This window comes from Meriones unguiculatus, chromosome 1 (assembly GCF_030254825.1).
Source record: "Meriones unguiculatus strain TT.TT164.6M chromosome 1, Bangor_MerUng_6.1, whole genome shotgun sequence".
NCBI lineage: Eukaryota > Metazoa > Chordata > Mammalia > Rodentia > Muridae > Meriones > Meriones unguiculatus.
Window position 1 is genome coordinate 149,529,682 of NC_083349.1, and position 243,793 is coordinate 149,773,474.

Sequence of the window (243,793 nt, forward strand, 5' to 3'; positions counted from 1 at the left end):
AAACCCTGGGCATTTTCCTGATGGGTTAGGAGTTCAAGGAAGCTCCACATATGAAACCTGTATGTGAATCTTCACAGGTTCCCAGGGCCTTTTGAATATTCCTCAATCTGTACAAGTCATATTGATGATACTGGATAAAAGTGGTTAATACACTTAAGGATCCATAGTTTGGTTTTGGTGTACTAAACTCAATCTGTTTAGTGGTCTGGTCTGATGTTGTATGTGGTACTATGTGGTCATAGCGACTTCCTCCAGAGATTCATTTATGCTGGGAGCTAGAATTTAGACGTGAACATTAATCTGTCTTTTGCAGACTGTGACCAATAAGATAATCTAGATAATCCTGAATTCCTCTTCTCTAGTCCTGCATCAGCACTGCATCCTTTGAGAATTTTATAGCTTTTGGGGAAGATTACAGACCTCTCCATCAGGAATGCATGTGTCTTGGCCTGTGCTTTACAAGGGCAGCACCTGATGTTCCCTTACATTCTAGGCTTAGCAAAACTCCTAAATGGACACAAGGAATGGCTTATTCAGTCATTTCATTTAAAATCATGACCATAACTAAGACCATTCACGTCCTACTAGATTTCTCAGATGTACAGCCCGTTAAACACTGAGTCCTCAGGAGAAGTCCCTACCTGTACACTTGAGGGTGAGGGGACGAGATGGTTTTAAATGTCAAAAATGCTTCCAGTTGGATAAGAGGCTCGTCAGAGTACAATCTGCACGCTACACGCTTACTTGTATTCCTTTGGTTAATAGCATCATCTCTATCATTGGCATCTTACTCTCATTTGGGCACTGCGTCTTCTTTTAATTTTAACAGGGTTATAACTCAGTGGCTCACCTCTGAAAAACAAGATCTATGTGTAGTAAGTACTCAGGGTAGGTGTAAGGAAAGAGCTGTAATATGGGGTCCTTTTGTTTTGGCCATGGAGTTACTTAGCAGACAGTATCAGAGGTCTTCGCACATTTCAGTAGACTTCAAAGACTGTTTAACAAATGGATGTGTTTATTGAACAAACGGTGCCTCTTGCAACCTGAGTAGGGCTGGCGACCTTCACCTTGGAGGAGATAAGAGGAACAGGTGTCAGGCAGGAAAAGACTTCAAGGGACCAAGCCAAGATCTGCCAGTCAAATATTTTGGCAGGGGTATCTCAGTAACTCCCTTCAGACTTCATGGGCACCAAGGCTTCACAAAGGGCTTGGGGCTCTGGCACTCATCTCTGTCTTTCTGCACCAGATGTAGGTTCTGTTTCCTTTATACGTGGCTGTTGGTCAGACCACATTGTTTTCTATCCGGACTGGGAGGTCACAGCGACACAGTTCCAGCAGGCTTGTGACAAGGCCTGGGAGGAACAGAGGAAGTGGTGGGGTCTGCTGCTGCTGTAGTGGAGACAGGACAGAGAAGGACTTCTGCTGAAAAGCTGGGAAGCCACCGAGTCTTCCCAAGGCCCTGCCTCCGCTGAGGTTGGGGAAGGGCTGAGTAAGACACGTATGAGAGCCTGTCTCTGAGAACTGCACACCTGGACATCACTGCCAGGAGAGAGGCCTCATCTGTCTTCTGTATGTTTTCTACCCAAGATGCCCCAGCTAAACTGTAAGATGCTATGTCATTACTAACAACCCCAGGACAACACTCAGGGTATGCATCTGGGTTACCGTCTGCTGGAGTGACACTTACAGAGACCACCCCCAGGGAGGCAGGAAGGAGATAGGTACAGGGTAGGGAGAAAGCACCCATTCTTGTGAGTGGCCATTAGCAAAGAGGGTCCTGTTTTAGCTCCAAAGTCCACTATGGTCTTGCCGGCCCCCTACTCCCCATCTGACTGCTATTTCCAGTGGAGACACATTTTCATCTTAGGCTACTTTTTTTTTTTTTTTTCGGAGTCTCAATGGCAGTTAGTGTAGCCACCAGTTCTTTTGCAGCCACATGCCTATTCTAAATAGTCAGCTAGGCTACTAAACGGTGAACTCGCACACAGGCACAGCTGCCAGGCTGGAGTTCCTGCCTACCTTGATCACCTTGTGTGACTCTCCACGCTGGACACTTAGGGCTCTGTGGCGCTCCCATAGCACCAAAGACATGGGCTGTGAGTAGCAGGTGATGGGCTCATGCGTGGTTCATGAATATACTCCGAGTAACGTGTGTGCTAGATGCTGCCCTGGGTGAGACCAATAACAAGGAAAACCTTTGGCTTCCCATGGGACCGGAAGCCAGGAGGCTGAAGAATCCTCCATAAGTAAAACGTGCGCTTCTTTACCCTAAGAAGGATGAAGACAGGTCAGTGAGTTCCAGTGTTAAGTAGGAAAAAATCTGAGGGGAGGGGGACAGGGAAGTGAATAAAGCAGAGGAGCAAGGCTTCAGGCAGAAGGAGCCTTCAGCAAGGGACCCCCAGGCAGGAGGAGCCCCAGCAAAGGACCCCCAGGCAGGAGCACAGGGTGGGGGTGGTTGGCGTGGAGAGCCAAGGGGTGGGGCGCCACAGCCCATTGAGGTGGAGACCACAGGAAGTCTGGGCTTTCCACTCTCAATGCAAAGCAGGATACTGATGTCAGCGAGGCAGCATGGGTCTCAGCTTGCTGTTTGGAGGCTGAGCCCTGGCCTGATCTCACGAAGGTATTGCCACCCCATGCAGCTCTGTGTGTCACAGGGAGTGCAGGCTTGGCTGATTTCCCACTCACAGTGTGGTCCTCTGCCCACCGCCCACCGGGGTGCCCCAGGACGCTCTTCACACTCTGGGATCCCAGCTCCAAGGCCCATGGTTCCTTCCCATAGCTAGCTACATCGGGCACCTTTTTCCCCGGTCTGGCTTCCCTGTGCTTCCTTTGACACAGGTTCTTTTGCCACTAGCAGGCCATGAGATTAGACCTAATTGAAAGGTTTTCTGATGAACTGTTAGGAGCCAGGCCTAGAGCAGTTAGGAGACTTCCCCGTGCTGCATTAGAAACTGCCGTGTCCCTCATCATCCTGCCTGTTCCGTCAGAAAATAAAACCCGCAAAGATTCGCCTCAGAACTCTTACATAAACAAACAAACAAAAACAAAAAACAAACAGACAAAAAATACCTGATTGAACTCTTGTGACGTTTACTTGTTGATTCCAAGTGTGCATACAGCTGTGTCCATGTTCTACAGAGGACAGAGGTCAGAGCACAGAGCTGGTTGCCGCCTTCCTTATGTGGGAGTCCAGGTGGTCAGGCTGGGTGGTAAGTGACTTTACCTACTGAGTCATTACATCAGGCACGGGAAGCTGATTTTTTTACAAAAGTAAACGTGAAAAATATCTTCTTTTCAGTTCCAGAAAGCGACGTAAGCCAATGTTTCAGGGCGCGCTTGTGGGGTTGGGCTCAAGCAAGCAGTAGTGCTTTCCTACGCTGATTTCCGAGTTACTCTCTAGCGCCACCACCTGGTGGTGCAGGGGTGATGACTGCAGCCCTCCATTTAGCGTGCCTGGTTAGAACAGGGCAAGGAGAGAGCCTGGGTGGCCCTGAGACAGTCTGTCAAGCAGTTCAAAGCATTGCGACACACACAGTGGTTCTCCAGCGGGCTGAGACCACCCTCAGGTCCTCAGTGCTCAGAATCCTGGCATTTGAGATGAGCCCCTGAAGAGCACCTGGGTAGCAACCATAGTTAAGGCCGGACTCACACAATGGCCATCTGCTCGGGCCTTCACATTATTTCCCCAGCAGTGAGTTGGATGATACTAAGGTGATTGGAATGTGAAAGCTTGCCTGCTCAGATTCAACAAAAAGCACAATGACTTAATAAAGGGTTTTATATGTATGCGGTGTGCGTGTGCATGTTTGTGTGTGTGTGTGTGTGTGTGTGTGTGTGTATGGTAAGAGTGTATATGTGTGTGTGGTGTGGATGTAAGGTGAGAGTGTGGAGTCCCTTCCCTTCACTGTTGCAAGGGCTTCAACAGACACCTTCTCTGATGAGAACCTGGAGACCAGGTTTACCACTGAGCACAGAACGTTGAGCTCGTAGCCTGTGACCCAAGCCAGGTTCAGCTGTCCATCTTCCCCAAGTAAAAGACACATTAGTGGTGGGAAGCAGAAAGATTTATCCAATATGGCTACACTGGGAAGGACAAAGAGATTCAGCCCCTCCCCCATGCCCTCACAGGTCCTTTGTCGGGGTTCTGAAGTGACGCTGAAGTGTCTTGGGTAGAGGACCAAGGAGATGCACAACTGAAGAGTCCTCGTCAAGGTGTGGCCACGCCTACCATTGACCCATCATGGTCTCCCCAGTAGTGTGTGTGTGAACAACTGTGCCCCCTTCAACTCTCTAAGTCCCATTTGGCTATTAAAATGTGCCTAGAGCAAGACACGAAAAGAGTGACCTCACCCTGAATGCTTATTTACCGGCTCCTCGCTTTTGCTGTGTGCTTTGCTCTGCTTCTCACACATTTTTACCTCCTTCTCACAATGGTTCCCATACAGAAGCTGAGAGAAAAGAAGCAGAACCATTGTTCTTAAAACTAGAACTGAAAGCCCAGCTCATTTGAGGCAAAGACTAGTCCTTTTTGAATGCAGGAATATAATGGCAAAAGAAGAGAGTCTCTGAATGGGAGAGTGTTGAAGTCATCCTCAGACTCAGGTCAAGTTGCTCCTGTCTACCTGGAGCGAAGTTAGGAAAAGAACAAATTGTCTTTCCATCTTCCTAGAAAGAACAGGAACAAGCAGCAGCATGACAAGATGCGTCACAAGAGGGCGCCATTGTCCGTCCTTGCAGGGGCATTCCAGGGCCCTGAGGTTAGCCTATGGCTGGCCCCTAAAGACAGATTTGGGGGAAAGGTCTCCAGACTTCCAAGACCATAAAGCTCTGCATGAAATTCAGGACATCAGTAAGGATATTTTCCCTGCGTGCAAGCAGGCTTTATTGTCAACAGCTGGTTATCTTTGAAACGGCCGGAGTTCTGTTTGGCTTTTCTGAATTCATTAGAAAGTGAGTTACTAGAAAAAGGCTGGAAGAGACACAAGAGCAAAAACAGTACTTGGAAAAGATTTCATTTTCCCCATTAAGAAGAAAAGATTAGTTTAAAAGAAATCAGCTTTGCCCAGTTCTGTGGGAAAAATGGAGACTCAGTTAAGATAGAATGGTCTCTAATACCGTTGCCAGCCACTGGCCCTACCACCAACACTAATTTCTAATCCAAAGGCCTTATTGGATGTGGAAGTTAAGTAGTGGGCAATGCTGGTGTATTTAGTAAATAGTAGTTAAATGAATAAGTGACGAGGTGGGTGAAATCCCTCCTTAATGTCAGCAAGGGTCCCTCCTCACAGCCCCTTTGCCATGATCCTCAATTTCTCTTCACCTAGGAAACAGGAATGATGGAGCACAGTGATGAGACATGGCCAATGCTTGCATTTCCCCTTTCCTCGCAGTGGCTACAGATGCAGCCTCATCTTCCCAGTGGAAGCTTTATACAGGAAAATAAAGTGAGTAGGAGCTGCTTTAGTTAGGGGATTAAGGTGAAATTGAACTCTGGAAACTGATAGCTTTAAGGGGAAGACGTTGCTGGTGAGATCTGCTGGTGTGTGTCACTGTCTCCCATCAGCTGCAGTGTCTGTGCCCTGCCACAAATATCTTAGGGAAAGAACTAGTCAGGCTCACGAATCTTCCTTCAGGGATAAGGTGAGGGCATGAAGCAGGCAGAAGAATGAACAGCAGAGAGACCCTAATGGTTTTTCCATATCTAAATTGTATGACAGTTGAGAGAAGAGAGAAGAAGGAACAGCTCATACTATTCTTGGTAGCATGAGCACTATAATTTGTGACAGCTATAGGTCATGTATCTATTTTTCTGTTTGACAAGAACAAAAGTCAGTTGGTGACTGGTACAAACCCAGAATGGCTCATTCAAGCTGTGATGACCAGGATGGAGCCTTGATTTTCTTGTGTGAGCTGGAGAGAGGGCCAGTGTGTGGCTGATGTTTGCACATCTCATCGATCTTAATTGGAGTTAACTGAGCTCAAACAGCAGGTGGGAAAATGAACATTAATACTGCTAAGAACCGGGGTGTGACTTTTCTTCAAAAGATACAGAGAAAGAAGAGCAAAACAGGGTTAGCACCCTTCTTACTTCTCTCCACCCTCACTGTGGCCACCTTCAGTTCAATTACACCTAGGCAATATCCTGTGAGCTCCACTCACGTGCCCAGCTTTGGGCGAGGCCCCGAGGGCTGAGCGGACTATGCCTGCACATCCACAATCAGCTTAAGGCAGAAGATAGGTGGCTGCTAGTTACAGATCTGTGTACAAACAAAAGCTGCAGCAGAGTGTAGATAAGAGTGGGATTCGCTCTCAAGCTGATGAATAAGGCAAGGTTTAACCGAAAGAGATAAGACCATGGTAAGGAATGCAAATGGATTCTCCGCAAATAAGCCCGATTTCTTCCACCTGCGAATGTATATTAACAGTGCGGATGAATGAACGAGTGCCCCATATATTTTAAATCTCCAGTCCTGGGAGGTAAGCCTGGCTGATGTGAGGGTCTCCCCAGCAGCTGTCATACCTTTATCCTCTGGAGGACACTCTCCACCTCACTATGCTGTTAGAGTTCACCAGTGCAACTTTATGTCAGTTCACTGCTATCACCATTTAAGCTTTAGATTTTTTTATGATTTATAACATATCCTTTGGGCATGAGGAAGATCCTTGTAAATGTAATTAGCTAGAATGTCCTTGCCTTTGTAGGCCAGGACTGTCAATGTTCCTACCAGGAAAGGGGACATGGAAGAGCCCTGGGTTCCTGAGACACAAGGTAAAAGACTCTGGTTAAACTGGATACTTAGGAAAGCCAAAGACACAGGGATTTTCTGACATGTTCCAGTTCTTCACATGGTTATTTATTCAGTCTTTATTTCTCAAGAATCTTTTCTTTTTAAAAATATTTCTTTTATTTGTATTTTATGTATATGGGTTCCTGCTTGCATGTATGTGTACATACCATGTGTGTTTCTGGTGCCAGCAGAGGCTAGAAGAGGCCATTAACACTCCCTAGAGCTTCAGTGAGATAAAGCTCTGAGCCACGTGATGGATGCAGGGGCTGAACCTAGGTCTTCAGCAAGAGCAGCAAGGGCTCTTAGCCCCCAAGTCATCTTTCCAGCATTCTGAGTTCCTTCTTCACTTTGCCTTACACCCACATAGTTTATAAACGCTTTCCATGGCTCCCTAACAAACAGTTCTCTTCACGTGTGCCCACAAAAGAGGCAGAGGACTAAAGTCTGGTGGCTTCCTTTTGTAGAATGGCCATATGCTTCAGTTTGGGGAAACACATAAAGAATATGCAACATGAGCCTGTGAGAGTAAACCCTGTGTGTCCTGGGACACCCCATGTCCTTAGACTGAGACCATGGGCTCGTTTCCTTAATAGGAGGAAGTTTATCATAAACACAGTAAATATAACTAAACATTGAAGCAAATCTGCAATGGTCCACTAAGAACATTAACAGAATCTTAAAAAAGAAGTTTCATGCATCAAATGAATACTCCACACAATGACAACGATTCCCTTTGTATTCCCAGGCACACCCTTGTGGCTGGTCTTATGGAACTGACTTTGCATTATGGAAAAGTAAAATCACTGAATTATATACAGCTATCATACTGAGCCTCAAGACTGTAAGGAAACCACTAACAAGAGTAATTCTCCAAAACCCCTGACCTCTGGAATAGTGTATCAACCACACACTGACTCCTTTTCAATTTCATTGAGGCTGCTTTTCCCCTCTAGGTTTATTATGTCCATCAATGTGTAAATGAGACTCAAACTCCTGAGAGCAGCAGGAAGGATGTTATCTCTGTCCCTAGCTCTCTGTCTGTGTCATTATGGGTTCTGCTTAGACCACATCACGTACCAGGAGGCCTCTGGATGCAGACAATGGAGGCTGGCTTACTGCACACTGGATGACAGTATGTGATAGATTTAAAGATAAACTACCACTCTGGAGGCCTTCAAACAGAAGGGCCATGTGGGCTCAGGGCTGTGTGCCACACAAACAGGAACCCTCTACTTAGTGAGAGCTCGGAAGTGTTAGCCTTGCCAGAGGAGACAACGGGGATGTAATCCAACCTTTTCCTTACAAAATGAATTCAAGCTGTGACCTGATTTTCTCAGCCACCATGAGTTCTGTGTTTGACGAGTTACAACTGAAGCTGGAGGAGGGGGATGGAAATAATGGCCCGCACCTCGCACTCAGGATGTGGCAATGGCCCTGGAGTTAAACACTTATGTGGCCATAGAAGCAGCTGGTGCTTTAAGAAAAATCAAATCATTTCCAGTCTTGATGGCTGCACACTTCATGGAAGGGTAACAGAGGGTAGTCTGAGTCAGGGAAGGGCCTCTCAGCCTGTCCTCCCCATCAGCCATAGTCTCTGTGAGCCCATGCTGGAGGCATGACGAGGGAAAGCTACCCTGCGGGAGTCCAAAGACCCAGTACAGCTTTACATAATCAACTCATAAATGTTTTGGACACTACAGCCTAAAGACTCCTAAATGTTCTGATGTCAAAATGTTTTAATTTTCTACCTATTTCCATACACACCTTAATCCAGTGCTTTCTGCATGTATTGAACCAGGGATACATTTGGCAGAACAAACACAGCCTCAAGAAACTGACTTTTATGATACCCATTTTGGAAAAGGCAGTGCATTGATGACATCATACCCATTCCCAGGTAAGGAGGGGCAATGCAGAACACGTGTGAGGAGCCTGGCATAGGGCTGGACAGCACTTCAGTTGGAGGAGTGCTTTCCCACTATGCATAAGGCACTGGATCCCTGGCTTATAATGAGTTACAAGCCAGCATGAACTAGAAACAAAACATGGTCTAGATGGTCTGGAACCCCCAGTGACTACTAGGTGGAGCGCAGGCACGGTGGAACAGGTGATGTTTGTCTGTTGCATATATGCTTCATGGCATCACATTGAACATGATAAACACGTGTGATTTCATCTGCCAATTTCAAATAAATAAATAAAATGGAATTGAAAGGACAAAGCCTAACTATTTTTTTATTTAAAAGCGAGAGTATTTTTACTAAAAGTTGAACCTAATTTTAGCTCATATAAAGTATTTGGTACAGTGGGACTCTCACTTATAGATATTTCCATTAAGTCCTCAAAGACCTCTTTCTGTTAAATCAAAAGCCAAGGAGATAAGGGCAGTGATCTGAAAACCTTATTAAGACCACACAAAGATTAATCTGGGTAGGCTGTATTTTAGAATAGGTCTTATGGCTCCCTCAGGGGTCATTTACAACACTATCAAGAATGAAACTGAAGGAAGGGAGGAAGGGAGGGAGGGAGGGAGGGAGGGACACAATTTTTCACAGAGACCACACAGAACCGTAAGTCAGAAAGCTTTGTTTTGTTTTCCTAGTCCCTGGTAGATTTTGAAACTGATTTTGGAAGGGTAGAGTTTATTCTTAAATATATTTTCTTTTGTGGATGGGAAGAGCCTTGGGATACAGAATTCTATGTCTAAGAGCACAGGGGTGGTGTGGGAAGGAAAACTCACTTCCTGAAGAGATTTACTAGAGGGTTGGATACACATTTCAGGAGCAAAACTAACCTGGGAAAGCCAGGACTTGGAGGGTGTGGTGCTACATGCTTGCTATCCCAGCACTCTGGAGGCTTACTCAAGAAGTAAAGGGCGGCCTCCGCTCATGTAGAGTTCCAGGTCAGCTTGGACTACATAAAGAGATTGTCAGAAGGGGAGATAGCGAAGAAGGGGGGGTGGAGAACAGAATGGGAGGGAAGGAGAGAGAAAGAAGGGAAGGGAAAGGAGGTGAGGGAGAAAAGAAAAGGAGAGAAGAGAAGGGAATAGGAGGGGAGGAGTGGAGAGAAAAGCAAATCAAGTCCTTAATGGCCTTTATAGAATGTTCCCTTGATTTAGTTTGAAAGCACCAAAGGCAAACACCAAAGCAAGCTCTCATGACTGAAAATTATGGGTGGCCTTCTCTAAGGACAAAGGTGGAGTGGGGTAATGAAGAGGGTTGGCAGAGGCAAGCAGAGAGGAAAAGGAACCCACAGCAGCAGGCCACTATGCAGCTCTATCTGTGCCACACTTCATCTTGGGCCCATGGAGAATATTGGAGTACCAGTTAGGAAGCTGTCTGGGGAAATGGAGGAAGGATGGTGGTGGCCTCAGTTACAGTAGTGGCTGGGAACTTAGAAAGATGCATGTGTTCCAAGAGTTTGAGCAGAATCACTTGAGAGGTAGGAAGGAAGGGAGGGAGGGAGAAAGGAAAAAAGGAAGGGAGAGAGGAAGGAAGGGAGGGAGGAAGGAATGAAAGATGGCAGAGTGGGAGGGAGGGAGGAGGGAAAAAGAGAGGGAGAGAGGAAAGAATGAAGAAAGGAATGGAGGAAGGAAGGAACAGTGGAAGGAAGGGAGGGAGGGAGGAAGAGAGGAAGGAATAAAAGAAGGAAGAGAGGGAAGGAGGAAAGGACCAAGAAAGGAAGGAAGAGAGGGAGAAAGAAAGGAAGGAAGGGAGGGAGGAAGTGAGTGAGGAAGGAAGAAAGGGAGGAAGGGAGAAAGGAAGGAATGAAAGACTGGAGGGAAGGAGGAAGGGAGAGAGAGGAAGGAATGACAGAAGGAAGGGAGGGAGGAAAAAAGTAAGGGAGGAAGGGAGGGGAGGAATGAAGGAAGGAAGAAAGGAGGGGAGAAAGGAAGGAAAGAAAAGAGGGAAGGAGAAAGAGAGGGAGGGAGAAATGAAGGATAGGATAGGAGAGAGGGAGGGAGGAATGAAGGGAGAGGAAGGAATGAAGGAAGGGAGGAAGGAAGGAATGAAGGATGGGAGGGAGGGAGAGAGGAAGGAAGGAAGGTAGAAATGTATGAATAAAGGGAGGAAGGAAGGAAAAAAGAGATGGTTAATGGCTCCAATACCTTTACTGGTCTCTCTTCTTTATCCTCAAAGATTCTGTAACTGGCCTGGCCCATTATTTAACAGAGATTTTGTGGACTGCTTTATCATGAAGTGATCCTGAAGAAATATAGACATACTTTCTGAGGGTTTTATTTAGGAAATAAAGGGTTATATAAATTATCTGGATGGAGAAATGGCCAGGGAAATGGAGAAAATTGAATAAACGATGATTCTTTATTTTTATTAAAACGAGCTAGAGTGGCTGTATCACCAGGGTGATAAGAACTCTTGTGGTATGGGAGACATGAGAGTGGACATTTTCCTCAGAAGAAAAAGAAGTCAAACTTTTGACCCTCACCACAAGAACTGTAGAGAAAACCTGATTTGTTCATGGTTGATAAAAGCTTATGCTCATGTGGATGAATTTGAAATGAATTTTAGGCTCATAAAAGCATATTAGAGAAAACATAATCCTTTAAGCACATTAGAAATCTGATGGACTGGAATTCTGCCAGCATCCTGTACATCTCAAACTGTAGTCACACTCCCTAAATATCAAAATGTTCTACTTACTTATTCTTTGTAACGAAGGCCTTCTCTGACCGACCCAGACAGCTTCTTGATCCTCTCTGATAGTCAACCATAACACTTAAACATTGCACAAAAATTATTGGATTTTTTTTGCCCAGGCTCTTCCTCATTTGGGCTTGCACTTCCTAAGGGTGGTTCTATGTCTTTTTGTTTTGAGTCTACATCAATGATATCTAAGTACACAGTAATGTTTAAACAGTATTAAGTGAATTTCTACTACTAAATTTGAAGAGAATGGATGAGTTAAAATGACAGGAATGCTGTTCCTATGAAATCTCAGCAATGCGGTTGCCTGTATAAGGAGCACATTGGTTGGCATTCCAAAGTGGACAGGAGAAAACTATATACAAGGCCTCAATGAAGAGTGACTGAACCAATGGCTGTGGAAGGAAGGGAAAGCAGTTTTCTCCTCGACAAACCCTGCTAGGTTATCCTACCCTAAGTGGTTAATCCGAAACACATGTACATATGAGCAACACTAAATAGACTCAGTAGATTATGTAAATATACAGAGATATACATTAAAAACAATTACAAGAGGCCACGAATGCAAGAGGGGAAAAGAGGATATGAAAGGAGAATAGGGATGGAAATGATGTACATTGTACTAATGCACAAAATTCTAAAAGGAAATAATTGAAAAGGGTTTAAATAAGTTTGAACAAGCTTTGTTATTTTTATAAGGGTTCAGTTTTTTTGGTCTGAGATTGATTTAAGACTGGTTTCTCATGACTTTACAAGGAAGATTTTAAAATTCATTATTTCTCGGTTTCACCACTGGTAACATTTAGAGTCTGCCGTTACTAGTTTGGGCCTATTGTGTGTACTGTAGGGTATTTAGAAGCCACCCAAAGTCTACCTGCTGGATCCTGGGAACATCCCCTTTATAGTGACAACAAACATATCTCTAGACATTGCCAAATATCCCTTGGTTGTATGAAAAACCATCCTATATTGAGAACTATTGCTCAAATCTGCCCCAAAATTTGTAGGATAGAAGGGTACAAGAAAGTAAAATGTAATCTTTGTCTATGACAAGTCAGTTGGTGGGAAATGATATAACTGAAATGTGACAGAGCCAAGGCACAAACCTACATAAATTACAATAGCATGGAGCCTCTTATAAATGTTAATGAGAGGAATTACAAACTTACACATATGAGAATTCTTGACATGTTTCTTATCACATACTAATACATTGTTCAGTTTGCATGTGGGGAAGATCTGCCATTTAGCAAAGCTAACTGGTGATGTGAGACCATGGGGTTTGTATCAGCACATCCAGCTGCTCTTCTGTTAGTTCTCATGCTTCATCTTCCTAGATCCACCTTTGGCTTCCTTCAACTTGAGTTGTAACAGCAATAATCTATGTAGAAAATCACAATAGCCCACCAGCGCATTAGCTACTTTTCTCCTTTCTGTGACCTAGTACATAATTTAGTGGTTTGAATGAGAATGACCTCCATAGGTTCACATGTTTGAATCTGCGGTTCCAAGTTGGTGGAAGTGTATGGGAAGGGTTAGGAGCCGTGGCTTTGTTGGAGTAGGGTGTGTCACTGGGATTAGGCTTTGAGGTTTCAAGCTCAGACAGATCTGTCTTTGTCTCTATGTGTCTCTCTGTTTCTTTGGCTTGTTTCTGTTGTCTCAGCGTGGACGCTCTTGACCCCTGCTCCAGCACCAGGCCTGTCTGCTCCCCACCATGATGTTCATGGACTCACCCTCTGATACTGTAAGCAAGCCCCCAACTGAATGCTTTCTTTTATGAGTTGCCTTGGTCATGAAAAGTAATGAAGTCATCTGACAAGATACTGGAGGGAGAGGCATTCACCTTAGCTCCAGTGTAAAGGTGTGTTTTATTATAGTAGGGTGTATGGTTGTGGGACTGTGAGGCACCTTCTCACGTCTTTGTGGAGCAGGGAGCAGAGATGGGGCAGGAAGTATGGACAAGCTATGAGCTGTATAGCCCACCTCCAGGTGACTACTCACTCTTCGGTTCTCCACAGCCTCACCAGTGTGCTGGAGACCAGCTGTTGGGACACATGGCCTGTGGGAGATGCTTTAATCTAACCCACAGCAGGGTGAGCATCCAGGTCAAAGTCTTTCCTGGTGTCATGACAATGTGATTCTTCAGTAGCAGAAATATGTCACTGTCCCTTATGGCGACTGTGACAATTTCATTTCATCAATATTTGAATATATTTTAATCTAATAAAGCAAGATCATAATGACATTTTCCCTCTTTGGGATGCATTCAGTAATGGGGATTTCACTATTTACATTGACATAAAACACTGTTAAGATGGTGCAGAGTGCGGAGGCTGCGGTGGCTGTTGCATGCTCAGTGTTGTCCCTTTTCACATTTTCATCTTGCCTCACTGTTTATGAGAAGCAGTGACGTAGCCTTGCTGATGCTAAATGATTCCTGTGCTGCTCAGACATTTGGTTGGACACCGTTCTGAAATTCATGTTGATGTAAGTGGAGACCAAAATCACACTTGACCACAGTAAAGGTGTGATCTTAAAGACAGTAAATCTTCTAGAATGTTCTAGCCATCTTTAGCTGGAGTTTGACATGAAAACAGAGTTTGAAGAAGTGTAATAAATCTGAATCTACATTTTTTTTTGACAAGTCACCAAAGAACATACTAACTTGTTTCACAAAATGACACTGTTCTTCTGATTTCATCATTTGGGATAGTTTCCTCTCTGTAAATGTTTGCATTAGTCAAAACTCAAATAAGAAGACAAATTTAAAAACAAAAACAAGGGCAATGCATGACATTTTCTCAAAATCTGAATGCACAACTACTTTACTATCTAGGAGAAAGCTTAGCAACAGATTCTGCCTCATTCCTTGGTGAACACTGGAATGTGAAAGGTCATGGTGTCCTACAAACAGGTCTTCATGGCCTTTGGTATGCTTTCATTTCACGGTGAGAGAGTAAAGGATTATTCTCTCCTCCCCTGGGACAGGGCAGCTCATCCCTTGGCAGGCCTGAAACATTCTGCCTCGTTTTGGAAGCAGTCTACACAGGCCCTGGAAGTCTTACCATCGCTGGGTCTATCTGTTCTGTCAGAAACTTTTAAAGTCACCTTTGAAACAGGAGCTGTCTGCACACCAGAAGGCAGATGCCCACTGTTGCACTCATTGTCTCAAGTGCCGTGCATGACATAGATGGAATATATTTGTGCCTTCAATATGCTGGCATCCTAGTTCCTGACATGATGCTAGCACCAGGCAGATTGATTCTACCTGGGTCCTGAGAGCACTGCCTTTACAAATGGGATCAGTGTGATAAAAGAAGCCACAAGGAGCTTATAGCTGTGAACCAGATATCCAGCCTTCACCAAATGCTTAATCTACCTGCATGTTAGATTCCAAGTCTCCAGAAGTGTAGAAAGTGACTTTCTCTTGTTTCTGCATTTTACTGTAACATCCTGACTGGACTAGGGCCCTTTACTACTATCCTTGTCAATCCTAGTCAGCCTTTCTCAAGCCTTCAAGCCTTTTACAGTGGCCCTCAACTTGAAGCAGATGCTGCTTTAAAAAGGGCCTTCTAATACAACACTCAAGTACACAATAAGGACATTTGCTCAACCATGTTTGTAGCAGCTTTATTTGTAATAGCCAGAAGCTGGAAACAGCCCAGATGCCTCTCAACTGAAGAATGGATGCAGAATATTACTCAGCAATGAAAAATAAGGAAATCATGAGATTTGCAGGTAAATGGTGGGACCTGGAAAGGATCATCCTGAGTGAGCTGTCCCAGAAGCAGAAAGACACACATGGTATATACTCACTCATATAGACATATAATATAGGATAAATCTACTAATATCTGTACACTTAAAGAAACTAATCAAGAGAGAGGACCCTGACTAAAATGTCCAATCCCCATCCCAACAGGCAAAGAGGATAGACATCAGAAGAAGAAGAAAACAGGAAACAACCTAGAAACCTGCCACAGAGGGCCTCTGAAAGGCTCTGCCCTGCAGACTATCAAAGCAGATGCTGAGACTTATGGCCAACTGTTGGGCAATGTGCATGGAATCTTATGTAAGAAGTGGGAAATAGTAAGATCTGGAGAGGACAGGAACTCCACAAGGAGAGCAACAGAACCAGAAATTTGAACATGGGGGTCTTCCCAGAGACTCATACTCCATCCAAGTACCATGCATGGATATAACCTAGAACCCCTGCACAGTTGTAGCCCATGGCAGTTTAGTGTCCAAGTGGGCTACATAGTAATGGGAAGAGGGACTGCCTTAGATATAATCTGATTGGCCTGCTCTTGATCACCTCCCCCTGAGGGGGGAGCAGCCTTACCAGGCCACAGAAGATGATAATGCAGCCACTCCTGATGAGATCTGATAGACTAAGATCAGAAGGAAGGAGAGGAGGACCTTCCCTATCAGTGGACTTGGGGAAGGGCATGTGTGAAGAAGGGGGAGGTAGGATGGCACAGAGAGGAGAGGCTTATGGGGAGATACAAAGTGAATAAAGTGTAATCAATAAAAATAAAAATAAAAAAATTGGCCCTCTCTGTCACTCACGGGGCTTCCTGGATTCCTCCCAGAGCTTTCTCCTGCCAGACTTACCACTGTTCCACTATCTGGTCACCACTATCTGGGAGTCTCACCACCATGGCTGCCCTTATCAAGAAGACTTGCTTTGTTTACTATGCACAAAGGGCCCACAGTTGCCATGGCTGAAGACATTCTCCTTTGGGAGGAGGTGTTTATAAGAACTTTGTTTGTAGAAATTAATCACTGAGTCTGATGTGTACTGCTAACATGTGCAAAGAATTGGGGGCATTCACTGGAGTTCAGAATACCCATCAGTGAGGACATCCCCAAAAGACAATGTTCCCTCCCCGAGTAGCGATGAGCTATTAGGAGCTCCTCAGTAAGGGGCAGGACCTGCAGAGCTGCACTATCTATGCCAGAAACCTGGCTGGCTTGATCTTGTTCAGCTGATAACAGCTGCTGTGTTAAAGAGAAAACAACAACAAGAAAGTAAAAACAAACAAACAAACAAACAAACAAACAAAAAAAACAAAGTTGGGCAGAGGACCTGTTGGGGAATTGAAGGAAGACAATATTTCATTGTACATATGTATGAAATTCTCAAGAATGAAGAAAATTTATTTTTTAAAAGTGAACAATGAAGCAACTATAATGGTGGACCATGAATGTTTATAAGATGAATAAATCATTCATTTGCAGGTAGTTGAGAATATTCTGCTCTGCTTTCATGGTGTTCAGTACTCAAAGTTGTGTTCACCCTGATGCCCCCTGAGGGAGGAAGAACTAAGCATTATTCTCCTTTGAGAATTTATTTCAGCGGAAACAGCACAGGTGACCACAGAAACAACAACAACAGAAGATGTCTCAGGAGACACAAGAAGTGGGGATGCTCCCGCACCAGCAGAGGCAGACATGGCTGTGACTTCTGCAGAATGGGAGTTTGCTTAGAGATGAATGAACAATAAATAACTGTGAACTCAAAGGTAGACTATTAAAATATTTATTAATCTCTATAGATGCCGTGACTTGGATCTGGCACACCCCTCAAGGGTCCATGTCACAAGAGTGGTGACTTAGAGGATCATGGACATATTTAGTGTGAGGTTTTAGGGTATGGAGCATATGACCTTAACGGGAATAATGGGACTCAGTCTCTTCCCTTCGGCTCTTTCACATCCTGGCCACCAGGTGAATGGTTTTACTGTTGCACACGTTCCTGCTGAGATGTGCTATGCTGTGTGATCCTTGGAAGACATGAACAAATATCTCCTCACCCCAAAGAAGATGCCAGCCACAGATTGAAGAAATAATTTATCCAAGTCCAGCATGGTGGGCTGATGATCTTACTGCTTTACTTACAGAAGCATGGTGGAGAAGGTGCTTAGAGGAGTGAGGGGAGCCCACAAGACAGCTGCATCTCTCAAAATCCCATCTAAGCATGGGTGATGACTTCCCAAACATTGAAGAGATTGAGTCCCTTCTTTGATTAATTGTCCACTGACTGTGTACTCTAGCATCTCCCAAGATCACATGAGCTGGCATAACACTAATAGGCCCCAGCTTGTATAGGTCTCAAATAGGCAATCACATCTCTGATTTCAAGATGGCCATGGTCATGCCTGAAGGACAGGATCCTTAACTTGATTCTTATTCCACAGTCGAACCACAATGAAAGCAACTGATTGTGGGCCAAAACTTCTGAACCTGTAAGCTAAATGAACTTCCATTCTTGTACATTGACTATTTCAGGTCCTTGCTCTGCATCAACACAAAACTAAACAAGAAGACAGAAAATGTCTTTCTTGGTTTTCAGGTAATTCTTTCAACTGGGTATATCAATTTTCTCCTTTCAACTCAAGCACAAAACAGCCAAGAAACTTGCCAATGGTCAGATAAGTAATAAATAATAAAATTTTGGTTTAAATGTAATTCTTTTTTATTTTTTAAAATGTAGAGAGCTGCGGAATGCTATGCCTTAAAGATGGAGCTGGTTTCCGCCTTCCACCTTCCCGATGGTGAGTGCTCTCTGTCACGAACAACTCCACATTTGGCTAAGGCCGAGGATCTGGCTTGCTTCCATGTATGTGGACCTATCTACGTTGCCCCCCTGGCACACCTGGGTTGGCTACCCAGAGGCTATTTAAGCTGTGGGCTGGCTTTCCCCGGGGTCCGAGGATTGTTCAATGTTCCTGAATAAATAGCATTGAAAAAAAATTATTTTTTATTTATTACAATTTATTCACTATGTATCCCAGCTGTAGCCCCTTCCATCTTCCCTTCCCAATCCTGCCCTCCCTCCCTCTTCTCCTCCCATGCCCCACCCACATTCTACTGATAGGGGAAGTCCTCCTCCCCTTCCATCTGACCCTAGTCTATCAGGTCTCATCAAGACTGGCTGCATTGTCTTCCTCTGTGGACTGGTAAGGCTCCTCCCCACTCAAGGGAAGGTAATCAAAGAACCATCCACTGAGTTCATATCAGAGACAGTCCCTGTTCCCCTTACTAGGAACCCACTTGGAAACTGAGCTGCCATGGGCTACATCTGAGCAGGGGTTCTAGTTATCTCCATGAATGGTCCTTGGTTGGAGTGTCAGTCTCAGAAAAGATCCCTGTGCCCAGTTTTTTGGTTCTGTTGCTCTCCTCGCGTAGCTCCTGTCCCCTCCAGGTCTTTCTATAAACCCCCGTCTTTCATAAGATTCCCTGCACTCTACCCAAAGTTTGGTTATGAGTCTCATCATCTTCTTTGATACCCTGCTGGGTAGAGTCTTTCAGAGGCTGTCTCTGATAGGCTTCTGTACTGTTCCCTGTTTTCGCCCTCTTCGATGTCTATCCTATTTGCCTTCTGAATAAGGATTGACATGCTGGAGAGGATGTGGAGAAAGGGGAACTCTCCTCCATTGCTGGTGAAAATATAAACTTGTACAACCACTTTGAAAATCAGTCTGGGGCTTTCTCAGATGATTAGGAATAGTGCTACCTCCAGATCCTAGACATATATCCAAAATATGCTCAACTATATAAGAATATTTGCTCAACCATGTTTGTAGTGGCTTTATTCATAATAGCAAGAATCTAGAAACATCCCAGATATCCCTCATCTGGGGAATGAATACAGAAATTGTGGTACATTTACACAATAAACTACTACTCAGCAATTAAAAACAAGGAAATCATGAAATTTGCAGGAAAATGGTGGGAACTAGGAAAGATCATCCTAAGTGCGGTATCCCAGAAGCAGAAGGGCACACATGGTACATACTCACTTAAATGTAATTCTATGTGTAACCCAAATACAGGTTCTTGATTGCCTGGGTCTCTGGTTCTATTTTACATTGTACCTTAGTGAAATCCAGTTCCATGAGTAGTTATTTTTCACCTTCCTTTGCTTTACTTCACTCATGGATTGTGTTGCTAAGAAAATAGATATAATTAATTTCTCTTTCACACACACACACACAGAGAGAAAGAGAGAGAGAGAGAGAAAGGGGGGGAGAGAATGATAACAATCTGACAGGGTAATGGGTGGCTTAATTAATTTGACTTTTGTGATTATCTCACCAAGAATACTAAATAATCACATTAAATATCTTGAATACCTGGAATTTTATTTGTCAAGTCTGCATAAACAAATATAGGAAAATAAAGCAAGAGAATCACATGAGAACACCTTTGACAGGGGACCAGGAATGGGAGGGATGCTGGATGTGAATGTCAAACTCAGAATTTAGGAGGATGTGGTTGTTTAAGAGGAAGGGATCCCTCCTCCACTGCTGGTGGGAATGTAAACTTGTACAACCACTCTGGAAAGCAAACTGGCGCTTTCTCAGACAACTAGGAATAGCTCTTCCTCAAGATCCAGCTATACCACTCCTAGGCATATATCCAAAAGACTTTCAAGTACACAATAAGGACATTTGCTCAACCATGTTTGTAGCAGCCTTATTTGTAATAGCCAGAAGCTAGAAACAGCCCAGATGCCCCTCAGTGGAGGAATGGATGCACAAATTGTGGTATATCTACACAATGGAATATTACTCAGCAATAAAAAACAAGGAAATCATGAAATTTGCAGTAAATGGTGGGATCTGGAAAAGATCATCCTGAGTGAGCTATCCCAGAAGCAGAAAGACACACATGGTATATACTCACTCATATAGACATATAATATAGGATAAATGTACTAAAATCTGTACACTTAAAGAGACTAGTCAAGAGGGAGGACTCTTCCTAAAATGCTCAATTCCTATCCAGAAAGGCAAAGAGGCTGGACATCAGAAGAAGAAGAAAAGAGGGAACAAGTCAGGAGCCTTACACAGAGGACCTCTGAAAAGCTCTGCCCTGCAGACTATCAATGCAGATGCTGAGACTTATGGACAACCTTTGGGCAGAGTGCAGGAAATCTTATGAAAGAAGTGGGAAACAGTAAGATCTGGAGAGGACAGGAACTCCATAAGGAGAGCAACAGAACCAAAAAATCTGAGCACAGGGGTCTTTCCTGAGACTGATACTCCAACCAAGGACTATGCATGGAGATAACCTAAGACCCCTGCACAGATGTAGCCCATGGCAGTTCAGTATCCAAGTGGGTTCCATATTAATGGGAACAGGGACTGTCTCTGACATGAACTGATTGGCCTGCTCTTTAATTAGCTCCCCAGAGGGGAAGCAGCATTACCAGGCCACAGAGGAAGACAATGTAGCCACTCCTGATGAGACCTAATTGACTAGGATCAGAAGGAAGGAAAAGAAGACCTCCCCTATCAGTGGACTTGGGGAGGGGCATGCATGCAGAGGGTGGAGGAAGGGAGGGATTGGGATGGGAGGAGGAAGGGAGGGATTGGGATGGGAGGAGGCAGGGAACCACAGGGGGGATACAAAGTAAATAAAGTGTAATTAATAAAGAAAAAAAAGAGGAAGGGATCATGTGTAAGTCTACTGGAATGCTGTGGGGCTCTAAGAGAATCTTTTCACATCCCAAAAAGTGCACTTACATCTCCATGCCCCAATTTCTTTAGAAAGTTATCTCAGGCTACATATTATTTTATGGCAGGCTCCAGTTTTGAATAAAACACATTGACCTGGGCCTCACTATTCTGGATTCCTAGTCACCTGGTCAAGCTGGCCCTCGAAGAGAAAGCAGCAGAGGCTGGGGCAACATCAGACAGCTCTACCGTAAAAACGGCTTTAGTCAAGGTTATATCTGTAGAAAGAATCAAAACTAATGTTTAATAGCCTTCCCAGGAATGAATCAGGATGTACTGTGGCTGCTGCTAGGATTCTGCAGAATCTATCGAGCTCTGGAAATGTAGGAGGCTAGACAGGAGTGGAAATGAGCTTGGCAGTCAGAGCTAAGTGAGGACACCCCTCGGAAGAGCGTGCTAGCGTCATGCTGTTGTTACAGGCACGGGACCCTGTTCCCACAATTTTTCAGCGCAGTGTTCTTGGCATCCTGGATTCTTCCATTACATCCTTGCTTGATGTAAGCGTCACTCTCTTCCTAACTTTCCTTTAAAGCCCTATGGAGAGGAACGAGAGTTACATGGGCATGGGAATAATTGATTTTGTTTCTCTGCTCATTTTCTAGACAAATGTCCTGGAACTAAAATGGAATTTGTTTTAAGTTGAATGTTTCTGACTTCATTTCAAAGGATAACCTTGCCACATTCTGCTCTGTCAGCATACTGTATGCACACTCGGAACCCCAGTTAATTCCTCAGTAGAATAATAACTACACTGCACACAGCTGCTGCAATTCTTACCCAAGAGCACTCATGCACATGTGATTTGCTATACTGGGAAGTGACTTCCTCTCACTTTCCTCATGGCTATTCAATTTCAGTATCAAGGTAGCCAAGGATAATGGAGAGCAGGGATCTAAAATGTCCATCTTTCTAAAGACAGCCATGCTAGTTACACGAAACTTACTCAAGTCCTTCTTCTTAGTTCTGATGTTGTGGGGTGCTCCTGCCACTTCTCCTTGCTGGCCAGTGTCTCTTGCAATGGATCATTTTATTTGCTTTATAGGGTTGCATGCTATAGACATGAGTAGGCAAAACCCCTTGCTTTTCAAGAGAGTTCAGTCCTTCTGTGATAATTTGTGTTTTCTTTTTGAAGAGATGGTCATGTCCTGTTGCCTAGGTAAGCCTCAGACTCATGGTCTTCTTGCCTCAGCCTCCTGTGGGCTCAAATTCAGGAGATACTACCATGCTCTTCTGAGGTAAAGCTCCAATTTCACAAGCTATCCAGATGGCCTCCTTGTTATTTTCCTGTGTGATGTCCTATGCTCAAGCTATGCCCAGTGTGGCACAGAGCCTGTTTCTGCTGCCTACAGATCAAGATGTAGAACTCTCCGCTCCTTCTCCAGCTCCATGGCTGCTTCCACGCTGCCATGCTTTCTACCATGATGGCAATGGACTACACCTCTGAAACTGCAAGACAGCCCCAATTAAATGTTTTCCTTTACAAGATTCATGGTCAGGGTGTCTCTTCACAGCAATAAAACCCGAACTGGCACAACACCTGTGTGTTCACATGTGGAGGCCAAAAGTTGATGTCAGTTATTTTTCTCTATTGCACTCCCTGATTTTTCGAGACAGGGTCATTTACTAAACCTGATGGCAGCAACTAGGTGACACTAGCGGTCCTACCAGCTCTAGGGGCACTTGTACTGCTATGAAGTGTTGGGGTGAGCCTGCGTTCCTAGAGGCAGACCTGTATATCCAGCTCTTTCAGCCTTCCACAACCTGATGGCAGCCGGGCCCTTTCTAGAGCTGAAAACCACACACTGTTCTTTCCCACTAAAATGAGCGGGTGCCGGTGTGCCAATAAAACAGCAATTGCCACATAAACAGTCGCAAAGGAGATGGCGTCTGCTCTTCAGGTAGTTCATGTTTTAGCGAAAAGGAGAGACCAAAGAATAACAGAAAGCTATCAGAACCTGTAACTATTTGCTTCAACGGGCACTTAAGTCATCTGGAGGCTGGTGCAGTTTGAGTGGCTTCCTTGAAAGTCTAGGATGGAAATAGTACTCAGCACAACAGTGTTGCAACAGTGGGCTCCTTCAGGTCATTGAGCAGAGGTCAGGGCAACTTATGTAAGCTCACCACTGCCTCTCTCTCGCCGTTACTTCCTCACAGTAAGATGGTGTTGTAGGTAGGCCCTTAGCAGATATGGCTTCTCAGCCCCAACAATGTTAAGAAACCAATCCATTTTATTCATAAATTATTAAGCTTTCATGAGCCTGTTAGAATAGCTCTTGTGCCCTTGGGAACAGATTCTGCAAACCCTGGAGAAGAGATGATGCTACAGTAAAACAAAACGGGTCAAGACAGTGAGTGGCTGAGGAATACAGTAACTGGGAAGATGTTTTCTAATAGGATAGTATAGTTCATCCCCAAAAGACAAATCATGGGGCTGGGGGGAGGGGGGCGGAAGACCAGTGTGTAAAGTGCTCATTTCACAAGCATGAAGACTTTGGGTTCAGATGCTTAGAACTGATCCAGTAACTCCAGACACAGAACATGTGTCTGCGATCCCAGAATGCCTTTGATGAGACAGGAGGTATCAGCAGGAAAGTCTATGGAAGCCTGCAGGTCAGCCTGGTGTATGAAGGAAAGCAGACAAGATGTCTCAGACCAAGTGGTGACAAAGACTTACATCTGAGATTGTCCTGTGACCTTCCATGTGCACCATAGCCTGTATGGGTCCATACATAGACACAGGAGCTCATAGACATGTGCATCACACACACACACACATGCACACATACACATGCACAAACACACACATGCACACATGCACTCACGCATGCACAGCACAGCACAGCACAGCACAGGACAAGAGTTTAGAAGAAAGAAAATCAAGTGAGAAGTTGGAGAAGTAGCCCATGGAAGAATTGGCACCTTCAGGAGTAACCCAAAGAAACTGTGAGGAGCTAGAGGGAGCAGCATTTGGGGAGGACAATAAGAGGGAGTTTGAAAACAGGAGCTGGGGAAGAGCCCAGTGCCTATTTCTTCTCACAGACTGGATAGGGACAAGACATTTGTGATTGTGGAAGCTGGGTTTCTGAGAGCAGAGCTGTAGTCTTGTCTGCTGCATTAATTCCCCAAGAAAGTTCCAAAAGGCAAGTGACTCAGAGAAGCTGTCTTGACCTCTGCCTTTCCCTGAAAGAGTGCACTTTTTTTTTTTTTCAGGGTTTTCTTTTTTTTTTCTTTTTTTTTATTTTATTTTTATCAGTTACATTTTATTAACTCTGTATCCCAGCCGTGTCCCGATCCCTCATTCCCTCCCAGTCCCTCCCTCCCTCCCTCCCTCCCTCCCTCCCTCCCTCCCTCCCTCCCTCCCTCCCTCCCTCCCTCCCTCATCTCCACCGTGCCCCTTTCCAAGTCCACTGATGGGGGGACCTCCTCCCCATTCATCTGATCCTGTTTTATCAGGTATCTTCAGGACTGGCTGCAAAGCCCTCCTCTGTGGCCTAACAGGACTGCTCCTCCCTTCGGGGGTGGGGAGACCAAAGAGCCAGTCATCGAGTTCCTGTTAGAAATAGTCCTTGTTCCCCTCACTTTGGGAAACCAATTGGTTACTGAGCTACCACAGGTTACATCTGAGTGGAGGTTCTAGGTTATATCCATACATGGTCCTTGGTTGAATGTCAGTCTCAGAAAAGACCCTGTGCCCAGATATATTTGGTCCTTGTGGAGCTCCTATCCTTTCCCCATCAGACTAACTCCCCTTCTTTCTTATGATTCCCTGTACTCTGCCAAAGGTTTGGTCATGAGTCTTTGCTTTGAACACACTGCTAGTTAGAGTCTTTCAGATGCGCTCAGTAGACTCCTGTCATACGTTCAATGCACATCCCATCTGTCTTTCTAACTGAGGATTGATCATCTTACCCCATGTCTGCTCAATTGATTATCTTTTTTAGGTGTATAGATTTCATTATGTTTATCATATCTTATAGGTCTATATAAGTGAGTATATCCCATGTTTGTCTTTCTCCTTCTGGGATATTTCACTCAGAATGATCTTTTCTAGATCCCACCATTTGCCTGCAAATTTCATGATTTCCTCCTTTTTGATTGCTGAGTAGTATTCCATTGTATAAAAATACCACAATTTCTGTACCCATTCCACCGTTGATGGACATCTGGGTTGTTTCCATGTTCTGGCTATTACAAATAGAGCTGCTATAAACATGGTTGAGCAAGTGTCCTTTTTGTGTACTTGAACAAACTTTGGGTATATACCTAGCAGTGGTATAGCTGGGTCTGGAGGAAGCACTATTCCTATTTGTCTTAGAAAGCGCCAGATAGCTTTCCAGAGTGGTTGTACCAGTTTACATTCCCACCAGCAGTGGAGGAGGGTTCCCCTTTCTCCACAACCTCTCCAGCATGTGTTGTTGCTTGAGTTTTTCATCTTGGCCATTCTGATGGGTGTAAGGTGATATCTCAGGGTCGTTTTGATTTGCATTTCCCTGATGGCTAATGAGGATGAGCATTTCTTTAAGTGTTTTTCTGCCATTCGATATTCCTCTGTTGAGAATTCTCTGTTTAGCTCTGTTCCCCATTTTTTAATTGGATTACTTGGTTTGCTGCTTTTCAGCTTCTTTAGTTCTTTGTATATACTGGATATTAGTCCTCTGTCAGATAAAGGGTTAGTGAAGATTCTTTCCCAATCTGTAGGCAGTCGTTTTGTTTTGATGACGGTATCCTTTGCTTTACAGAAACTTTTCAGTTTCATGAGGTCCCATTTATTGATTGTTGCTCTTAGAGCCTGTGCTGTTGGTGTTCTGTTCAGGAAGTTGTCTCCTGTGCCAATGAGTTCTAGGCTGTTCCCCACTTTTTTTTCCAATTGATTTAGGGTATCTGGTTTTATGTTGAGGTCCTTGATCCACTTTGACTTTAGTTTTGTGCAGGGTGATAAATATGGATCTATTTTCATTTTTCTGCATGTAGACATCCAGTTGGTCCAGCACCATTTGTTGAAGATGCTGTCTTTTTTCCATTGATTGGAATTGGCTTCTTTGTCGAATATCGAGTATTCATAGGTGTGTGGATTTATTTCTGGGTCTTCTATGCGGTTCCATTGATCCTCCTTTCTGTTTCTATGCCAGTACCATGCAGTTTTTATTACTGTTGCCCTGTAGTACAGCTTGAGATCAGGAATGGAGATACCTCCAGATGATCTGTTGTTGTACAGGATCGTTTTGGAGATTCTGGGTTTTTTGTTTCTCCATATGAAGCTGAGAATCTTTTTTTCAAGGTCTGTAAAGAATTGAGTTGGTATTTTGATGGGAATTGCATTGAATCTGTAGATTGCTTTTGGCAGGATGGCCATTTTAACAATGTTAATCCTACCAATCCATGAGCACGGTAGATCTTTCCATCTGCTGATATCTTCTTCGATTTCTTTCTTCAGAGACTTGAAGTTTTTCTCAAACAGGTCTTTCACTTGCTTGGTTAGGGTCACACCAAGGTACTTTATGTTATTAGTGGCTATTGTGAAGGGTGTTGTTTCCCTAATTTCTTTCTCAGCCTTTTTGTCTTTGGTATATAGGAGGGCTTCTGATTTTTTTGAGTTGATTTTGTATCCTGCCACTTTGCTGAAGGTGTTTATCAGCTGAAGGAGTTCTCTGGTTGAATTTTTGGGGTCGCTCATGTATACTATCATATCATCTGCAAATAGTGACACTTTGACCTCTTCCTTTCCGATTTGTATCCCCTTGATCTCCTTTAGTTGTCTTATTGCTCTGGCTAGGACTTCAAGTACTAAGTTGAAGAGATATGGGGGCAATGGACAGCCTTGTCTTGTCCCTGATTTCAGTGGGATTGATTTAAGTTTCTCTCCATTGAGTTTGATGTTAGCTATAGGCTTGCTATATATTGCCTTTACTATGTTTAGGTATGTGCCTTGTATCCCTGATCTCTCCAAGACTTTAAACATGAATGGGTGTTGGACTTTGTCAAATGCTTTTTCGGCATCTAAGGAGATGATCATGTGGTTTTTCTCCTTCAGTTTGTTTATGTGGTGGATTACATTGATGGATTTCCGTATGTTGAACCACCCTTGCATGCCTGGGATGAAGCCTACTTGGTCATGGTGGATGATATCTTTGATGTGTTCTTGGATTCGGTTTGCAAGTATTTTATTGAGTATTTTTGCGTCAATGTTCATAAGAGAGATAGGCCTAAAGTTCTCTTTTTTTGTTGGGTCTTTGTGTGGTTTAGGTATTAAGGTGACTGTGGCTTCATAGAATGAGTTTGGTAGTGTTCCTTCTGTTTCTATTTTGTGGAATAGCTTGAGGAGAATTGGAGTTAGCACTTCTTTGAAGGTCTTGTAGAATTCTGCGCTGAAGCCATCTGGTCCAGGGCTTTTTTTGGAGGGGAGACCATTAATGACTGCTTCGATTTCCTTGGGAGATATAGGGCTATTCAGTCTTTCTACCTGATCTTGACTTAGTTTTGGTAGATGGAATCTTTCAAGAAAATTATCCATTTCATTTAGATTCTCAAATTTTGTGGCATATAGGCTTTTGTAGTATGACCTAATAATTGTTTGGATTTCCTCAATGTCTGTGGTTATGTCCCCATTTTCATTTCTGATTTTGCTGATCTGGATAGTTTCTCTCTGCTGTTTAGTTAGTTTGGCTAAGGGTTTGTCTATCTTGTTGATTTTCTCAAAGAACCAGCTTTTTGTTTCATTGATTCTTTGGATAGTTTTATTTGTTTCTAGTTGATTGATTTCAGCCCTTAGTTTGATTATTTCCAGCCGTCTGCTCCTCTTGGGTGTATCTGCTTCTTTTTTTTCTAGGGTTTTCAGTTGGGCCATTAAGTTGTTTGTATGTGATGTTACGAATTTCTTCTTGCAGGCACTTAGTGCTATAAGTTTTCCTCTGAGCACTGCTTTCAATGTGTCCCATAAATTTGGGTATGTTGTGCCTTCCTTTTCATTGAATTCTAGGAAGTCTTTAATTTCTTTCTTTATTTCTTCCTTAACCCAGCTGTCATTGAGTAGTAAGTTGTTCAGTTTCCATGTGCGTGTCGGCTTTTTGTTGTTTCTGTTGTTGTTGATGTCTAACTTTAGTCCATGGTGGTCAGATAGTATACAAGGGATTATTTCAATCCTTTTGTATCTGTTGAGGCTTGCTTTGTGGCCCACTATATGGTCTATTTTGGAAAAGGTTCCATGCGGTGCTGAAAAGAAGGTGTACTCTTTTGAGTTTGGGTGAAATGATCTGTAGACGTCTATTAGGTCCATTTGATTTAGGGATTCTGTGAGTGCTTTTATTTCCCTATTTGGTGTCTGTCTAGTTGATCTGTCCCTTGGTGAGAGTGGAGTGTTGAAGTCTCCCACTATTAAGGTATTAGGATCAATGTATGATTTAAGCTTTAATAATGTTTCATTTACGAATGTCGGTGCTCTTGTATTTGGGGCATAGATATTCAAGATTGTGATGTCCTCTTGGTGGATTTTTCCTTTGATGAGAATATAGTGGCCCTCCTTATCTTTTTTGATTAACTTGGGTTGAAAGTCTATTTTATTAGATATTAGGATGGCTACTCCAGCTTGTTTTCTGGAACCGTTTGCTTGAAAAACAGTTTTCCAGCCCTTTACTCTGAGGTAGTGTTTGTCTTTGTTGCATAGGTGTGTTTCTTGGATGCAACAGAATGTTGGATCCTGTTTCCTTAACCATTCTGTTAGCCTGTGTCTTTTTATTGGTGAGTTGAGTCCATTGATATTGATAGATAATAGTGACCAATGCATGTTAGTTCCTTTTGTAATGGAGTCGATGAACTAACCCTGTTTCATTGCTTGTTTTCTTTTCATTTTTGTTGGGACATTATCTGTATGCCCTGTTTTCTTGGGTGAATTTGTTTTCACTGGATTGGAGTTTTCCTTCTAGTATCTTCTGTAGGGATGGTTTGCTGTGTAGATATTGTATAAATTTAGTTTTGTCATGGAATATTTTGTTTTCTCCATCTATGTTGATTGAAAGCTTTGCAGGGTATAGTAGTCTGGGTTGACATTTGTGATCTGAAAGAGTGCACTTTAAGGGAAATAATGTTACCTTGTTTTCATCTCCAAGCCTGGCTCTGACCCTTTGAGAATCTTCTTCTTCTCATCCCTCTGGGGCTTTGCTACATCGAATATACAACCTAGAAGAATTACTGGTAACACAAAACATTTTCGTGCCAAAAGCTATTCACCAGGATGGCTGAAAAGACACTGGAGTCTAATTTGTCACAATAGTGGTATCAAGGGTGATTCTCAAGGACACCAAGCTGTACCGTTCTCCTTCCCCGCCCCCATTAAATACTCATGTTCCCAAAATGTCTTCCTGTCCTCCATGATTGACTCTTCTCTGCTATGTATCCAATTTTAGGCAGTTTTCAATAAATTATCATAATCTGTCCCTTCTGGTTTCATTACTATCAAATTCTCCTTTCTCAAAATAAAAGAAAAAGATATTTAGGTGATGGTTATTTGGGTTTTGAGTGTGGACATGCTCTATTAAAATGAGTGTGCTAAGGTATATACCCTTGGGATCCTATTCATTGTCAACCAAACACATTTTTGTGTCAAGAGGATGGACCATAGCACACAAAATTATAATTCTTTGAAGGTAGAACTCTACATATGGTGAATTTGGCTTTATGTGTATTAAACTTAGCTGAGTCCAATCAAAGATTAAGAACTACTTAGTCATTAGAAGATTTGAGCCACTGGTTCACTCTTTGTAATGCTGTGCTGACTGAGCCATCAACCGGGCCCGGAAAATACTATTTTAAAAAGAAAAACAGTAAGAGGTAATAAAATAATAAAATGATGTACCAAGTGTACACTTTCTAATTCCTGTCCATTTTCTTTTTGTTTGAAAGATGAAACACTGGCTGGTTTCTTGCATTTTTCTAGGAGTTGTATTGTTCTGTTTTGTTTTTATACTGTGGAGCAGATTTAAGTGTGCTCACGTGAGTCAAAACAGAGGGAATGCTGTGCCATATGCACAGCCAAGGAGCAGCAAGGCTCATAGACAAGGCTAAGTGAATCTGAGGGCTTTATAGAGTTGGTTCAGTAGAATGACCCAGGACTCAAATTGAATCATGGTTTTGAGAAGATTAGATTTCTGCTGGCAGGGTAAAGAGAGATTGGTCAGGATTATGGAGCCAAGAAACACATTCCTTAAATCTGCTAGCTCACTCTTTCTTCCTAACAGCTCATCAGACGCCTTCAACCCATTTTAGCTGCTCAGAAAATTTCTCCTCATTTTGGTTTGTAGTTGAATTGCATCCTTTTTTTTGTAAGATCTGTCATTTATCTTATTTCCTCAGTAACCGTCCTAGGATCCAAGCATCTCTACTTACACCCAAAAAAACCTATTGTTCCTTTTTCTCTCTTTTGAGTCTCTGACTTCACATCTTTTCTAGTCTTAGAGTTTTTAACATTTTATTCTAAGGGAAATTACATTCTATTTGCATAGAGAAATCCCATCTCTCTGTGCTTAAAGCTGGAGCATATCTAGGCATATGGGAAGTTAGTGACTTTAAGATAGCTAGATTCCCAAAATTCATCTTGTCAGTAAAAGAGGAAAACAACAACAACATGAAATGTAATCATTTGTGGCTTTAAGTATATGCTAATTTCTCCTATATGAAGTTCTCAAGCTATTACTTTATTAACAGAAGTTATAGCATTCCCAGCCTCCCTTTGGTAATTTTTACACTGAATCAAAACAGGATGATGTGTTTAAGCTACTTATCATTTCCAGAAAAAGGCACTCATGACCCTTTCTGGGGTCAAAGTCTGTTTAAACAAAGATATGAGCACTGGGCTTAGTCCAGTCCAGTGCAGTCTCTGTGACCCAACATGGCTCTTCTCACTCCTATGAAATACTAGACTCAACGTTCGCACCAAGGCTGTTTGATCTATTGTAATTTTCTATGCTTACCTAAGTGCTTTCTGTAGCCCTTAAGTAATCATACCAGGTCCTATGAAGCATGCAGTACTTTCTTTAGAGAAAAAACAAGGAAAATGAAGTTCAGAGAATCACTTAGCAGAGGTCACACAATTGGGAAGAAGCAGAAATGAACTAGACAAGTTTTTAGAACTTTACTTTTGCTTTAAGTCAATGACCCACTAGAGGCTGATACTAAACGGTACAAGGAAAAACCAGCCCATGGCAGTTGCATGGCTTTTAGTGGTATGAAGACACTGTTTCTGGTATGTGTTCTGATAGTTCTCATACAGCCATGGAAGTTCTACCTCCTGACAAGAACCGACTTTCTGTTGTTTAAATCATTTCTGATCCCTCAACTCTAATATCAATTAGTCCAGCTTATTCAGCTCCCAGAGAAATGAAGCTGCTTCCCATGGGAGAACTTCTTACTCTTTGGTCCATGGTTCACCCAAATTTTAATATTTTGTTTTTCAAGAAGCCCTATCCAAACTGTCAAAATAATAGACAAACACATTCTCCCACATCACAGGAAATCCAAACCAACTATAGACTACAAAAGTTGGTTGCTCAGTCATGTCTTGAAGGACCAAGGCTCTTGCTTTTTCATCTCTAGAACCATGCTTCTGCTCTCCCAGCTGTGACAAGCAAGATACAGTCAAGGAAGAGAAACCTTTCATCCACATACAATTTCTTATAGAGGTTAAGGTAGACTAGTTACGGTGATGTGAACGCTTGACAGTCAAAACGAACGTCTGCTTAAGCTTCTCAATTGCTTCTACACAAGAAAGACTCACTCTTAAAATGTCACACATCCATGATGTCACACATCCATGATGTCACTCATCCATGATGCTACAACAGTGCTGTTAGGGCACATTACTAGACTCAGTTCTGAAGGGGCCGGAACTGCTGTCTCAGGATAGTAAGTGTCCATGACAAAAAAGAACAAATGAGGCCCTAAGCCAGTCTGGTTCTACTCACAGTTTAACAGTGTGGATTCACAACTGCTGAGAGGGTTGCTGCCATCTTTCCAGACATGATCACCAAAGCCTTCTAACTCGACCTCAGATTTAGTTTTGTGCTGACATCTATCTGGACATCTCCCGGGTGATGTCCGGGTGAACAAAAATCCTCGTTTTTCTCTGCATTTTCTTACTTTTCGTTAATGTGTACCAGGGCAATAGCAAAACTCTGTTCCAATAAAGAAAATCTGCTATGCCTCCATTGGGGGGCTGTGAGCTTTTCAAGGGAAAGGATAGCATTTGATTTATCCTGGTGAGCTCTGCAATTAGCATTATATCCGAAGTTCAAGTAACACTTAATAAAATACTTTGTTTAATTTATCCTATATTTTATCAATTTGGAGAGGAAGTTCCTTACAATTATTATTTTGGGATTATTTATGTACTTATTACAGTTTATTCATTTTGTATCCCAGCTGTAGCTCCTTCCCTCTGTCCCTCCCAACCCCACCTTCCCTCCCTCTTCTTCATCTATGCCCCCCTCCCCCAGTCCAGTGATAGGGGAGGTCCTCCTCCCCTTTCAGCTGACCATAACCTATCAGGTCTCATCAGGGCTGGCTGCATTGTCTTCCTCTGTGGTCTGGTAAGGCTGTTCCCCCCTCAGTGAAGGTGGGCAAAGAGCCAGCCTTTGAGTTCATATCAGAAACAGTCCCTGTTCCCATTACTAGGGAACCCTCTTGGACACTGAGCTGTCATGGGCTACATCTGTGCAGGGGTTCTGGGTTATCTCCATGCATGGTCCTTGTTTGTAGTATCAGTGTCAGAAAAGACCCCTGTGCCCAAGTTTGTTGGTTCTATTGCTCTCCTTGTGGAGCTCCTGTCCCATCCAGATCTTTCTACCTTTCCGTTCTTTCATAAGATTCCCTGCACTCACAGGACCTCTCTTCCATGCATTTTTCTTTGAAAATAGAGGAGAATAATTAACATTTGAGTGTATATCTATATTTACAGATGTATTATGTATGTATGTATGTATGTATGTATGTGTGTATGTGTGAGGTGAATCTGTGAGTGTGTGTTTGAGAGTATACATCAGGGCATGTGTGTGGAGATCAGGGAGGGCACTGGCTGTCTTGTTCCATCACTCTCCTCTTTGTTGCCTTGAGATGGGGTCTCAGGGTGAACTTGGAGCCTTTTTGTCATCCAGAAAAACCAGGCAACCCTCTTTCTCCACCCTCAACAGTGCTGCAGTTACAAGCAGGCATGTATCCATCCTCAGATTTGTATGCAGGTGCTGGTATCTGAACCCAGGACCTCAAGGATATGAAACAAGTTCTCTTGCCTGGTAGCTATTTCTCCAGCCCCATTACAATTTTATAATCCATTTATGCATAGTTGTAATGCTTTTATTTTTTTCCATTTCTCATTTTACCTCAATTGGTGAATGCTGTACTAACTTCTTTTTTGATCTGTAACAAATAGGAAAAGAGCCACTCATTTGTCTGGAAGAGAAGTCAGCCTGCCACCAATACAGCAATTTCATGAAAGTCCTATGTGTTCTTGTCTAGAACACTTCAAGTTTGGGGCAGGCTAAGATGTTTAACAATCCTTTTGTAGTGAATCAGCTCAAGAAAGAACCAAGGCTGTCAGAGTACTGCACTGTGTCAAGGAAAGTGATAATTTCATTTCTGTTGAGTCTGGGAAAAACTGAATAATGTCACAGACACATCTAGAGTCGTCATGCAAAAAGAGATCTGGATAGATTTACTTTTTCATATTCTTGCAAACTAGTAAAGTTAAAATGCAAAGTTATAATCACCACAGATGACATTTCGGTTAGAGAACATACTAATTAAAAATAGAAAAATCATGGTTTGACATATATAAAGGAAACAGTAAACTTCGTTGTTTTTTTTTTTTTTTCAGAATATGCTTTCTTTCTTGTAACAGCACCAACAGATACAATAACCTGAAGAAATGCTTTGAGAAATTATTGATTTTTACTTCTTTATATTCAGAGTAGGTAGACCAGTTGACTTCTTGCCCTTCCCAACCTGAGCTGATAATGGGTAACAGCATTACTGAGTCCTGAAGAATGTCAATTACAGTGACAGGTCTCGTGGAGTGGTAACATGAAGATAGTTGGAAGGTCCTATCTCTCAGAGAGACAGAGATTTCACACAGCTAGAAATCACTTCATGACTTACCATCTGCACTGGAAGATCCTGCCCTTTGCCACAGTCACACAACCAGCATGTGGAACACGGGAATAAAAAATTCTTGAATTCAGAAGTAAATTCACAATGAGTTAAATGAAGCATTTGGAGAGCTGGCAACAGAGAAGTTTGGCACAAACCAAGGCTCAAGGGAAAATGCAGCATAAGATGGCACTGGGGCATTAGGAAAATAGAATTTTCTGGGCTCTGTAAGCCAGACTGATGTATGAGGTTTATCTGAGGAGAAACAGAAATCCATTAATGTTCTCAGCTTTGATGCAAACTACAAAATAAAAACAAAAGCAAGAATTGTCAGTGACTTATAGTGTAGAGTGGCTTTCCCTTCTGTTACATTGGACTTAGTAACAAAACAATGGTTTCCATTTTAAACAACAGCAACCACCAATCAAATGGAGGCTGTGGGGAAAACTAGCACCAAATCCACTTGTATGCCAGATGCAAACTACAGAAACGAGCTTTTGGACTAAACTTAGCTAAACCTGCTAAGCACAGAATTTTTTCATTATTCTTTACGGGTAAATGAAAAATAAGACAGAATGTGGTGACAAGCAAAGTGAACCCTCAGCGGACCATGCCCTTCCACTTCTACAGCTGTGACCGCAAGAATCATACTCTCCAAGTCTGTATAACTACTAATCACTCCCTTACTTAACACTTCAACTTTTTTTCTAGGCTACTGGAGTTTTCTGTTTCTTTTACTGTCATTGAAACTTATTTTCTGTTTTTTTAAAAATACAACAAATATAAAGAATATGCATTGCTACAGAGATGGTTTACATATTCATTGTTTCTACTATTTTTCACTCATTACTTCTTGTCTTAATATATTTATCTGTTAATTTATAGTTTTACTAGGTGGCCCAAAATGGCTTCAAATTAAGTATTATTGCCTTAGGCCTTCAGTGGCAGGATTTTAGGTGTGTGTCTCCATACCTAGATAGTTGATTTATTTGCATCATATTTGTAATATGAATTGCTTATTTTCCTTGTAGGTTAATTTGTGGGGGTTTGTTGAAGTCTAGGATGAAGGCAATTTACTTCCATGTGAGTTTGCATTAGTTTTCTGCCAGCAAGAGGCAGATCGCTTTCATTGAACTGATAAGGTGAATATGAGGTGTGACTCCTTGACATTCTTCCAGGTCATATTTCAAATACATTTACCACTTTTAATCAGCTGAAAATATGAAAGAGATGTAGTACTGGAAGGGTAGAACAAGAAAGCCCAATATATATCCACCTAGCTTCCAGAAGCAATGGCTTTGAAGAAGTCTTCCCATCTCATGAAAGACACAATTCATAAATAAAAGATTGTTAAATAATTTTCCAGTTGAATATGACTAAAGCTTTATTTAGGTACTTATGATGAAAGTATTTATCATAAAGAAATTATAAATGTTTAAGGTGATGAATATGCTGATTTGATCACTATGTTATACCCATTGATCAAAATTTCACATTAGAAGCCATAAGTACATGTAAATATGTGTTGATAAAAAAGTAAAATAAATTTTAACAAGGACTAGTGTTTACTGTGATGGAGTGTAATTCATTTTACAGGTGAGAAGGTCATGAATATTTTGGAAGGCCAGGGCTGAAATACTAGAATTTGAACCTGTCTCTTTTAAAATGTGGGTATTACCAGTGTGATGGTGTTAATTGAGCCTTTCAATGAAAACAATTGAAGGGAAGAAAGATTTCTTCTGCTCAGTAGTTTCAGGAGTCCCACCTGGTTCCAATGCCGTGACTATAATGAGGAAGACCATGGTTCAAGAGAGCACAGGACAGGGGCTGCTCGGCCGTGAGATGAGTGGGAAGCAGAGACAAGAAGAGGCATGAGATTAACCAATGTAGACCCTTTACAGACATACCCACCAGCGAGCCACTTCTGCCAGCTAGGCCACACCTGAGGCTCCTTTAAATATCATACTTAAGGGTAGTGGAGAGGTGGCTTGAGGTTCAAAGCACTGCTCGCTCCTCCACAGAACCTGGGTTCTTTTGCTAGTGCCCACACAGAGTGGCTCGCAGTCACTGTTGTCCCAGTCCTGGGAGATTCAAGAACACCAGGACAACACATGACACACAGACATGCATGCAGACAAAGCATCTGCACACATTAAATAAATAATTAAAAACAATACTATAAATACTATAAAACTTAAAAGAAACAAGGATATAGGAAGGTTCAAAGTAAAATGATAAAATTATAATTTAGATCTTAATCAAAAGAAAACTGTTAAAGTCATGGAAATGTGAGATAAAATGGATTTGGGGCCAAAGGTATTAAAACAATGAAAAGACCTTCATAAAGAGCACAAACTCAAGTCACTGATTTTAAAATGCAGTGGCTTAGACTAGTCAAACATTATCACACACAAGTGGCTCCTAATTGGTAGCTCAAGTTAGTCACACTTGCCATCACCGTGCTGCAGCCTGAGGGAGTTTGATTTTGCTCCTGTTTTCTGCGCACGGTCAGCTGGCTCCAGGGCTCCAACTCCGAGGTGAGGCTGCTCATAGTGTCAGGTGGGACATAACAGAGTCTGGCTGAGTGTCTTGTGGCAGCCAGGAAGAAGAGAGAAACAAGAAATGGTTAGAGACAAAAAAAGGGGTGGGGTAGCAAAACATGTCTTTCCTGGTGCCTCACTTCTTCCAGCAGAATCCATTTCTTCTTCTTCTTCTCCTTCTCCTTCTTCTTCCTCTTATTTTCAGAATCCATTTCTTCTTCTCCTTCTTCTTCCTCTTCTTCTTTTCAGAATCCATTTCTTCTTCTTCTTCTTCTTCTTCTTCTTCTTCTTCTTCTTCTTCTCCTTCTCCTTCTCCTTCTCCTTCTCCTCCTCCTCCTCCTCCTCCTCCTCCTCCTCCTCCTCCTCCTCCTCCTTCTTTTCAAAATCCATTTCTTAAACAGCACTCCAGATGGAAAACAAGCCTTCAGAACCCGGGATGCCAGGGACACTTCAGAGTCAAATCATAGCAAATGGGTACAATAAGTGAACTACAGAAGACTTGAATGAAACAATGAACAAAGACAAACAGGCATGACTTATAAAAAAAACTGAATCCCATAACAATTCTCACACTTAAGCATTTGGGTCATTTCTAGTAGACACAGAACAGTTCCAAAAATGGATTGCATATCAGAAAAGAGGCAGTCATATTTTAAACAAAACAGATCAAAGATGTTTTTTTTTTCCTGTCATCAAAACATAACACTAAAACATTGGCAAAAATATAAATTATACCTGAAAACTAAGAAACAATGAAAATTGGAAAATATTTAGAACTCTGTGTATTCTACACATCACAATTTCTGGCATCCAATAAAGGGAATTGCAATAATGTTTCGTCTTTAAAAGGCAAGGGGGCTGGGCAGATGTCTGAGTCCGACAAGAGAGCTAGAAAGATGGCTGAGTGGTACAAGGAGGCTGGGAAGATGGCTGAGTGGCAAAGAGTTTGTTCTGTTATTGCAGAAGATAAGAGCTTGTTTCCTAAGTTCTTGGCTGAACAGCTCCCAACTGCTTCCAGTTCCGGCTCCGGGGGATCTGGTGCCCTCTTGTGGACTCTGTGGCACCTGCATTCACACATGCACGTAACCTTCCCCCAATACCATACACTTCAAACACATACACACATTATTAAAAATAAAAGCAAATTAAATTTTGTAAAAAGTTTATATCAGAGCTGTAGTATACACTTGCAATCCCAGAACTTTGTTGACACAGGCAGAGGATTGGAGGTTCCAGGCTAACTTGAACTACATAGTAAGATCTTATCTCTAACAAGACAAAGCAAAGTGTTTACATCAGAAAAGAAAAATGTTAAGGCTGAGTGAATTGTTTAGTTGGAAGAACTCAGGTGATATTGGGGATGAAGAGAAATGGCTAATTCTAGGAATAATAGAATAATAGAAGTATCCTCTATAATTCAATTGATAGAGAAAAGTGAGGAGAAGGGCTATTTCCCAGTTCCAGAATTAATTTGAATTGTTTTTCCCTGGAAATTTGATGATCAGCTTGACCACAAACAGGAAATACAAGGGAAGGGGGTATTATGTATTGCAAGTACAAGTATCATTTTTCTGAATAGCCAGCACATTGATGTTCAAGGCAGGGCTTTATCAATCCTCTCAATGGCTGTTCAAGGACTCTTGTCAACACTCCCGTTCAAGCGCAGGTTTCACTGGTCTACCTACGTTGGTCTTGCATTTACAGGTTTATGTATTCTCCAGGTTTTGTTTCAGACATGATACATTGGGATTGCTAGAAAACTGAAAATCTTGGTAAAACCCACATGGCCTGCCTGTCAAAGAGAGACAGTCCAGTGTTAGTTGGTAGGACTGTCGCCCATGTATATGCAGCTGCGGTAATATTTTCCATGCTTCATTTTTTCCTTGATAATTCAGGTGCATTTCTTTGCCTAGCAATGACAGTAGTGCGGGTGGAAGGAAGAAACCTGAAAAATACTGTTACATTTCACAAGCCCTTGTCTCAGCGTGTTTCACTTCTTGGTTTATGAAGCACATGTAGAGTTGATTCCGGCTTCATGGAAGCTGACTTCCACTAATCAGATTCTAACCCAAGATCCTCAGAAGTTTCCCAAGCCCATGCCAACTGGCAATCTTTGAATCAATAAATTAATGCTTCATTGACTGCAACACAGGCTCAACAAAATAGTCTCTATCCACTTAACAAAAGAATGTTGAAATAAAGGCCTTATCAGAAATATAAAACAGAAATTGTTTTTTTTTTTTTTTTTTTTTTTTGGAGGGGGATCTATGGATAAAAGCTTTACATGAATAATTGTTCTTTTTTTTCCTTAAGAGGTGTTTCATGCATGTCTAATCACATACAATGGGAAAATCAGTCAACAAAAATACATTATTCTGCCATGTCCAGTTTTGACTGCAAATTCACCAACTGTATCAAGAAGAATCGTTCTCCATACACAGCTGTTGGCTTTTTCTGGAGAAACCAAGCTTGCTAAAAGCAAAATGAAATGGCAATGGGACTCCAGAGACAATGGGTTGAAAAAAGGCCATTTCTATCACAAGTAAATTTTAGGATGTTATAGGTAGTTACTGAGACTTTACTTCATACAGGTGTTTGATTATCAAAATCAAATCTGTGGTCTACGGTAAAAACACCAACTTCTCAGGAAAACTATGGAGAAGTAAGGGTCAATCAGCAGAAGGTAAACATAGTGTTAGCCATATTTCCCACTTGAGGGTGTGTGAGGAGTGAAGCCACTCGTGCATCTCCACGCACAGCAGGGATTACAGGGGAGCATCACAGGTGGGATGGAAAACTTGCCTGAATTCTTAGGATGCAAAGTATTAATCAGTATCATCTGTACCTAACATTTCACTTTTTTTTTTCTTTCCTATTACCTTTTCCTGGCATTTACTAATTCTTTAGAAAAAAATTTTCACCAACAGAATGTAGAGTTTTGAGTGTCATTACCGGGGGCCGGTACTATGGGGAGTACTGGGATTACCATATTTGCCGTATGAACGAGGCCAACTCTGCGCTGCCAACCAAACAACCCTTTGCCTCCTCTGTCTCTATGAAGCTGTGGTAGGATCTTGACTGCCAAAGGCACACGTAAGTTTCGTCTCCAGGTGCACCACTGTGAGGTGATGGAAACTTTTGGAAGAAGAGCTTGCTAGTGGGTCTTTAGAAACTGTGGGACAGTGCTTTCCTGTGCTTCCTGGCCAGGACAGGGAACTCTTTTTGTACACCACACTTTCTGGTCATGGTCCTGTCTTGAGTGCACCCCAAAAGCAAACCCAAGTGAGCATGGACTTTAATCTCCACAGCTGTCTTTATGAGTGAGCAACTCAAGGTATTTCATTAACTTGACTAGCACACATTAATCCTGCTCTAAAATCTACTTTATTTATTCAGACGTGTTTATCTCCTTATGTATTGAAAGGCACTTGTGCAGTCTGATTTCAACAACGTGTCCTCATTAACTCATTTGGTAAGTATTTAGAAAGCTCCTGGTGCAAGACATGGATGTGCTCTGTAACACAACAGTGAGCAAAACACCCTTAAATCCTGGTGTTCTGTAGGTAACACTGTCAAAACCTTGCATTCCCATACAGCATCAGACTTCTCGTATTTTTTTCTTCTGCTAGTACTGGAAATTTCTTCCTTTAAATTAGAAAGGTTAGACGTCTTCTATTCATTAGAATTGTTGAAATATTTATATTCCTGTTTAATTTAAGCTGTATTCTAGTTAATATTACTTTATGATATGTTTAATATTCTATTTAATATATTATAAATTTATTATTTTCTTTTTCCTTTTTCTTTTCTTTTTTGTTACCTAAGCAGTGCCAGGAATGGGTTCCTTCTTGTGGAGTGGGCCTCAAGTCAAATCAGATATGGGTTGATTACTCCCACAAGCTCTGTGCCACCATTGTCCTAGCATATCACAGCATTGTAGATCAAAGGATTTGTAGGTGGCTTGGTGTTTGTTTCTCTTCCTTAGAATTTTCAAAGGCTCATTATAGTGAAATCACTTTATTAGAATGTATTTCTGTTATCAAATTATAACTTAAGTCCAACCGTAACTGAAGAATATAAATCTGACTGCTAATTAGTTGTAGAACAAGAATTTGGAACTATGACACAATTGATGACATTGTAAATAATTTTATAAAATAAAATTTTGAATATTTAATTTTTATGTGTATCTCTGTATATGTACGTTCACTGACGTGTGGGGCCCCAGAAGGTTAGAAGAGACCTTCACGAACCCTGGAGCTGGAGTTATAGGCTGCTGTGAACTGCCCAATGTTGATGCTGAGAACTGACCTTGGGTCTTCTTCAAGAGTAGGAAGTTACATCTGTGCAGGGGTCTTAGGTTATCTCCATGCATGGTCCTTGGATGGAGTATCAGTCTCAGGAAAGACCCCTGTGCTCAGATTTTTGGTTCTGTTGCTCTCCTTGTAGAGTTCCTGTTCTCTCCAGATCTAACTATTTCCCACTTCTTTCATAAGATTCCATGCACTCTGCCCAACAGTTGGCCATGAGTCTCAGCATCTGCTTTGATAGTCTGCAGAGCAGACCCATGGAAGGCCCTTTGTGGGAGGCTCCTAACTTGTTTCCGGTTTTCTTCTTCTTCTGATGTCCATCCTCTTTGCCTTTCTGGATAGGGATTGAGCATTTTAGCAAGAGTCCTCCCTCTTGAGTAGTTTCTTTAGGTGTACAGATTTTAGTAGGTTTATCCTATATGATATGTCTATGGCAGTTCAGGGTCCAAGTGGGTTCCATAGTAATAGGAACAGGGACTTTCTCTGACGTGAACTGATTGGCCTGCTCCTTAATTACCTCCTCCTGAGGGGGGAGCAGCCTTACCGGGCCACAGAAGAAGACAATGTAGCTACTCCTGATGAGACTTAATTGACTAGGATTAGAAGGAAAGAAAAGAAGCCCTCCCTTATCAGTGGACTTGGGGAGGGGCATGCATGCAGAGGGTGGAGAAAGGGAGGGATTAGGACAGGAGGAGGGAGGGAACCATAGGGGGGATACAAAATGAATAGAGTGTAATTAATAAAGAATAAAAAAATGGAAAAAAAGAGTAGGAAGTTTTCTTAACTAATGAGCCATCTCACTAATCTCCATTAATTATTTAATCTAAAATTCCTACTTGATTCTTCTATAAATATCCCAAGTATTTGTTATAATCTTTCATTTCTTGATCAGATTTTCCTTTCAATTATATCTTTGAAAGTTCTGCTGTGTTTGTTTGTTTTAACAGTGCTAATCCAAGACCCTGCCCATGATGGACAAGTACCCTACCATAGTCCTGTTGAAGGAAACATTAATACCTGAAATATTTGGGCCTCAAAAATATTGCTTTGATCCATCCCTCCAGTGATACACTTCTGTGTAGGTTGATGTGTTTTACTGTAAATTCACATTTTACTGGACAATCTGATCAAATCGCTAAGTATTAAGTATCTGTTACCCATTTTCCCCTGAGCCTGGTTCAGTATTTTATTAAATCTATGGTGGACACAGAAGCAGAAAACAAAAACAAAAACAAAAAGCCGAGTCCCCTAGGCAGTACCTGTTATCATGAGGCTCCCATTCCTGGTACTAATGGCTCTATTTAAATCCCCTGTCTCCAATTTGAACAGTAGGAAAAGTTGCAAGGCAGATGTCCAAAAGCTTTGCTCCCACCCTGCCAATTAGGGTGCTGAAATCTAGGAAAGAAGGCTTATTTGAAACTCAGTTTTCTGTAGGTCACGTTCACTTTCACCAACATGATACCTTGCTCATGAGTATAGATAACATAGCAAACTCTGTGTCACCTTTTATTTTATTAATATAATGTAATATGTCATAAAATAATTTTTGCATCAGAGAATGATTTCTTTCGTCCCGTGTTTTAAAAGTATTTTGTAAGTAATATGACTAGAACCATTTTGAATTCAATTTTGTGAGCTAAAAGTCTCTTGGATGTTATATGTCATTTCACAGTAGAGAGCTGTGCGTGTGTCATAGACAGATGAAAGGAAGAAAGAAATAATTTGCTCAAAGGGATACTATAGACAATGCTGGCATTAGCCCACAACCCCACCAACTCAGTCTCAAAACACGTAAAGCCACTTGTACTATTCTGATAAACAGTAACACATTGAAGACATAAAAGCTTTCTGTGCTCATATTTTCTTCATTATGATTGCTCTCATCTTTCTATATTGAAAGACAGTTCTTGTGAAGTAGATTTTTACAGATTTTTATGGCTACTGGTGGTAACACAACCTACCCCAGGTTGTCTTTGTTTCTAACAAACACATAGGTTTTTTTTCTGCCCTTTAAAACAATTTCACTTAGAGAATTTAGTTCCAAAATTGCAACATACTATCTAAAACTGACAGAGTTTTTACCTTTTGAAATGTAAGATAGAAAATAAAATCAATAGAAAAAAAATTCAGTAACATACATAACATGCCTGAAAATGTTCCTTAAATGCAGAGCAAAGAAGGGTTTTTGTTTTGTTTTGTTTTTTTATTTTTAGCATGAATGAGAAAAGGACTAATGGAAAAAGGTTAGCTATTGTCAGCTCATTCACATTATCCTTCAAGGATGCAGAGGAGCACAGAAGCTGTAAACTGAGATTCAAAGGGCCTGAAGTTCATTATCAAGTCCATCCCTCACTGACTGTGTGATAGTACATCTTTTGACCACTCTGGACCTCAGTGTCATCATATCAGAAATAAAAGGGTTAAATCTCAGTAAGGCTAAAACTCTACTCTGTAACTTCAAAGAAATATTCCTCCTGAATACTACTTCATCCCTCATCCACAATGGATGCACATATTCTAGTGGTTTGTTCGCAGAAAAAACAAAACCAAGCTCACGTGGCTGGATAAACTGCAGTTTTGAAAAACTGTCCTTATGAAGTCAAAGTGCTCATTTCACAGTGAAAGGCTGATTGTGCCATGTCTTAAAGGAAAACATGTTGTCATCACGTATGTGGAGTGCTTGCTTTGCTCTAGATATTGTGTTGTGTAAGAACATTTTCATATAGTCTGTGTCGCACATTGAATATCCCCTTAACATTTGCCCTTCCCTGCTATCTTCCTCTGTTACCTTGACAATTATGCTTCTATTTAAATGTCATTAAATATCCATGATATTTTTGAGAAAACCTAGTGGGTACCACATGGCTTCAAATGCACTCCTTCATGACCCTTTCTGAGAGCCTTTATCTACTTGTATGTCTTCTAATACAGCTCATACTTCCTTTTGTTTCCAAAAGATGGATGACAGGCAATATAAACTGAAGACAGGAAGGTTATTTCTGCTGAATCACTTCATGAAAGCCACCCGTATTTTATCAATACATGAAGTTTCTAGTGCTAGGACACCCTTGACTTCCAGGAAGGTATGGGCTTTGATGCCCTGTCAATGAGGATAATCACCAAATGGTTCTGGGGCATAGTGCAGTTCTACATGAAATTCAGAGAAAATTTACTATTTTCCTAATATTTGCCTGACACACCTAGATTTTATAAAGCATTTTTGAATTATTATTGCTGTTACTGTTAAATGGTGAAACTTACATATGGATGAGACATAGATTTAACACTTCCATCTATAGTCATGTCACCAAAGGGATTTGATATCAGGAAGCTGATTTTTTTTCCTCCCCATGGAAGAAAGTATTTTTAAAATATGGGAAAATCTCACTTGGTTCTACATCTAGCTGAAAGCCAGGGTTCCTGACACACCACTCCTCTTCCCTTGAGTGTTGTCCACAGTGACTTGGATAGATTGCTTGGGATGTCTGGATTGTATACACAGAAAAAACACAGAATATGTTTGCAGCTGACATTTGCTGTCAGTCTGAGCCACTGTGCTGTTGCCTTCACACATCTTTGCTTGAGCCTGAAGAAAATAAGTTGCCAACAAGCCTGTGCAGAGGATCCCTGGCGAACTGACTGGGTAGCTGGGAGAATTTACTGGGTATGTGCTTGGGGCGGACCAATCCCAGTAACAAACCCACCTAAATTTAGTGGCATTGGGTTTGTTTCCAGGGGGCTGAATCTAGTTCTTGCAATAGTTACTCTTCTCATTACTATGACACAATTCCTGATAAGCAGTAACTTGAAGAGTTGTTCTGGCTCACAGTTTAAGAGGACACATTCCATCCTAGTGGGGAAAGCATGGTGACAGGACCAGGAAGCCGGCCATGCATGATACACACACAGCCAGCAAGCAGAGAGTGCTCAGATGTGGGAACTGCTGTAAAATACTAAATCCTGACCGCAGTGACTGACTTTCTCCAGCAAGGATCAATCTTATAAATGTTCTATAAACATCTCAGACTGTACCACCACCTAGAGAGCAGGTGTTTAAACCCATGAACGTGTGCTGGGCACTTTCCATTCTTACCACAGCAGGGGTGGATATTTGACATTGAGTCACATACAGAATGGTGATTTTTCCCCATTGCCTCAAGAATCTAATGATTTTTGTGGAACTATCATTTATGCTCTACTTCTTTGCCATTTTTTCTAGAATCATAAACATGTTCAGCCCTTAAACTCAGTGAGAATATCCATTTGGAGTTTAAATTATTTTGATCTTTGGGACTTTGCAAATAACCCAACTATAAAAGCGAGAAGAGAGGATCTGAGCAGCAATCTGTAGATAGTCCATTCCTGATTGGTATTATGAGAACATATATATTCTCATATATATATATGCATTTACATATATGTGAGAATAACATACATGCTATTTAGTTTTAAATTTATACTTAAAAACATAAAATTATACAATTTAAATTATCTCCATAATATTTGGAGACATGGATATATTAACATATATATTTTAAAGATTTATTACAATTACTTTTCTTTGTGTGTTTGTGTGAATCTACATGAGTGAGAGTGCAAGTAACCCCAACAGTCTGGAAGAAGGCGTAGGACTTCTTGGAGCTGGAGCTGTGGGTAGATGTGAGATGTGGGTGCTGGGAACTCCATTCCAGTCCTCTGGAAGTGCAGGATGTGCCTTTAACTGCTGAGCCATCTCTCCAAGCCACATTGTGTAATCTTAAAACCAGTTTAGGCATAACTGTCTTCTCACACATTTATTATTTATGGTGAAAACATTCCAAATTACTTCTTCCAACTTTTTGAAACACACAGGACATTGTTACTGTCTATAATCACCCCACTTCCTATCAGAAGCTTAGATGATCAACCAACATTTCCCCTCTTGTTCTCCCACCTGCACTCCCAGAGCCCCTGGGTGCTTGTCTCTAGTCAACGTCTGTCATTCCTAGACACGGACTCGTTGTATAACATCAGGCTTCTTTCCTTCTGCCCTTTTAGCCTGCGGACATTGCAGCAAGTCACGATCAAGAGCTACACTTGATATTTTCCTTAGAAACTTCGCTTTTGTTTTTTGCTTTATTTATTTCAATATACCTGAAGTTGGGCAACACGGTTGCTCCTATCCCAGTTGAGGAATCTGGAAATTATCAAAACTAAAATAACTTTAAATCAGCAAGGCTGAAACTTAGTGACTAAGAAATCGTGGCCTTGCCTCAGGCCCATTACTCTACCACAGCCCATGCAGTGGCCGGTGCTCTGCTTACACAATTTGGCTGTAGCTAATTTACATTAAGTTCTTAGTAAGTGCTTGTGGCCTGAATACGTGACTTACAAGAATGAGGAGGAGAACTACTAAATGTTTGGGGACTTCCAAAGCGTGAGCACACAAAGCAAATGGGTACCCCCTGGGGCAGCTACTATTGCCGTCTCCATTTCCTTCTTACAAACATGAAATAGGCATTTGCTTTGAAACATGCATTTTTTGAGGTGTTTACCTAAGTACTCACTGGGATATTATTATAAGCCAGACATGATGTAAGTTTATTTACATAACTGTCCTATTTAATCTTTACAAAGATGGCCTGGCAGGCACTAAGTTTTTAGCATTTATTTTTAAACCTACATTTTCAGAATTTAAGCAGTTCTCATCTGCGACAGTCAGTAGCCAAGATAGGGTCCAAACTCTTGACACATGATGCTTTTCCACTTCAAAATTGGGGTTTTCTCTGCAGAGTCTTGTCTTACAAAGTTCTCTAAAAGCTGCAGTCAGAATGTAAGCTTGATGGCCAATTTTTTCTCCCTAAAGCACATTGCCTGCTGGCTCACTTAGGTAAACAGTTAAAAGCTGAAGCAGATTAATAATTGAATGTTGTCAGAAATCACTGTATACCAAATGTCCATAGGCTCGTGTGCTCCAGAAGAATAAGGCAAAACTCAAAACTGGCTTTGCAGAAATTCTCTTCATGAAAAGAAACCATAATTCCGCTCTTCTCCTGTTGTGCGCACTTACTTTTGCTATGTGCAGACCACAGTTACATTATGGAGTCTCTGCAATACTATAAAACCTACTAATAGCAAAGTAGATTCTTGGAGAGAATACATTTACCTTGAAGTGTAAGTAAGAATCCCACAGATTCTGCACATAGTTCGTTGAGAAGAAAACAATATTCTGGAGAGCGACGGTAAGAGTCTGCAGGTGATTTAGAAACCAACAGCTGGAGCAGGTCCGATGGAAGCTTAAGTATACTTGGAGTTGGAAAAGTCTTCAGGGCTATTCTTTAGTTTTCAAAACATTTGTGCATCTCTCCTTTTGAAAGCAAAATGGAGATCTGTGCATCTTTTTCAATATGTAGAGTGAATTTTACGGTAAGGTCTTTGTGAAAATTTAACGACACCTTCTGAGGTAGTTTTGTTGTATTGCCAAGAATTTGAAATTAGGGTCTGAGTGCTACCAAAGCTCCTAATCACAAAACTTCAATTAAAAATCGAGTCATGGAGATATTGGTTTGATAGTGGCGAAGTAGCAATGTCACTCTGTAAGGGCGATTCCATCAGTGTTTAGTCAAATACAGGAGCCAGTGAGATGGCTCACTGGGTAAAGGCATTGACACCAAGCCTAACTTATGATCTGAGTTCAGTCCTTTTAACCCACAGGGTGGAGGGAGAGAACTAACCCCGGAAGTTGTCCTGTGACCTCCACATATGCACTGTGGGCTGTGTGAACTCACTCCCATGCAAACAAACAATTTTTCCTTAGTTCTAGAGAAGACAGGAAGTATGAGATAACTGTAATTGAATTCAATTCTGCAAATATTTATTAAGAATTGTTTTGTGTTCCAAACCATGTAGGCTCTGTCTTTGATGCAGAAATGAAGAATATATGGAATATATGGTTACTGTCATCTTGCAATTCACAACCGTGTATGGGGAGCAGGTTATACAATAGAAAAGATAAAGTAGAAAATAATACCAGAGAGTTTAGGGCTGAGTAGCATTACTTTCAGGCCTGGATAGTAATAGGAAATGGTAAGAATGAGCCCTCCTCACATATACAGAGGAAAGGCGTATGCACAGGTGCATTCTAATCAGGGTCCTAGCCTGGCGGGGTATGTCCTGCGTTGGAACTACTTCACCATGGCTACCCAGTCCTTTATTGCATTTCTCTTCCATCTTCTCTTCCTTCCATTCCTTCTTTTCTCCATTCCTCTCTTTATCTCCACCACTTCTCAGTGTCTTCCTGCTTTTCTTATCCTTACTATGTTGTTTGGGAAGGTATCACAAGTTTTTTTTCTCTCACCGCAACTCATACTCCTCCTGGTGACAAAACTCTTAAATTTCAACCATCTGTTGATTCAGACTCAGCATCCTTTGTTCTGGTTGTCTGTGCTCTATTCTCATTTGCTAAACTCTGGTTGATTATGTCATTTATACTTAAACTCAGTATGTTCAAAATCATCTTGCTAAAATATGCCCTCCTTCTGAAATACTTCCTTGTAAGTGATGTCATTGGCCACTGAGCTAATGGAGACAAGGAGACTGAATGATGCCCTCATCTCACTCATTTGTCGCTCAGAGTCAATGAGATCTATGCGTACTCCTTCATCGGCCAGTCTTTGGGTGTACCCTTGCTTGTTGTTACAACGGTGTCCTGTTGCCTGGAAGGAGTTCTCCTCTGTGTTCCCGGTGTAAAGTAAGACTCTGAGTGGTTTCAAATCAAAATGTCCCAAGCCAATATTTATCCTGACTATTGTGAAAAGAAGTCACAGGACCTTGCCATTCTGAGTAGCTTGGTGCAAAAGACTCTTGCTCTTATCTCTATAGTCAAGACTTGAGCCTCTTGAGAACCTCCTGAGAACTGCATCTGCTCTTTCAGAGGCTTGCCCCTTATCTTTTAGGCCACACATACACACCTGAAGCACACTGTACTGATGATAACTGACAACCCAGAGTTGAGTCTCAGATAAGCTGGATTCCAGTCTATCCTCTATTATTTTACTGTATTGTTTTAAATGTTTTTTCTTACGTTTTAATTATGTGTGGCTAGGCACTTGTGTGTGGGGGGCACTAACGGAAACCAGAGGAGGGGTTCTGAACCCCTGGAATTGAAGCTGCAAGTGGTTGTGAGCCACCCAGTGTAGATGCTGGCAACAGAGCTTGGTCGTCTGGAAAAGTTACCTCAACTTCTGAACCATCTCTCCTCCAGCCCCTCATGGCAGTATTTTAGATTTTTTTTTAAGAGAAAATTAAAGTCTTGAGAGAATAACTTTTAAAACCTCAACATTTATAAGATGACACATCTCTGTTGTTATTATTTAACTTGGGTGCATTTTGCACAGTAAACTATAACATGATTGTATTGAAAATTGGATTCACCTAATCAAAGCCATGAGCATACTTTCATGGTTGTCCCGATTTACGAAACCCCAAGAGTCACAGTAAACAGCCCAAGCTGGTGAACAGTACAGCCCTAGAGATTCTTGATCCACATTTATCGAGGCGTGAGAGAAGTGCTGAAACATCCATACCTGAGTCCTCAGTAAGGACATTTGCATGTGAAACAATATCTGTGACCGTATCCACAGCTCTCCCTTGTCACATAACTGACTAGAATCAGAAGTATGGAAAAAAGGAAAGGATGCAAACAAGATCAAAAGCAGGGATTTCCAGGTGTGTTAATTACATGAAAAGGAGATAAAATCCACTGTGTCATAGCTAATGTGTACCAATCTAGAGGCCAATGATTCAATATTTCAAAATCATCTTTAAGGTCCATTCATGCATCACACAAGGCATGGGAAGGTTGTTTGATTCTGTCTCAGCACCTGTTTTTCCCTAGCCAAGAGACGTGATCAGAGAAGCCCAAAGCTTTCTTGGCTTTCAGTCAGTCGACAAATGTGCCATTCAGATCTACACGGTGTAAACACAGCACTTGGGGAGGAGGCAAATACCAGGCTGGTGCTGAGGCACATCACTGCCAACGGAAGGCATCAGACCAAGGCTGGAGAGCTGCTCCAGCCAGTGGGTGTTCAGTCCCAATCCCTCCCTTCCTCCACCCTCTTCATGCATGCCCCTCCCCAAGTCCACTGATAGGGAAAGACTTCTTTTTCTTCCTTCTGATCCTAGACAATTAGGTCTCATCAGTAGTGGCTGCGTTGTCTTCTTCTGTGGCCTGATAATACTGCTTCCCCCTCAGGGGGAGGTAATTAGAGCAGTCTATGCTACTTTCAAAGACATATATGATCTATCTATAGTGAAAAGCCTACATATGGAAGGAATTCAGATCCAACCCAGATATCTTTTATTCTGGGCGTCTAGTGGATAAAGTTAACAAAGCAACAACAACAAAAAATTGGAGTATAAAGGAATAAAGATCCAGAAAGTTGTTGCTTTTTTAAAATAAAAATTGCATTTTCATGAGTGTATATATGTGAAGTGTACCACTGTGTATATGTGTGTGTACATGTGTGTGTGTGAAGGGGTGCATGTGTATCTGTGTGTACATGCATGGGGAAACCCAAGGTTTGTGTTTGGAATCATCCTCAATTGCTCTTCTACCTTACTCAACAAGGCAGGGATCCTCAGTCAAACCCAGAGCTTACCAACACGGCTGGTCTTGATAGCCATCTTGCTCTGTAGATACTCTGCCTCTGTCTTCTGATGCTGGACTTACTACAGGCCAGCTTCCCTTCCCCACCCAACATTTACATGGGCTATGCAGATCTGAACTTCAGTTCTCACTATTGTGGGGCAAGTGCTCTAACCACTAAGCCATCTCTCCAGCCCTGTGACTGATTTAGACCTGACCTATGGATGGCCCTGGTAAAGTTCTTACTATAACAACCAAAAAACTCTAGTCAGAGAAGGGAAGTGACCTGTCTCAAGCTCCATACCAGCTGGTGGCAAAGCTTAGGTGACAACAGATCCCCCTTAGTATCCAAACTGTGTTTCTTAAATTACATCACAACATTGAATCGTGAGCAGTGACAGCCTGTCTGTTAGGCAGTTTTGGCAAACAGTCCCAAGACTGAGTCATATGGTTCACTGAGTTAAAAGGAGGAGTCTCAGAGGGCCCTACTTCACCATTCTGTTTTTTCCACCCCATTTTTGCTTGTTAATTGCTTTTAAAAGATATTTTGATTCTCAAGCACAGTAGTCACATTATTGTACATAAATATTATATCAGCCTAATTAACTGTGTGTGTGTGTGTGTGTGTGTGTGTGTGTGTATAAAACTGATTTGGAATCAGTTTCCCAGAGGCAGTATTTCTACGTGCAGACTATAGAGATCAACACCTTGCGTCTTCCACGGTCACACGCCACCTGAGTTTTCACAGCAGGCTTTATCACAGAAGCTGAAGCTCACCAATTCAGACAGACTCAGTGGCCAGTGAATGGACCCCAGCAGCCCCCGGGTCTCTGCTTTCCCAACATCTGTTCACAAATGTGTCAAAGCACACTCAGACCTCATGTTGCAGGGTGGGCACCTTTCAGACCCAGTCATCTTCCTATCACTCTTCAGACCCAGTCATCTTCCTATCACTCTGATTCTGCTGGTTGAAACGCAGAACCTGAGGACAAAAGTCTGGGGGGCTTTGGCAACATCTGAGCGCCTGTTTGAAGCAGAAGATGGGCTCCAAACCATCCATACACTCTAACACTTTGAAGGGACTCTAGCCAGCTTGAGTACAGCAAGCGTGGCTCTGGCAGGCTTTGCCCTTCTCCCCCATTCCCTCTGCTTTGCAAAAACCATTAGATCACCTTTCTGAATAAGCCCTCAGGTTTATTCCTTTATTTGCCCACTTCTTCCCGAGCCTGACTACCAAGGTCCAGTTATCAAAGTGTTGAGGCCCAACAATCAAAAGGCCCCTTTGGCTCACTTAATCAACTCCCAATAAAAATTAAAGACCTCATCCTGACACGGGGTTTCTCCTTTCCCTTTACAAACTGCCACTTTTTTTATGGGCCACATCTTTCCCCTCTCTATCCTCTATCCAGAGAGAGATAGAACTTTGTCATCATTCCCTCCTCTCCCTTGCTCCTTTTCCCTTCTCCCCTGTGTCCTCTGTTTCCTATCTTTGTATCACTCCCCCCGGCCTCTGTCTCTCTGGGCCAAATAAATCTTTGTGTAAAACTGTACGGACTTTCTAGGTCCGCCCCAGCTCTGAATAATGACATGGAGACATCTTTATTTCTAAAAGCTTTAGGACGTAGCTTACTGTTGTTCCCGACTAGCTCTTTCAACCTATGTTTAATCTGTGTTCTGCCACACGGTCTTTACCGCTCCTCAGTTTTATGCACTCAACTTCCTCCATGCCTCCTGGGCAAATCTCCCGTGCCTCTCTCTCTCCCAGAGTTCCTCTCTCTCTGCCCACCTTCCTTTCTTGCCTTTGCTATAGGCCATCAGCTTTTTGTTAAAATCAATCAGAAAGTGAGAGAGGGAGTGTGTAGAAAACACTGAGATGCTTAAAATACCGAAGTCCAGCCTGTGATCAGATCTCTGCTGGCACAGAAATCAGTGTCTGCGTCCTCCTCCCTCCACTAGAAGTCCCACCTGGCCAGGGGAGATGGCAACTTCAGGCTACATATTCCTCACTGTTAGGAATCTCAGCTAAGGTCCCCACATAACAGACGCGCAGCTTGGTCCACAGGTGGGTCCCCTAACAATGGGAGTCAGAGCTGTCTCTGACTCTGTTGCCTGCCATTGGATCCCTTTCCCCTAGCTGGGCTGCCTTGTCTTGGTGCCAGAGGATGCCCTTAATCCTGCTGTGACTTGAGCTGTGAGGGTGGGTTGGTACTTCTTAGGGGCCTCCCCTTCTCTGAGAAAAAGAAAAGGGGGTGGGGGAGGGGCTGTAAGTGATGGACTAGAAGGAGAGGGGGAGGGGGCTGGGATCAGCTGTAAAGTGAATAATTAAAAGAAACTTTAAAATAATCAGCAACTGAATAATGTTTACGCAGTTCACATAATATTATCCCAACATCTCCTCCTTTTAGTCCAATAAAAAGTTCTTTCTCTAACATCAATATACAATAAGAAAGCCATCAGATATGAGTTACATTCACAATCTCCATTCTATTCATATTTGGCGACCTTGGAGAAAGTACTTCACTCTCTATCCCATCTTGGTGAATTAAAAAAAATGTGCCTAAATCATTTTCTCTCATAACCTGTAGTTATCAACCTAAATTTATCATATTAGATCTAAATTATTTTCTTAGATGCCTTATAATTTAAACTTAATGTGAGAATATATCTAGTCTTCAACCCCATATGAAAGGATAATAATAAGCCCCAAGGAGTCGGTAGCCATAAGATTTATTGGCTATGTACATACATGTCTCAGCCAATCTCAGAGCTGTTCCCATGTAGAAGGATCAATGTTCATGTTATCTGTTTTGTTCTTCTTCTTGATTTCTTTCTTTGCTTTTGCAGTCAAGATTTTCAGGCTAATCTAATTATTAATTTTAAAGGAATACATTTTTTTCCTCCTGTAGAAACAAAGGCAATGCAACATATTCTCTGCTTTCCATTCTGAAGTTAAGACATCCTTATAATATATAGGTTGGGTTAATTCAGCAGTTTTTCTCCACAATCCAATGTCTCCCAGCAGTTGTTGCTTTCTGCTAATCAGCATTTAAACAATTTAAACTTGATAAAATACTGTCTATCTCTGGGGGTCTTTGTTACCACTGAATTGTTAGCCATTTTTACTTATTTTTTCCAACATTAGCATTTTCTGATTTATGTGCAGCACTATCGAATGTAGAGGCTCCAGAAACTGGGGTCGCTTTTACTATGTGAGGGAGAATCCAATTAGTTCTTTTCATAAATAGAAGTTGCTTGCTTTTGGAGTATTTGTTGTTAATTCTTCACCAGCCCCCGGTTATGGCAAGCTCTTTGCCAAACTTCATTTTCTGCCCATAATGAAGTGATTTCAGCATTGGTAAAAGGGACTACAATTTCTGCTGGGGTTTATTTCTGCTAAATGACAAAGTCTAACTTTTTTCTTTCAGAATCAATTCAGAAACCTTTTCTACATTGATCTTTAATTTTTTATTCTATATCTCTGCTAAAAAATGTCCATTTTATATTATCTTCTTTCTGCATAAGAAGTCCTGTGGGAGAGTGAGTAGAAGGCACAATAACTAAAACACGGTCACGCTTTGGAGCCAGGTGATCCACATGTGCATAGTGCAATTTCTTTTCTACCAGAACCAATTCTTTTCCAACTTTAGCTAATAGCATTCTTGGAATGTTCATTGAGATAAATTACTCTGGCCTTGAGTAATTAATCCAGTTATGGGCCTCAGACAATTAGTATCTCCCAAAATTTTTTGAAAATCATTAAGAGTTTGTAAATGACCTCTCCTGATTTTATCTTCGATGCTTGAAGTTTCTGTAGACCTATCTTATATTTTAGATAATTAACAGAATCTCCTCTTTGCATTTTTAGGAGCAATTTGTAATCCACAGCAAGTCAAAATTCTCTTTTCCTCATTAAACGTGTTTTCTAAGGTATCTCCATCTGAATCAGCCATGAGTTATCATCGCTATAATGATAAATTATAGACTGAGAAAACTGTTTACTAATTATTTCTAATAGGTGTTGTACAAAATATCGGTACAAGGATAAACTGTTAACATTCCTTGTGGCAAGACTCTCCAATGATGCTTTGTAACAGGATGAGAGTTATCATAAATAGGCATTGTGTATGCAAATTTTCCTCATTCTTGCTCATGCAAAGGGATGGTGAAAAGTAAACTTTTAAATCAATTACTATAATAGGCCATGCACAAAGTTAAAGGGATTCCAGGTTGTAAGGAACTCAAGGCTGAAGAACTTTATTGATTGCTGTCAGATCTGTTATCCTTCATTTTCCAGATTTTTTGTAATGATAAATATGGGAGAATTCCGAGGGCTGGTGGACTCTTCTGTATGTTAACCCTCCAGCTGCTGTTGGACTAGCTAGCTGTTCTAGTAACATTTTTTTTTTTTTGTCATTGGCCATTGCTCTACCTGAACAGGCTTGTCATTTTGCATTTTAGTGGTAGGGCGGTTGGTGTTCTACCAGCAGTGGCTTCCCCATATAAAGCTGAAGAGTCAGCCTTTGTTTTATCCTGCTTATGGATAAACTGGGCAGTCTGTGATTGTCTTTGATAATATTTTTAAAAATTTCTTTGTTAGGAACTTCTCTTCTTTCACAGCCTATTTCTGAAGGTGGAGGAGTGTGCTAATATGTGTTTCCACTGTTGCAATAGATCTCTTCTCCATAGACTTATGGCTATATTAGCCACATATAGCTTCAACTTTCTTGTTTGATTTTCTGGTCCTATGAATTTAATCCATTTTGGACTTGTTTTACCTAAGACAATGTCCAAATTCCTAGGAGCTGTGTAGAGTCCACTGAAGTGGTCAAGCTGGATTCAAGGAATCTTGTGAAATCATTGTTATATCTGCTTCTAAATCCGATAAGCCTTCATTCTCAAGTCCACCTAATTGTATGAGCTGCTCTATTTTTGTTAAATTATCCAAGTTTTGAGCATCTCTGTTCATCCTTGGAATGATGATTTAATTTTTTTAGTTGCTTCCTGGAACAGTTTTCCTTGGCTGACAGGAAACAAATGCCTCTTGTTTTATTCAGGCCTTGAGCCCCTTTGCCAGTTTTCAGAGATAAGGAATTGTCTCGAATATCTTTTGTTAACCTACATTCGTAAGCCCTGTGTCTACTTCTTCCACACCTTCTACATTTCACAGGAAGCTTTCTCCCTGAATTATTATTAGAGAATACTTTATCCTTAAGAACTGGTTTTCTACAGTTCTTGAAGGAGTGGCCTAATCTTCACAGCTGCTGCATTGGGCATTTTGAGTTGTTATGTTGTCTGTAATTGTTTGTCCAACCTCAACTGAATTGTGAGCATTAGATTCAGTATCTGCAGTAGTTTTAATCCATTTACAAAGAGGCGTGGATCTGGCCCTCTAAGGTCTAATAGCCTTTTTTTTTTTTTTGCATTCAGCATTAAAATTTTCCAAAGGCAGTGATAACATTAAAATTTCTCAACCATTTGGATCTACCATTGCTCTATTTAGAGCTGTCGTTAATCTGAAAAAGCCAGTGAAAGACTCATCTGAATCCTGGGCCATCTTTGTAAATGGTTCATTCAGATCAACCCTGTTGTTCAACTTTGTCCCAAGCATTTCAGGCTGTTCAATATTGTTCTAGGATGTCATCATCAAGAGTAATGTGTATTCTTAATTAAGAATATTGACCTTAACCTAGCAACTTATCCTTGACAGTATCAGTGCTGATACTGATTTCATTGATCCATAACTGAAGCCTCATCTTTCCACCATGTTAGTCATTGTAGCTGAATGGCAGGTTCTGAGATGTCTGTCATCAAACTTCTCTAATCTTTTGGAATTATAAGATTTTGCATGCCAAGTTATTACGTTGTCTGTTTTACCTGTGGTGAATGTAAGCCATAGGTCATTACTGCATCCTTAAATCTCTTTAAGTCTTATGTCCCTGTGGGCTGTCACTCAAATTTTTGATAACCTTGTGGATTTTGTTCATCTGATTCAATTTTCCTTGAATCATGGCTGGAAAAATCATTTTAGGTTTTGTAATGGATTTAGACTGCCATTTTGCAGTCTTGTCACCAGGTTGTGCTGTAGGATTCATCTGAAATTTCTTCATGATTCATAGGAATGTCTAATTTTTGTTCTATTGCTTGCAACTTAGCATGGACTTTTTCTTTTTTTATGTTTATAGCTTTCTTCTTTCTTTTATTTTTATTAATTACACTTTATTCACTTTATATCCCAGCTGTAACCCTCTTCCTCAGCCCCTCCCAATCCCATCATCCGTCCCTCTTCTTCTCCTATGACCCTCCCTCAGTTCACTGATAGGGGAGGTCCTCCTCACCTTCCATCTGATCCTAGTCTATCAGGTCTCATCAGTACTGGCTTCTTTGTCTTCCTCTGTAGACTGGTAAGGCTACTCCCCCCTCAGGGGGAGGTTATCAAAGAACCAGCCCATGAGTTCAGGTCAGATCATTGGGGAACTCTCTTGGACACTGAGCTGCCATTGGCTACTTCTGTGCAGGGGTTCTAAGTTATATCCATGCACGGTTCTTGGTTGGAGTATCAGTCTCAGAAAAGACCCCTGTACCCAGATTTTTTGGTTCTGTTCTCCTTGTGGAGCCCCTGTTCCCTCCAGGTCTTTCTATCTCTCCCTTCTTTCATATGATTCCATGCACTCTGCAAAAAGTTTGGCTATGAATCTCACCATATGTTTTGATATCCTGCTGGATAGAGTCTTTCAGAGGCCCTCTGTGATAGGCTTCTGTCCTGTTCCCTGTTTTGTCCCTCTTCTGATGTCCATCTTGTTTGCCTTTCTGAATGAAGATTGAGCATCTTACCAGGGTCCTTCTTCTTCATTAGCTGCCTTACATGTACAGATTTTAGTATGATTATCCTATATTATACATGTAATATCCACTTATAAGGGAGTAGATACCCTGTGTGTCTTTCTGCTCCTGGGATACCTCCCTCAGGTGATCATTTCTAGATCCTTCCGTTTGTCTGCAGATTTCATGATTTATTTGTTTTTAATTGCTAAGTAGTATTCCATTGTATAAATGTACCACAATTTCTGTATCCATTCCTCCTTTGAGGGACACCTGGGTTGTTTCCAGCTGCTGGCTATTACAAATAAAGCTGCTACAAACATGGTTGAGCAAATGTTCTTGTTGTATACTTGAGCATATTTCAGATATATGTCTAGGAGTGGTATAGCTGGGTCTTGAGGTAGCACTATTCATAATTGTCCGAGAAAGCACCAGATTGATTTACAAAGTGGTTGTACGAGTTTACATTCCCACCAGCAATGGAGTAGCATTCCTCTTTCTCCACATCCTCTCCAGCATGTGTTGTCTTTGAGTTTTTTATCTTAGCCATTCTGATGGGTGTAAGGTGAATGGCATGGATTCTTTTATCATTTTCTTATCTAATTCTACTTTATCCTGGTCAACCTTAAAATTGATACATACAATTGCAATCATTACTGAAAATATAATTATTTCTATGTTGATTAGTGTAATAAAATTATACAGGATACAAATGTCCTCTTTTTCCATTTTTACTTGTCTTATTATTTTTAATTTTACTTAACTCTCATTTTAAGGACTTCCCAAGTATCTCTCCAAGTCTGATGATTATTCAGCTTTTCTCACCATCTCACACGCTGATAGCTGCCATCTACCAAATATCTCTGTCACCACTGCACTTCTGCAAGTGCACGATCTTTCTGCCACTCATCCAGCTTCTGGATCTGCCCCTCCCCCTCAGGTTGGTCCCTCTCTTGGCTCTACACTAAAGTACTGCTTTTTTGGGCTGCATACTTGGCTTGCCCCACCTCTGGGTGGCTGAAGGCTTTTTCCATGAAGACTGGAACTAAGCTCTGGGATGGGTTTTGTTGTTGTTGTTTTGTTTTTTCCCCCAATGGAGCAGAGCATAGGCAGAGGGACCCAGCTGTGCTCTACTCAGTCTGCTCCCCTCACTGTCCTGGGAAGTACCTGATGCTCAGGTAGAGGAGCTGCCCTCCACACTAGGCCTCTTGTGGTTTCCTGCTTCCTACTTGGCAGCCAGCACTGCGGCTCATCAGGAGCTCTAGGGGAGCTGCCTTCTTCTGCCCTAAGCCTTTCTGTGGCCGCTGGACTTCAGCTGCTCTGCTCACAGAGTAGCCTGTCTGGCACCACAAAGCAGCATGCTAAGAAGCTTCATCTGTTCCCTGGGAGTGTTTGTTCCTGGCCTTTCCACTTGACATTTTCCTGAAGCTCCAAGCTGGGCTAGATGTGTCCCACATTGGGCACAAAAACAAACAAACAAACAAACAAACAAAAACAAAAAACAAAACGAAAGAAAGAGACAAACAAAAAACAGAATTCCCATGTCTGCCCCAGGACTGAATAATGACACGGAGACTTATACTTATCTCTAATAGCTTCAGGCCTTAGTTAACTGTTGTTCTCAACTAGCTCTTATAACCCATGTTCAGTCTATGTTCTGTTACATGGTTCTTTATCTCTCCTCAGTTTTGACTTCCTATGTGTCCGGTAGCTCAGTCTCCCAGAGTTCCCATCAGAGTTCTTGCCTTTGCTACAAGCCATCAGCTTTTACTAAAACCAAACATAGTGAGAAAGGGAGTATGTTCAAAACACTGAGTCAGGTGATGCTTAAGAGAACCAAAGTCTGCCCTGTGATCAGATCTCTCTGCTGGCACAGAAGTCAGCATCTGAATAATATTTACAGTGCACAATAATGTTATCCCAACATTTGTGCTGAGAATTTTGTCTTTGAGGTCCTGAGACAATACCGATTCTTTCACACTTAGCTCCCAAACACATGCCAATGAAGTTCAACAAACTTTTGCAGTGGGGTCACCATATGTTAGGAGCTAAGCCAAGGGAAACAGAAGCATCTTTCTGAGAATTCCTTTAAGTTATTACACGCTACACACTTCTGCCTCTATAGTTTTCTGAATGCCACAAACACCTTCAGGAGATAGGCGCAGTCACTATTCTCCAGTTAACCTTTCATGTGAAGACCTTAAACCCTCAAAAGTGGCTGTTCTCAACCTGTGGGTCATGACCTTTTGGGGGTGTCACAGATCAGATATCCTGCATAAGACTCAGAATAGGAGCAAAACTGTAGTTATGAACTAGTAATAAAACAACTTTATGATTGGGGGGGTCACCGTGTCATGAGGAACTATGTTAAAGGGTGGCAGCATTAGGAAGGTTGAGGATCACCGCTCTAACGTCAGGAATCATGTGTCCTTGTGTTTGAACACTACCCTAACCCCCAATGTCCAGCATACTGCCCAATGAACACTAATCAAAGTACGAATAAGCACAGTGCACACGGGTGACTTCAGCATTTAATAAATGATTGTTGTTGCCTTACTTTGTGCCTTGCTGGATAACCAACTCTTTGCAGTTTCTTTGGATGCTTCCTTGATCTTCCTTATAGTTCTGGCATTCAAGGACAGCCCAAGCTCCAGGGAAATGGAGAGGATTGGCATCCTCCTGTGGGCCCCACTAAACTGCTCAGCCTGTGGAACTGTGTCATCTACAATCATGTATGTGACCCTGCTCTAGGCACTGGGTGAATGTTGAACTCTATCCTGATTTCTGCTCCTGGATGCTGACTGTGACTCTCAGAAGAGGGTGTTTACTAACACTCTTCCCAGACCTCTGCTTGATCCTCCCTCACAGGACTAGAATTATCTCAGAGATTATCTTATCTGGAAAAAAAATAAATTCCTTGTCATTAAAACCTGACTCATGGAGATGCTCAGGTCACCAAGAAACAGGGAAGTTCAGAGGGAGATGGGGTATAGTGACCCCTCAGTCCCTATGAAGGTCAAGAGGTCTCACAAAACATCAAAGTGCAGAGAGACAAGTCCCTCAGTCAGTGCAGAGTGACTGCATCTTTAAATCCTTCTTTGGTGCAACAGAACTGGTGGTTCCTTTTTTTTCTTCTTCGTTTTATGTCCTGGAAGTATAGACATACAAACCATAGAAAGCATTTTTCAGTCTTCATCATTCTTGAGATTTTAGATAAACTTGTTTGATCAATTTTTTCCTTAGTCTTATACCTCAAGCAATGCATACATTCTAATTGTGATTTAAAAAAAATATTAAGCAACTGGGGGTAGGGGTGGTCCAGAGAAATGGCTTAGAAGTTGAAAACTCTTTTTTTTTTTTTTTTTTTTTTTTTTTTTTTGCTTTTCCAGAGGATCATAGTTTGGTTCCCGGCATCTCTGTTGAGCAACTCACAACCACTCCAGTTCCAGGAGGATTTGAAGCCCCATTTGTGGCTTTTTGGGCACCTGGACTTAACGTGGTTCACACACAAACAAGACACATACACACGAGTGTATAAACAAAGTTTCAAAGATTTCCCTTCATGCCCAATCCCACTCTCTCCCCCCACCACACAAACACACACACACACACACACACATACACATGCACGCACACAACCATACAACATTTTCAAGAACAAAATTGCTCTGCATTTTTCTTTTGGATATTTTGTTTCTCTTGAGGTGTTCTATTATCAGCGCATATTTGCCATGCTTTATTAACAGCTTCATGACTCATCACCAAATGGCCATAATAATTTAACTGTTTTCATTGGTATAGATTCGGTTTGTGTCTCAGGTCTTGCTTCCACACACTGTGTTATAAGAAGTGTCTGAAGTCTTCATTATTGTCTTGAAAAAGACATGATTTTTCTGGAGTCATGCATGTGTGTGTGTGTTGTTTGTGTATATGCTGCGTGAGTGTGTATGTGTGTGTTAATGGGTGTGTTTGCTGTGAGTGTGTATAGGCTGTGAATGTGTACATGTGGAAGTTGTTTGTGTGTATACGGTGTGTGTGTGTGCAGTCTGGGTCCAGTGTTCTCACAGGCCAGAAGACTGCATCATACTTCCTGGAGTGAAGTTATAGGTGCTTGTGCACAGCTGGTATGGGTGCTAGGAACCCAACTCAGGTCCTCTGCAAGAGGAATAAGCCTTCAACCACTAAGCCTCTGGAGAGATTTTTTTTTTTAATACCTCTAATATGAAAGGCCTCTTTTAAGTGCTGGTGACACTACCAGCTATAACAGTCACGGTTTCTACCATTATGCAATTTATACTCTAGCCAAGGATAACAGAGGATGTTCCCTAAACAAATACATGCAACGTATTTATACAAAGAAATGAATATAGTCATATAGGGAACATTATTCCACATAGAGTGGCTATGGGGAGCGTCTCTGAGATGGAGACATTAGAGATGAGACCTATCATGATGCGTGTGTCTGTAATCAAGAGGATTTCAAACTGAAGGGAAGTGAGAGGTCAGTTACCAAACAACACCCAGGAGTCACGTTCAATCATCTTGGTTATTAGTTCTTCTTTTTTAGAGCTGCTTGTTCACACACCTTCTCTGTGTCCCCACTGGGATACTAGTTCTTTTCTTCATGAAGAAGAGTTGGACATATTGTTATAATCATTAAGATAATCATTCTTTGCCTTTGTATTGCAAATATCTTTGTGTATTTTTTAATAAAAACAAGAATTTCACTTGTTGCATTTCTTTTCTTTATCTTGGTGTATTTAGTTTGGCTATTCTTGTGAAACAGGGGCCATAATCGTTTGTGTCTCTTTGATATCCATGAGGGAGTTCTGACTTAGAATTTCATCCCAGGAAATTGTTAAACTCACTAGCAACTGTTAGCCCAACCATTATCCGGGTCTCCTACACAAATCCCCAGATAGAGCAAATAATGTGGTTGTTTTTCTTCAGGCAATGAAGAAATGAGATTTGGATAGATTCACCGGGCTTCCAAGAAAACCTCAGGAAGGGTGTATTTCCGGACTAATCTCTGGGTGCTTTGGAAATGGTTCAGAGAATGAATTAGTTATAGATTGTTCTTCATACACTTATAGGCAAGATTCCAAGTTAATTCAGCACGTATTGAGGAACTGACTTCTAAAGTCTGCAAATGACTACCAGTCAGGAGCTTCTTTTGAGACACAATTTGCCTTGGTGTAGACTATAATTGATATGTATCTCCCCTGGAACAAATCTCCAAGCACAGTTCTTAGGCATATCTAAAATTAGAAGTGTCAGTACAGTTTTCTGAAAATACATAATTCTTGGATCAAGAAATCAATGCATGGGTTTCTTGGGTGAGCCCTGGAAACTGTTTTCAAAGCTTATGGATAACCATAGCACCTGCCCATGATTGGAAGGTCTGAGTGCAAGCGCTGAGCTCACATTGCATAGATCATTTTGCCACCCCTCCCCCCGAGAACTTCAGAGCCCCTGATGTCATGAATCACTTACTCATTTTTATATGAACTCCAAGCAACTAAAGTGGTCTCTAAATAACCAATGTGGCATTTGGCCACATTCTTCTGACAATGGAATATTGTTTGTCTCATGAGGCCTCAAGAGTCCCCTGGGATCATTGCCTCATGTCTGTGAACTTGGTGACTTTTTCATCGAATGTGGGGCATTTTAACTTGTCTTTCTTTTATTTATTTCCACTACTTCGTTTTTTTCTCAGAAGAGAGAATCATCTCTACTTTTCCTTCACAACATCCAACAGGGTCAACAGCAAAATTGGGAACAGAAGAGTGGTTTTTAAGTGTGTACCACGTGACCTCATACTCCCCAAATCATGAAACATAAGCCATTGTTTCCTTGTAAAAGCGGCAGATAATTAGTTTCTCTATGTACTATCCATAAGCGAAGATAGCTTATTAAGGAGGGCCCTAAAAAGAAACCGATTGTAATGAGGAATACCAGAATGCACTTATATCACATGTTGCACTAAACTGTTAAGAGGATTTAAAACCGACATAGTTAGAAAAAAATCCATATGAAAAATTCAAATCCTGTAACACATAAGGTGATTTTTGTTCTGAAAGACCAGATTTGGGAGGGAGGGGTAAGTGCAGGAGGCATGCAGAGGAGGGTTCTGGGATGCTTTTCTGTTTTTATGACCCCACAAAATTCACTGTAGGAGTATGTCATTCCAACCCCTATCACAAGACAGAAAAACATGGTCCTTTGACCTAACCTCCAGACAACTGCAAAACCAAGTTTATAGTTCTTTCAGGAATCTGTGATTCACTTTGGACAAATGAAAGGCCAACACAGGCTGTCAGGCTTTCTGAGACATAGCAGCCCACATTTCAGACCTCCATCTGAGAAGCCCTGTTTTCCAGAATTCATCCTCAGGACAGCAGGATGTTAGTCTGCCTTCCTCATAACCCAGTTACACACACACATGCATACACACACACAAACACATGCACACTGAACCCCAGTAATACTGACACGAATGTCAACATATCCACCTGCACTTTCTTTTCCTCTTGACTTTCTAAGAAGGCTGCATTTGTAACACTTAGCTCTGAATGCCGTTGTGTGGTTAAAATAATGGAGTCACAGAAGAAGGAAAGACTGAGATTCTTTTTTTTTTTTCTTAACGTGACGGAGGGCATGGCAACCCTGTTAGCTCTCTCAAGTGAATGGAGTTAGAGCTTAACTTTTCCTCAAATCCTCTTCATTGTTTCACACCATCTGCCTCGTCATCCTGCCTTTTCCTTACAACCTCTGAAGAACTATCCATGAATGAGTCACCTGCTTTCTAATTCCTTCCTCAAGCTCTACTTCTAAGGGAAGTGCTCATAAAATGCTTAAAAGGGACTTTTAAGAATTCAGCTCCTTGGTATGTGTCCAGCCATAGTATTAAGCTTTTGCTGTATTAGTAGTTTGTTTCCTTTGAAAAATATTACTACAAGGGATAGACTTCAGCATCACAGCAAGAAACGCCATTATTTGTATTTCAGTCATCTCGCAGTTCATCAACTGTACCTGCTCTTTTCTCCTCTTTAATTTTTGCATGCCTGGGACCATTTCTCTAGGAAACTCTAGTCTCCTCTCAATTGAGAATGTCTTCCCAGCCTGGCCTACTAAGCAGTGTTGGATGTCCTTCATGAAGTCCCACCACACAGTTAGACTTCTCTAGCCACTTGTGATAGATTATAAACACAGAAGAATTATGGAGACTTCTCAGGACATTTCTGAACCCCCAGAACCTAGAATTCTGTCTGTCGCATAAAACAATATAATTTTAAATTAAAAACAATTGACTGTGTATAAATGCTAACAAACTGGAAGATGTATTAGTTATCACATGATGCATTCTAAGAACTTCAGTAAAATACAGACACTGGACAATGTTTCTTTGCTGGTGGGCAGTTGTTCTTCATTCCTAGACTCTGCTAGATTGTGATTCACTTTGGACAAATGAAAGGCCAACACCTTTCATTTGTAGGTGTAAATGTTGTAAAGTGATGTTGGGGCACTCACATTGCATTTGCTAAGATCTTTTATTGAGACCATTAGATTGTGTGATGCTAACAGACAAAAGCTGTGTCACATTCACTGTCTGTTTCTTGAAACAACACATCACATCATCAGGCAGCACAGAAGGAGCCTGCACCTTTCTGAGTGGCAGCTGATGCTGTGTTCAGTTGACTAGGCTCTGGAGCCTACCTTCTCATTAACTGTCAGCATAGTGCTCACCTTTCTCAAGACTGGACTTCTTTTGTGAACAGTCATAGCTTTGTCCTGCCACCTAGGCTCCTCCCATGACTTGGAGCCGCTCCTCTGTCACGTGGGCATGTCACATGTCACAACACACGGGAGCCCTAGGTTGGCTTCCATGGTTTTTCCTGACTTCAGCCCTTATTGATGGTCTTCTCAATTGGATCTCACAAAATTTCAAAACCACAGAAATGTCGTCATTGCCTCTTGGGCAGAACTCTGCCTTAGACATTGAGTTAGAGATCAGTGACATAATCCCTGGAGCATAACTGACATTCAATAAATGTTTCTAGAGTTTTTACAGTCAATATCCTGCAGTGGGAGTAGCCAAGAAAAAAAAAAGACTTTTATTATTGTCTTCAGTCCAGAGCTACATGCCAGGGACTGGGAAAAAGTCATTTGAGCCTGGAGCCATTGATTGGCAGTTAAGGTAGATTTATTAATTTTATTTTATGTGTTTGTTTTGTCTGCAACCATGTCTGTACACTATGTGTATGACTGGTACACATGGAAGCAAGAAGAGGGAGTCAGATCTCTTGGAACTTGAGTTATGGACAGCTGTAAGCTGCTAGGTGGTGCTGGGAATTGAACCCAGGTCCTTTGGAAGAAGTACTCCTAACCACTGAGCAATCTCCCCAGGTCCACTGGCTGGAAATGTAAAGACATCTACAAATAATATAGTTAAGTCAGGGAGAAGGGAGAGAGACGCTTAACTTGGAAAACCACAGTATTGTACTTTGTATGATGTGATGACATTGGACTGACTAAGCTTCTCCTATAGAAATGGCCAACATTTCAAGAGACCCAGGTCATGATAAAGCTTACCCTTTGAAAGCTGGAAGAAAGGACAGTTGTCATTCAGAGTTGAAAGCTAGATCACTTCTCCGTGGCCCTCTTCAAGGCGCAGGACTCCAAGTCTCCAGACACTAGCCAGAACCACAGACCTCTTCAGCAGATTCACACTGTGTCTGCTTGAGATCGTGACCTTAAGTAGCTGACCTGAGAGCAGCCCATGAGGTGATGAGGACGAGATCTCGCTAAGCAGGATGGGTAGGGAAAGCCCCCCTCCACTAGGGCTTGGTAAGAGAGGAGCAGAGCCATGCGGGGCGCCTCAGGAGCTCTGTCAGCAAACAACGCAAGGGATGACTTCCTGAGGCATGACAGTGGGGCATCTCAAATCAAAGAACTCCCATGTAGTCCACAGGCCTTTCAGTTCAAAGAACCAAAACTCTAGAGACAAATTTCACTTGTGGAGCCCGGGCAGTGTGCTTTGTGCATTACTGAAGGAAGTACATCTACTCTGACTCCAATGTACGCTGAGCTGAGAGGTGGGGACAGTGTGAAGAAATCGCTCTCTACAGCAGTCTTTAAAGAAACAAAGGCTGTGAGCAGCACCACTCTTCATCAGAAGGCGGCCCCAAGTGCACCTGATAGCCTCAGCATGGGAGTCTAGCCAGGTCTTAGCTGATAGACCTGAGCTGTGCGTCTCGGCTCAGTCCGCTGAATTTCTCTCAGCGTCAGTTTCAGCTGTAAGATAAGTGTTTGGATAAAAAGTTCCTTTGTTTTTTTCCCTTAACATTTTAGAGGGGAAAAAAACTTAATAATTTTAGAGAAAACTGTAGAAGAAATCTCTTGCATCTGTATGGAAGGCTCGCCTGTCAATAAAAAGCTGATGGCCCCGTTAGCTGGGGTGAGAAATAAGGGAGTAGAAGGGAGAGGGAGACAGGAACTCTGGGAGATAGTAAGAGGCGAGATTTGCCCCAGGATTCTGAAGAAGGTAGATGTATGAAAGTGAGCAGAGGTAACTAGCCACGTGGCAGAACTAAGAACAGAAAAAATGGGGCATTAGTCAAGAGCAAGTCAAGGCGCTGCTTTTACCGAGGACCAAGCCAGGTTCAGTTCCTACCACACAGCTGGTCACAGTTATAAATATCTCCAGTTTCTGGGAATCCAGCGCCCTCTTCTGGACCCCATGATCACTGCATACACATAGCATACATAATACACACAGGCACACATACGTAATCAAAAATAAAACTTACAAACCTTTTTTTTTTTTCAAAATGAAAGGAAAATGATTTGAAAAGTCTACTTACTCTCAGTGAACGTGTCCCCTAATGATAATCGCTTCCTTCTTAAGTGGTAGCAATAACATAATTACTATAAAGTACATGCTGTGAGGCTGAGGAGTATTTAAGGGTCTAAAGGATTTAACTTTTGAAGAGACTGGTGCTGAGCATTGAAGTTTTACAGCTAAGAAACTAGCTGGGACAGGCTCTTCTTTAACTGATTGGAAGCGATGTGACTGATAAGTGGCAGAGCCAGGCAACTCTGCTTTTGTCTAGTCAAATTTGGTACCTAGCCCACAATATGCAGAATTCAAACAGCCCAGAACTAAATTTAAGACTAGATATACAAAGGGTTTTAGTGTTTTGTCATTCTCATAATTCTGCTGCTGCTATTTTAGGCGATTCATCAGGCAACTTGACATTTGCGGACTTTCCTAAGACCTTTCACAAGCAGAGTTCTCTCACTGAGCGAGTCCCATTCACCCCAGCGTGCCTCTTTCCAGGCTCTGAGACATCTGCCGAAAGTGACCGAAAGACACTTGCCAGCCTGTCCAGCTCTCAGGTACAAAGCTAGGCAGAGTTCACCATCTGCCCCTCTTCACCCTTTCCCAGTTCCCAGGCGTTTGCAAGTCTATCGAACATTGAAGTAGAAATTGTACTTAATTCTCATTTCTAGTCTTTGTCCCTGTGTCTCTCAGTAAATATTTATTCAGCACGTGCTTCACATCGGCCACTGCTTCAGCTCCGGAGAGGTGAAAAGTGAAGTGAAATGGCATAACCCTGCCCTTGGCTTTATAGCTAATTAACAGTCCTCATGTGACAAAGATAGCTTGCCTCCATTCTGTGTGGCAGAGGACCCTTGTGTTACCCCTGAGCCCCAATTTCCAAATCTGTCCTATCAGTCTTCTCTGCTCTCTCCAAAACTGGCCAGTGTCCCTCCCACCTTCAGCTCTTCCTTATACCTCCAAAGGGAAACAAAGGAAGATGTTTAGAAGAAATTCTTTCCCCAGATGAGACCTCACAAAAGAATTTTAGCTTCTTCTCTATCATTTTATGAGCATTAAGTGCTTGTCTGTCATGTTAAAAATGAGTAGATGCCCTTTAAAATGTCTCAAGGGAATTTTGGTCTTGTCCCAGACATGTCAGCATTCCTGGCTTCATGCTAAATGTGATGTCAAGAAGCTGCCTGTCTGAGGCACATACTTTCTACCCTAGGCCAAAGTCATGCTGCCCAGGCTCTCATGTCATATAGAGGTTATATTTTCTGACTTCTTAAAACTTGTTCTGGTCACCAGTGAACATCTTTTCATGAGATCATTTCCTCTGCTAGCTCAGATTTGCCTGATGTTTTGCAAGCACAGATCATAGTTTGTTTGTTTGTTTGTTTGTCTGTTTTTTATAGAATAGAGCTTGTTGTCTTTTGTTTTTCTGGGAATCAAACCTCATGCACCTCCACTGACCCTGGTCCACCTAATGTTCTTCTTCTTCTTATTACTATTTAGGTCATAACAAAAGTATCAATTAAGGGTATTAAACTAATACATCCTTGAAAATTGTAAACTCTGGCTGGTGAGATGGCTCCCATGTTAAAATTGTGTATGCATGTAAAATGGTTAACTGGAGTGATTTTTTTCCTGACTAACGCTCACTGTTACCATGGCTTTTCAGTTCTTGAATATGTTCCATTTTCTCATCATAAAATTTCTGTTTCTTAATTTGCAAATCTACAGGACTATGATAAAGATTCAGTCACTTAGTATCTGCAAGCACAGCTCTCCTGGCAGAAAGTGTTATGTATACACACACACACACACACACACACATATGTTTATCAAACACACAGAGCAATACATTTCATCTTGAACCATTCCTGTCTTTCTTGACTTTCTTTTTATCACATTGTTTTCTTTGTATGTGTGCATGTATGTCTGCGTATGTGTATTCATGGAAAGGCCTACGTTCCATGTCAGCTGTTTTCCTCTATCTTTACCTTATGCTTTTGAAGCACAGTCTCTCAAGGTACCTGGGGCTCATAGATCCGGCCTCTGCACCCGAGCTAGGCTACAGGTATCACTGCCATCACTCTAGACAACAGATTTGTCAACAATTCAGAATAAGCCCTGTAACTGGTGAAGCCATCTCTCCAGCTCTACCCTGTCTCCCCTCTTAACACCTGTTTTGAATTGTTGCATGCTTAGAATCTCTACCCAAGTTAACTTCTCTACTAGACATTCTCATTTCCCAACTCATCCCCATTCTTTTTGCTCCTTCCCTGGTCCTTAATCTTAGAAGACAAATTTTCATAGTTACCCCACTTCCCCAATAAGCTTGTTCCCCTGTATGAATTTCTCTGGCTCCTTTAACTTTTCTTTATAAGAGTTTCCATAATGCTGATTACTTTTAAGGTTTCCCACTTAATGCCCATGCACCCATACCTATGACACCAGCACTAGGCTGTTTCTTTTGTTTCTGTTTCAGTCTTAGCATCAGGCACAACATCTGTCAAGAACTGAGTTTCTAATAAATACTTGCTAAATGAACAAATGAATGAATAAATGGCTGAATAAATGAATAGCACACCTTTCCACTCATTTAGTTACGACATCCTTCCAAGTGTTCATAGGTGTCACGGGGAGCAGTGGTTGTGTGGTCTAGTCTCTCTATGAAAGACAGGTATGTCGAGGTTGAGCTAAAATGTTCAGCTGAGGAGCCTTGCTCAGAGGGACCACCTGCTCAAAGGTGGCCCAGCTGAGGCCTGGCACTCAGGAAGTTACTCTCCCTAAAGTCGTCTCAGTCAGTGTAGCAAAAACAACACTTTCTCACCAATAAGAGAGTTCCTTGTTATAAAGGAGTTCTCTGCATGCTGGCAATGGAGAAATATAAATACAAATTCAGCCACAAAACCTTTCATCTACCATGGTGTCCTGCTGGCAGGACGTACTAGTGCAACGATGGCCCAACACTTGTGGGAGTAACAAACCGATACCTGATTTAACTTAAGGTCCACGCCACAAGATGGAACTGCTGGGATGACTGAGGACCTGAGACTAGAGAGTCCAAGGACCTAAAGTAAGACCAAATACTGATGCTAAACCAACCGAACAATGTAGCAATAAAATGATTCCTAGTGACATTCTGCTGTGCTCACAGATCCCTGCCTGGATCAGCCATCATCAGAGAGGCCTCCTCCCCCAGCAGATGGGAACAAACACAGAGACCCATGGCCAGACAATATGCAGAAAGACAGACTTTGGTACACTGAACCCTAAATGAAGTGACTCCATCAAACCCCACCCCTCAGGGCTCAGGCAACCCTGGGGAAAGAAGAGGAAGAGCCAGAGTGGACAGAGGACACCAAGAAAACAAGGTCTCTAAATCAACAGCACTTATGCACACATGACCCCACAGAGATGAGGGCCGCAGGCACAGGGCCTGCATGGGTCTGCACTTGACATGGTCCTAAACTGCAAAGAAATGGACACATGCCCCAACCCTTAACACAAACGCTATCTCCAGGTGACAGTCACTTGCAAGCGGAATTTTAATTTTCTCCAAGGGAGTCTCGCTGGGGAAACAAGGTAGGCTGCAAGTTCAGCAGCCCCTGGCCGACAGAAAATGAGCTCAGAGGCACCTGTGGAGGTTACTTGTCTCATAATAGCGCGTCAGGGCTTTTCCTTACTTTAAATTTTATTTTGTCTTAAGAACATTATACATGTATATGTATATTATGTGTATGCATGTGTATATGTGTATGATGTATATGATATCTGTGTGTTTGTGTTTATGTATGGGCTGGTCAGTAGTGGTACACACTTTTAATCCCAGTACTTTGGAGGCAGAGCCAGACAGATCTCTGGGTTTGAGGCCAACCTAGTCTACAAATCAAGTTTCAGGACAGCCAGGGCTACAAAGAGAAACCTTGTCTCAAAAAACAAAGATTATTTAATCTTCATTCTAATTTTATTTTATGTATGTTTTCTCATCTCTCTTTTTATCCTTACATGTCTTTTGTGTATGTTATGGCTTCCAATTCAGTGTTTTTATGGGACTCCTGTGTGTACAAATAAGTGGCTGTTTGTGTCTATACCCATGTGTTGTGCTTTTGCTTGGGTTCTTCTCCTTCTGTTTTTTTTCCCCTATTATGATGTGTTAGGTTTTGCTTTATCTTATTTTACTATAATTCCTTAGAAGCCTGTTTTCTAAAAGATCTAAAAAGATGTGGCTTTAGATGGGAGAGAAGGCAGGGAGGGACTGGAAATGAAACCATACTCAGGGGATATCATGTGAGAATAAAATTTATTTCAATAAAAGGGACTATTATATATGTGTGTGTGTGTGTGTGTGTGTGTGTGTGTGTGTGTGTGTATAATTCAACGAGAGTTCAAACGAGGTCATTCTCCTTCCAATGCTCTCATGTTACAGCACCATTTACAGAGTGAAATTTCTCCTAAGAGGCAGGCTTGCTACAGGATTTCCAATTGCCTTGCTTATGTGTGGGGCCCTTAAAAACACTGATGACGTCATTCCCAGAACACTCAGCTGTGGGACATGTGCAAGATAAGATGAAGTCATAGTGAGGAACTGTCCCTTTTCACCATTTTAGAATTTTGAAAACCCACTGTTTCCAAGGGAACCAAGGAGTCAAATCACAACGAATGAAGGATCTAAAAATGAAACAAAACAAAACAAAAGCAGAAACAAAAATCCTACACCCCATCTGTTTCTCTCTGTCTGTCTGTGGGACACACACACACACACACACACACACACACACCCTCCTAGTCTGTGTGCCTCCTGCTTGTACTTTCTCAGTATCTCGGCCTGGGACTGAGAGATTTACGAAGGTCAGCTTGACTGTGAGCCGAGTGCTCTCCTGTAGCAAGCTCAGGATATGACCACTTTCGAGGCAGCAGGGTGTCTTGACATTACGAGGTAAATTGCCTCCTCTTGGCTACCAAGTGGTACCAGGAAAAAGTAATTTACCTTCTTCAGGTTACACACTCGCCGAGGATAAAGCACTCACCTAGATGAGCAAATTGCTTTTCCTTACATTATGAGATACCACCCTGACACTGTGTTCTCTTTTCCCTGGTCCATCAGAGGGCTGGCTTTTAGCATTCAATTTTATGCACTTTTCCCCTTTTCAGTGTACAGCTAGAGAATCAACTCAGTGACCAGAAGGCCCTGCTTTGATTGAAAAATCAACAGAGAACTGCTGGTTCTGTGAGTCCTCAGTTCTGTGCCTCTAAGAAGCAGGCTGCATCAGAGAAAAAGATGCCTCTCCAACAAGATGCAGAACAGCTGTGTTCATCAGGCTGCTTTGCAGAGAACTAATGACAGACCGAGCGTGAACATTTGCGATGGTATTATTTCATAACTTGTAAAAATTGCTTTCTTGAATCTCATCGCACTAGTCTAGATCCTAACTGGGCACAGATCTGTGTCCCTGTGGTGAGAGCAAGGCAATGACCTCTTCCAGGAGACACATAAGCAATTTTTACTCACAAGCAAATCCTCTTATGCCCTCAAAAACTCAATCTCATAAATTATCCCCCATGTCTTCCAAGGGTTAATGTGACCCTCCTCCTCTCAGTGAGTCACTGTCTCTTCATCCTCAGAGACAGGTGAGCCATGGTTTGATTGTATCATAAATAAGCATTCGCTCAGGGTTGAATGTTTACAGAATTAAAAGCAGAAGAAAAATTTTAGACATATATCAAGATGGGCAGGTACAAAAATACACAAGGGTGTCCTGACCCATTCCAGTTTTCATGGAAAAATTAACTTCAAAAAGGCAGGGACTTTTGTGGTTTGTTTTGTTTTCTGGGAACACTGCTCTATGAACTGAGAGAAATAAAACAGACACAAGACTTCCTAAGTATAATTATTCTGTAATATGAATTTGCCCCTAAGCTTTATTTTTCAATAAACCCCGAGTTGGTATCTGTAGAAACATTAACTTTTTTAAAATGATAGATATAGTGTTTAAGTTGTGGATTGCTTCTAATCTGACAACACTTTAGGCCTTAGGTGAGGGCAAGCTTTCCTAGCAGTTGAAATCCCTCTGTATCCCAGCTGTATCCCACTCCCTCATTCCCTCCCAATCCTACCCTCCCTCCCTCATCTCCTTCCTGCCCCTCTCAAAGTCCACTGGTTGGGGAGGACCTCCTCAATGTGGGTGTGGGTGTGGCTACTATCAGTTCCCTCAGGTCCCTGGGAAGCAGAAATAGGGAGGTAGAAGGGATCCCAGAAAGGAGTACTGGCAAGTTTGTTGTTACAAACAGCATCTCTGCTCTTGTTAGTTTGTGTCATCCTAAAGAAATGGTGTCAACACAATAAGCTAGCTGTTGAATTTTGGACTCTAAAAAATCCAGTGCTTGTAATATCAGATATAAAAAGGGGGAAACATACACATCAGCAAGAAGAGTGACCCCAAAGTTCAAGTTTTCAGTGAGCTCTACATCTCCTGGAGAGACTGAAGCAGTCTCTCTCTTTCTCTCTCTCTCTCTGCACATGCGCAGAAACCAAGTCTTCTTAGTATTTCCTCCAAGCCTCCTTTTTCTCACTTTCGTGTAATTCTGCTGCATAAAACAAATTTACAACCATTGTGTGTTCAGTAAACAGTTTATGAATTTCCTTCCTGAGTATATCTGGGATTTTATGTATTTGTCCTTTTATTCATTTACTCAATCAAACATTTATGGGGTGACCTATCTTCTGGAAACTGTATCACACAGTAGGACTGCACACTGGAGAGGGTATTGCTATCATTTTCAAACATGAACAAAAAGCTTGAAGATAGTTTTATTGTGTGAATACAAATTAGCAAAGGGGAAAGAGGAGGACACATTTAAATTTTTCATTTTAAAGATACAGTTTTTTTTTATTATTATTAGTTACATTTTATTAATTCTGTATCCCAGCTGTATCCGCTCCCTCATTCCCTCCCAATCCCACCCTCCCTCCCTCATCTCTTTCCTTCCCCTTTCAAAGTCCACTGATTGGGGAGGACCTCCTCCCCTTTCATCTGACCCTGGTTTATCAGGTACCTCCCCACCACCCAAGGGAGGAGCAGTCCTGCTAGGACACAGAGGAGGACTTTGCAGCCAGTCCTAAAGATATAGTTTTTAAAAATGGACAAGAGATTTTAATTTCTGGATTTGATGAAGTAATAGCAGCAGTAATATCCTTATCAAATAACCAAATATTTTATAAAACACACAAAAAGATACTGTGAAGTACCAAACCGTAGACACTCGTTACCAGTGAGCTAAGCTGCACAGTGGGACACCTTGAGATGATTTCTAGGGTACAATGAAGACAGGGCACTGGGTGAAGTGTGGAGAGCTCTCTGAGTTGAGAAGAGGCATTTGAGAGTAAGGATACAGCAGTAGTTTGGCATTGCAGAGAACCTCAGACTTTCTGCCCTGTCCTGAGCATCTCTATAGTTGGATATATCACCTACTTAGTGTTCCAAACCTTGGAGAATTTAGCTGTTACCATCAAAGCCAAAGTTGACAGAGTTAGTAAGCCATATTCAGCCATCCACAGCATCATTCCTTTCCCCATTTAGTTAACTTTTTAAGGTTAGCATGCAAAGTAATAGACTCCCTCCTTGTTTCATCATGAGTATTTATCATTATACACATTTTTTCCTGAAGAATATTTTAATATTTTATTTTATTTTAATATTTTAATATTTTATTTATTTTCCCTGCCCCCAATAGGTCAGAGCGCTGCTTGCCAGAGTTGATTTTCTTCTACCATATGGCTCCTGAGGATCAAACTCAAGTGGGCAGACGTGGTGGTCAAATGTCTTCATCCTTTGAGGCATATCACTGGCCCTGGAAAGAATTTTCAAAGCTGCAGAAGAATAAAAAGAACAAAATTTAATCTGAGAAAGAAAAAAAAAATAGTCAAAAGATGGTGAGCAGATGAGTGACAGATTTCGAGGGCTCGTGGAAAAATAGTACAATTCCCTTAGAGGCAAGAATTACCTAAAGGACAAAGCGTTTGCTGCATAAGTGGCAGGGCTGGAGCAGGCCGAGACAGTCATGGTGCAAGCTTTGGAAAGGGTTCCAAGGTGTTGACAAGTCAGTAGCACGGTGCCTCACGAGCTAGGCATTCTGACTGCATGCCCACACTGTCAGTAGGCATGATGTTAATTTATCTTTGCATGAATCAATGCAGAGACACTGAGACGATTGTGAGCCCCTTCCCAACACAGATTCTGAGTGGCCAGCGGGTGCTGAAATAAAGGGGGAGGTCAAAAGCGGGAGAATGTCTGCTCTTCTGTGTGTGGTAGACATGTTTATATGAGTCTTCACTAATCTCGGCAGCTCCTGGTATTATTTTATCCATTTATTAAATGTCAGGACATGTAAATTTCTTGTACATGTTGCATCCTTGTTGTGTACCATCATTATGTTCATCTCTGGGAACACAAACAAACAAAACATGGCTTTTTTTAATCAAGGAAATCACTATGCCAGTGTGTATCAACCATTAACAAGTGACTTACATAAGTCACACATGGTGAGTAGAAGGGAACTGGAAAGCGCTTTTCTAACTCTGAACTTGTATTCTTTGTCCCATCACACCGTATAAACAGAGGGATTCTTCCTATTGTGTTCCTTCACAATATTGAACCAAAGATGTCTGGCTACCAATCAATTTCAACAGTATATAAACGGCTCAAAGTCATACCTCAACAAACAATTCTGGAAGATGAAAACAATTCTATAAACCCAAACTTTCAGGTACAGCATACTCTGTGATGCCGCTTTTTGTGAAACTTTTGTTTCCAAGTTTCCAGATGCCTGCCTCCTTCTATAGTAAAATGTGTGGCAGGCAGTTCAACACAAAGGAGATGTGCCTAAAAAGAGACCTGCACATTGGCAGGGCTTGTTTCTTTAAAACAAAGTGAGGTTGGTATTTGGACAATATGTTTACTGGAGTTTTGATTCTCAGCTCAGCCCCATCCACCATGAGGGAGGGATTGTTCACCTCTGCCTGGTTCCAGAAGTATTACTGGGAAAAGATAAATGCCTCAGGAAGTTTTTCTTATCCAGCCTCAGGGTCATAATGGAAAGACCATCCCATTGTCTACACATCTTGGAACACGATAAGTCTTTTACATTAGGTTTAAATAATAAACCACACAAAAAACTACAAATGCCCCATATTTTATGTAATATTGATAAATATCTTGGATGCAGATCCACCACTGGGAAATCTCACAGCCTAACAGTAGTTAGTGTATTCATTCTAGAACATGTGTGTAGATAATTCCTTACCATGACATAGGTACTTATGACTGATGAATCAAGCAAAATATGCTCAGCAAATCACTATTTACAGAATGAAGACTCCTGAAAAGAGAGATAACATGTATATGTTCATTACCACATAAAATAGAAACAAAACAAAACCAATGACATTTGCTCAATTCAAAGCATCTCCCAAAGGAAAATATCGCTTCTTTTGTCATATAATTTCTACCCACATCATATTCTACTATGACTGATCCTGTAGGCCACTTTGAGTTGTAAGAGGAACAGTCACACCCAAGATGCTGCCAGAGATGTAGTCAGTGGTGTTGCTCCTCAGGCACAGTGTTGGCTCCCTGTTGGCTGCCTGCTGTCAAGGGCATCCTTCTTCTCCTGCTTGCTCCAAGAGTACTCTTTGGTTGCTCTGGCTCGTTTGCCTCCATTTTGTCCTTAGGCAGATACATCTCTGCATCCATTCCATCCCCCAGTCTTCCTGCAGCCTCATCCTCCCCCATCATGTTCTCCCTCCTCTGTGTGCAAAGCTAAGCACACCTCTCATACTGAGTGGGGCACTTCCATACTCTGCACTCAGATTTGCTTCAAACATTAATAAAAATTAAAAATAATCCCATTTCATAGGAATTTCCATGCTTTTGGTGGTGTCTATTCATACCTGTGATTTCAAAGGCAAAGGAATAAAAATTCACTAATTGCTTTTCAAATTCATCATTAAATTTAAATCCTGAGGGAACAGAAAACACTGGCTGTATTGTGGTACGGTGGCAACTTGTGTTTTGTATTTTCTTTGTAAGTAAATGAAATTTACTCTTCGGGGACTTCATACACGGATGAAATGCATTCTGATTACTCTCACATCTGCTTATCTCTTACTTCCATTCACACCTTCCAGAACCCTGCCTTCCTACAAACTGCTTTTTGACATCTGTGACTTTTTGTTTTATTATATGATACAACAAGTTCTAGCAAGGATGCTCATGTGACCACGAGTTTGGAACTGTCCACTGAATCCTGGTGGTCTCAAAAGTTGGTATAAAACTGACGGCAATGACTCCCTTCTCTCCCAGTATCTACCAACAACTAGTAGTTCTCCAGGGAATGATTTGTTCCCTTAAATTTCAGCAGAAACAAATAAGTGTTTACTTTCATGATCATGAAATCCCACAAGAAGGAAGGGCAACCTGACACCTCATAGCCAACTGTTTTTGGAATGCTGTCTGTATTGTGAAGGGGTCACCCATCTCCTTTTCCCGTGGTGCCCTGGAGCCTGTACCTTCTTAGTAAACTTAGCCACTGATGACGTTCTTGCCGCCTGCTGTTGTTTCCAAGAGAAATGTTCCTATCTTGGACTGTGGTACAGCATTCTGCGCATTAGCCACTAGTATCTCATGGGATCTGGAATGCTTACTCCCTTATAGGAAAGAGGCATCAGTAGACACCTCAGCACCCTGGGCTCGCCGCTGGCTGATTCTGTCTCACCACACAGGAGTGTTTGGTAAACACTCACTGCCCCTTCCTGCAGATGCTCATCTGTGGACTGGGGGTTGGTGCTTCTCAAGCAGACGTGCAGGGAAAAGTGTTTCAACATTTCCCTTGCCGTGCGCTGACTGTGCCAGATGACCTCTCATTTTGTCTTACAAGTTCACAGTGACTTCACATTTTGTAATTGGCTGAACCTGGTGGTGTGAGCCGCGGCGCTGATGACCCACAGTTTCGAAGGTCTGCCGTCATAAAGATTTCATCTCTTTAATGGAAACAGCTTGTTACACGTGTGACCGAATGTGATTTCTAGCTCTGCACTTGTCAAACTTTTCTAGGAAGCTAATTTTAAAGTCAGAAAACACCTGCTGTCTGTCTCTACGTGCCAGGCTGAAGTTTATGACGTGTGGCCACTACACCCCCACCCCAGTTTAGACCTATCCACTTCCCGCCTTACTTTTCTTTCACGAAATCTCTGAGCTCCAGATGCTGGCAGAACGAGATACACCATTCCCTCTCGTCCTTTCCTCCTTTCATAGAACACTCTCTTCACTCATTCCACCATTCTTTCTTTAAACCACGATTCCCATTTATCATCATTCTGTTTGCATGTCGTGTGGGAATGAACAAGGGCACCATCGTACAAGTGGCATGTGTGGAGAGGTCAGAGGAGAATTTTCAGGAGTTGGCTGTCTCCACAGCAGGGTCTGCGGATTGAACTCGGGAGCTATTGAGTTGGGATCAGACGTTAGCGAGCTTGTAGAAGAAGGGCTTTTATCTGCTCATCCATGTTGCCAGCCCTCTTTCTACTGCTCTCAGCAGAAGCATCGCAATTTTTCCTTCCCACCGCGTTGCTTCAATCTCCGTATTTATCAAAATGCATGGCTAGTTTTTGCAGAAATTCATCCTGCTGGCAAGAAAATGTGGCTAGGTAGCTGTAAGCTCATAGCAGCATGAGAGATCTCTGGGGATCTTTTTCACTGAGGCTGCAGGATTCGATTGTTGGTCACAAGAATGGCATCTGAGTAACACATCTGGCCCTGGGTGGAGACGTGACATTTTGAGCTGCATGGAAGGTCATAAGATCATTATCTAACCAAAGACTTTATGGTAAAGTTTGATGTAGCATTACCTCCTCCCTTACCAGTTAATCTGCTGTTTTCTCAATCATTTGGCCATGAAAACACCCTTTGGGGAAAGAGTATCTATTTTAGAGATGTGAGTATAAAACCTGCCACAGTCCTCTTGGCAATTTCCTACTCTTACACTCTGAGAGTGATTCACTTTAAGAAACCCCACCTGTCCTCTACTCTGCACTCTGGGAGCATCACCCAGACTCTTCAATGACAATCACAAGGAGAGGGGAGCTGAGGGAAGCCCCAGGTGATATTCCACTGATTTCTTTTGGTGTTACCATTGTATGCCCTTTGTTTTTGTTGGTAGAGCACACCCTGTGCCCTCCCTGTGTCATTTCCTGGGCCCCATCTCTACCTGAAATCCCAGAAGTGGCAGTGATCAGGGATGACCAGTGGGGATCCCTCCGGGCAAACCCAGCAGTGGTGTGGTCTGCATCAAAAGCTCCTCTTTTGAGTTGAAGCCATACACTTTCTCACTCCTTTATGCTGGCACCTTTCCTCTTGAATGCATGTCTTCAGCTAGCTATGACTCCTCTCTTATTTCCCTGTTTTCAGAATATATCATTTCCAGTGACTTGCTCTCATTCCTTTGTATTTCTGTCTCCTGCTACAATCATGCTTACCTAATGTCCATTTTCTTTTGTTTTGTTATTTGAGACAAGGTTTCTCTGTGTTGCCTTGGCTGTCCTGGATTCACTTTGTAGACCAGGCTAGCCTCAAACTCACAGAGATCCACCTGCCTCTGCCTCCTTGAATGCTGGGATTAAAGGTGTGTGCCACCACACCTGGCTTTGAATGTCCATTTTCAAGACAGAGATAACTATACCTACTTAAAGTCTTCTGGGCACACCTCTTGCCTTGAGAGAAGGATCTTTCTTGGATGAAGAAAGTTATGCCATATTTCAAATGTGAGAGCCTTCTCTTTTTGAAACTCTTATTTGCCATAATTTGTCAAACGGGTCCTGAAGGGAGCATGTGACTTATTCTATAATTTGCTGTGGTCAATAGGTCTTTCTTTTTGTGTGCTTCCATCTGATATCTCCAAATACGTACATGAATTAAATACATGCCATAACTGAGAGAGCCCATAATACCTTTATTGTGCATTTAAAAACAGTGGAACATGAATCTCATTGGCCAGCAAGTTGGCCTTCTCTGGCAATTCCTGAATCAGATAAGGCTTGCTAATCTGACTCTTAGGCTTCTGAGTAAAAGAAAGATGCCTCAACCTCCTACTAGTATCTCAGGTACCTCAAAAGAAGAGACACCCCAACAATTCACTAGTGTCTTAGGCTCCTGAAAGGAAAAAAGATGCCTCAGCTATTCACTGGTGTTTAGTTATTCTCTTCTAAGTGGGCGATTCTTTTTGATTCCTATTGATTCCCCTCTCCGGCGTATCTTTCATAATTAGAACAAATTTTACCCCAAAACTGGGAATAAAAAGAGAATGACTTTTTCTGTAGGATAATGTGGGATGTGTCTAAAGTGTTAGTTATGACATCATTTTACAGCCGGACTTAATAGATTGTGAAATATTCTGAAGTCTGAAAGAACTTTAAATAAAATATTTTCCTTCAAAAGAAGACCCAGATTTAAGCTAACAGCGCCACTTAGATCCGAGAACAGTGTTCTCATAAATGGTAGTGTCGGGGGAAGCCATCTCCGGTGGCATCATCCTGGTAAGTGAGAACTAAGCTTTAGTGACATTGCCGCCTGCTGGACAAAAGAGCCTAGGGATCCATAGTCAGAATTTTTCTTTGTTTGCTTGTTCAACTTATTTCTTTCATTTTTTTTGAGGTTATAATATAATCACATCATTTTCCATTCCCTTTCTTTCCTCCAAAAACTCCCATATTCCTTTCCTTTTTCCCTCTCAAATTCAGGGTTTTAACAATGCTGTAACTCTGTTTATTAGGCTGTGTCCTCTCAGAATGTGTTGGGAATCTGCTGTCGTTAAAGTCTAATAACTCTTTTCAGTGTGAAGCCCTAGGCAACCCATGCAGGATGTAGGCAGTTCCTCAGGCAGTCCTGAGAAATGTGGCAGGAATATCTCATAACTTTCTAAGACTTATGTATCTTCTTGGGAAGATGACGATGTTATTACGGGACTGATCTTCACAGATTCTGAGCAAACTACAGTGACTCAAGAAGCTAGAGAGTCCTCAGAATGATTACATCTGACAGTGCAAACCTAGTGTCGGTGTGGAGGCAGGCCTGCTGGATTCCCTGAGATGAGAATATAAGGTGGTGGTGGGGGTGGGTGGAACTGTTCACATTTCCCCGTCTTCACGTCTGTCTTCACCTGTGAGGGATTGAAGAACAATAAAGTAAAACTCATCCATCATGACAAACTGGCAACGATCAGCCAGGGGCCTCATAAAAGCCCCACTTCCCTTTTAGATGGTCTTAAAGATAGCATACTCCAAATGGCCTTCCTTCTGTGAAATCACATCCTTCTCTTGGACAGATTTCACACCCCATCTTCTGACATCAGAAGAAAATTACCGTAATGGTCATGGATACCAAAGCCTCCTGCTCTGTCCTTACCCCCTATTCTGGAGTACCAGACTTTGACTTTTGTAGGGTAGTAGGCTTTGGTGAGACAGTAATGACTGAATGTTTCTCTCCTGCTGCCCTTACACTGCATAGTTACTCTTTTCTCAAACGTTCATAATAGTGTCTCAATATATGCTCCCTTTCTTGGGCAGAGACTTACTGATAAAAATGCAGGCCCATGTGATCTGTAACAAATTCCACAGCTAAAGGCCATGATCAGCTCTCCTATAGAAACAAAGATTCCTTCCTTCCTGGTTTCCTCAACTATGCTCTCCCTCTTGCCCCAGGTGAAGATGCTGCAAGATTTTCCCCATCCTGAAGGTTGAGTGAGACTTGAACCCCTAATCAGCAAATTCTTCAAAATAAGCTTTGAAATACCTGCCACTCTCCCGGTTGTCAAGTTCACTTTCTTTTGTTTGTGACAGTAGGCAGGGTGTTTTGCCAAGTTTACTTCTTTTTTGTTTGTGTGAGGATCACACAGACAGGTGGTCGAGGTAAACAAGTTTGACTTCTTGGTGAACTTCATCTTATCAAAGTGCTTTGCCCTGACTATAAAATGGGACTGTGGAATAAACCGTGTGCCAAGATTTCTACTAAACGCCCTCTTGAACAGATCCCATGTGGAGTGTCTTGGTTTTTTGTTTTTGTTTTTAAATTTTTCTTTCAGTCCTCACTCCCCACTCAAGAACTGTTCAACTCTGCCGGCGGGCTCTGGAAATCATAAAACGGTCTTATGATGTCATTATTCCTTAAAAACCTGCCCCAAATCATCTGATACAAACATGACATTTCCTAGAAGGTGAGATGTCAGGTCTCCTGTCTCTGCTTTCCATCTTGCCTTATGAACACAGGGACTGCATACTTGGCAAACACATAGATTCTGGAGATTCAAGCTCAGTTTTCACACTTGAACAGCATGTGCATCTAGGTGCTAATGTCTGGTCTTGTCTTGGTTGGGTGGGCATTCTGCTTCTTGGTTTCTGTTGCTCTCTCTGGTTATTGAGAGAGTGTGGTGGTTGTGAGTTGCCTGGTTGGGAATACTTCTAAGATCCTGCCAGGTGTGGTCACTGAGTCCTGGAGAGAATGTGTTTCCGTGGCTGATGTGGCTGGAGGGTTTCCAGAGAGTGACTCCTGGAGTTGGCAGCTGAGGCAAAGGGGTGTGGTTGGGGAAGAAGGCTGTAGGAAAAGTCCTGAATGATCCACTGAGAATGCAGAAGAAAGGGGGGAGGCATAGCAGATAGTCTTCTATAAAGCCTGGATAAGGCTGCGGGACTAGAATTAGGAGACAGGAGGGAGCATAAAGACTGCCTACCTGATTGCTTGGCCAGAATATTTCTACCGAGTGCCTGGGATAGTTGGCTCCAAACATGTATGTACCAAACACACAGTCACACAAGTTCATAAAATAAACACGACTGCAACTTAACTCACACATCGACCCTCACACACAGATAGTGGGAGATTTCCATACCTCTCTCTCCCCAGACTGGCCATCCAGAGACAAACTAAACAACAACAACAATGTTGCAGTTAAATGATGTCATAAGCCAAACGGACCTAAGAGATATGTATAGAATGTTTCACCCAAACACAAAAGAATATACCTTCTCCTCTGCGCCCCCTGTAACTTTCTCCAAAATCGATCACATACTTGGACACAAAGAAAATCTCATCAGATACAGGAAAACTTAAAAAGCCGCCTTCACTGTATTAGATAACTATATATTAAAGCTGGATATAAAAAAAGAACAGAAAGTTTACAAACTAATGGAAATTGAACTTTCTAGACTTGAATGAAAATACAACACACCAAACCTATGGCTCACAATGAAGATGTTCCTATGAGGCAAGATTATAGCATTTGGTGCTGTAATAAAAAATCAGAGAGAGATCATTTGAGCAACAAGAGTACAGCTGAGAGCTCTAGAACAAAAAGAAGAAATAATGGTCCAAAGGAATACATGGCAAGAAATAATAAAACTCAGGGATGAAACATAAAATAGAAACAAACAGAAAACAAACTAAAGAATCAATTAAGGAGATTTGAGAAAACCAAAAAGACTGACAAACATTTTGCCAAATTTACTGAAAGACAGAGAAGATCCAACTCTTAAACAAATCTGAGATGAAAAGGGGAACCTAACAACTGACACTGAGGAAATCCATAGGATCATATGGGCAAACATTAAAATTCTGTACTCCACCAATTTGGGAAGACTTTCTCTGACTCTGTTGCCTGCCTTTGGGTCTCTTTCTCCTAACTGGGCTACCTTAGCTGGCATCAGCGGAAGGGGATGCACTTGGTACTCCTGTGACTTGAGGTGCCATGGTGGGTTGGTACCCCTTGAGGGCCTCTCCTTCTCTGAGAAGGAGAGGGGAGAATAAGGGGAAGGAGGGTGTGAAGGTGGGACTGGAAGGAGAGGAGGGAGGGGGGCTGGGATCAGGTTATAAAGTGATTTAATAAACAAATATAAGGGAAAAATAAAATTTTTATAAACTCAAAAAAGAAATGTATAATCATCTTGATATATATCACTTACCAAAGTTAAATGAAGATCTGATAAACAATTTAAAAAGACCCATGACTCCTAGTGAAAGAGAAACAGTAATTAAGTTTCCCAATCAAAAAAGAGGGTGTGGGCAGAGCAGGATGGTTTTAGTGGAGAATTTTACCAGATTTATAAAGAAGAATTAATGGCAGTACTCCTTAAAATTATTCCAAAAAATTAGAAATTGAAGGAACGTTGCCAATTTCTTTTTATGAGACCAGTTGCCTGATACCTAAGCCACATAAAAACATAACAAAGAAAGAGGATGACAACAGAAGCCTACACAGTGGGCCTCTTAAAGCCTCTACCTAGCAGTGTATCAAAGCAGATGCGGAGACTCAAAACCAAATCTTGGGCAGAGTGCAAAGAATCATATGAAAGAAGGGAGAGTTAGTATGACCTAGAGAGGATAGGAGCTCCACAAGGACAAAATGTATCAGGGCACGGGAGCCCTCTATGAGACTGTTTCTCCAACCAAGGATCATGTATGGATATAACCTAGAACTCTTGCTCGGATGTAGCCCATAGAAGCTCACTAACCAAGTGGGTTCCCTAGCAAGGGGAACAGGAACCATTTCTGACATAAACTCAATGACTGGCTCCTTTACTTCCCCCACTGAGGGAGAAACAGCCTTGCTACGCATAGAGGAGGACATGGCAGCCAGTCCTGAAGATACCTGATAAGCTAGGGTCAGATGGAAGGGGAGGAGGACCTCCCCTAGCACTGGACTTGGAAAGGGGCCAGGAGGAGATAAGGGAGGGAGGGTGGGGTTGGGAGGGAATGAGGAAGGGGGCTATGACTAGGATACAAAGTAAACAACCTGTGATTAATATAAAAAAATAAAAATTAAAAAAATAGATTAAAAAAAAGAGGATGACAAAGCAATTGCCCCTGTGGACATAGATGGAAATTTTCTCAATAAAAACAAAACAACTTGCAAACCAAATCTAAGCACACATCAAAACACAAAATAAAACAAAACAAAAAACACATGCACCATGATCAAGTAAACTTTATCTCAGGGATGCAAAAATGGTTTAACATACGTAATAGATAAATGCACTCCACGATATAAACAAACTGAAAGACAAAATCTACATGATCATCTCACTAGGTAAAGAAAAGGCCCTTGACAAAATCTAATGCCCTTTCATGATAACCTTGCTAAAGAGATAGAGACACAAGGGACAGACCACAAAATAATAGAGGAGGTTTACAAGTCCACAGCCAACATCAAACTAAGTGAAGCAAACTTAAAGCCTTTCCACTAAAAACAGGAACAAGACAAGGCCCTACATTCTCTCATACCTTTCATATAGCACATGAAGCCTTAGCTAGAATCATGAGTCAACCGAGGGATATCAATAGAATACAAATAGGTTGGGAAGAAGGTAAGCACATTTATTTGCAGATGATATAGTACACATAAGTTACCCTAAGAGTCACAGTAGGAAACTTCTACAGCTGTTAAGAATTTTCATCAAAGTAGCAAAATTAATACCCAAAATCAATAGCCTTTCTATATAAAATGACAAAAAGACTGAGAAAGAAAACTGGAAAACAACGTTTTTTACAATAGCATCAAAAATGTAAACTATTTTGGGGTAACCCTAATCAAGCAAGTAGAAGACCTAAATGATAAAAACTTTAAGATACTGAAGAAAATGAAGAAGATAGAACTCCTATTGCTCATGGATTGGCAGGATTAATACAGAGTGGCCACCCTAACAAAAGCAATGTATAGATTCAGTGCAATTCCCATCAAAATTCCAACACAATTCTTCACAGACCTTGAAAGAAAGAAATTTAGGTTTATACAGAAAGACACACAGACAAAACCAAACTCAGAATAGCTAGCAAGTCTTTTTTTTTTTACTTATTTTTATTTTTTATTATTAGTTACATTTTATTAACTCTGTATTCCAGCTATATCCTGCTCCCTCATTCCCTCCCAACCCCACCCTCCCTCCCTCATCTCCTCCCTGCCCCTTTCCAAGTCCACTGCTTGGGGAGGACCTCCTCCTCTTTCATCTAACCCTGTTTGATCAGGTGTCTTTGGGACTGGCTGCAAATTCCTCCTTTGTGGCCTAGCAGGACTGCTCCTCCCTTGAGGTGTGGGGAGGTCAAAGAGCCTGCCATTGAGTTCCTGTCAGAAATAGTCCCTGTTCCCCTTACCATGGGAAACCAATTGGTTACTGAGCTACCACAGGCTACATCTGAGCAAGGGTTCTAGGTTATATCCATACATGGCCCTTGGTTGGAGAAACAGTCTCAGAAAAGACCCCTGTGCCCAGATATATTTGGTTCTTGTGGAGTTCCTATCCTTTCCACGTCATACTAACTCCCCCTTCTTTCATAAGATCTTTAATAGTAAGAGAACTGTTGGCGATATCACCATCCACGACCACAAACTGTACTACAAAGCTACAGTATTAAAAACTTCATTTATCCCAGAAAGAGACGTGGTGACCTGTTGATCAGTAGAATTGGATTGATATAATTCCACACATCCAAGGATACCTGATTTCTTATAAAGAAGCCAGAAACACATGCTGGAGGGGAAAAAAAGATAGCAGCTTCAACAAATGGAGCTGGTCAAAACAGATGGCTGCATGTTGGAGAATCTAAATAGATCCATACTTAGAACATTGTAAGGAAACTCAAGTCCAAGTAGATAAAAGATCTCAACATAGGTCACATATGCTGATAGAAGAGAAAGTGGGGAATAAACTTGATCTCATTGAGACAAGAAAAGACTTTCTGAACACAACACTGATAACACGGGCACTAAGCTCAACAATTAGTAAGTGGGACCTCATGAAACTGAAAAACTTCTGTAGGCAAAGTACAGCATCATCCAGACAAAGCAGCAGACTACAGGATGGAGTTTTTTTTTTTTTTCCAACTACACAACTGAGAGAGAACTAATATCTAAAACTTATGAAGAACTAGAAAAACTGGACATCAAGAAAACAAATAACCCAATTTAAAATGGGGTAAAATCTAAACAAAGAACCCAAAATGGCTAAGAGATACTTAAAGAAATGTTCAACATCATCAGTCATTAGTCATCAGGTAAATGGGGGCTGGAGAGATGGCTCAGAGGTTAAGAGCACTGGCTGCTCTTCCAAAGGTCCTGAGTTCAATTCCCAGCAACCACATGGTGGCTCACAACCATCTATAGTGAGATCTGGTCCCCTCCTCATCAGGTAAATGGAAATCAAACCTACTTTTGAGATTTCATTTTACATTTGTCAGAATGGCTCAGATTAATAAACAAAGGACAGTTTATGCTGGCATGGATGTGGAATAAGAGATTCACTCATCCATTGCTTGTGCAAACTTGTACAGCCACTGTGGAGATCAGTGTGGTGGCTCCTCAGGAAGCTGGTAATAGATCTATCTCAAGATCCAGCTAAATTACTCTTTTTTTTGTTTCCTCATTTATTTTTATTTATTTTTTTATTGGGTGTTAGGTTTTATTGATTCAGATCTGGAGCACATAAAGCTAGATCAGCAATAAAAATCTTTCATTAAAAATTATATTTCTTTACATCAATCTTACACATATGTATGTATAGACATGGGTACTATATACCTATGAATATTTAACATATCCTCAAATATACATGCATGCATATTTGCATATTTATTCATTTTATATCCCTGTAGCCACTTCCTTCTTTCACTCCCAGTTCCACCCTCTTTCCCTTCATTCTCCACCCCTTTCTTTTTCCTCAGAAAAGAGGAGCTCCCTTTTCCACCCATTTCAGCTCAAGTTACATCAGAACTGAATGTGCCCTCTTCCCCTGTGGCCTCTTAGGGCAGACCTGCCAGGGAAAGTGATCTAAAAGCTACCAAGTGAGTCCTTGTCTGATGTAGTACTCACTTCCCTTGCTAGAGGACCCACTTGAAGCCTAAGCTGTCCATCTTCTACATCTTTGTAGGGGACCTAGGTCCAGTTCATGAATGGTCCTTGGTTGATGCTTCAGTCTTAGCAAACCCCTCTGGGCCCTGGTTAGTTGCCTCTATTGTTTATCTTGTGGAGCTCCTGTCACTTCCACATCTTTTTCTCTTTCTGCCCACTATTCGCCAAGACTCCCTGCACATCAACCAATGTTTGGCTGAGTCTCAACATCTGTTTTGAGGTGCTATTGGGTAGAGCTTCTCAGTGGACAGCTCTGACAGGCTCCTGTCTGCAAGCTTAGTAGAGAGTCATTCATAGTATCAGGGGTTGGCACTCTCCCATAGGGTTGGTCTTTGGTTGAGTCAGGCATTGGTTGGGCATTCCCTCAACCTCTGCTTTATCTGCTCTATGTTTATTCCTGCACATCTTGTAGGCATTGTAAATTTTGGGTTAAAGTTTTGTGGGTGTGTTGGTGTTCCTTGCCCTCTAATAGAAGACTAGTCTAGTTAAAGGATGTCCTCTTCAGTCTCTATCATCTCTGCTACTAGGAGTCTTTGCTTGAATCCCTCTCAGATCCTTCCAGGAGCCTACCCTGACTTAGGCCTCCAGCTTGTCACAGAGATGTCCCCACTCTCAGTTTCTCTTTTCTCTATAGGCCTTCTGTCCTCTTGCCCTTGCTGTCCTCATGTCTGATCTCCATCCACCCTCTTAACTCTCTGTGTCTCCTCTCCTACCTTGTTCCCTCTCTTCAGCCACTTCCTCTGTTCTATCTCCCCTTCTGAGTGAGATATATGCATTCTTCCTTGGAGCCTCTCCATTGTTTGTTTTCTTTGGGTCTGTGCCTTGCAGGATACTTATCGTCTATTATATGGCTAAAATCCTCTTATAAGTGAGTGCATACCATGTACATCTTTCTGGGTCTGGGTTACCTCACTCAGGATGATCCATTTGCCTGAAAATGTCATGATTTCTTTGTTTTTAATAGCCGAGTAGTGCTCCATTGCGTAAATATGCCACCATTTCTTTATTCATTCTTTGATTAGGTTGTTTCCAGATTCTGGCTATTACTAATAAAGCTGCTATGAACATAGTTGAGCAAGTGTCCTTGTTGTATGGCAGAGCTTCCTCTGTGAACACCCAGGAGAGGTATAGCTAGATTTTGAGGTAGCACTACTTCCACTTTTTTTTTAAAAGAAAGAAACAGATTGATTTCCAAAGTGGTTGTACAAGTTTACATTCCCACAAGCAATGAAGGATACCTTATCCATACCCTCACTAGCCTGTGCTATCACTTGAGATTTTGATCTTTGCCATTCTAATTGGTATGAGATAGAATCTCAGTATTTTGTTTTGCATTTCCCTGATAACTAAGGAAGCTCAGCATTTCTTTAAGTACTTCTAAGCCATTTGAGATTCCTCTGCAGAGAATTCTCTGTTTAGTTCTGTGTCCCCCTTTTAATTATTTTGTTTATTGGTGTTTGATTTCTTGAGTTCATTATATATTTTGGATATTAGCCCTCTGTCAGATGTAGGATTGGTGAAGGTCTTTTCCTAGTCTGTAGGCTGTCATTTTGTTCTTTTGCAGTGTCCTTTGCTTTACAGAAGCTTTTCAGTTTCAAGAGGTCCAATTTCTTAATTGTTAATCTTAGAGCCTGAGCTGTTGGTGTTCTGTTCAGGAAGTTGTTTCCTATGCCAATGAGTTCGAGGCTCTTCCCCACTTTTTTTTTTTTAATAGATTTAGCGTATCTGGTGTTATGTTGAGGTCTTTGATCCACTTGAGTTTTGTGCAAGAAGTTAAATATGGCTCTATTTGCATTTTTCAAAATGTAGACATCCAGTTAGACCAGCACCATTTGTTGAATATGTTGTCTTTTTTCCATTATATGGTTTTGGATACTTTGTCAAAAATCAAGTGACCATAGGTATGTGGGTTTATTTCTGGCTCTTCTATTTGAATCCATTCATCAGTCACTCTATGTCAGTACCATGTATTTTTATGACTATTGTAGCATGGCTTGAAGTCAGGGATAGAGATACCTCCAGAAGTTTTTTTATTATAGAGGATTGTTTTAACTACTATGGGTTTTTTGTTTTTCCATATGAAGTTTAGAATTGTTCTTTTAAAGTCTGTAAAGAATTCTGTTGGTGTTTTGATGGGAATTGCATTCAGTCTATGGATTGCTTTTGGTAATATGACCATTTTTACTATGTTAATCCTACTGATCCACAAGCATGGGAGATCTTTCCTTCTTCTGATATCTTCTTCAATTTCTTCTTCTTCAATAAAGTTCTTATTATACAGGTCATTCACTTGCTTGGTTAGAGTCACATCAAGATACTTTATATTATTTGTGGCTATTATGAAATGTGTAGTTTCTCTAATTTCTAGCTCAGCTCATTTGTCGTTTGTGGACAGGACGGCTACTGATTTTTTTTAAATTAATTTTGTATCCAGCTACTTTGCTGAAGCTGTTTATCAGCTGTAAGAATTCTGTGATGGAATTTTTGAGGTCACTTACGTACACTGTCATCTGAAAATAGTGATAATTTGAGTACTTCCTTCCTGATTTGTATGCCCTTGATATCCTTTAGTTGTCTTATTGCTCTAGCTAGAACTTCAAGTACTATATTGAAGGGCTATGGAGAGAATGGGCAGCCAAGTCTTATCCCCGATTTGGTGGAATTGCTTTGAGTTTCTCTCCATTTAATTTGATGTTAGCTCTAGGCTTCTTGTATGTAGCCTTTATTATGTTTAGGCATGGGCCTTGTATCCCTGATCTCTCTAAGACTTTCATCATAAAGGGATGTTGGATTTTGTCAAAGGCTTTTTCTTCATCTAATGAGATGATCATGTGATTTTTTTACCTTGAGTTTGTTTATGTGGCATTACATTGATGGATTTTCATATGTTGAATTATCACTGTATCTCTGGGATGAAGGAAGATAACTTGATCATGGCAAATGCTGTATTTGATGTGGTCTTGGATTCGGTTTGCAAGTATTTTTATATCATGTTCATGAGTGATATTGGTCTGAAATTCTCTTTCTTTGTTGAGTGTGCAGTTTAGGTATCAGGGTAACTGTGACTTCATAGAATGAATTTGGCAATGTTCTTTCAGTTTCTATTTTGTGGAATAGTTTGAGGAGTGTTGATATTAGCTCTTCTTTGAAAGTCTGGTAGACTTTCAAATTCTGTGCTAAAACCATCTGGATCTGTTTTTGTTGTTGTTGGAAGACGTTTTATGACTGCTTCCATTTCCTTAGGGAATATAAGATTATTTAAACTGTTCACTTAATATTGATTTAGCTTGCTAGGTGAAATCTATCCAGAAAGTCATCCATTTCCTTCAGCTTTTCCAATTTTGTGTAACATAGGCTTCTGAAGTAAGACCTAGTGAGTTTTTGGATTTTCTCAGTGTCTGTTTTTATGTTTCCCTTTTTGTTTCTGATTTCGTTAATTTGAATACTCTCCCTCTGCCTTTTACTTAGTTTGGCTAATAGTTTGTCTATCTTGTTGATTTTCTCAAAGAACACACACATACAGAGATCTAAATAAGTAGATTGTTTTGAGTAACAATGAAAGCTCAATTACCTAGCAAGTTGCTGTCATTGAAACATCTGTACTCAGTGAATTTATTATTACTTAATAAATTTTGACATTATGGAAAGATTCAAATGTTTAATCTGCTTCTGACATAGAATACTTATAATTGTGCGTGTGTGTGTGTGTGTGTGTGTGTGCGCGCGCGCGCGCATGTGTGTAGGTCAGAAAATAACCAATAACCTTAGGGTGTTAAGTGTCATTCCCTAGAAACCTTTTTTTTTTTTTTTTTTTTTTTGAGACAGAATATCTCATTGGCCTTAAACTTTGCCATTTAGGCCAGACTAGCTAGTCACTGAGCTCTGGAGAATCAATTTATCTCTGTCTCCATCTTTTCACAGGGTTGTTCAGGGGTGTTTATTATTCACTGTGCTAGCAAGAACAATATCAGGGCACAACTCTTAATTTCTGTCCACTAGATTGAGGAACAAGTTTTGACTCACTGATAATAAAGAAACATTTGATACAAAAAAAAATCATTGAACTTACATTGAGCTATTAGCAGCTGTGAGTGTCTGAAATCTCAGCACCCAAGAAGCAGAAGGATCTCAGTTAGAGTCTAGCCTGGACTATAAAGTGAGACTGGTATAAAGAAAACTAACAGCAAAAAGTTCAACTACTAAAATTTGGTTCAATTACTTAAATTCCCTGAAATAAATGTTTAAGAAAAAAAAATTCTACCATTCTAATATCTAGTGAATATAGCTTGAACAAGTTGAGAATACAAAATATTTGCTTTAGTTCCTGATCTATTTTCTTGAAGAGACACCATGAACGGGGACATTTATAAAAGAAAACATTTAACTGGGGGATTTGTTTATGGTTTCAGAGGGTTAGTCAATAATCATCATGATGGGGAGGGAGGCAGCAGGTGCCAGCAGGCAGGCGGGCAGGCGCGGTACTGACACAGCAGCTGACCCATGAGGGGCAGGTAGAAAAAGGGCCTGGTGTGGGTTTTTGAAACTTCAAAGCCCATCCAGATTGGCACACATCCTCCAATAAGGTTATGCTTCCTAATCCTTCCTCAACAGTCTGTCAACTGGGAAACAAACATTCAATATAGGAGCCTATTTGGGGTCATTTTCACGCAAACCACCCCAGTATTTTAACTGTGTTAGTTGTGTTTTTTTTGTTGCTGTGACAGAAATAACTGGCAGAAGCAACTCAGGGAAGGAAAGGCTTGTTTCGGCTCACGTTTTCAGTCCAGTCCAATGGCAGAATGGCTCTCTGTGGCTCTGAGACACGGGTAAGGCTGACTACCTCACACAGCAGAAGGAAGCAAGAGACTTTGACCAGACTCAGAAAGGCCTATCCCTAGCAACCTACTTTTGTCATCCAGATCCCACTCATCTCACCGCTTATGTGGTCAAATTTTAGATTCAAATTGTAACACTATCGTAATGCTAATTATACCTATATATAATTATATTTCCAAAAATAGGAGAAAAAGTTACCACATGAGGAATCTATAAATAATACAAATGCTAGGCTGATAGGCATCATGGTACCTACCAACAGATGAAGGCTGAAGCAGGAGGATTTCAAATTCAAGGCTAGCCTAGGACCATTGTTTGACCCTGGCTCAGAAAAAATGCAATTCCTGGGAACAGCCATTTAAAAAGCATAAAGGTCAGAGGTAAGTGGGAAAATTGAAATATAATACCAAACAGTTGAGCAGGTTATAAAGAAGTAAACAGAGATTAAAAAAAAAAAGCATAAGGAAATAGTACATGGATTTTCCGGTGTGGTGGCCCACACCTGTAATCCCAGCATGTGGAGAAGCTGCATCAGGACAATCAAGTGAGTGTTCAAGATCACTTTCAGATACATAGTGATTTGGAGTCTGAGTAACTTGAGACTTTGTCTCAACATAACAAACAAACAAAATAAAGTGGAATATAAATTACAAATATATAAGGTGGAGAAGAGTCAGGTTGAAAAGGAAGAGCCAGTGATGCCACCTGAAACAAGAAAGATCAAAACATAAAATAGTTTCATCAGAAACAAAAAAAAACTCATGCAATACGCTTCAGAAATCTAAATAAGCGCATTAATATTGAAGATTTTATCAAGACAGAGATTGTACCCAGATAATTGAGCTTCAGAATGTGTGAGGCAAATAATAAAAGAGTTACAAAAGAAACCTGTAATCATAGCTGGGGATTTAAGGCAGACAGAGGATTACTGGGAACACAGACTTGAACATCAAAGTCATCGTGATCTGACGCACAGCCGTAGACAGCTGCAGCCAACAATGGCAGCAGCGTGATGCAGCTCACCTGGGATGTTCGTCATGATGGCCCATTTAATAATCCATAACATGTCTTTATTATAGCCAGAAAGCGAAGGTTCTGCATGCTGTTCTCTGACCAGCACATAATTAAAGTAGAAATAAAAACTGGAAACAGTGCTCAGTGGCGAAGCACCTGCCTGGTGTGTTCACGTCCTGGCCACAACCCTAGCACAACAGAACACGGGTAATTTACAAATTAAAGGCAACTGCCAGGCATGCTGCACACACTGTATCTTGGGAAGCAGAGGCAGGAAGATCAAGTGTTCAAGTCAATTTGAACTGTGTAACGAGTTCGATGCCAGTCTAGGTTCTATCAGACCTTTTTCCAAGACAGAGAGAGAGAGAGAGAGAGAGAGAGAGAGAGAGAGAGAGAGGAGAGTACAGAAGGGAATCCCATCAAAAATACATCCTCAGACAAATCACAAATCAAAAATGAAAATTTAAACTATACACATATAAATGTGCATACATGCAATGATAAAACAAATTTTATGTCACTTTTTTTTTCAGTTCTCACAATCTTTATTTATACAGATGTCCACTGCAGAGATTTCATATAAGCCTATACCATGTGACTGTGAATCATTTCAGCTACTTATAGTAATCTTTCATGGTTAATTCTTACCATAGTATATATCAATACTTCCTCAATTCCATTTGTATGAATGATATCCGGTTTGGACATATCATCTTTTATGTATTCATTTAACAATTTTAGTGACATATGTATTATGGTCTAATAAAATTATGAGGGGTCAACTTCATATATTAAGTATTTATAGTGGTAAAGCTTGTATATACATTTTAATTCTTTATAGTTAAATTTTGCGATATGATTTAGGTGTCCAGATTTATAATTAGGAGTCTGGACATCCAGTTGTATCGGTACCATTTCTTAAAGGTATTATTATTTTGCCATTAAAATATCTTAGCACTTTTGTCTAATTAAAAATATCTTTATGAGATTATATCTCCCCTCTCAGTGGACTAGGGAATAGGGATAGGGTAGGATGAAGGAGGAGGGTGGAATCGGGAGGAAGGAGGGGACTAACAAGGATATAAAATGAATAAATTGTAAATAATAAATCATGTCACTTTTAATGTTAATATATGGATGCTCAGATAATTATGGTTGGAATAATTTATATCATGAAATGAAAATAAAATATATACATTAATTATTTCTGAACTAGACTCATGAGAAGCTAGAAAATATAAAAATTTGGGTATTAACTAAAGAGGAAGAAAATTAGGAAACAAATAATTAATAATAAAGAAAGTAACAAGAGAGAAACTAGATTGCTTTTGAAAACCACTAACAAATTATTAGCTAAGCTAAACAAGAGAAGAAAACAGAACTCAGAAACGGCTAATCTAAGGACTTGCCGAACGCTAAAGGCACAGACGGAACATTTGCAGACCCCTTAGAAGTGGATTTGGACCAAAATTCACCAAAAGATCTCCATAAACATGTCGATTGCATAAACTGTCAAATGAAAATATCATCTCTGATAAATGTTACGACTTGGATGTTTTCACCAGAAACTAACTCAATTATTTAAGGAATGAATAATATAGCGATCATGCAAGTGTTCCCAAATTCAGAACACAAGAACATTCCCCAGGGGGTTATAGGAAGCCAACATGATCCTCACCATAAGTCACAATAAAGGCATTAAAATACATAAAACCAATAACTTTCCAGGATATTGATGGTAAAGTCTATATCAAAATATTATCAGACTATCTGAGTTTATTTGAAGCTAATAATAAGATAAGAATAATATATCATAAAGAGGAAAGTTGCATTTAGTATCAAAATCAATTAAACAAATATACTAAAGGCCACATAAAAGATGTTTTCCTTAAATTCACTCACAAGGAAAACTGTCTTGAAAGGTACAATGTTATCTATAAGGTGGACTGAAATGTTCACCAGATTCCCTTAGGCCAGGGTCAGTGTGTAAAAGCTACCTTCATCACTTTCCTTAAACTTTTTTTTTCAGAAGGTTTTAACAATCACTGTAAAATTAAATAAGGGACCCACATGACAAGAAGTGAAGCCATCTCTTCTCTGTGGATGACTTTGCTGCCTTTATAGGGGAGCCCAAGGAAGTCGGAGAAATAACTAGAAATAGTGGCCAAGGAAACATACTAGCAATAAGCTTATGACAAAAATTATCTCTGTGTTTATAAAATAGCATCAAATCATTGACAAGGACATTAATCAGCTAGCCATAATTACTACAGTGTCAACATAAAACACCATGGTGTAAATTTAACAGAAGGTTTGAAAAATGTCAAAGTGAAATTCCATTGATTAAGAAATTTTAAGTTAAAAACATGTCAGTTCTTCCCAAATCAATTTAAGTACTTAATGCAATCCAATTCAAAACTCCAAAAGATTCTTACAGAGTCCACAAGTTCATGCAGAGATCTTATAAGTGTTCAAGTGACATAGAATTTAATAGCTGTCCAAAGGGCAAAGGAGAGCTGTCATCCCCTCTTTGTAAAGTAAACAATATTGCAGACCCAGAAAGGTGGGTGTGGCAGAGCCCTACTGATGTAACTGTGGGCCTAGAGGCCACGTGAAACCAGACGCAGCAGCAAACCCAGGCGATTCCAGCACTCCCACCGAGAGATGGGAGGCAGAGCAAGGAAATCACAGACATCTGTGGGTCACATAGCGTAGACTACGCAGCCGGCAGCAGGGCAGGAGCAGAAATAATGGGGGGTGGGGGAGGGGAGGAGGAGGAGCAGAGGGAAGGAAAGGGGGAGGGGGAGGGGGAGAAGGAAAGAGAGAGGAGGAGGGCCTGCCTTGACAAGGTGGGAAGCAAAAGGCAGCACCCATGTGCCACACGGAGTGCCAGAGACAGAGAGACAGAATCGCATTAAATGGCCATACTGCCAAAAGCAATCTACAGAGTCAATGCAATTCCCATCAAAATACCAACTCAATTCTTTGCAGACCTTGAAAAAAAGATTCTCAGCTTCATATGGAGAAACAAAAAACCCAGAATCTCCAAAACGATCCTGTACGACAACAGATCATCTGGAGGTATCTCCATCCCTGATCTCAAGCTGTACTACAGGGCAACAGTAATAAAAACTGCATGGTTTTGGCATAGAAACAGAAAGGAGGTTCAATGGAACTGCATAGAAGACCCAGAAATAAACCCACACACCTATGAATACTCGATATTTGACAAAGAAGCCAAATCCATTCGATGGAAAAATTCAACAAATGGTGCTGGGCCAACTGGATGTCTACATGCAGAAAAATGAAAATAGATCCATATTTATCATCCTGCACAAAACTAAAGTCAAAGTGGATCAAAGACCTCAACATAAAACCAGATACTCTAAATCAAGTGGAAAAAAAAAGTGGGGAACAGCCTAGAACTCATTGGCACAGGAGACAACTTCCTGAACAGAACACCAACAGCACAGGCTCTAAGAGCAACAATCAATAAATGGGACCTCATGAAACTGAAAAGCTTCTGTAAAACAAAGGACACTGTCGTCAAAACAAAACGACTGCCTACAGATTGGGAAAGAATCTTCACCAACCCTTTATCTGACAGAGGACTCATATCCAGTATATACAAAGAACTAAAGAAGCTGAAAAGCAGCAAACCAAGTAATCCAATTAAAAATGGGGAACAGAGCTAAACAGAGAATTCTCGACAGAGGAATATCGAATGGCAGAGAAACACTTAAAGAAATGCTCATCCTCATTAGCCATCAGGGAAATGCAAATCAAAATGACCCTGAGATATCACCTTACACCCATCAGAATGGCCAAGATGAAAAACTCAAGCAACAACACATGCTGGAGAGGTTGTGGAGAAAGGGGAACCCTCCTCCACTGCTGGTGGGAATGTAAACTGGTACAACCACTCTGGAAAGCTATCTGGCACTTTCTAAGACAATTAGGAATAGTGCTTCCTCAAGACCCAGCTATACCACTGCTAGGTATATACCCAAAGTTTGCTCAAGTACACAAAAGGGATACTTGCTCAACCATGTTTATAGCAGCTTTATTTGTAATAGCCAGAACCTGGAAACAACCCAGATGTCCATCAACGGAAGAATGGGTACAGAAATTGTGGTATTTCTACACAATGGAATATTACTCAGCAATCAAAAAGGAGGAAATCATGAAATTTGCAGGCAAATGGTGGGATCTAGAAAAGATCATTCTGAGTGAAATATCCCAGAAGGAGAAAGACAAACACGGTATATAGACCTATAAGATATGGGTCACTTATATAGATCTATAAGATATGACAAACATAAGGAAATCTATACACCTAAAAAAGATAATCAAGAGAGCAGACATGGGGTAAGATGATCAATCCTCGTTTAGAAAGACAGATGGGATGTGCATTGAACGTATGACAGGAGTCTACTGAGCACATCTGAAAGACTCTAACTAGCAGTGTTTTCAAAGCAAAGACTCATGACCAAACCTTTGGCAGAGTACAGGGAATCATAAGAAAGAAGGGGAGTTAGTCTGATGGGGAAAGGATAGGAGCTCCACAAGGACCAAATATATCTGGGCACAGGGTCTTTTCTGAGACTGACATTCAACCAAGGACCATGTATGGATATAACCTAGAACCTCCACTCAGATGTAGCCTGTGGTAGCTCAGTAACCAATTGGTTTCCCAAAGTGAGGGGAACAAGGACTATTTCTAACAGGAACTCAATGACTGGCTCTTTGGCCTCCCCCCCCCCCCAGGGGAGGAGCAGTCCTGTTAGGGCACAGAAAAGGGCTTTGCAGCCAGTCCTGAAGATACCTGATAAAACAGGATCAGATGAATGGGGAAGAGAGTGGACTTGGAAAGGGGCACAGTGGAGATGAGGGAGGGAGGGAGAGACTGAGAGGGAATGAGGGATCCGGACACGGCCGGGATACAGAGTTAATAAAATGTAACTGATAAGAGAAAAAAAAAAAAAGAAATCAGCAATACAATAAAGCAGTCAAAATTTTTTCTCATTATTAAAAGTATATGGGATTATGCATGCAGATTAAATAAAAATTAATAAACCTGTCTTTGTAACAAAAAAAAACTGTTAAAAAACTAGATGGTATTAGAAAGGACAGAAATTATTCAGGGGCCATGACCGGAAGGTGAGGCTGCTTCTGACTAGCTCAGTGGCTTTATCAGTTGCAGACTGGAGGATTTACTTGATGTCAACAGGGCACTATTGTGTGTGTGTGTGTGTGTGTGTGTGTGTGTGAGAGAGAGAGAGAGAGAGAGAGAGAGGCTCCTAGGCTCCTTGGTCTTTGTGCTTCTTTTTCCAAATATTACTCAAAAGCATATCTTATGACTACTTTGATATAAAGGCAAATATCTCCCAGACATCATATATTATGATATACTTACTCCCCTAATTTTTATCAGTATTTTAAAATAAAATGGTTCTCATGGTCATGGGTGCGCTGAATCTCCTGGCATTTGGTGTCATTCCTTTTGTCAAATTCCTTTTGCCAGTTGTGACAGTAAGGGCACCTTTTTGAGGTCACATTGCTTTTTACCATTTTCCTTACAACCTCCTAAGTTCCTGGGTGTCTCAACTCATCTTTCGAGGAGCAAAAATGTGTGCTTTCTCTCTACAACCAGAATCTTAACGTCTTAAAATAATTTTCTAATAGAAAATTCCCTGCCTCTGGCAGGCAGTCTTTTAACTTGTCTCTGTGAGAGCAGTCTGCCTGTTATACACTTACCCTCTTTGCAAGCAGAGCCCAACTTGACCATAGTGCATCTGCAGAACTGAGGAAAAGCAGCTGAATGATCTCTGGGCTTTGGAGAGCCTTGCTAACAGGCTTCGTGTTCTCTTAACCCAAGACAGACGAAAAGCCAGCTGTGGAGAGAATTTTAAAATAATGCGAGTCGTCACCTCTTTTCTTACATTAAAATCACATTAGGGTGATTTGAGAGCATATTAACTTATATTAACTTTTCCCTAGATCTGAGAGCAAAGAACTCTGAGGCTGATCAGTTTTCTGGAAGAGTGAGGAAACAGCTGATGTTTAAAATGCTCTTTGAGATTCTGTGTGAGCTTTGTCTTATCCCATGCACCTGTACCAGGAGTGGAGGTTTGTGGGGTACTAGGAAGTGAGGAAGCACCATGTCTGTCTTTTAAAAGCTTCACAGGGGAGATGAACCTAGCAATGAATAAATTATACCATTCATGAGCACAGCACAGCAAGAAAGGCTGCAGAGCGTCCTGAAGTAGATCCTCATGTCATACTCAACAAGCATGTCTGCACAGTCTGACTTATATCTGGGTATACAAAGTGTTATTTATTACAATTTATTCACTTTGTATCCTAGACCCTAGAGAAGAGACTTAATCCTCATTCAGAAGGGCAAACAGGATAGACGGCAGAAGTAGGAGAAGACAGGGAACAGGACAGGAACCTTCCACAGGGGACTTCTGAAAGACTCTACTCACCAGGGTATTGAAGGAGATACTGAGACTCATAGCCAAAATTTGGGCAGAGTGCAGGAAAAATTTTGGGAGGGAGATAGAAAGACCAGGAGGGGACAGGGACTCTACAAGGAGAACAACAGAGTGAAAAAAACCTGGGCCCAGAGGGTCCTGCAGAGACTGATACTCCTACAAAGGACTATGCATGGAGAAGACTTAGACTCCCTGCACAGAGGAAGCCCACCTGCTGCTCAGTTTACAAGTGGGTTCCCTAGTAAGGGGAACAGGGGCTGTTTCTGACACGAATTCAGTGGCTGGCTCTTTGATCACCTCCTCCAGTCCACAGAGCAAGATGATACAGACCGTCCTGATGAAACCTGATAGGCTAGAGTCATATGGAAGGGGAGGATGTCCTTAGGGAGGGAAGAGGCAGGATGGGACTGGGAGGAGATGAGGGAACTTGTGAAACCTTTATCATCAAACTTTTCTTATAGTATTGGTATCTGTCCCCCAAGCCTCTGCAGTGATCATACAAATCAGAAAAGTGCTTACAACTCTTGGGAAATTGTTCTAAAGAAAATTATTTTTACTTTTAAGATCTGAAAAAGTGGGTAGTGAGATGGCTCAGCAGGTCAAGGTGTTTGCTTGCAAGCCAATCCCTGGAACCCACGTGATGAAAGGAGAAAATGGACATGTAACAGTTGTCCTCTGCCTACATACATGTGCCATGGAATGTGTGTGCCTTCACGTGCACACATACACACACACCAAATAAATAAACAAATGTAATAAAATGTTAAGTGATAAGAAGTAGCATCTCATTCAGAAGCTTTTCCCCTGGTTGTCAATGGTGATAAAATATTACAATATTATGTCAGGAAAACCTGCTGCTGAGGTTGCAGTCTGCCATGACTGGAAAGCCCTGAGCTCGGGGTGCAGTGGAGGACTCCCTTTGCCAGCAGAGCTTCCTCTCCTCTTCCCAGAGCATCCTACCCCCCCCACCTGAGGAATGTCGCTTAGCCCTTAGGGAAATTACAGATCCAACTCCCCTTCTCCTGATAAGAACCCATTCATCAAGCGCTTGGGATTCCTGGAAAGCATCCCAAATGTGAAATAGGCATCTCAGTACCTTAGCCCTTCAGCCAGTGACATTATCCCTACTGTCTCACCAAAGCTCTATACAGCCCTCATTCACTCTGAATAAAATTGACCTGCCTCCCAGAAGCTGATCCCTGAGTGTCATCATTTCCATCAGTACTACGGGGCTTCCGAACTCTGCCAGTAGCTCCTGCTCCCATTGCCCTCAAGGGCCGATACCTGTCGACCACCCCTAGGTGCAGGGAGGGTCACAATATTTTACATGATTTACAGAATAAGAGGGACATGCCATGGTGTCATGAGAAAACAGTTTCGTGGAAAACTGCATCATAATAAATGTGTACTCATAAGTACCGAGTACTAATGGGGAATATTTTATTACCGTTCATTGAAATGAATAGATTACATTAGAGCGACACATTAATTATAGTAACAACATATGTAAGCATGTGAGTTAAAATGAAGACTGCATTTTGTGTTATCACAAAAAAAGGTCACTCAAAATGTAATCTCTGAAAGTTATGCAACAATAGAATGTAACCATTTAATCCAAGATGGCAGCGCCAACCACACAGGGTATCTGAACAGCAGCTCAGTAGTGAAAGCAGAGTGACCGGCAGGCTGTACTGTGGACCCCCAAACCATGACATCTGCGGTGAGAGAGAATCTATGGGGATACTCCAAGGTCCATCTTCAGGCCACCTGGTTAATAACGGAAAAAATTCCCAGGCACCCACCCGGCATTGCTGCAACCCTAGGCCAACCGCCCACGTCCACCATCTGTGGATACCTTCCTGGTGGAGATAGCTGGCGGCTCAGACCTTGGGCGCTCACTCTCACTTCCTTTGAAGTGAATAGCTTCCTGCACTGGGGTGAGGCTCCAAACCTGGGCACTCACTCTCACCATCCTGTGGATACCTTCCTGGCCGCAGAGGCTAGTATGCTCACTCTCACAGTCCGGGGAGATACCTTCTGGTACTGTAGGGGAGGCCTGGCTCCATTCTGCCTGGTTCACCCAAGTCAGAATCAGCAAGCATAGCAAAGACAGTGGACACAAAGGAGCTGAGCTAGGAGCAGGACTCAAGTCCCATTGTCCACCACCCATTGTCCAGTGGGGCACTAGAGAAGCTCTAGGCACAGAGATATTTCTGCCTGCTCCCAGCAGCCTGGCCTGCCTGGGTCAGAAACAATGAGCCCATCACAGCTGTAAACCCAGTGGAGCTGAGACCCAGGTGCGGGACCCAAATCCCATTCTCCACCATCTTAAGGAAACCTGTGGGGCACTGGAGCAGCTCTAGGCTTGGAGATCTTTCCAACTGTGCCCCAGCTATCTGGAATATCTGGGTCACAAACAGTGAACCAGCAGAGACAGTGAATCCAGCAGGGAATACTTGAGACTCCAGAGACAGGTGGACCCAGTCTGAAGTACAGGCTCCAGGAACAATCAGTCAAGGCTACAGCCAACCAGATGGCTAGAGACTAGCGTAAGAATACAGAAAACAACAACAACAACAAAAGGACATCATGGCTTCACCAGAATCTCCAAAAATCAGTGGATGTTCTATTGCAGCTGATACACAGGAAAATGATCTTAAATCTATAATTATGCAGTTATTCAAAGCATAAAGAGGAAACAAACAAAAATACAGGCCATCATGGATAGACAGGAATACACATTCAAACAAATAAAGGAAATGGTATCAGACATGAAAACAGAATTAGAATCAATAAAGAAAACACAAACAGAGAAAACCCTGGAGTTGGAGAACTTGAGAAGAGATCAGAAACCACAAAGGTAAGCATCACCAATAGAATACAAGAGATGGAGGAGAGAATCTCAGACTCTGATGATTCAATTACAGAAACTGATACATCTCTCAAAGAAAACATAAAATTGGAACTCCAATTTCAATAGCCTGCTCTTGGAGAAAAAGGGCAGCAGAGAAGATGAGAACACATACAAGCAAAGACAGTTACATGCATACACACACACACACACACACAGAGAGAAAGAGAGAGAGAGAGAGAGAGAGAGAGAGAGAGAGAGAGAGAGAGAGTCCAACTGACTTGGTTTCTAAGGTATGCTTCTGAATCCTAAGGTGCATCAACATTATATAAAGAATAATTATCTTCATTACTCCAATGGTTTTCCAAAGGTGCTTCAGAAACTAAAGCCAAATGACAAAAACTTTAACACTATTGTTTTGGAGCAGTGGTTCTCACCCTTCAAAATGGTGCTTTAATACAGTTTCTCATGTTGTGCTGACCTCCAACCATAAAATTATTTTCATTTGCTACTGCAGAACTGTAACTTTACTGCTGTTATGAATCATAACGTAAATATCTGTGTTTTCTGGTGGTCTTGGGTGACTCCTGTGACCCCCAAAGGGATTAAGCCCCACAGGTTGAGAACTGCTGCTCCACAAGGAAGCACTTTTCTCTCTAGTAATCGATTGTCAGCTAGGACAGCTTAGAGTGAAGTAAATCACAGGCCATTTGCTTTACCTGTGGACAGTAGTGCATAGTGTTTGATTAAGATAAAAGGCATTTAAATGAAAGGTTTCAAAAGTCAAGACTAGTGCAAAAACTTCAGAGTAAAATATCAAATTTTAAAGAAAACCATTTATCAGTATAGTCAAGATCAGTCACAGAAAATTCCATAGTCTTCACTCGGCAACCACCACCAGCCAGTGCCTGGTGAGGTTGTGGGATCGTACTTGTTCATTGAGCTTTAAAATATACTTTTGAATGGACACGCAGTATAGTATCAATTATCTAAAATGTAAGACACAAGGAATATTTCTAAAAATGCACACTGTAATTATGTCTGTATGTAACACAAAATTCAAAATAGTAGTTATATATCAACATTCTTTAAAGGACACATTTTGAAATGTAGGTCACATTGAAGGTTAGATTTAAGTGATAAATTAAGTAGTATGTGTATTTTAGGGCCCTTTGTGTCTCATATGTAAATATGTGTGAATGAAATATATGTTATGAATCAATTATAACACCCAATCCTTTATACATAAATATATTTTACACATGTCACGCTAGCAAAAAATGGATGTGTATGTAAATGTATCTCACTCCAGAAAAAGAAGTCTGGCTTTCTAGTTTTTAAAGCAAGTCATAAAGATTGTGAATGCTCATTATTTATAGCAACTGTGACTCTCATACTACATTTCCATAGAATAATATAATAGCTTCTTCCTATTGGCTAGATACCCCCTGAGAAACATTCAATCAAATCCTAAGTCCCATTTGGAAACTACAGGATACATTCTCCACTTTCTCAGGCTTGAAGTTGTGTGAAAACTCTTCACATGGCCCATGAGTTTGCTGTGTTCAAGGTGGATAAGCGAAGAAAGCAGAGTCGCTGGAGTGCACTAAGCCCTTGATCTCAGTGGTGGATGAAACTCTTCTCCGGTTATGCTGACATTCTTATTCACCCTCCTTTATACGCCTTGACCTGAATTGCAGTAACAACAGTGGCTTGGGACAATTGATTCAACCCTACCTCAAGCACGATAGAGTGGATCTGAGAAGAAAACATTTTTCTGGCATTTCTACTACATGAGATTAAAGTAATCCTCTTGCACTTAACGCCTTGTGAAGGGTTGAGCTGGCATGGCAACTTCTCAGACTCTCTGATGCACAGCTTCTGTGAAAACCTCTCTGAATAAGAGGTAAGCTGGAGTGGGCCAGGTGTCACTTTGACAGCCAAAGCAGTTATTATGAGTAAGACTCAGATGGCATTGAAGCAACAGGTCGGGTTAGTCAATGCTGAAACACATTCCCAGGTTAATGTCATGATGACCCAGTCTGCCTCTGCAACAGGTAAATGCAACAATCCTGGAGAAAAGGCTGATGCCAGGGACCTATAACAGCAGGAGCTGTCCATGGGGGTCTCTGTACTTTTTGTTCTGCTGTGTGTCTTCTACCTGGAGTGCCTTTCCATCAGGGTGTGATCCTTAATGCCATTGTTGGTCCCCCTCTCCCCCGGTCTTGCTATGCTACTCTAAGATAACTCATTTTAAAAAGAAGCAGGGAAGTAAAGTCATTAAAGTGCGACCCTACAACAAGACACTAGCTGTTCCTCATCAGAGAGTCTTTCTAGTGTAACTCAATCCTCCCCCAACACAAGGACTCTTCTAAACGTTCTTGCTTATTGCATGCCTACTCCAGGTAGAGCGTAAGCTGCTAGAGAGCAGAGAGCTCTAACATCAGGCAAGTCAAAGATAAAACCAAATGTAGCCCAACCATCCTTGGCACTCAGTAGCCCTTCTTAATAAGGATGAAGGAAAGGTGTTGACTGCTGAAGAAAAGCCAACATAAAAGAAAAAAAAAAAAGCATTCAGCTGTGGCAAAGAACAGTTGATGCCCTTGTTTTCACAGCTGCTGGCTGGCATTTCTTCTTTCCTCACATTCATATCTCTTCTTTCCATGTTTTCATTCACCAAAGAGTGTCATCTCTTCTTGTTCAAACCAATAAAGCAGCCAAATAACTTCCTGCGTGGGAAGTCACTTACTTGATTGCCTCTGCAACTGATTCCATTTCTTTCTACATGGATAAACCTTTATAAAATTTTTATCTAAACATCTGATTAAAACACAAAGATGACTTAGAAATTTAGAAATTTGCCAAGACAATACAAATTCAACAAAGAGATATGAAAATCTACTGGGTGGTGTTGAAAGTTTTCATTACTATTTAGGCATCTGCCCCTACTATCCAGTGTCAGAATCTCAAATACACTTTAATTAAAATTTAGTACTGAAGAATATAGGTGACTTTTGTTGTCCAAATCTTAAAATATTGATTTAACTAAGAGTTTGAGAATTCTTTTAAGAACATGTCCACTCTGATTAAAAAATAACCTATCAAAATAAAGAATAAAATCTCCTACTATTTCTTATTTTACTTTCAGCTCAAGGTAGGAATTCTATATCCAGTAAGATTTCAAAAGAGCTTTGCATTCTGAGAATTTGACTTCAGATATCACCCTTGCCACCTCCCCTCCCCACCCCGCTGCCTTGTAGAATGGAAATGCATTATCAGGATAGCTCAAAGGACCTCAAATATGAACTTGGCTGAAAATGTTTTCAAACCAGTAGAGATCCAGGGCTACTAAGAGTAAATGATATGAATACCATTATGAGTATACTTATGTAATATATGGACCATTATGTGTGTATCATTGTGCTTCCTGTGTAGACACAAAATCTGTTATGGGATATTTGGATATATTTAAGGACAATATACTATAATACATAAAGATTCAGATATATTTAAAAGTGTATGTCTCAAGATACTCACATTTAATAACAATGATTGTGAAGTGGCAAAGGTCATGAGAAAAAAGAGACACAACTTCAAAACATTTAAGCTAGTGGAATATTCAGAAATTAAGTTTTATAAAAAATAAACTAGACTTATGTTTCTGGAAAGAAAAATCATGACTACAGAGAAAACTGACCAAGATGCAATAAAACTAGAAATAAGAAGTCACATTAAAGCAATGTTTAAACTCCTGAGAACACTTTTTTTTCGAATGGATGATTCTCATGAATGCCCACTGAACCTGCCCTTTTTTCTTCATATTACAACTGTAAGGAATTAAACTCATTTGCAATAAGAAATATCAAGTCTAATAGCATCTGCATACATTTGTAGCAACCTTGACATGTTTGCGGCCTTTTCGTTCTCTCATCAGCATGGGTGAAATCTTATGTGAGTTGTATATTGATCTCAATGCTCAAGGGAAACGGAAGGCATCCCTTGTCCACCTGAAGGCTGCTTTCCAGCTGCACAGAGATCCCTACTCCTCCACATTATTGTCCCTTCAGCAGCTACTGCCCAGAGTGTGCATCTCAAACTCATCAGCTCTTGCCTTCTTCCAAATTCTCTAGAACACTGTCCCATGTGCCCAACCATTTGATTGAACATTCTTCTAGCTCTTCAGCCATCATTATTCTAGGGGGAATGTTCAAGGCTTCTTCCTGAGTCTCAGGCTTTCTTGCCTGAGAACCTCCTGTGAAAGTTCCGGGCTGTTCTTCAGGCATCCATTCCTCTGGTTTACAAACCCTTTGCACACCTCAGCCACTATGCTTACAGTGTCAGCTAGCAGCACGGCCTTCCACATGTTGGTTACTTGATTTTTATAGATCTTGCATTCTTCAACTCTAGTGAATAGTTCCAGTCATTCCTGCTTCACAATCTTTTCAGTGCCACAGGCTATGTCTCACAAAGTTGGTGAGTGGATTAAGAAGTGTAAATGCATCTTTGCACTTTCTTGATTCCTGTGACAATAGTGCAAGCTTATTTTCTGAAGTCTTAGCCTGTGTTTCTCACACCTCACTCATTTTTGCTGACTCCAAAAGAATACAGAGCATAAACGCGATAATACATCCTGGTGTGTCTCCTAGGCAACCTCGTAATGACATCTTCCAGAACACTGGCTACCTATTGTTTCTCATCCTCCTACGAAACTTTCTGTAGAAGCAAAGGGAGAAGCATTGCTGTATATTGCCATCTTTTGTCTTTATCTATGGTAATTTTGTCATATTAAAAAAAATACCAAGATGTTCTGTGAGTTGTAGAGGCAGAGAAAGGGGGTGATACAGATGTACCCATCAGGGCTGAGTAAGCAGTCACTTCTCAGCACTTTGGCCAGTTGAGACTCTCACAGACACACTAATGGCTATTGACAATGACTGGGGAGGGAGAGTCACTTTTTTTGGGTGTGTGTAAGTTGCCCACCGTCCCGCGGATGGCCCACGTGCTTATGGACAACACTAATTGTACTCAGAGTGTTAGAAGAATAATTAAAAAGAAGTAAATGAAGTTACGATGGGGACATGTTGGGTAGATGAGGACAGAGAGGGGGCAAATATAATCAAAACCTATTACATATGTGTACGAAATTTTCAAATAATAAATTTAAATACAAAAATTAAAATAATAGAGCTAGAAATGTACGCTAAAATGTTTTACCTAGTAGAATGTTGTAAATTAAAGGACTACCAAAAATTTTTGTTTCATATTCCTATTAGAATGGGAAGAAAATTCAGTGTAATTTCAATATCAATTTTAAATTTTTTGAAGGATAATTATGCCTGTTTAGTAGTGACAGCTACAGTCTGTAGGGCAACTGCATTTGTGAAGGGTTTTATACCTATTTACTCATTTCCCCATCAGCGTAGCAAGATAGCAATTGTTCCCTATCTCCAGGAAAACCCAGGCTGTTCGATGATTTACAGTGTGAGCCCAAACCAGCATCTGTCCGTGACTCACAACTCCATATTTGGATGAACTTTCTTATTCCTCTCCAACTTTAAGATGGGGCTTCCGTATAATGTTTATTTGATTTAAGACCCAGAATAATAAGCATGCTCAACATCCCACAGAGGAGGGTGGACATGAAGTCCCACCCCACATGAGAAACCATTGGCAACTGATCTGGCTGGGACAAGGAGGGTTAGCTTTTCTTAAGGATGTGGACCTGGTAAGCTGACCACACTCTAGTGAATGGTCATACACTCAAGAGTACATGAGCTGTGCAAACTGGACTTGACTTAAAAAACAAACATGAAGCTGGGTGGGCAGGGAAGGGTAATGGATCAGGGAGAGTGGGAGAGGACTAAATACAATCAAGACACACTATGAAATTGTCAAAGAACAAATAAAACGACGAATGGCAAAAGGATTAATAGTCACCATATAGGTTTATGCATGTTAGAAAAGCTAACCCTATTCAGGCTTTTTGTGTTACAGAACAAGATGTGATAACCTCACATAAGTTTTGGAGGTAGACCACACTTCTGGTTTACCTATAAACCTATAAACCAGCTTCGTAGGAAGTCTTAGTGGAGCTGGTTACAGAAAGCTCCCTACTCTCTCTGCATCTCAAATTCCTATCTCTAAAATTCTTCAGCGATGGTGTTTAAGGACCTGATGTGATTGCAAAATGCTTACCATCACGTTTAACCAGCTTTCAAATGCTATTCATTAGAGTCATTTTTGTCAATACGTCTTCCCTTTGAATATTTAGTAACATTATTTTTGACATTCTGTAAACCACATACTACAATGAGCAAGTTGTTATTGATACAGCTCAGTTATCTTAACAGATATTCAATCTGTCCAATTAAATGTTACTATTCCCGCTCTACAGATAGACAGTCCTGGAGTGGAGGATGTTGACGGTAGGCACAGACCCCGCCATGAATGACCTGCTTAGATTTATCTAGATTCAATCTTGGCTTATTTCATCTCTATCTGCTGCTTCTCCAGTTAGAAAAATGGACCAAATTTTACACAGACCTTATTTGGTGACATCTCAGATATAGCTAGCATTTACTGAGTCCCCAGAGGAGAGAGGGCCAGTTGTCTCCAGCATGGGACCAAAGCACATCTGTACTCTGCCAGTTCACAGACTGACTCAGGACAAGGTGTACTGCCTGAGCGGAGGAGTCCCAGGAGGAAGTTCACTGCTCAGCCCGTGTTTTCACCATCATTTTATTCAGCTCTCATGGTTTGCTGCATGAGACAGTAATGCTACTTTGCTCAGTTGAATGGAAGGCAAGTCTCAAAACACACAAACACACACACACACTCACACTTGTGTGTGTATACACACCTACCCAGGGAATAACATTAAACAATAAAGAAAAATGTAATCAAGTTAGTTTGATTTTTCTAGTTAAAAACCTTAACAATTTGTCTCGTGAATGATTGTGAAGAATATAGAAACATAGAACCGATGGTACTGCTTGAGCAAAACTGAGAACATCTCACAGTATAGAAGCTGAAGGTCATAAGAAGTGTCCTTGGGACTCATATAGATACTAATATCACAATGGGTACGATTTTAGCTTCTCAGCAGAGCTGTTTAAGGAAGGTCTTTGTTTCTCTTCATTAAATTAAATGGGACAGCTTCTATCCCATATGACAAGAAACTCAATTTCAGTCTTATCTGTATCTCTGTAGCACCAGAGTATGAGAGACCTGAAAGAGATAGAAAAGCTAGCTCTTCTCTGCTCTGTTTCAGCTGCTGTGCACATCCTCACTCTAACAAAGTCCAGTATCTGGAAGGCCACAGTGTCCTAGCAAGAATAAATGTGTAACCCACATCTGTACTTTGAGAATTCTTTCTCTTTCTACATTTTCAAGTCAATCCCTGTGGTTGATTTAAAGCAATCACCATTAATTTTTAGCTCACATCTTTATGTCACACTGACCTATTCATAAGCCAAGCTACAGCTTCTGCTTCCTGTTCAGCTGGACTGTCTACATGGCTACAGATACAGCGAAGGGGGGGGGCACAACTGTAGCTGTTGTGGGTGACCTCTGGCTCTTGGCTGCTTGCTCAGGAAGCTTAACTCTGGCTCTGGCGTCCACAAGGCCTGGATACTGGATATACAATTTCATTCCTATGAGGGACTGACTTACCAGGTCCAGGTCATTCACAGGATTCAGTTTCATAGACTCTTCTGATTATGAACAAGTCTGCACACATGACCAGTTTAGGAAGTGAATGTGATTCTTTGTAGGAGGCCCAAATGATCCAGATTTCATTAAATTGCAATATGGTAGACAGTAGGAGAGGTAACATAGCCCCAAAGGGAAAGTGAATGAAAATATAAACTGCTTCTGATGCCTTTCTTTTCCTAGAAGAAAAAGAAAAGCCACACATCACACCTCAGGCCTTAGAACAGCGTCTAGTGGTCCCATATTCAACAAAAGAGCTATGGTTTGGACTGCGGCTTTGTTGAACATGCCATCACTTCCAGGATACTCCTGTTTTGTATAGTGACTATTCAACAGCCTAAAGGGAACCATGCTAGGCACCTCAGCCCCAGAGCTGACTCACCTGGTAGCCCTCATGCCAGCCAGCTCCTGCAATAAGAAAGCAGAATGGGCATTAAGCTGCTCCTGGGTGCCTATTTTGATTTCCTGGCTTGTTCAGTTTTTGACTTCCACGGAGATATTTCTTACCTCCTGCTATGATGGATGCAGAGATTACCAAGTATTTTAACTATTATTATTAATTTGAGAGCTACCACATTCTCACAAAGCCCATGCAAACCACATTCGGGCAGGATTCCATTTAACACGTGTCTGTCACAAGGATTTCATGCTAAGAGAAAAACTATGCTATGGCTATGGACCAGGACCTTCAGGGAATTGGTGAGATAAGGAAGCAGAACCTATGGCTGTGATGGTGCTTCATAGAGGGATCTACAATAGGAGACAGAAAAAGGGTGAATGTGGTGACTTGGAACCGCTGCCTCAACACACAAGATGAGCCTCCCTGGCAAGGATGACAGAGCAGGAGGCAAACTAGCTTCTGGGAGGACTCCGGGAAACCAATTGTTCATGCTAAGTGAAATGTAAGGGTCTGGGTTGTTCTGTCAGACAGCATGGAATGAGAACACAAACACACACAGGTATGTAGTTTTGAATTTTGCTATGGCTCTCCAGACAACAAAATGAACTCAACATCTGCATCCAGTGGTTCTCAAAATCCCGAGTGTCCGTCTTGCCCAGTGTGTCTGGAGATGGTGGAATCATCACATGCACTGTGAGAGGGAACTGCTATCTAAATGTTCGCTCATTTCTATGGTTTAAATGTTTTCATCATGGCTGGTTTCAAGCTTCCATTAAAAACAAAATCTAAAAAAATAATAAAACTCTTTCATGTCTCAGGATCTAGTAAGAGTTAGTTCCAGTTGTAGGTCTCTTCAAAGACAAAAATGCCTCAGCATTGTCAAGTCTTTTCTCTGGAAAGTCATAGGAGTCCAACATGCAGGCTGGCTGACATTCAGGACCTGAGGGAAGCTCTCAGGCTCCTGCCCCTCATCTTGTCTTCTGATATGCTCTTTTTTTGCTGTGCTGATCCATTCTGCCGGTAGATACACCACCATTCATTCAGGACCTCCTCAGTCCTCATAACAATGACCAGTTGGTATTACGGTTGTAGCTGCCTGACTTCTAATAAGGAAGCAATCCCAACTGTACCTTATTTAGTTCTATCTTCCTTGTAGCCATGAATGGACTCAGTTCTGTGACTGCTTCTCCTTCCATCACTCCTAACCAGTGAACAACATCCACCACACACTGTATTGGTGAGGCCCACTTCCCCACATCAGCACATTTCCGATGACCTTGGTGAGTACCCTTCCTCTGGGCCCACCCATGTAGCCTCGACCTAGCCATTCAAAACTACATACCTGTGTGTGTTTGTGTTCTCATTCCATGCTGTCTGACAGAACAGCCCAGACCCTTACATTTCACTTAGCATGAACAATTGGTTTCCCGGAGTCCTCCCAGAAGCTAGTTTGCCTCCTGCTCTGTCATCCTTGCCAGGGAGGCTCATCTTGTGTGTTGAGGCAGCGGTTCCAAGTCACCACATTCACCCTTTTCTGTCTCCTATTGTAGATCCCTATATCAAGCACCATCACAGCCATAGGTTCTGCTTCCTTTTCTCACTGATTCCCTGAAGGTCCTGGTCAAGCTTAGTCCCAGCCAGTGAATGGTCGAACCGAGTCTTAAAACAGGTCTGGTAGCCAGGAGTCAGAGTGTGAACAATCCTCTAGGGGGTCATCTGAGGACTGGCAGGAGACAGAGATTCATGTGTGTGCGTGTGTTAACATGTGTAGGAGTATGTATGCATGTATGTATGTGTATGTATGTGTGTGTGTGTTTATGTGTGAAGTGTCCATGGAGGCCTGAGGTTGGTTAGTATTTTTTTCCATTGTTTGTCTACCTTACTCTTTGAGGCAGAATCTCTCAGACAGAATTGGACCTGGCTGGTATGGTTGGCCTCTCTAGCCAGCTTGCTCTAGAGATGTCTTGTCTCTGACTGGAATTATAGACAAGTCCCCACACAGTCCAGCACATATAATAGTCTTGTGCATTAGAACTCTGCCCTGTTGCTTATACACTAATTGTTTTGATCCCCACCCCTGAGCCTTCTCCCAGAAACTGAGGCTTTTCATTGTTTGTTTGGTTGAAGAATCTGACTATAATATGTTGCTCTATAATAATAAACGTGGTTTAAATTGTTCCTGTTATGATTTGAGCAATGCTACCTCCTCCCAAATTCGGGTGAAACTTAATCCCACTCTAGTTCCATTAAGAGGAAGTAGCCTTTTGAAGTGTTTCAGTCAGGGTGGAGGCTCTCAAGAAGAACCACTGTGCCTATGAAAAAGTCCTGATGGAGTTCACACCCCATTCTCTTCTGTGCCTTCTGCTTCATAAGGACACTACACTTTTCTCCTCTGGTAACAAGGTGCCATCTTGAAAGTGGAGTCAGATACTCCTTAGATACCAAACCTGCCAGTGGTTTAATTTTGGACTGCCAGCCATCCAATACAGAATGATAAATAGAACATTTGTATTGTTTATAAATTAACAATATCGTGAATTCTTACAGTGTCTCAAATGGGCTAGTGTTATTAACAACCAAAATAAAATAGTTTTCTGGAAGTCCATTCCTTTCTCAGGATTCAAAAGAGAGTGTTTTAGATGTGCTAAAATTGATGAATTTTCTTCTCAATGCCGTGGAAGGAGAATGTGGTTTTTATGGTTTCACCCCAACACAGAACACAAAAAAGTCTACAAGAGATATTCACATCTCTGCTCACATATCACTGGAACATTAGTCTTGTGAAGTGACCCTAAGAGGTCTGGGGAAGGTATTCGTCATAGTTCAACTACAACTCTCTCATGGAAGAAGGTGAGAACTCATTCAAATCGACATTTTTCTGTCCCCTTTCTTTTGAGCATCAGGGATTTAGAATGGTTTTCTCTTCAAATGTAATACACAGAGCAGAATTAGCCAGCCCATCCCTACATTGCTCTTTTCTTTTTTTGTATTTCTTGATGGCACTACCATTTTTATGTCCCTACAAAATACATTGCTGTGACCATTGTGTTTTTTCTCTCTCTCTCACTCTCTCTCTGCTTATGAATAACTGATGGGTTGACAGGAAATTGTTTCTCCTGGATGATATTTCTTTCCTCCTTTCTGTTCCTACACAAAAATTTCTGGTCAGTAATCCATGCCACTTCTCCAAGTTATAAAATGTCTACAGTTTCACCATGCAACAGTTAAACTGTTAACATAACTTAGAATCTCTCAAGAAGAGAGTATCTACGAGGCTTTTCTAGCTCAAGTTGGCCTGTGGGAATGTCTGTAGGAGATTGTCTTGATTACTAATGTTCACTCATGTGAGATGGCTCAGCTACTGTGGGTGGGCCAGTTCAGGGGATACTGATCTGCATACATGTACAAAGGAAGATGAACATAAGCAAACATGCTAATGCAACTGACTGGATTTTGTCTTTTCTGCTATGATACATAGTAAGCTGGAACTGTGAGCTGAAATGAACCATTTCTCCATTAAGTGGATTTGATCAAGAAATTTTATCACAATAGAAATAAAAGTGATGCATCCTATATATCCTTTTATCTGATGGAATTAGCCCTTCCAAAACATAACTCCAATCTTTCATGTTGCCCCTCCACATTTCCTTAGAGCCTGGAAAATTCTGGATATAGATCAGCCTGTAGTACTACCTGAACAACTCTCTACTGCACTTTACCTCTTTAACCAAAGTCTTAAGGTAAGATTTGCTTTGTGTCCAGTGCCCAAATGGATCCATGTTTTTCTACCTCAAGATTTTCCTGTTTTGTTCTGTATTGTTGAAATTCCATTTTTCCCTATATCTAGGTTTATGGTAGAGTATGCAGTAGCTCTGGAGCCCCACCCTGGCATTGCTAGTTCTTCGACTCACATAGGCCATTGAATGTCTCTGAACCTCTGTAACTTCATTTCTAAAACAAGAATAGCAACACTGAATTCAGGTAGTTTAGTTATGAGGAACACATACACAGTTTGTCTACAGTCACTGGTAGGAAAGCATTCCACTAAGTTTAATTTGTTTTCTCCTTTTATCTCTTGTAACTGCACCTGCTTAAAGTACTACCGCCTCCTTTACATTTATGATATTATTCGTGGCATTGGTCTGGTTGAATATAAATCCATGAATATCAATGTGCCTGTACCTGAAATTGCTGTCACACATCTCTGCTTTCATCGTAAAGTCAGCATGACCAAGTAGACCAGAATTAAAGGAGAATTATAGACAGATAGAGTAGGCCCAGGCATAATCTGTGGCTTGGAACCAAGCCCACACAGAACTGGTCAGGTCTAGCCAAAGTTTAGTCAACACAAATTCAGGTGTGAGAGGACATGATTTGTTATTTTAGGCCACTGAGTTTGAAGTGGTTTCTTCTAAAACATATTAGAGTATTAAACATAGAATGTTCAAAGGACAATCAATAAAAATATAAATAATTTAACCCAAGTAAGTCACAAGAATAATTACAGTAATGTTCATTAAATTATTTGTCTTTCCTTTCTGTTTTTTTAGATGAGAAAACGGTATCAAGATTCACACTGAAAAGATTCTTCAATTACCTTCCTATCATAATCTTGTGATTCGTATACTAGCACCTCAACGTGATTGTTCACCCTCAATGAACGGTCATCTTGACATGACAGTAATCAATGAATAGCCCAGAAAAACCATGGAGGACACAGTAGACTTCTCTCTCTAGGTGATTCATGTAGAATAAAACTGAAAATCCAATTTTAAGAGCACCTAGGAATTTTAGCAAATCCTTCCAGGAAGAATAATAATAGATTTTATTTACCAGCTGAAATACCACATGCCAGGAGCAGCAATGAGCAGGTTGCAATATACTCTACTTTTCAAATTCAATTAAAATCAACTCCATGACATATATATATATATATATATATATATATATATATATATATATATTTCCCAAAGACTAAAAGACTTATCTTGTGTTACTCGCTTAGTACACAACAGAGACACATTGCAAAAACAGATACCACTGACTCCAAAACCCATTCTCTTTCGACTATGCCACACACTGAGATGAAAATTGAATTTGCTTAGACATAGACAAGGCTGTGTCAAAACTTAATGACACGTAACTTTCTAAGGTGCAGCCATGTCTCTAGATTTACTCTCACTTAAACTTAAATTTCATAGATAGAAATAAATATAAGGTCGCACAAATCAACAGAAATGTACATATAAGTATATGAATATATGCATTACATTCCTATTTAAACTGTGTGTGTGTGTTTCTATTTAACAAGCAGTTTTTTTCAGCACTCTTAGGGACTCTGATGAGCTTATTCACCTATTCAGTTGTCTAATAGAAGGTTATTGATTCTGAACATGTTCCACACACTTGTTCAGAAAATATAAAAATAAATCAAGCAAAAAGTCCATGACCCTGATTTCTGAAAAATTATGGTATAATTATGAGACATATATGCCAACATATATTCGATATTAATTAGAAAAGGCTAAGCACCATGTCTACCAGATGGATGGGAAGAAACCAGAGCATTGTGTCCTGGTAAGTGTTGACAGGAATGTGAAGACCACACCTGAGACCATGCCACTGTAGCAGAGAGGACGATGGGCTTCCTTTTAGAAGTGCTACATTGGAAATATCCCAATGTGAGCCAAGTGGAGACAGCCAGCGGGAATATAGATACAGTACATTCAGAGCCAGAACACTTCCCAGTGGACAGACTTTTCATGGCAAAGCCAAGCAAGATAAATCAACCAAAACATAGGCTGCAAGGTCGCTCTAGAAATTCCAGAGTCTGGGCTGCAAACCTTATGCCTCAGGCAGGACCAGATGAGACACATTTTCTATGAGCTATTACTAGGCTACTCTAAAGAAAGGCATACATTAAATGGGACCAAGTATTGGATATGATCTGCAAATGACAGATGAGGTTTTGACTCTGTTGTTGTAGATTCCTGGGCATCCCTGGTTCTGACCCACATAAACTTTCTTTAGATTATGAGTCTCTCAGAGAACTTAATGAAAACTGTAAATCTTTCCTCAGAGAAAATAAGAAAATAGCATTTTCAAGTCACTTTGGGGTACTCGTTCACCCTTTGATGAATTGATCCTCAGGAATTAATGACATTTGGTAAAGAACAATTATTGCTGCATGACTCTCTTCACTTTCAGACTCTTTCCTAAACGTCTACTCAGGCTTTTCTATAGTCAGAGTTGGTAGAAAAGGTGTTTGACTCCACTGGGGCACAGGCTCCCACCTACACTAGGTGGTCTTTCTAAATCCTGCTCTTGTTCCTGGAAATTTATACTAAAGAGCCCAATATTCCCCTCTTCCCTTTTTTCACCTCTGTTCCTGTGTGAGGTGTTTTACTACTCTTCAGCAAGCTGTCTCCCAGGCTTCCTTACAGAAGCCAAATGGCAGAATCATCACTGAACCTGTGCAGGATAAGAACATTAAATACCCATTGAGATAAAAATTGCATAGTGGACTGGGTCAATGCCATTCATACTACCATTAAATAAATGACGGGAAAGGACGTTTATTCCAATGAACTTGATGATTCTTTTGCTCTTTCTACTGCTTGACATTGTCTTTCCAGATCACTTTTAAGTCTAAGGTCATGACTTTTGCACCCCACCCACCTAATACGCTGGTGCATTTATTTCTGACATTAAAAAAAAAAGCTAAGTCAAGTTTTTCTTTCTATGATCAGTTATCTATGAACAAAGTGAAACAACAGAGTACAAAGGGCAGTAGATTATATCAGAATATCTGGAATCAAGTCCCACTCGAAACAACTACATGTCTTGGAGCTTGTCCCTGTACTGCCCTGATCTTCCAATTCAGAGGCTGAGAACAATACTCCTTCTGTGCAGATCAAATGAGGTGAGTTATATACAAAGCACTTCTGCTGTTTAAGGTTGCATATCTTTTCCCCCCTCTTGCAATGCTTAAATGTGGAACCTGAGGTTCAGTCAATTCCTTAGTAAACACATAGCCTTATTACAGAATGAAACCTCACAATTTTGATTCTGCACTCCTCGTTCTTTCTTTGTGGTGGAACAGATGATCATATTTGGTGTAGTTATGAATATAGGTAAACTCCTTGAAGGGTAGAATTTGAAATATTTTTTGTATCTCAAGAAATGGCTAGGTTAAATGCAGATGGCTGTTGGGCTGCTTTATAAAGAGGCAAAGACCCCAATAACTCTTAAGATTTTTATTTTGTGAAACACTGTATAAAAATTTAAGAGCAAAGCTGTGTTATTTGCCCTAACAGAGGAAGTATGAGAGGCAAGAACAAGCAAGAACAACCTAGTTTCTTACTGTTAAAGAACCTTAGATGAAACCAAATGAGATGAAGGAAGCACGTTAAGCTGTTCTGTTGTGAGGTAGGTATGGGATGGAAGTCTGCTTTGCAGAATCTGAAAAACATTTATTACACCTTTCTTGGTCAGTGGTCCATGGAAGTTTGGTTTTGCAAGGACTGTTGTGGAGTCCCGAGTTGCCTTTGTAGGGAGGCTGTGGTAGAGTAGAACTGAAAGTTGCCCTCTGGAGGGTAGCCAGACTGAGCTACAGAACCACTAACAGGAAGGACTCCACTCTGAGCTCTATAAATATTGGCAATTGTGTTACTGTAATCAGCCATCTCCTGACTTGACAGGGAGCCAGTGAAGGAAGGAGGGGCTGTGTGATGATGTATGATCATTCAAGTCCTTACCAGCAACAATATCTACTTAAAGCAACATGGATAAATGGGGGTAGATTCAATGTGCCCTAGTTCATCATTAAAGTTTACTTTCCTCTGGACATTTTGCCTAGATGTAGCACATTCTACCTAAGAACTAGCCTTATAAAACATCCTTCTCTCTCATAGTTACTTAGACCTCAATGAGGTGCATCTTTCTTTAAAACCTATGCAGCTGTGCTGTTAGCTTAAAAAAAATAAGTAAGTAAAAAACAGTTTTTCAGAACTCATAAATGCCTTATTCTTTTTGCATTTTGCTTGAACATAAATTTGAATTCTTATCTATTGCGCTCCAGAACTGTTGCTTATCAGTATTCCTGACAACAAATTTCAGGTGGTATAAAGTGCTTGGTCCATGAGGCATCCCACACACCCGCAAGAGGACAGGCATTGATGTAACACATCTTTCTCTTATGCCTACAGCCCATAAGCGAAGTTGGGCAGCTCTTTGGTTTTCATATATAATAAGGTTTACGGGACTAAACATAGAGGATGGGAACAAGTGAGACTTAAGGACCCTACAATGGGAAGGACAGTCCTAGGCATGAAGAGCTGACCTCTCCACATGCCATTATGCTCTCACTGGGACACTCACATGTGTTCAACCAACGAAGATTATAGAGGCTCACAGACCTGTGCGAAGAGAATTCCAATTTCATCATCTTTTGCTCTCTGCATTTACATCTGGTAGTAGAAATCTGGTATTGAACGATTTCGCAGATTTCCTACTCTATAGCAGCTACTCACATTGTCATAGCTCACGGTAGTGATTCACTCTTCAGAGCAGCCGAATGTACCAAGAGGAGCAGGCATTGCTACCAAGCTCCTCACAAACCAGGGAGTTGGCACACTGATCTTAAAGCACAGACTAAAGCTCTGTTTTTAACTTTTAAACCATTTAACACAGGGCAAAAGAATTAATAGTTTTATACTAAAACATAAAAGATAATGGAAATATTTCAGATTTCCTATTGAATAAGAGTACTCATTATAAATATATTTGTATGATTCCTTTTAAAAGTTCTTTTTGAGGAAGACTTAACAAATCTTATTTCAAATTAAGAAATCTTATTTCACCATTTTTATCTGGGTATACCACGACCCTACTTTCTTGGTTTGTCCCCTGAGTAAAATTCTTGGACGACACCATGGGTGAAAGTTAAACAAGTTTCGTCATCAGCTATCAGGGGCACTCTTGAGGCAGGAAGGGTGCTTACATTGCCAACCTGCTGTTTGTTATATTTTAAAGGTCTCTAAATTTCTCACAGGTATAAAAAATGTCAAATTTATGGTAGATCAATAAACATGATCTCTGGAATACTATCAGATATAATTGCAGCTTTGCTAGTACAGGATGAATTCTTTGTTAGAAGAATTGTAAATGCTTATTAAACACATGCACTCATGATAAAAATAAAACTAGAAGGCAATAATGAAGGTTTACAGAAAGAAGGCAAGAATGAAAGAAAGCAATTTATGTATTTAGTCCATTTACTTACAGTGGCTTGGGCGCACAATGCTCCCGAAACAAAGACTATTCTTCTTAATCTATGATCCATGGCTTCTCTTACATTAAAACAAAGCCAAACTTGTCCACAGTCCACGTTTTCATTGATTCTTATCCTCTCTACATTGTGGCTGAAGTTATTTTTAAAAAGCAGCTCTCATGGTTTTATTTTTAACTTTATTTTAAAATGCACGATAAGTTCAATATTTCCTAATGACAGAATTACTTCTTTATTTCCAGAGATTGAGAAAACAGTTACTTCTGATATTTCCAGAAGCATTTTTCAGACTAGTTAAAACTTGAAATTGTAGTAACTTTTCTCACAATTGAAGAAAGTACCTTTTCAGAATAAAGATCTTGATAATAAATATCAGAAGTACCACTCAGTGTACCACTCCAGTACCCCACGAATTCACAGCTGCATGCATTGCGTTGCAGTGGAGGAGAATAAGTCAAAGGAATCTATTGCCGAGTCAGCATTTGGGATCTAGAAGTAAGTTAGATAACTAAATAAGAAGACTGAATATGCTGAAACAAAAATAAATGTGTGCTATCACCAAAGTAAGCATTGTGGTTTGCCTTACCATGACTTATTTGAGAATAATCATCATTCTTTGTGAGACTAGTGAACCAAGAACATGAAGGTGAGGTCACATTAGGGTGCTGGCCACATGCTTCCTATACTTCTGAATGCCTCTCTTCTTTCTCACTTAGAGCTCATATTCACTTCAGTCAATCAACTTGACTTACTGAAGATAAAATCATTAGTCCTTTAAACCATGAAAATTATATTTTATTGGTAAATTTTTATTTATTAATACATTTTATTAAATCTCCTACCATAAATAATAACTTGGAGTTCCACTAAAAATACCTATGTTAGGATGACTAATTTTGAATAAAGGATACAAAAGTATTTTTCCTTCTGTTGAAAGTAATTTTTTTCATACAATATATTCTGATTATGATTTACTCTCCCTCTACTCCTGCCAGCTCCTTCCCACCTCCTCCTCATCCAGATTCACTTCCTTTCTGTCTCTCAATAGAAACAATTAAGCTTCTAAGGGACAACAAGAGTTTTTGAAAGATCCACATAACATATCTTAGGAATTCTTTATAGAGTAAGTAGTAAAAGAAAAATTAAACAACATTTCTGGAGACTCTTTAACATCCTAGAAAAACCCAAAGATCACATTTGAAATGGATTTTTAACTGGATGAATATTTTAAAATGCAATTTGAGGCATGAACCAAAATCCAGACAAGGTACTAATTTCTGAACAACACACTCAACTCCCACCTGCTGTCATAAATTGATCTGTCAATTTATCAGCATGAGGACCATCTCTACTTACTATAAAGAGTTTACCAAATTATCAGTCAGGTTGTTTACCAGAGTGCTTTGAAGTTTCTTGTTTATGGGTTTTTGGTTGGTTTTTATGCGTTTGTTTGTTTTCCCCTCCTTTGAACACATGAGCTGTTTTGTACACCAGTACACCTGTTATTCTTTCTCCTTGGGCACTGTATTCCCTTTCTTCCCCTGAACACTTGAAGAACTCATGGAAAATCTCTCTGTTTTACTTTTCTAAAATTAAAAAATAAAATGTTTATACCGTGTAAGGGTTGATTTAAACAATACATCTGAAAGTTTGTCTGTTGTGGTTTGAATGTGTAGTGTCCCTGATGTCCCCCATAGGCCCAGGTGTTTTAACACTTGGTCTCCAGTAGGTGGTGCTGTTTGTGAAGGTTGCAGAACCTTAAGGAGGTTCAGCCTTGCTGAAGAAGTCCATCACTTGGGGTGGGCTTTGAGGTTTATTAGCTTTGCCCCACTTACTGCTGTTTCTCTGCTTCCTTAGAGTAGATGCGATATAATTAGGCTAGCTCCTGTTCTTGCAGCCATGTCTTCCCTGACAGCTGTCATGCCTCCCCTGACCATTGCTATGTTCCTTGCCATGACAGACTCCATCCTTCTGGAACTGTAAGGCAAAATCAACCCTTCAGTCCATAGCATCTTTAGTCAGGATATTCTATAACAAAAATGGAACCTGATGAATCCATTGGCCTACAACACACCACATACAAAGCAGCAAAGAAATGTCCAAGGGAAGACGCTCAGTGCTGCCATCCAGGAAGTACCACAGCATCTAGAGCTTTCGTAAGTGACAGGCAACTGATTTTCACACCAATTTCAATGGTAGTTACTTCGTATCAAAAAAGGAACTACTTCGGTAGAATGCAGAATGCCAGTCAAGTGGGGCATGGATGGTACTGCTGTCCAAGTGAACCATATGGAACAGGCAGAAAATGGACATTTGAAAATGACTAATGCCAGACAGGCAGGCAGAGGAAAGTGATTAAAGAAACTGCCTAATAGTGATAAAATATGGTTCTAAATAAAGTCTGAGTTGATGCAAAAGCCTAAAAAACGAGAGGGCTCTTAGCAAGTGAGTTTTAGAACAAAACATGTCCATCCCAGAATATGTGGTTGAGTTTCCACCTGGACTTACTTACTTCAGTTGGTGTAAGGCACCATGACTAAAGGGAAAGGCAATAAAAGATTTCTGGAGAAGAGAAGCCCAGGGTGGAAAAGCGCTGGCAGAACCTAAGCAAGAGAATAAACCAAAATATAGACAAAAGATTGAAGTAAAGTTAGAGTAGTTAGAAGAGAAAAGAACTTAATGGAAAGGGAGAGGGTGAGGAAGGGAAACTGGAGAAGAAAGTGATTAAAATTTATTATGCTCATGTATGAAGTCAAAGAAGTTGAACATGAGAAAAAATATTGTATGTGATTGTTACTTCTGCAGAATGCAGGCATCCATGTTTCTCATGATGTTAGCCACTAGCTTCACATAACAGCTACTGGGAATTTGAAATACCTTGTGATATAAATCAAAAAGTGCCGTAAATATAGGATGCCTGGCAGAAAGATTGAAAACCATAGTTAACAAAAGTTAAACATACACACACACACACACACACACACACACACACACACACACACACCACACACACACACACACACACACACACCAGTATAGATTTATACTCATTATTCAAACAGATATGACCACTCCAGTTAGGCACATGTATCCTCATGGTGATGTGAAAAAAGATGCACAGGAACTTGGCCTTGTTTATTTCACATCACTTCCCAGATAAGTGTCTACTAATGTTCACACCAGTGTTGGTCCAGAACTTCTCAATACCCTTCGCTTTTTCATAAAATTCATGTTTCCTCATTTCTGTTTGAAATTGCTTCCAGAGTGACTTGTTAACTGCCTATCTGTTGCAGTAACATTTCTGGCTTGCAGAACCAGCCTGGAGAAAAATATCCAAAGCAGCACAGCTATAAGACCAGTAAAATCAGTTAGGAATATGTGACAGAAATTTTGGTTTCTTTGTATGTTGTGTAAATATGTTTTTGTTTTAATCCCAAGTGTGGCATTTTAGTTGGGCTGTAGTTTGTCCACACCTGTTAATTGTCACGTGCTGTGCGTGATCTTTGTCAGCTGGTAATGGCCTTCCACCTGCAGCACAGAGAGGGGCGTGGTCTAAGACTCTGAGAGTATAAATATGAGATCCGGACCGAGAAGGTGTGGCGTGGTGTTCTGTGTTGGCATGAGGCAGTTTTGAGAGGCCAGAGATCAGAGACGATGTGGTGGTTTGGAGCAGACAGACAGAGAGAAACACTTCAGGGCACAGTGGTGCAGAGGAGACTGCAAGCTGCACTTGCAGTCTTCGGAGATTGGTACAGATCCCTAAAAGAACGCCTTGACCCTACGTAGCCAGGAGAAGTAAGGGAGGTCTGGGCCCTCTCTCTACACTAACCTTTTTTCTCTCCTACTTAAGGTTGGGGGGTTGGCAGAAGGGAGGTAGGGGCCTAAACACCCCAAATAAAATAGAGTTTTAAAAGAGAGCACCACAGGTGGCTTTCTGATACAGGAATGAAAGTAAAAACAGTCAAGAAAGGGCTAGAGAGATGACTTAGCACTTCCCAGAGCTCATGTTCTCAGCTTATAACCACCTGTAACTCCAGTGCCGGGGGAACCTGTACCTCTTCTGACCTCCAAGGACAGCTACAATGATGTGCATACACATACAGTCTCTCTCTCTCTCTCTCTCTCTCTCACACACACACACACACACAAATAAAAAGTAAAATAAATCTTTAAAACAATTAATAAGGAATATTATTTAGGCTTATTCATTCATTATATTTTCTTATTCTTTCCTTGTAGCTCATAGTTTACCCAAGTGCCCAGGTATTTTAGATAAATGATCATTAGCTTTTCATGAAGCTTGAAACATAGGTTGTATATAGTGAATAAATACTGAAAAGTTCCTGCTAAATTCTAAGTCTGAAGAGAGGAGAGCAAACAGTTGGAGTTCTGCTGTGGTATCCATACTTACTCAACAGAACACCATGACCCAGGGCATAGAAGGACAGAAATATTTTAGGCAATTTCTGTTTAAACAGAAAATCACCAGTCTAGTTTGAAACCTCTGACCCTTTACCATGACTTCATACAAGTAAGCAACAGGAAAAACAAAGGTTGCAAAACATGTTAGAAACTGGTGGGATAGTGTTTAGATGAATATCATGTGGCGACATCATGAAGGATCTAAGCTAACAGCTGAAAATGCTGTGTTTACCACAAACCCCAGGACACAGAACTCTTTTCTGATTTCAATTTCATTCATCAAAGCCTTTGGCCAGCTAACTGAACTGCTTGTTCCAGGTCATCAAACCCCTAGTGACTGAGACTCTGGATGTCAGACTGAGAAAGGACGTGGCTGGGGCCAGGGTGCCATTCTGGTAGAGTGTACAGTGGGCTTTATCCGAAGCACTGCATAACCAGGCATGGTCGGGAGCACCTGTGATGCCATCACTTAGGAGATGGAAGCAGGAGAGTCAGACATTCCAGACCATCCTCGGACTCACAGTAAATCTGAGGCCAGCATGAGATTAGAGAGAGAAAAAAAAAAAGAAAAAAGAAAGGAAGAAAGAAAGAAAGAAAGAAAGAAAGAAAGAAATACAGCTAGCTTCACATTTCTGTCATGTTGTGAGGATAAAAGGAACTGTTATGTACACGCATGTCCACACACACCAAACACACACATCCACAATTGCTTTCCCAATTGCTTACAAGGCATGCAATGAGCCTCTTGCCATGCGACGTATAAGCAGCAACACTGTGCTCATAGGACTTGGTGGAATAAAGCTGGCATTGACCTGGAAGTCTCCACCATGAGGACTAGCTCTCATTGTTTCCAAAGATGTGATGCAAGCTTCTAAGAGGGAAAAGAAATCCACAGTCCTTCTCAGCTGTAGCCTGTGATCCACAGTGACCAGGCTCAAAGATATAACAGTGACACTGATATCTTGGGACAAGACAGAGGTTGATTGCACTGAAGGTTCACTAAGCAGAAGGGAATTTATGCCTTGTACTATAAAGAGAGGGGCTCTCCATGGCTACTGAGGTCATAGACCATGAAGGAGAACTCACTATTGCCAGTTTCCCAAACCAATATAATTTATACATATGTTCTGAATGTTTTCCCTGATATTTACAAGTAAATAAATTCTTCCTCCTCATAAAGAATTTTTGACAGCAGACAGAGACCACTACAGAAACCCACAATAGGTCAAACTGCAGAGATTCCAACCCTAGTTGGTAGTAAAGCAGTTCGACGGTTAAATCCATATGTCAACAATAACACAGTCTTTAAATTGAAGATAGATTCTTCTCTCATGCAATATAACCTGACCCCAGTTTCTTCCCCCTCCACTTCTCTAGCTTCCCTATCCTGGCACCTACCCTCTCCCCCAGATCTACTCCCCTATTTCCTCTTCAGGAAAGAACAGGCCTCCAAGAGATGTCATCCAAACAGGACAAAACAAGATACGATGAGAGAGGCAAAAGCCCTCACATCCAGGCTGGACAAAACAACCCAACAGGAGGAAAAAGTCCCAAGAGCAGGCCAAGAGTCTGAGACACACCTGCTCCCACTGGTAGGAGCCCTACAGAAACACCAAGCCAAGAGCCATAACATACACACAGAGAACCTGGTGTATACCCCTGCAGGCCCTATGCTTGTCACTTGAGTCTCTGTGAGCCTGTGTGATCCCTGATTAGTTGATTTGGTGGGCCACGTTCTCATGGTGTCCTCTACTCATTTTGACTTCTACAGTCTTTTCTTCCCACCTCTTCCAAAGCTCCCCACTCTTTGAAGGGAGGAACTCTGGAAACCTCCAATTTAGAGTCAAATTATACTGGCTGTGTGTCTCTGTACCCACTGACATATGTTGCAGGAGGAACCCTCTCTGATGACTAATGTGGAGGTCACTATCCTGTAAGTACAGCAGGATAACATAGGAATCATTTCATTGACTTTTTTTTTGTCAGACATGTTTGATTCTACTCTAGGTCTTTGGGCTATCCAGTCTCCAGTTCCTGGCCACCCAGGCAGTGTAGGAATGGGCTCCTTTTCATGGCATGGGTGTCAAGTTAAGCCAAACATTGGCTGGCCATTCTCACAAGTTCTGTGCCACCATTGCCCCAGCGTGTCTTGCAGGCAGGGAAGATTTCAGGTCAAAAGTTTTACAGGTGGGTTGGGGTTGAAGTTTCTCTTTCCTTAGCCTGAAGAGCACTTTCTCATGCCAAAGAGACTAGAATGTCAGGATGAAAGCTCCCTGCCCACAGCAGCCTGACCTCTCTATGTTCCGTGAGCTGTGAGGAAGTTGTCTTAGGCAATGGGAGCCACTGCCAGATTTTAGAGAGTGACCTTCTGTCATAACATCATCCTGGGTTGTTTGGGAATTTCCATAGGACCACCCTCTCAGCCAAAAACTCAACTGAATATAACCTAGTCCTACCCCTGGAACCCTTGCCCGGCTATAAAAGATGGCCAGTTTAAACTCTATGCTCCATTACCAGAAGTCCTCACTAGGGTCACCATCATAAATTCCAGAAAGTTTCCATGGAACTAGCTTTTCATATACACACCTACCTAAGTGTTCCCCAGTTCCAGATGTCTCTCCCTGCATCCTCTTCATCCATCCTTCGCTTCCCCACCTGATCTTTCCTGTACCTACCTATTGCCAGTCCATCCACAAAAAACATTTATTCTTGTTTCCCTTCTCATGGAGACCTATGCATGCTCTACTCCAGAGACCTCCTCTTTACATAACCTCTCTGAGTCTGTGGCCTGTAGATTGATTATTGTGTACCTAACAGCTAGTATCCACTTATAAGCGAATACAAGCCATATTTGTCTTTCTGTATATGGGTTACTTCACTTGGGATGATCTTTCTAGTTGCATCCATTTGCCTGCAAATATCATGATGCCATTTGTTAAACAGCAGAGTAATACTCCATTGTATAAATGTACCATTTATACATTCTTTATGCACTCTTCAGTTGAGGGAAATCTAGGTTGTTTCCAGTGTCTGAATGTTATGAATAAAGCCACTATGAACATAGTTAAACAAGTGTCCTTGTGGTAGGGTGGAGCATCCTTCGGATATATGCCCAAGAGTGGTATAGTAGGATCTTGAAGTAGATTGATTCCCAATTTTCTGAGGATAGGCCATATTGATTTCAAAAGTGGCTGTACAACTTTGCACTCCCACCAGCGGTAGAGGAGTGTTCCACTTGCTCTACAGTGTAAGCTGTCACTGGTATTATTGATCTTAGTCATTCTGACAGGTGTAAGACAGAATCCCAAAATAATCTTGATTTGTATTTCCCTGATGGCTAAGGCTGTTCAAAATTCATTAAGTGTTTCTCAGCCATTTGAGGTTCCTCTGTTTCGAATTCTCTGTTTAGTTATGTACCACATTTTTAATTGGATCATTCATTTTTTGGATATCTAATTGCTCGAGTTCTTTATATGTTTTGGATATTACCTCTCTATTGAAAGTGAAGTTGGTGAAAATATTTTACCATTCTGTAGGCTGCCACTTTGTCTAGCTGTTCGTGTTCTTTGCCTTAGAGAAGCATGGTCTTACTTCACTTTCAAATTCTTTACAATCTTCCCTATGTCCAGCCACTTTTTTTTTAACACTTCTCTGAGTCTCTGAATGACCCATGAACCCACATTTCTATTGCGTTTAAATGAGTAGCTGGGGAATTGTCAGTGGGGACTAAGTTAGATAGATAAAAGGATAGAATAGTCTCTGTTTAGAGGTGAACCCCAGCCAGTGACAGACCCCATCAAAAATAATCTTCTAGTGCCAAGTCAGATAATTTCACACACACAAAGATGGTCTAAAAATATTTACACTCATGTAATAACTCCTATTGTAGAGACTAGAGCATGTCTCATACAGACCAGGGGATAGCTTAGAAGATCAGGAAAACCAATTGACTCGGGGAAATTACGAGAGCAAGAAAGGAAGTGAACAGCCAATGGTGGTGTGAACAAAGTATCCATCACAGAGCTATAGCGTTACAACTATTCTGTCCCTGGCTTTGCTCTGTTAACAGGATCTTCTCTCTGTTGGGCTGGCTTTAACTTTGGGCTGCACTGACTAGAGATGCATTTGTTAAGTCCTGCTGCGACATCACATAGATTGAATGGCCTACGTCAAAAGTTACAACTGGCATTTAGGACAAAGTATGGTATTGAAGGCCTCACTAACATGACCCTGGTATATACGTTTCATCCCTGACCTATCTATATGTTACAGATTAAGTTACATATCTTGTGTCCTACATAAGCCATGCCTGGTGCTCAGTTATAGGAACACTCTTGTTCTGGGCTGCTAATTGAATGTGTCACCCAGTGTTAGCCCGACACTTGGGGTCACTCAGGAGAAACACTGCTGCCCTGTGAGATACAATGGCCCATTGGGTAGTCACTGGTGTGGAAGAGCAGTTACTATGTGGCATGCAGAAACCACATTCCTAAATGCAGATGACTCATCATGATCTTATAAAATGACACTGGTGCTCCTGCTGTTTATGCCTCTGCCACCGCAGCCAATCCCGACTCTGAAGAATGTGTGGGAAACATCTGGAGGACACCTGTGACAGCCAATGGTTTGCACACTCACTATCACAAGAAAGGAGGGACACTGGATGGTTCTCATTTGAACCTTCTTTGAAGAAGATAATTAGATGAGCAGAGTAGAGACAACCTCTGACCACCAAAGTAATCCACTGAGCACCAGAAAGGAGGAAAGGAAGGAAGAAAAGAAAGGAAGGAAGAAAGGGAGGGAGGAAGGAAAAGAAGAGAATAAAGGGAGGAGAAGGAAGGAGGAAAGAATAGAAGGAAAGAAAAAAAGGAAAGGAAAGAAAACCCATGATACAGTAAGACTAAACACAAATCACAACAACAGTAGTCCCTGAAAACCAGTCTACAAGTGGAACTAATTATAAATCCAGTGTTTACTAAAATAATCTGCTCCCAAAAGATGACCTAATGCTGATTAGCTTTTGAGCCTCTTAAAATGGTTAACCTATATGCTGTGGATATTAAATAGGACCCTATGGATCATCCATCCATAGTTAGGATAGATTTGAACTCTAGATTTGAACTCGGGCAAGCACCTTTGCACACCATTTTTCAAGCATGTATTCTGACATCTAAACTTTGATGATGTTAGAGTCTATTTCAACAGCCTTTCACTAAAATTATCCTTATCTTCAAAACAGCATAACACTTAAAAGGGTTAAGTCATGTAAACCAACATTTATACAATGAAGTCCTACCACTGGTACTCAGAATGCAAATAAATTTGCAGAAAGAGTCTTTCAAAAGCAAATGGGATACAGGAGGGCTTCTGATTTTTTTGAGTTGATTTTGTATCCAGCCACTTTGCTGAAGGTGTTTATCAGCTGAAGGAGTTCTCTGGTTGAATTTTTGGGGTCACTCATGTATACTATCATATCATCTGCAAATAGTGACACTTTGACCTCTTCCTTTCCAATTTGTATCCCCTTGATCTCCTTTAGTTGTCTTATTGCTCTGGCTAAGACTTCAAGTACTATGTTGAAGAGATATGGAGAGAGTGGGCAGCCTTGTCTTGTCCCTGATTTCAGTGGGATTGATTTAAGTTTCTCTCCATTGAGTTTGATGTTGGCTGTAGGCTTGCTGTATATTGCCTTTACTATGTTTAAGTATGTGCCTTGTATCCCTGATCTCTCCAATACTTTAAACATGAATGGGTGTTGGACTTTATCAAATGCTTTTTCAGCGTCCAAGGAGATGATCATGTGGTTTTTCTCCTTCAGTTTGTTTATGTGGTGGATTACATTGATGGATTTCCGTATGTTGAACCACCCTTGCATGCCTGGGATGAAGCCTACTTGGTCATGGTGGATGATATCTTTGATGTGTTCTTGGATTCGGTTTGCAAGTATTTTATTGAGTATTTTTGCATCAATATTCATAAGAGAGATAGGTCTGAAGTTCTCTTTTTTTGTTGGGTCTTTGTGTGGTTTGGGTATCAAGGTAACTGTCGCTTCATAGAATGAGTTTGGTAATGTTCCTTCTGTTTCTATTTTGTGGAATAGTTTGAGGAGAATTGGTATTAGCACTTCTTTGAAGGTCTGGTAGAATTCTGCGCTGAAACCATCTGGCTCAGAGCGTTTTTTGGAAGGGAGGCTGTTAATGACTGCTTCAATTTCCTTGGGGGATATAGGGCTATTCAGTCTTTCTATCTGATCTTGACTTAATGTTGGTAGATGGAATCTATCAATAAAATTGTCCATTTTGTTTAAATTTTCAATTTTTCTGGCATATAGGCTTTTGTAGTATGACCTAATGAAAATTTGCTCAAGTTCACAATAAGGACATTTGCTCAACCATGTTTGTAGCAGCTTTATTTGTAATAGCCAGAATCTGGAAACAACCCAGATGTCCATCAACGGAGGAATGGATACAGAAATTGTGGTATTTTTACACAATGGAATACTACTCAGCAATCAAAAAGGAGGAAATCATGAAATTTGCAGGCAAATGGTGGGATCTAGAAAAGATCATTCTGAGTGAAGTATCCCAGAAGGAGAAAGACAAACATGGAATATACTCGCTTATATAGATCTAAAATATAGGATAAACATAATGAAATCTATACACCTAAAGAAGATAATCAAGAAAGCAGACACGGGGTATGATGATCTATCCTCATTTAGAAAGACAAATGGGATATGCATTGAACGTATGACAGGAGTCTACCGCAGAAAGCATCTGAAAGACTCTACCTAGCAGTGCTCCAAAATAGATACTAAGACTCACAACCAAACCTTCGGCAGAGTACAGGGAATCATATGAAAGAAGGGGAGTTTGATGTGGAAAGGATAGGAGCTCCACAAGGACCAAACATATCTGGGCACAGGGTCTTTTCTGAGATGGACACTCAACCAAAGTCTATGAAAGGATAAAACCTAGAACCTCTGCTCGGATGTGACCCGTGATAGCTCAGTAATCAATTGGTTTCCCATAGTAAGGGGAACAAGGACTATTTCTAACAGGAACTCAATGACTGGCTCTTTGAACTCCCCACCTCCCAAGGGAGGAGCAGTACTGTTAGGCCACAGAGGAGGACTTTGCAGCCAGTCTTGAAAATACCTGACAAAAGAGAGTCATATGAAAGGGGAGGAGGTCCTTCCCTATTAGTGGACTTGGAAAGGGGCAGGGAGGAGATGAGGGAGGGAGGGTGGGATTGGGGAGGGAATGAGGGATACAGCTGGGATACAGAATTAACAAAATGTAACTAATGAGAAAAATAAAATTATGGGAAAAAAAGGCAAATGGGATTAGTTGAAGAGTTATATGTGGGATCTAGTTTAACCTGACTGGTGTCCACCTGAGGAAGTTTTAGAGACATGGACAACACATACACACAGAGATAGAGATATACATAAACAGATAGATAGATAGATAGATAGATAGATAGATAGATAGATAGATAGATAGATAGATATATGATAGATAGATGAGGAGAGAGAGATGGACAGAGGAAAGGGTAAGGAATGGGGAGAGACATTGTGTGTTTTCCATCCATATTGACATACCAATTACATTTAAGTGAGATCTGCTTCACTTTTTCTTTTCTTCTTTTTTGCTTCACTTTTTTTCTACAATTTATTTTTTGAAAATTTCATACATGTGTACAAAGGAATATGATCATTATTACCCTCATTTACTCCCTCCAGTTTCTCCGGATTCTTCCTAATACATTCTCATCCCAAATTCATGATCTTTTAAGAGAAAGTGTTAATTAGGACTGCTCATATGTTCCTGTCTGCGGGGCCATTCACTGAAGAAGCACAACCTCCCATAGCAAACCTCCAAAGAATGAGCAGCAGCCCAGGTTCCCAAAGCAAGCATGCTGCCTTCTGAATGAGGATACACTTACTTTAAACTATCTCCAAGAAATATGTATTAGGTACTGCTACAAAACACTTCAATCCACCTCTCCTCCCTGCTAACATGGCTGTTTTGGTTTTATTCCTATTTAGCTATGACTAAGACAGTACTCTCCTATTATTTCGTAATGGCAATGTTTACCAGAACACTTGCCAGTGTAGCTGGACATCATTCAATGGTCTTTCCTTCTGTGTGTGGCCATTTGGCTTTCCTTCAGTGGTCTTTTATCATTGGCTTATAATGTTATCCCTGGAGATGGCCCCCCATAGCCTCCGGATGCTCACAAAGGCTGCTCTGGGGTTATCTTGTTTCATGGCTAAGTGGAATCGGTAGAATTTTCTTACTGATGCTGCCTAGTGTATACTTAGATTCTCATATGTATGGGTTCATGTTTAATTATTTCTCAGCTGCTCTTTCTGTGGATGTTGCCTTTCTTCTGTGTCATTTATTCTGATTTTCTTAGAGTTTCTTCAACTCAAATTGGATGTTTGTTATTCAGCTCAGCAATGTAATATGAAATTACAGTAAACTGTGCTATTTAAGGTCTAGTTGGTGTGAACTGATTGGAAAAGGGTTGGCTTCAGTTATTCAGGAGTAGGAGACATGCCTCTTAGCCCACACTTCAGAGGTCTCATCAGCTTGTGCATCTCATCTGTCAGTCCTTCAACATATTGGGTCAGAAACAGAAAATTCATGATCATGCAGCTTTGCCAGATCATAATCTTTTGCAGTCACAGGAATTAACAAGCTGTGAAACAATCTGCTAAGTAAAATATGCCCATTGGTATATACAGCAGTGGTATGATTGGTATCAGGGTAACCAGCTAACCTCTGATTGAAATGATATCATTCTTTGTTTATGTGTTATGATCATCTCTTTTGCTCAGTTTGTGTTGCTTTTTTGTTTAGTTTTTAGAGCATTTGATACTGTTTTTCAAAATGTTTTGGTTGCTGGTAAAATTACCAAAAGAGATGCCTTCCAATACCATTTGTGTTTTCATTCTGATAAACTGAACACAGTTCAAATTTGGCCTGTTTTCATTTTAGAAATACTGTATGCACTTTGAGTAAGAAGGTGAGGTTTGATTCAGTGTTAACTGTTAGATTTTTCACCCAGCACTGTATGTCGCTGAGACAAAGCTTCCAATTATGTAATTTTGACACCAAACTTCTCCTGGCTGAATGCCACCATGGTTGTTTGCCATGTGACCACTAATCCCCAAATTAAAAGAGCAAAATGTACAAACTTATCTTGGTAGCAATGATTCAAAGAGCCACGCCAAAGAAAGCAGGTAATGACCCGGAGTGGTGTAAACTGGAGAGGATTCAAAGCAAGCTTTCTGACATCTACTAGCAGGGTGACATTGTACCTGTGTTTCTGTTGGTTTGTCCTGCTCTAGCTGTGGGGATAAAAGGTTACAAAGCCGAGCACTACATGAAATCATTCAGAAATGTTAAACGGGAAATGCCAAGGTGACCTCTTCATGTTAGTAATCTCTCAAAACACATCTCCTAAGAAGGACAAACCCACTGTTACTAAAAACAGATGAAAAAAAGGATGAAAGTCTATTTATGTGATTAATAAAACTAATGTCCTGGTCAGATGGAAAAACCTAATTTCTATCCCACTCAGTCATTTAAGAGCAGCTCAAAAGCTGGAAGAAAGAATCACCCAGAACTTAATATTCATTCATATGCCTTGTGTTGAAGCCATAAGAACTCAAACTGCTAAAGGCAAGGATGTCCTGAGAGCCTTCAGTGTCCCCACCTTGACAATGATGGCCTGAGACTTGGAATTATGAATGAAAATAAATTCTCTATTGCCTACTCTGATTTTATTGGGTATTTTATCACAACTACTGGAAATGAAACTGCAGCGGTAGCACAGATTACATGCTCACCTCAACCCTAATAAAATGCCTGAAAGAATGAGGTCTTAGGACTGTCTTAAGAAAAAAGACAAGGAATCTTAAAGAATTTTAAACACAATTCTTCACAGACCTTGAAAGAAAAATTCTCAACTTCATATGGAATAACAAGAAACCCAGAAATGCTAAAACAATCCTCTACAATAAAAGATCTTCAGGAGGTATCTCCATCCCTGATCTCAAGCTGTACTATAGAGCAACAGCAGTAAAAACTGTATGGTACTGGCATAGAAACCGATTGGTGGATCAATGGAATTGAAGACCCTGACATAAATCCACACACTTATGGACACCTGTTTTTTGACAAAGATGCCAAAACCATTCAATGGAAAAACAACAACAACAACAAAAACAACAACAACAACAACAAAAGCCAGCGTCTTCAACAAATGGTGCTGGTCTAACTGGAGGTCTACATGTAGAAAAATGCAAATAGATGCACATTAACATCCTGCACAAAACTAAAGTCCAAGTGGATCAAAGACCTCAATATAAAACCAGACACACTAAAGTGCTTAGAAGAGAAAGTGGGGAAAAGCCTTGAACTCACTGGCAGAGGAGACAACTTCCTGAACAGAACACCAACAGCACAGGCTCTAACAATCAATAAATGGGACCTCATGAAACTGAAAAGCTTCTGTAAAGCAAAGGACACTGTTGTCAAAACAAAGCGACTGCCTACAGATTGGGAAAGAATCTTCACCAACCCTATATCTGGGAGAGAGAGGGCTAATATCCAATATATATAAAGAACTCAAGAAGTTAAAAAGAAAAAAAAAGAAGTTAAAAAGCAACAAATCAAGTAATCCAATTAAATAATGGGGTACAGAGCTAAACAGAGAATTCTCAATAGAGGAATATTGAATGGCTAAAAAACACTTAAAAGAAATGTTCAATGTCCTTAGTCATCAGGGAAATGCAAACGAAACGACCCTGAGATTTCACCTTACACCCATCAGAATGGCTAAGATGAATAACTCAAGTGACAACACATGCTGGAGAGGGGTGGAGAAAGGGGATCCCTCCTCCACTGCTGGTGGGAATGTAAACTTATACAACCACTTTGGAAATCAATCTGGTGCTTTCTCAGACAATTAGGAATAGCGCTTCCTCAAGATCCAGCTATATACCACTCCTAGGCATATATCTAAAAGATGCTCAAGAATACAAGAACATCTGCTCAACCATTTCTGTAGCAGCTTTATTTGTAATATCCAGAAGCTGGAAACATCCCGGATGCCCCTCAGTTGAGGAATGGATACAGAAATTGTGGTAAATCTACACAATGGAATATTACTCAGTGACAAAATACAAGGAAATTATGTAATTTGCAGGTAAATGGTGTGAACTGGAAAAGATCATCCTGAGTGAGGTATCCCAGAAGCAGAAAGACACACAGGGTATATACTCACTCTTAAGTGGATATTAGACATATAATACAGGATAAACATACTAAAATCTGTACACCTAAAGAAACTAATCAAGAAGGAAAACTCTGGCTAAGATGGTCAATCCTGATTCAGAAAGGCAAAGAGGAAGGACATCAGAAGAGGGAGAAAACAGGGACAGGACAGGAGTCTACCACAGAGGGCCTCTGAAATGCTCTACCTTGCAGGGTATCAAAGCACATGCTGAGACTTATGGCCAACCTTTGGGCAGACTGCAGGGAATCTTATGAAAGACGGGGGAAATAGTAAGATCTGGAGAGGACAGAAGCTCCACAAGGAGAGCAACAGAACCAAAAACTCTGGACACAGGGGTCTTTTCTGAGACTGATACTCCAACCAACAACCATTGATGGAGATAACCTAGAATCCCCGCACAGATGTAGCCCATGGCAGTTCAGTGTCCAAGTGGGTTCTGTAGTAATGGGAACAGGGACTATCTCTGACATGAACTGATTGGCCTGCTCTTTGATCACCTCCCACTGAGGGGGGAGCAGCCTTGCCAGGCCACAGAGGAAGACAATGCAGCTATTTCTAATGAGACCTGATAGACTAGGATCAGAAAGAAGGAGAGGAAGTCCTCCTCTATCAGTGGACTTAGGGAGGGGCATGTGTGGAGAAGGGGGAGGGAGGGTAGGATAGGGAAAGGAGGAGAAAGAGGGTTATGGGAGGATACAAAGTGAATAAAGTGTAATTAATAAAAATTAAAATATTTTAAAAATGAGTAAAACACTGGCTTATTTTTGTTTCTATAGTAATACACTAGGCAAATACTTTATAAAGGTAATAGGCTTATTTTGGCTCATGGTTCTGAAGGTACAAGGTCTAGCTTATTTGTTTCAGATAGCCTTGTTGCTGGCAGGTTCTAGAGGCCAGCAATCAGGAACATCATGCGGCAAGAGATAGTGTGTGTGTGTGTGTGTGTGTGTGTGTGTGTGTGTGTGTGTTTCTCTGTTCCTGCTCTCTTCTTACAAAGTCTCAGGGTTCAATCATGGGCACTGTTTTTTTGCTCTCATCTAACCATCTGGACTCCCGTAGGCCCCACCCCCAAACACTAGCCATTTTGTCATAATCTTTCTAATGTTTGTGATGTATGTTAACATAAAAGTTTGGGACACATTTAAATTGTACCAAACCACAGCTAGTGGCGACAACAAATCGTGCTTCATGCTAGGTGACATGGGTAACAAAGGTGCAGGGAGCCAGTGTAAAGTAAGACACTTGAGCGAGGCTGTACTGTAGAAACGGAGTGGTCCAAACAGTTTTTAAAATAGACATCATGTGTGGAGTGGTTTCACTCAATAAGGAATTGTCTGAATGATTCCACACTAAGGACCATCTGAGTAATGATGTTAAATTTGTTACTTTTTAAAATTTCAAGAAATAGCTTGAATATAAATAGTTAAATTTATGTTACTTTTTAAAAAATTCTCTCCCTCTCTGTCACACACACACACACACACACACACACACACACACACACACCCTTGACACAGATACTTTAGCAGCAGCCAAGTATTTTCAGGGAGCACCTCTCAAAATGCAGAAGAGCGCATAGGGAGACCGGTGGCTGGAGAGACTAACAGTTCAGTCTTGGCATGGAGACAGAGGAGAATAGCACATAAAACTCAGGAATGGAAATGTACAAAGAAATAATCAAAGAGGAAGTCAAAGGAGCTGGGAAAAAAAAGAGTTAAGACCGAAGTATGCTCTTCCTGAACAATAATAACAGCAAGGCCTGGAGGGAAAGGGAGGAGAACTGTGTTATCAAACCGGTCACCTGAAGAAGTCTAACTGGAATTATTCACTAATAGGACAAAGACCTAGACAAGTAGTTTTCTCAAAAAGCAAAAATTTAAAGATATTGAGCATATTTGTTAAATATTTTAAAACTGCAGCTCTTGCCATCAAATAGTCATTTCTTGTGGCATCTGCAAGGCCTTTTTATTGCATACAGTAACAGTATTCCAATTTGTGACAGTGTGCTAGGGAGCCAGGAGTCAACTGGCTGATGAGGCTTACTCAGTGCCCTTTTTATAAGTTACTCTTTAAATGACATGGCCGCCCATGCTCAAACCCGCTGGTGGCAAATGGATGTGTACGAGATTAGAGGCTGAGGAGACTTCCGGAAGCACTTTACAGTAAGCCACACTAAACTGCCGCATACCTAGTAATGTGAAAAGAGTGAGTAACTAATTTGGCAAGAAGGGATGCCTGAGGTCACATGTTAGGAAGCAATTAAGGTTTTAAAAAACTATTTGTTTTGATTTGATATATCTTTACAAGAACATGTGGGCAAGGCACAGGTGATTTACATGAAAACCCACGAAGCAACCTTGCAATTGTACGTTCCATCAGTGATGCAGCGAGTCATGAGAGCTTGACATCTGACTCCGCAGTTGATGAATCTGAACCCATCCCTGTCTCAAAAGTTGTCCCACTGACTAGGGAGTCATGCCGAATATAAAGCTAAGAATTCATTTAGAATAACAGTTACTGAACTAACTCTTCACACGTGCACACGCAGACACACACAGGCACGCACATACACGCACACCTGCACAGTAAAGACACTGACACAGACATAGATGCAGGCCAAACACCCATACACCCAAGTTAATAGAACTTTTAAAAACGAATAAAATAGTTTTTTGTTTGTTTGTTTGTTTCATAAAAAAAATGGATATAAGTTCTTTTAAAATTCACAGTTTGGTTATAAGGAAAGTATGGCATTTGTGCCCCTATAGAATTACAGTGTCTTTTTTTTCCACATTATTGAATTTAATATTGCTGAATAAAGAAACATTAAATCTGATTTATGCAAAATAACTAAGTATCCATATATAAGTTCAGATGTGTATAACATATTTGAAAATTTGTAACACTGGGAATTAACAAAGAAATAGTTCAAGTAATAGAAACAGAGTAGAACAGTAGTCACTGGAGGCTAGGGTACAGGGATTGCAGAGCCTGGCCAAAGTACACAAAGTTTCAGAAAGAACAGATTATTTCAAGAGATCTATTGTATCTTATGGTGACTATGGTTGTTTTCTTTTTTTTTTATAGAGAAAATTTATTTTTAAAAAGAATGATCCATTTTTAAGCTCATCTTTATCATTGTGTGGTAGGTAATGCTTTTTTTCTTTTTATTAGTTACATTTTCTTAACTCTGTATCCCAGCTATATCCCGATCCCTCCTTCCCTACCAACCCCACCCTCCCTCCCTCATCTCCTCCCTGCCCCTTTCCAAGTCCACTGCTTGGAGAGGACCTCCTCCCCTTTCATCTGACCCAAACCTTCGGCAGAGTACAGGGAATCATATGAAAGAAGAGGGAGTTAGTATGACATGGAAAGGATAGGAGCTCCACAAGGACCAAATATATCTGGGCACAGGGGTCTTTTCTGAGACTGACACTCCACCAAGGACCATGTATGGATATAACCTAGAACCACTGCTTGGATATAGCCTGTGGTAGCTCAGTAACCAATTGGTTTCCCATAGTAAGGGGAACAGGGACTATCTCTGACAGGAACTCAATGGCAGGCTCTTTGACCTCCCCACACCCCAAGGGAGGAGCAGTCCTGCTAGGCCACAGAGGAGGACTTTGCAGCCAGTCCTGAAGATACCTGATAAAACAGTGTGTCCTAAGCTCCTTTTGAACTCAGTTCTTGGAATGAAATTTTTTTTTATTTGATAACGGATTTTATTTTATTTTTTACATTTTTTATTATTTTTTAAATATTAGTTACAGTTTGTTAACTCTGTATCCCAGCTGTATCCTGCTCCCTCTTTCCCTCCCAATCCCATCCTCCCTCCCTCATCTCCTCCCTGCCCCTTTCCAAGTCCACTGATAGGGGAGGTCCTCCTCTCCTTCCATCTGATCCTGGTTTATCAGGTATCTTCAGGACTGCCTGCAAAGTCCTCCTCTGTGGCCTATCAGGGCTGGGGGGGTGTCAACGATCCCACCACTGAGTTCATGATAATGGAGTTTAAATGAACTAATATAGTATACCACTGTGCAAGCTCCTAGTAGAGCTCTTCTGTAGAGCTTGTGGCCCTTCGCAGGCCAGCACAGGGACACTCTCTGAGCTCCCAGAACCCCGGTGATGCAGGTGCCCATTCCTCCACTGTTGCTAACAATGCAGGACCAGCACAGTTCTATTGTACAATACTGCTATTGCTGTCCAAGGCTTCCTGTAACCCCAGCCATCAGAGGTCAGTTATATATATATATATATATATATATATATATATATATATATATATATAAAGCCATGCAGCAGTTTTCTCCTCTTAATGCTGCTTCTAAGTAGAGTAAATTGAGAGAAGATCGCAAGGCAATTTTCCTGTTGGTGTTTCAGTGTTTCCCAAATGCTGTTTTGGTTACGAGTGAGATAAGATGCTACAGAAACAGAAGTCTACTTTTTAAAGCTAACCGCAATGTTTAGAAGTAGGAAAACTGACAGATCTATGTATTCTTGGCTTGTTAGATGTACATATATATGTATATACATATAAATATAAAACAATACACATAAAACATACATTCCTTATAATTATGTGTGTATTGTATATTGTAGATTTTTTTTTCAATGCAGTTTATTCAAGAACCTTGAACAATCATCTGACCCTGGGGAAAGCCAGCCCACAGCTTAAATAGCCTCTGGGTAGCCAACCCCAGCGTGCCACATGGGCAATGCAAGCCAGATCCTCAGCCTTAGCCAAATGTGGAGTTGTTTGTGACAGACAGCACTCACCATTGGGAAGGTGGAAGGCAAAAACCAGCTCCATCTTTAAGGCTCAGCATTCCGCAGCTCTCTACAGTTCCCCCTTTTTGTTTTAGATGCATCAGGCAAGAGTAGAGGTCTGATCTCTGATATTAGAAATAAATTGGGACTTTGTACTGATGTTCATTTAGGTGTCATCCACCCAAAGAGCATCAGACCCGTCCGATACCTTTTTCTCAGAGGCGGGACCTGGGGCATCAACCCACCATACAATCAGACATGCTCTTCTCTGGGTCCAAAGCGGCTGACCCTGAGTGCAGTGCTTAGCCTCGCATCCTGAGCGTAACATTTTAGGTTTTATGGTAGCCAACCATGCTTGGGGAGAATGTCCTGCTTCAATGGCTGTAAAGGCCTGAATAATCATGGCTGCATCACACTGTTGTGAGACTCTAATCTTGCATATATACCACAGGCAAACCAAGGAGACCAACACCAGAAGGCCTGCTAACGCTTCCATGCCCGCCCATTCCTTCAGATGATTCATGGCTGCAGCAATCCATGGTGATAATCCTGTGGCTAGTCCTGTGTCCACTCTGGTAGAATTTACTGTGACAATGGCCACTCTCAGCTGCTCCATCGTAGTATCGAATTCTCCAGTCCAATTACCTAAAATATAGCTCGACAATTGTTTAGACAGATTTGCAGCACAGGGAAAATTCTCATGTTATATGCTAGTGACTCAAAGTCCAGCATATTTTCATTGACAGCCAAGTTGAGCAATTTGCCATAGGGTATGCTTTTTTTTTCTGATACCTTTACAGAGTATGAAAATCAAGATGTATTTGAAAATCTACCCAGTAAAATGGATCATGATTATCTAAGAAGTGATCCCAGGCCAGGTGTGACGTGGCAGCCTCTGTCAGCACGGGATGATCCCACATCGCGGAAGGCTCTGGGGTCTGTGTAGCTATCACTTCTTTTTAGCTGTGTCGCACTCTCACAGGTTTTCAACTTCATAATGCCTAAGCTTTGAAACAAACAAACAAAAAATTAAACTCTTATTTTTTAAAATGCACACTCTAAGGTAAACAAGAGCTGAAGGAGAGATAAAATCGCTTGTGTGGAGCTGGGATGTGGAGGCTTGCTTAGTGGGTACGAGGTCAGGACTCTGTTTCAGCACCAGATAGGACAATGCTGGGCTCTCATGCTTACCTACATGACTGAAGGGAATTTTTTGTTTTGTTTTGAATAAACTCATTTGAAAGTTTTTTTTAAATTAATAACACTTATTCAAAAACAATGATGAAGCCTAGGTCCAGTTTGCTCTTTGCTTTTTTTTTTTTTTCTTCTGTTTTTTTCAGGAGAGAGTTTCTCTGTAGCTTTGGCTTTCCCAGACTTGCTTTGTCAACCAGGCTGGCTTCGAACTCACAGAGATCCACCTGCCTCTGCCCTGCTGAGTGCTGGGATTATAGGCATGCACCACCCTGCCCAGCTTCTTTGCTTTTTCTTTAGGTCCTTTCAAAGTGTGTTCAACTGTGGCCGACATTTTTCATAATGAATCTAATTTACCTGTTCAAAAAGGTCAATATACAGTGTGATGATATACAGGTTTATAGAAATACCTATAGCCTTCAGGGTGGGGAGGGCATGTGATTTATGTCATGTAGCTCAACCCTGTACTTAAAGTAAGGCCTGAAGCACAAGTTTTTTGATATGAATTAATTCAGCTTTCCTTAAATTCTCCAAATGCCCATTTCTCAGAGGGTATTTGTTTCCAAAGTAGGGGCAGTGGGCTAAATATGTCTGCATCCTGATGCTGTTTACTGGGTTCAAGGCTTCTGGATTTACAGTCCTGTCTTGCTGCCCTGTATTCCTCCCTGTCTTCACACAAAGGTGCCCAGCTTACCAGTCCTGCTCTGACCACCCAGAACTGACTGTGACAGGAGAAAGAGTGGAAGCCTATTTCAGCTCACGATAATTACCAGTTTTTCTGGTCTTTTAAAGCAATCCCTTTATTTTGTGTTCACACAAGGATGACTTTACCACTTTGAGTGACATTTTTATATTCACAGCTCATGTTAAATCCTGCTAAATGCAAGGCATACTCCCTGCTTGGGATCCTTATTTGAGTGTCTGATCAGTGCTCTGTATTTGGGTCACAACAGTAATTTGAGATTCCTCTGATTCTCAAGACTTGGTACTCCTGATGCAATTCCTAGGCTTCCTCCTCAAAAACAAAGCCATAAAACTCCCCAGGAACAAAGTGTAACAGAATGTGGTTAAATCTGCACCACAAATTCCTTCCTCATATCAGTGTCATTTACTTACATTCTCTCTACTTAATCCACCCTTAAGATCATTAAAATATAAAAGATGAGTCAAATATTTGTTTTGGTGTAATTCATTATTCATTTTTCCCCCAAAGATGAAGATAGTTATGCTATCTCCAAACAAAATTAGCACATTTAACAAAGAGTACAATAATCAAGATCTAAACTTGACCATTACCATTTCAGCAAGGTCAATGAGTTGGCATGTTTTAGAGCCATTATTGAGTCACACTCATGACCTGAATCTGGCTCCTGCTTATGCACAGAATACAGTTAACTCAAATTAGATGGGGAGATATCTTAGCTCAAGACAGACACCAACAAATTCTGAACACTCTGTATCAAAGCAGATTTTTTAATGATACATTCCACAGCTTTGTTCAGTGTTAACACAATGGGCCTTCACTCCTCCTACTGAGCATTCCGCAGGATCTGTGTTGGTAATGTCTTTCTTTGCTTTTCACTAATATTTACCCATGACTTAATGACTCATTTACTAAAATGGAAAATATTTCTTCAACAGTACACTTAAGTCACTGTCAAAAAATAAGAGGCATGCATAAACTTCCAAATTTTTCTTTTAAAAAGGAAGTGATTCTGATTATAAATGTATTCTCACTAATGTTCTCAAATCTTAAATTATTTAGCTCATCACAATGTGATTACTGTGATTATTATTTGTACTTAGGAAAATATTTACTACTTAATGAGTAACCATACATTTGCATTTTGGAATAAAAGACACTTCATTATGTGAAGTTGTAAGGAATTACAAAGATAAGAAAGGTAAAGAAATTTGGAGATTCTGCCATAGTAAACTGTAAAGTTTGTGTTATCTGCATTTACTATGCGCTTGATAAGACTTCAACTTCCCCAGTTATGCCTATTATTTGGAGAAACAACTGTGCCATTTACACAAGTGGGTTTGATGCCTAGTAAATAAGAGTAGCTGTTCTTCTTAGATCCGTGTTTTGTGTTGCAGCAAGATAAGGACACTGGAGTGAGTTAATCTAATTACACTTACACTGACCTTGTTTGTAAAACAAAACAAAGTGAGCGCCGACGAAGCACATAGCACATGAGGGATGATTCCCTCATTGTTTGCAAAGCCTGGCTTTTCGGATGTGTCTCAGATAAACAGCTATGATGCACAGCGCAACAACTGCTTATCATGGCATTACACGAAAAACTATTACACAAATTCTGTCATTATCAAGATGATGCTCTGTGCTGACTCAAACTCCAGCTTTTCTCCAGCTTTTGAAATAAGGAGAATATCCAATAGCCTGTACCCTCAGGAAACTCTCCCACCCCCCATGCCAGTAGGTTTTAAGTCCACATGATCTTGATAAATCCAAGGTCTACTGTTGATCCTGTCCACTGCCAAAATTTACACTTAATAGACATATGAAAGACTAACTTGGTAATACTCTGTGGTCCTCAGTGCACTGTTTTCAAACAGGCTCAGCATTAGCCTTATCACCTTCTCCATTCCAAAACAGTCTCATGCCTGTATTCACAAAGTTAAGGCAGGAAGAGAGTAAAGATAAAACTTTTGAAACAAACAGACAAACAAACAAACCAAAGTCATTGCTGCTTGTGTTTCTAAACATTGTCAAGGGTTCTGGGCAATGCCAACGCATCCTCTGACATGGATTACTCCCTCTTCCTTCACCCCACACCCTTGGGTCCTTACAAATTCATGTGTAGTCATAAATAATAGGTCCCATGAGCAATTCCAAGCATCAGTTTAAAATCTTGCATCCTGCTCTGGTTTAAGTCTTCGTTTTTTTTTTTTTTTTAATTATGCACATGGTGAATGTTCCTTGGAAATCATGGCTAATTTAAATAAGAGGATATAATAAAAACAGGCAATAATAATACACATTATTATTCATAAATTAAATACATTACTGGTATTTTCCCAACATCTTTAGTATTACAGTACCAAATATGTCAAACAACTAGGAAAGAGAAAAATATGGAAGTTGGATGACACAGTAAAATTATTTGAGATTTTATTTTGATTGGTTGGTTGGTTATTAGTTATTATACAGGCCAAATCTACAGCCTTACACTTTAGACCAGAATTTTAATTCTGTGTTATAACCCCGGCCCTAATACAAGTGTTCTTGATTCTTTTCAGAAAATATAGTGGGAGTGAAAGAAAACATGAAGGAAGTAGGAATAGCTGACTTTTGGAGATGTTATATCTACCAAACACATTATTAGACTATAGTCAATCTGCAATGTTTATCCTGAACCATGAAACATCAATCACAGGACAGCTCTGGTAACATGCTGCTATCACTCTGTTTGAGAATGGGTACCTGGGAGAGTGTGTCCTAAAATGAGGTGGCCTAGACTCATGCAGTAGCTAACTTTATTCAGGGCGTCAGATAGTTTATATTCTGACAGCGTTCCGAGGGCTGAGCCAGGTCATATGAGCAAAGGTCACTCGAGTTCTAGTTCTAGACAGTCACCAGGGCAAGGTCACATGAGTTTAGGCTGATGCAGTAACAAGGACAACTCGTGCTTGGAAACATCCTTGAAATAATAATGGGTAAGATGACGTGTGACTTAAAGTAAACCCTCTCCTGGTTGTTACACCTGGGAGGGCCATGAAAGGGGTTGTTCCAAGAGTAACCCACCTTACGGAAGAGCAGAGAGTACAAGACTTTGTCTTGTTTCTTTAGAGTTTTCTCACAAGTTCTCAAAATTTTTCCTTACATGGCTTCCCTTATGGGCCATGTTCTGACAACACGCAAAGGCTATGGCAAGACTACAGTGGCTAGATGTCCCCGGCTCCTCTCACAAACCCCGACACAACTAAGGAAAGCTGTCAAATGTTTGTGCATATGTTTTTATCACTTTATAATAAAACACATGGGCTGATGAGATAACACAGCAGGAAAAGCCACTCACCACCAAGCCTGAGAACTTGAGTACAGTCCTCAGGACCACCGGGTGGAAGGAGAGAACCAACTCCCCCAGGTTTTCCTGACCTTCACATGAGCATGTGGAGGCATGTGCCCCACAAAGAGCCAACTAAATAAATAAGGTAATTAAGATGATAAGGGCACATATAACCACACAGCTCCAGTATCTCCACGCATGACAATGTACTACACAGCCTAGCTTTCCCCATGGGGGTTTTACTGGCTTCCTCAGCCTCTATAACGTGTGTGTTGAAGAACACTTCATTGTATCATAATTTGTTTCAGAAATCCAAAATTGTCACTGCTTTGGTTGTAATTCTTGACAGTTCCAAGCAGTACCAAAGTGTGTATGTTGAGCCTCTTATGTCGTTTGATGCTCTGAAACAAGTTTCCCTTTGCAATGGCCAAGTGGATATCTGACATATTTGCCATATGTATATGGCTATTTGCCATATACATTGTTTCATATACCTGACATTTTGTAGAAGGAGCATTGAAATCTACTCTTGGTGTTTGTTCAGGAATATAATATATTATTAACAGTAATCACCATGTTACATAATAAAGTCCTTAAACATTTCTTGTCTCATTGAAGTCTCATACCCTTTTTCGGTTGTTTTTTAAGACAGGGTTTCCCTGTATAACCCTGACTGTACTGGAACTCTCTGTGGAGAGCAGGCTAGCCTTGACCATGTTTTCTCTCTCACCTGAGCTCCTAATTACAAATGGCTTCTTGGTTTCTGCCACTGTTTCTTCTACTTCATTGCTTCTTAAATGTTTTTCACATCAGTGGAATTTTCTTTCATCCTTACAAACTATAGAAGGATAAATAAAATACAAAATTAAGTATATGTTTTCAGAGAAAACGGCAAGGAAGCTTTACTGGGTTGTTACAGTGGCGAGGGGCTGGATGGGTAAAGCAAATCAACCGAACCAGCAGCGAGCGAGAGTGTGGCTGCTCATGTCCTGGTGAACCCACACCACAAGAAGCTAGAGCAGTGTGGCTGGCACTCAGTGGCCACTCATACTGTATTGGTTTGCTGCCAGTTTAGTTCTATCTAATTTTCTGAACACCAATTCCACCATTCTTCAATCACATGCAATATTTTTATTGTGTGATCACACCACTCAATCTCATGGTGACCTGAATTCTTGATGTCCTTTTTTTCTTGGCAAAGTTGATGACGAGCAACATTCTGAGCCATATGGGTAGCTCAAGAGTTGGCTTTCCAGAGTCTGAACCCCCCGTCTTGTCTTCTCTGACTTCCCCATATCCACATTTGTCTCCTGTTCCCAGCTGAGGATCCCACCCATCCGAGTTCTGTTTCATGATTCTCCCAAGCTTCCATGGATATATCTTATTGTTGTTTTCTGCATACATTAATTATGTGGCAACATAACTAGATTGGTATGTTTTCTTCAAGAAGATGGTTACAATGAATTAAAGGACTCAGTAAAATCTCCATGTAAGTGTAGTAAAGACATGAATTCATAGCGCACTTCAGTAAGGAGTGAATAGCAAATTCAAATACTGAAAGACTTTGACAATGATTTCTTTTTGGATGTTGTAAATGTGGAATTGAAACAGTGACGTCAACTAATCTTGTTGGTATTGATCAACTTGACTAGATCTAGAATCACCCAGGAGACAAGCTTCTGGGCATACCTGTGTTCAGTAGTGATGGGTTATATTGATTTGCTAAATTGAAGTGGGCAGAGCAACTCCAAAAGTGGGGGCACCATTAGTAGACTTGGGGTTTGGACTTTATAAAAAGGAGAGAGCAAGCTGAGCACTACAATCATTTGTTGGTTCCTGACTCCAGATGCCTTGGAACCAGCTGCCTTAGCAACTGGTGCCAGGACTTCCCTGCCACAGTGGAATTTAATCTTGAACTGTAAGCCAAAATAAACCGTTTCTCCTTTAAGTTCTTTCTGTAGAAGGACCTTATCACAGTAGCGGGAACAGCCTAAAACAAACATCAAATTAAAAACTTGAAGAGGAGCTAAAATGTTCCCTATGCCTGTAATACACAAACCAATTAATAATGTTAAAACAGGCATTAAATAACCAGCCACATAGATCAATTTATACTCTAGTGGTCACCTTTTATCTATAAGTAACATGATCCGAGACCCTCCAGTGACTGTCTGAAACTAAAAATAACACCAGGCCATATACATACTATGTTTCATTTTCACATATATTCTTTTTCCTAATTAAGCCTAGATCTTTTGCCTTTTCACTTAAAAAACAAAAAGCAAAAAACACTTTTATCCCTTTTCTTTTATATGTCTAAATTTACAGCATCCTGCACTTTGTTGTCATTATTTAGTAAAAATAAGAGCCAGTAAAACATAAGCACTCTGGTATCACGGCTGTGAATTGGACAACAAGGAGAGCTACATAGAGTTGGGTAGCAGTCACAGAGGGAATATATTAAATGAGAGAGAGAGAGAGAGAGAGAGAGAGAGAGAGAGAGAGAGAGAGATGAATCATGTCCTGGACAGGACAGAAAAAGTGATCTCAATAAGCTCTTAGAACAGAATACAGTTTAAAGCTTATGAGGTTTTTTGTTTGTTTGTTTGTTTGTTTGCTTACTTTTGGAACTGTCTAGCTAGTATTTTCAGACTATTGTTGTCTGCAGATAACTGAACCCAGAGACAAGTAGAGACAGCTCTATCCACAACTTATTTGAATGGGTGGGATCTAGGTTATCCCCAGACTTTTTGATGAATCAAAACCAAGGATTTTCAGTGCTGGTTTTGGATCTCATTCTGACTTAAAGAACTGCTCAGGATGGGAACCACATTATCTTGATAACTCACATCCAGTGAGATATTCTTAAAGACGTGTTAAGCTTCCCGACTTGCTTCAAGGACATATTAAACATTGATTCCATCTTTGAAAAGACTGGAATGACGGTGACATAAATTTGAAATCATTTGACGTTTTTCTATGACTTGTTCTGTGCTTGAAGATCCAATTGTCCATTGACCACTATTATAATATTTGAATAAATCAATTCTTAAGATTTACCTAGAGTGTCTTAACAGGTGAAGCCTATCCATCAACCATGAACCTCCCGAGATTGGTTTTTGGAACCTTCCTGACAGAAGGAAAGGACCAATTCCTGCAACTTATCCTCTGACCTGTACATACGCTTTGTAGCATGCATGCATGCACACAAACACATACACATATTTTCAGACATGCAGAATAAAGAAAAAATGGAAGAAAAAGATTCACCTAGAAGGTAGACCCATTGGAAAACAGTTTAAAGAATTTGCGATTCTCACCAGTTCCACCAAGAAGTAAACTTTAAGGGCTGGAGAGAGATTACTCAACAGTTAAGAGCAATTGTTGCTTCAGCAGAGGTCCTAGGCTCTTAGCACCCACATGTTGGCGTGCAGATGTCTGTAACTCAATGAAGGGTGTCTGATGCCCTCCAATGCCTACTCAAGCACCAGGATGCACATGGTAAACATACATACACAGAGAAAAATACTCATAGACATTAAATGAAAAAAAAAGTCTTTAATTGCAAATAACTGCACTGTAACTCATTTTGTGTTGAATCAGTATAACAGTAAAGTAAACAAGGAAGTAGAGACACATCTTTAGAATTTTACTGATTAGTCAAAAGGCCCAGAAGACCTTTAGGACTTTGGAGGATGAGTTATTACTGTGTCTGTTCTATGAAATCAGACCACACACTTCACTTGCACACCTCTGCCTGTTCAGTGTAAAGCAGAGTGCATGGCATATAAAAGAAACTTAGTGAATAGTTGGTCAATGACTAAGTAAGTGAGGGTCATATACTCTGCTACATTACTTGACACAAAAGCATCTTCACATAGCATTGTGCTTGTAGTTCAAGTGAGCAAATGGCTGTGTTTACAATATTTAAAATTACTAGAAGCTGCCTAAAAATATAGATGAGAGGCAATATATACCTAAGTATAACAGGAGTGAGAATAAATAGCTGCTTAGGGTGTGAGCCCCAAAGCCTTGATAATAGCTTAGCTAGAAGTAGGAGAGAATTAATCATCTTACCCTGGGTCCTCCTTCTTGTTTATCTTCTTTAGGTGTACAGATTTTAGTATGTTTATCCTATCTCATAGGTCTAGTATCTACTTATAAGTGAGTATATACAGTGTGTGTCTTTCTGTTTCTGGGATACCTCACTCAGGATGATCTTTTCTAGATCCAACCATTTGCCTGCAAATTTCATGATTTCCTAAGTGGGTTTCCCTAGTAAGAGGAATAGGGACTGTCTCTGACATGAACTCAGTGGCTGGCTCTTTGACCTCTACCCACCCCTGAGGGAGGAGCAGCCTTGCTAGGCCACAGAGGAGGACATTACAGCCTGTCCTGATGAGACCTGATAAATTAGGATCAGATGGTGGGGGAGGAGGACCTCCCTTATCAGTGGACTTACAGAGGGGCAGAGAGGAGATGAGGGAGGGAGAGTGGGATTAGGAGGGAATGAGGAAGGGGGCTACAGCTGGGATACAAAGTAAATAAACTGTAATTAATATAAAAAATAAAAATTAAAAAAAATTGTGTAGCCCAGGCTGGCCTCGAACTCATGATCCTCCTGCCTCTGCCTCCTTCAGCAAATCCTCATTGGCACAGGAGACAACTTCCTGAACAGAACACCAACAGCACAGGCTCTAAGAGCAACAATCAATAAATGGGACCTCATGAAACTGAAAAGTTTCTGTAAAGCAAAGGATACCATCATCAAAACAAAACGACTGCCTACAGATTGGGAAAGAATCTTCACTAACCCTTTATCTGACAGAGGACTCATATCCAGTATATACAAAGAACTAAAGAAGCTGAAAAGCAGCAATCCAAGTAATCCAATTAAAAAATGGGGAACAGAGCTAAACAGAGAATTCTCGACAGAGGAATATCGAATGGCAGAAAAACACTTAAAGAAATGCTCATCCTCATTAGCCATCAGGGAAATGCAAACCAAAACGACCCTGAGATATCACCTTACACCCATCAGAATGGCCAAGATGAAAAACTCAAGCGATAACACATGCTGGAGAGGTTGTGGAGAAAGGGGAACCCTCCTCCACTGCTGGTGGGAATGTAAACTGGTAAAACCACTTTGGAAATCTATCTGGCGCTTTCTAAGACAAATAGGAATAGTGCTTCCTCCAGACCCAGCTATACCACTGCTAGGTATATACCCAAAGTTTGGTCAAGTACACAAAAAGACACTTGCTCAACCATGTTTATAGCAGCTCTATTTGTAATAGCCAGAACCTGGAAACAACCCAGATGTCCATCAACAGTGGAATGGGTACAGAAATTGTGGTATTTTTATACAATGGAATACTACTCAGCAATCAAAAAGGAGGAAATCATGAAATTTGCAGGCAAATGGTGGGATCTAGAAAAGATCATTCTGAGCGAAATATCCCAGAAGGAGAAAGACAAACATGGGATATACTCACTTATATAGACCTATAAGATATGATAAACATAATGAAATCTATACACCTAAAAAAGATAATCAATTGAGCGGACATGGGGTAAGATGATCAATCCTCGTTTAGAAAGACAGATGGGATGTGCATTGAATGTATGACAGGAGTCTACTGAGCGCATCTGAAAGACTCTAACTAGCAGTGTTTTCAAAGCAAAGACTCATGACCAAACCTTTGGCAGAGTACAGGGAATCATAAGAAAGAAGGGGAGTTAGTCTGATGGGGAAAGGATAGGAGCTCCACAAGGACCAAATATATCTGGGCACAGGGTCTTTTCTGAGACTGACATTCAACCAAGGACCATGTATGGATATAACCTAGAACCTCCACTCAGATGTAGCCTGTGGTAGCTCAGTAACCAATTGGTTTCCCAAAGTGAGGGGAACAAGGACTATTTCTAACAGGAACTCAATGACTGGCTCTTTGGTCTCCCCACCCCCGAAGGGAGGAGCAGTCCTGTTAGGCCACAGAGGAGGGCTTTGCAGCCAGTCCTGAAGATACCTGATAAAACAAGATCAGATGAATGGGGAGGAGGTCCCCCCTATTAGTGGACTTGGAAAGGGGCACGGTGGAGATTTATGGAGGGAGGGAGGGACTGGGAGGGAATGAGGAATCGGGACACGGCTGGGATACAGAGTTAATAAAATGTAACTGATAAAAAAAATAAAATAAAATAAAAAAAATTTAAAAAAATAAGTAGGAGAGAAGGGTACTGTAACTTTATGTTGCTATGATAAAGGATCTTGACAAAAGAAACAACTTGGTGGGGGAAGGGATCTATTTGACTTACAATTTATAGCCCACCATTGTGTAAAAGCCAAAGCACATGGCATCAAAGGTTGAGAACAGAGAACAGATGTGTGTGTACTCATTTGCTTGCTGCTTTGGCTCAGCTAGGTTTCTCTGCTGATACAGTTCAGGACTTCCTGTCTAGGGAATGGTGCTGCCCACAGTGGGATGAGTCTTCCCACATAAACTAACTTAATATGATAATTCCCCACAGACCCAGCCCAAAGGCCAACTGAATGTAGACAAGCTTCCATTGAGGCTTCCTTCCCAGATGATCCTACACTGTGTTAAGTTGACATTTAAAGATAACCACCATAAAGGGTGTTTTAATTAATTAATTTTAGTGTTTATTTTGTTATTTCTCATATGTGTAGTACTATGTTCAGTAGCATAGAATGGTGAAAATGATTTTAACCTTGACCCTGAGAGTTACAGTGTAGCAATATTGAAAACAATATTATTGACTAATAATAATAATAATACGTGGGTTAGTTGAGGACATCCAGATCTCTGAAGAGATAACAGTATTGCCAGCAGAGGTACAAAATGCATAAGCCAACAGACAGACAAGAGCATGAAATATTCCTCATCAAAAGATTGCAAATCCTGAGCCAGAAAACAGAAATATATTTCTTACTTATCTAGAGGTTAGACACCCAAGACCTCCTTAAGCCATATTGGTCCCAAGGATCAACCTCATCACCAGGCTCACCACTGGCCAAAGCCATGTCTTCGCTCAGATTGAGCCAAAGTAGAATCTTTCAATCTATACTTCAGAGCACATTACTCACGGGCTGCCACTCAACTCATCCCCTCCCACTCTCTGTTACACTCCTGAGTGAGCTCTGCACTGATAGAGATGATGTCTTTTGGGGTCACTCTCCGAGTCTCTTCTTTGTGACTTCATACAGCCCAAGAAGAAACACTCTCGAGACACTCTCCATAGCTTTTTTGATAAAGGCTCTTTCCCTATCAGTGTGGGTTTTGTACTCATTATCTAATTACATCCGGTGTCCCACCCCTTATTGTCACAGGGGTTTCAACACTTAATGTTTGGAAAACACTAGCATTCATATCACCACCCTGGGCAACATGCAAATGACATGTAATAAAACTGCAACAACTAAGTTTAATTTCTTTAAATGAATGCTAAGATAAAGTGTCCTGCAAAACTAATTTTTGATGATAACTTAATCCTTAGCAACCTGGGAAAACTCAGAACAAAAGCTTCAAATTAATAGGGGAAAGCATTAAAACAAAACAAAACAAACAAACAAAACTTCACTCTTTTAATGGACTTTCAGTTTATCGAAGAGAGTAATTTCTATTGAGGTTCCTTCAAGTTTTGAATTCCCTGAAGTGAATTTAAAATATGATCTGCCTTGCTAACTTTTGAGAGTCACACATATCTTCATAAATTCAGCTCTCCCTGAAGTGCTAAATTTGATTGTTGAGGCATAGCAGGGGTAATGACTAAAATAGGAAGCCCTGAAATGACTAAACCTATGGAAAGACAACAAAGAGCAGAAACTAAAGGAAAATGGAATGACTGAGAACCAAGAATGATGGAAATCCTAAGATATGATGAAACAGGACGACTTGAGGGAGCCTATTCCTACAGTGGGCTGCAATCCAGACTGGAAACTGATTCAATAGGAAAGAAGACATATCTTAGGCTGCAAGATGACTCTGCAAGCAAAGACACTTCCTGCCAAGAACGACCACCAGAGTTCTGTTTCTGGGACTCAAAAATTTTGTCTTCTGACATCTGTACACATGGTCATGATATACAAGTACACACACTCACACATAAATGTAGTATTTAAACAAGGCATTTCTATGCGGCTGATCAAGACGTGCCCTAAACATTGTCTTTAAAGATGCTGTCATGAAATTTATGCAGAGAAGGGAGTATAAATAAGGAGATTGTGGGGAGGGATAGAGATGTTGGAACACAGGCTCTGGGCAGGAAGATGCAAGCAGGCAATGCAGCAGGGAGAAAGGCAGAACCTGAGGTGGGATTGAACAAGGCATTCCATAAGGCTGTGTTCTTTTTATAGGGCTCCCACAGGACTACGAGGAAGAGGCCACTCCTGAGAGCTTCTCCTCCACACAGACCACATAGCAAAGCATCAGGGTGCTGATGTCGTCATGAACTGCCCCAGAGATCAGAGCCCTGGGCAGCAGCATACTGGAAGAAGGAAAGGTGATAAATCTCAGGCCTTAAAATACTGTGAGCATACGAAATCCTTTGTGAGGTCATGGTAAATGATACCATGTCAGCTAAAGTGCAGTGCAGTCATCAGAACGCTATGACTACATTATCCATGCAGAGCCACTCACTGCATCAAGAAAATCTAGGTTTTCCAGATTACTAATAGAGGAAATGGGATCTTAAAAGACAAACATAAAACATGGCCTAGAAATAATAACATTCTCTCATGGCCAAATGTCAAATCTCTGACGTTTATGAGATTAAGTTAAGCCAAGGTTCTCATTTAATCAAGCTATGCTTATTGAAGGGGACGTGGGGATCTGACAGATCCCATTTTAGAAAAGCATTTAATTTTGACATAAATATGACTATGGTGCCTGATGTGAGAACTGCTCTAGTCAGGAAAAGGCCTTCCTTTATATAAATGTTAACTCCTAAACAAATACACATAAAGTAATGCTAAATAGAAGCAATATGCTCCTTGTGTGTGTGTGTGTGTATGTGCTTGTGCATGTACAATAAAGAGGTATGAACTTTAGGAAGACACAGGAGGAGTTGCAGGGGAGAGGGAAGGGTGGAAATTATGTAAATACAGTATTCATGTTTTACATTCTCAAAAAAAAGATTTTAAACTTAATTTTAATAATATATCAACTTTTCATTATTAGCAAAGAAACAATGCAAACAAATTATGGTGAGTGCTTTTGGAACAAGATCAAATGAAGCCATGTTTACATGAGTTGTGTTGCTTAAACTCAGACAAGACTGAAATGACATAATTGTTGGTCTTAACGCAGATGGGTTTTCTGCCAGCCAAATTTATAATGTGCATAGCAGATGGGAAGAAAATAAAAGCTTTTAAAAATAATTTCTGAAATAGTAATATGATTTCCAAAGTGGTTGTACAAGTTTACATTCCCACCAGCAGTGAAGGAGGGTTACCCTTTCTCCACATCCTCTTCAGCAAGTGTTGTCACTTGAGTTTTTGATCTTAGCCATTCTTATGGGTGTAAGGTGAAATCTCAGGGTCGTTTTTATTTGCATTTCCCTGATGACTAAGGACACTGAGCATTTCTTTAAGTTTTTCTTTGTCATTTGACATTCCCCTCTTGAGAATTCTCTGTTTAGCTCTGTACACCATTTTTTAATTGGATTAACTGATTTGTTGCTGAACTTCTTGAGTTCTTTATATATTCTGGATATCAGCCCTCTGTCAGATGTAGGGTTGGTGAAGATCATTTCCCAATCTGTAGGCAGTCTTTTGGTTCTGATGACAGTGTCCTTTGCTTTTCAGAAGCTTTTCAGTTTCATGAGGTCCCATTCTGGTACTTTCTCTGACAATTAGGAATAGTGCTTCCTCAAGATCCAGCTATACTACTCCTAGGCATATATCCAAAAGACACTCAGGTATACAACAAGGACATTTGCTCAACCATTTTTGTAGCAGCTTTATTTGTGATAGCCAGAAGCTGGAAACAACCCAGATGCCCCTCAGTAGAGGAATGGATACAGAAATTGTGGTATATCTGCACAATGTAATATTACTCATCAATAAATCATGAAATTTGCAGGCAAATGGTGGGAACAGGAAAAGATCATCCTGAGTGAGGTATCCCAGAAGCAGACAGACACACAGGGTATATACTCACTCATAAGTGGATATTAGACATGTAATATAGGATAAACCTACTAATATCTGCACACCTAAAGAAACTAATCAAGAAGGAGGACTCTGGCTAAGATGGTCAATCCCAATTCACAACGGCAAAGAGGATGGACATCAGAAGAGGGAGAAAACAGGGAACAGGACAGGAGCCTACCACAGAGGGCCTCTGAAAGGCTCTACCTTGCAGGGTATCGAAGCACATGCTGAGACTTATAGCCAAACTTTGGGTGGAGTTCAGGGAATCTTATGAAAGAAGGGGGAGATAGCAAGATCTGGAGACGACAGAAGCTCCACAAGGAGAGCAACAGATCCAAAACCTCTGGACACAGGGGTCTTTTCTGTGACTGATACTCCAACCAAGGACCATTGATGGAGATAACCTAGAATCCCCGCACAGATGTAGCCCATGGAAGTTCAGAGTCCAAGTAGGCTCCATAGTAATGGGACCAGAGACTGTCTTTGACATGAACTGATTGGCCTGCTCTTTGATCACCTCCCCCTGAGAGGGGAGCAGTCTTACCAGACCACAGAGGAAGACAATGCAGCCATTCCTGATGAGACCTGATAGACTAGGATCAGAAGGAAGAAGAGGAACACCTCCCCTATCAGTGGACTTGAGGAGGGACACTGGTGGAGAAGGGGGAGGGAGAGTTGAATTGGGAGAGGAGGAGGGAGGGAGCTACAGGGGGGGATACAAAGTGATTTTGAATCTTGATTATCAGTTGAGTTCTTCCACTCCAGGACTTTGGTTTGGCTGTTTTCGGTGATCTCTAGCTCACAGCTGCATTTCTTATTTGTGTTGTTAACTGCCTTCCTGATTTATTTGAAATGCTTTTCTTCTCAGTTTCAAATCATTGTGTTCATTTTCATCACGTAGTTGTTGCATTTTCTTCCACTTTGGGGTCTGGACAACAGTGTGTTTTTTGAGAAGCATCCATTTGCCTTGCTTTCTATTCTCATATTTTTTGTGATCCTCTGGTGATGGCTGCACATCAGGATGTGTTGTTTCTGCCAACTTGATAGTATGGCGTTTGTAGTAAAGGCTACTACAATCTGTCTTAGAGAGACACATTGGTGCGATGTGGTGGCTTAGCTGCAGTTGGGCTCAGTGATGCTGTCTCCATAAATCTTCCTCACACTGCACTCAGTGGCTTTGGGTGTGGTGAGTGTGCAGTAGCTTTCTGAGAAGGTGCAGTGCTACACAAGGCAACATGGAATGCACTTCAGCATCCTATATAAATGTAGCAGGGAACATTCAACAGAGAGAGGGCACCAGACCTTTCCTAAATCCCAGTTCTGAGGGCTTATGGATTCAGAGACGCCGAAAGAACCGGAGCGGAGGGACACAGACGCCCAGGGAACTGCAGCGGTCTACGGCTGTAATCCATGTCTTCCCTTCACACATGTCCTGTTTCATCTCAGTCTTTGGCGTGCCCTCTTCAAAATGCGGGGTGTGGTTATGTTCTGTATCTGTTGCAGCTTCCTCTGACCTGCCTCTTCTAGCAATGTTGCCTCTTCACGCTACAGAGGAAACCCACTGGTTTGTGCCCTCCATTTCAACTGACTGTAAATCGGTCCTAGTCTCATCTCATTTTGCCAGTGTCCTCTCCTGTTGAAGGAGGTTGGCAAGAGCCATTTAGTTTTAATGTCCTTTTAATGAGTTCTTTTTTTTCTTTTTACAGCTGCTTGGTATGCAAAACAAGCTTCTTATTCCAGTCTACAAATTTACAAGCTCAACTTCTCAAGAGTGGGAGCTTTAGCTAATAGCTCACTGCCACAAACCCGAGACAATGTTCCACCGATCTTCAGTGATGGGATTGACCTCACATCCAGATATTAAATAATCTCACCCCAAAATCATTTTTCCAAAAGTCTGCCTTTCTGACCACAGTCGTGGCTGATGAGGACCTCTGGCAATCAGGCCTAGAAACGAGAGTGCCAATCGCCAGGTATTTGGTACCTTGTTAGGGGGAAAAATTCAAGAGTTCATCTGTGATGCACATTTAACAAAAAAAGGCCCTGGGGACAGAGAAACATATCATACGATGTTAGATAGATTCTAGGTAAGAAATGCTTACCCTATTTTATCGTTTTGGCTTCTTTGTCAAAACTCAAGCATCCGTAGATGTGTGGGTTTATTTCTGGTCTTCTATTCGATTCCATTGATCCTCCAAACTGTTTCTCTGCCAGTACCATGCAGTTTTTATTACTGTGGCTCTATAGTACAGCTTGAGATCAGGGAAGGAGATACCTCCAGAAGATCTGTTACTGTACAGGATTGCTTTAACAATATTGGGTTTTTTTGTTTGTTTGTTATTCCATATGAAATTGAGAATTGTTCTTTCAAGTTCTGTAAAGAATTGTGTTGGTATTTTGATGGGAATTGCATTGACTCTGTAGATTGCTTTTGGTAGGATGGCCATTTTCACTATGTAAATCCTACCAATCCATGGGCATGGGAGATCTTTGCATCTTCTTCTGATATCTTCTTCAATTTCTTTCTTCAGAGACTTGAAGTTTTTTTCATAAAGGTCTTTGACTTGCTTGGTTAGAGTCAAACCAATCTGGAAACAACCTAGATGTCCCTCAATGGAGGAATGGATAGAGAAATTGTGGTACATTTACACAATGGAATATTACTCAGCTATTAAAAACAAGGAAATCATGAAATTTGCAGGCAAATTGTGGGAACTAGAAAAGATCATCTTGAGTGAGATAACCCAGAAACAGACACACATGGTATACACGTGGATATTATACGTGGATATTAGACATATAATATGGAATGAACATACTAAAATCTACAGTCCTAAAAAGGTTAAAAAACAAGGAAGATGAGCCTAGGGAAGATGCTCAATCCCTATTCAGAAGGGCAAATGCGATAGATATCAGAAACACGACAAAACAGGGAACTGGACAGAAACCCACTACTGATGGCTTCTGAAAGATTCTACTGATTGGGGTATTGAGACAGAGGCTGAGACACAGAGGCAAACTTTGGGCAGAGTCCATGGAATTTTATGAAAGAAGGGGAAGATAAAGAGACCTGGAAGGGACAGGAGCTCCAAAAGGAAGCCAACAGAGCCAAAACAAAACAAAACAAACAAACAAACAAACAAAAAAAAAAAACTGGGCCCAGGGGCCCCTGCAGAGACTGATACCCCAATAAAAGAGCATGTGTGGAGAGACCTAAAACCCCTGCTCAGATGTAGCCCATAGAATCAGTCTCCAAGTGGATACCCTAGTAAGGGGAGCAGGGGCTGTCTCTGGTATGAACTCAGGGGCCAGCTCTTTGATCACCTTCCCCTGGGAGAGCAGCCTTGCCAGGCCACAGAGGAAACAATGCAGCCAGTCCTGATGAGACCTTTTAGGCTAGGATCAGATGGAAGTGGAGGAGGACCTTTCCAATCAGTGGACTAGGAGAGGGACATAGGAGGAAAAGAGGGATGGAAGGAGCAATTGGGAGGAGTAGAGGGAAGGGGCCACAGCAGAGATACAAAGTGAATACATTGTAATAAATAATAAATTAAAAAAATTTTAAAAAGAAATGCTTACCCTAGCTGGGCTCAGTGGCATATCTCTGTGATCCCAGCACTTTGGGAGGCAGAGATGGGTCCATCTCTGTGTGTTCGAGGCCAGCCTATCAACAAAGTGAGTCCAGTCTAGCTAAGGCTACACAGAAAAACCCTGCCTAGAAAAATGAAAGAAAAAAAAAAAAGAAAATAGTAGAAAAAGAAAAATGCTCACTCACACTTCACAATTGCCCCTTGTGATGGTCATAACATGTAATATACATTCATTAACTGTCTGTTTATTTAATAGGCTGGTAAATTAAAAGAAATGAAAAACTGTTCTTTTTTATTATTATCATTTATTACAATTTATTCAATTTGTATCCTAGCTGTGGCCCCCTCCCTCATCTCCTCCCAATCCTATCCTCCCTCCCTCTTATCCCCCTATATCCCTCCCCTAGTCCACTGATAGGGGAGGTCCCCCTAGCCTTCTATTTGACCCTAGTCTATCAGGTCTCATCACAACTGGCTTCATTGTTTTCCTCTGTGGCCTGGCAAGGCTGCACCTCCCAGGGGGAGGTGATCAGAGAGCCTGCCACTGAGTTCATGTGAGAGAATGGACATTGCATGGAGAGGACCAAAAGCCCCAACTCAGATGTACCCTATAGACTGTCTCCAAGTGGGATCCCTAGTAAGGGGAGCAGGGGCTTTCTCTGGCATGAAAAACAGTTCTTAAAAGATGTAGAAAGAGCAGGCGCGGTATCATGGGGACTTACAAACTGTTCACCATAACTACAAGCTATTTTTCTTGGACACTTAGCTAGACTACCTTTCCCAGCCTGCACTACAGTTTGGTATGGCCAAGCAGCTAAACTCTGAAGCTGTAAAGGTGAGCATAAAAGGTAAGCCCCATTTACAGGTTTGATCCATGGAAAATTGACCATTTTCCTCATCCAGAGGCTAAATCCAGAGGACTGAAAGCTTTGGAGGGTAGACTGAGTCCCAAGGTACAAGGAGACTCTACAGAAAACCCTGAGGGAGACTGTCCACCATTAATGAATGTCTAGTGAGAGTGAAGTTTAGTTAGAGAACCCCTAGAATTTGGTGACTTGTTTTCAGGGATAGGATTTTCCTGATGCTTTGAAAGTCACATGTGGGTATAATAAAAAGATTTTCTCTGGTGGAAGCTCACATATAAAGGAATAGAACACATCCATCAGGAAAACAAAAAACAAAAACAAACAAACAAAAAAACAAAGGATATCTGCAAAAAGAGAATGAGTTTTAGCTAAGCTAGTTTGAAATAGTCAGGGGAAGAGTTTCTAAACAAAATGAATCTATTGGAATTGATTCAGGGTGAATGAAGGTGCCTATTGAAATGCATTAAGCAGAGACAATAGTGAATGATTTGGCAAAACTCATTTTCAGAGAAACATTTTTCTGAAAATAAGGACAAAGAGTGACATTGCAGACTCTGAAGTCCTATGTAAACTGTGCTGTAGACGTTTCATTTAGTTCTCGAAGCACTGTCACTTTCAAAAGTATTGCCGAGTCAGTAGATTACCAGATTTTTCTACCCTGTGCAGGATTCTTTATAAAACCCATCTCTACTAATTTTCCATGCAATTAAATGTAAATGTGCTTCTCAGTGTCTCAGTGAAGCCAAAGAATGTGTGCATATTAGTAGTAAATTTATAAGATGAAGTAGCTGCAGAAGCACACCGTCACAGTTTAGACTGTGAATTCCTTCTGTTTCAATGCCAAATCCATTATTTACAAAGGTATTTTGAATTCATTATATACTAGATTTTGGGAAAACTAGCTAACTTAACTATGGGTATCTGTGAGTTAGGAATGTGTCATTATCTCCTTGAAGTACCCAAAATTATGAAAATCTAGAGCCTTTACAGACAAGAAAGAGCATCACATTTCTTTTTTTTATTATTTTATTTTAATCACAGGTCATTCACTTGTATCCCAGCCATAGCCCCCTCCTTCTTTCCCTCCTAATCCCATCCTCCCTCCCTCATCTCCTCCCTGCCAAGTCCACTGATAGGGGAGGTCCTCCTCCCCTTCCATCTGACCCTAGCCTATCAGGTATCTTCAGGACTGGCTGTAATGTCCTTATCAGTGGCCCTAGTAAGGCTGCTCTGCCCTCGGGGGGAAGGGGGAGATCAATGAGCTAATCACTGAGTTCATGTCAGAAATAATCCTTGTCCCCAATACTAGGGAACCCACTTGGATACTGAGCTACCACGGGCTACATCCAAGACAGGGTTTTAGGTTATATTCATGCATGGTCCTTTGTTGGAGAAACAGTCTCATAAAAGACCTCTGTGCCCTGATATATTTGGTCCTTGTGGAGCTCCTGTCCCCTCTAGGTCATACTAACTCCCCCTTCTTTCATATGATTCCCTGCACTCTGCCCAAGGTTTGGTTATTAGTTTCAGTATCTGCTTTGATACACTGCTAGGTAGAGTACCTGCAGATGCCAACCACTACTGGCAGAAATAAGCCACAGAAAAGAAAGCTCTAAGGCCCTGAAGGCCCATTCGCTCCAGAGCCCATGGAAGTCCATCATTTCCAACATTTGCTTCTCAGTAGGGGTTGCATTTTTTCGGGGGGGGGGGCTGTCAAAGCCTGTCAGCCAAGCAATGAGTGGTTTGGCTTCTCTCTGTGTCTTCACTCTGAAACTCATGTTTTTCTATACACATATTTCTCATAATTCATCTCAAAGTCTCAAGATTCCTTGGTTAATAGAGCAGGAATCAGATTACTGAGGAAATTGAAGGAATAAAGAAAAATCAGATTATCAGGGACTGTGCTTAATAAAAGAAGTATAGCATTAGTAAGCAAAGACTATCTTTTTTAGATTAAAATCTTCAATGAGTTTTGAATTTAGTTCTGAAATTAGTTCATATGAATTTAGTTCATATTTCCCCTCTTATATGTGTTTAACATAAAATTAAAATTGTTCAGCAATATTTTTGTGCTGTTTTGAAATACAAAATAGAATTATATATATAAACATTTTGAGACCAGATCAAGTAATATGCTGAGAAATCAGTTATCAAGAATATGGTATTTGTTAGGATTATGAATAAGTACTTAAGTGTTTGCCTAGCAAGCACAAGGCCTGGAGCAGCAGACCATGTCCGGGATGAACCCTGCCATGTACCATGATGCACTGGGCACTGCACACCTGGGACCACCCCTGAGACGACCCCAGATACTCAGACCCCAGATACCTCTAACAGGAGCAAGTAAGTGGTGGAGAAATGCAAGAGAAAGAGCAACAGAAGGATGCAGGCACAATGAAAAGAGAATTGCGACCTCAGGGTAGTGAGGAACAGCCTGATGTGAGTTGCCGGCCATAGCACCTGGGACCATGGTGGGGTCCTGGCCTGTGCTGCCACCAGGGGCCACATCTGAGTTTGTGGCACTGAAGCAGCAGGGGCCTGTTATCACTAAATGCCAGGCGGATGTTCCTGGGCTGCAGCTTGTGGAAGTCTGAGGGCTCTACAGAACTAGCCCCACCCCTCATCTGGGAATCCTAGGAGAGCTAGTCCTGGGGGCATGAGGACAGGAGAGCTGACCCCACCCCTAGTCCGCTGAAGTTCTCTGGAGAGCGGTCCTGTAGTTGCTGGTGAGCCAGGCCCCCAAGGATGTGAGTGTAAGAGACCTGGCCCTTCTGCTCATCTCCTGTTTGGTGACATAAGTGAGGAAGAGGTACCCTCCTCCCCCCTTGCACCTTCACCACCTGTGGCAGGCAGGAGATCTGGCCCTGGGGTCATGAGAGCAGGAGAGCTGTTCCTGCCTCTCACCAGCTGCAGTGGTTGGGAGATGGTGTGAGTGTGGGAGATCTGTCCCTGCCACTTGTATGCTGTGGAGTGATGTGAACAAGAGATGTGCTCCCCTCTTCCCCTAGTCACCTGTGGCAAGCAGGAGATCTGGCCCCCAGGTCAACAGAGCAGGAGAGCTGCCCCTGCCCCTCACCTACTGCAGCACTCAGGAGAGCAGATCCTATACCTCATCTGGATAGTATACTGAGCTGGCCCTTAATGTGAGGACTGCAGGTGATCCATCCCCGAGGATGAGAATGTGGGAGATCTGGCCTTGCTTCTTGTTTGCTATGCAGTGGTGTCACCAAGGCAGAGTTCCCCTCCCCTCACTTTTGTCCTCACCACCAGTGATGGGCAGGAGAGTAGGCCCAGACTGGGCCATGAGAGCACAGGAGCTTTCCCTACCCTCCACTTGACCCTGATGGCAGAGGATATGGGTGAGGTGGCCCCGAGGGTGTATGCTTGGGAGAGCTGGCCCCGCCACTCTTCTGCCATGTGGTGACATAGGCAAAGGAGAAATGTCCACCCCCTTCCCCTTCTGCCTTTGCCACCACTGGCAGGGAAGAGAGCTGGCCCCAAAGTCACCAGACAGGGAGACCTGTCCTACAGGGCATGATTGTGAGAGAGCTGGCCCTGCCTCTTGTCTGGGCAATGGTGCAAATGAGAGAGAGAAAGAGAGAGAGAGAGAGAGAGAGAGGGCTTTCTCTTCCCTCTTGTCCCTTGCCATCTATGGCAGACAGGAAAGCTGGCCCTGGCGTTATAAGAGTGGGAGAACTGGCCACATTCTTCATCTGCTGCATCATTTGGGAGAGCGGACCCTTCACCTCCCCTGGGCAGCACGGTAGAGCTGGCCCTGGTTTCAGGAGTTGCTGGTGAGCCAGACCCTGGGCCATGAGAATGAGAGAGCCAGTGGGCTGACCAGCTTACACACCTCTCAGGCCCAGATCCAGGGCTCTGGGTTGGCCCACCCAGAGGCCTACCCCATTGATGAACTTCTGAAGTGCATGAAAAGGCTAGTTTTACAGATCCAAGTCTATAGGACCTCCATGACACAGGGCAACAACAGAATATCCAAGCAGAGTGAGTCCCAGGGAGGATGCAGTATTGAGAGTGTAGTAAAAGCCAGGGGCCTTGGACCAGACCAAGGAGTCATTGCAGTGAGCATTTGAAAGCAAACGAGTGTGGACGAAAGGGTATATGCGGGACACACTGTGACACTCTATAGCTTCCACATGGCCTTTTTGTTCTCTCTCTCTCTGTTGGAAGGGGGAGATTTTAAGGATCATGAGGAGGGAGGAAGAAATTAGTGGGATTGGGGTGAAATGATGTGAAATTCACAAAGAACCAACAAAAAGTTTTAAAAAACAAATTCCAAACAAATACCAAACACTGCCCATGATAATTACATGCTAAAAGCCAAAGGACTTGGATTCTTCCTATAGTGGGAGGAAGATAAGCTTGAGAACATAAAACCTAGTTGAACTTAATAAGCCTGAGTTTGCAAAACAAAACAACAAAAGAAAACAAAACAACAACAACAGCAAAAAAAAAAAAAAAAAAAAAAAACTCAGTGTAAACTGATAATCAGTTTGTAGTCTTTAATTGTAGCAACATCTTATTCCTATATCTTTCAGGGTTTAATTTTTCTTCCTCTTATGTTTCCTTTACTCTACACATTTTCAAGTGTATCTACTTTTAAAATAAAAATAACAGAGAGCCTTCCAGTTATTAGTGTCTTCTGTCCTCAACCAAATCCCTCCACCTCCTCTTTCTTTTCCACTGGATTGGATGTTAAGTGCCTAGTGGGTACTAGGTTATGTTTCAGTTTTGATTTCATACAGTAAGGCCTTTGTGAATGTGTTTTTCCTTCTGTGGAAAAATAAAACAGGACATTAAATGAGGCTACAAAACTAAATATTTGTACACAGAATTAAATATTTGACACAGAGTTGAGGGACTTGTTTTGCAGCATTCTCATCTTGCTTTCAACCATCTATCTGGTATTGTTCAAGCAAGTTTACCTTAATTTGATATAGTCAGCATTACCAATGTCACAGAGTATCTTGTGAACACTGTTTGGGTTATTATTATAACTAAATAGCTCTGACAAGGTGACTTGCCCACAGTTCTTGTGTCTCTTACAGTTTTTGAAGGTTGCAAGTCCAGGGTCATGGTGGTATAACTGAGTTCTTAGGAAGCTCAATTTCTTGGACTGCTGATAGCAACTTTTTCAGTGTGTACTTTGCAGTTGCCTCAAGAGTGCTCCCTTCCCTTCCCTCTATCCCTTTTCCCCTCCCCTTCCCTCAGTGTGTATGAGTTTGTGAAAGAGAGAGAGACAGAGACAGAGACAGACAGAGGGAGAGAGGGGAAGGGAAGGGAAGGGAAGGGAAGGGAAGGGAAGGGAAGGGAAGGGAAGGGAAGGGAAGGGAGAAACTGTGACTGTGTTGGAGAGAGAGGAGAGGGAAAGAGAGCTAAATCCAGTCACATTGTGAGTGAGGGTTTCAACCTATGAACTTGGAGGGGACACCTCAGGCAAGCACTTACCACTTTACCAGACATTACACTAATTCCAGCTTCTCAGTGGTGTGGTCTTACAGCATCTTAACAAATATTAATGAATCTGTTTTGACAATAAGTAATGAGTGGCACAACAGATTTAAATAACTAGCCATGGATATGAAAAAGAAAAGCTATAGATAATGTTCTAACTCCCATTAAGATTTTGGTTTCAGCTTAGCTATCAATCATGCCACTAGTTCAGTAGATCATGTGGGAGAAAATAAAGAGGATGGAATAACAATGCCAATTAATTTTCAGGAAAGGCAGAAGACAGAGAAATTACCTCCAAGGAATGAAGTTTGCACAAATGCTGATAAAAGCAAAACTGGTGGCAAAGCCTTGCAGAAAACCTGGTGTGTTGAAAGTTCACAGCAAATGACAGACTCATGCAATGACCTCATAATACCTGCAAGAAGACCCAACCTTCATGGTCTCTTCTTTTGTCTTGTATGCCATTAACTCAGTGGGTGCTACCCACATGCAGAAGGATGTGGAGCTATCCACTGGATCATGAGTAACTTGCCATTGACCATACACTGTAAATTACTTAACCTTTACCCAGCAGCTGCCAACTGCTAACATCCCCTCGCAAGGAGTGGGGTCTTATGAGCCCATCCCCCATCCATACCAGAAACCTGTCTGTCACTTATTTTCAGCATTTTAAGCAAATAATTTTTAAAGCCAATAAAAAAAAATGTGATCATACCCAGTGATAATGTGGAAGAAGATATACAGAAAACAAACACAGGGAAAGAAAGTGACTACCATAAACCTCTAGAGCAAAACCAAAACTCCACTAAGATTCCATCACACACTTCTTGAATTTGCTGAAATAATAATAATAATAATAAAATACTGACCAACTGTTTTTCAGGTTACGGCATTATTAGAACTCCCACACCCTAGGGAGAATGAAAACTGGTGCAGTCCCTGTGGAAGGTGGTTTGACAGTTGTGTGCGCAGCTACAGTGTCGGTCCACTGGGCTGCTATAATAAAACACCATGCACTCACCGGATAGCTCAGATACAACAGGGAGTTATCTTGCACAGATTATGGCATCATCAAAGTGGCAGATTCAATTTATTGTGAAATTCTTCTCTCTGGTTCACAGATGGTACTTACTTCTTTCTGTTTCCCAGTGGGATAAGAGGGACTAGACAACTAAGCAACATCACCCCCCCCCAACAGCCCCACCTCCAAGGATAATCACCGTGGCAATGTATGAAGTATGAATGCATCAATGTATGAAATCTGTGAATTTCACAAGCAGACCACTGGAGACCTGAATATATCTAGCCACTTTGCTTCTAAATGCTTATCTAAGAAAAATTAAAACGTATGTATACAGAGACGGGCATATGCATTTTGATAGTAAATTTCTAGCAAAACATATACTATACAACTGTTTATCAGCAGGGACATAGGCAAACAAACCATGGTATATTCATTAACTGGATTTAAGTAGAAATCCCTACTTAGCAGCAGAAAGTAAACTACTGATACATGCTACAATAGAGTTGAGACTCAAAGTATTATACAAAAATATAATAAGAGCATATTAAATAAACTGGAGAGGAAATCTTCATTTCTAATACCATAGTTCTTTTTCAAATAAATGGAGTGAACTTCCAGGGGGAAATGGCTGATTCTAGAAAGGTACCTGTGGAAAGCAAAAAAATATCCGGAGAAGCTTGTAACCCCAGAGAACCCAAAAAGTGCTCAAAACCCTTCATCCCACTTCCACCCATCTTTACCATACACAAAAGTGAAGTATGTCAACTTAACACAGGACAACAAAAGGAGCCCCCAACACTCAAAGCTGAAAAAATGAACCTGAGGAACAAAATGTGGTATACCCAAAGACAGAATAAAGTAGTAATAGCGGTGAAGGGTGCTCCCCTGGGCAGAATTACAAACAAAGCTTTCAGTTAGTTACTCTACCTTGGAGAAGAGAACATAACTTCTTCCTCCTCCCACACACTCCCACAAATGGCTCATAGTGACTTCCTTCCAGAGGGTGGAACTAATATCCAAGTGGAGGGCCCTGAGAAACACCACTTCACACAGCTGCCCGGGCCAGCAGCACACTGTAAGCCCTGTGCAGTGTGAACCTTTATGCAAGGAAGTATAAACAGCCCTTGCCAGCTTTAACTTTCTTTCCCAAACCCATGAGCCGTGACTGCTTGGAGAATGTCACCTGACAAGAGTTCTCAGGAGCGCCAAGGACATAAAATACAAGGGGACGTCTGAGAAGCCATCATAGCCCAGAAGAACCTGGGAAGCCATGACAACAATGAAACAAGGTGTCCCGGATGAGAAAATCTTGGGGAAAATGGATATTAGAAGAAAGCTGCATATGCCCCAGGGCATTAGCTAACAGCCATGCACTAGCATGAGCTCACTAGCAGGGACATACATTCAGTACTAGCGTACAGGAAGCTTCACAGAGAACACAGGCTACTCCTTATCCTTTGTTAGATTTTGCTATAAATCTAAAACTGAAATTCTGAAAAGGAATGCCTACTCATATAAAGTCTTAAAAACACTTACATTGAAGACATAGAGAATAATGTAACAGAATATTTAGTAAACCAGACAGGAATCTTTAGAAGTCCTAGTATACAGGGACAGAAGGCAGATCATTGGTTACTGGGCTGGGTGGTGATGTTGGAAGGACGAGATGGGAAAGGACATTATACAAAGATTTTAAAGGGAATGACTCCACTTTTGAAGACAAATGTTCTATGTCTCACTTTGTGGTCAAGGTTCCCGATATATATTATACATACATATGCACATATAGGAGGCTGGCTGGTGGCCCCGTTTCTTTCCTTCCCACACTTACTCTACGCACTGCTCCTCATGCCCCCCTGCATTTCCCACACTCCATTTTATCATTTGATGCCTTAAGAACATACAATAACTGCTTCCTTGAATTCTCCTCTACCTCCCTAATTCTCACACATCTAAAATTAGTCAGCGATAACTCATTGCTGGAAGAGTCAACGCCCAAACCCAGTGGTTCAATGCAAAAGATTTACTTCTCATACAGCGTGCCTCCGTGGTGATTCAGGAATTCAGACACCTTTTCCTCTAGCAGCCCCACCTGCCTGAGAGTTTTGGAGTCTTCCCACTTATCTTCTAGACGTGTAATGCATCAGTGTAAGTAGAACCTGGACACACTCAAGGAAAAATTTCCAAACCACTTAGTTTTGAATAGGGCACATTTAGGACAGTGTCAAGATGTTTAACGATCTTGGGTTCAGCATGGACACCATTAGCTTATAACTGCATACGGAATCTATTGTACTATTCTCTTCCCTCCACGCTGTTTCTGTGCATTTAAAAGGGATTTATTTTAATGCTCAATGATAATTATTCTTAAGAGTAAAGAAACATTGAGGGGAAAATAGTGTTTAGCTTCCCTCCCCCCGGAGATCTTAAGGTATGATACAGGGTATTTAATTGGGGCTGAAGATATAGAGATGTATTCATGCAAACCAAATATGACACTCAGCATCCAAACTCCCCATACAGGCAGAGATGTGTTACCAACTGTCTTCCATCCTTAACTGTCAAGTCACATCGGTGGCTCTTAAAAAGAGTGTGACCCACTTGTCACAAGAATACTTTGAAGGTGTTAATGTTTAGGGCCAGGTTGGACAGGCAGCCAGAGGTTGGTGCCAAACTCAGGATGAGTTTTGTCTCCATAGCCCACATGGCGGAAGGAGGAGGTCCACTCTCTGGGGCTGGTCTCGAACACCGTATGCACAAAGTCACATGCACGTGCTCACACATATAACACAAGAGCACTAGCTGCTCTTTCAGAGGGGCCCAGCTTGCTTCTCAGCGCCCCCACCAGACCCCTCACAACCGCCTGTAACTTCAACTCTTGAGAGCTCACACCCACTCTGCTGGCCTCTGATAAACATGTGATGTACACTCACAGAGAAACAGACTCATAATAAAAATTATAATATTTGGGGTCATTTTCTACAGGGTCATTTTAAAAGATAATGTCACCAAATGTCATTGTCTGTGTTGATTCTTTACAAATTCCAAATCCTGAAATCCTTACAACAGTTTTGCTTTTGATAGGGTATAATTTTTCTCCCCACCGGGACTGCCATACTTCTGAATGGACGGTATAAAATCTGATATGCTTAGGAGATTTCTTCCCAAAGCATCTGATATCAGACTAGTGAGTAGCAGGCATGCTACCGAGCTTTGGATCCAGCCAGTGATTGGTTAGGGAGGGGCTTTGGGCGGGCCTTCCTAGAGAGCAGAGGCTTGCTAGGAAGGTATGGAGCCAGTCTAGACTGTCACTATCAGTCAGGCTTTGTAGTATTTACAAGTGTGAGGAGGATTCTGCTGTTTCGGTAGCAAGCCCATAGGGAACTTGCTTCTCTTAGCTGTACCAGAGCAACCTGCTACCAGAGACCGCGGGGACTGTAGAGAACCCAGGGAGCTTTAGGGACTGCTGCAGGAGGAGAGCAGCAAAGAACGCGCTACATCTAAAAGGTCCAACTAGTCCCAGGCTTTTCAGCGGAGGCTGTAACGCAAACGTCCTAAGAGGCCTAGGTTTCAACCAATGGAACAAGTCCGGAGGTAACAGGAGCCCTTCAGGCAGCACCTGCCACTCCAGTGCGGGACGGGTGAGCATCCTGTGTCTCCCACCCACAGACAGGCACGTAAAAAGTCTCTCGAAGAACTCTCCCAGTTCCGAGACCAACTTGCTTCAGCGACTTCTTCCTGCCCTCACCCCACCGCCGCCGGGACAACTCGACTGCCACCCTTCCTCTGCGTCTGGGTGGAGGGTACGGACCGGAGCTGACCAACACCGCCCCTCCCGACCAGGAGGTGGAGATCCGACGACGGGTCCTGCGATTCAACACCCACTCCCCCCTCCCTCTGCCCCTATATCACCGGCACCCCCTCCTCCTTCCCTTTTCCCTCCTCCCTGGAGATAGGGGAGGAGAAAAGGGGATCTCGGGTCATCATGACTGAGCTGCAGGCAAAGGATCCGCAGGCTCCCCACGCGACGGGCACCGCACCCTCCCCCACCCACGTCGGGTCCCTCTTGCTTGGACGGCTGGAACCGGGTCCCCTCCAAGGGAGTCAACCCTCGGACGCGTCCGCATCGTCTGTAGTCTCGCCTATACAGATCTCCCTGGACGGGCTGCTTTTCCCTAGGTCCTGCCAGGGGCCAGAGCTCCCAGACGGAAAGACACCGGAGCAGCCGTCGCTGTCCGACGTGGAGGGAGCGTTCTCCGGAGTCGGAGCCGCTCGTGGGGCAGGAGGCAGCAATCCCAGAGCCTCCGAGAAGGACAGCAGACTCTTAGACAGTGTCTTAGACACGCTGCTGGCGCCCTCAGGGACCAAGCAGGGTCACACCAGCCCCCCAGCCTGCGAGGCCATCACTCCTTGGTGTCTCTTTGGGCCGGAGCTTCCAGAAGAACCCCGCAGCGTTCCCGCTACCAAGGGGTTGTTGTCCCCGCTCATGAACCGGCCAGAGAGAGAGGCCGGCGACAGCTCCAGATCAGGAGCCGGGCAGAAGATGCTGCCGAAGGGGCTGTCACCCCCTCAGCATGGGCTGCTCCCCGCCTCCGGGGGTGCGCCCTGGTCAGGGCCCGCGGTGAAGCCGCTCCCTCCGCCGGCCGCGGTGGAGGTGGAGGAGGACGGGGGCCTGGAAACCGAGGGCTCCGCGGCTCCACTTCAGAAGAGCAAGCCTCGAGCCCCGGAAGGCGCGGGCAGCGGCGGCGGAGTCGCAGCCAGCGTGCCCGCGGCGGCTCCGGGAGGCGTCGCTCTGGGCCCCAAGGAGGATTCCCGGTTTTCCGCCCCCAGGGTCTCCTTGGAGCAAGACGCCCCGGTGGCGCCTGGGCGCTCCCCACTGGCCACCACAGTGGTGGATTTCATCCACGTGCCCATCCTGCCTTTCAACCACCCTCTCCTGGCCGCCCGCACCCGGCAGCTGCTGGAGGGGGACGGCTACGACGGCGGGGCCCCAGCCCAGGGCGCCTTTGGCCCTCCTCGGGGCTCGCCGTCCACGCCCTCTCCGCCGGTGCCCTGCGGCGACTTCCCGGACTGCACCTACCCTCCGGACGGCGAGCCCAAAGACGACGCGTTCCCTCTGTACGGCGACTTCCAGCCGCCGGGCTTGAAGATCAAGGAGGAAGAGGAAGGCGCGGAGGCGGCTGCGCGCTCGCCGCGCCCCTACCTGTTAGCCGGAGCCGGCGCCGCCACCTTCCCACCAGATTTCCCGCTGGCGCCGGCGCCGCCGCGAGCGCCCTCCTCCAGGCCCGGGGAGGCGGCGGTGGCCGGCGGCCCCGGCAGCGCGGCGGGGTCGCCCTCGCCCTCCTCGGGGTCCGCGCTGGAGTGCATCCTGTACAAGGCGGAGGGCGCCGCGCCGCCCACGCAGGGCGCCTTCCCGCCGCTGCCCTGCAAGCCCCCGGCCGCCGGCTCCTGCCTGCTCCCGCGGGACAACGTGCCCGCCGCCCCCGGTGCCGCTGCAGCATCCGCCATCTACCCGCCGCTCGGCCTCAACGGGCTGCCGCAGCTGGGCTACCAGACCGCGGTGCTCAAGGACAGCCTGCCCCAGGTCTACCCGCCTTACCTCAACTACCTGAGGTGAGTACCCACACGCCGCCCTGTCCCGCTCAGCTCGTCCTGCAGCTCCTGGGAGCTGGGTTGCCGCAGGAGGCCTGGGCCTTGGGGACCAGACACCCACTAGCCAGTGCCTCCCTTCTCAAATTATTTGGGGGGGGTGCTAAGAAGGGGTGCAGATGACTTGATGTGCCAGGGTGGGTTGGTACCCAAGGGGGGCTCCCCTTCCCTGAGAAGAGGGGAGGGGGAATGAAGGGGAGAGATATGAGGTGGGCGTGGGAGGAGCAGAGGGATAGGGCTGCGATTAGGCTGTAAAATGAATGAGTTGACTGATGGAAAAAGGGAGTGCAGATATTCCACTTTGTTCTGCACCCTTCTTCCATACGTTGTCTGAAAACTTTCTGAAGCAGGACCAGCCTGGTTCAAAACCTGAGGCCACACTGCAAGACCTTTGATTGAGTCAAGGATGGGTTGGGGGCTTTGGTACAGGTACATACTTTGTGAGAAGGGCATTGACCCCGAATGCGTGTGCATATTGCAGAGGCTGGGGCGCTGAAGCCCAGTTCCTGTGGAAGGGGTGGAGCTTAAACGGGGCTTCAGAACTGAAATCAGAAACACCTCAGCGGTCTGGGCAGATCTCTGGCCCAGTTTTCCTGGAGTGCCGTAAACTGCAGGAGGGAAGGTTTGAACGTGGGTTTAGGCAGCGAAGGCAGTGTGGGGAGAACACGAGCGTTCATAGTGTTTCAGATACCCTTACTCTCCTCAGACGTATTTTCAAGAACATTTAACCTCACGTACTGTCATAACGGAACGTGAAGGGAAAAAACACTCAGGGTTTGTAGTCTCACCTGCTGTGACTAGGCAAAACAATGCCAGCGCGTTAACAGTGCCTTAAAATAGCATGTATATTTATTTGCCAGAGCAATCAATCTTCCAGGGGCTGAGTTCACAAAGCGGAACCGCTGTTAAGTCCAGTTAAACTCCTGAAGCACAGCCATATTTATTGTGACCCAGTGTTCAGGAAGGATGTCATATTTCATCCACCGAAGGCAAAAATCACCTCTGTATAAGGAGCTCTCTTTAAATAAGAGTTTCTAGCTTTTTTAAGCTGAAAGGATGCATTGACTTTCCTTTTATTATTGCTAATGAGTGGCTAATAATTTGCATGTCCAATAAATCTATTATAGGTAGTTTATGATATCAAGTAGCAAGTTTAGCTACCTGACTTTCAAATATGTCTGTATACATATGCACATGTGTATATGTATGTATGTATGTATATAAATGCATGCATGTATGTATGTACGTTTGTATGTATATGGTCCTGGGAGCTGGGAATGTGGATCAGCTCCTATCATACATTAAGTCCAGAGTTCTATTCCCAGCACCCCATAAACTGGGCATGCGGCAAATGCCTCTGTTCCCAGCACTTGGAAGCTGGGTGTTTATGAGTTCAAGGCCAGGCTCTGATATGTAGCAAGTTTAAAGCCAACCTGGCTACATGAGACCTTTATCAAAACACTAAAACACAAACAAGAAAAAATATAAATATATACTATGGTTGTACTTAAAAAATATTTGGCCTCATCAATGCCAGTTTTAAAAAGCTTTCTTTTTTCATATAGCAGTGTACCTAAAACTAAATGGAGTGTGTTTTACATGTCCAGGCCAGATTCGGAAGCCAGCCAGAGCCCACAGTATGGCTTTGATTCCTTACCTCAGAAGATCTGTTTAATCTGTGGGGATGAAGCATCTGGCTGTCACTATGGTGTCCTTACCTGTGGGAGCTGTAAGGTCTTCTTTAAAAGGGCGATGGAAGGTAAGCAGCTTAATTCTCGTTCTTCCTCTCTGTTTCATTGTCACGATGGCCACTTCATACATTTTTATTATTCCTTGTTTCTAAGAAACGGCGACATGTCTTTACAGCTTAAAAGATGGTGCCATTTTAATAGTGTGCATTGCCTACTATTGCCGAGTGAATGTGGTTGGCTATTGTAACTTTTCGCCCTGTGACTCGCACTCTCAACTGTAGAGTACACTCAAGTCATGAGGACTGTGCCTACACTCAGCAATTCTCAACCTCTCAAGGTACAGATTTACTCTAGTGATGTCTGTGCTCATATGGATCTACTGTACAAAAAAAATTACTGTTGTTTTTTTACCAAAAGAAAAGTGATAGTAATTAAAGTTACATATGTGTGCTATTTATATATGTGTGCATACATTTATATGCATATATTACATGTTCACCGTGTAGTTACAAATATATGACATATACATGTATATATGCATAGGAGAACATATGATACAATTGAAAATTATCTATGTTTGTCCTTTCCACAAATGCATAATATTTCTATGATAACTCTAAACAAAAGTTTAGTTTGTCTTTTTGTTTATCCTAGCTTTGTGTGTACAAGAGGACAGGAATAGTTGTTTGAAGTAAACGCACAACCTGAACTTCACAATAACACAGCTTCCCCAGGATTATCTTGTTTTAAGTAGCACCTGCACATTTTTAAAGAACATTTTGGTTACATACCAAGGCAATGGTTTTGCATCAGTTTGCGAGGCATCTTTCCAACTTTACCTTTCATGGAAACATTTAAAAAATTCTCCACTTTGGTAAAATGCCAAGCCAAACATGTTTGCCTTTGAAGATTAGAATGCATGTAGAGATCATGTCACATTTTGATGTTGGAGATGAATGTATATTCTAAGAAGCTGACAGGGAGTGCTAAGGTGGACTGTGGGTGAGGCTGAGGACCTGACCATCAGCTGTCTTCTCCATTGCCTCCCAGGGTTCTGAGTTCTAACACCCTCTACTCATGAGCAGCCAGTGAGGGACTGGAGCATTCACATTCACACTTCAGTGGCTTCCGGAGGGGCTCTGCATGGAAATATGTGTCCTTCATTCACTTTTAGAAAGTTTTTTTTAAAATAAGTAACAATTTATTTAAGTGATATTTAGTGCTTTCAACTTCAGGTGCCTGAGTCCACTATGGCACCATCCAAGAGTAAGGACCTTGTCTTTTGGGGCTTGTTGGTGGAGGCTTGATGGCATCCACAATATGTGCTGCTGCTTCTCAGAAGTTACTCCATGGACTGCATGCACGGAATGAGGGTCACCCAGCTCTCATTGTCCTTACAGTGGCATCCCAGTTTACTCTCCAAAGACCCCCATTTTAAAATGAAGTTGCAAAATGAAGCACCCTTATTTAGCAATACTTTCAAGTAACTACTAAAACTAGATATTTATAAATCATTTGTGAACTTAGAGCAAGGTGGTAATAATACTCTGTGGGTAATCCATTCATGTGGCAATTACTGTGTGCTTTCTATGTTTAGATTTATGCTAAAGGTATGCTTCCGTGACTTCATTTCTCTTCTTCTTGAAAATAAAATGAGGGTAATAATGGCAGATACATTTTAAGGTACAGATTAAATGAATTCATGCATATGGTACTCAAAGAATGCCCTTGGTGATGGTTTAATCTTTAAGAAGCTCATGATAAAGCTGATATTATATGCAAAAATGAAACATTTCAATAGAAGAAATTCTCATTATGTACTCAGCTAAACACTCATGAAATTTGGGAGGATTTATATGTTTTCCTGTGGGAACAGAGGGGAGGGGCTTAAGAGCTGAGAGAGAGAGAGAGAGAGAGAGAGAGAGAGAGAATATATATCAGAGGACCATTTATGGATTAAGTTCTCTACTCCTGCTTTTACATAGGTCCTGAAGATCAAACTAATGCTATCCAGCTTGCATAGCAAGCACTTAAATTGCTGAGCCATCCTGTTAGACTGTGAGCTTGGATTTGTAGGTTCTAGAATAGTGACAGGAGGCTTCAGGAAGGTATGAAGCTCAGTTGGTGAAAGTGTAAACGAGGCTTCTAAGCATCAGAGAGAGACTTTGAAGCACACATTCAGGGAAGACAGAGTTAGGTCAGTACGATTTGGGTGAATTGTGAATCAGTGACTAAATGCAAGTGAATAGACAGAAGCTTCAAGGCGTTTGCAGGGGAAGAAGATGTTACTGAGCTTGGTTGTGAGTAGTTCATGGTGGAGAGCTGTGTATAAGCCAGGAGGACCAGAAGAGGAATGGCAGGTCAGTTAACAGAACCAATGATGTGAATGGTAACCCTGGCAAAGTGATGAGAGAGGCTTCAGGTGAAGTATGAAGCTTTAAAGTATAAGGAGCAAATGAGGTGTAGGAAGCTACATCTCAGTGACTGTTTCACAGTCTCTACTGGACTCTTCTCATCACCACAACAGAAGCAAGTTGTTATGCCCTCTTTACTCAGGAGGAAATCAAACTACTTTCATGACAGTTAGGAAGTGGTAAAGTCAGAATTCAAACCCAGATGGTGTGTTCCAGGGCCTCAGACCTCAACCACAGTGTTCCCTTTCTCACAATAGAAAACAAAGTCAAACATGTTTGCCAAGTGAGGAAACATCTAGAATGCTAACCATGAATATTGAGGAAGAGAATAAAACTAGGGTGAACAGAAATGTATAATATAAAGATTTAGATCATATTAACGTCACATCTGGTGAAATTTCCTGAAGAAAAGGCTTACCTGGGTGCCAAGAGAGTGTTCTGAGTGGTTCCTCTCCCAGGCACCCACTCTGTCTGAGTGGGAGACAGAGGCACCTAGGACAACTGTTTTTAATTGATTTTACTGGTTTTCCATAGAAGAGAGAAGGGAAGAGAAGGGGAGGGGAGGAGAGGGGAAGGGAGGGAAGAAGAGGGGAGGGAAGGGAAGGGAAGGGAAGGGAAGGGAAGGGAAGGGAAGGGAAGGGAAGGGAAGGGAAGGGAAGGGAAGGGAAGGGAGAGACAAATGGAGGGAGAGAGAAGAGAGAGACAGAGTACATAACACTCAGAAAATAGAAAACATGTATGAGGAAAATAGGCTTCTCTTAAGCTATGTGAGTCCAGTTGGTTGAAAAGCCTATTACACTTCTTTACCAAGATTTTGACAGTCAGTGTGAACCAGAGCATGGTCAGGAATCACACAATGTCTATCACAGAGATAAAAAACAGTCGCCTGCCAATTCTACTAATGTAGGCCAGCAACCTGATCCTGCAGAAGACAGAGACACTTTTATTGGTTTATTCTGTGTGCCCAATGACCAGAAATAATACTAGACATTCAGTAAATAAGCATTTTGTTTTATGAGCAGGTTATCACAACTAATTACGCTGCATTCTCATTATTTGGATAGTTTACTATGTAACAACATTGATAGCGTAGACATTCAATGCAGTAGAATTGAACAAATATTATAACATAATTGAAACACATTATTTACAAGACTCAAGACTCCATAAGCATGGATGCATGTGTAATTGTTTTGTAATACTATAGCATTCTGACTTGGGTATTAATTATTCATGGATGAATTACCTGAAACACATTAGCTCACGCACTAGTCATGTCCAGGCCCTGTGCTAGGTTCTGCTGAGAGGCCAACAAAACAGAGTTTACACAGTCGGCCACTGCTCAAGCGGCGACATGCAGAAAAGGGCACGCTACCAATGTCTGTTAATAACTAATTACATAGATGGTAAGTGACTGACTCATGCAGTGTCTGACTCCCTGTGAGAAGCAAGGGAGTTTAGGAAACTGTTGAGCTAGAGGAGAAATACCATGGATAGGGCCATAGTGCAAACAGGACAGAAGTCACAACATTTTTACTAAGAAAGTCTTTCTTTCAGCTGGTGGAAATAGTTGATCATATGAACAAGACTGACTTAGAATCAGACTTTTCTTCACTAGCAGTTCATTAAGAGAAATAAATGGTAGTGGTGTGGCCACCAACAACTGCATTTTCCCCATCTTTAAAGTTCAGTAATGCTCTGCAGTCCACAAAATTACCCAACAATCTCCTCCACTGCAATTCATGTAATTAGCATTTAGACTCTCCAGAAGATAGTTCCCCAATCATCGCATTTGTTTAATGTGCTCTCAGAAAGAGTTTACCACTTGGCAGTTTTCCCATTGCCCTAAAAATAAGTGTGTAGTAATTCACTGGACTTTATTTCAAAACTCTACAGCCAATTTCCTCTCAAGCTGGAGGTCTTTCTGTCTAACAGTGAAAATGAATGAACATGGTTAGAGATATGGCATACTGAAGTAAGGAGGAAGTAAACAAGAAAAAGCACTGAGTGGCATGCACACATTCACACAGAAGCATGCACACATGTCCAAATATATACAAGCACACATTTGCATACATTCACATGCACGCGCATAAACATCATTACATAAAAAAGAATAGGAAAAATACTCTGCTGTGAGTATCGTGGTGTTGTAGGAGACACCACAGGAGTCCAGGAGGAATGAAGGGGTCCCACAGCAATATCTGATATTCCACAAGTGGGTCACTCATCTAGAAGACCCTGGTTGGCCTTGACTATCATCTGGGACTTATAACTCCTTTATAAATCCCATAAGGTAGAGGTACTGTATTATATCTGAATTTTACCAAGAAATACCCAAAGAATTACCACTACCCATTAAGTCTGACTCTAATGTCTGCCTCTCCCTTTTAAGTCTCACTGTGCTGATGTCTTACCATATTGTTTTGCATTTTAAAAATATTAACTGTATTTTCAGAAGGCGAGATGGCGGCCCCGGGTGGGTTTGGAGTTGTGCTTCTTAACTCAGTCCTAATCCTTTCTCTGCTCAGAGTAGCTCTACATTGTGCTATTCATTTGATTTATGCTTCCACTCCAAAGTTGATTTAAACAAATGATTCTAAGCCAACACACACACACACACACACACACACACACACACACACACAATCTGCTGTGACAGGAAATCCTTAGGTTTCATTTGGATGCTTAGTGGAACCAGAGCAAATCCTGGGCAGGTCTTATCTGTGACACCTGTAAATAAGAGGACACCGTTTAGTCAAGATTTAGCACCAATGTCCTGTGGTCTGGTAGATCATCACTGCTGACACCTGGAAACCATTCCTGACACATATAGCTTCTCCTTCTGTCATCGAAGGAGTGTTGCCAATGATCACAATTAAGACAGATTTTTAAAGGGAAGCATGGATCACTTCTTTTGGTTTTTAAACCCTGTCATCATTTAAAGCGTTTGAGAGTCACATGTGAAAGTGGTACCCTGTAATCCCAGCTTTAGGGAGAATCAAGCAGAAAAAACACGAGTTTAAGGCCATCCTCATCTACATAATAAGGCCCCATTTTCTAAAAGAAGTAAGTCTCGTATTCTGTACCTGCCCCATGTCTGCCTAACGACTGATGGAAGGGAAGATGAATGCAATGCCCACTGTTGCTGGATATGTTCATGCAACTAAACATTGGATGTATCCTCCATTTGATTTCTTTTCGGGAAGTTTGTCTTTTTTAATGAACTTTCCTGTGTTATTTTATAATATGATGATTCTCACAAAGTCCATCTTCTTTCTTTCTTTTCTCAGTTTAATGTCTACAGAGCAAAGAAACAAATTTTCATTCTCAAAAACTTCACCACATTATTAAGTTAGCTTTAAGTTCATTTCGTCTCAACTGCTGCCTAATCTTTTGCTATTTCCTTGGCTTATCTTCATGACTCACCATTTTTCTTGAGGTGCATTATACAATGTAGACTTCAGAAAAACATATGTAGACTTACCATATTCCTTACTCTGTCACAACCAAGGGACTTATTTATTCTACGGACCAAACACTTCCCGAATATGGACCACCAATCCAAAGCTGTACTCAGAGGCTTGTAGAAAACATAAAAGAAAGAACAGAATGATTATCACTAATTTATAAATGAAGGGCATCTCCTGATCTCTCTGCATGGCTAGTCATCGCCACCAGACTGTGAGGCAAGATTCTTTCCCTCCATGTGAAGATGACATTAAGAAACAAGCAGAGTCTATTTCCCCTCCCCCCAGGAGGCCTGAGGGGCCTGATGGATACTACCTCTGCAGTAAAAGATACAGACCTCGGTTCTAAGAAGCTCAGAGAGCATGGGGACGGGGCTGACTAACAGGCAGTTCACTGGAATGGAGACTCGGGGAGCAGTCAGTAGAAGTGGAGAGGAAGTACAAATGGTTGACATTACTGTCTTTATATGGTCGAAAGGATGCTGAGTACTTGGGGTTTCTGTCTTCTGTGCCTCACAACAGTCCCTCAGGAGAATTTACCATTCTATAGGTAAGTAGGCCAGGACTCAGATGTCAATCAAGTTCCCCAAGTAAGAGAGAACGTGGAGAGTACTCATTTCATCCTGCAAAAGGGCATCTGTTAGGACTTCCCTCCTGTATTTCCATGTATTTCTTTATTGAATCAGAACCTAGGAGTTGTTAAAACTATGTCATGAAGCATCTTATGCTCATATTAACTCATTACATGAGAATGTAATCCTCAATGACTTCAGCTAAATCCTTCCTCAAAAAATGAAAAAGAAAGTGAAGTTAAGTAGAGAAAAATCAGGAACTGTAGATAGTCACCAATCTTCCCAGGTGACCTGGCAAAGAAACCAACTGAGCAGGAGCCTCCTAGACTGTCCAGGATTCAAGAAGTTTTCAATTGACATTTGGGCGTGGCCTGTGACTGCAGCTGGAACCAGATGCATTTGGGTTCCTGCTCAGTGGGCCCAGTTTTTTCAAGTGGAGGTTTCCCTCTTCAATAAAGAAATAAAAATGTGGGGACAGTCGATGAATTAGTGAAGCTGATATGTCCATACAAGATAGAGTTTCAATAGTCATTGCTTCTTGTACTGTAAATATCTTATAGAAAGACTGCAAAACCAGATGTGAGCTGCCTGAATGATGCAAGGAGAGATTTCAAGCTTAGATTATGGATCACCTGGCATGGAATTGACTGGAGTGACAATAACATAAAGTTACTTATTGCAGCAGGTGGCATGGCCTTACAGGAGCCACTGTGGTTCATTTTAAACAAAAAGCACAGGAGAAGCAGCGAAATGTTGATGAGTGTGCGATGCTGAACTCTCTCTCATCACACACAGTTGTATCTTATTTGCATGGTACTTTAAAATAGTTTTAAACTTTAAAGACAAGCTCTGTGTTATCCTTGATAGAAGGATGCACGCTCTAAAACGCTGGTTTTGTCTATGATGACAGCTTTCCCAGCAGAATGCTGCTACAGATAAAAATTATTTTTTTGATAAAAAAGAAGTAAGTCCCCATTGGTAGCCATCTTTGTTGTATAGAGAATGTTTTGAAAAGCGAAAGTTCCCAGGCATGATTCCCAAGACAGAGGCACTATAAAAGGCCAAGTGTTCCATAGTTACATGCTTATTGCAAACAGACGTTCTAGATTGTTAATCTGGCTTAGAGTTTCACCATTTAGATTATGAGCAGATTTAACAATAGTGGCAGTAATTAAATTCTTTTTACATGCCAGCGACTTTCCCAAACTGTAGAAATAGCAGAGCTGAGACGGGAGCCAGGGGCTCCTCTCCTAATCGTTGTGTCATGTCTTGCCCATCTGCTAGTGTGTAGTGCTCATCAGCATTTATAATACAAATTCCTTGAGATCAAGGAGGGTAAAAATTGGATAACTAATTTTTGAAAAGAAAAAATTTCCTAATTTTTTGGAGGGGGTATATTAAAACTTAATAATGTAAGTAAAGGATCTCTCCTGGTGAGCAGACAGTTACTTCTCCACATTGTCTGGGAGGCTCCTCTTCTTCCTTCCCTTCCCACTTTCCCCTCCTTCCCCTCCCCTTTATTTCCCTTCCCTTCCATTCCTTTCCTCATAGAGAGGGCTAACTGCTAAATAAAACATAAGCTGCTGGGATGTGTTAGCAAGTAGATTTCTGTAAATGACTTGGCCCCACCTTCAGCATGAGTCTGAAGAGGTCTCATTTGCTCTAACTATCTGACTGGCCATTTTGCTGTCATTCCCCATGATTACACTAAGGGTTTATTGTAACTGCTTGAAATGGTCTCATCTCTATCCTCGCTTCCTGGTTCTGTTCCCATTTTAGACACCAAAGGCCTGCTATTTAAACAGAAATCAGAACACATCATTCCTCTTCTCAACCCCATGCCCACTCCCACCCTGTCCCGCCACACGCTCTCTGCTTCTGGGAACAGCAATCACAGCTCTGACAGTAACCTCACGTTTCTCTGACAGTCACATTTTCACATCCTGCCACTGTCCTCCCTGGCAGCCTCATAGGTTAGACAACCCTGGGTGAGTCTCAGCATCATGGCAGATAGCTCACTCTCTCTTCGCTAGTCTCTCTTCCTATCATTTCCCTCTCACCCAATTCATTCTGGGTACCAGCTCGGATGCGTGAACTGAAAGGTGTCATATTTTGGTGACCACTAGTTTCTCATTTCATGTTCCCCTCTGCAGCATGCTAGCAGGTTGTATCTTTTAACACTCTCCCCAGCGAATGACACATTAGAAAGGTGTGCTTTAAATGCGTTTACTGGACAACACAGAAGGAGAATACTCTTCAGATTACTGTAAATGTGAGCATAGTCTGAACAACAAAAATTAATGTCAGAAAAGGACTGGATGAAGTGAAAAGATGGACTTACATAAGAGAAATACGGTGGTAAGGTCCAAAGCTGAGTGATGAAATGAAAATCTATACTGCAAGCCAGAAAGAGCTCACACTGAGGTGTTACTTCAGAATGATGAGAAAATAGCAGACTGGTGGAAATTGTGTGACAATTGATTGCTTGTGCTACATATGAGACACTGTGATAGCCTCTCTCATTTAGCTCCAGAGGCCACATATAAAAATTATCATCAGCTCTCCACTGCATATGGAAAATAGACTGAAAGGATAATTTTCTTATGGGGTAGATAACAATTGAACTAAATTTGAGTGAAAATCTATTTGACTAATGAATATGGTGTTTTCACTTTGTAGTTAGATAGCAAATCTGGCGAATGGAAAGTGGATATTTAACACATTAAATGATAGGTCTCTGAAGAACATAAAGAAAATCAAATCCAGTAAAAATATTCAGTGGTTATATAAAGTAAACTTCTGGGGCATTTTCTTATGGAATTACACAGGCAAATAACAGATAGTCAATAAGTATTTGCTTACTGAGCCATCAGAATTCCCTCCCAGTGAGCCTTTCGACTGCATCTGGTGAAGCGTTGCAGGTTTTGTTCACATGATTGTTCACTGAGCTGCTATTTCATAGATAAGACGTGCCTGGATATTAAATGAGTTGTTCAAAGCCGTGGACCTAATAGGTGGGAGAAATTGGAATCTGGATAGCAAAAGTAAGTTTAACAGCTACATAAAAATTGTATTTAGTGTATCAAAGAGACTCAGCATGTCCTAGGAATTTAAAATTACTGAGACCTCCAAAGATCTTGTGTATATATGGATTATATGCACCAATGTTGACTGCATTGGAAACTAAAACTGATATTACAGGAAGATGGAAAGAGATATCAATGGTTATGAGCACCTGTCCTGTCATAGGATTAGAGTTGTTATCCCAACATCCTCGTGCCTGGCAACTCCCAAATTTTATACATACATATATATGTGTGTATGTACTATATTCTCTCTCTGTGTGTATGCATGTGTATGAGACTGTATTACTGTATGCCAGGTATGTACAGGTACCTGTGGAGTCAGAGGAGGGCATTGACTCCCATGGAGCTGGACTTGTAGCTGTTTGGGTAATGTGGGGACTGAGAGCACACCCCTGATCCCCTGAAAGAGCAGGAATTACTCTTAACCACTGAGGTATCTCTCCAGCCCCTTGATTTGTAGACTTTGAAACTTTGCTTTCCTCATATAAAACATAATAATCTATCAGATATTAATTATCTGAGCCAAGAAATTCAGTGATAAGAATGGTGAGTAATATTGTCACATAAGAGTCTCTGATGATTAGTATAATTGATTTGTTCGTGTTTCCTGAATCTCTGGCAGGGGTATACACACAACAAATCCTACTTGTTATTTTAAAATGAAATTAAGATATATTCATAAGCCAAAAGAAAAATAGCATTGTTTTACAAGTTTGGAAGTCAGTTAATGTTGGCCTTCATAGAAGACAACTGGCGTTGCTGTTTTGGTTGAAGCCTATGAAGAGGTGGCCCCACAAAGTCAAACAGTTGTAAAATGGAAGAGTGTTTGATGTTCTTTTTAGGCATCACAAGTGGTGGTTATTTCTTTAAGATTGCAAAAGGATGGTTTTCTACTTTTATTATCCTTTCTGATTTTATCTCCTACAAATCACTCTCATGTTTTTTTTTCTTCCAAAAGGAACTTTTCTATTTTTAAAATACAATTTATAATGGAAGTCTTGAGCTGGGTAATTTTTAAACTTAATTATCAATTTTCAAGGTGACTAGTTTGTATCCTAGAAACTTCTAGAGCTTTCCAGTGAGTTTTGTGTCTTTCTCTCATTTGTTCCTTTTTATTTTATCATGATGTTTATGCACTTTATGTGTCTTAATCACTTGAATTTATTTAAATTATCTTTAGCCAGTGTCTCGGTTCATTTTCTGTTGCTAACAACATAATACCACAGACTGGGTGAACTACAAGGAAAGTGATCTGTTTCTAGCTCAAGCTGAGGAAACACACTTAGGTCCTTCTTGGTTTCTGAGTCCTGTGGTGGTGAAGGATATATGTTGAGACAAAGAGCTGAACTGAGACCCAGAAAAGTGGACGTTACAACAGACCCTTTCCTGAGGTAATCCATGAAGTAACTATTCTCTTAAGCCTCCAATGACATTCACAGATTGTGACACACTCTTATGACAAGGCTCCAATCATCCATCCTACCGGCTCCCACCTCTTAATGTCTTTCTATGGTATTAGATATCAACATGAGTTTTGGAGGGCCCAAAGTGCATTTTAGGTGTAGCATCACCATGAACTGTTCTCAGCCTTCTGCAAAGTCAAATTCTCTATCCCAAGGCAGCATCCCATTCCCTGTCCCTGTCATCAGTAATTTCTGTGAGGAATGCAGGATATGTTGGATGAAATGACTAGACTTGGGTAATCTGACTCCTAGTATCCGTTACAGCCAACACAGGATAGACCTAGAAAATACATCTTTTGCCAGGCATGGTGGTGCACGCCTGTAATCCCAGCACTCAGGAGGCAGAGAAAGACAGATCTCTGTAAGTTCAAGGCTAGACTGATATGCAAAGCTAGTCCAGGACAGCCAAGGCTATACAGAGAAACCCTGTCTCAACAAAACAAAAAGAAAAGAAAAGGAAGAAAGGAAGGAAGGAAGGAAGGAAGGAAAGAAGGAAGGAAGGAAGGAAAGAAGGAAGGAAGGAAGGAAGGAAGGAAGGAAGGAAGGAAGGAAGGAAGGAAGGAAGGAAAGAAGGGAGGGAGGGAGGGAGGAAAGAGAGAGAAAGAGAAAGTAAAGAAGGAAGGAAGGAAGAACCATGGAGTTCACTTTGTGTTGGCCAACTGCTTCTGGCCATGGAGCCTGCCTTTGGGTGTGGTTGATAAACACAGTGACATTCACCCATGGATTTTAAACTCCTGTTCTTGGGTCCTAGGCTCCATATGTGCCATTTGAGATTGTATATCTGTCCTTTCTTTTTCTCCACTTTTGAGTTACAGAGATTGACTCAAAAAGTAGCCCAGACTGTAATTAAGCAACTTGCTACTGTTGTATTTTATTCAGGACTTCTGTGTCTCTGTCTTTTGTGTGACTTCTCTCATACACAAATGAAAATCGTCCCCCTGTGCTCTGTTAAAAGGCGACTGAAAGGCTAGAGGGATGGCACAGTGTAAAAGGCTAGAGGATGGGGCCACATACTGCTCTTATGAAGGCCCCGAGTTTGGTTGCCAGAATCCATGTCAGGCTGCTCACAACCTGCCTCTGACTCCAGCTCTGTGGGCCTGACACCCATGCCTTCTGAGGGCACGTCTACTCACGTGGGCATCCCTCCCCCATACGTTTATGATCTTGACATTTTTTAAAAAAAAAAGACTCTTCAAAAACAGGGGACACGATACAGATTTCTTATTCTACAGGAAATTCTTTTTCTAGTTTACAATGCAAGTTTCATTTTAGTTAAAATGGAATCACATAATATAGTTAAAATATTACAAGTCACTAGGCAATGTTGCCTCATGTTTTGGTCTTGCATTTTCAATCATGTTATTAATGATTATTAATGTTATTTATTATTAATATTATTGATGATTAATAATATTACTAAGGTTTTAAGCAAGTGAAACATCAGGAAGTTAAATATGGAGGGCAGTTAGAAACAGTATGTAAGTACTACCTACTTTGCAGGGCTTTAAACATAGTTCTTTTGGGATAATGAAAATTTCATTTTCTGTAGGCAATAGCAATGAAAAGAATTATTGTACTTCGTCAGTAAAGCCTTTGCCTCGCAAGCATGAAGACTTGAGTTCAATTCCCAGAACACATATAAAATTTTGGTCACAGTAGCTCATTCTTGTAATTCAAAGATGTCAACATGGGAGGATGAGTCAGATAGATCCTTGGAAACTCATTGGCCAGATACTCCTATCCTATTTGGAAAAGTTCTAGGTCAGTTAGAGCTCCATCTCAGATAAAGGGTGGAAGGTCCTCTCATTTCTGTAAGACGCTAAACTAGAAGCCACACATACACACACTCACACGACCTAGTGCAGACCTGTACAGGTCCTCTGTGTGCTGCCTCAGTCTCTGTGACTTAGAGGGTCTTGTTTTCTTTGTGTCCTCCATCCCTTCTTGCTCTTCTACTTGTTCTGCCTCCTTTTCCATGGGGTTCCATGAGCTCTGAGAGGAGGGATTGCTGGAGACATTAGTGCTGAGTGCCTCAAGGTCTCTCACTCTGTGTCATGTCTGACTATGGGTATGCATATTTGTTCCTGTTAGCTGCAGGAGCAGCCCCTTCTCTGATAATAGAACAACAAGGCACTTTTCTATGAGTACAGCAGATAGCATTAGGAGTCATTTTTATCTCTACATTTCCCCCCCTTTTTTGAACAGTAACCATCTTGACTTGACTAAAGGCCTACTTTGCAAGGTGTAACTTACCCAACACTGCATGGGTGGCCAAGAACTTAAGATTAGACAGATCAGGGACGTAGGAAAAATCAAATAATACTGTTCAAAAAAGGGGGTAAAAGCTAAAAACTGAAATGTCTTGTTGGGATTGCGTGATTACTGTGTTCCTTTAGCCAAACAATGCATGGAGACGAATCTGAAACTGTATCTGGGTCATGGTGTGTCTGCAGTTCTGATGACCCAGTCCTTAGTCCCAAAGATGGTCATACTTTCGAATGAACTGAGCATCCAGATTTTACAGAACCACTAGGACCATGTGTGCGTCCATTCCAGTCTTCAGTGGGTGCCCACTGGAGAGACACATATCAGGAGAAGTTGGTTACATCAACCTGTTAATGTGTTAACTTCATGTCAGTGTGCTCAACTATCAGAAATGCCCTTTCCTACTTATATTTAAATGCTGGAGCTGGGTATGGTGGCAGACACATTTAATCCCAGCACTTGGGGAGGCAGAGGCAGGCAGATCTCTGTGAGTTAGAGGTCAACCTGGTCTACAAAGTGGGTTCCAGGACAGCTAGAGTATTTATAGAGAGAAAGCATGTCTTGGAAATAAACAATAAATAAAATGCTGTACTACCCAGGCCTTTGCCTGTCATGACATAATAGCTGCATTCAGCTTGATACTCACAGCTCTATTATTTAGGTGTAAACAGATGTTTAAATATTTTTAGCACTTACCATCACTTCATTTAGGCCTTGAAGTCACAGGTGAGGAGCTGAGTAAGTCTGTCTCATTTCCAGCATGCAGTGATGGCTAGCAAGAGGCTGGCCACAGGAGCTGTGTCTCACCTTTGACTTGGAGTCTTTAGAACTTGTGAATGACTTGCACTTTTTCCTTTTTTAGGGCAGCATAACTATTTATGTGCCGGAAGAAATGACTGCATTGTTGATAAGATCCGCAGGAAAAACTGCCCAGCATGTCGCCTGAGAAAGTGCTGTCAGGCTGGCATGGTCCTTGGAGGTAAGGTTGATGTTTTCGTCAATAGTATAGAGTCTTATGCTTCTATTATAACTTTAAGTATCCCAGTTTTTTATTCATCTTTATTCTTGTTTTCTTTTTTTCTTGTGTGTTGGTGGTGATGTTTCCTACCCCAGTCTGAAGCAACCAGCAATACAATCCTGTTAGCTCTGTAGACTTCCAGCATACTGAGTTCTGGGAGAGAAAACAGCATAATTCTGTGTTGTGTACTGGGACTGTATGGAAGTGCATGGACCTGTCTTTAGGTAGTGTGGGTTGGAGTCTAGGCCCTGAGGCTTGCTAGTTATGTGACTTTAAATGGTTCACCAGCCCTTGGTGGTATTTGCTCCTTAGCTGTGTAAAATAAGTGATCAGAGGTCCATTGGAGCTTAGAACTTGATTTTGAAGGTTTGTCAGAAGCAGATTAAACAATGACAAACTAAGTCAACATTTGCACCACTGGACTGAGCATCCATTTGGTGGACATATAGTAGTCATTACCTATCCATATTTTTGTGATTAGACATCCTAAACTTTTTAATAATTTAGTAGTAAAAACATTAAAGCTGGACCTGGCAGATGACTGAGTAGGTACAGGTGTTTGCCTCCCAGCCCAGTGACTGAAGTTTGAACCTCAGAACACATGTGGTGGAAGGGGAAAACCAACCTTCCACAGTTCTACTCTGTTATCAGTATGTTTAGCATGCCGTGTGTATGTCTAGGGCACATGGATGCACGTGTACACACACAGAGACCCATTCAACCAGGCATATTAAAATCACGAGCTGGAGATGTTAAAATGCTTGTCTCGCAAGCCTGAATACTTGAGTTTGCTCTCCATAACTCCATAACTCACCTTTCTAAAAGGCTGGATATGGTGACATGACTTCTGACCTGAGGTTTAAGGAGATAAAGACCAAGCATCAGTGAGGTTTGCTGGCTAGCCAGCCTACCCTACTCAGCAAGCTCCAGAGCTGTCAGCAGACACCTTCACACACACACACACACACACACACACACGATGGAGGAACAACACCCATGGTTATTCTCTGGCCTCCACAAGCACATGCACAAGAATGCACGCATATACATACATACACATACATGTGCACACACAAATATTAGAGTCAGACTTTAAAAACGATTGGGATTATTGTTTGAAATTTTCATATAATTTGATCATATTCATTCCCTCTATAGCACCTCCCAGATTTCTCTCACCTCCCTGTCCATACAACTTCCCTTCTTTCTAGCTCTCTTAAAAATAAAAAGCCGTGGGATCCAGTTTGTGTTGGCTGACTGCTCCTGAGCTCAGGGACTGGGGTGTGGCTGATAGACCCACTGTCATTCCATTGAGAGGAGGATAGTTGGATCCTGCACAAGGATGTCCAGGAAACAGTTTTGCATATGGATAAAACCTGTCAAACGCAGAAAGAAACATGCATTACATGTGTGATTAAAAGCTTTTTTCTTCCTGGTGCCACCTAAAGCAAGCTTGCTTGTGTTCCCTCAATGTTCCCTATTTCTTCCTTTGGAGAATGTTATTTTTAGGCCAATGTTCTTCAAATTTAAAACCTCACCCCAGTGTTATTTCCTCCCTCAAATTTTTGCCAATGTTCTTGGGCAAAATTAATACCCCTTCAACATGCTGGCCACTTTGCAGTGTCTCACTGAGTTGCAACATTCCTGGTATTTTATGGTTTCATGATTAGAGACTTTTCCCCAAGCCAACGCCCAGGTCTCCAATGTGTCCATACAATGCCTGGTTGGGGAGGCACTCAGAAGGCAGTGACTCCATCAGCACACCCACATTCAGTATTTTTCAAGTCCTGCACCTCAATTTCCTCCTCTTTCTGTTTCAACTTTATTTCGTAAGTCTTTGTAACCTCCCATGTTTCCGAAAGCAAGCAGTTTCTATCAAATCACATATCTTGCTGTTGGACCTACCAAAAAAAAAAAACTTGTTGCTGTGGCTGCTCCCTAGCTCCATCACTGTTTTTTTCCTATGGCATGGTTGCCTTAGCGAGCACCAAGATCTCTAATGCAATGGCCTACCTCCATCAGGATTATAATAGTTTATCAATTCTTTGAGACTTTCATAATGGACATTGATCATATTTAACCCCACTCCTCCTCCAATTCCTCTTAGATCTACACTACCCAAATTTCTCTCTCTCTGTCTCTCTCTGTCTGTCTCTCTCTCTCTCAAGTTTGTGATGCCAACATACCAATGGGGATGAAGTCATCCACTGAAGCTTGGATGACCCATCACCAAGAACTTTAATCTGGGATTTGTCCCTAAATGCCATCAAAATACTCTTCCCTCGGAGCACAGATTAGAAATTGAGTTGTGGACAGAATCTTCAGAGTATGTCTGCTGATCTGGGGTCTGCCCTCGGGAGTCTCACGCTGTCTCCTAATGTCCTCAGGCTCTGCCCTGTCATCCAAGCTGGTCTAACCTTTCATTCATTTCTATATACAAGCTTTTTGTCCATTTACCTCATTATTCAAGTGCTGCTCAAGCCATACCCTAACCTCTTCATAATTATCACTGACAGTATTTTCAAAGTTCTGCATTATCAGAATGATCTGGAGCTTAGATTCCTCTCTTTCTGACTCCTTTTCTCTCCCCTCACTTCCTCTCCCTTCCTTGCTTCTTTCTCCCTGTCTTCCCCTTTCCCTCCACTTTCTCCCTCTTCTTTGATAACAATAGAAAGTAAAATGTCTTGCTGTGCACTACACTTGTCTTGCAAACATGAGGACGTTGTACATGACATCCGGAACTCACCTTGTTAGAAAGACTTAGCATGCTGATTCTGGCTCTATCTGGAATGGCGAAGACGACACATACCCGGAGTGTCACAGCCCAGCTGTTCTGGGCTACTTGGTTGTAACTGACACTGTGTCACAAAACTCCAGCCCTCATGGGGCTTGTGCTCTGTGGTGGGGGAGGTGACATGCGTGCTGAGGGATGAAGGTTCTCTGTACAATGTTAAGCATGTGCATAGATGCCTGAGTGTTAGGGAGATGGCTTGTCCTGAGCTCTATTCCGGTTCGCATTTCATTCCCTAAGCAGATATATTTCGGAAACAAAGAGTTTGACACTGATGACTTTTCAACGCTAAGTGAACACTTTCCTAACAATTTAAATGTGTGCGTAATGTACTGTGAAAAGAAGCTTATATAGCAACAAGCAGCTTATCCTCCTCTGTGGGGAGAATGGATTAGGCCAGTATGGTTTGTATTTAGTGCGTTAAATACCTTGTTTAAAACTGTCCTTGCTGCTCTTATCCACAGAGCAGTCTGATATAATTAAATTGCAATTTTATTGTCTAAGTTAGTTAAATTGTAAAAGATGTGCATCTGAGTCCAGAGAGCATGGGACAGAGTTTACCAGGGGCAGATACAGAGGAGCCAGGAAGTATACCATATCCTGCCCGTGGCTTGGTTTCAAAGGGGCTACAAGTAGGGAAAGAAGGGGAGCAAGATCCAATTGAACCTTCTCTGAGCCGCTACTCAAGAGCGTAGCGTCTCGTCAGTGAAGCTCAAGTAAATAAGGGCTTCCTCTGCAGACTGGTTTTCTTCACATGTTCATCTTTAGGCAGCTTCCTCCACTTCTAAGCCTGCCTCTACAGGAGGGCAGCATAGGAGACAGTGAGTTCTGAGAGATGTGGCTGAAGTTTCCAAGAAGAACCCCAGAGTGTGAACACAGTCTGAGAGGAAATGGAGAGTGGCGTTTACAAAGTAAATAGTGTATGTATGGAAAATACAATAGTCTACATCTTGGTGAGAATTTTTCTAGAGAGCAAGTCAGTGGAACAGAAGAAGTGAAGCTTGGAAGTTAGCGTGGAGATGCGGGAATCCGGAGTTTGTCAGAGGGTATAGCAGTGCTCGTTTTAGGCACTGTTTTATCCTTGGTTTGTCTTTAATCATTTCCACACACAGCTCAGTCCTCCATTACTGAAATAGCTTTCCTCTTTTCCTCAGTTATCTATCTCTACTGGCCATTTGAAGCCTGGGCCCTCGGTCACCTCCATCTGTCTGCACATGACTTGCTTTGGCCTGCCTTCTCTTTTCACTACTCATGAACTTATATTTTATACTTATACTTTAAGCTCAGGTGTGACATTTGACAGAGTGCAAAGAGTCTGAGAGAGACACTGAGGTTGATCTCTGGTACGCTCATATATACACACACACACACACATATATGGGGAGGGAGAGAGACAGAGAGAGCAAGGAGAGGGACAGAGACAGAGATACACACAGAGAGAGACAGACAGACAGAGACAAAGAGACTTAGAGATAGAAAAGAGAGAGAAAGGCAAAAAGACCCAGAGCATGGGGAAAAGGAAGTTTTCTATGGGTCTATACCAAAGTACCCCCAGACCAGAAGCAGTATCAAGGTCAAGTTGAGGTAAACCTGTTGCTGTTGCTTCACATTTCTTTATATTTCTGCTTACAGATGGGACTGGTTTTGTGATAGGATCCAACAGTTCACAGCCCAAGGGCTGCGGCATCACAGACTAGAGCACTTACAGAGCGAGGAGCCTGTTGGCCAACCTTCCTTCTCCATGCTTTTCTTGCCCGTCTCTAACTCCTGTTTCTTAATCTCATCCTATGTCCCCAGTTCTTCTGAAATCATAGAGAACTTGATCCCTTTGCATAGCATGCTCCATCAGTGAACTACTTTTATGTGTAATGGCCTTTTGAGGATGAAGGGAAACTATTAATACTGAAAATGTGACAAGGAATATAAAAGGGAACTTTTATGAACTAACTGGCATGAGGGTGAGTCCTCCATTTTCCTAATGCAAAGTAACCAAAACAAATATACAGCCTCCTGGGAAGGTGGATGAACTATGAAGTGCTGTGTTATATACCATCTGCTGCGTAAAGTCGGTTAAATGAGGATATGTAGCTTACATACAGGAACTAATCCTTTAAAGTGGTATTGAAAGGATGTTTTACTTTATGGACTCCACTCTTCACGCCCCGCATGAATTCTTACCCCAGAATAATTAAATATATACTATTTTCCTCTTTAAAAACTAGATATTGCCAACAATGTTCCAGACTACGATGGAAGCCGTCTTTTTTAGTTTGTCTTTCCAAACAATGTGTTGTCTTCAAAATGATTAAGTTACAGGGTGTGATGGCACATAAGGACTAACATAACACAACATTTTTTGTTTGTTTGATTTTCAGTTTGTATTTTAGTTGTAGTGTTTGTTCCTTCCCTTTCCCCTGCTCAAAACCCCCTCGCTGCTTTTCTTCAAATCCGTGTTCTTTTTTCTCATGAATTGTTATTGCATGCATATATGTATTTGTATGCACATACACATGTATGTATATATTCCTAAATATAACCTGTAGAGTCCAGGTAGTGTTACTTGTATGTGTATTTCAGGGATGGCCTTTTGTCACTGGACCAATTGGTGTGCTCCGTCCCAGAGAAGACCATCTTTCTCATTCTCAGCTTTCCTCGGTTGCCTACAGTTCTTTGTGTAGGGTTGAGGCCTCGTGGGTGGGTGGGCTTTTCCCCACCCAACTTGGCATGTTTGTTGGTGTCATCTTTGTTCAACTCACATTTGGGCAGTCATGTTGGTGAGACTTTAATATGTTTACCCTCTGATGTTGCTGGGAGAAACAATCTCACAGCAAATTCCCTGATCCTCTGGCTCTGACAATCTTTCTGCTCCCTCTTCCTCAATGCTTCCTGAGCTTTACATAAGGGAATGTTTTGTATATTCATTGGGACTGAGCTGCACAACTCTACGTTTTGATTGGTTGTGTTTTTCTGTAATGTTCTCCGTCTGTTGCAAAGAGAGACGTCCTTGATGAGAGGTAAAGACTACACTTAACTGTGGGCATAAGGACAAATGTGTACACACTGCTGTAATGAATTCTGCTGGGTTAGTAAATTAGTGATTGTAGATTCTCTTCCAACAGACATGATTTTACTAGCACTGAGTTGTTAGCTAGTTTTCCAGTAACAGGCACAGAGCACTTTTTTGAGAGCTAATTTGGGGATTTAAAGAAAACCTTACATTTGAGGGCTATATATTAGAAAGATGCGTTGAAATCTATTGGTGGCCCAAGGACACTATGAGGAACAGAAATACAACAGTGGCCTACCTTATTATATTATAAGTAGATCTACACAGAAGTTTGTCAGAAAGAAGTTGGCAGTACATGGGGGTATACTGGGATTCAAACACAACAAGAATCTGCAGAATAAATAATACAGGTCACATCACCCAGGAAGAATGTCATTAGTGAAAAGGATTACATTCAGAGTGTCAGCACAGTTTAAATTCGGTTCAAGTTTCTGGAGTAGAGGTGGCTCCAGTTGTGGACTATAGCAGATGCGTGCTCTTTTGAGTGACATCCAGGTTGTTCGGCACTGGGTTCCTCCACTGTAAAAGGAGAATACTCTTAAAGTAATCATTGCTTTGACACTGTTGAAGGAGCCTGGAACCATCCACCTTCTTCCCTCCATCTTTCTTTTCTTCTTTCCCCTCCTCCCTTCTTCCCTCCCTCTCTTTCTTCAGTTACATTCGTTCCTCCCTCCTAAGGTTTCTCATTTCATATAAAGACCTTTTTTGAATAAAGGTGAAATATGAGAGGACACTGGAAAATCTTGCCCAGGATTTAATACAATCCTATGGGGGAATGTCAGAAGAAATATGGTTTTGACATGTCAAGAAAAGATCTATTAATGGGCTGTTTGTTCCTATCGCTCCAGTGACTATGTTCTCATCCTAGGAATGATGGTGAAGTTCTTTGGTCTTCTCAGTGCATCGGATTCTTGTTGTTATGAATCACTTCCCTGGCTTTTCACGGGTCACGGTGAACTTTTACATTTAGTTCATTGCTGTGCATTACTGAGTAGGAAGATAGTTCCACCCCTAAGGATGGTGATACATCTCAGCAAGGTTTCATGTGTCTAACTCCTTTCCTTTAGAAGACATTTCTGCATAATGACTCAAACACACACACACACACACACACACACACACACACACACACACACGAGAGAGAGAGAGAGAGAGAGAGAGAGAGAGAGAGAGAGAGAGAAGGGAGATGAACACATTTTTTTCCTTTTACATTTGTGGAAAGAATGCCAAAGCATTACAAAAGTAACTAGCTCTTTGAAAAATAAGGCGTTTTCTACATAGAGAAATAAGTAAATGAATAGGTTACTAATTAAATGAATGCTTGTTGGACCATTGTTAAAGTAAGGTTCTTTTTTTTTTCCTAGAGAGTCATATATTCATTTTTTATTTTTTAAAATTTATTTATTGTTTTATTAATTACAGTTTATTCAGTTTGTATCCCAGCTGTAACACCCTCCCTAGACCCTCCCAATCCCACCCTTCTTCCCTCATCTCCTCCCATGCCCTTCCCCAAGTCCATTGATAGAGGAGGTCCTCCTCCACCTTCCCTCTGATCCTAGTCTGTCAGTTCTCATCAGTACTGGCTGAATTTTCTTCTTCTGTGGCTTGGTAAGGCTGCACACAAATATATATATATATTTCCTTGTGGAGTTCCTTTCCCCTCCAGATTTTTCTTCTTTCTATCTCCCCCTTCTTTGATAAGATTTCCTTCACTTTGTCCAAACTTTGGCTATGAATCTCAGCCTCTGCATTGATACCATGCTGGGTAGAGTCTTTCAGAGGCCCTCTGTGGTAGGCTCTGTCCTGTTCCCTGTTTTTCTCTTCTTCTGATGTCTGTCCTCTTTACCTTTCTGAATGAGAATTGAGCATCTTACCCAGGGTCCTCCTTCTTGCTTGGCAGACACTTCCAAGAGGAGTAGACTGCTGGAAATAATTAAACTCAGGGCTGAAATCAATGAATTAGAAACAAATAAAACAATTCTAAGAATCAATGAAACCAAGAGCTGATTCTTTGAGAAAATCAACAAGATACACAAACCTCTAGCCAAACTAACTAAAAGGTAGAGAGACACTATCCAAATTAACAAAATCAGAAATGAAAAGGGGACAACAGACACTGAGGAAATCCAAACAATCATTAGGTCTTACTTCAAAAGCCTATATGCCACAAAATTTGAAAATGTAAATGAAATGGACAATTTTCTTGATCAATTCCACTTACCAAAGCTGAATCAAGACCAGGTAAATCAATTAAATAGTCCTATATCCCCTAAGGAAATAGAAGCAGTCATCAAAAGTCTCCCATCCAAAAAAAAGCCCAGGACCAGATGGTTTCAGCGCAGACTTTCAGAGAAGAGCTAACACCAATACTCTTCAAACGATTCCACAAAATAGAGACAGAAGGAACATTACCAAACTCATTCTATGAAGCCACAGTCACCTTGGTACCTAAACCTCACAAAGACCCAACAAAGAAGGTGAATCTCAGGCCAATCTTCCTTATGAACATTGATGCAAAAATACTCAACAAAATACATGCAAACTGAATCCAAGAACACACAAAGATATCATCCACTATGACCAAGTAGGCTTCATCCCAGGTATGCAGGGGTGGTTCAGTATACGGAAATCCATCAATGTGGTCCACCATATTAACAAACTGAAAGAAAAAAAAAAGACTACATGATAATCATTTTTTTTAAGTTGTGTGAGGAACCCAGTTCCTGCCACATTCCCCTCACCTCTCCACCACTTACACTCATCCCCACTTCTCTGCAAGTGGAGAATAAAGGTGTGGCATTAGAGGATGAGGTGTGTGGAGGAGGTTATGTTTTCTTTGGCATTTTCCCTACACTCATTGCCAACCATGGTTTTTTTTCTGGAAAATCCCCCAAATCTGAATTCAGTTATGAAGTCTAGAGGCCTGTTCTGTCCTTTCTTTGTTAAAAAAAAAGAAGAAGAAAAAAGAAAAAACTAAAGCCACATCCCCTTCTGAAGGCAAGAATGGCTGTGAATGATGGATCCCTCCTGTGTCTCTGGACTTCACCCAGTCTTCCCCTCACACACAGATCCACTTCGATGCTTTGAGCCAGCATTTTGAGAGGCCACACCCCTGACTTTGTTTCCCACCCACTACCCTGAACTCTGCAGCCTGTGCTGTACTGATGACTGCTACACACCCTCTCACACATGTGATCCTGAGACCACCGAGTCTCAGTCTCACCTTTGTCCTTAACATGCTTCTCTGTTCATATAGAGCTACGTTGGTCACTGCTGTCTAGAACTGTTTGTAGTATTTACCAGAATCTTCTATTCTCCAGGTCCAGATTGAGCATAAATTTAGGGATTCAAATTTCTATTTTTCAGGTGACATTGCGTAATTGAGACAACAGGAACTTTTAAACCCAACTCTTGTATAGTTGGACAAATGGTTACACTGGTATCTATATTTCCTGTGACATATATATCCAGACACATGGTTGGGACTGGGAATTGCAGGTAGATTCTGACATGAAATGGGAGACCAAGTGGTATCGGACCACTAGTTGTTTCTAGAGCTTAATCTGGGGCAGCAACCCTAGCCTTACCCAGCAGCCATTATGCTGTGTGAATATGAAGTTACAGTTGTCACAAAAACACTCCTCTATAATTCCTTGCAAGTACTGAGGAGACACTGAAAAGTCTTCAACATAGAGTGATCTGTGTTATGATAGTCATGATGTCACAGGATCCACCCCCATCCTTAACGCCTGCTGAACCCCATCCTCCGTGTTCCTGTACTTTCCCAGAAGCTTACGTGTCTTTTCAAGGCTTCATTTTAGCCTCTGACATCAGGTTGATGCTCCTCTTCCTACAACAGCACCAAGTGCTGTCATGAAAATTTCATGCCACTCTTTCAAGATCACATGATTCCTGCAGGGATAAAACAAAAACAGCAGCAAAAGAGAGGGCAGGCAGGCACACAAAGTAAACAGCAGCAATTTCAGGGCTGTATTGATCATTCATCTTGTTCAGTTTACTGAGGACCACACCATACCAGCATGCTTCTATATTACTTCCTGATTTGTTGGCTCTTTTAGAGAACACTTAGATGCCTCATCCAACCTTCCTCTTTCCTTGTTCATTTTGCTATTACTCATATTGCTATTGTTTGTATACTTTACTCAGTTCTATATTCCAGTTTATAATTCTTCTATGGGTTGTTTTTTGATTGTTTTTTATTTGTTTGTTCACTTGCTTTTTCTATCTTAATGAGAATTTTTAAAAAGTATATGGGTGCCTGTATGCATGTGTCATGTATGCGTGCATATATGTATGGGTTTTTTCATACTGTCCGTGGAGGCCCAAGGTTGATGCCTGGTGACTTTTTCTACCACCTTCCTGTCATTCCACAATCCTTGCTGCTGCTGCCAGAAGTATGCACTCTTCTCACTGACTGGTCCAGGTGCTGCCAAGCTTCCAGGGGGGAAGTGGACAGAACCTGGGAGTCTCAGGTTCTGCTTCTCTCAGGTATCCAAAGCTGGTGATGATTTAGTAGATCAGCCCTTGGGTTAAGCTGCAGTGCCACCAGCAGAAGATGTGGATGGTGATCATTCATGGCTTCCTTCACCTTATTTTAAGCAGTGACCAAGGCAGCTATGTCTACCTGGTCATCAGCCAAACCCCAGGTGTCCATCAGTGAATTCTTCAGGAAGAAGGGATAGTCATGGTGGGGGAATGGAGAGAGCTAGGGAGTGAGCAAGCATTTCTTTCATGAATTGGGGATGTTATAAACCTTGGGCAGTGGGATGGATTTGGGGAATAAATCTGCTTGATTCTGTGAGGCTAAGGATGCTATAAATATTTTATTTACATGCAGTGGTTCAGGCCTATGGTAAGAAGGTAAACACAGTACTTAATTATTCTATGAGTGGGAAAAGAACTCCAGGTAAGGTTAAAGATCATTTGCTGAAAGCTGAAGTCTCCTTAGCATAGGGTGGGTATTTCCAGGAATCCCCAGGTGCTTGCTGAACAGGTTCTACTGGGAGAAAGGAAGTTGAACCTATCTTTCCTAAGTACTATTTGATGTTCCTCAGGTAGAGAATGGGGGATTCGAGGTCCCCAGATCAGGCAGAGAAGAGGGAGCCCCGCTGACAAAGGGAGTCTCATTTTTACACTTAGCTCAGGGACTCCCTGGTAATGCCAGACTTTGACCTTAACAGCAGGGTCCCACACTTTCCACTTCATTTATTCGGTTGATATCTCTCATTGAACCCGAGGCTTCCTAATTCAAGCTGGACCAGCTAGCCAGCTTGCCCTAGGGTTCCCAGTCTCTGCCTCCTAAGGTGGGATTATGACAACCATCATGCCTGCAAGCTCTCTCCAGATATGTTTTTTTAAATATGTATATATCAGACATTGTGCTTGTTTATTTCAAAAAGGTGTCTTTTTCTTCAAGAGTAGCTTTTGTTTTCTTCTTTTTTTAATTCTTTATTAATTATATTGCAAACAATAATTGTAACATCCAATATTTCAGTTATATATTTAACGCCACTATAGCATGCTGGTAAACACAATTTATATCACTTTTGAGACCTGATAGGCTAGGGTCAGATGGAAGGGGAGGAGGACCTCCACTATCAGTGTACTTGAGGAGAGGCATGGGAGAAGAGGAAGGGTTGGGGGGATTGGGAGGGGTTGAGGGAGGGGGCTAAAGCTGGGATACAAATTTAATAAATTGTAATAAATGAACAAAATTAAAAAAAAGAAAAAAACACCTAAATACACTATAGTTTCTTACATTGTTTTTTTCTGATGGTCAATATTCTACCTGTCATCCATTGGTCACTCAGGACCTTTAATCAGCCCATTAAGGTTCTTGAAAATCCAGCAATCAAGTCGTTAGTCAGTGAAGGACAACTTTTAGCTCTTACTTTTGCCCTTTGTTTCTCATTTCTTGCAAGTAGGATAATCACAAGCCTTAGAGCTGCATGAGGGAGACTGTGTTTGTAAATTTCAAAGGGGAGTCTCTGTACACATCAAGTGAAGAGAGAAAACAGCTTTACCTGCAGGTCCCACTCATGCGAGGAGGTGACCTTTATTTGGGATCTCCTGACAACTTACTCATATTCCCAAGAGCTGAGATAAATACTGACAGAGGTATTTGATTTAATAGCTATTGGGTAGTATATTGCATTTACTTCTATATGTAAATATGTATATAATCTTAAAGACAATATGTACATTTTTTTTTCAAATGGCAGAAAAATCCTGCAAATGAGTAAACATGTCTGTTAGTTGAGAGTTTTGTTTCCTTTTGGAGGCCAATGTCATACATGTTTTGATTTTAGAATTGCCTTGATGAGCTACTTGGAATAGAGTCTTTGTCCCCAAGAGCATGCTGAAGTTACAAATAGTATTTGCTAACTTAACCTACTGAAGCAAAAATTTTTCTCATTTAAATTTCACATCATTGACATCATTTCTTTTTTTTTTATTAATTACACTTTATTCACTTTGTATCCCCCCATTATCCCCTCCCTCCTCCCCTCCCAATCCCACCTTCCCATCCCTTTCTTCATGCATGTCCCTTCCCAAGTCCACTGATAGGGGAGGTCCTCCTCTCTTTCCTTCTGATCTCATCAGGAGTGGCTGCATTGTAATCTTCTGTGGCCTGGTAAGGCTGCTCCCCCCTCAGGGGGAGGTGATCAAAGAGAAGACCAATCAGATTATGTCAGAGGCAGTCCCTCTTCCCATTGCTATGGAACCCACTTGGACACTAAACTTCCATGGGCTACATCTGTGCAGAGGTTCTAGGTTATCTCCATGCATGGTACTTGGTTGGAGTATGAGTCTCTGGGAAGACCCCTGTGTTCAAATTTCTTGTTCTGTTGCTCTCCTTGTGGAGTTCCTGTTTTCTCCAGATCTTACTATGACTTCTCATTTAGTTTTTCCAACTGTGTTCTTAAATCTACAATGGTCCCATTGTTTGCTCTGCCACCTCATTTTGCCATATTTTCATTCAAAGTTATTTTTATTTGTTTCTCTTAAATTTCTTAGAACTTAGATGCCACTGTATCTTTGCCATGTAGTGAATGATCTAGGTAAGGTAAAGATGCCTTCTCTAATCAAGCATTTCTCACCTACAACAACAGATGCCACAGTATGTGTGAGTGCTGGAGAAAATATATGAAAAACAAAAAACAAACACAAGTAATTTTCCTTCATCTCTCATTTACTGCCCATCAATTATAAGAACTACTTAAGAAGGCTGGGAAGACGGCCTGGGAGTTAAAGTACTTATTGCGTAAGCATGAGGGACTGGAGTTTCAGATCCTCAGAACCAATGAAAGTACTGTGGAGGTTAATCAGTCCTGTTGTAACTGCAGCCTCAAAATGGCTGATGAGACCTGCCGTATCAGCAAGCTCTGGGTTCAGTTGGAGACACTGCCTCAGTGAACAAGGTGGAACAGCAACTGAGGATGATCCCAACATCAACGTTGGGCCTCTGTATGCATGTACACAGACCTGTGTGCACATACACGCATGCAGGTACGCATACAGGCATGCACACGTGCACACACATACAAATACACACAATGGACAGAGGGAAAAAGTAGTTAACTACCGTTAGCGACTGTCATCACAAATGAGCCAACTAAGATGCAGAATTCTACCTTATCCTGGGGCAAATATATACACTAATTTAAAAATGAGTAGCTTAGTATTGGGCAGGCAAAATAACCTTTAGAATTCAAGCTTCTATAAAATGGCAGAATTCCTATGTAGAGATGGCCAATCCAAAGTCCATTTTTTATTGTGATATATATTATGATATACTATCATAAGTGCAGATGAGGGAAGTGTTATTACATCTTTTCTAAGCGCTTTTTGAAGAACAGGATGACACTCATGGTGGGAGGCAGATTATACAGTTAGGAAGATTTTAACAATTCAGCTCTTTAGGAAAAGATCTCTTAATAACACTATACTGCTTTTTTAATCTTAAGAAGAATTCGCCTGGTGTTCAACATCCTCCTGTAGATGAATTGCTTGATTTGTTTCTAAGGCCTCATCAGTCTAAAGATTTCAAAATAAGGGCAATTCGAAGGACCTCATTGGGGTCAAGTGCAAAATCTTTTCCTGACTGTGCTAGCTACTGTCGCCGTATTCCCTCACCTCACTGTCCCCTGTGCTACCTCTATTTTATCTGCAGTGTGTCCACTGTTTAGCATGTGTTTGCTGTTTGTGTTAGGACCCTCTCTCTCTTTCACCCTCAGAATAAAGACCCATTAAAGAAGGCTCTGTGTTACTCGATGCTGTGAACTCAGATTCTAAATCAGGACCTAGAACATGGCACCACTAAACATTTCACTAGAAAATAAAAAAATAAATGAAAATACCCTTTGATTTGCACATTCGCTCTTCTCTACATTAGCCTCCTAAAGCTGTCAAATCCCCAGACTACAATAAACCTCATCTCTAAAATGAAAATTTTGGTCTTTTAATCAGGACACCTGAGTGGCCTGGTTCAACATTGGATCACTCTTTGAATCATGCAAAGATTGAGCCATGAATATTTTTTCTGGTTTGCTTCAAGTTATATTTTTTGTATAATCAATACGTCAGGAAGTGGGGGCTTTATTTGGAGAAGATTTTTTTTTAATATGGTCAGTGTGCAGAGCATTTACTCTGGTTTTCAAAAAGACACCAGTATTTCACATTAATCCAATACTAATGAAACCAGAAAGAAGGAATATGTAAAAAAGAAATACAGATAGACTGAATTGTAATAAAAAGTAAAGTATTGAGGGCTGTCGTGCGAAACGGGTGGCTGTCACAGTGAGGTGACTACGGTTTAAGGGAGTTTTCTGTGGTGCTGGCCACATCGCAGCTTCTCATCTGAGTATGTACTTCTCAATGACCTGTTTTGCTCTATATTTTTTGTTTGTTCATATATTGTAAAGCATGATTAAATACTTTGAAAAAAAATACCCAAGATGGTTGTATGATGAGGATGGTGAGAGAGAAATGTGATCATGATGGCTCCCATAATATTCTATTATCTTGTCCATTTTATTCTTTCTTCCTTTCTTTGTGTGTATGTGAGAGAGAGTTGGTCAGTCAGTCAGTCTGTCTGTGTCTGTCTGTCTGGTATTGGAGAATAAATCTAGGTCTTCACACATGCCAGACAAGTGCTTCAAGCTGAGTTACATCCCTAATGCTCTTATACTTTCTTTATGAGTCATCAGATCGTTTTATTTTGCTCACTCAGTTGTGAAAGTTGGCCTTGGAATGGCTCTGTAGGATGGCCCTGCTATTACATAGTCTTCCTGAATCAGCTTCTCAAGTGTGTTCCCCCACCACACCCATCTTTCTAACGTTTTTATTCTGTCTTCTCTTCCCCCTCTTCTTTATTGTCCTTATGCTGCCAAGACGTGAAAATAACACCTCACACATCTACCAAGCATTATCCCTCTGGGGTATATCCCTCAATCGCAGACTCTTTTCTATTTGGCTTTTTAAAGGGACATTTTATTACATTACAATTTTAAATTTGAATTACTGTACAAGAAAACTGTGCAAAAATGTGTCTGACGACTGCAAGAAATTTTTATTTTTTTATGTTTAAACTATGTAATGCTTGAAAAACAAAACGTTTGTTTGTTTGTTTTCTAAATATTTATTTCCCTTTAAAATTGTATGCCTATATGTCTGGGTGTCTGTGGTGAGGTCATTCAGGTACCGCAGAAGCCAGAAGTGGGCTTTGGATATCTGGGAGCTGGAATTAGAGGCAGCTGTGAGCTGCCCACCTTGGGTGCTGGGACTGAATTCAGGTCCTCTGCAAGAGTAGTTAGTATGTGCAATTAACTGCTGAGCCATCACCAGCCCTTAACATTTATCAATATGAAACCATTGTGCCTTAAGTGTGGGTATTCAGACCAACATTTTATGTTAATTGTCACTTTGAAATTCTGCTGTTTGAATCAGGTGATTAAAATGTTGAGCATATAATTGTTATGAGTGAAAAAAATATGTGAAGAGAAATAAGAATTCAGAGGAAAATCATTTGGAGTTACTAGGATTGGGGGAGTATGTTGTGTGAGCTATTAGCATTGCTTTTCTAAATTGGAAGCAACCATTAAAAATATGGGAATCAAATTCTGTGCTCTGGCCTACAAATTTTCCCCTAAATCCCTGTGAAGATTTAGCCCACAGGAAATCCCAGGCAGAGGTGCGAGGAGCAGGGAGAGCAAGTCCTTTAGCATCTCATACTCAGAGCTCCTGGGCTGAGCTCTGCTCTACTGCTCCAACACCAGGTAGACCCCATTCTAATCATTAATCTAATCTAATGCCCAACATGCAGGTGGGATCATTAGCTTTCACTTTAAGACTGCAGTGAGACTAAATGGCACATCTGCAACCTTCCTGGTTTACTATAGGTGCTCTGTACACCCAGCTTTTCTTAGTGACATATTCTTTACATAGGAAGCTTGGCTGACTTCTGAGGCTTCCCAGCCCTTTCCCCCGATGACTTGGGGAACTCTCCCTACAAGTTTTAGCCTACAATTTTTTGCTAACTTTTCACGGGTTTCACAGCACAACTCTCCTTCTTTGTCTTGATGACAGCTCCTGAACCGAAAACTAAGGAGACTGTCACTGTGTGCCACCCGTGTGTGGTGTGAATTGAGACAGCTAGAACACCCATGTCGCACCACCTATGGCAGTAGCTTCCACTCGGGTTTCCCAGCCTAATGTCTAATTCAGGGGTGCTTTCTTAACTCACCTCAGTGCCGTATGAGCACGCAAATGAACCCCATCAAGGATGAGAGCCGGGATACTGCCATCCAACCTTTTGACATTATGACATGACTTGTGTTGTGTGACCCTATTCCCAGGGAGACATGAACAAATGCCTGCTCACCCCAGAAAGAACCTGACAACAGACAAAAGTAATGCTTCCTCCAAAGTCCAGTTCGGTGAACCACTGAGCTTATTGGGGTTTGTTGGGGTTGTTGGGTTTTTGGGTTGGCCTCGACAACCCAGAGGCAGCTGTATCACCAAAGGCTGCCCTAGCATGGTGACAGCTCAGGAAATATGGAACCCTAAAGTTTTCTGCATGGTTTACAGGCGGCTCAGCAGATTGGACAGTTCCTCTTCTAGGCACTTCGGATAAACGTCCTCCCCTGGCAGTTGCTCACTGTATCTGTAGCCTTCAGAATGTCCCCGTGAATCTTTAAATTTCAGTTCTCCCAGACCTGATAAGGCTTTTACCTCCTCATCTTCACGAGCCCTTTCCAGGGTGGAATTAGAGGGACTGCTGCACAGTACCCTGCCATGTACAGCTGTGTTGGGATGCAGTGATCACTATTCGGAACACACATAGCCTGGTGGCCACAGGTAGACATGCCTGGACCATCACGTCACCAGGCCTCTTTCAGTCCCATGGCACAGCCCCTTCACACTGAAAAGCTGTGCCTGACCCAGGATGGCTCAGGCTGAAAGCCGATCTGTCCTCGGTCACGGAGGCCTTCTCTGATTCACTCCTGACACGTCTGTGAAGTGGCAGCTTTCATAAACACCCAAGTGCCCATCACTTTGCTTTCCCGTCCAAGCGGTACCCAGGGACAACCCTGCTTGGCTTCTGAGATCAGATGAGTGTGGGCGCGTTCAGGCTAGTATGGTTGGCAACACATTAATCTCCTCAGTAGCGAATTTCTTTCATGCCTTGGCATCATGCTTTTCCTTCTGAATATACAATCATTCACCAAAATAGAAATTATACAAGTTGACTAGAAATGCATATATTCTGCAAGCACAGATCACAGGGTGAAAATTATGTCTCCCCTTAATGTAGAAAAGATAACCTTAATTTTGGTTCTTTAGATCTTGCAGGAGTACATGTATTAATTTCAAGAAACATGAATCTGCTAAAATTGTATGAAAGATGTTATAGGGTTTACATAAGTGTGCATGAATTATACTGGATCTTAAAAGAATAAGATAAGAAATACATTCACAATTGTGGTAAACCTGTTTGCATGAATTTAGCCTAGACCACCAGCTTTGGAAGGTAATTCTTTTTTGCAATTGACCAATCCTGGTTTTTGGTGTTTTCTAAACTCTGCTTGCCTTGCCTTGTCATGCATCTTCTCCCTTAAAGCTTCCTAATGTTCTGCTTGGTCCTGATGATACTACATATACCCTGCTAACCCAGTGAGTTCTATTATTATTTAACTTAAATGCCTAACATTTATATTCTCTCTGTCTCTCTGTCTCTGTCTATCTGTTTCTCTCTGCTTGTTCTTTGAGACAAGACCTCATGTAGTCCAGGCTGGTTTTGAACTCACTGTGTAGTTCAGGAAGGATTCTTTGAAGTCCTCTTAATCCTTCTGCTTCCATATTATAGGAATGTGTCATCATGCCTGTCTAGCTTTGTTTCATTTCTAGATAAATAATAAAGTCGATAGTACAGTGACTATAAGGCTTAAAGAAACTAATACATTGCTAAGATAATAAATTTCTGTGTGTTACACAAAGTTCTTTCCTTCTTGTCTTCTCTGTAGGTCGGAAGTTTAAGAAGTTCAATAAGGTCCGAGTTATGAGAGCCCTCGATGGTGTTGCTCTTCCTCAGTCAGTGGGCCTCCCCAATGAGAGCCAGGCCCTGGGCCAGAGAATTACCTTTTCACCAACTCAAGAAATACAGCTGGTTCCCCCACTCATCAACCTGCTCATGAGCATTGAGCCTGATGTGGTCTATGCAGGACATGACAACACCAAACCCGACACTTCCAGCAGTTTGCTGACCAGTCTCAATCAACTAGGCGAGAGGCAACTGCTTTCAGTAGTCAAATGGTCTAAGTCCCTGCCAGGTAATTTGTACATGATAACATGCCTTAAAGGATATTACGTTTGTGGCACTCGCTGAATGTTAAAATAGTCTGGACATCAGTCAACCACCACGTAAAGAGCACATGTTTTAGCAATTCAAAATGCTTGCTAAATCTCACAGGTGTGCTTGGTTTGGTTGGTAGAGCACTAGGTTAGCATGCAAAAGCCCTGGGATCACTCCTCAACAACACTTGCACACACAAAGACTCACACAGACTAGGGAATACAAAAGGAGTACAGCACACACTGAAGATGGCTGATAATGAACTACATGAAGCAGTTAAGGAACAGTGTGAGTGTATGTGTTGAACCACAACTGTAGCAATTCAGGAAAAAGACATGTTAGCTGTCTCCTTACAGTGTCTAATTCATTCTAAAACCTGACTGAAGCTCTGAGTCTGTTAAAGACAAAATCAACTGTGCCTGTTCATGTAACAAATCAAAGCAATACTCAGAGAACCTATAATTTCTAACATCAGTGAAGAATACAAAATTCCTGAAGTTAATAAGAAATTTGGAAAGACCGATGGACTTCTCTCATCACCCCGAGGGAAGGGGCATAGTCCACCTAGAGTGAGAACCTGTGTGTTTTCATGGGAGGATTTTACTTATTTTACCAGCAAGATTTGTCCCTCAGTACAGCGTTTTAAGAGTCAACTGGCTGGTAGAATTGTAAGGATGAATTTCTCACTTGGTTGAAACATAGATGGCAGAGACAGGTAAAGATTAGCAATTGTTTGTGTAGGCCTTAACCTCATGATTAGAAGCAGAATAATTCTTTTAAATATAGGGTGCTCCACACACCAATAACATCCTTGTACTGTTAATTTTTCTGACACATGGTCAAGAACTAAACACATTATGTCCTCCTTGAAATTTAATAAGATTTTTTTAAGTGAGAATGTTTATATAATTTTATGAGACACACCATGATACAAAATCTTTTTTTTTCAATGCAGTTTATTCAGGAACCTTGAACAATCATCGGACCCTGGGGAAAGCCAGCCCACAGCTTAAATAGCCTCTGGGGAGCCAACCCCAGCGTGCCACGTGGGCAATGCAGATAGGTCCACATACACGGAAGCAAGCCAGATCCTCAGCCTTAGCCAAATATGGAGTTGTTTGTGACAGTCTCCCCAAGCATGGGAGCTAAAATGTTACGCTCAGGATACGAGGCTAAGCACTGCACTCAGGGTCAGCCGCTTTGGACCCAGAGAAGAGCATGTCTGATTGCATGCGGGTTGATGCCCCAGGTCCCGCCTCTGAGAAAAAGGTATCAGATGGGTCTGATGCTCTTTGGGTGGATGACACCTAAATGAACATCGGTACAAAGTCCCAATTTATTTCTAATATCAGAGATCAGACCTCTACTCTTGACTGATGTGTCGAAAACAAAAAGGGGGAACTGTAGAGAGCTGCATAATGCTGTGCCTTAAAGATGGAGCTGGTTTCCGCCTTCCACCTTCCCGATGGTGAGTGCTCTCTGTCACAAACAACTCCATATTTGGCTAAGATTTTTTTTTCTTAAAGAATTCCTTCCCAATTTGCCCAAATACATTTCTTGGCTATTATTCTACCTGAAAGGTTTGAGATATAATAGATGAATTGTAATTGAACATTAAGGTTATCTGAAACAGAAAACTGATTCTTGTTTGTAGACCTTCAAAGGGATATGTATTGAGAAAGGTTAATAAAACTTGCTATTCTAATGGAGATGTAAGTCACTGTAAGATGAGTCAGAATCTTCAGGTTTTCATTCACTGACATTTCATTGTAGCTGACAGGCCTTGGGCAGGTAACTTTTTCTATCAGAAAAGGTTTTGAATATTTGAATATTTACAGTGAAGTGGCTTTCAAATTTGATAGATCTTTACTAAGAAATGTCATAATAACATTGGTAGAATAATTATGTTTTAAAAATGGGTGTTTAGCTATGATTTTAATTGTCTGCTTCCATTATTTGGAAGTGGTGATTTCCTTTGCTGTCATCACTATGGTTCATTATTGCTTTTGCTTGCATTTTTTTGGAGGCTCTTTATTGTTTTAGAAGATTTAACATTAGATGGTAAATTAAAAAAAGAAAGCAATTTAAAAGAACATTTATTCATTTTTGGTAAAAGCTGCTTTTCAGTTAAAATGTTTATGTACCAAGATATTTTGACCTCTGTACAACCTTGAAAAATAATGAGAAGAAAACTGTGTATTGAATTTGGTGGCAACTTTTTAAGGGTTGCAGAACATAATTTATGTGTGGCAAATCAAAGCAATGTCCACATCTTTCTGAGCCCCTCTGTTTCCGTTAATGCTGCACAAGAGTAACACTGAGATGATTAAGAGTTTGTGCGGACGGTGCCCTCTTTAAACCATATTTGTAAACAGTGAATGTAAAAGGAACACTACAAAATGAGTGCAGAGATGGTCGAAGAGCCAGGAACTGATTTTCCTCTGTGAAGAGCTGATAGAGATATGAATTACTCTTGTTCTTGTTGCCTTTCTGATTGCTGTAAAGCACTAGCAGAAGTGACTTACAGAAGCAAGGTTTTGTTTTAGCTCATAAGAGGTACAATCCGTCACAGAGGGGAAGGCACAGCGGTAGGAGCGTAAGGTGACGGGTCACATTGTGACCACCACCAGGAGGGAGAAAGAGATGAATGCTAGTTTGCTTTCACCTTTGTGTCAGATCAAGAATCCCAGGCACAAATGATGACACTGATGTGGAGTGGATCTTCTCTCCACTTAATGCTGTGGAAATGTCCTTACAGACAGGCCCAGGGATTTGGCTCCTAGTTGGTTCTAAATGTGGGCAAGTTAGCAATTAAGAGAGGTCGTCACCATGGTCTGACATCATTAGATACTCTGAACTAATGTCAGTTGCACCTAGACAAAGGCACCATTCTGATCCAGTGACTCACTGAATACCTACCACATACCTGCCAAGTGAGGAGCCCAGCAATTGAAGAGTGCCGCTGGGAGGAAAGGCCGGACGGCAGGCTCACAGACCGAGCACAGTGATGTAGCACACCTTCACAGCCGGGCACAGAAGAGAAATTCATTTTATTCAGTTACTCATTTGCAATGGTATCATTAATTGAGTGAAAAAATGGACTTTGGTTAAAGGAGCCTTAACAATAAGCCAGACTGTGAAATTACATAGTAACAGTGAAAAGGGAGCTGCAATTATCCCTGTACATATGCTGTTGGAAAGCCGGTTGACAGACCAGCTCGTGCTTTCGAGACAATAAAGAGCACATCCAAGTTGGATTAGAAGCACACGTTCAGAAGTGATTCCATCAGCAAGGGCTCTGGGCATGACTCTGCAGGTGCTGTTGGGTTCTTTATTTTCCAGACAGTTTCCTTTCCTCTTCTTTGTCTTCACTCTCATTGTCATTGACCTGTTAGCATATTTACAGCTAATTTTACTTCTCTCCATTAATATTTCAGAGATTTTTTTTTAAAAAAATGTGGTTGGAGCATGTAAGATGCCATCAGCCTCGAGGCATCATATTTATAAACCGCCACATAGATACACGCCATTTGACATTTAGCATCTGACTTTGAACGACTTTATGTAGGATTTTATCCCTTCTTCACTGAACACTGTAATCCTGGTTAAAGCATCAAGTGTCATTTGTGTCATCTACAAAATTTTAAAGCTTAACAGTACACATTTTCTCTATTTAAGAAGTTTCAGCCCAGAAAGACATCTTTGACACCTAAAAATAACCTAAGACACAAGAGTAGAGGACATAGGAACAGAGGAATACTTTCAGCACTGGGCTCTGAAGGGACAAGAAAGGAGTTGTAATCAGTTGTGTAAAGAGAAAGCACTTTGATTAGCAGAATCAGTGTGCCTGCGGGGAAGGAAAGGAAAACTGTGAGTAAAATTTGGTTAGCAATAAACTGAAAGAAAAAAAAAACAGATAAAAAAAACCAAAAAAACAGGAGGCAGTGACTCTCCATCTTTCAAATTTGGGAATCCTAAATAACATCAGAAGTTGAGTTTTTTAGTGACCCACAGGACCACAGTGAAAGGTTTAGTAGTTACTGAGAAAATGCATCTGTGTAGATGAGCTCTTGAATAGTGCAGGAGTAAGTGCTGGCCTTCTGAGGATTTCACCACCCAGTTATATAGAAACAAATGGCAATACATTTATTTCGGTATGAGTAGTGGAAAGTAATGGCAGAGATGAAAAGTATAGGCTGGTCGAGGAGGGTCTTGAGGTCAGAGTAAGACCAAAATTAAGTAAGTACTCATTCAAAACTCAAGTTTCCCTTCTCTATCAGCAAATTGTAGGAGAATTCAAACAATAAAGGAGTGTGGGGCAAACATTTCTTCGTTATGAATTTGGCTGGAGGTTTCCTCTTACTTGGTGAAGTACCTCTCCATGGCCATGCTGTGACATCCTAAGTATCGAACATTTGAGTGTGTCTTCTTTTGGTTTCGATTAGCCAGGCTGAGATAAAGACCTGATCACAGAGGCAATGTTGCCTTCATTTCCTAGCTCTGAAGCATGAGTCAGTGGCAGTGTGACAAAGGACTTTTTTTCTTTCTTCCCCCCAAAAAAATGAATAATTCAAATTATTGCCTTCAAAATGTGAGGAGAGAGGAATGAAACTGCCTGCTAGGAGTAAAGTTAGGCCTGACCAAAGCTTCAGTGAAGACTTTCAAAATTCATCGTCTAACTTTATGTCACTGAAATTACCATCACCTGTGTTGGCTTTTGAACTTGTCAAGCTGCATGTCTGTTCTCAGCCCATGACACACTTCAGTGCCTGTGGGGCTGTGGGCAGAGTAAACGCTTCCCGGTGAAGCTCATCCTTTGGCAACAGTCATTTTCCTCCCAGGTACATGATTTCTCCCACAAGTTTTTAGTTATTGTATATTTGTCCACCCACCCACACTATACATTCTCCTGTCCTGAGTTCTGTCCTCTGTTCAGCTGGCTTACCAGGCTCCATATTTTGGATGAGCATGTTTGCAGCCTGGATGTGCTCACTCCAATCCAAAGACACATGAATAATGGCACCATCCAGCACCTTCAATCATGTATTCCAAATGCTCATATCACATCTCTACCCGGATGGCCTCCCAACTCAACATGACCACACTGTTCACGTGCCAAAACCATTTTTCTGTATCCTGAAACAACACCTCAGTCAGCCCCTTCAGCATCATCTGTGGCTCTCTCCTCCCTCATTCCCTGCCTGAGTGGTTATTAATTGTATCAACACCTCTTACCAATACGAGGCTCACTGTAACGCCACTTCCACGGATGCTGGTCCAGCTTAGTTTGTTCATCACCCTTTCTTTTTTTACCTGGGCTTCAGTTCTCAAACAATCCTCCATTCTAACCCAAGAGTCATCTTTCTAAAATAATTGTAACCAACCCTGTTTTTCCTTTTCTATTTCAGAATAAAGTCTAACCTCTGTGGCCTTAAAATCCAAATCCCTTCTGTAACCCAGTGCCCTCCCCTTCATTCCACCAAATCTGAGGCACAGTTGCTGAAAGCTTCTTTGCTCCATTTCCCATCACATTCTCTTCCCATGTTGCTTTCTGTATCTGGTGCTTTTCTTTCCTCACATCTTCTCCTGGCTGCCTCCCAACTACCCTTCAGCATTCACACTCAATAATCTGTCCTGCATCTTCCCATATTGAATCCCAACACTTGGGAACAGGCAGAGGCAGGGGAGGGTCTTAGGTTCAAGACCAGCCTCTACTACAAGTAAGATCCTGTCCCCAAAAAAGACAAATGAAAAGATGCAGAAAAAGTGTGGAATTTATAATAAAGAGCTAAGTTATCTTAGACAAACTCTAATGTTCTTGCTCATACCAAGCCATTGAATGTGTTGGTGATGCATCACCTGTGCCTCTCTGTGATCTGAAAATGCACACACATGTTGACATTTATATCCTGTAATTCAAGGCCCTGAGATGTGTAGTGCTCCGCCTTGGTTGAGATTCACTATTTAACTATGCTACACTGTTCTGTTTTGTTTTAAAACAGAGGTACAACTTGTACATTTTTATCAGAAGCTTGGAAGTCATAGAAGGTCTCACAAGCCATCTATTGTCCTCTACTTTATCTTTTTTTTTTTAAGCATTGAGAATTGGACAATTCACAGCCATTTTTTTAAAAGAATTATTAGGTCAAGACACTTAAAGAGAAATACATTTTTTTATACTACTTGTTAAGCACAATTAGGAGCAATCCATCACTTCCCTGTGACTAGGTTTTCCAGTTGATTATCATCTCAAGTGCACTGAATTTCTGTAATCATTATCACCCCAGGAATTTGATCTCTGTGTTCCTGGCTTTGTTTCGGCATAAAATGATGGAATGGTATTGCAGTTAATGGGGGGAAACATTGGACTTCTGAACCAGCCATGTTTGAGTCAATTTAACATTGGACTTTTTCCACAGATAAACCTCTGTATCTGTGGTTATCTTCTGAGTTGTTAGATGGAAACTTATGTTCTGCTATGAATGTTAGTAACTGAGTAATCTTTGAAATATTTCAATAAAAGTGACGTTTTTATACCATGAGAAAGTAAACATGCTTCTTTATTTCAAGACACTGATGAATCTAGAATACAAGAGTGAGACAAAAAATTCAAAACAAAGATAGAGTGAATACAAACACAAACAGAATTTGATTAGCAGAAGAGAAAAAAGAATCATAGATGTATAACTTTGTAAAATTTTAGAACTAGTCAGAGAGTAATATAAAGTGACCTAAAATGAAAAAAATCTAGTAGTTATATCAAATTATCTAGATAGTTTAAAAACATATTAGAAAGTTTAGAAGTGAACAGAAATATTATATAGAATAATGAATGACTTACTAGAGATCATAATGAACATTCTGTTAATATTTTAATAGTCTAGTTAATTGAATTTCACTTTCTACAAGTCTGTCATTTTACATATAATAAAACTCATATACATATATGATACAATATGATAAAATAACATGCAACTAAAATTCTGAAAAATCTTCCAAATTTACAATTTATTAAAATGCTTATTTGTATATTGATATGTAACTTGTATGATGCTGTTCATATATTTATGCACATGTGCGCATAGAATCATATTTGTGTATGTGTGGAGGTCAGCCATTGACAATGGGTATCTGTCCAGCTCTTCTCCACCTTATTTTATGACAGGGTTTCTTATTGATCTTGTCTAGACTGTCAGCGAGCCCTAAGGATTCACGTGTCTCTAGGTCCCCTTAGCTCTGGTAATATGTAGCACAACATACCTGGCTCGTTTTATATGAGTGCTGGGAATGAAATATCAGTTCTTCACGCTTTGCTGACTGAGGTATCATCTCAGGCCAGTGGGGCCTAATTTGTCTTCTGAATTTATTGCCATTCACAGTATTTATATTTTAGTTATATTTGTTTTCGGTAACATAAAGAAAATGCTTTCTAGCTTATAATTTTAATCTCATTTTGTTTGGGGCATATTTTTTCTTTCTTTTTTTAATATATTGTTATTTTGATACAGGTTGTCACATAGACAGAGCTGGCCTAGAACTTACTCTGTAGTCAAGGATAAACTTGAACTCTTGATCCTCCTGCCTCCAGCTGCTCAGTGCTGCGATTACAAGAGTGAATTACTATGTGTGGTTCACTTGTTCTTTAACTGAAGATTTCTGCTCAGATTGGTTAATGACTTTTCTGTAGCCGTTAATCCAGTGAGTGGTCTATTACAGGATCTGTTGTTGGGATAACAAGTATTCGCATATTCCTCAACAGAATGAACAGTTATCCTGAATCCTTAGCAACTGGTTGAAGTTGTAAAGTTATCTTTACTCTTATGGCCTTATTCAAGCTAGCATTCAGTTACTAAAATCAGGAGTGGAACTTGGGCCTTTCTGCAGAACCCTTGAAGTCACACCAGCACAGAGCTGCGTATGTGCCCTTTGGGGAATCTTCATGTTTGAAAAAGAATTCATTTGTCCCTCAACAATTGTTTCTGAATTTTATCAAAGAATTATCCATTTTGCTGAATATTCAGTGACAAGTAATACTTACGCTCTAGATATACCATTTTAAGAGTCACACTTTTTCTAAAATGACATAACACACAGACATGGACTTGGTGGAGCAGTTAAGTTGTATTATAATAAGGAATTGTAAAAATAGCATGCCACATTGATTCTTGGCAGGGTGGAGTCTTTCTGCAGCAAAGTAAATTAGATCTGTGGGTGCCAACAGCATAAAAAAAAAGAAGAAGAAGAGAAAACAAACCATTTTAATCCGAAAGAAAGAAAGAAAGAAAGAAAGAAAGAAAGAAAGAAAGAAAGAAAGAAAGAAAGACTTTTTTTTTGTCTTTGCTGATTTATATTCAAAGTCTTGGTAGCATGTGCTTCACACAGCCAGGCATGAAGCAGAGGACAGCCCAACTTTCACTCCTTTCTCCTTGGCATCAACAGTAGCTATTACCAAACCCAAACAGAGGGAATCGTTAGTCAGTCAGAGACAGGAAGTAACAATGAGAGGGAGGATTCAAGAGTATGCCTCAGAAACTCAGAGGGTTGCGGGACTACCATTACTTAGTGAGGCACACTTCAGTTTTCGTCTCCAGGGAGGCTAAGAATGCTGAGACAAGTGCAGTCCCCCACTATTCCGTGAGGAGGGGGCTGTCAGGAGCACTTGCAGAGGCTGAATGTCTAACAGAGATGGAAATGCCTTCTCTCTCAATACCGAGTGGATTGAATGTTGCTCTGGTTTTATTTCTGAATTAGGTCATTTGTAAATGGGGGTCAGTGGAGTTTTATGGAGAATAAGTGTTTTCCAAAGAGCTTCAGGGAAAGGCTGTGATGCTCATGTTAAATTGCTTATTTTTACTTTATTTTAAAGAAAATATTAAATCCAGTTTCATTGTCCAATTGTTGTAAGTTATAGTGACATCTGCATTCATATCTTTCGTTGATATTCCCTCAGGCTTCAAGTTCATATACCCGACTGCAATCAGTATTCTTGAGGTCTCCCAAGTATGTCCAAAATTTGCTACTTTTACCCCAATTTGTTTCTTTGCTTTTATTTCAGATTTGGGTAAAGCTACTGAAAGAAGTGTTTAAATCCTTCTTGCCTCCATATGCAAAACAAGTGTCTTATATTTTCTTTTTTAAGTGTTTCACTTATGCAAATTCTGTCTCACTTCTATCCCCAACTCCTCCCATATCCACTCCCCTCCTCCAATTTCCTTTCCAACAATGTGTCCTTTTTTTTATTTTGCCTTTCTTTTCTTTTGCATTAATAGCTCACTGGGTCAGTTTTGTGTTGCTCATATACTCATTGTTAGAAGGCCATTCATTGGAGTGTGGTTGAACTACCAGGGGCCATGTACTTAATGAAACTAACTTCCCCTCCCTAGAAGCCATCAGTTGTTTGTAGATCCTCAGCTAGGGGTAGGGATTTCCATACTGGAATGTCCACAGACTTGATCTTGTCCAGGTCTTGTCCAGGCACCACAGAAGCTGTGGGTTTATGAGGGCAGAATATTTTGTCAAGAAGACATGGAGAGACTAATGGCACATTCTCACTCATGTGTGGATCCCAGCATTGATTCCCATCATTTCAGCATAGCACAGAAAGAGGGCACAGTGCATGGGGGTTGCATAACTCCAGAATGGATGGTTAGTTCAATTAGTGATTCCCACCAGCACTAAATCACAGTGACAATGTTCATGACTTACAACCTGGCTGTCCCTTTGTCTCTTTTTAGGTAGTGTTATTTGTGAGCATTTCCTGACTTTTAGGGAAAGGTGTCACTTATCTAGTTTCGACTACCTACAAATTCTTTAACATTCTTCACATGATTTCTGTGGTTGTTTTCTTTCAAAATGTTTGCAGGTTTCCGGAACTTACATATCGACGACCAGATAACCCTGATTCAATATTCCTGGATGAGCCTGATGGTGTTTGGCCTGGGGTGGAGGTCCTACAAGCATGTCAGTGGGCAGATGTTATATTTTGCACCTGATCTAATCCTGAATGAGTAAGTTGCGACTTTTGCATTCTTGTTATTATCACAGGCATATCTGTAGTATGATTTGGAAAACTACATTGCAATAGCTGATTGTGCGTTTAGTGTCCTAAGGGGAGAAGTTTTCCTGAAATACTTTCCGAGCATCACCTTGCTTGATAAGGTCATCCTTCTTTATTCATGTATACATACATGCATATATGTTGTGTTTATTTGCTAGTTTCTTTTGTGTATCGTGAGTATGTGGGTGGGCACACATGCAGTATGGCATGGAGGTCAGAGGACCAGCTGAGGAAGTCCTGAAAACTGAACTCAGGTTGTCTTCATTAACTGAGGCTTTTCACAGGGGCTTATTCATTTCTATCCATTGTGCATTGTGCTTTGGTTCATAAAGACACTTTTCAATAAGTGTATACATTTTGACACTGTCCTCTATCTCTGCATTCCCCTGCCAATCCTCTTCATTTCTCTAGACAGGCTTTTCTTACGTTTATGCTATATATAATGTATTATTTAATAATATTTTATACATTATATATACCCTAGCTTCCACAAGTGAAAGAAAATATGTTATACTGAGTATGACTTAATTTGCTTAATATGATATTGCCTAGTATCCTTTATCTAAAAAGAGCATAATGTCTTTCATAGCTGAATAAAGTCCATTATACATATGAAGTATATAGCAAACACACACACACAGAGACCTACGTATGTTTCTTTGTGTATCTATAGCCTAGCTATTGTGACTCATAGAGCAGTGACCATTGATGTAAGGGTCTCTGTGATGTGTTGACTTGGAGGCCTTTGGATGAATACTCATATGAGTGTTTTAGCCAGGCAATAGGTAGATCTATTTCTAGTTGTTTGAGGAGCCTCTATACTGATTTCCATAAGCCACTGGACCAGTTCCTATCCCCAGCAGAAGTTGTAATGGCTCCTTCTGTCAACATCCTTATCAGCATGCTGTTTTTCTAACTACCATTCTGACTATGGAAAGATGGAATCTCAATGAAGCTTTAATTAACTTTTCCTGGATGACTCAGAAGAGTGAACATTTTTCATGTATTTATTGGCCATTTGCACTCCATCTTTTGGGAACTGTTCATTTCATTAGCTCATTTGTTGATTTGGTTATTTTATTTCTTGATTTTTAGTTTATGATCCTTGCATATTTTCTCTGTCAAATGTGTAGTTAGCAAAGATTTCCTCATATTCTTTAGGCTTTGTCTTCACTCAATTTTTCTTTTGTTGTACAGAAGCAATTTAATTTCATGCAATCCAAGTTGCCATTCTTCATATTATTTCCTGAGAATTTAGAGTCCTTTTCAGAACGTTTTTTTATCTATGTTTATTTGTTTGAAAATTTTAGTTAAATCCTTTGAAATAGCTAATTTGATATTTCCTCTAGTCTTGAAATATGTTTTTTGTCTCAAACTAATATTTTTATTTTTTCAAAAACTGATATGTACATTTTTGTACTTGTGAAAATGTACTTGAAATGATGAAATAAATATTTTTTGCTTGACAGTATTGATTTACTTTAAGCTACTAAACATAAAATATTCTGTGAATATTTTGATTTGATTTATTATATGTAAATAAATAGTTTTCTGCATGTAGTTTGTAGAATGGTAAGAATTTGTCCAAGGTAATGTATACACTGTTCTAATGTGAATGCCAGGTTGTATGCATCTAAGTTGATAACTGACACTGTCTATTGTCTTCACAGTTGACAATCTTCATGCTTCTTTCATTCCTTTTTAACTTAGAGTCCCTTGAGATAGGCAAGGACTCAGCATCGTTCACCTTAACTGTTTAGGAACCTACAGCGTGAGAGATCAGAGCTCATCAGGCACAGGCCTGAAGGGCCAGGATTAATCTTGATCCTTCATCGTGGGTATCTCATTTTCATCCCACCATGCCTATTAGCGGTGCTGACTAATGGCGACATTACAAAATACCACATGGCTGAGAGAACATCTCAGATAAGGGACTGCCATCTTCAGAGCTTGTATGAACCCATTACAGCTGTGTTTACTAGCATTCTTTCATTTGTTTTCTGTGTCAACACGCATATCTCCTAGAAATATTCACAGTGCTGAAAATTTTCATAAACTGAAGCAGTCTATTAACTTGTGCACAGAATTATATTTACACACACAAATATACCTGCTATTCAGTAAATAAAGCACTTCCTGGTTCAAAATAGCTGTTTCTTCAACATTGCTTTTTAGTAGATTTAGGTATTTACTGTATGCAAGAAACTATTAATTTTGATCAATGTTTATGTTATATCATTTTTATGTCCAAGTTTTCTTTGCCTTAAAAATTTTGTGCTGCCCTATGAAAAAGTTTAGAGACACTTAAAATTCCAAATATTAAGTTGGCTTATTAAATATATGATTAAATTCAACAGTGGTAAAGACAGTGGCTAAAATATTGTTCACAGACAAATTATATTCCTGCCTGGCTCATAGGCTGTGGTTTGTTTGTTTGTTTGTTTGTTTGTTTGCTTTTAATATATTGTGTGCCACAAGACAAAGGATGAAGGAGTCTTCGTTCTACTCCCTGTGCCTTACCATGTGGCAGATCCCACAGGAGTTCGTCAAGCTCCAGGTGACCCACGAGGAATTCCTCTGCATGAAAGTCCTGCTACTTCTTAATACAAGTGAGTACACATAGCACCTTACTTTTGAATTCACAAGGTAAGTGTCAAAAATATAACCGTAGACTTGCAGACCAGGCATAAAACTTAGATTGTAACTATGAAGGGGGACTTTCTAATATATTGTCATTGACCTAAAGAATGAGATTTGGCATTTCTTCTTTTTATATTTTTCTGCCACATAAGACAAAAATAGCATAGCCATTTTTTATTTTACATAAAATATGATTATAAACTTATTAGATTATTCAGTTTTACAAACTAGCTAATCTGACATGAACACAAACTTTGCTTCCCATTAAACCTACACATACACAGAAGTATTAACTGCAACACACACACATACACACACACACACACACACACTTGTTAGGAACTATTTTCAGTGAGTGGGACTGTTACAGTAAATGGACACTGGGATCACTGACTTGGTGCTTCAGCAGTGTGAGTGTTACTCAGTGGTGGTGGAGGGCAGAGCACCGAGCAGGGAGGGGAGGGAAGAGCAGGAACAACAAGAAAGACTCAGCTTCCTCCCACATAGTGGCCACACTGTATCATGTGGCCTGGAGTCTTCTATTGCATCTGACTAGAAATGAACACATAAGGAGTGGGTGGGAAATTGGGTGCAATTGGAGGACAGCCCAGATGAGAAGGCAACACATGAGTACAAAGTCATGCATTGACCAGGCATGCATTGACCTTTCTGGGTCCTCCCCACACACAGCAGGTTCAGCCAGTAGCTGGATAATTGATTTCAAGAGATTCATAGGGTGCTAAGACCTTAGCTCCTTGAGGTAATCCCTGAAGTAACTGAAGTGTCTTTTTCAGCAGTGTCTTTCAGGGATTTCCACAAATGGTACAAATCTCAGGTGGCTGAGGAAGGGAGGTTTGGATGGGAAGGAAGAATCAGTTCTTTTGGATGGTACTTTCATAGAATCCACATGAATGTACTTACATATCCTATGCATCCTGATGAAAATTTCGATAACATTTTGGCCAGTGAGGAGAGCTATGCAAAATGTTTGGAAAAGCATCTTTAAATCTAAGAGGATAGGTAAGCTAGGATTACAAACATGAAGGGAATTAGATGCCACTTGCTTCTTACAGTCTACGAGATGACCACATTCATCTGTCAAACAGAAATTTGAGTTAGCTGTGGGGTTTGGTTTGGAAGCTCTGAAAGCACATGGTTTTGAAATAACTACAGTCTGATGTAACTGGGGAGAAGACACTGTAGGTATTGTAGGCATGCATGCTGCACACCTGTACAGATGTGCATACAAGAATTTCACATTCATTGACTGTTGCAAAAATTACTCCTAAGATATCCCTGTATTTTTAGAAGCTGAGAAGTAGAAAACAGCCAGCACAGGTACAAGGGAAGTGCAGGGTTAAAGTTGGTACATGCTGTGGCTTTAATCTGGTTGCACATCTTTACAGAAATAGTGCAGAGTAAACACCACAAGTGTATAGTGTCATTAATTGAACAGGTTTCATTATTTTTCTCTTAGAGCTACACATGGCTTCAGAAAAAGTTTTCTTGAGGCTGGAGGTCTGTGTGTAGAAGTACAATGAAAGAAGAGGGGAAGGCACAAAGCTGTGGACTCTGGAAGCAGACTGTGGAGGGTGGAAAGTGGAGTGGAGATGTGAGAACTGGCAGTTTTCTAAGATTCATGGAGGATTTGCAAGGAAAAGAGCTAGAGCTTGGATCAGTAGTAACAGATCAGCCCAGATCAGTCCCAGCACACACAAAGGTAGACCAGATGTAAATACTTAAATTATTAGCTAACATACATGAGAAAGTCAATTCCCTTTTAAAAAAATAATCGAGGATAAATATTACCATCACTATTATTAGTTAATGTTGTTATATAAGTGTTAAACAGTGCAATTAATTTATTGATAAACACTAGCTAGCAGAACTGAGCATGTTGGCTCATGTCTATAATCCCAACACTTGGGAAGTGAAGGCCAGAGGATCAAGAACTCAAGGTCATTTGCAGCTACGTTGAGTTTGAGTCTAGCCTGGGCTACATGAGAGCCTATCAGAAGGAAGGAAGGAATAGGAATGACAGCTGACAGCTACAATTATGAGACCAGGGATGATAGAAGTACTATTAGAAATATACCAAGAAAACAAAGTAGCTGAGCATAATAGCTGCCAATGAATATAAAATAAATACAAATATGATCAACTTTTCCCTTATCAGCAGGAAAGCAATAATAAAAATATAATAAAGAAATGTTTTTTTTATTATTTTTATTTTATTTTTTTTATCAGTTACATTTTATTAACTCTGTATCCCAGCCGTGTCCCGATCCCTCATTCCCTCCCAGTCCCTCCCTCCCTCCCTTCCTCATCTCCACCGTGCCCCTTTCCAAGTCCACTGATGGGGGGGCCTCCTCCCCATTCATCTGATCCTGTTTTATCAGGTATCTTCAGGACTGGCTGCAAAGCCCTCCTCTGTGGCCTAACAGGACTGCTCCTCCCTTCGGGGGTGGGGAGACCAAAGAGCCAGTCATCGAGTTTCTGTTAGAAATAGTCCCTGTTCCCCTCACTTTGGGAAACCAATTGGTTATTGAGCTACCACAGGCTACATCTGAGTGGAGGTTCTAGGTTATATCCATACATGGTCCTTGGTTGAATGTCAGTCTCAGAAAAGACCCTGTGCCCAGATATATTTGGTCCTTGTGGAGCTCCTATCCTTTCCCCATCAGACTAACTCCCCTTCTTTCTTATGATTCCCTATACTCTGCCAAAGATTTGGTCATGAGTCTTTGCTTTGAAAACACTGCTAGTTAGAGTCTTTCAGATGCGCTCAGTGGACTCCTGTCATACGTTCAATGCACATCCCATCTGTCTTTCTAAATGAGGATTGATCTTACCCCATGTCCGCTCAATTGATTATCTTTTTTAGGTGTATAGATTTCATTATGTTTATCATATCTTATAGGTCTATATAAGTGAGTATATCCCATGTTTGTCTTTCTCCTTCTGGGATATTTCACTCAGAATGATCTTTTCTAGATCCCACCATTTGCCTGCAAATTTCATGATTTCCTCCTTTTTGATTGCTGAGTAGTATTCCATTGTATAAAAATACCACAATTTCTGTACCCATTCCACCGTTGATGGACATCTGGGTTAAAATTACAACAAAGAGATAGTTTCCAAGGTCAGTCTTAATAAGAAATATTTGAGATTTACATGAAGAAGACAAAACTATGTAAAAAATACAAATAGCTGTTTAAAACAATAAATAAATAAATAAATAAGATCCAGAATAGAGCCATAAATTAAATAAAACTAGATATTTGAAGCAAGACTATATAATAATGTCAAGAGCTCTTTACAGTTAATGCTACATTAAATAGGTACAAGTCTGAAGTGGTTCATATATTCGTTGACAGTCAAAAGATGTCTATTATCTGATTATACCAATTTCATCATTTTTTCTATTTAAATCATTTCTATTTAAAATTATGTATATGTATATATATATATATATATATATATACATATAAACTTAGAAACTATATAAAATATTTTAGTTGTCTGGCTCAGAAATTTATTCATTGCTAGTGTCATGTTTTTACCATAATTGCCACTTTTTGTTAATTTTGCACAGTTCCTTTGGAAGGACTGAGGAGCCAAAACCAGTTTGAAGAGATGAGGTCGAGCTACGTCCGAGAACTGATCAAGGCGATAGGCCTAAGACAGAAAGGGGTGGTCCCCAGTTCACAGCGCTTCTATCAACTTACCAAACTTCTCGACAGCTTGCATGATGTGAGTATTTCTGTTTTTCAGATAATTGTTGAGAATTCTGTGAAGTTCTCTGATCCCTTAAATAGTTACATGAAGAATTCTGAGACTGAGTAAGCATTTTCATTTTTAGACAGCTCCGGACCTAAGCCTAGGGAACTGTGCCATTAATATAATCGCTGACAACTAGAAGCAGCTATATCCTAGACAGTCCCTGTTAGATGTGTCCAAAGGCTTACCTTCTGGGTCCTTCTAGAGCTTGCTAAGTTGCTGACCAATATTAGTCATCACAGTGTGGTTTCCCCAAAGTCTTGTTTGTAGTGGGTATTAAAACACCATATACCACACTGTCATGTCAATGTTAACCTCTACATTTACTATTGTGTCTATAGAATTTAATGGCCAAGACAAATAATCATTCATTTCCCACAATAGATTCTAAAATATGTTTTTGCTTCAAATACTAATAGAGAAAAAATGCTGTTATGCCATTTTTTATATGAAGACACATATATAAACATTGCACTAACATGCAGATATCATATATGAAGGAAGACAATTTAAAGCAAAGGAATCATGAAATCAGGACTGCACAGATAGCCTATACAACTGTCTTATTTGGTGTTCTGTTGCTGTGAAGGGACAGCATGAGTAAGGCAACTTTTTTTGAGGCATTTTTAAAAATTTTTATTAATTACAGTTTATTCATTTTGTATCCCAGCTGTAGCCCCCTCCCTCATCCCTTCCCAATCCCACCCTTCCTCCCTCTTCTTCTCCCATGGCCTTCTCCCAGTCCAGTGAATGGGAGGTCCTCCTCCCCTTTCATCTGACCCTAGACTATCAGGTCTCATCAGGACTGGCTTTATTATCTTCTTTTGTGGTCTGGTAAGACTGCTCCCATCATAAGGTGGAGGTGATCAAAGAGCCAGCCACTGGGTTCATGTCAGAGACAGTCCCTGTTCCCATTACTGGGGAACCCTCTTGGAAACTGAGCTGCCATGGGCTACATCTGAGCAGGGGTTCTAGTTATCTCCATGAATGGTCCTTGGTTGGAGTATCAGTCTCAGAAAAGACCCCTGTGCCCAGATTTTTTGGTTCTGTTGCTCTCCTCGTGGAGATCCTGTCCAATCTAGGTCTTTCTATCTCCCCCTTCATTCATAAGATTCCCTGAACTCTGCCCAAAGTTTGGCTATGAGTCTCAGCATATGTTTTGATACCCTCCTGGTTAGAGTCTTTCAGAGGCCTTCTGTGGTAGGCTCCTGTCTTGTTTCCTGTGTTCTTCCTCTTCTGATGTGCATCCAATTTGCCTTTGTGAATGAAGACTGAGCATTTTACCCAGGGAGCTCCTTCTTGCTTAGCTTCCTTCCTTGTACAGATATTAGTACACAATGGAATACTACTCAGCCATTAAAAACAAGGAAATCATGAAATTTTCAGGCAAATGGTGGGAGATCATCCTTAGTGAGGTATCCCAGAAGCAGAAAGACACACAAGGTGTATACTCATTTATAAGTGGATATTAGATAAATAATATAGGATAATCATACTAAAATCTGTTGTGCCATTTTGTGTGTATTTGTAAACACTCTTGGTAATGGCAACCAGGTAAGAGCTCCATGCTTTCCAAAAGTCCATTCAAATGCATGAAGAGATCATAAATCTTCAAATTCTTTCTAGGTTATTGTTTGTATACTCTGTTGTGATAAGCAGCCCAGAAATGCCCCAATCCAGAGCTGCATTAATAAAATTGGAAACATATATATGGTTAACTGAGACATATTAAGTACAGATTTTATTGCTGCTATATAAGAAACCACATAAAAATGAGGGTCAAAGACATAAAATAGCTACCCACTCACCAGGTCAGTCTGTGAGCCTGAATTTTCAACACATTTCAAAGACAAAGAGCTATTTGAATTAAAATTTTGCAATGAAAAGCAGAGAATAAAGTAAGCTTAACAGAAAAAAGCAACACGAAGAATAAAGCATCAATACAGAAGACAGAAGAAAAATTCACAAAGTCTCAAAGAAACACAATAGTACTGTGTCAAAGAAAGAACAGAGAACCTTCAAAAAGGAACCTTTAGCATAAATAAATAAATATATGAAACTTTGGGATAATTAAACGCAAAATAGAAGACATTAAAATTCAATAAAAGTCATGAAAAACAAAGGAAATTCTCAGTAGAAAATAATTTAAAACATAAGACATGATATATAGGAGAAAAAAGGTAGGCTCTTAGAAGATCAGTCATGTAGATTTCATCCTCAAACTCAAATTAATAGCAATTTATAGGGAAAAGGGAGAAATAAAAGCAGGGATTATAAAAGTTGCTCAACTTGAAGGATATGTGTTCTCTTTTTCTTATTTTTATTTCTCATTTTTGAGGCACGGCCAGGCTGTGTAGCCCATACTGACCGTCAGCTTGTAGCAGTCGTCTGGACTTGTGTCCCTGATCTTTGCTAAAGATGTGGGTTTTCTAACTCTAAGGGACTAGAATATGGGCACTGCACAATTGATTCAAGGTACAGGATACCAAGAATGAGAAGAATATCCTCAGCGTACCAATGAGAAAAGAAACAGGTCATATGCATATTACCAGCATTCTGAATGACACTGGCTCTATGGCAGTGACTAGTGAGGAGCATCTTTAGGATATTTTTTAAATTTATTTTTTATTAATTACAGTTTATTCACTTTGTATCCCCCCTAAAGCTCCCTCCCTCTTCCTTTCTCAATCCCACCCTCTCTCCTTCTCCAGCCATGCCCCTCCCCAAGTCCACTGATAGGGGAGGTCCTCCTCCCCTTCCCTCTGATCCTAGTCTTTCAGGTCTCATCAGGACTGGCTGCATAACATATTTCATTAAAATGGAAGTTAAGCCTGTTGGAAAAGGTCTGTAGTCCCAGATGTTTAAGAGGCCAGTGCAGGGAGCTCACAAATTCACAGGCTCCTCTGAACTACTGGGAAACTTTTCAGTAGTCTGGGTCACTTAGCAAAATCCTGTTTCAAAGTAAAAAGTAAATATTAAAAAGAAGCTGGCTGCATTGCTCAACAGTGTGCTGCTTAGACCATATGCCTGAGATCCTGAGCATCATGATTCATGTTGGGTTGTTGACGTAGAAGCAGTGCATTGTTGTAAAGGTCTGACTAAAAAATACAATTTATGAAATAATTGCATTTTGAGGGTGTATATTTTTAAGTATTTATATACTATGTGTATGTCTGCATATATGCATAAAAGAAAAAGTGTTAAAATTAAATCAAAATGCTTACTTTACAACATGGAAATATAGCTAATTTTCATTAATTTAAACATTACATATTTGGGGCTGGAGAGATGACTCAGCAGCTCAGAGTCTGCTCTTGCAGAAGGCCTAGGTTCAGGTCCCAGCACCCACATGATGGCGCACAGCCATCTGTAACTCCAGTCCCAGTACATCTGGTGCCATCTGCTGGCCATCACGGGCACCACATGTAAGGGGTGCATATTCATTAATGAGGGCACTCAGACACCTAAGACAAAAAGAAACAAATCTTTCAAATGCCGTATTATCAGCGTGCACAATTATGAGTATAGGACATTTTTCATATTACCCTGGAGCATGGAGAGAGTCATCGGCACATAGACAGGAATTTCCACCATCAGAAAAATAAGTTATCTTACTTGAACAGTGTGCACGTTTATTGTTTTTCTCACGTTTTCTACCCACCTGTTGAACCGGCAGCTTGTGAAACAGCTCCACCTGTACTGCTTGAACACGTTCATCCAGTCCCGGACACTGGCCGTCGACTTTCCGGAAATGATGTCTGAGGTCATCGCTGCACAGTTGCCCAAGATCCTGGCGGGCATGGTGAAGCCTCTCCTCTTTCATAAAAAGTGATGACTTTTCTTTGTCTTCTTGAATTGAATGTTGTGGCGCGTCTTCTTTATTTCCTTTAGGACGGTCGGGTCTTGTGTCTTTATAATGTTCTTCTGAAGGCCTTATGTGTATACCTATCACACTGTAAATTTATGAGAAAATGTGTGAGATTCTGACTTGCCTTTGTAATGCCTAAGCGGAGTTTTTAAAGTGTTTTGAGGGTTTATATGGTTAAAAAGTGGCTAAAACTGACTGTATATGGAATCTATATCTCATCCCTTTTATTTTACACTTTTCAAGTACAGATCTTTAACTTTTGCATCTAACAAATCTTCTTTAGAGGAGAGAAACACCCCTACCTTTAGCAGGCTACCACGCAGGCTGCTGCTAGGTAGCTCCTTTGGTCTCCCTCCTTATATTTCCAAAACTGAACCTTTAAAATATCAGCAAAGAATGTAACCTGAAACAGATTTTCAAAGGGTTTTTAATGCAAAAAAAAAAAATCAGAAACAGAAATGAAACGGGTTGATGTTTTTGAGACGAGGCAAACAGTGTTAAGGCAGTGCCTGGTTGGAAGCAGATTCATGACAGAGGTAACACCAGCCATACAGTTGCTGTAACATTGTGGTGAGGGTGGGTCTGAGGGAGAGGATTCCTTATTAGGCCTGTGACTAGACAGGGAAGTCAGGTCTGTTCTCTCACTGGAATCCCTACTGTTGGCTGACCTTGCAAAGTCGGTTACCCCCTTGGTAGTTCTCTGTCCTTGCGTTTTAGAGTGTATGACAGCATCTTTCATGAAAAATGCTTCCTTGGGCCAGATCTTATTGGCATTTTATCAAACAAGGCTGGAAGGGAAGGAGAGAGAAATAAAGGGAGGGAGAAAGGCAGGGGGGAGAGGAGGGTAAAATACCATTCCTTTCTTGGATAGTGTTTTTCTTCCTTGAAGGAAATGTAGCCAATGTATCTCAGGTGGAAAATATTTTTAGTGCCTCTAAATCTGAAAGAGATGCTTTAGAAATGGAAAAGTCTCAGGTAGAAAAGTTTTGAGTGCCTATGACCCAACAGTGAGTTGTTTCAGGAAATCTTAGATACTTGCTTAAAATAATACAACCAGGTACAGTTATGATAAAACACACAATTCACTTTGCCATTTCTACTTAAAATGTTTATTTGAAAGGCATACACTAGTTCTTTTCCTAGGTGAGTCACTAGATATACGTTAGCTTAAAAAAACACACACACACATTTACCAAGTTTACACCACTAGTGAATCCAGTAAAAGTCAATTACTGTTTGCTTTTATCGACATTGATATCAATTCCAGTCATAACAGATATATATATATATATATGTATATATATGTATATATATATCCTGTTAAAAACATGTTCCCAAATTTTCTTTAAAAGTATTTTTGTTGTTTTATAAATAAAATATGCACATTGATAAAAAAATAACCTTTAAAGATAATATAGAAAAATTGCAAAATGCTTTCTAGTTTTTAATTACCTATTTTTTAAACCATTGAATGCTTAGTTTACCAAGAGACAGTGCAGATCAATATTGCCAACAAATATTATCATGACCATCAAAGCAAAGATGTTTTCGTCTGATCAGAAATCAGCCCTCATATTACTATAAGTGTCCTAACAATAAATCTCTAAATTAAAGAAAAAAGAATTGACTATGGCGTAGCCATAAATAATAAGTTCTTTGACACATTTCAAATAGGGATTGAAGTAAGGACTAATCCGGACTGTTGGCTGGTGTCCCTTCCCTGCATGTAGAAATTGTAACGGCTTACCCGCACAGCAGTACCTTGGATAGAGCTGTCAATCAACGTTTTACCCAAGTCTCCTCCTAGTAGTGTACTTGCCTTCTTGTGCAATGTGTCTGATACACATTACACTCTTGGCTGGGGCTTGGTTCTTCACAATCTCCACACACACACACGCACGTTCTCACTTCACATTTCAGGCCAAAGGCACCATCTTGAGAAAGGATCTGATTCCTTGGGCTATATCCTTTGATTTGTCAACTTACTGTGCTGCTGTTATGTTCCTGCTCTGACAATCTTCACATAGGAAAACAAAACAAAATAAAACAAAAAACAAACAAAAAAAGAGAGAAAAGAAAAGGAAGAAAAAATTCTGCTGTAATTTCTGCACTCTGACTCCAGACCCATGCATGTGTCTCATTTCTGTAAAGTCTTTTCCAGCCTGTCACACAGCGGTTTGATAGGCTCTGTTTCCCTGTAGCTGATTAAATTGCAACAATATGTAGCTGCTCCCTGCTGATGGTCTGTAGGTCTGGTACTGCGCTGAGGAGAGTTTCTTGACAGAGTTGGTGATCACATTTGTCCTGTTGCTGTGGGTCTCCTGAGTGCCATTGATAAATCACTTCTCATGGCTTCATCACTCGTTTTATCTGCAACTTTGTTTCTCTTCATTCTAGCCTGTCTTTTCCCTATCCTACGATAACTTGCCTTTTATTGACTACAACATGGGAGCACATTTTACATGATTTCAGAAAAAAAAAGGTCTGTTTCCTGTTCTGAACTTTACAACAGAATGAATGGAATATTTTTTCCTTCGCTTTAAAAGGTTCTACAAACAGTTAAGTACTCTGACAGTGTTTTATATTGCAAAGCTCAATGTAAAACATTCCCTTCGTTTCTGATTTTATTTAACAGCGTAAGAAATGTGTGAATACGATTTAATAGAACCTGGAGCTGAAGAAAAACTGCATATAACTCAAGAAATTATAGCCCAAGAGTAGTATAAATCTAGTGTCTGCTAAGTAGAGGGCCATCAGATACGTGTGGTATATGAATTACATTCTTAAGGTTGGATAGGTCAAGGCATTAATTATGTGTAATTTCAATGAGATAAGTACTAAAAAAGATAGTATTTTTAAATTAATAGTTATTTAATCTAGGCAACTGACAGCAATTCATTTGCTTTAAAGTTCTGTGTACATTTGTTTATTGGAAAAGCTTTCAACACCATTTTCCAAAAATACAATCACAATAAAAATTTTTAAAACTTAGCAAATAGAATACTTAGGGGACTTTTTCTTCTGTGGCAGTTGTGTGCGTTGTGAGAGATTGGTGCATGAATGCAGCCGAGACCAATGTCATGGGCTCTTTTATATGAGTAATGGACCCTGGAACACTGAAGGCAGTAATTATTCAATCATTTTTTTTCTTTGATTAAAAGACTAACTTGATAGTAGTCATCTCTGTATACCAACACAGTTAATTTTCAAAATAATGAGGATCTTCTAATACCATTCAACAAAGGGGAAATAAAGTGTGTTTGCCTCAGGGCTGGATTTTATTATGGCCCTTGTTTTGTAACTGCCTAAAAACATTTGATATTCCTGATCTTGATCTCCAACACTAGGATTTAGTATTTAAGGCTAATCTTAAAAAAAAAAAAGAAAGAAAAACATTCCCAGAAGAGTGTGACATGACCAAATGGAAGTTATCTCATCTCTGAATCTTTTACTCTGCAATTTCCAACTATGATGACTCCATTCCGATGTAGTCATTGTACCCTTCATCTCCATTCTGCAGGTCATGCTCTTTGGGTTTCTCTAAAGTTCAGTTAAAGCATAAGAATACAGAAAATACTTGAATGTCATTGAAGCAGATTTTTTACTTCATGATATATTTCCTTTACAAAAGTTAGAAAAATGATTTGTGTCTAAAGAGATGATGTGTCCAGTATCAATTATTTTGTGGAACTATTTTGTTTCTGGTGATTAAAGAACTTGGTACCTTGTCCATTGTATTCTTTTTCTTTTACATATAACTTTAAATTTTACTATTGTACAGGTATAAAATAAAGTATTTTTTGAATAGCCACCGTAAATCAACTTGTAGCTTCTAAATTATTGCCAACTATAGCAATGGAATTAATGATGTATATAAAAGACTAAATTGGACTCTGCTCACTTCTTGGTCGTTTATTGGCTACTTGAGTGTAAGATAGAGCTAATTCATTAAACCTTACCCAAATCTTTTGCATATACGTATACATATATACAGGTGTTCAGAAATAGCAATTTCCATAATTCCATCTTCATTATGCCATAGTTTTGGTTGTAATTTTGTCAAACTAATCAGTTCTCTTCACTAATGAAACCAGAAACTTGGGAAATTTGGTTGTTTTTCTATTCCCTCTGTTCACTAGGAAATATTTTATTAATTTGAAATGTATTTTTTCTCTAAAAAAATATAGTCCCAAGTTTAGGTCCTGATTCATAAAAAATATAAAGAACATATCACTCTTATAATATCTAATAGTAATAGTGTTAATTTTTTTATATTTCCCAGTAACTCTTACAATTCAAAACAGCTTAAGCAGAACACAGCTCCTGTGCTAAAATTTATTCCTGTCGTGGCACTAACTCTATCTACAACATCTGACCATGGGATCAAAAAATCATGATGAAGTCAACTCCCAAAACAGCACTGCTTCCTGCTCATGCTAAGAGCTCTCCCTGCCCACTTGATGTCACAGCTTTAATTTTGCTGATGACTGCTACAGTTTCAGATTTTGCTGTGAACATCTAGGCAGCTCGGGCCATCTCTGTTTGCCCTTATCAATCAGATTCCAGGCTGGAATATGAACCCTTTAAATATCCTTGAAACTCCACAGCCTCATATATATGGGTTCACAATTAAAGATACCTTATTTTTTTTCACTCCATAATCCGGCAACCACTGTCCTAAGGTTACAGTAAGTTGGACAGGAGGAAGACTCCAGGGAAGGCCCAGGTTTCCCTTTTTCGTGATGTGCCTATTGGACATAGAAAGCATTCATCTCTTAAGTTCAAAAAACAAATTCAAAGGCAGGAAATGTGTGTCAGCTCCGAAGTTGCTCACACACACTAGACTAGGTCACGTCATACTTTTCATGAGCAGAAGGTTGCCAGGGCTCTATGACAACCAGGGCTCTGTTGTCTTTATTTGAGGTTGGGCACCAAGTACAATGTCCGCCTCCTTCTTGTCTGCCTGCCACTTCTTTAGCATAACACAACCCTGCCCTTTAAAGTAAAAATGAGTAAAAAGCCATAGAGTAGCTAACTGTCTGTCCACGGGATGAAATACAATTGACTATGAATTATGCTCCACAGCATGATGTGAATCCAAGCTGAACAAAGCCTAGACAAACAGATTCAAGGTGAATCTCAGGCAAAAATCCTGCAGACACCAGGTCCCTGTACTAGCTGTCTCCAAAGTTAAGTCTTCAAAACTGAAGCTAACTGCTGTGTGTGTCGATACCTTCCTGGAACCCCAGGACTGTGCAAGCTGAGGAAGAATTGCACAACCCAAACCAGCCTGGGCCACACAGTTAGACTTTGTCTCCATTTTTAAAATAAAATGCAGGGTAGTTTCCTTTCATTATTTCTCCTTCTCTTCCCTTGAAGAATGTAAGCGTTTATGGGGCATTAATGACAAGTTAAATAACAGTGATAGCATGGTTACTGCAAAGGGAGGAAAAGAGGATTGCTCTCCTCCTAAAGCTGACAACATTCCAAAGCAGGCCCTGGCTCTGACCGGAGGCTGCTCCCAAGCTCCTGCAAGCTCCTGCAGCTGGGGAGCCTGGAAAACTCTTGCAGGCTTGCTGGATGAGTCCCAGAATGTCAACCTCATTTTCAGTTTACTGGCTCTGGTTGCCTTGTGTCACGCTGACCTTACTGTTAAACACAGGTTTGTTTGCCTTCTTACGACTTGTGGCAAGATGGGGGAAGCATTACTTTTAAGCTGGTCGAAAGCTTTTAACTGACAGGGCACTTTCAGAGAACTGGGAAGAGGCCAGCCATGAAAGGCCACTCTCCCCAGTACTTCCAGGAAGCTGCATCATATTAAGTTTCTGGGGTGACATCGGTGTCGTGGTCCAGATTTAGACAGATATTAGTAAAATATGTAAGCAGCTCTGTAAATCGTTTTCCAGAATACGTTGTACCTTAGTTTTTAACCCCCTTTTGAAATTGCTCTTAATACATTAACTCCAAATGTAGCCAATTTCCCAAACATTATTTTTTCCAAACATTATTTTAAATGAAACCCATTTAAATAGGATTTTCTCTTGTGGGGAACGTATGACGCTTAACACTTGATCTATAGTGTTAACTTTTCTTTTGAGTTTCAGGATTAGCTATTTTTTTAACTTTTATTAATTACACTTTATTCATTTTGTATCCCCCCATACGCCCCTCCCTCCTCCCCTCCCAGTCCCACCCTCCCCCCCCCCTTTTTTGCATGCATGCCCCTCCCCAAGTCCACTGATAGGGGAGGTTCTCCTCTCCTTCTTTCTGATTTTAACCAGCAGTGGTTTAAAGTGTTTTGTCATTGAAAGTAACTTTTGCTCTCCTCCTTGCCCCAGGAAGACTGATTTTAAAGTATGTATTCACCAAACTATGTTTCTATTAATAAAAAAGATGTTCTGTTTTCTTAATGTCTTATTCAATTAGAGATGTTGAGCTCGGCAACAATATGCTCAATGTGATCGAATTATTTTTAATGTAGGCTTAACTTGGTAAAGACAATTTTTAACTTTTTAAAATGGAAAAATGACCTATGACCTTCTATCATCGCTTTCCTGAATTAGGCTGGCAACTAAAGATTTGAGGCCACAGAACATTATGGAATGTTAGCTTTTCCTCCTCTAAAGGCTTCATGGCTTACAAGAAAGACAGAAGGAAACGGGCATGTGAGTGAGCAACAGCAGACCCTATAGCTGTCAAAACAGAAATGCTCCCACTAGTTCTGCCCTGGGTAGAACCTGCCTAGAATTTTCTAGTCAGATGGTAGGCAAGGACAGAAAGAGTTCCACAGCTGCCTTCTGGATCCCTCATTTTATTCAGTACTGTGTCTTCTTTTGACCCAAATACTCTGTGTATTTTAACTCTTCTGCAGTGCTCCTCTTCCCAAGAAAAATCAGAGTAGTAAGGCCTCTAATGTTAAAATACTTCAAAAGAACAACAACGATTTTTCAAAAGACTTTTTTTTTAATTGATGCTTTGAAATGGACAGAAGAAACGGGCGAGGGCTAGGAAGCAGAGGCGCAGCTTGCCAGGTCAGCTGTAAAGTTCACTGACATAAACACAGGCGTTGCCCTCCTGATTCCTGAGCAACACGGATGGTGCAGCCCTCAGAAGGTGATAACAACATGGGGAAGGTTCGAAGACTCACCAGTCACTATACAAACACAAAGTGCAAATATGCTTCTAGCCTGCCTCTGTGGTGTTTACGGAGGCTCTCGCTGTTCTAGTTTAAGGCTACATAGTTTAGGGAGAAAGTCACAGGTCCAGAATCTCTGTTTAGACATCAACTAACTGAGTTCTTTAAAGATCTTAACATCTCACCTTAAAACAGGGAGGAAAATGGCTAGAAGCAAGTTATCTATTTCAACTCCCAACGTAAATCAAGAGCCCCTCTTTTAACTCTGAAAGTACCAGCTTTCTAAGTGTTCATATCACCGTATTCTGGCCTATTCTGTTATCTATGTCAGTATATGAAAAAAAACTTGCCCTGAACACAAAAGCAAAATGATGTTGGTGGTGGTTGTGGTGATGACAATGAGGGTGAAGTTGAAAACTGTTATTTTAAGTATCATCCCAGTCTCAGCTGCCAGCTATTGCCCTGCTGGACCGTGGCAGTACCTAGCTCTCTCTTACCTGAGATACAGTTGGTTGGAGAAAAGCGACAGACTGGATAGCTGAATATTGCACAGTGAATGAACACACTGAAAACATGGTGGAGAACACACGGTGGAGAACACTTAGAGTAGCCCACTCTAAGTGGAAAACGCCATCCAGAAAAAGTTGCATGCTAAGTGGAATTTCCTTAGCATTCAGTCAAGAAGACGGAAAGGGTACGCCAATGCGTTAAGAGTAGAGGCACAAGCTAAAGGAAAGGGTGCACGAACACAGTGGTGACAGGGAGCTTGGAGCCAAAGCTGATGTGACTGAGGATGAAATCCAAGCCCCAAATATCTGTGGCTTTGTGTGAGCCAGAAAGAAGCATTCTCTGTGTGAATGTTCTAGAATATTTCCTCCTGCAATAAAGACCGTGGAGTGGGAGTGGGCTCGTCCTGGAGGCAGGGAGCATGTTTTGAAGGAAGTTGCAATATTCTGTGAAAATGATAGGCCATAAACATGAAGCGCTGGGGGTGATCATAACCTCTTTAATTTTCCAGAAGGCTTTCTAAGACATAACCGAGAGGCACTGACAGAATGACGAAAGTAGATGAGCATACCAGATAAACTGCTACACAGGAGACCAGATGCCTAATTGTTTGGCTTCTGTGTTGAAACTGAAATTCCTCATCAAGAAAGAAAATAAAACCCAAGAAACTTCAGTTTTACCAACTGCTAAAATCCAAATGGGTACCCAAACAAGCTGTAGCCCTTCTTCAACATCCCTACCTCTGCAAGGACCTGCAACCTCAAAGCCCTGGTTAGGCACTGAGTAAGGCCAGAAAAGCTCCAGGCTCAGCCAGTGGGAACTAGTGACGCTGAGTTGCCAACAAATGCAAAATAAACACATCCAGTGTGTAGCTACTTCTTAAGATGTCACTATCTGGTAGTGTGGCACTACAGGTTAGGAATAAAAAGGTCAGATACCGGTACAGTGTCCTGCATTGGGGACAATCTGACAAGTCCCGGGGAGGGGGGAGGGTGTTGAGAAGGAAGCTGATGAGTAATAGGCTGGGAAGTAAGCTCGTCAGTTTACGGTATGCCCATCTATTTCGCTTTAATATGGCCCTGAGCTCTATCAGCTCCTGTCAATGCCTCACCTTCCATCTTCTTTCCATTAACAAGAGAACATTGAGGAGAGGGAGATGCTTATTATGTGTATGGTGGCGGCTCTTCTGGCACTTCTTCACATCCTGGCACTTGGCAAGCCTGGCCACAAATGCCAGTGTCAGCTCATGTAGAAATACTTTAGCATTTATCAGGTCTCTTCTCCAGCACTACAGAGCACACTGACTGCTGGCTTGATGCTTTCTGTTCTTCTCTGGCTTGACAGATCCCTGCTATAAGAGATTGTTTCCTAGTCTGGCCTCTGCTATAGGGTCATTTTGTCCTTTCAAGAGACCTGTGGATCTCACTAGCTGCTATGCCCTCGCCCCACTGGCAGCAGGCAGGATGCCTCTGAGATGTTGCAGGCCTGACAGCTTCATAGGACACTAGGCACCATGTCTGTGGACTCCTCCTGCCTGGTCTAGATTATCTGTGGATCACCTCATCTTCTTCAGGTCAGTCCCTGAGTGTAGATATCTGACATCTCTGCCAGACCTGTGGCTACTGCTTCTCTTTCTCTCTGGCCAGGCACAGGATTCTGGTTCTGGTTCTCACCATATCTCATTAAGAGCTACCTGTGATCAAAATTAACTTTGTTTGCTCACTTTGTTTTGGGACAGGATCTTATTAGGTAGCCCTGGCTACCCTTGAACTCACTATGTAGACCAGTTTGACCCCAAACTCACAGAAATCCACCTGCTACTGCTTCCTGAGTACTGGGCTTAAAGCTATACACCACCAGGCTCCGCATTCAAGTCCACTTCAAGATCTATATGCTTAACACTTAAGGGCCTATTTGTTTATGTCTTAAAAAGCCTTGCTCTTCAGACTTGCCTGGCTCTGGTCCACAAGAAGATCAGCTCAGGAAGTCAGAAGATGAACGTTGACTTTTTTTTTGGGGGGGGGGGCAGAAAATGTTTATTTGCTCACAGTTCCATATAACAGTTCATCCTCAAAAGCAGTGAAAGCAGGAATTCAGTCAGGGCAGGAACCTGGAAACAGGAGCTGATGCAGAGGCCACCAAGGAGTGCTGCTTACTGGCTTGAACAGTTTGTTTTCAGGACCACCAACCTATGAATAGCACCACAGCTTTAATAGCTGGGCCTTAAAGCTGGATCATATGGAGGCATTTTTCCAATTGAAGCTTCCTTCCCTCAGATGACTCTAGTTTGTGTCAAGTTGACATAAAACTGGCCAGTACAGTAACTCTGTCTGAATTGGCCAATTACACTCAAGTAAAAGAGAAACGAAATCTCAGCAAGCATCCTTCCTTTCCCTGCCTAAGAGGTCAATGCCAGGGTATAATCATCTCACAGTCTGTTCCAGTCAGACTAGTCTTAGGAAAGTGGATGTATTGAAGGTCAATACAAAGGCCCGCCATGGACATAGTCCAACAGAGTTTATCAGGATCAGATGTAAACTTCAAGTGCATGAAGACATTTAACATTACACAACTGACTCCAAGCTAAAACCCAACCCATATCTGAGCATTGAAGTGCTTTGCTGGCCCTTTGTCTTCATCATGCTGACGAAATCAAGCATGTCCTGAAGACTCTAATTACTCAATGGTATCACAGAGATCAAATCAAGCATAGGATTCCTGAAAATATCACAAAAGCCAAAAAGCTAGTCTGGCAAGAAACTAATCAAGAGAGAGGACCCTGACTAAAATGCTCAATCCCCATCCTGAAAGGCAAAGAGGAAGGACATCAAAAGAAAAAGAAAACAGGAACAAGCTAGAAACCCGCCATGGAGGGCCTCTGAAAGGCTCTGCCCTGCAGACTATCAAAGCAGATGCTGAGACTTATGGCCAACTGTTGGGCAGAGTGCATGGAATCTTATGTAAGAAGTGGGAAATAGTAAGATCCGGAGAGGACAGGAACCCCACAAGGAGAGCAACAGAACCAGAAATTTGAACACAGGAGTCTTCCCAGAGACTCATGCTCCAACCAAGTACCAGGCATGGAGATAACCTAGAACCCCTGAACAGATGTAGCCCATGGCAGTTTAGTGTCCAAGTGGGTTCCATAGTAATGGGAAGAGGGACTGCCTCTGACATAATCTGATTGGCCTGCTCTTTGATCACTTCCCCCTGAGGGGGGAGCAGCCTTACCAGGCCACAGAAAATGACACAGAAGATGCAGCCACTCCTGATAAGATCTGATAGACTAAGATCAGAAGGAAGGAGAGGAGGACCTCCCCTATCAGTGGACTTGGGAGGGGCAGGCGTGAAGAAGGGGGTGGGAAGGTGGGATTGGGAGGGGAGAAGGGAGGGGCTTATGGGGGGATACAAAGTGAATAAAGTGTAATTAATAAAAATAAAAATAAAAATCTAAATAAATTTCCATCTCAACTAAGGGTAGATTTCAGAGGAAAGGTTCAAGAAAATTAGGTCAGCCTATCCACTCTGAACGGAGTTATGCCTTAAACATACTGGTGGTTTGAAGTGAATTTTTATGTAAATTGTTTCTCAAAAACAACATTGGGAATTTAAATTATTCCTAGTGTAATATCATGCAATGATAAAATAATAAACTCATTTTCAATGAACTAAAACACTGCAAACCTCGATATAACTACATACCAGGTACATATGAATAGCGAAGACATTTTCCTCATTGTTAACTCTAGTCCCTATTTCAGTTTGCATAACACCACATACGGTGTAAGGTTGATATGGTTTTATGATATGTATTCTTGCAAATCTATGCATCTTAATATAGCAAGGATTGATTCTCAAGATAATTCAGTTGAAGCCAACTAGTTGTTTTAATCATAAAACAAGACAAAATAGCTCATAGCTAGTAAGTCATGATTATATATATGTATTGATTACCGTATTCAAAATGTGATATTTATTCTACAAATATTAATTTTCTCAAAAATCTGCACTAAACATTAGGTAGGTGTAATGTAAATGTTAAGCCTCTTATTCTGCATTGGCTTCATTAGAGTAATATGATTTAGTACAGTGCTGTAAATAAGTGGTAGTTGAGAAATAAGATGTGTGCCAACAGTGTATATGAACATTGCTGGAAATATGAAAACAAAAAGGTGAAAAGGCACTTTTTTTTGCTGACTTTCGACTGGACTGGATGCCAGATGACCCAAATTGTTTGTAATAGCCATAATTGTTTAGTTTCCATCAAGCAGTTGGAGAGAGTAGGATGTTCTATTGGGTTATTTGGCCACAAAAATGTTCTCAGAGCATATAACACTCGTGTCATTTAGTTCTGCCTTGGCACCATGTCTTGACATCAAGCGTGCCCCATGTTAACCAGTTAAAGCTCTGAATCGTGCTGGGAAGCTTCCTGTTTACCTGTGAAACCATATGCTGTGTGTTTGTAAATACTTGACTGCAATTATGGATAGAGTATTTTTATCTTAAGTTAACCATTTGATATTTAAGGGGAAAATGTGCGGCTGGGTGTGCCACTAATGCTTTCTAGTACTCTCCTGCCCGGCAGAGGCAGAAGGATGAACCACCGCAAATGTGAGGCCAGCTTGGGCTGATCATAAATCTTAGGCTGTGCAGGGCTTCAGAACGATACTGTCTACTGTCGCAAATTTAAAGAAAGAAACTGCAGTAGGTCCGGGTAAATGTATAGGCAAGGCTTTAGCCCTGCTGTCAGGAATGCTGTCTGCTGCAAACGCTCCTTAAGCTAGAGTGTTGCCTTTACTGTTTCTACTACGGAGGCATGGGATCACATTGTCTACACTTTTTTCTTATTTTTTTTTTTCATTGTCAACATTTTAAACAGTATCTTATCTGCACAGCATGATGTTATCTCACTTGTTCAGAAGTGGTCAAATCCCACCTCTTCCATGACCTAATCCAAGCAGAGTTGTTTTGTAAAGTGCACACGTCCACTGTGTGTGAGCAGTCTGGAATCCATAATGCTTAAACAGCATGGACTCTGAGAAAGCACAAGCCCTCATGTGTGGCTTACATCTTTTGCATGTGATTGGGCTGTGATAGAGGAAAACTGTGGCTCATGCTGTGGAGCCACCTAGAGCCACCCACTCAATGTCATTTGCTCGCACGTCATCTAGCCTACTTCCTCCCTTCCCACTGTTAGCTCCATCCTCTGTAAAATGGGCATAGAAGAACAAGTTAAAACTAGCCATACTCCAGTAAAGGCGTTAGTAGCCATACAATGTGGTTCCTGAGTTTGACATAATCCCAAATGCAGCACATTGGAGAATATATACCTACCAGATGGACTCGTATTTAGTATTTACACACCTAGTCCCCCAATACATTAAATAAATATTTTAAAGGAAATATAAACAAAACAAAGGAATTTGAGTTTAGTAAATATGCTTAATAAAATAATAGAAAATATGCTTGTTAAATGGCCCAGATTAAATTATAAATCCAAGGCTTTGTTTTCATTAAAGGATTCAGGTATCATTTGTATGTCAAAATTCCTTGGGAGAGTCACAAACTAAGATCTTTACTGTGAGAAATATTCTTTTGTGTTTTTCTTGTGTAACATGACAAACACCGTGGACATTAATTTTTTTCTAATAAAATGGGAATCACGCATAAATGAAATATTTTTACAGGGGAGAAAGTCCAGCATTAACAATAGCCACTGTTAATCAATCAATTAACAATAACCATTTTAATCACTTAATTAGCAATGGTTATTATTAATCAAAGATATATTGTCATATGAAAAAGCATAGTTCTTTATTTGCTTTGCATATTTTCATTTCTTCCTATCAAGTAACCAGTTGTTAACTTTCTTCATTGTTTTCAGTTCTTAGGGGCTCTAAAACGAGGTTGCATTTTATAATCCTTATAATCTTAAATGCCATCAGTCAAAAGGAAATTGTTGCATAGCTGTGCAAAAACCTTTCCTTGTAAGCCAGGTTTTGTAGCTCATGGCTCCAATTCCAGCACTTGGGAGACAGAGGCCAATAGATGTGTGTGTTAATTTGAGGCTAGCTTAGTCTACGAAACAAGTTCTAGGCTAATCAGGGCTGGATAATTAGATCCTATCTGGTTGCAACCTGGCAAAATCAGTAGGCAATGTTAACATTGAAATACTTCCTATTCAGTGAAAATCAGCGCAAATGCTCACATTTCAGTCTTCCTGCCCACTGGTAATTCTGTACTAACAGCTCCTGTTTAAGACAGGTCAGCAGTGGCATGTAGCCTGGGCACACTGCCAATTTCTGATGCAGGTGTTTATTGTATTGATTTAGGAGAGAATAGCTATTGCTAAGAATTTCCTTTAAAGTTACAAGACTCTTAATAACCTGATTATGGCATAGAAATGAAAATGGGGGGTTACTAGTGGATCAATACAGAGATACTTACAAATCACCTGACAGCTGATTTACCGATTCACTTCAGTAAATCAAAAGCAGCACTCTTCCCAAATTTCTAAGACGTGGCATGTCACCACTTGAATTCACTGTGATTTCCAGTACCCAACCTAAGTTCTGAGGCTCAATATTGTTGAACACATGATGGCGGTATTTTAGCAAAGTTCCATGTTTACATGGGAAGTCACCGCAAAGCCACTTCACTCACTAGAGTGCACACATGCACACGCCCTCATCGCCAGATGCTTGCTGAAAACCAAGTTACCACATGATTTTGTACATCACTAAGAGTCCGTTCACAAATTAATAAATCTTGTATTACCAAATATGTGCTTTTTAAGAGCACAAATACCCAAAACTTAGAGATACAGATGTTTATTGAAGAAATGTGAACTATCCAGACTTCAAAAATATTAGAATGCTGATTTGGATATATATATAATATATATTATGGTGCATGTATGGCAGCCTTCCACCTCTCCTCATGTGCATTACTCAGGAGGATGATGTTTCTGTAAATTTGTGAGCAGATCTGTGAGGACCTATGTTTTGAAGAAACGTGAAGCTTCTTTGAGGAGACAACTTGAAAGCGCATGCCTCCATGAAAGTTTATCTCCCACTTTCCAAATCACATCCGCCATTACTTAAGACGCTGTTGCCTCTTTCATGAAAAGGAAAGAAGGTTGTACTTACAATTCACCTGAGGGGATGTACACTGCTATGATGGCAGCGTTCTTGCTGAGCAGCACCTGTCTGTAGGGAGGAGCTGGCTGGGACGCTTACACTGGGTTGACAGACGCTTGGGTGCTGGCTTCGGTCCTGCTAGTTACACAGTGCAGCTCATGGCGGATGACATTCGAGGCCTGGCACGCTTAGCGTCATTTTTACGTTTTAAAGTTTGCTCTGAAATCACCTACACGTGCCAGGGTGAACTGTGTTCTATATGTTCTTATCCCAAGCTGTTTCTCCTGAACGAGGTCTTACCATGGAATCCTTCTGAATGTGAGGGCTTAACACTTGAATGAGTGTGTGCCTCCAGGAGCACTGTGTAGACAAGATCCCACGTGGCCCACATAAACGTACAGCGAGAGTCTGGATGCTTAGAGCGTCACACTGTGGTCAAGAGACCACACTGAATTGGCATGAGTTAGTTACCAGTGCAAATCTTCAACTTCTCTGATCTTTCTTTGCATTTCCTCTATTTGAAAAATTGTGCAGTATGATATTCTCTGTATGAAGAATGGGCCGTATGATATATACTTCAAAATATTTTCTTTTTTTGTAATTCACTGAATTTATTTTACTTCATGTAAACTCTTTATGCCTGATGCTCATGCTGAAGTCTACACAATAATGACTCAATGAAAA

General features: G+C 41.2%; 1 protein-coding gene and 1 long non-coding RNA gene across 3 annotated transcripts; one reads left to right on the top strand and one right to left on the bottom strand.

The window, feature by feature from the left end:
- Positions 1–74,029: 74,029 nt before the first annotated feature.
- LOC132648337 (uncharacterized) lies at positions 74,030–173,523 on the bottom strand. 2 transcript variants are annotated; one of them, XR_009586704.1, is made up of 7 exons: positions 173,223–173,523; positions 111,043–111,260; positions 99,781–99,917; positions 81,331–81,441; positions 76,534–76,608; positions 75,235–75,671; positions 74,030–75,100 (listed from the first exon to the last, which is right to left on the bottom strand). It is a non-coding gene; the product is annotated as an uncharacterized LOC132648337 (long non-coding RNA). The 2 variants fall into 2 exon arrangements; XR_009586705.1 differs by lacking the exon at positions 173,223–173,523 and adding an exon at positions 172,704–172,821.
- On the top strand, positions 171,594–232,056 carry Pgr (progesterone receptor). Its single transcript, XM_021643313.2, has 8 exons — positions 171,594–173,236; positions 174,880–175,031; positions 189,096–189,212; positions 207,655–207,960; positions 217,846–217,990; positions 220,519–220,649; positions 224,276–224,433; positions 228,137–232,056. Exons 1-8 carry the CDS (start codon positions 171,609–171,611, stop codon positions 228,290–228,292), a joined length of 2,793 nt encoding a protein of 930 aa, XP_021498988.1. The 5' UTR covers positions 171,594–171,608; the 3' UTR covers positions 228,293–232,056.
- Positions 232,057–243,793: the final 11,737 nt, after the last annotated feature.

Bases quoted from the DNA above. Each gene is read 5' to 3' on its own strand.
- Pgr (XM_021643313.2), top strand. From the start codon at position 171,609: ATGACTGAGCTGCAGGCAAAGGATCCGCAGGCTCCCCACGCGACGGGC. The intron at 173,237-174,879 runs GTGAGTACCCAC...TTACATGTCCAG, and splicing joins CCTTACCTCAACTACCTGAG to GCCAGATTCGGAAGCCAGCC. The intron at 175,032-189,095 runs GTAAGCAGCTTA...TTCCTTTTTTAG, and splicing joins CTTTAAAAGGGCGATGGAAG to GGCAGCATAACTATTTATGT.